At 46.0% G+C, this 268,518-nt stretch overlaps 4 protein-coding genes and 2 long non-coding RNA genes across 14 annotated transcripts in view; 2 read left to right on the forward strand and 4 right to left on the reverse strand.

Annotated features, from left to right (window-relative positions):
• LMO1 (LIM domain only 1) overlaps positions 1–28,219 on the forward strand; it is a 45,116-nt gene extending 16,897 nt beyond the window's left edge. For 2 of the 4 annotated variants that reach the window (XM_023189917.2, XM_023189916.1), the window contains exons 2-4: positions 21,931–22,144; positions 25,385–25,510; positions 27,798–28,219. In XM_023189917.2, the coding sequence (XP_023045685.1) occupies positions 21,931–22,144; positions 25,385–25,510; positions 27,798–27,903 (446 nt within the window). In that variant the 3' untranslated portion in view covers positions 27,904–28,219. Of the gene's footprint in view, positions 1–17,720; positions 17,924–21,930; positions 22,145–25,384; positions 25,632–27,797 lie in introns of those variants that run through there. The other 2 variants (XM_023189915.1, XR_002725845.2) reach the window with 2 other exon arrangements.
• A 44,478-nt stretch (positions 28,220–72,697) lies between these two features.
• Positions 72,698–82,323, reverse strand: LOC111524659. Its single transcript, XR_002725839.1, has 3 exons — positions 82,301–82,323; positions 81,511–81,613; positions 72,698–76,282 (listed from the first exon to the last, which is right to left on the reverse strand). It is a non-coding gene; the product is annotated as an uncharacterized LOC111524659 (long non-coding RNA).
• Positions 82,324–82,401: 78 nt separating this feature from the next.
• On the forward strand, positions 82,402–139,207 carry RIC3 (RIC3 acetylcholine receptor chaperone). Of its 6 annotated transcripts, none has more exons than XR_002725840.2 (8): positions 82,435–82,618; positions 107,694–107,920; positions 109,556–109,634; positions 110,460–110,553; positions 119,042–119,190; positions 134,109–134,587; positions 134,839–134,994; positions 135,260–139,207. XR_002725840.2 is itself a non-coding variant. In XM_023189893.1 (8 exons), the coding sequence occupies exons 3-7, from the start codon at positions 107,717–107,719 to the stop codon at positions 134,546–134,548; spliced, it is 966 nt and encodes a 321-aa protein (XP_023045661.1). In that variant the 5' UTR covers positions 82,446–82,618; positions 99,272–99,320; positions 107,694–107,716; the 3' UTR covers positions 134,549–134,587; positions 134,839–139,207. The 6 variants fall into 6 exon arrangements, 5 of the variants coding, with proteins under 5 accessions (XP_023045659.1, XP_023045660.1, XP_023045661.1 ...); XM_023189893.1 differs by adding an exon at positions 99,272–99,320 and having other exon boundaries at positions 82,446–82,618; positions 134,839–139,207; XM_023189896.2 differs by adding an exon at positions 99,272–99,320 and having other exon boundaries at positions 82,459–82,618; positions 119,045–119,190; positions 134,839–139,207.
• A 2,607-nt stretch (positions 139,208–141,814) lies between these two features.
• On the reverse strand, positions 141,815–205,064 carry TUB (TUB bipartite transcription factor). The gene is made up of 13 exons (XM_023189890.2): positions 204,880–205,064; positions 204,217–204,264; positions 155,435–155,486; positions 154,866–155,028; positions 150,932–151,075; positions 149,489–149,656; positions 148,360–148,478; positions 147,693–147,890; positions 147,290–147,402; positions 146,242–146,359; positions 144,491–144,589; positions 144,094–144,265; positions 141,815–143,606 (listed from the first exon to the last, which is right to left on the reverse strand). The coding sequence occupies exons 1-13, from the start codon at positions 205,035–205,037 to the stop codon at positions 143,473–143,475; spliced, it is 1,686 nt and encodes a 561-aa protein (XP_023045658.1). The 5' UTR covers positions 205,038–205,064; the 3' UTR covers positions 141,815–143,472.
• On the reverse strand, positions 175,635–184,975 carry LOC111524663. The gene is made up of 4 exons (XR_002725841.1): positions 184,934–184,975; positions 182,786–182,944; positions 177,529–177,585; positions 175,635–177,398 (listed from the first exon to the last, which is right to left on the reverse strand). It is a non-coding gene; the product is annotated as an uncharacterized LOC111524663 (long non-coding RNA).
• Positions 205,065–247,948: 42,884 nt separating the features above from the next.
• EIF3F (eukaryotic translation initiation factor 3 subunit F) lies at positions 247,949–256,814 on the reverse strand. The gene is made up of 8 exons (XM_023189828.2): positions 256,397–256,814; positions 252,382–252,452; positions 252,070–252,149; positions 251,206–251,343; positions 249,598–249,689; positions 248,990–249,126; positions 248,741–248,854; positions 247,949–248,175 (listed from the first exon to the last, which is right to left on the reverse strand). The coding sequence occupies exons 1-8, from the start codon at positions 256,812–256,814 to the stop codon at positions 248,098–248,100; spliced, it is 1,128 nt and encodes a 375-aa protein (XP_023045596.1). The 3' UTR covers positions 247,949–248,097.
• Positions 256,815–268,518: the final 11,704 nt, after the last annotated feature.

A 268,518-nucleotide genomic window follows, 5' to 3' on the forward strand; every position in this document is an offset into this window, starting at 1 on the left:
ACACTCTCACACACACACCACACGCACTCACACATTCACACACACACACACACAAAAACATGCACTCCCACATACATGCATGCACACTACACACCCACTACACACCCCCATACACACCACACACACACCTATACACACACATAGACTCACATACACACATTCACACACACATGCACACCTACCCACACAGGCAGACACATGCACTGTCTCTCACACTCACACACACACACACACCACACACACACACACACACACACACACACCTGGACCAGGGCTGGGAGCTGCTGGATTTTGTTCTCACAGGTGGTCAGTTTTCCAAGGCTGGGACGGCCCTACAAAGCCACCCCAGTGGGGTCTATCACCCCAGGGTCTCCCTTCTCAGTCAGCCGGGATGATACCCGCAGAGGTGAGGGTGGTTCCTTCCTGAGCCAGCCTCCCCGCTGCTGTTGGATTGAGGGCCCCACCTCTTTCCTGGCTGTTACAGGGGCAACGGAGGCGGCGTTTTGAGGCAGCCTGGGCAGAGGTAGTGTCGGCAGTTCCTCACGTGGGAGCAGGGTGGAGGAGGCTCTCCTGCGGGCTGGAGCACTCCCGTAAGCAGGTTGGTGAGCACGGGGCCGGGCGCCAGAACTGCTGCATCCACATCCCAGCTCTGCCACCACCTCACAGTGTGTCCTTGGGCTGGTCCCTTTCCCTTTTTGGGTCTTGGTTTCTCCATTTGCATTCCCAGAGTGCCTGCCGGCTTCATACCCTGTGGCAGCGTATATGGAGACATGACTATTGGGGAATGGGTGTGGCAGGGCCAGGCCAGCAGAAAGGAACTCCCAGTGAGGTCTCTTTCTCTTTCATTGATCACCTAGGGTCGGGACACACAGTTTCCCAGGTGAGAGCATCTGTAGCCCTCAGCCCTCCACACTTGGTCTTGTCACACTCAATCCAGGTGTAAAGCCCTGTCCCCTGCTGTTTGCAGGTAGAGTCTCAATTAGAAGGCAGAGGGGACCTCTGGAGTGGGTTCAGAGACACGAGGCCAGTGAGTGGAAGTCATAGCCTTGGACTGAGAGTACCTCAGTCAATTACATCCTTTTATGGCTGGGGAAACTAAGGCACTGAGAAGCGTCTGCTTCCTTTCTCAGCTGAGTGTCTCTGAGATACTTTCTGAGTAGAAATATCTGTGCCCAGCAGACGCTGCATCCGACTGGCATGGGGCCTTGAGGCTGCACCCCAGCTCTGTCAGTCAGAGCCCATCTCTTCCAGGCAGCCGCTCTCCCCCAGCCAGAAGCTGTTTCCCATCTGTGAGGCATCTTCTTGGCAGGGGCCAGGGCTCTGGGGGAGCAGTGGGCAGTGGGCAGGGCTCCCTCAGGCACCTGGTTCCAAGTTGGTACTCCACCCAAATGCAGAGTTCAATGCTTTGACCTGCCTTTGTGCCCTGAGGATGTTTTCATGCTATTCTTTGATCCTCAGAGTGCTTATCAGATCACTGCTAAAATATGCCTTCGACATGAGCATAAGATCTCATTAGTATTATTGAGATATTATTCTCCAAAAAAAGATCCACGAAAAAATTAAAATTGGTTGAAATAATTAACACAAAGTAAAACTGGCAACAACTAAGACTGCACCTGGTAAAGGATGTTACTGACTAAAAATTGACAGAAGAATCAAATCTTCCTGAAAAATTTAGATCTGCTGAAGTTGGCTCAGGAAACATTTTCTGGTAGAAATAATTGCCAGAAAAGAAATCCCAACAGTGGCAAAAACTCTAATTTGTGAGATTTGATGTGAGCCAAAAGCTGATCATAAGCCAATAGTCACCTTTAACAATTTAAAAATAATTGATCCCGATGAAAATAACCTCTCCACAAAATTCAAAAAAAATGGGGAAGGGTGAAGAAATGGTTTAACATGAATGAATAGAAAAGTGATCAAGGAATTAAATTGACTTAATGAAGCTCATTAAGAGTTACTTTATTGATGAAAAATTCTCAGTGTTGGTATAATTCTTATCAAAATGTAGATGTTAAGGGCTAGCCCCTACTAGTAGATGCTTAGTAAATATTTGTTGAGCGGATAATGAATGAATGAGTTTATAGGTGAAGGAGGTCAGGAGAGGATCAGAGAGAATCAAAAGGATTCCTTTGTCCCAGAAAGAGAACAAGGAACCCCAGGTTCAAGACTGCAGAGGCCACTGTGACTGGAGCTTGGGGCATCATCAGTGAGGCTGCAGGGCGGTCAGGGCTGGCAGCGCCACATTGTGCAGAGCCTTGCAGGCTGCGGGTAGCAGTTCCAGTTTCTCTACATCCTCAGGGAGCGCATGTGCAGGTTTGTTACATGTTACATGGGTATATTGCATGGTGCTGAGGTTCAGGGTATGACAGATCCTGTCACCCATCAGTGTCTGTTGTTCTCATCTTTATGTCCACGTGTACAACAGGACACCTTTGCATGGCTTGAGGTGGAAGCAAGATTTTTGCTCAAATTTACATTTCATTAAGACCATTTGGATTACTCTGTGGAGAGCAAATGGGAGGGGATAAAACTAGAGGCAGAGAAAGCAGCACATGATGGGGAGGGAGGGGTTCTTTTTCAGCTGTACAGACAGACCTCTCCCCATCCCTCCAGCTTCAGATGGCCCCACATTCCTGCCTGCCTCCCTTCAGTTTCCTCCAGAGCTTGCAGACTGGGTCTGTGCAGGGTGAGGCAGGTGGGGATCTGGGTTGGTCAGAGGAGGCAGTTGAGGTTTAGGAGAGAAACGGTGCTGAAGCTGTGGCCTTAGGAATGGGAGCTCATCTGAGGTCTTCTGGTGATCAAGATCCTGGCTGGAGCTGCTCAGCTCCCTGTAGCAGGGCTTGAACTTGTGGCCAGAGCTGGAGTTGAACTCCAGGGAAGGTAGACCAGAGGCCCTGGCTGCAAGCCTGTCCTTGCCCAGCTTTGTCCCCGAGGCCCTTGCTTGCCCAGCCCAGCTTTGGCCTGAAGGCTTCCCCAACCCTTCACTTACTCCTCTGCTGCTGTCATGACTGGACCATGATCCTGGCTTTCTAGGCTTTAAGGGAGGGAGTCAAAAACTGTGGGCCTGAGGCAGGTGGGAGGACACCAGGACTGGGAGGCAGCAAGTCCAGACCTATCCAGCCACCCGACAGTCAGTCCCTGACTCCTCTGGCCTCCTGTGATCTGTCTGTAAAGTGTTTCTTGGCCCTCCCACTCTGGGCCAAAGTTCTTTCTCCCGACTGGCTTTCATAAAAGCTGCTGATTCTGGGAAAGAGGCGTGGCTCAGGGTCTCCCTACCCTTACCTGTTTCTACTCTAGTCCACCCTCAATTATATTCAACTAGGATCAGTCCAGAGAAGGGCAGAACTTGTTTGAGGCCTCAGAGCACCTCCATGTGGTCTGGGAACTATGCCTAAGGTCTTGCCTCTGCAATGAGCTGTCCCTCGGGGGAGAGGTCTGTAGAGTGGTCTGTCTGTAGACTGAGGTGTCTATAGTGGTGCATGGTACCATTCCTGCCTGGCTGCCCAGGGTCTGGAGACCCACCAGCCCACTCCATGCTGTCTCAAGGGCACACACTCTTCTCTCTGTGGTCCATGCTACTGAGAATCCTGCCCTCCCTTCCATGGTAAAGGCTTTGGACTCACTCTCCCAAGAAGAGAGAACCCCCAAGAGCACCAGCTCAGACACACACAGATGTGAAATCTTTAGAATTCTTTGAAAGCGACAGCAGCGGCATGAGGACCTGACCACTTGCTGCAGGGGTAGCTGTCTTTTGACTTGGTAGATAACAAGCATGAACTGTGGATTTCAGTCCTGCTCTGCGGTCCTCTGACTGTGGGCTCTCCGGCAAGTCTTGTTCTACCACCCAGTGCTACTGGGTGTTATTGGGCAAACCACTTAACTTTTCTGAGCCCTGGTCACATAAGTTAAGACCCAGAACATCCTCCCTGTCCCCTGCACAGAACTCAAACGAGAGAAAATGTTTTCATGTGTTTTGGCCTACCCAAGGAAGTGTTGGTGAGAACACAGTGGCTGCATAAAGGGAAGGGTACTTGCAACATGCGCTCCTGCCACCCCTTACCTTGAGAGGGCTTCTCATCCCTGGGCCTCATAGAACTTTGGGAGAGAAATTTAGAGAAGTTCAAGGGTAGTTTCCCTAAGGGGCAACTTCCCAAGACAGCATTTCATGCTGAATCCATGTAGACTCAGGGAACTAGCCTCATGACTAGAAAATGAGCATGTGTCCACTTGCTTCAAGGCCCAGATAGTCCTTTCAAGTGACCAGAGCTGTCCTGTCTCCTCCCTAGGGCTCTCTCCACTGCGGGAGAATTGGAGGCTGGTCTGCCTCTGCAGAGATGAGGCCTGAGCCGCTGTGACTACTCTCAGTCTATGCCCGTTCATTCCCAACTCGGGGGCAGGCAAATGCCCGTGCCCCCGTGCAGCCCCAGCTCCCCCTGCTGACCAGGATGCTTCATCTTTTTGGGTCATCCTCTCAGATTAGCTACAAAGGGTACTGTCCCTAGTCTGGGCATGGTGCTCTCCCCTTCCAAAGGCAGCCTCGTTGCTTTCCTTCCTAGCCTCGTGGCCTGGATCTAAGCTGGCACATCCCTGTGCCAGGTGGGGCTCACAGGCCTTGGGAGAGGGCAGCATCCCTTACCCAACCCTGCCTGAGGGCCTGGAAGTCCTCACTAGGATGCTATCCATTATGCATGTACCATTATGCGCATACTGTTATGTACTTGTGGTATCCAAAGTCGGACAAGCTCAAGGTCCTGCAAGAGGGACCCCTCTGCCATGGGCATGCTCAGTTTGCAGGTAGGGCATGGTCCTTGAAGGATGCAGAAATTTCAACAGACACCTGGAAAGACAAAATGATAATGCAGTTGTGGAAGCAGGCGGGCCAAGGGGAGTGATGGATCCAGTAAGGTTTCAGTTTCTTGGGGAGCAGGGCTGGAAAAGTGGATGGAGTCAGATTTCTGGATGTGGGGGGTCTGGGGAAGGAGGTAAGGGGGTGCTCTGGAGCCCTTTCATCACTTTCATCCCGGCAGGGGCATGGAGTGACCAGGGCCTGCGGCCTGTGAGTGTGGCTGTGGGGCCTCCCAGGTCCCCCCACCTGGCAGTTTCTAGCTGCCACAAGTTTTTGCCCCCCTTTGCTGACCCCAGGACTGAATATTTTATGAACTGGTTTCTCCTGTTCTCAAAGGAATATTTATTTTGTTTTTGTTTGTCTCATTTTATAATAGCTTTATTGATTTATCATTTGCATACCACAAAATTAACCTTTTTAAAATATATGCTTTAGTGGTTTTTAGTATATTCACAGAGTTTTGCAATCATCACCATTATCTAATTCGAGAACATTTTTATCACCTCAAAAAGAACCTTCACCCCATTAGCAGTCGCTCCCCATTCCTCCCTCCCTGGCAACCACTAAACTACTTTCTGTCTGTATAGCATTGCCTATTCTTGACATTTCATATAAATGGAATCATGCAATATGTGGTTATTGTATCTGCCTTCTTTCTTGGCATAATATTTGCAAGGTTCCTTCATGTTGTAGCATATGTCAGTACTTCATTTCTTTTTGTGGCCAAATCATATTCCATTGTATGTATATATCGTGTTTTATTTATTCATTTGTCAATTGACGGACATTTGGGTTGTTTCTGTTTTTTGACTGTTCTGAGTAATGCTGCTAGGAACGTTCATGTACAAGTTTTTGTTAAGACCTATATTTTCATTTTTCTTGGGGATATACTTAAGAGGGGAATTGCTGGGTGATACAATTTCAATGTTTGTCCCCTCCAAATCTCACGTTGAAATGAGATTCTCAGTGTTTCAGGTGGGGACTGGTGGGAGGTGATTGGATCACGGGGATGGCTTCCTCATGAATGGCTTAACACTATCCGCTTGGTGATGAGTGAGTTCTTGCTCAGTTCACTCAAAATCTTGTTGTTTAAAAGAGTGTGGCACCTCCCCCATCTCCCTTGCTCCCAGTCTTGCCATGTGACTTGCTTTCTCCCCTTCCTCTTCTGTCATGATTGGAAGCTTCCTGAGGCCTCACCAGGAGCAGATGCTGGAGCCATGCTTGTACAACCTACAGAACTGTGAGCCAATTAAACCTCTTTTCTTTACAAATTATCCAGCCTAAGCTATGTTTATAAGCAACGCAAGAACAGACTAACACACGGGGTCATATGAAAACTCTGCGTTTGGGGATATTTGTTTTTAAATTCAAGTGAATAGTACATGAGTGTTTAGGAGAGAAGCCATCCTTAGTTGTCTGGGCTTCTGGAAGGGAGGCACCCTTAGCTTGGTACTGAGGTTCATTGGCACTTTGGATAAGTCTTTTGCCTGCTGGCTTCAGTTTTCTGATCTGTGAAGTGGGGTTAGTACGGATCTCTGCTCACCTCAAGGGCTTCTGTAAATAATTACTACTTGTGGGCTGGGCGCAGTGGCTCATGCCTGTAATCCCAGCACTTTGGGAGGCCGAGGCAGGTGGATCACAGGGTCAGGAGATCAAGACCATCCTGGCTAACACGGTGAAACCCCATCTCTACTGAAAATACAAAAAATTAGCCGGGCATGGTGGCGCATGCCTGTAGTCCCAGCTCTTCAGGACGCTGAGGCAGGAGAATGGCATAAACCCGGGAGGCAGAGCTTGCAGTGAGCTGAGATTCCGCCACGGCACTCCAGCATGGGCGACAGAGCAAGACTCTGTCTCAAAAATAATAATAATAAAAAAATTACTACTTGCATAGCATGTCATGGATAGCAAAGGACTTCCGCTTGCTTTAGGTACTTTCATTCTTCAGCCCTGCAAGTTGAATGTTATTGCTCTAGTTTTGCTGATGAGGAAGCCAAAACTCAGAGAGGCTAAATGACTTGACTGAGTTCACAATGTGGGGCGATGGCAGAGCCTGAACTTGAACCCAGATTTACCAGAGTCCAAGTCCCTGGCCTGAACCCTCGCCTCCGATGTGTCTCTAAGCAAGGCAGGGCCCAGACATGGCCAGTTGTAGGCTCTGAAGCAGAGCATGCTGTAGGAGAGAAAAGGATGCTACAAAAGTCCATTTTTAGCTGTGTGACTTTAGATAAGTTGTTCCACCTCTCTAAGCCTCAGTTTCCCCATCCACAAAATGGAAGCAATAATTATAACTTACAGCACTGCAACAAGGACTTGGGAAGATGCTGTACATGAAGTGCTCGGCATGATGCCAGGCACACAGAAAGTAGTTGGTAGAAGTTTATAGGGCACACGAGGAGGAGTGAAGAGGATGCAGGGCACTGTGGGACTGTTGGGGAGAAATGGCTGGCTTCTGGGCTGGTCAGAGAGAGCTTTAAGGAGGAGACCTCACTTGGGCTGGCCAGGAAGGTGAGCAGAAGCTGGAGAGTCCCCTGGGAAGGCCCAGTGTTTTCTGACCTGGTGCTGCTGAAAACCACGAGGGGTTCCCAGGGTTCTCAAGCGATTTCCCATGTTGGGAGTTTGTGGACAGGCTCTGCTGGTGCCCCCAGCCCTTACCCCCAGGCCAGCCTGCAGATGCCTGAGAGAAGGGCTTGTGTGACTGCCTCAGTTAGCCCGAGTGGTAATAAAACACTTTAAATTTATTGTGACATTTGGATTTAATTAAAAAGTACACACTTAGGGAAGTAGAACATAATGGGGAGAGAGGCAGTGTGGCTTTTCCCCTCCTTTCTTCCCCAAACTAATTAGCGTTGTATTTTAAATTGTTTATGTGCCGCTAATCATCGTAATAAATCATTTATACTGAAAAAGACACACTCGGCTGTGCCCGCCGTGCGGGTTCCGCTCACAGGGCTCTATCGCGAACAAATTGATCTGGAAGTGAATTTATTAACCACTAGGGAAGAAATCATTAGTGCTTTCTCTAAGCATTCCCCAGGTACGCTTTATTGCTGCAGTTTATGCTGTAACTAAGAGGAGCATTATCAGGTCCATGTTATAATTTCCTTGCAAAGCCAGCAGCCCACTCCCAAGCTGGGGGCTGGGGGGAGCTGGGGAGTCCCTGCCTCCTCTCCTATATGTGATCTGGTGACCCCAGCCTCCTTTCCTAGTGCTCCTTATTCCAGAAAGGGCTCCCTGTGAAGCCCCTGCAGGCCCGAGGCCTTGGTGGCTGCATTCTGTTGTCTCTTACCCACAGGGTGGTTCACACTCATTCATGTTTATGTGTCAGGAGTATGGCTTAAAGTTGGGAGCTAGCCAGGGGTTTGGAAAACTCTGGGGCTGGGGCTGAGGGAATCAGTGATCTCAAAGAGTCTTGTCATAGACCAGCTTCCCCACCCAGAGATGGCGAATGCACGCACTGTGAGCTAAGGATAGGCTGGGAGGCACAAATGGGGCTCAACAGAGACCCAGGCAGGAGTGGGAGGCTGCAGCCGAAGCTGCCGGGAACATCCTCTGTGGGCTCATGCCTCCAAAGGCCTTCCTACTGCAGGCCTGGGGCCCTCTCCAGGGTTTGGCTAGAGCAGTCTGTTCTGGCTTGGTGAGGCCCGCTGCCCTGTGCCTCCTTGTCCACCTCACCTGGGTGCAGGGCCCAGGCAGTACTTGTACTCCAGACATGGTCTGACAGATGACAGACGGCATGGCTGTCGGCTCCCTGGCTGCAGACTCTGTGCTCTGGACAATGTGGCCTGCGGCCACACCAGCTTGCCCAGCAGCCAGCCCACCCTGCTGACTCTCACACAGGATGACACTTTCCCTTTGCACTTGGGGGCTTCAGACCACTCTCACTTCACAGGGGCTGCACTGCAAGACACACAGCAGGCTTTCTCCCACCAGGTTTCCAGAAGAGACATTCACTTCTGAACAAGGATCTTCTGCCGGGGAGCCCACGGCTGGTCTAGGATACAGATCCCAAACTGTCTGATTCCAAAGCTCTTATTCTAAATGGCTTCATCCACGGTTGCTCCCTAAGCCTCCTCAGTCATGCGGGAGACTGAAGGGAGATCTGGCCCACGTGGGCCTTGCTTTCAGTGTCTCTCTCTTATCCATGTCTGCAAAGAAGTGCTGAAGCAACCCCCAGGGCCTCAACAGGAAGCCCCGGGGCAATGCCTCAGGCAGGCATCCCAGAGGCAGTGCTGTCTCAGCCACAGCCAAAGGGGTTCCCATCCCTGCTGATGGGATGGGGCCTGGAGGTGGGGCCCCATCCCTGGGGGTGGGGCCTGGAGTCTCCCTCCTAATCCCCAGCCCTTCCTCCCCTCACCCAGCCCAGTGGGTAGCAGATGGGCTTTGGCAGCTTCAAGAAGGAAGCAGGACCCAGCAGCTACCTAGGCTCAGCTTGCTGGGAGGGTCCCCTCTTTGTGCCTGGAGAACGCATTTAAAAGTTTGAATTCAAAATTGATTTTGAAGGGCCCTAATCTCCCATCCCCTGGTGCTCACGGTGTGTCTGCAGCTCCTGCCAGACTCTCGTTTTCTGGTTCAGCGCGCTGGTGCTCACGTCCCTGATGCTGTGAAATTGAGCCTCGTCTGAGAGTCCATGTCCTCCTCCTCTGTGGAGATTGCAGGCCTCTTGGGAGCCCTGTTTCATTAGATGGGTGACGCGGGCTTTGCGGGTGCCCAGGGAGCAGCTGAGTTGCTGTCAGGGGAACACAGATTCCAGATACTTCTCCACCAGTCCCCACAGCTGTGTAGCTTCAAGCAGCATTCTGTTAAGGAACCTAGGGGCTGGCTCCAGCAGCCCAGGATGGGATGGGGGTTGGTGGAGGCTACAGATGGAGAAAGGCTTGGGCCTGGGGCTTTTCTGTAGCAAACTCCAGGGACTGCTTTCTCCCACTGGCCCCCGGAGACTCAGACTATGCTGACAGGGAAGAGTAGTCATTTTTGTAAGCCAAGAAGACCCTCAGGTAGGGAGTTGGGAAGGCTAGGTCTGTGCCAGGGGTGGAATTACAGAGACACCTGGTACTCCCTGAGGATTGAGATGGGTATTTATGTGTAAAGGGAGGCTCGCAGTGGAAGCAGGGGCTGGAGGATGTGTTTTTGCTGCTCTTTTATCTAAAGGATAAAGGGTTTATATTTGCATGAGAGCTGTTGTGCCTCAGCTGGAGCCCTGGGATGGCTTCTCAAAAGCCTGGATTGTGACAGCCATGACCCAGGAGCTGCTGTGGTTGAATCTGCTTTGTTCGTTAGGGCCACATAGCTACAGGTACCTAGGGGGTGTGGCACAGGGGCAGCAATAAGCCTGATTAAGGCTCCATCTCTGGCGGCCCTGCCTATCTAAATTGGCCCACTCTGGCCAGCGGACTCTTGCCAGTAATATCTGGATAGAATCCATTCAGTCTCTTCATGCATGAATTGAACTGATGGCTAAACAATGACTGCTGTGGGACTCAACACTGGGAACACAATAGTGGACAAGACATGTAGGGCCCCAAGAACAGCCTTCATGGGGCTTTTGTTCTTAGGAGAGTACCCAATCAGACTTTTTTTTTTTTGGAAACTCATAGAAAAGTTAAAACAATTACAAATTGTGATGAAAAACTCAGAAGGAAATTACTGAAGTGTGGGGAGCTCATTTAAATAAGGAAATAAGGAGGTCAAGAAAGGCTTCTCTGAGGAGATAACATTTAAGCTGAAGCTTGAAGATGAGAAAGAGCCAAGTCTATGCAAAGGCAGAGGCAGGGAAGGGTGTTCTGGGAAGGTAATAGCATGTGCAAAGGCCCTGAGGCAGGAAGGAGTTTGGAGTGTGGCTGGAGCACAGTGTGGGAGGGGAAGGCAGACACCAGACCACATGAGGATGTTACAGGCTGGATGAAGAGTCTGGATGTTATTCTCAGGCCATTGGATGTTATGAAAGGGTTCCAAGTTGAGCAGTGACCTGCCCTGGTTTATCTGGAAGATCCCTCCAACTGCCGTGTGAAGAATGGGCTATGGGTACCAGACATCATGCTATGCTCATAGTGTGTCGAGAGACTGTGATGGCTGTGGAAATGGAGGATGCAGATGGGATGAGGAGCAAGAGTTGGCAGGGAAAGGGGTGAGGAGGATGGAAGTCTGAGGACGACACTGAGTTTCTGGCCAGAGCACTGGGTGGATGATGGTGTGGGAGGGAGGGAAGTCTGGGTGAGGGTACAGGGGCGAGGTTTGGGGAAGAAATCAGGAATCCTGCTTTGGACCTGTTGCTTTTGAGCTATGTCTGAGACTCTAGAGACAACCAAAGAATGGAAAGAAAATGCCAATACCCATCCTGGAGAAGGCGAACACGTTACAGATAACGATGCAATTAACGTAAGCCTCATTCCAAGTGACAAACTCCAGTGAGCACATGCAGCTTCTGATGTTTCTAAATTTCCCCCACTAAAGAACCATAGAAAATTATGTGAGACTGCGAGAGCAGACTGCATCACACCTGCTCCAGAATCACATCCAGGCCTTCCTGTAAGCTCTCTATGATGTGAATATTTGTGCCTCCCCAAAATTCTTATGTTGAAGTCCCAACACCCAATGTGATAGTGTTAGGAGATGGGGCCTTTGGGGGTGATTAGGTCATGAGGGCAGAACCCTCAAGAATGGGATTAGTGCCTTCTTAAAAGGGACCCCAGAGAACTCCCTTGCCCCTTTTGCCATGTGAGGATGCAGCAAGAAGATGGCCATCTAATGATCCAAGAAGAGACTCTCAGCAGACATGGAATCTGTTGGTGCCTTGCTCTGGACTTCCCAGCCTCCAGAACTGTGAGAAATGAATTTCAATTGTTTATATGCCACCCAGTCTGTGGTATTCTGTTATGGCAGCCTGAACAGACTAAGACAGTCCCTTAGGCTATTGCTATTGCCCCAAACCAGACTCAGCTTCCCTCAACAAGGAAGATCTGTGGGGGACGTGTGGAAACTCCTCAGTCCCTTTATGTCATGGTGGATTCAGGCTTTAGATGCAGTATTCCTAAGGATAGGTTATTCTTCGCCAAAACGCGCTGCAAAAATGTAGCATATGAAGCTTCCCACTTTGTACTCCTGCACAGGAAATGGCCCCTCTGGGGCGCTCTGGGGATCAGCGGCCCAACCTTTCCCTGACAAGGGGTGTTTTGTATTCCTGCAAGGAGTGTTTCAGAGCTGTCTTCTTTTGGTAGGGTCCAGATTGGGTCCCAGTGAAAGTTCACTTTCCCCATTGCTTGAGGAAAAGATGATGCGATGCTGCCTCTGGCTCTGGGACACAGCAGGCAGGGCGTGGATGCCTCCTGGCCAGCAGCCTGGATCTGCAGCCTCGCTTGGCTGCTGGTGGCTTTACCCTTGGGCAAGTTGATGATTTCTCTGCACTCAGGGTCATGACAAGGATATGTTCCTGGTACAGAGCAGGCACTCAGTGAGGGGTAATGCGGTTTACTGTCATCCGGTTGAACATGACTACGGTGGCTGCAGGTGCTAGGGGTGCGACTGGACAGTGCTTCCCTTAGGCCTTCCCTCCTGTGATGGGCTCTAGCGTGCAGGAGGAGCTTGGCACTTAGAGCAGGCAAGCATTGCTGGACTTCACCCTGAACCCGTCCCCTCTCCAGGACCTCTTCTGCTCCAAACGTCTCACCCTGAACTGGGCCTGTCTCCAGGACCTCTCTGCTCCCCGCCCTACCCATCCCCTCATTCACACACAAGGCCCTGGCTGTCGGTTGAGGCTCCCGCTATCATTATAGCCCTGGATCTGGAGCCCCCAGCTCAACCTCCTCCTGAGGACATGTGCCATCTCAAGGCTTCTTTGTCCTTCTCAAAGCTGCAATGCAGACATCTTGGCTCTGCTTCTACATGGCCCTCTGCTCCCTTCCTAGCCCTGTGCCCTCTGTCTACTTAGTTTCTGGTCCATGTCCCCTTGCTGGCTCTGCCCAGAAGCCCTTTCAAGATCCCACAGCAGTCATAGCATTTGAAGGACCAATAGATGAGTGGGAAAGTCCTGTGGTCCACCCAGAGACAGTGCCCTGCATGGACAGTCATCCCTCTTGGTTTTAGCCCAGGCCCTGATCTAAGCATGGCCCCAGCCCCGACCCCAGCACCATCTGGCATCCAGGCTGCACCAGAGAATCCGGGATGTGCAGGGAGGCCCTGGGCATGTGCTGGATGGGAACTTGAACTCTGGAGTCTGACAGGCCAGGATTCCAATCTCTGCCCTGCAGTCTTCTAGCTGCATGACCTTGCATGACCTGAAACTTCCCAGGCCACTGTCTTCTCATCTGTGAAATGGGGGTAATCATTTAGTGTATCAGAGTTAATATGAAGATTCACTGAGACAACACTATAAGATGGTTAGCCCAGCACCTGGCACAGTGACTGCTGAGTAAATGGTGGGGTTTATGAAAGGCATACAGAGCTCTGATGAGGGCATCTCCATCTCAGCTCCTTTTTTAAATTGGGTATCACATATATGCAGTTAAATGCACAAGGCTCAAATGTTCAGCTCAGTGAATTTTTATACAGGTATGTACCCATATGAACACTCAGATCAAGACATAGGACATTTTCAGTACCTCGGGCCCCTCGTCCTTCTCTCAGCTCATAATATGCCCCCCACCTCACCCCAAGTAACCATTATTCTGACATCAGATCAGTCTTGCCTGTTTGGGAACTACATATAAATGGACTTATACAGTATGTACCTTTTTGTGTCTAGCTTCTTTCATTCAATATTATGTTGTCTGATTGACCCAGGTAGTGTGTGTTAGTAATTCATTCTCTTTAATTGCTGCATACTATTCCACTGTATGGATATACCATAATTTATTTTGTTTTACTGTTGGTGGGCATTTCTGTTGTTTTCAGTGTAGGACTATTAAGAAGAAAACGTCAATGAACATTTTTGTGCATCTGTTTTGATGTGCATAAGCTCTCATTTCTGTTGGGCATATACCTAGGAATATAATTGTTGGGTCATGAGATACACCTAAATTTTCTCAGCTAATTGCTTTATGCTACTATGCCAAACATTTTTATAAGTACTTCGTGTTCATCATCCAATTTAATCCTCAATCCTTTAAAGTGGGCTGTCCTCATTTAGCAGGTGAGTAAATTGAGGCAGAGCTGGGAAGTACCAAAGCCAGAATTCTAGCCGAGGGTGTATGTCTGCAAGGCCCACAGTCTCAGGGCCTACACTACCCCGCCTCTTCTCACAGGCTCCCTTGAGGGGTAAGCAGCACCAGAGTCAAAGGTGCCAGTCCCTCCACTGAGCTGACCGCCACCCCATGGGCTGAACCCAGCCTCTCAGCCTTCCTCTCCCTGCCCTAGTGGGGAGCTGCAGGCCACAGGAGCCCCTGCCTCTCTCCCTCATCCTCATAGTGAACACGCTGCCTGCAAGTGGGCGTGCAGAGGGCCGGTAATGAGCGTGCTCTGGGTGGCCGTAGCCGCGCGTTTCAACAGTTGTTCTCATTGGCTTTTGATTCCAAATGAGTAGGAAATGCTATTAGTTCAGGCCTCGCCTGCCGCATGGCAAGGCCCTGGAATAGGAGTGCAGTGAGACGAGAAATTGTGGAGATAAAACTGGTGTGAAATGGAGGCCTTCTCACAAGGCTGGATGTGTCCGTGTGAAATGAAGTTACTTCTGAGAAAACGAGATTTAAAGAGATTCTGCAGAATTAGATTACACTTTCAAATTTCCTTATTAAAGAGGACTGATGCCTAGGAGGGGCTGCTGGTAGGCTTGGTTTGGGATCCTACTCTGCAGTTCCCAAGCCTGGGTGTGGGCCCAGGCGGGCAAAGCACCTTATAGGTGACAGGGACCCAGACCCCCAGGACCCGGAGAGTGAGTCTCTCCACCTCCAGCAGCTGAAGTAGGCATGAGGATTGTGGGACTGAACTTCTGGGTAATGTCTGATGTTGCACGTGGGTCCATGAGGGTAACACTAAGAGTTCATGCTCTTCCAATTCCTTCCATCTTCAGGTCTCTTACTTGTGGGTTTTGTTGAAATCAGAGCTTGATTCTAAGGGCTGTTCCACTTTTTGACACTGTAGTCTTTTAAGACACTAAACGTGCATGCAGCTGCTTGTGCATATGTGCGCATCTATGCATAAGTGTATATTTACATGAGTGCACCCAAAAGCGTGCTCATACACACACATGCATGTGTGTGCTTAGATGCATGGGTATGTATTTTAATGTAACTTACGGAGCACCTACTGTATGCCAGCACTGTGCTGGGAACTGAAATAAAACTGTTGTGGGGAGAATAAAACAGATACAGTCCCTCCTCACATGGACCTAGTGTATGTGTGTGATCACGTGGACATGGGGAAGTATTTGTGTGCTGCTGTGCATTCGTCCTGCAGCTGTGTGGTGAGCATCTGCATGCTCTTCATGTGTCTCCTAATCTCTGTGCAGTCTCCTGCTTGGGTCTCAGCCCCCCTCAGCATGCGGCCCTGCAGCGCAGCTCCCCTCAGCATGCGGCCCTGCAGCACAGCTTCCCTCAGCATGGGCCCTGAAGCACAGCTCCCCTCAGCATGCGGCCCTGCAGCACAGCTCTCCTCAGCATGCGGCCCTACAGCACAGCTCCCCTCAGCTGTGGCCCTGCAGCACAGCTCCCTCAGCATGCAGCCCTGCAGCACAGCACAGGAGTCAAGTATTTGGGCCCTAGTGATAGACTGCCAGGGTTCACATGCCAGCTCTTTCTCCTACTAACTGTGATCAGTTAGCAAGCTTTCTTGTGCCCCAGTTTTCCCATTGTGAAATGGGGGTCATAATGGTTGTGGGTACAGCTCTTGGAGGCAGAGCACTGGGAGGTGCTCAGTCACTGTCATCTCCCTGCAGGTTGCCCAGTGCAGGCTCCCTGCTGGCCCCAGAGGAGGGCTCGGGTACCCATGGTGAGAAAGGGAAGCCCCAAAGCTGCAGTAGCAGCTGTGTTGTGCTGTGTGAGCTCTGGAGAGGGCCTGCAGCTCAGTCTCCCCAGCCCAGGCCAGAGAATGCCTGGGTGCTGGTTTGGAACCAGTATTGAGGCTTGTTGAGAGATTATGAGAAATACCAAGGGCCATGCACAGTGATTCACACCTGTAACCCCAGCACTTTGGGAAGTTGAGGTGGGAGAATTGCTTGAGCCCAGGAGTTCGAGACCAGCCTGGGCAACATAGTTGAGACCTTGTCTCTAAAAATAAAATAAAATAAAAAAAATTCCTCCCCCAAAAATTTAGCCTGGCTTAGTGGTATGTGCCTGTGGTCCCACCGACACAGGAGGCTGAGGTAGGAGGATCTCTTGAGCCGGGAGGTGAGGCTACAGTGAGCTGTGACCACATCACTACACTCCAGCATGGAGACAGAGGAAGACCCTGTCTCAAAAAAAAAAAAAAGGCTACACCTGCCTCCAGGGCTCTTTCCAGAGCAGCCAGAGGGTCCTGCCCTGGAGCTGTCACCCTCTGCATGGCCACAGCAACTGCTTCCCACACGGCTGGTCACTGGAACAGCCTGTTGGACAGATATGGTGGCTTCCTTCGCTTCCTTCTGCACATACTTGCACTGACCACTGGACTGGCCTTTGGGTGGAGCTGGACTATGGCCAGTGCCAGGGTGACTTTAACCACAGTAGAACAATCAAATCAGTTCGTTGCTCCTCAAAATAAGTGTCTCTCACTATCCTGTCCCATATGTTGAGGAGGGTGACACTAATCAGAGTTCACATTTTACTGTGGCCTTAGACCTTAGCACATCACATAAATTAACCCCGTTCTTCCTCATGGTGACTCTGAAATGAGTACTGTTTTCATACCCATTTTACAAAAAAGAAACTTGAGAAAATGTGAATTAAGGTCACACAGTCAAAAGTGTCAGACAGACCCACACTGGGAGATATTCCATGAAATGACTGGCCTGTACTCTTCAAAAACGCCATTGTCTTGAAACACAAAAGAAAGGTTTAGGAATTCTTCCAGATGTAAGTAGACTAAACTTGACAACTGAATGCGATGCAGGGCCCAGGATTTTTCCATAAAAGATATTTTTGAAGAAATTGGTAAAATCTGAATGAGGTCTATAGATTAGATAATAATATTATGCCAATGATAATTTTCTGGTTTCAATTATTGCACTGTGGTTATATAAGAGAATGTCCTTGTTTTCAGTAAAGCATTTGCAAACCAGAAGTATTAGGGGATACAGAGGCTTCCTGTCTGAAACCAACTCGCAAATGATTTAGGGAAAAATTATAGGTAAGTTGGTAGGAGTTGGTAGAAAGATGGTGGATAAATCAAATGTGGTAAAATGTTACATGCAGGGAATCTGGGTGAAGGTTTTACAGGAATTTTTTCTACTATTTTCTAATATTTCTAATATTTTCTAATATTTTTCTACTATTCTTACAAGTGTCAAAATTATGTCAAGAGACAAAATGTTAAAAGAAAAAGAAAGCAAGTGCTGAGCAGGGATGGTATCCTGGGGTGAGTGTTAATACTATCAGTTCCTGTTCACTGTGCCCCGGGCACCAGACTCTGTGCTATGGCCTCATATGCATAACCTCATTCTATCCTCACCACATTCTGAGTGGAAAGAGACCATTGTGGCCCCCAGTACACACATGCCAGTCAGAAAGGTGGGAGGATTTAATCCAGGTCCCCCAGCTCCTTGGAGCAGTTCCCACACTTGAAACTAGGCTCTCTGATTTCAAGGTCTGAACTCTTAGCCTCAGTCCCGCTCTTGACTCTGACCTTTTGGGGAGAGTGGGCATGGGCAGGACAAAGGCATTTCTTCCTGGAGTAGTAACAGAGTGAAGGCCCTGGGACACAAGCAAAGAAGATCCATTTGCTGGAGGGAGAGGAGCTGTGTTCCAGGATCCTGCAGGGAGCAGAGCCAGCGGTGCCAAGCAGGACACACTGGCGTGCGGGAGGGGCTGCAGATGCCCAGTGGAGTTGCCAGGGTGTGGCTACAGCGGCTCCCAGCAGGAGAGCCACAGGGAAGAGCCTGGAGTGACCTGGGACTGGGTGGGGTAGATGTTCTGGGCTGGAAGACTGGCCTTGGAGGCGCTCACTGGGGTAGGTGTCCCCCCAGGGTGCCATCCAAACCAGAGGCACTGGCAGTACTGGAACCTGTGGGCTTGGCAGTTTCAGAAAGTCCACGTGCTGGAGCTGAGGGGCAACTGGGCTGGGACAGGTGGGTAGGAATTGCTGGGGACTTGGGTCTGGCCTGGTGGACTGCTCTGGGGTCCATGTGAAGATGAGGGCATTTCTCCTCCCTGCTGGAGGAAGACAGTGGGAGGGGCAGGATGACCTCTGGCAGTCCCTCCCCGTCACCTGGACTGTCTGGCTTCCCCCCAGATTAAAGAGTGGAGGGTGAGTGTCTGGCAGCCAGATGAGTCAGACTGGGAGGCTTCTCTCCGAGCCTGGCTGCCTCCTTCCACCAGCAGCCCTGCCTCCACCCCCTGCTAGAGGTACGGGTTGGAGTTCAGCCTGTTTCCCCTCCAATGTCGTTCCCCCCATGTCCTGAGACTTAAGGGTGACCCTGGGTTGAGTGGACTCGTTTATTCTGTTGGGCCCAGCGCATGTATCTGAGTGTGTGCCCAGGCGTGCGTGTCGGCGCAAACATCATCCGTTGTAAAGTATCAGTGTTTTCATGGGTGAGTAGTAATTACTGGGTAATGCTTTAAAACCTTTCCTGAAGGAGCGCAAAGCCATTTTTTTCTAAAGTCAGGAGTACATTAAAAGGATTACCATGTAGATTTGATTTTTAGATAACACTAAAATGGATCCCAAATGGACTTCAGCAAAGGGATGCTATCTCCTTAATGGAAAGTGCATGGCCCGAGGCTTAGGTCCCAGAGCCAGGCTGGGGAAGGAGGGAGGGAAGAGGTGTCTGCAGAAGGGCAGGCTGGCGGATTGCGGGGTGGGGGGGGTGGGGGGGGGGGGGGGAGCTAGGTGGGAATGGAGGAGGCAGAGCAGGAGGGAGGGCCCTGACCCTGTGGGGAGCTGATCCCTCCATCTGGGGAACAGGAGACTGCAGAGCCCCTCCTGAAAGCCCCTCCACCTTTCCAGGAGTGTTTTCAAGTCTCCTGGATCAGCCTGGTGGGAGCAGACACAGCATGGATGCCCCATGAGGAAGGAAGGCTGTCTCCACTGTTTTGTCTGACACCCAGAGCTCTTCCACTCTCCTGTGAGAAGCGAGGGATTGCTTCACTTTTTCTTATGGGCAGGTGAAGGAAGTTAGGCCCAGAGAGCCCGGGGGGTATGCTCTGGACCCCATAGCCAGAGGACTGCAGACCTGGAGTCTGGTCCCAGGCCCATCCCACGGTGCTGTCCTGGCTCAGGCTTCCCCCAGGATGCCAGCCTTTCTTGCCAGGAGGTCTCTAGACCCAAGGGTCTCTAGATGCCCTGGGGCCTCCTCGGTACACTTTGGCAGAAGCTGTGTGGCTTCTATAAGAGTTTTCCAGAGCCAGGAATCAGTTCAGCATCCCGGAAGAGGGGTGTCCAGGTCTTAAGGTAACCTGCCTGTGCAGAGGCCAGCCTGGGCACAGGCAGCGGGGAGGGGGACTTGCAGCCGCTGGTAGCTTCACCCCTCATGGCTTCCACAGGGCCCTGTAGGTGCCAGATCCCTCCAGTGGAGAGACTCTCGACTAGTGCTGGAGTTCTCAGCCCTGCAGGAGCCAGGACAAACATGCTAGGGTCCGAGCTTGGAAGACCAGCCTGTCCAAGAGCCAGGGTAGATGGAAGAGAGACTGGGACAGCTGCTTCAAGTGCTGGGCTCTCTCACTGTCTCCCTTCATGCTAGGCTATAATTTAGTGGGCTAGGGTCTCCCCTGAGTACAGAGGTTCCAGCCATTCACCCATGTTCTGGTAATAGCCCAAATATAGAGTCCTGGGAGGGGCTCAGGACCGCTGGGAAGGGAGCCAGGCCTGCCGTGAGCCTGGCTGAGCAAAAGGAATGTGAGCCTTGTAGGGGCTGTAGTGGGGGCCTGGCCCAAGATCTTCCCAGTCGGTTTTTGAATGCATAGCTCTGTTGGCTGCACGCTCCCTGCACAGGGCCTAGGGACAAAGGTCCTGCCCTTGGAGCCCTACCCTGGTCCAGGTCCTACCCTGGGAGGCTCTCATTTCCCCATCCAGCTATTTTAACTCCTCCCCCATGTCCCCACACCTCCCTGTAGGTCAGGACTTGGAAGGAGCCTTGCAGACCCCTTCAGTTCTCAGGGGTACCTGCTCCCCAGCTGCCCTCCTTCGGCTCTTTCAGAGCTCTGTGCCAGCTGGGCCCTGCTGGAAGAGACACAAGCAGGCCCGAAGACAGAGTCATCCTGTATCCCATCCCTCTCTCAGACCAAGTAACCTTTAGAACTGCATTAAGGAAATTAGGCAGCAAACTCCCCAGCTAACAGACAGGCCCTGCGGGGACTGGATGGAGGAGGAGGAGGAGGGAGCCCGCTGGCCCTGCGCACTGCAGCCTGTGGGTGAGTGCCTGCTCCCCAGCCTCACCTGTCCAGGAGAAGTCTGAGGAGCCAGCTGGGCTGACAGTGAGCACAGGAGAGGGGAAGGAGCCCTGGGGCCAGCTGGATGGTGGCTGACTCAATGCCCTGTAACTGTCTGAGCCTTAGGTTCCCCATCTGTAGAATGAGAGCATTTAACTGGAAGAACTCTGAGGGCTCTTCTGACCTTACATCTGTGGATTCTGAGACCAAGGCCTCTTGTGGCTGGTCCTCCCCTGACGCCCAAGGAGGGGGGAAGCAAAAGGAAGGGAAGCAGCCTACCCCTTCAGACTCTGGGTTGAGGGCAGTGAGGAGGGCTGGGAATGGGAGGGACACCAGGGGATGGGAGGAAGGCCAGAGCCCTGCAGAGAGCAGGAGCCCTTTGGAGAGGACAGGGCCAGTAGAAGGACCGACTCCAGGGGAGTGTTGGAAAGCCGGAGAGGTGGGGAGGGATGGGCCCCTATCCAGCCTGCACCTTGGTCAGGAACAGAGTATGCACACCCTCCCTGTCTTCAAAGGATTCTCAGCAACTCCCACAGGCCTGTAAAGTCACAGAGCAGGGCTTCTGAGGTCCTCTCCACTTCCCTCCCAGCCTCACGGGTCCATATGGATGTCCAGGCTGCTGGACGACATCTGTCCCCATCTCCCCCTCAACTGTCCCTGTAGTCCCAGGAGAAGGGAATAGGAATCCATGCCTCTGTCACTTCATGCCCACACCTGCATATCGTGCCTGTGTGTGAGGGGTGTGCGTGAGCACACATGCTCACCTGCTGCGACGGGAGGCTCTGCCCTGTGGTGAACATCACGTTGGGCCCTTTGTACTTGGTGCCTGTGTGTATGTTGGGAAGCCGGTATGGACGCTGGGAGGTGCTGATGGCTGAGAGATCCTAATCCTGGTAGAATGAGGAAGGATCCAGAGGCTCAGAGCCTGCCCTCCCCCAGGCCAGGGCAGGTGAGGTGTGAAGCATTCCCAAGGGGAGCCCCAGCCAGGCCCTGCCAGCTGCCCCCTCTTACCTGCCACGAGCCCCAGAGCCTCTGCTCCCTCCTGGGAGTGTCCCAAGAGTGTCTCACTTCCTTCTTGATGCCTTCACAGCTCTACATGGATAGACCAAGAGGCTGTAGCATTTCATCTGGAGACACATGAGTTGGCAAAAAAATCTGGGGGTTCTAGAGGACCTCATGGGCCTGAGGAGACTACATTTCTTAGGCTTATTGCTGAAAGAGCCAATGCAATGGTGGCTTCACAAGGCGAGCTGCAGGCTTCTCTGGGCGAGACCGCACAGGGGATAGAGGCCAGGGTGGGGAAGAACAGCTCAGGGAGGCTAGTCCTGGGGTCTGTGCGTGCCTTGGAGCAGAGCAGCCTCTGGAGGGACCTTCACAGGGCCAGGGAAACAGGCTGTGCCACGCAGCCCAAAGGACAGGACCCAGAGCCAGGGAAAGAGGTTACTGGGGAGAAAGTGAGGGCTCCTGGGAGCCCCAAACCTAGAGGGGGCAGCAGAGAGAAGCAGTGAGCTCCCCATTCTTGGGGGATATTCCTTGAGGCCCAGAGCTACGGGGCCCATCCTGCGTTCCTGTCTGTCTGTCCGTCTGCAGGCGTGCCGATGCTCTCCGTTCAGCCCAAAGGGAAGCAGAAGGGTTGCGCGGGCTGTAACCGCAAGATCAAGGACCGCTATCTGCTGAAGGCATTGGACAAGTACTGGCACGAAGACTGCCTCAAGTGTGCCTGCTGTGACTGTCGCCTGGGCGAGGTGGGCTCCACCCTCTACACCAAGGCCAACCTCATCCTGTGCCGACGCGACTACCTGAGGTGGGCTGCCGACCCCTGGCCTCACAAGCCCTTGTCTTGCTCAGAAAGCCCCCCATCCTCAGCCCCAGTGTTACTGTGCCCCGGCCCTAGACCCAGTATCCTGTGTGTCCCCCCATTCTTGACTGTCCTGCCCCTGCCCTGCTTGCCCCAGATACCTGAGAAGTTACCTGAGGGAAGGCCCAGGTCTTTATGCCCTTGGATTCAGTGCTCAGCACAGGTTCAGGGCAGGCATTTGTAACCTGGGGCTCCTAAGTTAAGCTTTCCGAGGGCCCCAGCCTTGCTCCCCCTCACCGCCCCCCACCCCCTGCCTTGGCCAGGTGCTTCTGACCCACCTGATCTGGAATCTGGGAGGGGATACTTCAGAGGGGCTTTGAGAACAGGTGTGGAAGCTTTGACTTCCCCGGGCCCCTCCTCCCTAATGCAGTCTTCTTCCCTCTCCCAGTGCCCAACTTTCCTTTCCAGGTGGTCCTTAGGAGCAGGCGTCCATTTGCCCAGGGAAACTGGCAGGCAGCCATATCCTAGGAGCAGGGCCACTGATGCTGGGGCTTCAAGACCTGGGTTGGAACTAGCTCTAAGCCTTTGGCTCCTAATCTTCTCCTAGCCTCAGTTTATTTCCCTGTGAAGGGTAGAAGAACAATGCTTCCTTGCCTTGCATTCCTCTGAGCTCTAACTCACCCTCCCTACAACCTGGATCCCATTCCCTGGGGCCGCCTCCCCCAATTAACCCTCCCTGAGGCCATTTACGGCATCAGCAAGGCTGGAAGGAGGCCACAAAGCAGGGCCTTGGCTGAGGCCCAGCGCCTGCATTTGGCTCTGTCACAGGCTGCTGGATGGTGGCCGGGCTTGTGGGGAAGGAGGGCTCATCGCATTAATTAACAGGTCAGGGCAAGGGCTTCATGGGGCTCCCTCTGCCCAGGTCTGGGCATGTTGCAAGGGGGAGGTTATCAGTGGAAGCTCCCCCACTTCCCCAAAGATTCTTTGACTGACCTGCCTGCACCTTCTCTTTTAACACCTGCATTTAAAAGTGATGTAGTAAAACAGAATCTGTGACTTAATGCTCCTTGCCAGGGCTGGAGGGGAGAGGCTGAGGCCAGGAGCAGGGGTTAAGGAAGAATGTTCAGACTAGGCGCGGTGGCTCATGCCTATAATTCCAGCATTTTGGGAGGCCGAGGCAGGCAGATCGCTCCAGTTCAGGAGTTCGAGACCAACCCTGGACAACATGGTGAAACCCTGTTTCTACAAAAAAAAAAAAAAAAAAAAAAAAAAAAGAGCCAGGTGTAGTGGCTGCACGCCTGTAGTCCCAGCTACTCAGGAGGCTGAAGTGGAAGGATTGCTTGAGCCTAGGAGTTTGAGGCTGCAGTGAGCTGTGATCACGCCGCTGCACTCCAGCTTAGGTGACAGCAAGACCCTGTCTCAAAAAAGAAAAGAATGTTCCTGGGGATTCACCCCTTGAGGACCTAGAAGGGGCCTCACGTGTCTGGAGGTTTAGGGCATCACCCGGGGGCTGACCCTACCAGATTAGGACAACATGGCAGACCGTCTGATGGGCCCACATGACTTGGAGAGAGAGGCCACAGTGCAGAACGGGCTTATCAGGAAAAAGCGCCCACAAGCATACAGGGCCCTGCCAGCTACTAGGGATGGAAGGTAATTTTTTTTTTCCTCTGGCAGAGGCAAGGAATGACTGTAGGACCAGCTAGACCAGTGGGCTGGGATAGGAGCGTGGCTTCCTTGAGCTGCTCAGGCCGGGAGAATGGCTGTCCAGAGCCTGCGCCCTCTGCAGCAACTGTTCCTGGGCTGATGGCGAGAAAAGCCCCTCTTGGCAGGCAGATGCTGTGGCCCAGCCTTTGTCTGCCTTAATCTGAGCCACCAGGCAGCTCAAGCTGATGAATAATGGAGCCAAGCTCATCTGCAGGCGCCTCAGCTTGAGCTGGACAAATTGGGGATTAGAGGGGCCCCCCTCTTCTCAGCCTCCTTGCCTCACTTGGGGCTTGCTCTGTCTGTGTGTAGGAAAGAAGCAAGGAGGAGCCGGGATGGCTCGGACCTTTGGGACATCCAGCCAAGGGCTGGCCTGCATGGGGAGGGAGTACACTCCCTGTCCCTAGAGCTTTACAGCCAGCAGATGAGAGGAGGGATGCCTGCCTCAAAGAGGCATTTGTGCCAGATGTCCTTGGTGCTTCCTTTGGGCATCAGTTCTGTTTTATAGCATCTTTGAATAGCATCATCCATCCCTATTTTACAGAAGGATAAACTGAGATTCAGAGAAAGGAAAAAAAAAAAAAAGGGACTTAGGCAAGTGAAACAATGAGTTTGTCATGGAAAAAGGATTTAATAAAACACTTTAATTTTGGCAAGGCACAGTGGCTCACGCCTGTAGTCCCAGCACTTTGGGAGGCTGAGGCAGGAGGATCACTTGAGGCCAGGAGTTCGAGAACAGCCTGGCCAACATAGTTAGACCCCATCTGTATTTTTAAAAAATAGAATAATAAACACTGTAACGTCAAAGGTGGGAAAAGCACGTCACACAGTAGTTTAGAGCATGCCTTCTGGACCAACGCCCTGTGACTGTCCAAGTTGTTTCTCTGTGACTCATTTTTTAAATCTTTAAAATGGGGAATAACAATAGTACCACCTCCTAGGTTTGCTGTGAGGATTAAGAGTTAATCTTTGTAAAGTTCTTAGAATAGTGGCTGACACACAGTGAACACTACCCTAGGGGGCTGCTTAGTGAGTCGTGACTGAGAATTTACAACAAGTTTCACAACTACCCCGTGAAGGGTATGTTTCGGACTTTGTTTTATAGATGACTTAAATGAGGCTCAGAGAGACTCACTGACTTGCCTGAGGGCACACAACCCAAGATTCACATTCTGCCCCTGAAATTCAGGCTTGTGTAGTTCTGGATCCCTTGCTCAGGGCCCAGCCTAGGATTCTCTTGGTGGCTCCGGGGCTTGAGGACCCTTGTGGGAGCCTGGGAGGGGGCCTTGGGATAGGCAGTGACAGCCGACTCCTGACCCCCTACACACCCTCCCTGGAAGGGGATGTGCTGATTTCTTGGCAGCCTGATGTCTGGGCGGAATCCAGATGCTGCGCTCAGTGCTCTCATCCTATTGCATGAGCCCACCTGCCAAGCCCACAAGTTGGAGGATGGGAAGGACCCTGGATGGAGGCAACTCCTTTCCCCCTGCTGACCCAGCTCCCCAGAATGCTGCTGAGTCCTCTGCACCCTTCCCTCGGCAGGCTTTTTGGTACTACAGGGAACTGTGCTGCTTGCAGCAAGCTGATCCCAGCCTTCGAGATGGTGATGCGAGCCCGGGATAACGTGTATCACCTCGACTGCTTCGCCTGCCAGCTCTGCAACCAGAGGTCAGTGCTGGACTGGCAGACCCAACACACTCCCCAGATGCCAGTCTGAGGCCTGCTGGGATGGGCCAGGAGCACGGTGGAGGCGTGCAAGCAAATGCGGGTTGCATGTGTGTATGTGGTGGTGCGTGCAGGTTATGAGCGTGCATGTGCTTTATGAGTTTTGTGTGTGTGTAAGCTTGGTAGCCAAATGTGTGCACTTTAATACTGGGTGTGCACATCTGTGTGGCACATTTCTGTGTGAATATAATGAAGGCGTGCATGAGTTTACTGTGTATGCATAGCGAGTGTGCATGTGCATGCATGTGTATTTGTAAATGTCATGTGCAAGTGGGCACATGTGCATGATGGAATTAATATGCATTTGTACATGTGTTTTTAAATGGGGGTGTATGTGTATGTGCAATGTGTGTGCACGATGAGGTGAGTATGCATGTGCACACATGTTTTATTTTATTTTTTGAGATACACTTTATTTTATTTTTGAGTCTCACTCTGTTGCCCATGCTGGGGTGCAGTGGCATGATCTCACAATCTTGGCTTACGGCATCCTCTGCCTCCCGGGTTCAAGTGATTCTCCTGCCTCAGCCTCCCAAGTAGCTGGGACTACAGGCGTGTGCCACAACACCCGGCTAATTTTTTTTTTCTTTTTCTTTTTCTTTTTTTTTTTTGTATTTTTAGTAGAAATGAGGTTTCACCATGTTGGCCAGGCTGGTCTTGAACTCCTGATCTCAGGTTACCCGCCCACCTCTGCCTCCCAGATTGCTGGGATTACAGGTGTGAGCCACTGCGCCCAGTCTGTATATGTGTTTGAAATGTGCACGTGCATGGGATGACATATCCTCCCACCCCCGTACCCAGTGTGTAGTATGTGTATGTGTGTGCATGTACGTTCCAGTGAGAAGGGGTTCCCAAATCTGGAGGGCAAAGTCCCCTTAGGGAGTGGCCACTCTCTCCTCACCCAACCCTTGTGATTCTGGTTCCAGCCCAGCCTCTTTTCTGGTCTCTTGTCCCCAACTCTGTGCCCTAGCCCTGTGGGAGTCCCTGGGGACTTAAGGAACCAGAGCCCTTCAGTCCTGGCTGGGGCCTAGCACCAGAAGGCAGGCGCTTTTCTCAGGAGCCCCCAGGTCAGGTAGGAACGCATACAAGTGCTCCCGAAGTGAGGTTCAGAGGGACCTACAGGGCAGGCTGGTCTGGCTGGGGGCTCTGGCCAGACCTGGTGCTAGGAGGGCTCAGTGAACTTACAGCGCCACCTGGTGGTGCGACTGGAATCTGCTGGAACTAGGCCAGCGATCCTTGGGGTCTCACTAAAGGCTTCACCCACCCTGGGGACATCTTTAGGGAAAGGACTGGAATCTTCCATTACTTGGGGAGGACTAGGAGACCAACGAAGGGTCTTCCTTGGGTAGGAAAGGAGATACTGGAACAGGGTCATCCCCTAAAACGATGCTTTAGGTAACCTACCGATTTTGTTTAGAGGAAGAATGCCCTGTACTGAGCCATCCTCTTAAACTGGGGAGAGGGATAGAGGGATGGAAAAAACAACCATTTTATCCCTCCCTCCTTACCCATCTCTGCCTTTTTTTTTTCTTTTTTTTTTTTTGAGACTGAATCTTACTCTGTTGCCCAGGTTGGAGTGCGGTGGTGTGATCTCGGCTCACTGCAACCTCTGCCTCCCAGGTTCAAGCAATTCTTTGCCTCAGCCTCCCCAAGTAGCTGGGATTAGAGATGCCCACCACCATGACCAGCTACAGTTCTTTTGGTATTTTTAGTAGAGATGGGGTTTCACCACCTTGGTCAGGCTGGTCTTGAACTCCTGACCTTGTGATCCACCCACCTCAGCCTCCCAAAATGTTGGGATTACAGGCATGAGCCACTGTGCCCGGCCCCATTTCTGCCTTTCTCCATCTGTCTCCCTCTTTGGTCTTTTTCTGTTTGTCCTTTCCCTTTCTCCCTCTCTGGGACTGGGGTAGGCTGTTCCTGCACCTCTCCCCCAACCCCCGTAACCCTACACTCACCTCCACAGGAGACCTGACTGTGGAGGCCTGTGGCCCAACTGTCTGTCTGTCCTACCACCCCAGGCTACAGGGCCTGGCCAAGGTTGGGGCTGGCCTGGGGGAATTGCCCAGGTGTGCTGTGGGGACTTTAGGCAGTCCCCTCTGGAAGGTTCAAGGAACCCCCACCACCTCCAACATAGCCCACCTCCTAGGCCAGGCCGGGTTCTGTCTGCAGCCCCCTCTTACTCATTGGGACCTTCCCATGGCTTCTCTCTCTTGCTTGGATTTTCTAGATTTTGTGTGGGAGACAAATTCTTCCTGAAGAACAACATGATCTTGTGTCAGATGGACTATGAGGAGGGGCAGCTCAATGGCACCTTTGAATCCCAAGTTCAGTAACACCCAGCGCCTGGCCTCCAGGCCCGTCTGTCCATCTGCCCGCCTGCCCACCCGCCTGGCCGGCCAGCCAGCCAGCCACTCTGCCAGTGCAGGCTGGCCAGCCACTCTCCTGCCACATTAGAACTTCTCCGTCCTCGATGGGAGGGACGGCCCTTCCTCCTCCACCACCGCCCGTCTGTGTATGACCCCTCCTGGGGCCAGGCCGGGCCTGTACAGTCTGTCTTCTGTATATAAATGGGAACATTTATTTTATGAGAAATGTAATGCGATTTTATTACTGGCGTGGATTAAACTTATGAATGTTTCCGGGAGGTTACTCTGCGTTGTTCACATGACTGACACAGACCTGGGGCGCCTCCCCTCTGCCTCTCAAGGGCAGAGCACAGAGCAGGGTGGGGGTCTCCGGCATGTGCTGTTGCTGGGCAGGGGAGCAACAGGCTGGCTTTAGGGGAAGAAGCTGGGAGGAACGAGACAACTCAGAGACCCCAGCCCCAGCCAGAGGTGAGACCTGGGGCATCTTCCCTCTGGGAGAGCACACACTCTGGCCCTGAGTAGGTCCCCAAGAAAAGGGGCAAGATGAAGCCTTCCCTGCCCTGTGTTCCATCCCCTCTGTTGAGACCCCCAACTGAGGGCACAGATGGAGACCCAGCTCTGACCTTTTCCCCAGTAGGACCACAAATCTTGTGTCCTCTGCCATGGGAGCACTATGCTGAAACCTCTCTTGCCTTTTAGGGTGACGGACAGTACTTGTTGTTGTCTCTGCGAGCAGCTGGGTCCCAGCTTTCTGCTCTTCTGAGTGAGCAAGAAAAATCCTGTTTCCTTTCAACTCAGCCCATGCAGTCTGGAGGCATCCATGTATTCAGTCAGCAAACCTCCACAAACTCCATGTCTCAATCCCATGCTGCAACCGGGGGTGTCCTGGAGCAAATCAGATGTGAGAATGAATCATACATCAGACACTGTCCCTGCCCTTAGGGAGCCTGCTGTGGGCGTGGAAAGTGGAAGCCATGTTGCGGGGAAAGCCAGGAAAACAAAGCACATCATTGTGAGGACAGAATGCTGTGCAGAGACCTGGGACAGGCCAGTTCCCTCTGGGGGACACAAGGCCACTTGTGATGACTTAAGAGAGTCATGGATGGACAAGTCAATGCACATATGGTCAGACAGACATGTGCTGCAGGCAGGAAGGATGGACACACAAGTAGACAAGTGTGTAGGCAGAGACAGGCAGGAGAGGTGGAGGTGGGCAAGCCCCATCACTCACCCCCAGCCAGAGCTGCAGCAGACAGGCAGACATCAGGGCGTTTTCCACCTCCCCCGCTGAGCTAGATTCACTCAAGGCAGCAGGGGTGCTGTCTTGGTCTTGGCTGCAGCCACAGTACCAAGCACAAAGTCTGGAACTGTAAGGTACCTTCTCACTGGGCAATATTAAAAAGAGAGGCTTCTTGAGTCCCCAGCCTAAACAGAAATAGCTGCACGGACAGGCTCCCTCACTATCAGGCTGCTCCCTCCTCCTTCCCAGGGGCTGTTTTCACCCTAGCCATAGCCCAGAGCCCAGGGCACATGGAGCCAGACTACTGCCTCAAGCCCTGCCTGCTCCTGGGCAGGGAATGGGCTGGGCTGGGCTGGGCTGGGCTGGGCTAGGCTAGGCTGGGCTGGATTCCCACCTCACCCTCCCCAGGCCTACTCCTCCACTTGAAAGTGAAAAGATGGCGGGGCCCTCCTGGGGGCTCGCAGGAGGCTACCTCTCCAAGTTGTGGTTTTGTGGTCATTGGCCCAGTTTGTGAAAAGGGATTGCTGGAGTCGAGGATCCTGGGGCAGGAGTTCTCAGCTTTGGGGGCATCCGGTTTCTGTGAAGGAGCTGCACCCTGTATGTGCGAGAAGAGAGGCGAAGGCCGGTGGATCTGGCTGCAGTGGGTGTTTGTGTGAGCCATGGGTTCAAGGGGATGGTGAAACTGGGAGCTGTCTGTATGTGAGCACATGGGATTGTGAAGGAGTTTGAGTGAGGAGAGACACAGAGGGCTGGAGTTTATAATGAGGAATTTTCTTGCTCAACATGAAAAAGCAAATGATTTTCCTGCATTGTAGCACAGTCCCCAGTGCCAGACTCTCCCTGGACCCTTAGGTCTAGGATGGCTGTGCCCAACCCAAGGGCCCCAACTCTTGCTTCGAGTTTGCTGGAGATAAAGTTATAACACAAGTTAATTACATGGTTATCGAGAGATAACGGAGCCACTCGAATGCAGTTTCTGGGCAATTACAATTGTTTCCAACAGAGTTACCATATTGCAGCCATGAAATAACATGTCATTTTGCAGTAATTACGTAATTAACTTGTCTCACCACTCTAGGTTGCACAACAATTAATTCACTCACAATGAGATAGAGTAAAACTCAGGCAGGCGGGGTTTGCAAGCCCCCAAGAACAGAGCTGGACTTCTAAGGAAGACCCCAGCCCCATCCTGCCCACCCCAGACCTTGTCAACAGACTTCCCCAGCTCAACATGGTATGGAATTTGCCAAGTCTGGCATCATGGACCCAGTTATTGCTCTCTCACTGTCTCATCTGGGAAATGGGGACGATCTGATTCCCAGGTCAGCCACGGGCCCCAGATCTACACTGTGAAGTGCTGTGGTTTCATGAGCTACAGTCAGCATTGTGGACATCATGAGATCCTCAGTAGGAGACCCTCACCCAGAAAGTCCAGTATCAGTCCACAGATATCCCAAAGAAGAGGCCACATGGGCCTCATCTTAGCAAGTGTGAAACTGATAAGAGGGTAGGGAGGAAGCAGAGAGAGACCAAGCTCATTCTGTAACAGAGCAACTGGGATAGCGGGAATGGCTACCAAGGTCTGGGGATTATGCACCTGGAGAGAATTCACAACACCCTGGAACACCCAAGGGTGACACAGGAGAAGCCTGAATTTCTCCCCCATCACTGCAAAGGAGAAACTTGGTTAAGTGTAGGGCATGAATTGTGTGGACTTGGCTCTCCTTGGGGGTTGCACCCACCACAGATGATTGGTGCAGGGAGGGAGAGCTGAGTGTGAACTGTTAGAGGCTGCAGCAGCTCGCATCTCAGGGGGCATGTGGGCGGTGGGGAATGTGGGCCAGCATTGAACCATAGCTGTGCACAAATCTCCCTTTCCTCCAGCCAGATCTTGGGACCTCATCCCCTCGCCTGCCTTCCTTGGTGGCCTGGGGAAGAGATACCCTAACAGGGGGCCTGAGCCCATGAAATATGGCACCTGCTTATGCTCCCACTCCTTGGCCTGAAGCTGGACTGCACAGCCCATGTTTGGAAAGAAGTTTGATTCCAATCTTAACACTGCTGCAGAGCCCATTATGAAATCTTCTATGAATCCTGTCTCCTCCTGGGCCTGCTCCCAGAAACCTTCCCCCACATCATGAGACACGCGGAGGCCACAGGCACAATCCACATGACATTCCCGCCTGGGAGATCTCATCTCTACAAGGAGACAATTGCTCTTTCCCTTAAAGCTGTCAGAGACCATTCATGGCCAGGATTTCTATTCTAGGGCAGCATCCTTCTCCTTCATGAGAGTTGATGGAAAGTCTCTTGTGTGCCAGGGTTCCCCCAAACACCAGTTTCTCCCTCTCTTCAGATGCCCAGGCTGCAAAACACTCAAGACTTCCAGTGGGTGCTGCCTAGACCCCAGCTGTCTGAGCTTATGTGCTCTGAGCCCAGGACAAACAGCCAGGTCCTCGGACTATCCCCCGGCACTGGGTTTTGCAGAGCTTGTTGCCTTTGCCAAGAAAGCCTGGGCCCCTCAGAGGTTCCAGAGCCCATTGGCTGCCTGTGGCACCTGGGCTGGGGTCTGTGCCTCCGTGGTCCCCATGCCTTCTCCAGGACACCACATTCCAGAGAGGAGCTGGTTCAGGCTCCTGCCTGGGACTTTCTTTGCTGACTCTTACCTCCTGGATCTGCTCTGGAAGCACAGTGAAGCCTGTTGGGGTGGGGGTAGGGGACAGCTCTGGGGTTTCCTGAAGTTCCAGCAAGTCCAGTTTTGTCTTCCAGAGCTCAAAGGTGCTAGGGAACTGAGGCAGTTCTTGGGCCACATTTGTTGTTCTAATGGGTCTGTCCGCTGCACTGGGGGAACTGAAGGGCTCTCCTGACAAGGGCCCAGAGAGCTCCTCATGATTGCCCGGGCCCTCTTTCTCCGGCTGCCACCCTGCTCCCTGAGCCCCCGGCCCATCTGCCAGGTACTAGGTGGGATCAGGGATCAGCGACAGAGCACTGAGACACAGAGGGACAGAGGAAGAGATGAGAACGAATAGGCTGTGGTGCGGTGGAGGGAGAGAAAGAGAGATGGAAACAGAGAGGGGGAGATGGAAAGAAATGAGGCAGAGGGCAGGAGAGGAGAGAGACGGGGAGGGAATGGGAAAAGCATCCCAGAAGAAGTTTCTAACTTCAGGGAAGGCGTGAGGTGAGAGCAGTGCGGAGGAAAGGGCAGCGTGGCATGATGGTTACATGCACAGGCCCAGGAGCCAGCTTATGTGAGTGCGGATCCTAGCTCTCCACTTGGCAGCTGCACAGCCCGGGGCAGCTTGCTTAGCTTTCATCTTAGAGATTAGGCCTTTCCTCATCTTTAAAGGGGACTGATGATAGTGCCTGCACCTCAGGCTGTTCCCAGTGGTAGATGAGCCGTCACATGGGAGGTGCTCACAGCTGCAGCAGCTCCTGGTGAACACCAGAACGTGTAACTGCTGCTGGGAACCTTCCTTTATACAACCAGCACTAGGTCTGCTGGTCTGAGGCCTGGCTCACCGCGGCAGAGTCCTGCGTCACAGGCGACTCCTGGGCATCTGAGAGCTCTCAGGAGAGGGCACTGCGTGCTGGCACCAATGGGGTAAATCCAGCCCAGACAAGGCAGGCTTTCATAAAAACATGCCCAACCCGCTTAAGCCTCTCAGCAACTCTGTCTTACAGTTGAATCATCCCCATTTTACAGTTGAAGAAACTGAGGCTCAAAGAACCATTCTAGTTAAATAATATTCAATAGCATCTGGACTTGAATTCAGGCCCGGTCTGACTCGAGTCCATGTGAAACTGCCACCTAGAGGCCGCTCTGGGCAGTGGAAGGATCTGGGAGTCCAGAAGTAGATTTTATCCTCACTAAACCCCCAGATCCTCTCCCAGTCTGCATTCCCTTTGCTCTCTACAACTCATGCCCTAGCGAGGGCTTGGTGCACAGTGGGGAAGAGTCCTCGGACACTTATGTTCCTCACTGCACATCCTGCGTGAGCATGTCACTGGGCCTGGCCTGTGCTGGCCACTGGGTGGGAGGAACAATTCCAGATGCTGAGCAGAGGCAGTGCAGGCAGCCTGTCCCATGCCTGAACTGAAGGTTTATCAGTGGGACAGGTCCCAGTGCGTCATTACTCCGTCAGTCTGTCACAGACATGAGTCAGGTGCCTGCTATACGCCAGGCACGGTGCTGGAGGGAGGCTACGGGATGGAAACACAAGTGAACAAGGTCATTCTCTGTGTGGTTTACAGTCTAGTGAGGGAGACAGACAATAAACAAATAAAAAGATCAATAACAGGCTAAAGACAGTGCCGGGCAGCAGGGAGAAGCTGGAGGGAAGCCTACTCAGAGAGAGTGGGCACGGATGAGAGTGTCTTGCCCACCACCCTTAGAGACCATCTTATCCGATGGGCTCACTTTGGGGAAACGGGGGCCCAGAGATGGTGATGGCCAGGGGCACACTGGAACCAGCCTGGGTTGGGAGTCTGGGTTCCTGGCCCTCAGCCTGGCCCAGGGCTCTGTCTCCTACATCCTGCGACTTGCGTTCCAGCCAAGGATCCTCCTCGGGCACACAGTGGGTGGAGAAACGAAACCACTCAGCCCTGACACCTGCTCAGGGCTTCTCTTCCTTGTTTTCCAGTTAATAAGAAACATTACTCCTTAAAATGTCGAGAAATTGGGTTTGGGTTCTTGGCTTCGACCACCAGTCTCCCTGCCCCATAATTCCACGAACTTAGGACACATTGGTTAGATCCATGGCTTCTGGGGATTCTAGAGGGATTGTTCCAGACACTTGGAGTGACTGCCCTGTATAGCGTATGCGTTAAGAAGGCAGGATTCTCTGCAAACTCAGCATAGTAGTGTTCTGGGGAAAAAACAATTCACTGTAAAAGCAGGAATGTGCAATGCCCTAAGGGCCGCAGGACACCGGGAACTGGCAGGACCAGCTCTCCTGTTCCTTTTCTCCAGCCCTTGCCTCTTTCAGCCCTGCTGGTTAGTTCTGATGGGGGAGGAGCTGAGGCTCAGCTTTGGGGCCTCTGTTGGACCTTCCTGGCTCCTGGGGTCCAGAGGTGGGCCGAGGCAGGTGGGTTTCTCTTAGCTGTGCATCACAGGCCAAGGTGTGGTGGCTCCTGTCTGCTGCCAATGACATGCCCAGTAGGCACCCCCTGAGGGAAGGGTTGTTTTGTCTGCGTCCTGGAGACGCCCCTCCCTGCTTCACCTGGGCTTTCAGGGCTATCGGTTCCTGAAATCAGTCAAGGTGACGGTAGGGCCCCTTGCTCCTGGTCCAGGCACATCAGGCCACCATCCATTCCTAGCCTCTCTCACAGTGAAGGAGTGAGGGTGACTTTGCACAAAGTAGGGTTGGGGTGGGCACTGGTTCCATGGGACCCCATTCTCTGAGTTCCCGTGGGCTGCTGCCTCTCAGCCGGGGGCTCTGCTGGCCCAAGCCTGTCCTTCACCCTTTCCCGCACCTGCCTTCTTTTTTAGGGCCTTTCTGGAAGCTAATCCCCGTGCTTATTAGATGACCCCTCCTCCTGCCCCTCTGCTTTCATTAGAGACAAGAGAGCTAATTACTGGCCCCTCTGAGGTCCCCCTATAGGCCATTTTAGAGCTGAGGCGGCCCTTAAAATGATTTAAAAATCCCATTTCCCTGCAATGCAATAGACTACCCTTCCCTCCTCATTAAGGCTAATTACAAAACATTGCCCACCTGAGAGGGGCCTGCTCTTGTCCTCCCATCCATGCCCACCTCCAGCGGTGGCTCCCCAAAGAAGCCTCCCCAGGCTGGGAAGGGAGGCAAGGGAAGCATCAGAGGCTTTTCTCCCTCCAGGCAGACATCCCAGAAAATTCTGGAAGACTGGGCCTGAAACAGCACGAGGCAGGATGGGTGCAGGTTGTGGGGGTTAGATGGAGAAATGTTGAGAAGGGCAAAGAGAAGACCAGGTTTGAATGGTGGGCGCCACCCCTTCTGGGGCTGTCAGGCTGCAGAACTGCAGAACTTCCCCACCAAGTCCAAGATGTGAGCATGTCCTACATGAAGGAGAACCAGGCCAGGTCTCAGGACTCTCCGGAGCTCTTTGTGGTCCTGGAGTTTCCAAGATGGAGCCCCTTGGGCTCATCAGCACATACAGAGCGGAAGAGGCGGTGGAAAGCACCCCCGACAAATACGGCGTGGCCTTTCCCTGGAAAGCCAGCACTCACTAGCTCCAGAAGCAGCTCAGCTCTTCAAAGGGGGGCCTCTGCCCAGGTGCCTCTGACTCCAGAAAATGATGCTGACATTATCCTTTATTGTGACATTTGTCTTGTTCCCCTCTGCCCCCTGCCTGGGACCAGCAAAGTGGAAAAACCAAATGAAAAACTCAGGCTATCAAAAAAGGAGCACTTTAAAAATTTCAGCATATGTATGTGTGTGTGTCACGCATGTATTATATAAAGGTTTGTTTCATTTCAAACACGTAACTTTATTTTGCGGTTTAGATATTTTTATTTTAAATCTCATATGGGGTTGGATGGCCTCATCTTTTTTCTTTAGCGTAGGGCCTCTAACCGAGGCTCTGGACTCCATCTAGCTCTGCTCTCTCTGTATGCAGTGTGGGGCTGTGCAACATAATCTCTGAGGTTCATCCCTCTCCCACATTCTGGGAAATGGTGAGTCCCATTCCATGGGACATTTGGTGTGGACTGTTTCTGCATGCTTTCTTCCCAACCCCGCCTTTGGTAGAGGGCTCTAGATTGGTGGTGTGCAGTAGATGGACCACAATATTTAGCTCACAACCAAGCTTTGTCGAAGGGGGAATATAAAGCAAAAAAGTTGCATGATCTATTTTGTTGGGGATCCCCAAGGCATTCCCAGTGTGAGCCCAGGGCTAAGAAGGAATAGACTCTGCCTTCCACCACCGAGTTTGTCTCTGGTGACCCTCAACACCAGCAGTGCTTTGAAGAATGGGACACCATATTCCTCACTCCCCTTCAGACACTCTCCTAGTCTTGTACACCTTTCAAGTTTTGCTTTCTGATTTTTGCAGATAAACATTTAGGCCAGGAAAAAGACTTCATGTAAAGGAAGGGGCACAGGTTCCAGAGTCCCAAGATAGATGCAGATTCTGGGCTCCTGATCCCATCTGGGTGAGGACCAGATCTCCATTATACTGCTGGTTGTCTTTATTCCCTGTTAGAATGCACACTTCTACCTTTCCCTACCACTGACCAGTAGCCCTTTGTCCAGCAAAATAATGCCCTTGGGCCTGAAGAGACCTTAGAGGCACAATATCAAGGGCCCCTTGCTTTTAGTGGGCAATCTACGTTTTTATATTAGCGGTCACAGGTTTCTACCCTCTAGGAACTTACCCCCCACCCCCCCGCAGTGGGGCAGAAGACAACAACCCATTATAGAAATGTTTCTGCTTATTAAAGCCCTATAACCCCCATTGCTATATTTTGTCTCCCAGCCTCCCTGGGAGTACACAGGTTAATAGTCCGAGCTTACAGGGAAGGATATAAAATATATTGTAATGTAGTTAGATCATGCAGAGGACAGAAGAGGAATCAGCTCTCTTCCTCTTGGGACAGAGTGCCTGCTCTGTACCTTAGGTGTAGACCACTAATAGAAGCAATACATGGTGAGAGTGGATGAATAGATATTGTGTTGCGAGAATTCTGAAGAGGAGATGGCCCATGTGGCAGAAAATATCTGAGAAGAGGCAAGTACTGAGCTGCTTCTTACAGAAAGACTAGCTAGAAATATGAGGGAAGACCTTACAGGTACAGAGGGAAGCCTGTAATCTTGACTTGTCAAAACAGAAGAAGGGACACTGGGAAGTGGAATGTGTCTAGAATGGAAGTGGGGGACAGGAAATTGGAAGCTGAGCAGAAGAGTTTAAGCCTTTATGTACTAGGCAATAGAGAGTTCAAGTTGTGAGTCAGGCATAGCACACATGTCCACTGTTTTCTAAGTTGTGAATCTTACGGACACTTGCAAAATGTATTTTCCTGTAGGTACCATAGGTAACCTTATTAGGTAGCCTTACCTCCGTAAGGGCACAGTGACCTGCTATGAAGCAGGAGTATCAAGGAAGAATGCTTTTGGTGGCTCAGGCTGGGGCCCAGGGAGCAGAACTGGCTTATTTGAGCTGGGGCTAGGATTTATCTGTGTGGAGATATGGAGAAAGGACACTTCAGGCTGAGACAAAAGCAAATGTTAAGACCTAGCAGTGCTAGGGAGGCTCAGAGAGGAGCACACAGTCAGATGTGCCGGGAGGCGAGGGGCCTTATTGGAAGTAGTGAAGTGGTCTATGGGTAAAGGGAGTACAGTTGATGGAGATATTGGATGGTCTGTGTCCTGGGGCAGGGGGTATAGAACTAGGGTTAAGGAGCACTGTTTATTGGGGAGGACTTTTGAGGCCCAATAGACCGGAAAGCTTCAGAAGGTGTCAGAGTCTAGCACAATGGTGTGATGTCTTGAAATGCACCTCTGCCAAGGGGTAATAATGCTCTTTGCAAGTGGAGGTGACCACTCTCTTGGCTAAAAATTGAGCATGATATGGCCTGGGGCAAAGCCCTGTGGCTGGCTGGTCATGCAGTACTTCCTATCAGACTACCATTATTTGGTGCTCTTTGGGGGTTGATTCTTCAAACAGCTGAGTAGTATCATGTCAGATGCAGTTTTCCATCACAGGTGTGGATGAGGTTATGAAGGAACTTACCAAGAATCCAGACACCGAAAAGCATGCCTGAGAGCAGTCTAGTGACCTAGGCAGAAAAAAAAAAAGTGATGTTGATTTAATTCATCCATCAACCTATCCATCCATCCATCCTTCTTGCCATTCTTCCTTCCATCCAGATTTCTGTCTATCCAAGGTATGTCGAGTGTGTAATGCAGTATCAGGCAAGAAAGGTGAAAAGAAAAATGAAGCAAAGCCCCCGCCCTCAAGAAATCTCACAGAAAGGAGGGGAGTCAGGAGCCATCCTGTTAAAAAGTCATAACTCAGTGTGATTGGCATCATGTCAGAGCTCTGAGCAGAGGCTTCAGAAAGAAGAAAGAGAAGGTGACTAACTTTTCCTGGGAGAAGGGAAAGTATCAGAGGAAAGGACACTTGAACTATCAAACATGGGATGATGAATATGCCCGGCAGCCGGTAAAGGCACAGAAGTGGGAGACAGTGGGCTTAGTTGGAGGGTGACCCAGCACTCAATGTACCTGCAACGCAGAACGTAGAGGCCTTGGAGGAAAGCAGCAAGCCTGTTGGCAGGGGCTCTCATGCCAGTCCAGGGAGATGGACCTTTACCCTCGAGGCAACCAGGAAATGTCAAAACTTTGTAAGTGGAACAAAGGCACAATCAGACCTGAACTTTTTGGGAAATCACTCTGCAGTGATATAAAGAGTGAATCATGGCAGGAAGTAGTGGCTTACACCTGTAATCCCAACACTTTGAGAGTCTATGGTGGGAGGATTGCTTGAGTCCAGGAGTTCAAACCTGAGCAACATAGCAAGAGTCTGTCTCTACAAAAATAATTTTTAAAATTAGCTGGGTATGATGGTGTGCACCTAGCTACTTGGGAGGCTAAGGTAGGAGGTCTTGAGCCCAGGAGGTCAAGTCTGCAGTGAGCCATGATCACACCACTGCACTCCAGCCTGGGAGCAGACACCAGGAAAGGGGACAGAGCAGACAGCAGGGGTGAGGACACCTGCAGCTTCTTCTATTGCACAGATGAGGAATGAGTTTTTCATGACTTGCTCTTCATGAGCCTTTGCTGGACTTTTTTGTTTTTCTCTCCATTCAATAAGTACTAGAACTCTCTTGGGGATAGAGAAGGCAAGGGCTTCCATCCAGTCATTGCATCCTAGGCCTGCTTTGAGTTTTATCCACTCTTTGCTCCCAAGGCATCTTCAAGCACAGAGAGTAAAATGGCCAAAGGAAAGGTGTTCACATTGGGCAAATAATTTCTTATGAGATGAAGTGAACTGTGGTTACCTCCTCGGCCCCCCACCACCAGGGTATTTGGGGCTCATTGAGAAATGGACTGAGAATAATGCCAATATCCCAAATGGCTCATATGGGGCATTTTCTGTTAGTGGAAGTTCTCTCTACAATAACAACAGGTTCAGAAATGAGGCAAACACTTAATTTAGTATAATAATTACAGGTAATAATTATTGGAGAGAAATTAAAATCAGGTAACCAGGAGGAATATGTATTCCTCTGGTAATAATCAGCTTTGAATTTTGTGAATTTTGTGAATGTCTGTTAGGTAAATCCAGGAGGAAGCAACGCATCCATGTCTGGTTTAGAGGTCAAACTAGAGCCAAAGCATGAGCATCTTCCTCACTCACAGGAACAAGAGAGCATCTACCTGAGACACCCTCTGTGGTGGATATTCAGGGGACTTTGAAGCTCCACTCCACAGATGATAAGTCTAAAACAAAGGAGTGTACCTGGAACCTATTAATGGTCTAGGGTGGGTAGGTATCCAAATTGTTCTTATCAGACTAAGGACTCATATCCCATGACAGGATGAGAGGTTTCCTGTCTTTGTATATGTGAATAAGGAAACAGGTGGTTCTGTTTGTCACTGCTAGCCATCTTATGACCATGAAGGAAACCAGTCTTAGGATGAAGATGGCACCAAGGAAGGCAGAATGGAGGAATGGAAAAATCTATGTCCTCAATGGCTTCTTTAAGCTGCTGGTGGTATACACTTGGGGCCCACCCTACCTCCAGATGACTCTATTGTTTAAGTCCCTTTGAATCAGGGGTTTCTGTTACTTGCAGCTCAGAGCATCTTTACTAATACACCCTACAAAGGACTCCAAAGGTAAAGTTGTGTAAGCCTTGTTGCAGTACGAGGGAACTTTTTGGCTGTATAAACTCATGCCCTGGTCTTTCCAGCTTCCTGTATGGATTTTACGGGTGCCTAGTTGAAGCCTTCATTAGAACTGCTTATGCCTCCATCCACTGGAGTTGAGCATATATTAGACCTGGGGAAAATAGGTATGGTGGCACTCAGAGAAAGGGGCAGGACCTTTTCCTTTGACTTCTGATGGGGGCCTGGTCCTGCCTTTGAGAGTTTAATAGCCAATACTCTGATTTTCCTCTCAAGAGAATATTAGCAGATCATGTACTTGTCTCACCTGAGGGCCAGAAGGGAGGGCCTTGTGCTGCAGATTAGTAGTGGCTGTCCTCTCCACACCAAGCACTGTTTTCCTTCCCACCCACCCTTGTATTCTCATACCCTACTCACCCTATTGCTTGAGGAGAGGGACTGTGAATATGAAAGTGGTAACTGGGACCAGAGCCTAGCTGAGGCCCCAAGGCAGTGCTCCAACTGGCAGGCAGGCAAAAACTGGAAGCCCTCTTTCTCTAGGGCTGAAGCAGCAGCCAGAAGAGGCTCTTAGAAGCAGGTCCTGAAGGTAGCATGTGCAGTACAAACTGCTCTGGCCTAGTTGGGACTGCAAGAACCATCAAAGCTGTCCTCCCTTCCCTCCCCTGCCTTGGATGACACATGAAAGGGACTCTGATGCCCTATGCTGGTGGTTTTGATGTCCAGCCTTGCCCATTGAAAAGCCATTTTCCTGGCAATATTCTCTGTCTCTCCTCTGTGACTCTCTCCCTGTGTCCTCCTTGTCATTCTCTCTCTCCCTCCCCCTCCATTTTTGCCCCTGTCTCCCTCTGACCATCCCCATCTCCATCCACCTTTCCCTGCTCCTCAAGCTCTGTGTAGCTAAGTTATTTTTCCTGAAGTCAAATCCGAGTTATCCTGTGTAAAACAGTTGGGTTCATTGAAGAGCCTGCCACAGGGCCTTTGCTAGAGCAAGCCTGAAGTTACTCACCCCACTCTCTTTTCTTAGAAAAGACATGAGTCCCCTGGTACTGGGATGCTTGCAGCTGGTCCTACCTTCAGAAAAAATGGAAGCATTTCTGTGATCTGGCAGGGCTCCCGTAGACCCCAGAATATCCCCCAACCCGTCTGTCTGGAGCCCAAAATTCTACTATTATTAGTTATCCCATTGGGAGCGCCCTGACATTGTGCACCAGTGATTTCCTATGTGAGTCTCACAATTTTCCTCTGAAGGGTCCCAGTGATCAGAGGTATCAGGGAGCCTTGGAGTGTGGTCTGCCATATTACAAGAGGATTTTTAAGATTCAGGTTTTGTCTTAAAAGTTCACATGCATCTCACTCATAATTGGGAGTTGAACAATGAGGATGAGGACACATGGACACGGAGAGGGGAACAACACACACCAAGGCCTACTGCGGGGTTGGGGATTAAGTGGGGGAACTTAGCAGATGTGTCAATAGGTGCAGCAAACCACCATAGCACACGTATGCCTATGTGACAAACCTGTATGTTCTGCATATGTATCCCATTTTTTTAGAAGAAATAAAGAAAATAAAAGTTCATATGCATCAATGTATTCCAGTTTATAATATATCCCCCAAGTCCCCAGTGCCTCCTTTCAGGTTACCAAATGTAACCTCCATCCTGCCTGCCAGTTCATAATATATCTTTTCAGGCTGAGTATGGTGGCTTACACCTGTAATCCCAACACTTTGGGAGGCTGAAGCAGGAGGATCGATTGAACTCAGGAGTTCAAGGTCAGCCTGGGCAACACAGCGAGAATTTGTCTCTACAAAAAATCAAAAGAAGTAACCAAGTGTGTTGTTGTGGGCTCCTGTAGTCCCAGCTACTCTGGAGGTGGAGGCAGGAGGATTGCTTGAGCCTGGGAGTTTAAAGCTGCAGTGAGCTATGATTCTGCCCCTGCATTCCAGCCTGGGCAACAGAGCCAGAGCCTCATAGATACGTGATATCTAACAATATTTCCTTTAAGATTCAGGTTTTGATCTCTCTCTCTATATAGAACTGTATATAGAGGGATCTCTTTCTCTCTCTATATATATATATAGAGAGAGAGATAGAGACTGTATATACATACATATATATATATATATATATATATATATTTCATGGAAAGAGTACTAGCATTATTATTATTACCACTCTACAGTTAAGGAATTGATGGTCATAAAGATGTGACTTGCCCAAGGTTGCTAAGCCTATGAGTGGTTACCCACGGATTGGGGACTTCTGCCCAGGTCCCATAAGCCCTGTCAGTGGTGGCATTCCCAGACGGACAGAAATTTGCTTGCTGGAGCCTGGTTGTCTTGTCTGATGAAAAGATTCCTGTTGAGAGCCTTGAGAATATTGAGTTAGGAAGATCCAAGAGGCAGGGGGATGGGGTTTAAGCAATACTGACTTAACCAGGATTTAGCCATGGAAGGACTGCAGGGCTTCAGGCACCCTGACTGGGGTGGCCAGTAGGCCAATAGGTGTCCCTTCCAGAGAATCAGGCTCTGAGAGGGATTACATTAGTCCTCTGAGCCAAGTATGACTGTTGGCTTCCTGGATCCCTGATCAGACACTCACCTGGCTCTTCCCTGGGGACAGAGGAGAACAGGGTATGGTCTGGCCCCCTTAGTGTGACTGGGTGAGCTTGGGCAGTTCTCTTCCTGTCGCTGAGCCCCCGTCCTCTTTGCAAAATAGGAAACTGGAAGGAATGTCTCCCAAACACCCAAGGGGTGGCTTGCAGCCCCCAGGGCAGCCAGCAGGAGGTGCCAGTGTCCTGATGGGTCACCTTCACAGAAGGGAAGAACCAGGTCTGTGCAGCCTCTCCGGCCTCTAACTTGAGGCCTCCCTCTCTTAGTAACTCCCAGAGGAGGGCTCCAGCTGTCAGCTCACTGGGATTAAAGAAGGAGTCTCTGGCAGATTCTGGAGGTGTAGGAAAACCTACTTGGGGAGGATCAGACCAAATTCTGCCAAAATTCTGAGGACTGGAGAAGGTGGTTTGGGGGACTCCTTTTCAAAACAGTAAGTCTGAACCTCGGAGGTTAAGGGGGGCTATAGAGGAGTGCAACACCTCACCAAGAGCTTTATCCCCAACCCAGACTGCATTAACAGAGTATGGTGTCTAGAACATGGGAAGGAACAGGCTCTCTTCCGGCCAGACCGCCTGTGGACTTTGGGCTTCAGGAAGAAGGTCTAAGGCAACAAAGGCAAGGGAGACCCTGTCAGATGAGGAGCACCTACAGCACCTTAGCTTGTCTTCCCTGCAGCAGAGCAGTCTTAGAGTCATGGCTTTCCAGACTGTGGAGCAGAGAGGTCAAACGTGGGGGCACTGGCATCCAGCAACGTTGGGTTGGTGTCTGGCACTGTTACTTTCATCAGTGACCTTGCATAGGTTACTTCACATCTCTCTGCCTCAGAATCCCACCTACTGGCCGGGCGCGGTGGCTCACGCCTGTAATCCCAGCACTTTGGGAGGTGGAGGTGGGCAGATCACGAGGTCAGGAGATAGAGACCATCCTGGCTAAGACAGTGAAACCCCATGTCTACTAAAAAAAAAATTAGCCAGGCGTGGTGGTGGGCGCCTGTAGTCCCAGCTACTAGGGAGGCTGAGGCAGGAGAATGGCATGAACTCGGCAGGCAGAGCTTGCAGTGAGCCGAGATTGTGCCACTGCACTCCAGCCTGGGCAACAGAGCAAGACTCTGTCTCAAAAAAAAAAAAAAAAAAAAAATTCCCACAGAGACATGAGGAAGACTAAATGAGGTAATACATGAAAGTACCTAAAACAGCATCTGGCACATAGTAGTTCTTCACATCATGTTAGATCTTATTACGGTTGTTTCTATTATTAGCTGAATGAGTGTCATGAGCAGAGGGAGACTGTATGAGTGGGATATAGGGAGGAGCATATGGACTTCGTGTAAGTACGACCCTTCTCCATATGAAAGCTTTGATGGTAGTGAGCTTCCCGCCCCGGAGGTGTTCAGAGGCTGAATGACTCCCCTCCCCAACTCTAAGGGCCACCTTCAGTTCTTAGACTTTCGGGGTCCCTTCTACAACTTTTCTTTACTTGACAGGAAAAAAAAAAGTATCCATTTACCATGCACAGCATGATGTTTTGAAGTATATATACATTGTGGAGTGACTAAATCTGGCTAATTAACATATGGATTATCTCATATAGTGTCTTCCACAACTTCTGCACCTGGAGGAGATTCCCAGGACAGTCTGTCTGTCTGCTGGATTCTATTCCAGAGGAAAGGAAATGGGTGGTCCCAGCCAGTGCCTGCAGAGGAAGACTCAAGAACGCCTTCCTGACTCATCTCCCTGCTCACAAATGCCCTCAGAATTCCTCTTTTTGAGCACGAACAGCAGGATAGGGACAGGGATGAGGGCAGGATGAGGCAGCTTAATAAAAAATCCCAATAAAGTTCTGCAGCCCCTGGCGGCCAGGGGCAGGTCCTGGGCATGAGCCTTCCTTAGACCTGCCCACAGAGGGGCCCTGACTAATATTCCTGCCTGCCCCTGGCTTCATTAATGATGCCGAAGAAGGGTCTATGAGGTCCAACGGGTCTCCCCAATGCGGCTGACAATATTGCTATGCCGCCCGCGCCAGCCCCATCCCAGCACACATACCCTCCCTCTTCTAGACCCTCTGCAGAGGAATGGGTTTGATTCAATCAGCCATTTGCCTGTGGGACCGTCTGGTTCAACTTATCATGGGCAGATGCCAGCTCCAGGGAGTCAAGCAACCCTGGCGTGGATAGAGGCTCTGGGATGGGGGCTCTGTTCCCCCAGAGCAACCAGACCCGGGGTGGGCTCCAGCTAGGAAAGGCAAGGGTGGGATAGATAGGGGCAGGAACCCAGGCAGAGCCCACCAGGAGTGCTCCTCAGCTGGCCAGAGCTCCTCCCCTGGCAGTTCAGGGCTGGCTGGCCTCTCTCCACCAGGAGCTCGAGGTGGGACAAGGTAGGGCCTTGTTCCCTCTGTGTTCTCCCTAATAGAAAGCACAATGCCTTAAGAAGTTTGGACTGAGAAAAGCTAAGTCTGAGTACTTTGAAGACAGCCAGACAAAGGGCTGGTGGGGACAGCACGGAGTGCCTCGGCCCTCAGCTGCCCACAAAAGGAAGGAAAAAGCAGTGCAGACGTTGCAGTTAGGCTTAAAAAACAAACCTGTGAAACGGAGACAGCCCGCCTACTTCCCCCTCGCTCCAGCATCAGCAGGAGGGGCTGAAAACATTTGTTCAGAAGCAGGGTGGGGGGAAAAAGCCCTAAGTGCTTCTGCTTCCTTTTTTTTGCCAAATCATGCAGAAGATGCTGGCAGCTGCAAAGATTCAATTATGCACAATGCGAAAAATCATTTACAAAAATAATGGCACTCGAAAAAAAAATGGTCTCTCCAGAAATGGCGTGGAACAATAAATCCGTTAATTAGCTAATTAATATTCAATTGGGGTCAGTGGGCTTAATAGAACCTTTCTTGGAGACCCAAGAAATTCTAAACTGCCGCGAGGCGCCTGCCCACTGCCATTATCTCGGGCGAGCAGGCCCTTATCGGGCTGCCAGCTGTCCCCGAACAATGCGGGCCCTTATCAGCTGGGGCAGCAGCCCTGGCCGCTCGCTTCGGCTCCCTCTGCCCAGAGGAGCACGCAGCCTCTTGGTAATTGATATATGGCGCAGCTTTGTCTGAGGCTGTTTGCTCTGCTGGTATTTAAGGCAGCGCGGGCCCCCTGATTGATTGCCATTGGCCAAGTTTCTGCTGTCAGTGAGGGACCAGCCAATGGCAGTGGCTAACACTCTTGATGGACCAGCCATCTGGGCCAGGCCAGAGGCCCAGCTTGCACCAACAAGGCCAGCTTGGGTTTGGCCTGAGTTTTGTTGTCCTCCTAAAGTGGGAACCTGAGCCCTCAAAGGTTTGGGCGTTTGGGTGGGCGGCTGGTATCCCCTGCCCTGCTTTGCTCTCAGTTCAGTCTTTCTCTCAGGAAAATGGGAGGTTGGATCAGACCAGAGTAACTTAGGTTGTTACTGTAAGTGTGATCCATGGACTTGCAGCATCCAGCACTTGGGAGCTTGTTAGAAACACAAATGCTCAGGCCCACTTCAGACCTCCTGAATCTGAATCTCTGGAAATGGGGTCTAGGAGTCTATGTTTTACTGAGTGCCCTAGATGACTCTGATAAGGGCCCACTGAAGTTCGAGATGCAGTTATGAAGATCAGGGTTCCCACCCTTGGCCGTGCCTTAGAATTACCCAGGCAAGGGAGAATTAAATATACAAATTCCTGGGTCTTGCAGTGTGGGGTCACTTTTCCCTCAGCTGCTAGTATGTGCCCTGAGCGCAAGGTACTCTGGGAACACTGGAGCTGGCCAGCAAAGAGACAGGGATCCCGGCTGCTATGGTCGTGCCCGTGGGAGTCCTGCCCAGCGTGGAACAAGGTTGCGCATGTCAAACAGTGTAGACAAGCTCTGGCTATACAGGGCTTGGGCTCCAGAAATCCACAGGGAGTTAGAATGCATTTTCTATTTTTTTGAATCAGTGTCTTGCTCTGCCACCTAGGCTGGAGTGCAGTGGTGTGATCATAGCTCACTGCAGCCTTGAACTCCTGAGCTCAAGTGATCCTCCTGCCTTAGCCTCCCAAGTAGCTGGGACGACAGGTGCATGCCACCATGTCTGGCTAATTTTAAAAGAATTTTTTTGTAGAGATGGGGTCTCACTATGTTACCCAGGCTGTCTCAAACCCTGGCCTCAAGTGATCCTCCTGCCTTGGCTTCCCAAAGTGTTGGGATTACAGTTGTGAGCCTTCCAGATGCATGTTTGATGGAAGCAATGTTCCACATGGGAGGTGGGCTCCCAGGCTAGCCCCTAGATACTGTGAGACCCATAGCAAAGCTGAGCCTCAGCACATCCCCTTAGCAAATGGATGGGGAAGGGAGGAGAAGCAAGAAGAGGAAGTTAGGGAAAAAGAAGGTGGAGGGGATTTTATTGTCTTACTAGGGCTCAAAGCATGGGGTCAGGTTTTCTAAGTGTTTCTTCGGTCCCCTACATTCTCGTCCTGCCCCGTCTTCTCTCACTTCACCCCACTGGCCCACTCTTTATCACTGCACCCTTCCTGGCCTGCCCTCTCAGGTAGAGCTGAGAATCCCACAGCTCTGCCTTCTCCCAACCCAGCCCCACATGTTCCAGCTGCAAACCCTTGGGGACCAGCTTGGTCATGTCTCTGCATGTGAATGAGCAGGACTGGTTCACTGAGGTAGGAGAGCTTTGGTGGGATCTGGACTTGGAGTTAGCTTAGATGAGGTGGGTAGGAAGAGTCCCCCATCCTGACTGCACCCCACCTTCTCTCAGGTGTTGCACGGGAGCCAGTCAAGCAATAGGAACAAAGAGGCCACAAGGTAAGGGGCAAACACCAGGCATAACGCACCCAGCCTCAGTGCCCCTCATCCAACACAGTGGAGCTTGGTGAGAGGAATTCAAGAGCCATGCTCTTCCTGGAACACAGACAGGTACAGGAACTCTGGGTATCAGCAGGTGACAGGACCTCAGCCACAAGGGCCATGGGGGGTTAGTGGGGGCAAAATTGGTCTAAACAAAGGATGACTGCAAGCTTAGGATGATGTTGTTCTGGGCAGGTGATTGGGCAGAGCCTTGAACCCCAAAGCAAGTTAGGATGAAGTTATCAGCCCTGGTCTTCCAGGCAAGGACTAGGTGTGATTCTGAGTGAGACCAGAGTGAAGGGCTAGAGCTACTGAAACTCTTCCTGCCTCCTGGGCCACATCCCAAGATGGCCAGCTAATGTGATCAGTTCCTTTGTCTCCACTGTGAATCAGCAGCAACGGCTCAATGGGATGCTCCTCCTGGGTCATTTACTTCTTTAGCAACAAGGGGTTTTCAGTGCACCAGCATCTGCATGGGAGGATTACCGGGCACTTCTAGGCCTAGGCCTCAGGGGAAGCGCAGCCGAGTGGATTGACTGGTGCGAACTGTCGGAGTCACCAGCAATCAGCATGGTGAGGAGCAGAGCTGATGCTGCAGTCTCAACCAAATGACCCTTTCATCTGTGCCCTCCCCGGGGCTCTCAGTGTATCAAAAGGCTGTCAAAGAATATCAAAGGCAAAAAAACTATTATCCATCCCTCTTCTAGGTTAAATAACTTCCATATTGATGTGTTCACGGGACTCTAATGAGGAAAATAGCCCTCTGTTAAGTAAGAAAACCATTGACCTAAGAACCCATGGATTAGCCCAGGCCCTCACCTACCACATGAGCAGTTAGCTTCTAAAGCTGCCCAGACACCAAAACTACGCCCTTCCTCCCCAACCACATATGTTCACACATGTGACTTTGGCTCTCGTGGGGCTCCCTGATACCTCCCTGAGCAAGTCTGCTCCTTTGGACAACATGGGTTTGGCCCATCTCACCAAATTCTGGAAATGGAGGCCGAGGGTGCTCTCGTCCAGGCTAGAGTCCTGACCCCAACTCTCTGAGGGGTGCATGTGTGATCCCACATCATGGATATTGCCCTGCACAAGCTGGGACAAGAGCAAGATACCCTAGTCTTCCCTTCCTAGATCAAATCTGCTCTGGCCATGGTTCAGGAGGCCACTGGGTGCTAGCCCACCTTTGGAGTTGCTTCCACAGCCAGCTATAGGTGGGAGGGAGTGAAAGGCACCAACGGAACAGACGTGGAGAGAGAGAGACACTAAGAGACTCAGAGACATACTTGGGAGAGAGGCAGAAAGAAAACTCGAGAGCCGGTTGGTTTGTGTGAGAGTGAGGGAGTGCTCTAATCATTGGTTCAATTATCTGAGACTCTCCTTTGACTACCGTAGAGACTTCCTGTGCCTATGACAACAGTTGCCAGGATGGGAGTGGTGGCAGGCTGGGACCCTGCAGATTTTTCGGACTCCAAATTCCTATTCTGACCTTGAGTCTCTGGTTTCCTATGAGCTCGGAGTGGGTTCTTCCTTGAGTTTCTTTCTTGAGAGGGCTAAGCTTGCTCCCAACTCCCTTTGTCACCTGTTCTCAAAACACCAGATGATTGGGACCTTCAGACCAGTGTCCACACCAGTTTTACAGATGAGCAAAGTGCAGCTCAGGGTATAGCCAAGAGCACATTATGCACATGAGTTAGGTGCTGGGCCATTGCAGTGGCCTCCCCGCTTTAGTTGTCTATCTGCTGCCCACTCCCTCACTCCCTTTGCCCAACTGTCTCTGTGCCAGGGCAACCAGGCCCTACCACCAGAGGAAAGAAACTTTCTGCTAACCTGAAAACAAGCCATAGGAGCAGGAGGCCCTGAGTGCGCCTGTGGAGTTTGGAGCTCCTTCAACTTCACGACTAATTGCAGAGAGGTAGTGGGCGGGCTCTTGGCAAGCGATTAGCTGTCCCACTGCAAGAATAATTTGCATAGAAAATGCTTTATTTTGGCAATCTATTAAAGGGCCCACAGTGCTGTGGCTTATCTCAGTCTCACAGCAAGGAAAAGGCTTGGCTATCTCGTTAAGTTCTGTTGATGCATAACAATTTGAAATGGGCACAAGCTAGTATGACATTTATAGATGCCTTCACTTAATTATATTACACAAACATAGGGTTGTTTATCCTTGGGAATAAAGTCTTTTTGAAGTCAAAGTTGGCATGTGCATAAAGGAGGGCATTTTAACCGATTTTTCAAGAGGAAGCCTCCTCACTTCAAACTTGGGGGGTTGCATTTCCCTAGGGCCTCGTAACACAGAGGGTTCTATGGCTGAGATGCAGACTTTGAGATTGGCTCTCTAGTTCTTCTTATTTAGGGGTGGCCTACAGTTTAGAACTTAATACAATATTGTGGAAAGAAAAGCTTATTAGAGCAAGGAAAAGAGACTTGCTGTGTGACCTTGGGGGAGCCCCTCCTCTTTTCTGAGCTTCCATTGCCTCCTGTGCAACACGTGGGGTGGGACTTTCCTGCTCTAAAGCAATGACTGACAAACCACATGTTCTGCTTTCACCTTGCCACTCCTCACATTGACTCTGTAAATTAAAATACAGCCTCTTTGTTAAAAGCCAAAGGGAATTCAGGGGCCCCATTGCACGCTTTCTAAGGACTAGAAATATGCTGGAGGAGGGAGATGACGAAAAATAGGAAGGGGCTTGCAGCTGCAGCAGGTGTTGGTACATTTTGCTCTGCCAAGTCAGAAGGCCCCAGGAGATTGCAGAGCTTGCAGCCTTGCTTCATTTCCTTGAAAACTAGGCATTGGGTCCTGATTGGAGGAAAGGCAAGAAGAGCCCTAGGGCCTTTGAGAAAATCCATGAAGCCCTGAGAAGCCTGCCTTGCTCACAAGTTGCCCGTGGAAAGCTGACAGATGCCAGATAGCTCTTCACCTCTAGGCACTGGAGCAGAGACCAGTGCTGCCCTGGGAGGAGCTCTGTATGCAGGGTTGGGTTGGGTGGTTTCTGGCAAGGCAGAGCCTTTGATGATTCCAGTTAAAGTGCTGCCTGAGTGGGTCATTTAACAGAAGAAGATATGGTGAGAAGGAGGGCTTTGTTTAGGGCCCTGGCTTCCAGACAATGTGCTCCTCCTGGACTCAAGCTTTCTGGAAAACACACTTATCCTACTTCCCACTCCCTTCCTGTACCTCTAGGACTGAGGACTGCACTCAGAGATGACATGTTCATGCTTCTTCCTGTTTCTGGTATATATATATATTTGTGATTAATGGGCACATTATCTCTTATTAAGAATAGAGACAATTCTCACTTCATTATGATTTCCTATAAATAAAACCCTGTTAAAATAATGGAGAAAACATGAGTTAGCGTTAATAGTTAGCTTTATATTTAAATAATGTGGATAACAGTGCTTTGGATAAGACCTAAAGAAATGCCAACTCCTAAACACAATTAGGTAGTTCCTTGGCTCGTGTTTACCTGTTGTCAGTCACTGCCTGCTCTAACATGATTGTCCCCATGGATAGTCTTGAGTAAAACCTATCCACTGAGTATGTTAACCTTGAGTCAAAATGTCTCTGGTGGTGCTAGAAAGAGCTTCCTATCTAAATGTTAGCATTATACAAACAGTTGAGTTGAAAGAACTGTTAGACTTGTAGCATCCAAATAAAACAAAGCAAAGGTACCACTGACTGAGCAGTTTGTTTTGTACCAAGCACAGTGCTAAGTACTTTGGCAGGTTAAACCATATGACATTGGTGTTTCTGTGGTTGAAAAATGGCTGAATGGTGGCAATTTCATATGGTTCAACCTAATATGAACTCATTTAATCCTTACCATACCCTTACTATTGTTATTATGCTTTCCATATTACAAAATAGGAAAATGAGGCACAGAGAAATTAAGTAATTTAACCCAATTACAGAGCAAGCAAGTGGAGCCAGTTGCCATCTTTTGAAGACCAAGCACTGACTTCACAGGCATCTAGCCCTGATAGTTTACCTTTTACAAAAAGTTCCCATAAGCACTTCACACATTTTAGTGAACATGGTTAAACTGAACCTGGTACATTTTGTGTGCTCAATTAATGTTTACTAAATAAATAGATGAATAAAGGATTGAGGCTCCAATATCAGAATGATGTACAGGAACAGGCTGACTAGATACTGCTGAGCCACAGACATTCCTGGCCTGAGGCTCCTCACATTCTCTTCCAGTCTGGACCCCTCACACCAGGCTCATTCCCTGAGACAAATATTGGGGCCGAGGGGCAGGCATGGCTGTAAGAGTGTAGGGGGAAAGAGGAGATTGATTTACTGGGAGCAAGGGGCAGGCATGGCCAGAGGAGTGTAGGGGGAAAAGGGAGATTGATCTTTTGGGGCGAGGGCCAGGCATGGCTGGAGGAGTGTAGGGGCAAAGGGGAGATTGATCCAGGATGGGAGGCCATTTGGAGGAGTAGAACAAGGGAGAAGATGGAGAGCAGAACTGTCATGCCATGAGCCACTGTTGTCAGGTGGGAGAGGTAGAGCCCTTCTGAATCTGGATTCCCACTCCCACCCAGTCCAGCTGCAAACAGGCTATAAAATGTCCACTAGCATCAGAGTCTCTGTGACACATCCCTCACTTCCTGAGCATTTGGAGTCCTTTCTCTTTGAGTCCATGTCAAATCTGCCCTCTCATAGCTAACTAAATCCACAACTGCTTCCCTTCCTTTAACATCACCTTCTAACAGTGTCCAGGGAACTGCATCCTCAGTGGCCAGCGGTGGAGGGAGGAAAAGGTATGTGGGCAGTGGTGGGCACTCCAGAGGACACACCATGATGCCACTCAAGGTATGAACTAGTGGGCTGGAATGTAATTTAATGTATTCATGAATTTTTGGTCAAAAACAACCAAGAAATTGAAACCTATAAAATGACACATAGATGCACAATAATTATAGCTGCCCTCATGAATAACTCCCAATAACAAGAAATAGGTGTGGTTAGCCTAACTGTTGTCTTCAGTTTTGCATCAAGTAGAGTTTCCAAAAGGGAGTGATTGATTAGCAGATGCTGATGCTGTGCATCTGCCTCCTTTTGGGTAGCCACACTGCACACAGTAATGATAATAGCAGTCCATGGTGATAGGAGTATACAGGAGACTTGGTGAAGTTGGCGACTGCAGATTCCAGGCTCTCTCCTTGAGGAAGCAAGGGATAGGTGAATGAGTGCAAATGGAGGAGCAGCTGGTTCCTGGAGAATGGCAAATGATGGAGAGCTTTACCTTAATTGGACCTGAAACCTCCAGATCTGGGTCACTACTAAGGACCTCCAAAGAAGGAAATTCAGTTCTATTCAATGACTTACTCAGCATCTATGTGATGCCTTACTAAGCCCTGTGAGGCTACAGAGAAATCACCCACAGGTTCTACCCTCAAAGAGCTTGCATATTTTGCCTTGGTAAGATGTTATCTTATCTTGGGTGCTATACTTTGTATCATTATCATTACAGTTCTACTCCTATGCACCATGTTTTATGATTTGCAAAGTTTTTCCAATTTGTTAGCTCATTTAATCTTGCCATAACTCTATAGGGGCAGATAACTCTATTATCATCTCTGGAGGGCACCGAAGTCTTAAGGGTAGGTGACTTTTCCAAATTTATTCAACAAGTCCATGATGTTGAAGGAACCAGAACATCAGTCCTTATTAATTCCTAGTCCCCAATTCCTTCCATAACAGCATACCACCTCCTGGAATGGGGTGGAGGAGAACTCTGACTCTGCCATAATTAATCTGGTGTGGTATTAACAAGGTAGAACTCATCTGGCCACTGGGGTCTGCTCAGACAGCGTAGTCTTCATAAAGCCTGGGTGCCAACAGTCTCATCTGGATGGAAGAAAGCAACAAAAGGAAAAATTACCTTTCAGACATGGCCAGAGTATCGAGAATCATTTACCATTCATTCAACAAATATTAACTGAGACCCTACTGTGTGCCAACAACTGTGCTGCAGGACACCCTGGATAGGGAAGACATCCCATCAGTCTCTGGCTCTTCTTCCCTCTCACCCTCAGTCTGGCTGTCACACCAAAAAGAGAAGGCAGAACTTCCATACCAAGGAGAGTTCAGTGCAGGTGTCCAGGAGAGAGACAGGCCATCACTTGCCCTTCTCCAGGAACCAGCTGCTCCCCTTTTTGCACTCATTCACCTATCTCTCTGTTCCTCAAGGAGAGAGCCTGTAATCTGATGTCTCCAACTTCACCAAGTCTTCTATATACTCCTATCACCATGGACTGCTATTATCATTACAGTGTGCAGTGTGGTTACCCAAAGGGAGGTAGGTAAGGAGGGCCTTACCTACCTCCTCTCTTCTCAGAAACATCCTCATTTCCTCTGGGAAAATCCAGGGAAAACCTGGACTCACCCTACCTATGAAGGGAGCTGGTGGCCTCCATTTCCCACACACTAAGTCAGTATTCCCCTTATCCTTTTTGACACTCAAAGGCCAAGGAAGACTATCTGAATGTTCCAAGGCTGCTCAGAGAAATCTCCTAGATCCATTCTTCTTTGTTCTTTCTTCATCTGCTTTTTCCTATGATACCACCTCATGTGGCTCAACTTTTGCCCCCACAACTCAAACTTATTCTGCCACTATCCTTTGGACCTTGTTCTGGGTGTTTCAAGTGCATGAGCTTCGAATTTTTCCTAAAATGGGGTAGGAGTAAGGTTGCCCCTGTCTTGTCTTCGATGGGAGACCCCACAAGGCACCCAGTCCCCCATATCAGCCATGTGGTTGTGCCCTCCTCTAAACTAAACCTAAATAGACCATTGGTATGGGCATAACTTTGAAGTGGCTCACCTAGGAGAGGAAGGGGAAGCTGCAGTTTGATGACTATTTAGAGTTAGAGCCAGTAGTCAGGAAGAGGTTGCAAGTTGTTATTGATAGAGAAGGGCATCAAAGGAGTTTCCATATGAAGGTCTCTATTCCTTAGGGTTTTTTTTTTTTTTTTTTTAATCATGATTGAAGTGGCAGGTGGTGCCACAGGAGGTTAAGGGAGAGGAAATAAATTCTGAAATAGCTTCTGTGGAAAGCAGGAGACAGGGATGCTGGGTATTGACAGAGGGATGGGTGGGAACTATGGAGGGCCTGGCAGAAAGGAGATCATAATTTGTAGGGTTCTCGTTCTTGTATTTGGGTAATTGGCCCAGGACCACTCAGCTCCCTGTGTGCAAGGACAGGAAAGATGGTACTTGGATTGATGCAGGATTGGGAAATCACTGACAATGGCAGTGGGGAAACAGAGGTCAATGGAACTGAGTGTGTTGACAAGACAGAGGTAGATGTAATGGATCAGTGGAAGGATAGAGAGGAACTAAAGCCAGGAGAAGTCTGAAGGAGTTCTTGAAAAAGGAAGACTTGAGGAGCTGCCACAATAAGGACAAGAACAGTAGAAGCAGGGGTAAGGAATTGTGAGTATTTCAAAAATAGGAGACTTTGGTCATATTAAATACTGGAGAATAAGGCTTCACAAGCAAAGTAGTTTGGGTAAGAACAAGGTCAACTTTGTGCCTATAGGCAAGGACAGCTAAGAGATCTATGGGGATATCTCTGGCCCACTCAAAACCCGGACCTCCCAGTTTCTCAACCTTATTCCTTCAACTGTATATCCCTCCTCTCCCTATCCCTACACCCATGATGGCTAAGAAAGTGTTCTTGGGGCATAAGTTTCAGGAAGGCATTGGCAACTATGATAACCTCAAGTTATATAAATTGTAAGAGCAAAGATAGGGGCTCTTAGTGAAAAAGAAGTTCCATGTTTTCTTTCTCCCAACACATACCCAGTTGAATCCACATCTAAGACTATTGGATATGTATACAAGGCTTAGGAGCACCCCCATGAACTTCTGTTCTCATGAGTTCCTGTGGGCTGTGCTTAGGTCCCCTCTCTGGTCGCCTCCCTGGCAGATGGAGCATCATGGCAGAGTTGGTGGTGTGTGATAAATTACAAAAATGGCTGTAAGTTATTCTTCTTCTACTTTCCCTTTTGTGATGTGACTTGAAATATATCCCATCAAGAGTCTTTTTCCTATCCCTTGAATCTTGGGTAGTTTTTGTGAATGGCTGAAAGAATATGGCAGAAGAGACACTTCAAATTCTAAACCTAGACCAAAAGAGGCCTTACCTGCTTCCATTTGCTTTCCTTGAACCTTGAGCTGTCCTGTGACCAAGTCCAGGCTAGCTTGCTAATTGATGACAGACATATAGCCCTGTTACCCCTGTACCTCCAAGTGACATCCAGTCAACTTCCAGAAGCAGAGCTGTCAGCTGTGTGAGCGATGCCACCCTAGATCATCCAGCCCCTAGCTGAGCCTCCAGCTGAAGGCACACACATAAAGAAGCTTAGCCTGGAGCAACGAAACCAGACTCAAATTAGCAGAACCACCGAGCCAGTCCATGGACTCATAAGCAATAATAGATGGTTATTACTTTAAGCCACTAATTTAAGGGAGGGTTTGTTTGTTATGCAGCAAAAACTACCAGACACAGGGTGAAATGGAGAAGAGATAAGAAATGCATTGTCCTATGTAACAAAAAGATCATACGCTAATCATAGTATCTGACACATCACAGGGCCACTTCTCTTCTGACAAAGGCACTCCTTTATTCTTTCTTCTGGGTTGATGCAGCCCCACATAAAGATTCGTGACTTGCCATGTAGTGCCGATAGGACACAGCTCCTACTTTCCCCCTCAGTCAGTTACCCTTGTGCAGGGCACAACTTGCTCAACTGCAAGCAGCCTCCTTGCATGCCATCAAAGAGTCTTCTTTTGCCCTCTCTAGGCAGCAATGCTGTACTATGCTATACCGCAACACAGCTCACTGGACAAGAACTTGGTACCTGACCAGGTGATGGCAAATCATATTCTTGCTTTTGGAAATCCGGATTATAAAATGTGGAGAAAGTCAGTTAGTAGTAGGAGTAGAAGGTAAACAAAGATGCATCTAGAAAGGTCTTATAGTAGAGTATGGGGGCATGAGTCCTGAAGGGCTGTGGAAGGTTATGGCAAGCTGAAATTGAGAAATTGTAAGTAAAAAGGAGCTGGAAACAGAGAGCATACAGAGGGTTGTGAGAAGAACAGTGATATCTGGCAGAGGAGTGGACACACTGGGCATGGCTTAGTTGGGTTAATGACACAGCACCGCAGTGAGGAGTATGAGCACCTGTCACTGAAGTCTTCCAGCCACCAGGGATCTGGAACTAGCTTCCACCCAGACTCTTGAGACCCTGCACCATCATGGTCCTGTCTGGGGTTCTGAAAGACTCAGATTCTTGGCTTATTTGCCTCCCTTGCTTGGGTTGACCCCAGTGATGCTCTGTTCCTTGTATACTAATGACCCCCAAGTTAATCAGAAGCTGATCTCTCAAGACCCACGACCTCACAGATCCAAAGGCAGGCAAATCCCATCACTACCCATTTATGAACCTTCTTCTCAACAGTCTCCACCTCTGCCCCAGGTCTTGGTTAGACACACCTAGGGGAAATGACTGCCAGGGTCAGCAGGGTGTGGGGCTGCAGAGCAAAGGAAAATGTGCCATCAGGAAGCAGCTATGGCACAAACACCCAGACCTACTGTCACTGCTGATCCAGCCCACAATGCTTCTCTCCCTGGACAACATTCTTCCAAAACCCAGTGTATACTCATATCTAGGAAGTCACCACCACCCATGAAGGCCTCTCTCCCACCTCGGGAAGGAATCTCTCTGCTCTCAGGCCTTGCTAATCCTCTCCCTTTAAGACCCAGTCATCCCAGAGCTGGAAGACCCTATAGAGGTTACCCTGTCCCATTTGTAAATGAGGACCCAAAATCACAGAGGCTGACCAAAGCAGGAAACAGAAAGTGTAAGAATTGGAACCCTTATCTCCTGCCTCCTTCCTATTTGAAAAGGGCCCCAGCCCCCAGAGAGGGTCTATTAGGAAAACTGCAGTCAGTGAAAAATAGTGTGCATTCATTCATTCTGTTTTATCACTGATCACGTGCCAAACCTTGTACTTAACAAGCTGAACTCAACTGTGATTCCCTTAAATAATATAATCTTCAACATTCTCTTTGGATCAACCCAACCCAAACCCTGAGCCTGGAGCCCAGAGCTCAGCTCAGAGCCAATGACAGAGCCCAAACCCAGATACCACAGGATGCCAGTGACCCCAGAGGCCCCCAGAAAATTACCAATATGAGACACCCACCATAATTAGCCTTCTGTTTCCCATCTTGGCAGTGCAGGTAGAAAGCGTTCTTCTTCCTCAGCTGTAGTCCCAGAGGCTTTGCCTCAGCTGGCCTGAGACCTGCTCTAGAATAAGGAGTCTGAGCTCAGTCAGGCCTCAAACCCAGTCACCTCATGTGCTACCCTTTCTTTTCCCCTCCTTCTGAGAGTATTTCTCAGGCAGTGTCCACTGAAACCAGAGCAGCTTCCATCCACCAGGGCTTGGCCAACACTCCCACCATCTTATGATGGAGGTACCATTAAAACTTTCATTTTACAGAAGAGGAAACTGGGGCTCACAGAAGAAATCATTAGCTGTGAGCCATGCAGATGGTAACCAGTGGAGTGGAGACAAGAAGCCATGTCTGACTCTGCAGCCTAGGCTCTATTAGGCTGCTGAAGGAGAAAGGGCATCTGTAGGCCTCCTGTGGAACATTGCCTGGTGACCGTGCTGAAGGCAGCAGATGCTACAGCATCTCTTCTCAGGCCGGGCTAGCCATAGTGTCTGGGATCCTGTCTGCTGCAATAGTGCTGGTGATTCAGGCCAAACCAGGCATCCTGAATCCCAGGCAGGAAGGGGATAGTTGGTGGTGTCTGTGGAAGCTCTCATTTCAGGCTAGGAGGCCAGCCCAAGACCAGGGATGGTGGATGGAGCCCAGGCTGTTTGCTCCTCTGGGTCCCCTCTTCAGGACACTGTGGTGGACATATAGGGTTTTGCCTTGAGAAGAGGACTAAGTCAGTGAGGCTGAGCTGTAGGGGCTACCGGGAACAGGATCAGAGCCCCTATGACCCAATCCTTGCTGTAGGACCCTGGACACAGACTGCAATGGACTTGGGAGAGTTGCCCAGAAGCTGCTTCAGCCTGAGAGCTGGGGCAACGCCGCTGGCAGAAGCTGGCTACACAGGGGGCAGGCTTCTCCAGTGGGAAGGTGCCCTGAGGGCCTGTGGCCAATCCTGACCCCCACCTAGGCCCACATTGAGCCTAAGCGCTGAGTAGGGTGGGGTAGGCCCAACCCCCGGAAGGAGAAGGGACAACATTGCCCCGGCACTCCTGGAGAAACCTCCCCTTAGCAGCTCATGAGGGTAGTGGGTGATTCTTTAGGAGGATAGATGACCCTTTATCTGATCATCCAGCTCTTTGGCAAGAAGGACAATGATTTCCCTCCTGTTTTCTAGCCTGCGGAATCGTCTGCTGGTGATCCCAGGCGTTTTCACCTTGGTTCCCATACGCACACTGCCATCTGCTGGGAGGATGGAGGAGCGACCCAGAAGCTGCATTCTAAGTTCAGGCTCAAACCAGAAGTCGTGTCCCTAGAAAAAACCGTCTCCTACTAGTTCCAGAAGATGCACCAGCCTCCCTGTTGGCCTGCCTGCCTTCTGCTTCCTCGGGTCCCCTATGCTCTCTCTCACATCCCCTAAGGATACCAATTTCTCTCTCTCTTGGGTTCCTCTTCCCCAACTCTCCACCTTAGACAGTTGCTTCCTGAGGGCAGATTCAGTTCCAAGCACAGAGGTGCAGGTACAGAACAGGGGTTCACCACACAGTTGCTGAGGGCTGCAGCAGGAGGGCTTTGGGGCATGTGGGCCCTCAGGACAGGAGATGATACCTATGCCTTCTGTCATGTGTGGACCAGGAGAGAGAGGGCACAGGGTCCAACCCGTTGGAGGTCTGGAAGGAAGGTTACATGGAAGCGCTGCTGCCAATCTGCCCAAGGGCTGCAGGCCCAGAAACCAAGCCCATTCCAGAGCTGCCCTGAAGCCTGGAGGAGAATGTGTGTGTGCGCGCGCGTGCCTCTGCTGCAAACTCTGATAGCAAGTCAGGGAGTCAGAGCCACCTAGCAGAGCATCAGAGGTGGAAGAGCCCTGTATTAGTGTGTTTTCATGCTGCTAATAGGGCCATACCTGAGACTGGGTAATTTATGAAGAAAAGAGGTTTAATTGACTCACAGTTCAGCATGGCTGGGGAGGCCTCACAATCATGGTGGAAAGCAAATGAGGACCAAAGTCACATCTCACATGGCAGCAGGCAAGGAGAGATTGTGCTGGGGGAACTCCCATTTATAAAACCATCAGATCTCATGAGATGTATTCACTAGCATGAGAACAGTATGGGGGATCCATCCACATGATTCAATTATCTCCACCTGGCCCTGCCCTGGACACATAGGGATTATTACAATTCAAGGTAAGATTTGGGTGGGGACACAGCCAAACCATATCAAGCCCTTTGTGACCCTCCCATCAGAACCCCCACTTTATGCATGAGAAAACTGAGGCTCAGAAATAGGGTGCATCACACTGATCCTTCTGATAAGACGGACTATGAAAGGACATTCTTGAAGGACTTAGAGGACATCTAGTCTAATCCCTTCACTTACAGATGGGGAAACCAGGGAGGATAGCAGGAGGGAGGGATACTGATCTGTGTGAAGTTACAATGCTAGTTAGTATCTGCCCTGTGTTTTTTCTGTGCACCAGACTGCCCCAGTGTGAAGAGATCAGCTCCTAATGTAGGATCTGCTGAAGTCAGGGGGGCTTCAAGGTCAGGGTGCAGGGAGTGAGCAGGGTGGCTGCCCAGGCTTTCAGTGAGGAGGAAGGCTGAGGCAGTAGCCACTGGCTGCCCTGTCCTGCTGTGATGCTTCCACCTAGGATGTGTATTTATTCTTGTGCTTTTATTTACTCATCTTTTATTCATTCACATCCTGTCAATGTATATTGTTTACATTCTAAATCATATGTATTCCCACATTCCCTTTTATGGAAAAGGCCCAGATTGTTCTGAGGCTCTGAAAGTGGCAGTGGTGGCAGCACTATGTCTCCATCCTCCCTGGGGCCTCCCAACAGGCTGCAAAATTCCCATATGCCAAGCTGAAAGCTGAGGCCACTTAGGCCCCAGAGCACCCACTCAGTGCAGCATGTACATCTGACCTTCGACAGAGGGAGCATGAGACAGAGGAGGAATGAGAGAGGGTGGAGCTCTGCAGGGAAACCCAAGGATGACATTTTCCTCACAGCCCCTTCCTGAGCTGGCAAGTAGGGCTGGGTTGGGGCATCAGCTGCCTGAAACCATCTGAAGGGAGTAAGAAGCATCTAAGATAGTCAACAGGAAAGCCTCAAGCCAAAAAACTTGGATTGCAAGTACCAAGACCAAAGGAGAAGAAACAGATTTGTGAAGAAGAGATGGAGCCAGGAATTGGTAACCTAATGGGGCATGGCATTTGAGAAGAAGCAAGTCAGGAATAAATGCAGCAGGCCTAGGAGGGTCCTGGCAGATAGCTGCTGTTTGCATTTATAGACTGACTTAAGTAGGGTGGGAGGGCCTGGAGTTGTGGCCAGACTGAAATTTCAAAACCTGGGCTAAGCAGATGTACCCTGCAGCTGTGAGAATGAACAAAAGGAATACACACACACACACACACACACACGCACATCCTTCACAAAGCTGCTTCTTCCTCTTTGGTCTTGGCATTCGCAACCCATCTCTCTGGTTCTTGGCTTGAGGCTTTCCTATAGATTAGCTTGGATTCCGCTTACTCCCTTCAGGTGGTTTCAGGAAGCTGGTGCCCCAACCCAGCCCTACTTGCCAGCTCAGGAGGAGGGTGTGGGGGGAAATACATACATACATATATATATGTATTTGGCGGGCTGTTGATATGTGTATATATATACAAACATATAGTTTGGGGTTTTGTTCCCTCCATATATATATATATATACACCTTGCAGCATACATATATATATGGAGGGAACAAAACCCCAAACTATTTCAGTTGCATATCAAAACTTCGGATATGTCTAAAGCTCTACTCAGAGGAAGAGTCATAGCCTTGAACACACTGTTAGACAAGATAAGTAACTAATAGCTGGCACCAGAGGCAAACTCTGAAATCACAGTGGCTTAACACATTAAAGGTTATTTCCTGAGTTCAGTGTCCATGCCTATTTCCAACAGTCATTAGAAATGTAGGCTGATGGAGGAGCTGTGCCATCTGGAACTCATGGCCTATAAGGCTGTGGTGAAAACAGAAGAAAGAGGAGGGAGAAAACATACCAGCTCTTAACCCTCTCAGTTCAGACAAAAAAACATATCACTTCTGCTCACAACAAATGGGCTAGAGCAACTCACATGGCTGAAACCAAATCTCAAGGGACCTTGTGATATGACACAGAGTAGCATGTGTGTATCCAGTGCTCCGTAGCTCAGCTACACATTAAACATTAGACAAGAAACAATTACAATAATTTAACTGATTCATGCATCCAACTAAACAAGAAAAGAAAACAAAATTATCCCAAGAAAAGCAGAAAGAAGAAATTAATAATAAAAATATAATTTAATTAAGAACAATTTATTAACTGCCCAACTGATGAAAAGGCTAAAATAAAATAGATAAATTACTATATGTTGAGTATCCCTTATATGAAATGCTTGGGACCAGAGGTGTTTTGGACTTCAGACTTCAGATTTTGGAATATCTGCATATACATAATGAGATCTCTTTGGGATGTGACCCCAGTCTAAACATGGAATTCATTTATGTTTCATATAGACCTTATACACATAGCCTTGAAGTAGTTTTACACAATATTTTAAAAATTTTGTGTATGAAACAAGTTTGTGTACATTGAACCATCAGAAAGCAAAGGTGTCACTATCTCAGCCACCCATGTGGACAATCTGTGATTGTTTTGCATCACTATCTTTCCTGACTTTGAATTTATATGCTACCAATAAGCATTTTCTTCTATTTATTCACACAGAAGTACTTAACAGTAAGACATATGATATACCCTTAATACAGTGAAAAAATAATGTGTTCAAGGTAATTAAGCAGCATAGTAGCATTCCTAGAATACCCGGATCAGCTGTTAAAAACAGCAACAACAAGCAACGGCAGGCTTTTGGTCTCCTGACATGGCAACAGGTCAGCGTTAGAAAAGGTTTGGATTTTGGAATATTTCAGACTTCAGATTTTCAGATTAGAGATGCTTAACCTGTAGTTAATTCGATCAAAAAGAAGCAAAAATACACAAAACAGGGAAATAACCACAAATATGTAGAAAGTTAAAATACTATTATTTAAAATTTTTCATAACTCTATGTTAATGTATTTTTAAAGCTGTGTGAAATTATTTCTAGAAATATGTTATCAAAATTGACTAAAGACATTAATAATCATGGAAGATATTGAGAAAGTTGTAAAAGAAATTATACTTGGCCGGGCGCGGTGGCTCAAGCCTGTAATCCCAGCACTTTGGGAGGCCGAGACGGGTGGATCACCAGGTCAGGAGATCGAGACCATCCTGGCCTACACGGTGAAACCCCGTCTCTACTAAAAAATACAAAAAACTAGCCGGGCAAGATGGCGGGCGCCTGTAGTCCCAGCTACTCGGGAGGCTAAGGCAGGAGAATGGCGTAAACCCGGGAGGCAGAGCTTGCAGTGAGCCGAGATTGCGCCGCTGCACTCCAGCCTGGGCGACAGAGCGAGACTCCGTCTCAAAAACAAACAAACAAAAAAAGAAATTATACTTACATATACATGCATATGCACACATACACAAGTAGTTTCTCATATAAACTCTTTCAGACCTCTGAGGAACAAATAATTCTGAAGTTGAACGAGTCCAGTGCATAAAAAGGAAAGAAAATCTCAGGCGTCTTTGTAACAAAACAAGTTAAACAACTGATGGTGAGAACACCTGGACACATCGCAGGGAACAACACACACTGGGGCCTGACGGGAGAGGGTAGGGGTGGGAGGCAGAGCATCAGGAAGGATAGCTAATGGATGCTGGGCTTAATACCTAGGTGATGGGTTGATCTGTGCAGCAAACCACCATGGCACATATTTACCTGTGTAACAAACCTGCACATCCTGTACATGTAACCTGGAATGTAAAATAAAAGTTGAAGAAAAAAAACATAAATAAAAAGTATGATTCATCTATGCTTAAAAACATATGCTGTCATAAGAATATCTTTAAAACATGTTACATGAAAAAATCAAGATGTATATTATATAAATCTTAATGGATACATGTATATATATGTATATGTAAATATACACATGCAGATACATGAAAATTGATAGTAAAACTTGACAAGACACGAAAACTACTACAGATTAATTTCATTTTTCAAAATAAATTTTAATCTATTTATTTATTTATTTATTTTGAGACCGGGTTATGAGACTGGCTAATTTTTGTATTTTTGGTAAAGATGGGGTTTCACCATGTTGCCCAGACTGGTCTCAAACTCCTGGCCTGGAGGGATCCACCACCTTGGCCTCCCAAAGTGCTGGGATTACGGGCATGAACCACCGCACCTGACCTAATTTCACTTTTGAATAAGAAAGCAAAAATCTTAAATAAAATGCTAGCAAGTAGAACTTAGTAGCATATTTTTGGCAATACCAAGTAAAATTCATACCAGAAATGCAAGAGTGATTTAAAATTAGGAAATATGTTAATCTAATTACCATGTTAATACACTTAGATGTCCTCAGACTAAAAGTCAGCATCATGCTTAATGTTAAAACTTTAGAATCATTTCTATCAACATCAGGAATAAAGTCAGGGTATACTGTAACACCAATATTATTTAACACTGTTGCGCAGTTATTGACTGATATAAACAGCCAGAAGAAATAAATACAAGATGTGAAATTGGGAAGAGGAGGGAAAATTACAATTATTTGTAATTGATATGAAAAAATCCAAACAATTTAATGGAAACAACAAATGGTAAATGACAGTTAGAAAACTGAAATATAAAAACAGATTTTTCCTTTATGAAAAATGAGTTAAAAATAGTAGAGGAAAAAAGTTCACATTTACAATAGCGGTAAAAGCAGAAATGCCCAGAAATGCATTTAAGAAAAAGTGTTTAGAATCTATAAACCTCTACTGAGGAGCAAAAAGACTAAAATAAATGCAGATACAACTAATGTTTGGCTATAAACAAAATAAACTTAATTTTATAAAGTCGGTAATTATCATTAAATAGATGTATACATTAATTGTGATACCAATCCTACTAATGGCTTAGAAAGTGATTATAATGTTAATCTGGAAAACATATTTGTGCATATAGGCAGTAAAATTCTAGATAAGCAGAATGATAATGAATTAGCTCCACCTGATAATAAAACATATTATTAAGTTATAGCAAATAAACCAGTACACTACTGACACAGTAGACTGATAATTGGCACAAAATGGAGAGTCCAGAGAGAAATCAAAACATAGATGTGAATTTACTATAAGGGTAGCATTTTGAATCAACATTTGAAAGACTGATTGTTCAATAAATGGTGCTGACTCATCAACTAGTCTTTTTTGTGGGGGCAGGAGATGGAGAAGCAGCAGCATCACCATTATTACTATTATCCGGACTCTGACCCGGAGGGGAACTGGTTATGGAGAAGGGGCTTAAATGAGGGTCATACGATCATAATACAGAGAACCTGTGACTTTAGTATCCCTGCTGTAAGCCTTATAAATCTCTTGAAAGCTAAAGACAAATGGAAGACAGGGACATTGGGCAGGTAAAATAACAGATTTGCTGAGAGGCTGTTTGCCACTATTAGCTTCAGTTGAAGCTGTGAACTATCTTAGCTCACTCTTCCATCTCCTCTCCCCACACTTTTCTTCAACAAATAACCCACTCCATTTAAAGATGAGAACCAATCTCCTAGAAACTGCACAGGACCTTAGCAAAGGGTTGGGGCTGGAGAATATAAGAAGAGGAACATAAACAAAAAGCAGATGAAAAACAAATTTCAAGAGGAACTACCCACACAAACAATGGAAGGATTCAGACAAATAATTTCCCACAGATTTCATTAAATTATAGATGACATGATCTCTCTTTCTGAAGAAAAATTTGGAGAACAGACATAAAGGTATGGAGAAGAGCTTATAAAAAATGAAATAATAATCTGGCAAAAGTCAAGAAAACAAACAAAAGCAAAAGAGAGAGAGAGAAGATTACAGAGATCTACTTCACATCAGAAACAGCAAATAACATTTCAAAATGAATGAAAACACAGCCAGAGTCCTTACGGTCAGAATTAAGGAAATCACATAAGACAAAATGGAACAAAGTTTTTTAAAAAATAGACATAATCATGAGGAAGTTGGTAGATAAGGAAACCCAACATATATCATAGGTGTTTCTTTTCTTTTCTTTTTTTTTTTTTTTTTTTTTTGAGATGGAGTCTTGCTCTGTCACCAAGCTGGAGTGCAGTGGTGCAATCTCACCTCCCAGGTTCAAGCGATTCCCCTGTCTCAGCTTCCCGAGTAGCTGGGACTACAGGCGCACACCAGCATGCATGGCTAATTTTTTGTATTTTAGTAGAGACGAGGTTTCACCATGTTGGACAGGATGTCGATCTCCTGACTCAGCCTCCTAAAGTGCTGGGATTACAGACGTGAGCCACCGCACCCAGCCAGGTGTTTCTTAAGACGACAATATTCCCAATAAAATGAAAGCTACCTACTTGTCTTTCACATACTTACCTTTTTTTCCAAGCTCTATCTGTATGCATGTATGAATATATATATGAGAGAGATTTCCAAAATGATGTTCATCAAGAGTTAGAGATAGTCGTTTCTGTATGGTGATGTTTGAGAGTGAATATTAGCTTTCTTCTTTGTATCTTGTATAATAAACATGTATTAGTTTTATAAAGTCATTTTCATTCAAAAAGAAAGTCGAATAATTAAAACAACCAATGGTTTTGAAAAGTCAAGAATTAAAAGCAATTTATATAAAAATTAACTTTCTATGTGTGATAGACCTAAAGGTAAAATGTAAAACTATAATACTCATAGAAGCAGGGATAGAAAAATATCTTGACCTTGGGTTAGCCAAAGAGTTCTAGATATGACACTAGAAGTACAATCCATAACATAAAATATTGATAAATTAAACTCCATCAAAATTTAAAAATTTTATTTGTGAAGAATATGGTTAAGGAAATAAAAACATTGGCTGGGCATGGTGGCTCACACCTGTAATCCCAGCACTTTGGGCAGCTGAGGTGGGCAGATCACTTGAGCTCAGGAGTTCGAGACCAGCCTGAGCAACTTGGTGAAACCCCATCTCTACAAAAAAATACAAAAATTAGCTGGGCATGGTGGCATGCACCTGTAGTCCCAGCTACTTGGGAGGCTGAGGGAGGAGGATGGCTTGAACCCGGGAGGCAGAGGTTGCAGTGAGCTGAGGTCGCACCACTGTACTCCAGCCTGGGCGACAGAGCCAGACCCTGTCTCAAAACAATGACAACAAAACATAACATCAGTCACAGACTAGGAGAAAATATTTGCAAATCACATATCTAACCCTCAAAACTCAACAATAAGAAAACAACTCAATTTTTAAACGGCAAACGGTTTAAATAGACACTTCACCAAAAGTATACTGATAACAAATAACCACATGAAAAGATGCTCAACATCATTAGTCATTAGGTAAGTAAAAAATAAAAACACAATGACACACCAGCATATACACTAACATGGCTAAAATTAATAAAACAAAACTGACAATATTAAGTGCTGATGAGAATGTGGAGTAACTGGAACTCTCAGATAGTCCTAGTAGAAATGCAAAATTATACAGCTACTCTGGAAAACATAAGTGCTTCCCTAAAAAGCAAAACATACGTTCACCTATGTCCCAGCCATTTCATTTTTTTTTTTTTGTATTTAGAGAAATAAAAACTTATGTTAACATAAAAATCTGTACTCAAATGTTTACAGCAATATTTCGTGATCATCAAAAACTGGGAAAACCCAATTGTCCTTCAGTGGGTGAATAGATAAACTGTGCTGTATACACACAAGAGATACCACTCAGCAATTAAAAGCTATGCACTATTGATACACATAACAACTTGGATGAATCTCAAATGCATCATACTAAGTGAAAGAACTCATAAGATTACATACCATATAATCACATTTATAAGATATTCTGGAAAACAGATCACTGGTTGCCACGGGTATGTGATGGGGATGGGTCTTAATAAAGGTACAGCAGGTGGGATTCTTTGGAACGTTGAAATTGTTCTGTTTTGGTTACAAGAATCTATGTACATGAAAAAACTCATAGAAAAAAGTGAATTGACAACTTGTCAATTTAAAAACTTCACTGCCTCCCCACACCCTGTGTACATTTAGCTTTCCACATTCAAAACCTTCTTGATATAAATTAAGTTACATTAACCCAGAAAGTAGATCAGGGGAGCAGGTATAGAATAACACTTCGATCTACAGGTGCCATGACTTTAGGAATACATGAGATTATATCCTTATGGTGACATGAGCTCATTTACATAGCTGCATCAGTTTCATAGGAAAACAAAAAAAATAATTAAAGCAAGACCACCCAAAGTACAACAAATACAAAAGTATAACAAATTACCACTTTAAAGAAATATTGAAAACAAGGCTATTGAGGAAAGTTTCTGCTACGTATTAGTTTGGCACCCATCTTGTCTTTGCCTTTTGTTTTGGTAGTGTAGTATTGAGAAAATCCTACATAGACCATTGAAATAGAATACAGAGCCCAGAAATAATGCCACACACCTAGAATCATCTGATCTTCAACAAAGCCAACATAAACAAGCAATGGGGAAAGAACTCTCTAGTCAATAAATGGTGTTAGGAAAACCATCTGAATAACTACGTGGAAGATTGAAACTGGACCCCTTCCTTACACTATATACAAAAATTAGCTCAAGATGGATTAAAGTCTTTAATGTAAAACCTAAAACTATAAAAACCCTGGAAAGTAACCTAGGAAATACCATTTTGGACACATGACTTGGCAAGGATTTCATGACAAAGATGCCAAAGGCAATAGCAACAAAAACAAAAATTGATAAATGGGACCTAATTAAACTAAAGAGTTTCTGCTAGCAAAAGAAATTACCAACAGAGTAAATGGACAATCTATAGAATGGGAGAAAATAATTGCAAAGTATGTATCAAACAAAGATCTAATATCCAGAATCTATTTGGAACTTAAACAATTTTACAAACAAGAACTAAACTACCCCCATTAAAAAGTAGGCAAAGAATATGGACAGATATTTTTCAAAAGAAGACATACATGCAGCCCACAAGCGTATGAAAAAAAGCTCAGCATCACTAATCACTAGAGAAATGCAAATCAAAACAATAATGAGATACCATCTCACATTAGTCAGAATGGCTATTACTAAAAAGTAAAAAAATAACAGATGTTCGTGAGGTTGTGGAGAAAAGGGAACACTTTGATACTGCCGGTGGAGTGTAAATTAGTTCAGCCACTGTGGCAAGCAGTGTGGCAATTCCTCAAAGAACTTAAACAGAATTGGCATTTGACTTAGCAATCCCATTACTGGGTATATACCCAAAGGAATATAAATCATTCTACCACAAAGATACATGCATGCGTATGTTCATGGCAGCACTACTTACAGTAGCAAAGACATGGAGTCAACCTAAATGCCCATCAGTGGTAGACTGGATAAAGAAAATGTGGTACATATACATCGTGGAATACTGTGCAACCATAATAAAAAAGAATGAAGTCACATCCTTTGCAGCAACATGAATGGAGCTGGAGGCCATTATCCTAAGCGAATTAACGCAGGAACAGAAAAACAAATACCACATGCTCTCACTTATAGGTGGGAGCTAAACAACGAGAACACATGAGCACAAAGAGGAAAACAACAGACCTTGAGGCTTACTTGTGGGTGAAGGGTGGGAGGAAGGAGAAGATCACAAAAAGTACCTATCAGGTATTATACTTATTGCCTGGGGGACAAAATAATCTGTACACTAAACCCCTGTGACACACAGTTTACCTATATAACAAACCTGCACATGTATCCCTGAATCTAAAATAAGTTAAAAAACAATAATAAAATAAAAAGAAAATCCTGACACCCAGAGAAATGTGGTGAAAACAACAATGTATTTTCAGTCCATCTTGCACCATCAAGATGATCTTCAATTAACTTGTTTCAGAAGCTTGAAAGAGAACAGTAGAAAATCATTATTTTTCCAACAAAAAACCACAAAATTAACTGCTTACATTCCTTGTGAGAAATAAAGTGCCACAAGTGAAACTTAAAATAACCTTTTATGGACACACTTAGAAGAGATCCAGATACATTCATAGAAATGGCAGAATGATCTTTATTCCCAAGCTTTATTTTATTTTATTTTTTTGAAGTGAGTTAACCTGACAGTAATAGTGCATCAGGAATTGCCAATATATTCAAATTTAATATACAATGCATTCAAGCAGGCGTTTTACTCAAGGATATTTAAAAACATATTTGAAAACAAAATTAAGAACAAACATTGAAAGATGCCCTACAGGTCCTAGGTTTCTATAAAACACCATTTTAAAACCAGCCACCTACAGCTTGATAAACACCATCTAAGCCAAACGAGACTGTGAATGATCAATCATTCAGTGCAAACCTGTTCCCACTTTATTTACCCAATTATGGTTTTCAGTTGCTAAATAACATACATATAAGCTTACATTCAGTTAGAGAGGTTATTCAAGGCACTTTGTATAACCCAGACACTGTTATCTTCATTCATGCACCCAATAAATATTTGCTGAAGTCTACCATGTCATAGGCACTCCTCTGGGCACTGGGGATGCAGACAAAACTCCCTGCCCTAATGCAGCCTCTACTCCAGAGGGGAGGGACAAGCAAGCAAGGAAGATAATAAGCTTTAGAAGGTGGTAAGTGCAAGGAAGAATATAAAGCAGGGGAAGAAGATCAGGAGTGTTGTATTTTAAATACGTTGGTCATGGAAAGCCTCATTGAGAAAGGTGATATTTGAGCAAAGACTTGAAGGAAGTGAGAGATTGAGCCATGTAGATACTTGATGTAAAAGCATCCCAGGTGGAGGGCACAAGTGCAAAGGCTCAGGGTGGGCGCTTCCCAGGCATGTTTGAGTGAGAATGGGGAGCCCAATGTGGCTGGAGCTGGGAGCAAAGAGACTGTAATTAGACATGGGCTCAGAGAGGTGAGGATATTATAAACTTCAGCTTCTTGCGGACCGTTAACCATGTAAAAACAGGATCTAATTCCTCTCCTTGCCTCCTTCCATTCAAGGATCAATGTCTTCCAGTGTACTGGGGGAAACAGCCTTTGTCTCAAGTGCATTTTTGACCCGGACATACTGCAGCCTGTTCCTCTGCTTGCATCTGGTGGCACCACAGCCCCCCACTCACGCTGTTTCTAGTTACTGGGCAGTCGGAATTAGCATTACCATTCATTCACTGCTGCTGCCTCTACCCTAGCATTATAAGGGGGAAGTCCCTTGCTCCAAACAGGGAAGAGTGCCCTTCCTTATACCCTAAGACCACTGACACTGCTCATGGTGTGTCCAAGACTTTTCTAAAGGCTTGAGGAAACCATAAGAGGATTACAGTGCAGGAGGAAAACCTGAATAGCATCTTACTGAAACTATGGCCCACCTGCCATCTCCCACCACAGGAGTTCTTTCCTGGCTGACTCTCCATTAGGCCCAGCTCCTCCAAAAATCCTAGGTCTTCAAACCCTGTCCTCTCTTCTTCAGTCCCCAGGGTGTCAAATTCCTGACACTGGACCACCAGAGGAAGTCCCAAATTTTACCAAACAACAACTTTTCATCAAAAGAAAACACTACTTTATTCTGAAAAGCGCCTTCATCCTTGTGTCAACACCTACTCTGTCCAGATGTGCCACTGGGCCTTGCCTTTGCATAACCAGAAGATTCACAGAAGCCTTTTCCCTCTGCCAAGATGAAGTCTTCCACAGGCCCTAGAATGTAGAAACATCTCCCAGCACCTTTTCTAAAAATGTCAACATTTTGTTCCTGTGATACTTGATACAGTTTAAAACTATTATATGTTATGAAAAATATAAATCAGGTGTCACATTACTTGTTTACTGCACACCCACCTTCCTGGGGTGTGAGTTGCTAACCAAGCAGCAGGTATGAACTTAGCAAGGTAAGGCCTATTTAACCATCAGGCACAGTGAGCACTAACATGTTTTAATTTATCTTAAAATCAGGAAGAAAAATAGATTTTTAGGTCAAAGAACATGTCTTAATATATAATACTAACATATTTCTCTTTATGCCAATGCAGTCATATAATATAAACATTAATGGGGAAGGAGCCCATGAAGACAAAAATGCCTAAGGACCATGACAGTCCTAGTGAGTCCCTGAAGCCAGGCAGAGCCTGCTATGTCTTGAACTCGACTGGGTCATTCATGCTGGGTGGTTTGTCTCTCAGATCTTGGTAACAAAGTTGTGGCCAATATATGACCCTTAAGCACAATAGAATAGCCTTTAGTTGCCCATTGTTAATGATGAATAAGAATATAGTAAAGCTATAATTATTGTATAAAGTATAAAGTATCTCCCAGAGGCAAAGAAGGTAGACATCAACGTAATCAAGTTATGAAAAACACAAAAGAGAGGAATTAGGTAGAATCAAACTGACTTTTTGTGATTCTTTTCTAGGCTCTAGGTTCTTGATCCATAGTCTCCACTGGAAGCAAGTCAGACATTAAATAATAATAATATGCACCAGTAGTAATATTTAATATGTGACAGGCTCTATGCAAAATGCTTTGCATGTGAACTCACTTATTCTTTGTAAGAGTCATTAATACTTTCATTTGCTAGAGACAGAAATCCAATTTAAGCAAGCTTAACACATACAGGGAGGAATGTATTGGTTCACATGCCTGGGAAGAGTTCAGGGCAGCTTTGAGAATCAGAGAATGAGAGGGAGCAAAAGGAGTCTTGGTGAAACCATTCAGCACCACCAAGCTTGCTCTCCACCCCCCTTATTTTTGCTAGCTTCTCTTTTACCTTCTTCAAACAGGCCTAATCCATGTGGTAGAGAAAATAGTTGCCTGGAAACCCCAACTTTACATCTATCTTAGTTTGGGCTCCCCTCAAAGCAAACTCCAAGGCAAAATTTTGGGTGTACCACTTTATTTGGAAGGTGACACCAGAAGCAAAATGAGAGAGCAGGTAAGTGAGACAAAGAAGGGGCAGAAACCCCAAACAGGTGTGTTGGTGGGTTACAGCTGGGGCAAGTAGATCTCAATCTGACTGGGATGCCTCAAAAAGAATGTGCGGAGCACCACTCAGAATTGAGCCGCTGAAGAGCAAGGAAGCCGAGGTGTTTATCTGCCAACTCCCCTCCTTCATTGTTTGAGAGTTGCTCTAGCTTGCTCCCCAGGCCAGAGAACAGCTTTATGCAGAGAGACACAGGAACTCAAGTTTGTGTGCAGGGACTATCTGCAGGTGACCTCAAGGGTGAACCAATGGGATATGAGTGGAGCCCCTATACCATCCACTACAACTCCTTCCAGCACCATGGCCCCCAAGCAACATGGAGCTGCTGCTTCTCCAGCTGCAGCAAGCCCAGCAAGGGACCTGATCTATCAGGCTTAAATCACATGCCTGCTGTGGATCAATCACAGGTCCAGGAGAACAAAGGACTGCTTCCTAGGAAGAGGAGCAGCTTCATCCGATGGAATACAAAAGGTTCCCCTAGTCCTTTTCCAGTAACCACAACCCATATTCACTACTTAAGTAGTGAATTATAAGAAGAAGAGAGGCTGGCCTTGCTCTGCCCAGTAACCAGGGAACTGGCAGACACAAAACTGCCTGGTTCTCCAGTTTTCACCAACTTGATCCCCTGCAGAAAGAAAACAGTCATTATCAAAAAGCCAATTGTCATTCTGCCTCTTTAGACAAATTCCCATTAAAGATAAAGCAAATTTTAATTAGATTAAGTATCCAATTATTGTAATTACATTTTTAAAAAATTCACATCATGAAGATGACCCTTTTTAAAAGGGTTACAGGAATAATTAGTGTATTCATATTAACCAAAATGTATTGGATAATATTTATACCCAGAAGACAAAGTACATTACGCACATTTCACCTTTAGGGAAAGCTTGCAAATGTTTTGGCAGTGGCATGAATATTTATAGGCAAGAGTGTGCTTTAGCAAGATTATGTGAGGAAGCATTTAAATGCTCACCAATTTTTACCCAGGGGTAAAGTTTACAGAAAATGTAGTGCAGAGATTATGGATATGCAAAGTGTGACTTAAGCAGGGAATTTCTATCAGTTTGCTTAATTAATTGGCACCAAAGACTATTTCTCCTTATTCAAGGCAGAAATGCCCAAGGTATCCAACTGTGACTTCTCTCTGCTCTGCGTCTTCCAGAGGCAGAGGCCAGTGAGGAGAGTTGGTAGGAAAGCAGTAAGGACATTCTCACCTTGACCACTCACCACCAAGAAATTTCTATCCTCATACCCCTAACCTTTGCCCACCTGTCCCCAGTTGGGTAGAGCTTTAGGATAAGAAATGTGGGTCTTCTAGAGTCTTCCTCCCAAAGGTTTTCCTGGAAAACTCTTCCTTTTTCTGATTGCAATTTTCTTTCTTCAGACCTGCCTTTGAGTGGCAGCAGCTGCTGCTGTTTTTATCTCACACATGGTTGCCTTCCAGGCTCCATGACATTTGCTGGCTCAGTGGGAGGGAGGCAGCACACTCTCCATTTCACAGATGACAAAACTGGGGCCCCAGAGCTTGGAATAACTCCCAGAACCACACCACAGAACTGGCCTTATAAGGAAGCCCCAGTGCCACAGATCCCAGACCTGCATGGGCTCTGTTCTGCCTGTCGGGAAACTGCATTGTGGCTACCAGCCACAGGAACATCCCACCTCTGCTGCTGCCTCACCCACCAAGAGGTAGGCCAAGCAAGCATTGCTGTTTCCTCTCACAGATAACTTTCAAACCAAAGTTGGACACGGGTATGTCTGATGGGGGAAACAATTAACTATTTGCCTAGTAGCAAGAGGCCAGGAAATGTAGTTTGTTGGCTTATACATTGAGAACCTGAGACTCTCAATATGGATAATGTGAAATGAAGAAAGGGTATTCAAAGATTGTGGGCATCCACTATTGGCAGGTGTTCATCATATTTCCCTTATCCCTGATCAAAATTCTACCCATCGTTCAAAGTCCAGGTCCCATATGCTGTTCTGTGCATTCTGTCCCATCTCCTGCCTGTCTTCTCTAACCTCTTCATTGTAAACTTTGGAGTTACAGGCCTTGCTCCCTTCTGCTCAGTGTTCTGGGCACCTAGGTCTCATTTTCCTGCTAACCACCTTGATTTCCTGCCTGTAGTAAGGTGTATGACTCTCCACAATGGGGACTCCACAGTGGACAGAAGGAGAGAGAGAGAGAGTGAGAGAGAGAGATTTACTTTAGGCAACTGGCTCATGTGATTTTAGAAGCTGGCAAATCCAAACTCTGCAAGGTGGGCCAACAGGCTGGAGACCCAGGAAGGACAGATGCTGCAGTTCAAATCCAAAGTTTGGTTGGCTACAGAATTGCTTCTTGCTAGGGGAAGTGGGTCTTTTGTTCTATTCAGGCCTCCAACTGATTGGATAAGGCCCACTCACATTATGAAGAGCAATCTGCTTTACTCAAAGTCTGCCGATTCAAATGTTCATCTCATCCAAAAACACCCTCACAGAAACATCCAGAATTAAGCATGACCACATATCTAGGCACCATCACCCAGACAAATTAACACACAATTAATCATTACAGTCACTTCAGGGACAAATTTGGTGGCAAATTCAGTCTTTTTGAAATGAGACTTTCTGGGGTGACTCTTCAAGGAAACTGATTGCTGATTCCTGGAGAGAGGTCTAGTTGCTCAGAGCAGTGGCAGAATCAATGTGTGTTTGAGAAACTAGCAGCCTCATACTTGAATAAACACCTGCTGTGAACGAGTTCTGTGCTCAGCCATGCCATGGGAGAAGCACCCTATCCTCCTGGGACTCCCAACTAGGTGAAAAGGTCCAAAAAACCCATGAGAAACAGTGTCCACAGGAATCTAGTGAAAGGAAGTGTCAGCATGGAATGGAATCTGGGAGAGCCTCCTGAAAAAAGTTCATAGTGTTTGGGTCTTATATTTTAGGGAAGATTGGCTATGAAAGGCAAGGAGGGAAGAAAATTGGGTAAAGGAGCATCTTGAGAGGAATACACAGAGCTCATGCTGGCCTAGAGATGAGGGGATGATTTTGGGCAAGGGAATGAATTCTGCTTCAAGGATGAGAGCCCTTGGAAGGGTGGTCAATGAGCTGAGACTAAATATGGTAGCCAAAGGGAGTCATGGAAGGCTTTTGAGCAGGAGAGGATCCCAAGCTCAGAGTCCAGCCTGATCTGGAGGGTAAAGCACAATGGATAAGACTTAGGAGACCATGGAGTCTCCTGAAAACCAGGCTATTGCCTCTGGACTCTGTTTCCCTTGCAGGGAGTTCATAAGAAGTCAACCACTTCATGTCCACTTTCTTCCTTCTTGGTCTTCTTCCTCTTTCTTCTATTTTCTTCCCACCCCTCCCCGGCTTCTCTCCCACCTTATTTTTATTTTCCAATCTGAATTCTTCCTCCTGCAAACATCTTGTGTGAGTTCTCCTCTGTCCTCCCACTTCTTTCTTCAGCTCCTCATGGGCCTGTCTTCCAGGGAGACCTTATATTTAGGAAATAAAGGAACAGCTGTCAACTTAATCCCGGGAGAAGTTTTTCCACAATGACTTATAAGTAAATGCCCTAGAAATAAAGTTTCCTGGCCGGGCGCGGTGGCTCACGCCTATAATCCCAGCACTTTGGGAGGCTGAGGCAGGCAGATCACGAGGTCAGGAGATCGAGACTATCCTGGTCAACATGGTGAAACCCCATCTCTACTAAAAGTACAGAAATTAGGTGGGCGTGGTGGCATGTGCCTGTAATCCCAGCTACTAGGGAGACTGAGGCAGGATAGTTGCTTGAACCAGGGAGTTGGAGATTGCAGTGAGCTGAGATTGTGCCACTGTACTCCAGCCTGGTGACACAGCGAGGCTCTGTCTAAAAAAAAATATCTATATATCTATATATATATATAGTTTCCTCATTTTCCCTTCCCCATGTTAGAATTCAAGTGCCCTGATGTTAAACAAATTTTGACTTTAGGAGTGATTTCATGAACGAAGACTTTGAACTCATAATGATAAACATTCTGGGGCACTTTCCCACAGGCTATCAGATAGGAAAAATACACAAGGAATAAACAGATTTCTAAAGTTCAGCAAATGAAGCGTTTAGCTATTGTTTTTGAAGACTATTTCCTCTTTGCTGTCCAAAAGAACTGGCAGACACAGCAGAGGTAGTGTAGAAAATCCTGCTCTGGGAGTTGGGAGAACTGGGCTTCAATTCCAGTGCAGATACGAATGATCAGGGTGATCCATAGCAAATCTTTGCCCCTTTGTAGACCCCAGTTTTCCCTTTAATCTAATAAAAAGAGAATTGAGACAACTGACAACTAATCCCTAAGGACCTCTCAGTCTCCCCTCCCCTGACCACCTTTAGTCTTCTAGAATGGATCCCTTGGAGGCTACCAGTCTCAAAGGATGTTTTGGGGATGCCAAGCCCAGCCCAGAATGTACTGGTTAGAAGATACTTTTAAGCCCGCAGGGAGAGAACAGAAAATCCCTGGTTGCATTTAAGCTCCAAAGGGAGCCCCTGTGCAAAGCTGGAGTGTTTCCTGAATACCTCTTTGCCTATTTCCAAACCTTCACTACACTCAAGAATTCCTCCCATTCCACCCTGAGTCCTTTCTCAGATAATGGCCCAAATATATCCTTTACCAAGAAAATGAAGGCAATGAGAAATGAACCCCCATGACTTTCTGTCCCTGCACCACTCCTTTTATTAACATATGCACCTGAACCCACTCCATCTCCTTTCCTCTGAGCTGATCCCTACTGCCAGGGAACTCGATGTCTGGCTCCCATGTCTGCTCCACAATCTGGGCTTTGCTCCTACATTGATCTCCCTTGCTCCTCTATTTTCCATCTCCTCTTTTCTGACATTTTTCCTCTAAATATATAAACATGCTTTTCTCTTCCCTTAGAAAAGGCACCCTCAAGTTATCACTGTAACTTTTATCCCTTCTTTTCATACCAGCTCCATATACAGTGGGCTGTACTTGCCATCTCTACTTCCTTGTCATTTGCTCCTTCTTCAGCCTATAGCCATTAGACTTTTGATTTTTGATCTGAATTCCCTACCAATATTTTTTTCTTTTTTTGAGACAGAGTCTCGCTCTGTCATCAGGGCTGAGTGCAGTGGCGCGATCTCGACTCACTGCAACCTCTGCCTCCTCGGTTCAAGTCATTCTCCTGCCTCAGCCTCCTGGAGAGCTGGGATTACAGGCATGCACCATCACGCCTGGCTAATTGTTGTATTTTTAGTAGAGATAGGGTTTTACCATGTTGGCCAGGCTGTCTCAAACTCCTGACCTCAGGTGATCCACCCACCTAGGCCTCCCAAAGTGCTAGGATTACAGGCATGAGCCACCATGCCCAGCCCCCTACCAGTACTTTATTGGAAAACCTAAACCCTTAAGATCTTCAATTTTAGTGCACTCCCAGGTCTGATGTTATACCACTAGCCACCAGAGACAGCAGACATCCCAGGTCCCACTCCAAGCTGCCCCAGCTCCATGAGCTGCCTACCAGCTCTGTCACCTTCAGGAGGCTCCTATGTCTTCCAGGCGCACATCCCAACTGACTGTAACAATGAATATGTTCCAAGCCAAACACTCTGGACTATAAGTTGCTGCTTTCACCTTTCTCTCAGCCACTTCCAGGACTAATGAGATCATGATCTCTGCCCATTTACTTTGGCCACCATCTAAAGTCCAAGTCCCCAAGGTCATCATTTTGCACATGGCCCCTCATCTCCATTCTGCTCACTTCATATTTTACTCTGACTCCATTTCTGACTTCCAAACCTTCCACTTACCATGCCATATAGAGTCAAGATCTATCATCAGAAAAACTCCTATATCCTTGACTTCTTTGAAGTTTATCTTAACCACCACCACCTCCTCCTCCTCCTCCTCCTCCTCCTCCTCCTCCTCCTCCTCCTCCTCGATGGACTCTCACTCTGTCGCCAGGCTGGAGTGCGGTGGTGCGATCTCAGCTCACTGTGACCTCTGCCTTCCAGGTTCAAGCAATTCTCCTGCCTCAGCCTCCCAAGTAGCTGGGATTACAAGCATGCATCATCACGCCCAGCTAATTTTTGTATTTTTAGTAGAGACAGGCTTCATCATGTTGGCCAGGGTGGTCTTGATTTCTTGACCTCATGATCCGCCCCCCTTAGTCTCCCAAAGTGCTGGGATTACAGATGTGAGCCACTGCACCCGGCCTGTCTTCTTCTAATGAAAACTAGGCTGTTGCCTCTGGGCTCTGTTTCCCTTGCAGATCTCCCAAAGTAAGAGCTATTTTTCTTCCTACAGCTCAAAGCCAGGGAATAGAATAGATGCCCAACTTGTTCCCCCTTGCTGCTTCCAAATTGCTTCTTCCTCTTCTTCCTTTAAAAAACACAGCTCCTGGCCAGGCACAGTGGCTCACGCCTGTAACCCCAGCACTTTGGGAGGCCGAGGCGAGCAGATCATGAGGTCAGGAGATCGAGACCATCCTGGCTAATACGGTGAAACCCCATCTCTACTAAAAATACAAAAAAAAAAAAAAAAAAAAAAGTCAGGTATGGTGGCAGGTGCCTGTAATCCCAGCTACTTGGAAGGCTGAGGCAGGAGAATGGCGTGAACCCAGGAGGAGGAGCTTGCAGTAAGCTGAGATCGCATCACTGCACTGCAGCCTGGGTGACAGAGCGAGACTCTGTCTCAAAAAAAATTAAAAATAAATAAATAAATAAAAATAATAATAAAAAAATAAACCACAGCTCCTTAGAAGAGCATGTCATCTGGCTGCTCATTACTTCTTCTGTTCCTGTCACCTTCCAACCTTGTAGTAACTCCACATTCGTTGAAGATTTTAACACTTGGATCAGAAATTTCCCACCACATTTCTGTCCTCATACATGGGAACTTCAACATAATGTTGTAACCTAGGTTTCCACTGTGGCTTCTTATAACTTCACATGAGCACTCTCACTAATGTCATCTTCTCCCAGACTTCATTTACTATAGATGGGCTGATGATTTCCATATTGTTTCTAGCCCAAACATCTCTTCTGAGCTCCAGGCCCATATATCCAACTGGATATTTCTACTTGGATATTTCATGGAACTTCAAATTCAGCTAGTCAAAATCTGAACTCTTCTTTCTCACAAACCTGATTCTTCTGTTCTTAAAATCATGTTATATAGAATCAGTGTCTACCCAGTTACCCAAGCTAGAATTTGGGGGCGGGGGGCAGTCATTCCAGACTTCTCTGTATCTTTTAGAGACCACGTCCCATTAGTCACCTCCTCCCTAATCTGCACCTATAGTCCAGGAGTCCGGTGGTTTTCTGACTAAACCTCCCCAGAGAGTAAACCTGGTAACTAAGATGGCAAATTCTTGAGTAAGCATGCCTGTGTTAAAATCATAGCTTCCAGTTTATACTGTGTAATTGCTGGCAAGTAAATTATGTTTTCTGGGGCTCCATTTTCTTACCTGTAAAATGATACCCATAATATTGCTTACCTCTTAAAGTTATTGGGAGGATTAATTATGATATGTAAGATGCCTAAAACATAATCAGTACTCTAACTTTTAGTGATGTTAATAACATCAATGATAATAATGCCTGAGTGTAGCCAGCAGGGGCACCCATCTGGCTGCATGAATCAAGGAAAGAGATTCAGAAGATATCCATTGTTTTAAAAAAATTAAAGAATTATATATATATATAAATCATAACTAATTGTGGTTCACACAATCATAGCTCACTGTAGTTTCAAACTCTTGGGCTCAAGTAATCTTCCCACCTCAGCTTCCTGAGTAGTTGGGACTACAGGTGCACATCACCATGCCTGGTTAATTTTTCACATGTTTTTTGGTAGAGATTAGGGCTCTCACTATGTTGCCCAGGCTGGCCTTGAACTCTTGGTCTCAAGCCATCCTCCAGCCTTGGCCTCCCAAAGTCCTGGGATTATAGGTGTGAGCCACCGTGCCCAGTCTCAACTGCTTTTTAATCAGATTTCCAGCCAATTCTTCATTCAGATCCACTCCGCACCCCCGGCTTTAAAGGAACCCAGTACCTCCAATGCTTAAGACCATAGGTTTTGAGTGGCAAATTAGTTTACTCCTTACAGGTTTTCCCTCCACAGCCATTTAACTTTTTATGCTCTTCACCTGTGCTGTCTAATGTGGGTGCCAACGACCCACACTATCGTGCTGATAAAATTTGAAATATTTTTGATATCTTGGTTTAAAATACTATTAAAATAAATTTTACTTCTTTTTACTTTTTAAATGTGGCTGCTGGAAAATTTTAAATTACATATGTGGCTGGCATTATGTTTCTATTGGACAGTGTTGTGTGTGTCTTACAAAATTGACATTTCTCATCTGCTGTCATGTTTTCTATCACTGTATTTAGTCTTGTACTTTATACACTTTATTTATTTTCATTTTTGGGCACTGTCTTGGGAAAACAAAGATAAATGCATATGTTACATCTGCCATGTTTAACTGGAAGTTCTACCTAAGCTTTTCACAATGTAGCTCCTGCTTATATTTGTGCACTTCGTGTCCTGTCACTACTCTATTGCCCTGCCAAAATGAATTACCAATAGCTTTCTGAATACACCAGGAAGCTTCCAGCTTTGCCTTTATTTTTTTGGCCTCCTTTTCCTGGACTACCTTTCTAACCCCTCCCACCTGTCTGCCTAGTAAGTTACTCATTTTTCAACAACGAACTCAATTTCACCTTCTCAAAGGAGCTTTTCTTGACTTTTCCTCGTATCAGTTGAGCAGACTGCTCAGGGGTCCAGAATATTTCCTGCATTTTTTTGTTTATATCATTATCTGCCCTACAAAGGGAATCCGTTTTATTCATCAGCCTTGTAGTGCCAAGTTGAGGGTCTAATACATAGTAAAAACTAAAATAATCCTAAATGAACAAATGAAGACAGTAACAAAGAACGGCGGGATTGTAGAGGAAGAAGAGGCTGACTGAAAAAGTTTCGAGAAAGCAGTGTTTTTAAGCTGTTCTTCAGAGAAGTTTTTGACAAGTGGAGATGGTGTCAGGAATTTTCCAGGCAGTGGGAACAGGACGAGCAAAGCTTCCCTGAAGACAAGCAATATGCTAAAGAAATAGTAAATCATCCAGTTTGGAAGGAGCATTGGTAAGACCAGCTCATGCAGGGCGTTGAGGTTATAGAAAGGACTTTGACTATTGTTCTGAAGATAATGGAGAGTTAAAAGGTTGTAAGCTGGAGAGACAGCGAATTAGTCTTCTGTTTTAGCATTATCACCTGTGGCTGCAGCTGGATAATGAATGAGAAGGACATGAGTGGAAGTTGGAAGACAGTGAGTTCATGGAGATGATGAGAAACTCGATATTATGGTTTACGGGTGGGTGGGGGGCAGTGATGGTAAGTGGGGATAGAGATCCGGGCACGATGTGTAGGAGGTAGAATGCACAGGACTCAGTAACGGATGAACATGGGGAATGAGGGAGGAGTTTTTAGTTAGTATGAATAGGAAGGCGAGGGTACCATTTACAGCGACGGGTAACCACGCCGGAGGAGCAGGTCAGCTCCAGACGCTGGAGATGAAGGTGCAGGCGCCTCGCACACCATGTCCCTTGCGCGACGCCGTCCGCGCCTCCCGCGGTTTGATCCGGAGCGGCAGCCTGCGCTGCGGTTCCGGTTCCGGTTGGCGTTTGCACCTGCGACCGCCGTGAGCAGTCATGGCGTACTCCACAGTGCAGAGAGTTGCTCTGGCTTCTGGGCTTGTCCTGGCTCTGTCGCTGCTGCTGCCCAAGGCTTTCCTGTCCCGCGGGAAGCGGCAGGAGCCGCCGCCGACACCTGAAGGTAAGAACAGGCCAGCTCTCTCTGAGCTTCCTGGCGCCGAAGAGGACGGAGAACGCTGCTCGAGGGAGGGGTGACTCTGAGAGTCTGCAGCCTTCACCGAAATATCCACCAAACTGACAGGAGAGGGCGGACGAGACGGCGTTGAAGGGCCAGTCCCCACGGTTCCATTGTTCTCAGCAGGTGGCGGCCCAGATGGTTCTGCTGCTGGAAGGGCCAGGAATGTATGCGTACGTGCCTGGGCATCCTCTAGGTGGCCTTGCATACTCCCGTTTACACGCAGCCACTTCTCTCTTACCCCACTGACTTAACTCATCTTGTCACCATTTGTTCACGTGCTTTGAGCCATGGGTTCCCAGTTAGGTTTCCCTCTTTAGGTTTTCCGTGTACTTTCTGACTCGCCGCTTCGTACGAAATCAAGGCAAATGCAATTGGTACAGCAAACCTTAATTCGTTGTTTTTTTCAACTTGGTGCTGGGCTCTCACTGCTTCAGGGTCTTCTTGTGCCTTTAAAAATATATCCTGAAGATTTTAATAACCCTAGTTTCAGTTGCTGAGGTGTGGTTATGAACGAATTATTACGTTCCCCTTATTGAAGCAGTATTTATCTGTTAATTCTTCGTTGTTGGCATGATATATGTGGCGTTTAAAAATTCATCCTCTTAGCTGCACTGGGGCCTTTTACAGAATGAGTGTAAAGGCATGGTGCTGAAGGCTGGGGGAAGGAACCAGAACAATTCTCTACAGGTCATGAAGTTCTACTGGTAACTTTCTCCTGTAAATTATCCTTGTAACATCTTTGAGACATGCTTTTACGGTGTCTGAACACTTCCAGTAATGTTTAAACTGTTGATTGCTGGACAGCTCCTTTTGAACTGTAATCCACTTCTCTCTGCTTAATGCACATTGGCTGTAGTTCCATTTTCTTGAGCATCATACACGCTATAAATGCAAAGCACCAAGCTTCAGGGGTGGAGGGCAGATTGAACACATAATTCTGTTTACAGAATTTGCCTGATAATCTTTGTGCTTGTAAGACTATCCACCTGGAAGAGACTTCTAAAACATATTTGCATATTTGTTCTTTTTTTTTTTTCTTTCTGTCTCACTGCAGTAATCCCAAAGATTTTTACCTGCTTTGTCTAATGATATTGTCTACCTTGAAGAAGAGTAAATTCATGATGATCCTGAACAGTGAAGATTCTTCGAAAACAGTTTTTTGGTTTTTTTTTTTTTTTTTTTTTTTTTTTTTTTTTTTCCATTATGGTGAATTATCTTGAACAAGTACTATTGATTGTGAGTGGGAGACACTGTTCTAAACGTTGTAGAAAATATAGAGTGGAGATTAGACATGGGGTTGTTCCCTTGAGAACTCAAGTGTTGGTATTCAGTGTTCTCATCTTAGGATCTTTGTACTTTCAGTTTTCTTTATTCCTGAAGTGCTGTGCTCTTCCCTCAGTGCCCTTCTCATCATTCAAATTTCTGCTCAAATGAAACCTCCTTAGAGAGATTTCCCCTCATGACAGTAACTCTTTCCTCTCATCATTCCCTATTTTATCGTGTTTTGTATTCTTCCTGATAGGCATCACTATATGATATAGAATATTCTTAAGTGTTTACTTTTTCTTTTGTCTCCACCTTCTAGAATGTAAGTTTGCAAGGGTAGGGACTTTATCTTGTTTATCACTATTTTTTCAGTACCTGGCATAGAATGGGCAGTCAATAAATACCTTAAGATTATTAAGCTACTAATATTGTAAATTCTGTTTTTGAGAAAGAGAAGCTACTGAAGTAGTATAACCTAGGAAAAAACTTACCTGGAATGATACATTCCAGTAACTGAAACTTGCAGCAATGAATCTTAACCATTTTGGGGTTACATACCCCTTTGACAATCTTATAAAAGCTATGTATTTTCTTTCTTTCTCTCTCCTTTCTCCCTTCCTCCCTCCCTCCTTTCCTCTCTTCCTGGCCCCCTTTCCCTTTCTTTTCCCTTTCCCTGGGTCTCACTCTGTCACCCAGGCTAGAGTGCAGAGTCATGATCACAGCTCACACCAGCCTCTCCTTCCAGGGCTCAACTGATCCTCCCACCTCAGCTTCCCAAGTAACTGAGACTACAGGCACATGCCACTATGCCTGGCTAATTTAAAAATTTTTTTTTGTTTGTGTTTGTTTTTGTATGGAGATGGGGGTCTCATTGTTTTGCCCAGGCTGGTGTCGAACTCATGGGCTCAAGTGATCCTTCTGCCTCGGCCTTCCAAAGTGTTGGGATTACAGGCGTGAGCCACTGCACTCAGCCTAAAAATTAAAACTGTATTTTCTCTCTAGAAAAATGTACGTACTCTATAAATTTACTCAGAATTTCAGTATCAATTCAGAGAATTCGCAGAACCCAGAAATCCCTGCTTTGAAGAAAGGAATAACCCTGAGTATTTGAAAATTCTTGAAAATACGTGTCATTATGTCTTCCATTTTTGCCCATTGATGTGCGTGAAACAAGCACAGTTCCCTTTCCACATGAAAGCCTTTAAGATCGTCTTTTAACAAATATTTATGATGTACCGTATCACATACTATGCACACAGTATACAGACACTATGTATTCCAAGAAAAACTGAGTGCACTCCATGCTTTGAGGAGGCCACAGTTTAGTAAAGGAAAGCAGACATGTCAACAGATAAATGCAAAACAGACACGTCAGCAGATAAATGCAAGAGTGTTGGTCACAGTTACTCAAGTCTGCACAGGGAACAGTGGAGACACGTATGCAATAGTCAGTGTTATTGGGACTTAAGAAGGGTTTCATACACCAGGTGCGACAGCTCATGCCTGTAATCCCAGCACTTTGAGAGGCTGAGGCAGGAGGATTGCTTGAGCCTGGGAATTCGAGATCAGCTTGGGCAATATAATAAGACCCTCCATCTCTACAAAAAAAAGTTTTTTTTTTTTTTTTTTTTTTTCAATTAGGTAGGCATGGTGGTGTGTACCTGTAGCCCAGGCTTCTCTGTAGCCTGAGGTGGGAGGATCCTTTGAGGTCTGGAGGTCAAGGCTACAGTGAGGTGTGATTGTGTAACTGCACTGCATCCTGGGCAACAGAGTGAGACCCTGCCAAAAAAGAAAAAAAAAAAAAAAAAAAAAAAAAAAAAAGACGGGTTTCATAGAACATAGAGGAGGGAAGTCTTTTTTTGTTTTGTTTTGTTTTTTGATAACAGCTTTCTTGAGATCTAATTTACATATCATACAATTCACCCACTTAAAGTTTACAATTTATTGGGTTTCAGTATATTCAGAGTTGTGCAACCATCACCACAATCAATTTTAGAATATTTCTTCAGCCTCCAAAGAAACCCCATACTTTTTAGCTGTTATTCCACAAATCCCCCACCCCACCTCCAGCCCTAGGCAACCACTGATCTACTTTATGTCTCTATAGATTTGCCTGTTCTGAACATGTCATATAAATGGAATCATACAATATCTGATCTTTTGTGACTGATGTCTCTTAACTAGCATAATGTTTTCAAGGTTCATCCATGTTGCAGCATGTAGCAGTACTTCTTTCTATGGCTGAATAATATTTCATTGTGTGGATATACCACATTTCATTTATTCATTAATCAATTGATGGACATTGAATTTTTGCCTTTTAGCTATTGTGAATAATGTTGCTACTGATGTCTGTATACAAATTTTTGTGTGGACTTAATGTTTTCATTTCTCTTGGGTGTGTACATTTGGAAAATGTGAGCATTCCAGCGTGGCTGGAACTAAGCCTGGAATTTTTAGGTCATATAGTTATTACATGTTTAACCTTTTGAGGAACTGCCAGACCATTTTCCAAAGCAGCTGTACCATTTTACATGACCAACAGCAGTGTAAGAGGGCTTCTGGTTTCTTGTCAATACTTGTTTGTTATCCTTCTTCTTGATTATAGCCATCCTAATGGGAATGAAATGGTATCTCATTGTGTGATTTTATTTGCACTTCCCTGATGACTAATGACATTGAGCATTTTTTGTGTGTTTATTCACTCTTTGTCTATTTGTATATCTTGTTTTGGAGAAATGTCTATTCAGGTCCTTTTAACCCTCTTTTAAAGTTGGATTACTGGCCTTTTTTTTTTTGAGAGAGAGACAGGGTCTCATCCTGGTGCACAGGCTGGAGTACAGTGGTGCCATCATTGCTCACTGCAGCCCCAAACTCCTGGGCTCAAGTGATTTTCCCACCTCACCCTCCCAGGTAACTAGGACTACAGGTGTGTGCCACCATACCTGGCTAATTTTTAAAATATTTTGGCAGAGATGAGGCTCTCACTATATTTCCCAGGCTGGTCTTGAACTTCTGGTCTCAAGTGATCCTCCCACTTTGGCCTCCTGAAGCACTGGGATTACAGGTGTGAGCCACCACACTTGGCCTCTTGTCTTTTATTGTTGAGTTGTAAGAGTTCTTTGTATATTCTAGGTACAAGTCTGTTATCAGATGTATGATTTGCAAATATTTTCTTCCATTCAATGGTTGCCTTCACTTTCTTGATGGTGCCCTTTGAATAAGAAAAGTTTTACATTTTGATGAAGTCCAGTTTATCTACATTTTTCTTTTGTTTCTTCTGCTTTTGGTGTCATATCTGAGACAAACTGCCAAACCCAACGTCATGAAGATTTATGCCTATGTTTTCAAGTTTTATAATTTTTGCTCCTGCAGTTAAGTCTTTGATCCCTTTGAATTAATTTGTGTATATGGGTAAGGTAGGAGTCCAACTTCATGTGGATATATAGTTGCCCCAGCACCATTTGTTGAAAAGACTATTCTTTTCTCTTTGAATTGTTCTGGCACCCATGTCAAATCAGTTGACTCTAAATGTAAGAGTTTATTTCTGGACTCTCAATTATACTACATTAATCTATACACTTATCCTTATGCCAGTATCATGCTGTCTTAATTATTGTAGTTTTCTAAGTTATGAAATCATGAAATGTGTCCTCCAACTTTGTTCTTCTTTTTCAAGATTGTTTTGCTATTTTGGGTCCAGTGACCCAGCATTTCCATATGAATTTTGGATCATCACTTTAGTTTCTGCCAAAAAAAAAAAAAAATGCCAGCTGGGATTTTGATATAGTGAACTGAAGCAATTTGGAGAGTACTGCCATCTTACCAGTATTAAATCTTTCAGTCTATGAACACAGGATTTCTTTTTTATTTATCTAGGTCTTTAATTTATTTTAAAGGAGGTTGTAGTTTTTAGTGTGAAAGTCTTATTTTGTTAAATATATTCATAAGTATTTTATTCTTTTTGATGTTGTTATAAATTTTGTTTTCAGATTGTTCCTTAGTGTATAGACAATTAGTTTTTGTATATTGATACTGTGTCTTGTCACCTTGCTGAACTTGTTACCTGCATATAGTTTTACTTTTTTTTTTTTAAACTGAATGCCTTTTATTTTTATTTTTACTTTTCTTTGCCTAACTGCCCTAGCTGGAACCTTTAGTACAATGTTGAATAGAAGTGGTAAGAACAAACATCTTTTCTTGTCCTTGATCTTAAGAAGAAAGCTTTCATACTGGCATATGTAATGTTATCTGGGGGCATTTCATAGATGCCTTTTGTCAGGTTGAGGAAGTTCCCTTGTATTCATAGTTTGTTGAGTGTTTTTCGTTATGAAGGGGTATTGAATTTTATCAAATACTTTTCTCTATGTCTGTTGAGATGTTTATGTGGGTTTTGTCCTTTATTGATGTGGCATATTACATTAATTGAAATTTAGATGTTAACCCAGCTTTGCCTTCCTTGGCTAAATTGAGGAGGCAACTCTTAAAGTGTTTTGTTTTGTTTTGTTTTTAAATAATCCAGATGAAAAAGAAGGACATTCTAAGCAGAAGAAACACAGAGCAAAGAAACACAGAGGCTTAGGGCCAGGTGCAGTGACTCATGTCTATAATTCCAGCAGTTGGAGAGCCCAAGGCAGGCAGATTGCTTGAGGCCAGGAGTTCGAGACCAGCCTGGCCAACATGTAGAAACCTTGTCTCCACTAAAAATATAAAAATTAGCCCGGTGTGGTGGTGCACACCTGTAATTCCAGCTACTTGGGAGGCTGAAGCAGGAGAATCACTTGAACCTGGGAGATGGAGGTTGCAGTGAGCTGAGATCCCGCCACTGCATTCCAGCCTGGGTGACAGAGCAAGACTCTGTCTCAAAAAAAGAAAAAGAAAAGAAAAGAAAAGAAACATAGAGCCTTGAAGTATCCTTAGAGTTGTGAGAGAAGACACCAGAGAAGTTGCCATGGGCCAAATTGTGAAGGTTTTTTTCTGTCATACTTAAGGAGTTTGGGTTTTATTTTAAAGGCAGATGAGGCATCATTGAGTGTGTAAGGAAAAGAGAAACATTTAACCTGGTTTTAGAAAGGACACCCTAGCAGCAGTGTAGACACTGCGTTGTGAGGATTTCTTCAGGGAGAAGATTGTTGTAGTCTTCCAGTTGAGACATCATGAGCATCAGCAAGTCATTGTCATTGGGCTCATCAGTTAGGATGCTTGTGACAAGTGACAGAAAAGTCAGCTTGACTTGTCTTAAGACAGGGAATTTATTGACTTGTGTAAATGAAAAGACCCTGTGTTAGAACTGTCTTGCAGTATGGTTTGATCAAGAGACTCACAGTTGTCACATTGGGGCTCCAGCTCTTATTTCCTGTGTCCTTTTCACTCTGGGTTCATTCTCAAGTTGGTTCTGTACCCTGGCTGCTCTCTCAGGGTAGTAACAATGGTTGAAAAAGTTTCGGACATTACCGCCTCACATGCAATTGCCCAGAGAAAGTGAGAGTGCCTAATTTATATATGTGTGTGTGTAGAGCTGGCCTGGAACTCCTGGCCTCAAGTCATTGTCCCACCTCAGCCTCCTAACATGCTGGGATTACAGCACTTTGCTGGGCACAGCTCCAGGCTTCTTTTCTTTTAAGTCCTCCTTCACTCTCACCTTCCAGCCCTACTCCCCAGATTCTTTCCCAGAAGTTCCAGCAAACATATCCACTCACGTTAATGGCTTGAATTAAGTTAACTTGTGGTGCCGTGGGTAGAGAGAATATAGTGATGAATCCACTCTGGAGTTGAGAGGAGTTTCCAAAGGAAAATATGGATATTGGAGCAAGAGAGGTTATCAATGGATAGACTGGAGGAAAGAGAACAATTTTAAGAGATATTTTAAAATAGAATTGGAAAGTGAGGGAGAGGGAGACATCTAGATTATTCTCAGGTTTAGGTGAAGGTATAGATGGTGATTTCCTTTGCCAAAATAGGAATGGAGGAAAAGTAGATTAAAGGTGTGTGAAAGGAAAATAAAAACTTGGGACCCCAGTTCACTATGCCAAAAGGAAAAAATTAAGCTGAAAGCTGAGTCATGCAAGAAACTGCCTTTCCTTTTGTTCCTAAGCAGGTAGCTACAGATAAAAAATTAAGCATCTCCACGGGTAGCTACCCTATGTTCACCTTATCTTACGTAAAGTGCCGATTTACTGAGCACCAGATGAATACATAATGGACTATTCCCCTACCTACTCGTTTTCTCTTGCAACATATGGATTACCGTACCCTTCTTTCCCCTCCAGCATACTTTTCCCCTTGAAATATTGAAGCCCTTAAAATCACCTTTGGAGAAAGGCACAGACCTTTCTTCTGGGTGTGTCGTTAACGTTGGCAAAATAAACTTCTAAATTGATTGAGGCCTGTCCCAGATACTTTTTGGTTTACAGGTGTAAGATGATTAATTCAGGAATTGAAAAAGTAGTATTATGTCCCTTTCTTCAGTCTTCTTTCCTGTGTTAACATCCCTAGCTCCCTCTTCCATTCCTGGTATGACCTAGTTACAAGTATTTGAACATAGCCCTCTTAGAAGAGGCTCTTAGAACTGCAAATAACAGCATATCTAAGACAGTTCATGAAAGACCAATGTGTTGTTTCCCTGCACTTTTCTTTTTCTATACTTAATGCTTTCTGGGGATTGCTTTAGTTTGTAGCATTTTACTTGCTGACTTTGCTGTATGTTGTAATTCTGTGCCTTTTTTTTTTTCTTTTTAATAGGAGCTGCTCATCTAGGTTTTGTTCATTTTCTACTGTTCATTTGATGTTTCGGAATGAAATGTAGGACTTTGTAGTTTTCCCTGTTGCATTTTATCTGTTTAAATTTGGCCAAGAATTCTAGCTCTTGAAATTTTTTCAGAGCATTCATTGTTTTATTCAGTGTATTTGTTTACCATTTCTTAGCTGTGTGCCATTCCTGATTTTTAAAAAACTTTTTGTTAAAGGCATTTTCTAACACAAGCAAAAGTTAAGAGAGTAGTAAAATGAATCCGTATCACCCTGCTTCAGCAGCCATCAGTACATGGCCAGTCTTGTGTCATGGGTATCCCCACCCTCTTTTCCCCCCATTCACTGGATTATTTTGAAGGAAATCCTAGACACTGGATCATTTTTCATCCTTAAATGCTTCAGTATGCATCTCTAAAAATGGATTCTTATAAAAATATAGCCACAATACCATTGTCACATCTAAAAAATCAATACTTCGTTAATGTCATTAAATATCTAGTTGATGTTCAAATTTTTCCTACCATGTTATAATTTTTCTTTTTTTCTTTCTTTTTTTTTTTTTTTATAATTTTACCTTTGACTATGATTAGCATGTTTTCTCTTTTTGTTTTTTGAGACGGAGTCTCACTCTGATGCTCAGGCTGGAGGGTGGTGGCAGGATCTGAGCTCACTGAAACCTCTGCCTCCCAAGTTCAAGCAATTCTCCTGCCTCAGCCTCCTGAATAGCTGGTATTACAGGTACCCACCACCATGCCTGGCTAATTTTTTTGTATTTTCAGTAGAGACAGGATTTCACCATGTTGGCCAGGCTAATCTTGAACCCCTGACCTCAGATGATCCTCCTGCCTTGGCCTCCCAAAGTGCTGGAATTACAGGCATGAGCCACCATGCCCGGCCTCAGCATGTTTTCTTGATAGGTCAAATTATTGTTTTAAATGTATTAGTCATTTAAAACTGCTTTTAGAGTCCCATCAGTCTATTCATGGAAACGTTTTGTTTAGGGTCATTCAACCAGTTGGTTATTTGGTTGCACTATTCCATCTTACTCTGTCACCCTGGTTTGTCTGCTTCTTCCTTCCCCACTTCAGTCTATTCTCAATATAGCTGCCATAGTATTATGTTGAAGCTTAAGTCAACTCACATCTCTCCCCTCCTCAAAATTCTCCAGCAACTTCCTGGCTCAGATGAAAAGATAGTCTATACATGACCCAAAAGGTCCTATATAATTATCTTCCCCATTTGCTTCTACTTTTGTATCTTTCTCACTTTGTTGTGGCCACACTGGCTGCTTCCTCACTGTTCCTTGAATATACCAAACATACTCCCAATTCATTGCCTTTGCATTTGCTGCTTCCGTTGTTTGAAATGCTCTTCTTTTGGATATCCATGTGCCTTTTCCTTGATCTTCGTGTTTTCTCTCAACTTGCATTTCCTGATGCCTTCTCTGGCCATTCCAGCTAAAATCTTAACTTCCAACACTGTCCTACCCCGTCTCCCTGCCTTATTTTTTGTCCTTAGTATTTATCATTATCTTGTTTATTGTCTCTTTTCCTGCTTAGAAAGGGGGCCCTGTGGCCGAGCGTGGTGGCTCACGCCTGTAATCCCAGCACTTTGGGAGGCCGAGGCGGGTGGATCACGAGGTCAGGAGTTCAAGACCAGCCTGGCCAACATGGTGAAACCCTGTCTCTACTAAAAATACAAAAATTTGCTGGGTTTGTTGGCAGGCGCCTGTAATCCCAGCCATTTGGGAGGCTGAGGCAGAGAATTGCTTGAACCCAGGAGGTGGAGGTTGCAGTAAGCTGAGATTGTGCCACGCACTACAGCCTGGGCGACAGAGTGAGACTCCATCTTAAAAAAAAAAAAAAAAAAAATGGAGGCTCCGTGAGGCTAAGGATTTATATTTGTTTTGTTCATGGCTGTGTGTCCAGCTTTAGATGAGGCCTGCACATAAGTAGACAATAAATATTTATTGAATGAATGAAAGAATGAGTTAATTAATTAGAGCTGGCTCCTAGGGATCATGACTTCCTCTATTAGCATTTGTAAGCCATTACCTTATTATTATTGCATTCATTATGGTTACATAAATGATCATGCAACCATGTGATAGACTATTATGAATTCAGTAATTTATATTCGTGAAGAGTTTTAAATGACATGGGGAACATTGTATGATATCAGTGAAAAGTAAAGATATATACTCACTAGAAAGACGTCAACATTTTAACAGTGGATATATCTAGATCACGTAATTATGAGGAGTTCTTTAAATTTTTCTGTACTTTCTCAATTTTTTATAGGTATGCATTTCTTTTATAATCAGAAAAAAAGTACTTTCTTTTCCCTTCTACATCCATTCAAAAAAATGTAAGAATCCTTTTTAGAATCTAGCCCAAGAGTTACAACCTGTTCACTTCTCTGTAGTTTGTACAGTTTGTCATCCACTTTCTGCTTTCCACAGACTGGAACAGTAGTTCTCTATCTCCATTCTTTTAAGACTTCACTTTTTACCAACATAATTTCTTAAATTTTTCTTTAGTTCAGTGACCTTATTTGGAAGTTTTCCCAGTTCTCTTGATAGAAATTATTTAGTGAATATACTTGAATTTATCCTCCTCTGGGACTTTACTTTTGTCCTTAGAATTGTTAATTCTCCACTGAAGCAGAAATTTATCCCCTTTGATATAGAAGCAAAATGGAGGTTGACAAGTTCTGTTTTCTTACCATTTTATCCTAAGGCAAATTGCCTTTTTTCTCTAAACGTCACTAAAAACACCCCTTTTGCTTTTGCTAGCCTTTTTGTAAATCTGGATTTATTTTGGGCCTTGGCCTCCTCATGTCGTTCTTCCAAGTCTTGCCACTCTTTCATGCTGGTTGCTTATGTGTCTGTCCATCTTTTCTGTCCTTTTAGAAGAGCTACCTGCACATCTTTTTTTTTTTTTCCTCTGCTGTTCCTACCTGCTTGAGAATTTTTGAAGTGCCCATATAGAAAGGTATTTTAAGGGCTTTCCTCTCAGAGAGCATCTCATGCCGTGGCGTTATGTCTGTTTTCAAAACTTCTTAACTCTGGGCCAGGAACGGTGGCTCACACCTGTAATCCTAGCACTTTGGGAGGCTGAGGCAGACAGATCGCCTGAGATCAGGAGTTCAAGACCAGCCTGGCCAACATGGTGAAACCCTGTCTCTACTAAAAATACAAAAATTAGCTGGGCAATGTGGTGCATGCCTGTGGTCCCAGCTACTTGAGAGGCTGAGGCAGGAGAATCACTTGAACCTGGGAGGTGGAACAGTGACCCGAGATTGTGCCACTGCCCTGCAGCCTGAGTGACAGAGACTCCGTCTCAAAAAAAAAAAACCAAAACACGCAACTTCTTAACTCTGGCTTCCTAGAGTTTGTGCTACACGATTCCTACTTTGTTGTCACAAACACTAAGATCTCATTCTCCTGAGGTTCTCCTTTCATTTCGTCAACCAGTTTCTTCCTTGGTCAGAGTAGCAGTTCTCCTGCTCTCCCTATGTACCTGTGGAACATAAAATTGTCAGCACACTTGGTCTAGAACTTGTCAGTTGTTCCATTGTCAACTGAATGAGAGTTTGAATAGGTTCCAGGGTAGTTGAAATACTCCAAGATGACAGTGTGCCACTCTGTGTTAGAGGTGGCTTCAAGAGAGTCCTATCTACTACTTCCACTTGGCTGGGAACCTTTGGTGTTCCCACAGTAACAATGTATCTGGGCATCTTTCCTGCTGACCCTGCCTGAATGCTTACAAATAGGGTTCCTTAGTAGCCCCCCTCCAGTGGCTCTGTTCCTGTGGAATAGCACAGACCCTTTGTCACATATACCTATCCACGTATACATACATATACACATATACATGTATGGCATACATATATAATTCTTTGTTATATTAAACGAGCTTCTTATGTGTTGGTATGTAAGTGCCTGAAGACAAAGATATTATTTTGGTTGCTTACCATTTATTTTCCCTAATGAAGCATCAGAAATCTACTCTGAAGGAATATTTGAAGGACAGAGATTAGGAAATCATTTTGATTTCAGAGGGTCATTTTCCTGTTCATATATTATGAAAATGAACAGAAAACAATGGACAGTTTGATAGCCCATGAATGCTTGTAAATTAGGCATTTTTCAAGTTTAGAAACTTACAGGTAAGTGGGTATGGAATACCTTGCTTGGTCAGTCATCCTAATTGCCAGTTTCTATTCTAGAAACTATAAAATTGAAAACTGGCAGGATAATGAAGTAAAAAACTATTTTTAGCCCTACAAGTGACCGGGCAGGATCTTGAGATTCTAGTAAAGGCTAACACTCGCAGTATAATTCATCTAGATCAGGTCAGCAAAGATTGTAGTATGCAAGACCTAGAGCCTGCCTTATGGGGGACCCAAACAAATACAACACTAGGCCTTTATTCAAGAAGTTCTTAGTTTGTCTTCCAGCCGGAGGCCACCAGGAACACACCTGTAGTTGAACAAGTTGAGTGTATTACACATTGCAGCAAGGGAGAATGCACACTATGAGGAATTATGGGGCATCTCAGTAAGGCACTGTTAGAAAAAGTCATTATAGGATGTGGGTTTGTGTTAGGTGATCTGGAGGATGGTTTAAGGATGTGGTACATTACTCTGAGTTAGATGCTTTTGGGAAGTAAGGCAAATTCTATGACTGGTATCTTAACAGTTTATCTAAAGGGAGGGCCAACTAGAGAAAGACTAAAGCTGTAATTTATAAAGAAGCCCCCTCATTCACATTACCAGCACTAGGGGATATTAGGTGTTTTGTGGCTTGGACAGTATTCATGTTTTCTCTGTGTTCAGACAGATTACAGAGTGGTCTTGTTTTTTTCTTGATCCATCATGATCACAGAATGGCCTTGTCTAATGTTGGTGTTCTGAAATTGCTTATGTGTAACAGGAGAACACCACAACTTATCTGTGAGTACCAAGCCAGCTTATGGCAGTATCAATGCCTAGCTGATAATAGCAGGCCAACTTTTGCATGTTAGAGGCTGCTTTTCTTCTTCTCAGATATGATATACACCAAATAAAATCGGATGGAGATGGTGCTTAGTGGAAAATGTTACCTGTTTTTGTTTCCCAATTCATTTTTAAGTACAGGCCATAAGACACATTAATAAAACTCTTGAATACGGCCAAGTGTGGTAAGTGCAGTTAAAGAGGCTCAAGCAGTGTGTTTCACAGGCATGGGGAGTAGCATGAGAAAATGCTTTGGGGGTGTGGGGGCAGTATCTGGCCTGGGCCTTGAAGGATTGGCCGGATTTAGATATGTGGAGTTGGAGAGGAAAGCAAAGCCACTGGAGGGTGAGCATAGGCTCAGAAGCAAGAAGATAAAAGTCAGGTTCAAAGCATGGTGAGAACCCTAGTTTTGACTAAATGAGTGGTACGTAATGGGAAGGTAGTGTGAAGAGGTACTTTTGGGTTAGATTATGGAATTCAGTTGTTTAGGAATTCAGTTTGTGGGGAGAGAAAATCAGAATTTGTCATATACCTACTATATGTGCTAGGTGCTTTGTATATATGATATTATTTAATCTGTAATTCTTGTAAACCCTGGAAAGTAGATATCATACCCATTTTACAGATGATTAAAGTGAGCTCTAGAAAGATTAATTTAACCTCCACTGAAATAGTTGGAGGCACAGCCACAATCTTAACCAGTAACTGACTGAAAAGGTGGCACTCATTCTACTTCAATGTGCTACTTCCATTCTGCTGTAATACAGCCTCTTGTCATCAGTGGAAATCATTAGAAGCTTTTGATCAGAGAAATGGCAAGGCCAGTTAGAATTGTGCTTTAGGAAGATTATTCTGGTAACAAAACAGTGGTAATTGATGTGTATTGAGTATATGGATCTGGCCCTATGCTAAGCAACTTAGATACATAATGATCTCTTTTAGTAATATATAGGATGGATTGAGAGTGGAGAGGTTAATAAAAGATGAAAAAAATCTGATTAAATTAGCAGAAAATGTGAAAGCAGTAGAGAACAAAGCAGAATCAGGTAGAAGGGAAATGTAAGAAGATAGGGCCCTTGGAGGAGACAGGTGAGGAAGAAACAGCTGTTGTCTTGGCTTCTACTTTAAGTGATACTGAATCAAATATGGCCTCTACAACTTCATCAACGTTTAAGGAAAAGCTTGGCTGTCTTAAGGAACTGGCCCCCTTAAGACCTTTTTTGAACCGCTGTTTCTATTTTTTTATTAAAATAGAAACATGTCCAGTTCTTTATAGATTTATTTGCCCCAAGAATGAAATGCTGCAGATGAGTTAATGTTGCTTTCAGAAAACTCTTTTGTTAACAGTGCTGAAATTTTTGTTTTTGTTTTTGTTTTTAGCAATAGGTATGGTTATTAACAAAGGAAGGTAGAGCTTCACTTTGTAAAATCCATTAATTTTTTTTTAATTATTTTTTTCGAGACGGATTCTCACTGTCACCCAGGCTGGAGTGCAGTGGCGTGATTTTGGCTCACTGCAACCTCCGCCTCCTGGGTTCAAGCGATTCTTCTGCCTTAGCCTCCTGAGTAGCTGGGATTATAGGCATGTGCCACCATGCCCAGCTAATTTTTGTATTTTTAGTGAAGACGGGGTTTCACTGTGTTGGCCAAGCCAGTCTCAAACCCCTGACCTCGGGTGATCTGCCCGCCTTGGTCTCCCAAAGTGCTGGGATTACAGACGTGAGCCACCTCACCTGGCCAGAATCCATTAACGTTAAGTTTTTAGTTAAGCTTAAATGATAACCTAAGTGAATTTTTTTTTTTTTTTTTTTTTTGAGATGAGGTCTCCTTCTGTTGCCCAGGCTGATCACACCACAGCCTGAAGCTCCTGGGCTTGAGCAGTCCTTTTGCCTCAGCCTCCTGAATAGCTGGGACTACAGGTGCATGCCACCATACCCGGCTGATTTATAAAAGGTTTTGTAGAGAGGAGGTCTTGCCATCTTGCCCAGACTGGTCTTGAACTCCTGGGCTTAAGCAATCTTCCCATCTCAGCCTCACTAAATGCTGGGATTAAATTTTAATAATTAAGGAAACCTAAATATGGGCAAAGCTTTCAATAAACAATTAGGATTTAGTCACGTTCCCTTTTACGGAATATTGAAGTACCTATAGAGATAGTCACACAGCTGTTTTGTTTTCTAGATTAGAAAACCTACAGTTTTATGTTCTGATATCTTTATTCTGATTTCTTTAGCTGTTTTTAATAAAGCAAACTTAAAAAAACACATCTTATTTGTAATGTAACTATGAACTAGAACATTTGTAATAGAGAAAAATTGAAAATAATCTAAATGTTTATCAGCAGAAAAAGGGGTAAATAAATTATAATATGATCATACAGTGTGATGCTATATTGCAGTTTAAATGAATCAGCTAGAGCTATACATATCAACATGGATACATTTATTGGCCAAAGTGTTGATTCCCCCTCTGGAAAAAAAGACAGAAGAGGAAAGTTGGAGAAGCCTGTGTCCAATATAATCCCATAATATAAAGGAATTTTTTAAATTGTGGTAAGCATTTTGAGGTAAACAGTTCAGTAGTGTTAAGTACATTCACATTGTTGTGCAACCGTCACCACTGCCTATCCACAATATGAAGTTTTAAAACATTCAAGGCAATATTATATGTTGTTCATAGAAGCTGATATATTGTTTATAGGTGCATAGTTATGCGGTAAAATCTAAAAGCATGCATTCTAATAATAAGCACCAAAATCAGAATGGTGTTTATCTCAGAGAGGGTGTGGGGGGAAAGTACACAAGGGACTTCAGTTATATTTGGGCGGTGGACATACAAGTGTTCATAAATTATCTATACTTTTATATACCTGGCATATTTCATAGTTTCAAATTTTTCTTTTGTAAAAAAAAATTCCCACTAGAAATTTCCAAATGTTTTATAATCATTAACTTTTTATAGATTCTGGGCTATTCAGTTTTAAGAAACATGGTGGTACCAAGATCCAAGAGGTGAGGTTGCTACCTGTTGAGGGCTGTTAACTTTACGAGAAGAGAAATCTTTGCCAAATGCAGTGTTGTCATTTTTGCCTACCATCTTAAGTGTCACAGGTAGCAGATGTTGTAAGTCTCAAGCCTAAAGGTTGGAGAGAATGAATCTATAAAGAAAGGAAATGCAAGAGGAGAGCAGGTTTTAGGAGGTGAAGATGAGTTCGTTTTTAGGCTTGAGATGGTAGACATACAAGAAGACATATACTAATTGAATTTAGAGATAAGAGACAAGAGCTTGGGGGAAAAGTTAGAAGTAGAAGTACACATTTGGAAATTCCAGTGTATTCCTTGAATAAATGAGTTTGCCGAAGGAAAGTATAAAGAAAGAACAGGCTGAGACAAAGTATTGGGGAAGGGGATTAAAGAAGAACCAGTGAAAGAGATTGAGAAGGAATAGGTTGAAGGACAGTGGGAAAAGAGAAGAGTAATGTGCCATAGAGATTAAGGCAGGAAAAATTGTCAAGAATTTATTCAGATTAATCCAGTATTTATTGAATGACCACTATATGATAATCACTTTTTTGTATTGCAGAAAATTAAGAGTGAGAACTGAGAAAAAGCCATTGGATTTGACGGTTAAGGTAGAGTTACTATGTCATTGTAATTATGCTCGTCTGTAAGCTCTTTTTAAAGACAGAGATCCTGTTCTATTTGTCATTCTAATCTCAGAGCCTGACACAGTGTCTGTCACATTGTTTAGTGCTCAGCAGTAAATATGTGAACAATAATACCAAATATAAAGTACTCAGATTTCTTCTAGGATATAAAACATATTTTTTGCTATCTAGTCTATATGTTCCATTGCTCTCCAAATCTCTCTTCTGTCTTTGAAAATAGTATTTTTTACTTTTCAACACCTCTTTGATATTATCAGTAACCTTCTTAATTCTTATACAAGTTTCTTTATCAATAACTTCTTTAATCAGTTCTAACATAGGTTTCTTCTGACCTCATCATGATTCATTCATTGTTGCTTTTTGAAACCCTATTTTTTGTTTTCTTTCTTACTCCTGTTGCTCATTCATCAACTCTATATAAAGACAGTCCTATCAGTCAGAGCTGTGTAGAGGTAGCATGAACTTCCTGGGGAAAGCATTGTTTTCTATCCTGTGGTATACAGCAGAATCAGGACCACAATTTGAAGCATATGAGCATATTAAACACAGGTGATTAGACTAGCTGGCTTTAAAAAAAAAGTTTTGTTGAGAAAGAATTTACATACCATGCAATTCACCTATTTAAAATGTACAGTCAGTGTAGTTTTTAGTATATTCATAGAGTTGTACAACTATCACTACAGTCAATTTTAGAACTTTTTAAATCACACACCTCCCCACCAAAAACTTCATACACATTAGGCAGTCACTTTTTCCCTCCTCTGCACCCCTCCAAATCCCAGCTCTAGGTAATCACTAGTCTACTTTCTGTCTCTATAGACTTGCCTATTCTGGATATTTCATTTTAATGGAACCATGTAATATGTGGTTTTCCATGACTGGCTGTATTCACTTACAATATTTTCAGAGTTCACCCATGTGAACTGGATCAGTACTTTATTCCTTTTTATGACTGGATAATACTGTGTTGTGTGGATATACTACATTTTGTTTATCCATTCATCAGTTGATGGACATTTAGATACTATGAATAATGCCGCTGTGAACATTTGTACAAGTTTTTATGTGAGTATATTCCTGGGTGTATACCTAAGAGTGGAATTTCTGGGTCATATGGTTCCTCTGTGTTTAACCTTTTGAGAAACCGCCAGACTGTTTTCCAAAGCAGCTGCACTGTTTTACGTTCCCACTAGCAGCATATGAGAGTTCCTTTTTCTTTACATACCTCAAACACTTGCTATTATCTTTTTCATTATAGCCATCCTAGTTAGTGTGAAGTGGTATCTCCTCGTGAGTTTAATTTGCATTTCCTTGGTGGCCAGTGGTGTTAAGCATCCTTTTCTGTGCTTATTGGACATTTGTTTGTCTTCTTTGGAGAAATTTTTGAGACCTAGTCTCACTTCTGTCACCCAGGCTGGAGTGCAATGGCGTGATCTCTGCTCATTGCATCCTCCGTCTCCTGGGTTCAAGCGATTCTCCTGCCTCAGCCTCCCAAGTAGCTGGAATTACAGGCATGCACCACCACGCCCAGCTAATTTTTTTGTATTTTTAGTAGAGACGAGGTTCCACCATGTTGGCCAGGCTGGTCTTGACCTCCTGACCTCAAATGATCTGCCCACCTCAGCCTCCCAAAGTGCTGGGATTACAAGCATGAGCCCCTGCACCTGGCCACAATTGCTCATTTTTACTTGGGTTATTTGTCTTTTTAATGTTGTATGGTAAGAATTCTTTATATATTTTGATACTAACCCTTTTCAGATGCATAATTAGCAAATATTTTCTCCCACTCAATGTGTTGTCTTCACTTTCTTAATGGTGTCATTTGCAGCACCAGAGTTTTAAATTTTGATGACATCAACTTTGCCTACCTTTTGTTTTGTTGTTTGTGCTTTTGGTGTCCTTAGAAACCCCTAATCCACAGTCACAAAAATTTATGTCTATGTTTTCCTCTAAGATTTTAAAGTTTTAGCTCTTATAATTAGGTCTTTAATCGATTTTGAGTTAATTTTTGTATATGATATGAGATGGGGTCCAATTTTCTTCTTTTACATGTGAATATCTAGCTGTCCCCACACTGTTTATTAAGACTGGATGACTTTTAAGGCCCCCTTTGACTCTGAGGCTTTGTAGTACTTTGGTTTCTGTTATTGTCTAAACAGGTGGACAGTCAGGATTTCATGTTATGGCCATCCATTTCTCAAGAATATATTGTGTCTGAAAACAAGGATTGCCATTAGTTTATCTGTTTCCAGGCTTCTCAGTTGCCTTCAATTTTATCCCTCTCTGACTTTTATGATACTGGTTTGTTTCTAGTCATCTTTGGCTAGTGCATCTTTCTTTTCTTTCTCTTTTTTCCACATAAATACAATATTCTTCCAGCCTTTTGGTATTGGGAACCATTCACTCAATTTTAATTAGCTTTGTCATTTAGGTAGCTTAGAGTTTCCTCTTAAGCCTAAATGCAGTATAATAAAAAATTTTTTTCTGTATTCCATCAACACCTGGAATATAATGTATGAAAAATATATATTCAATTGTTCCCTAATAGTAAGCCTTCCAAGTTTCTTTATTATCTTCTCTATCTTAAACTCTTGATCTTGGAGTTTTCTGACTCCTCCTTCATGAGCTCTATATTTTGTTCAGTGTTAAATGGCGCTGATTACATGGTAATTAATAGACCTTGGACATGTTAACTTAAAAAATATGATTTATAAATTCAGAAGAGAAGAGGAGACTTTATTTCTTATAAAGGGTTACAACCTTCAGGGTGGCCATTCTGATAGGCTGGGAAGTGTAGCCTCCAGCCATAAGCGGAAACACACACTTGGAGGGATGGGCAAAGGGAACAGGAATTCATGCTGAGCAGGGTGGCCATATATACATATTCAATAAGCTGTTGGGGAAGTCATGCATATTTATGAAAGGAGAAGCATGTCCTTCATGGGTCTCATACACACAAAATGGCAGTAATAGTGTGGTCAGAGAGTGGAGTTTTCAGCCCTCTGACATCAAAAGGTGAAGCAGAAGACATGAAAACTCTTACTGTGCATTCTCTGTAGACTAGCCAGAACCATTCTGTGGTTGGTAGTCTCTTATCAGGCAAAAAAGGAGGGACAGCATCAGGTCGTTGGTTGATAGCAGTGATGGAGTTTTTTGAAATGGCTGGTTTCTGTTTGGTAGTTAGGGAAGAAAGGCTAATAGTGGTTTGTGAGGGAAGGGGTATAATGAGGTGGGTTGGAATCCCCAATCCCATCGTAGCCAAGACTTTAGTTTTCAAGGTTACTCTGGGGTCCCCTTGGCCAAGAGGTGACCCATCAGTCAGTTAGTGGGCTTAGAATTTTATTTTCAGTTTATGGACCTATCCTTTCCTTTTTATAGTTCTAGCCACCACCTCAGAGATTTGCATCTCAGTGCTAAATTACTATAATAGCCTTTTTGATGTTTTCCCAGATCCTAGTTTCTGTCTGTATTAGGCCCTATATTCAGCTGCTAGATTAATCCCCATCAAGTACTTCTCATCAATGTTCACTGTATCAAATTTATATACCACACAAGTTAGCATTTTAACTCCTCCCCATCTTTACTGTCTCCTTATCTCTTGTTACTTCCCTAAATGGGGCCAAACTAACTTGGTAGTAAGTCCTACTTAATGGTTTCTTTGTTCTCAATCTCATGTACACACTCTTTCTTTCCTCCTGGTGTGCTTTCGCTTCTCTCCTATTCTTTCCCTTCAGTGATTGACTCCATTTGACTCCTCTTTTTGTTATTTTTTTATTTTATTTATTTTTTGAGAGAGTCTTGCTCTGTCACCCAGGCTGGAACGCAGTGGTGCGATCTTGGCTCACTGCAAGCTCCACCTCCCGGGTTCACGCCATTCTCCTGCCTCAGCCTCCCGAGTAGCTGGGACTACAGGCACCCACCACTAATCCCGGCTAATTTTTTTTTTTTGTATTTTTAGTAGAGAGAGGGTTTCACTGTGTTAGCCAGGATGGTCTTGATCTCCTGACCTTGTGACCCGCCTGCCTCAGCCTCCCAAAATGCTGGGATTACAGGCGTGAGCCACCACGCCCAGCCAACTCCTCTTTTTTTAAAATAAATATTTTGCATCTTTTCAATACTTGAATATTTAGTTTATCTAGTAATAAGGTCCTTGACACCCTGCTGCTGCTGCTGCTGTTATTTATGTCTTTGTTTAAGATATTCTGGTTTTGAAGGCATTGTTCCATGTGGGAACTATTGTTTCTATTACCTTTATCGCTCTCTTCTTTTCTTGCATATGGCAGAATCTTGAACATAATAGGTATCCTATAAATCTTCCTGGCTGACAGATCTATAAAAGTTTTGGGGGAGATGTGTAATGTCATTCTTAAATTTTAGAGATGCAAAATAATGCTTTTTATATAATTACCTGTTTTTAATTTTTAAATTTTTTGTTTTATATCAGATTTGAAGATAGTATTCTCAACACAGTAAGGTGAAGTTCCACAACATATTACTACAAATATTAGATCTAGTTTATTGAACATTAGCCACCTGATAAATCAGATTCTCTCAAGAGAAAAGTTAGCTTCCTGAATGCTGACCAGGCATGCTTTTGAAGGTGCGTGATAGCCAAAACCAGTACTCATCATTTGATATACTAAGATCCTTGAAAATTTAAAAGGGGCATAGTCACCAGCATCCAGAACAAAGGATTTCCTTATTTTACTGTCTAAAGATCTGCTTCTGTTGCTGACCTACTCTTAAAAAGAAGTATTTATTTTCAAAATTTTCCATGTCACTTAAAGTCAATATTGAGAAGAAAAGGAGTATCACTGGAGTGGAGCTTGGCTGAGAAAGGATACAAGGCAGAAGGCAACTTCCAAGCCTGCCTGCCCACCCACCTTCTTTCTTACCTCAGGAGCAGAGTTGACTTTGAGAACTAAATTCTGTTTTTTTAAACCCTACCCAAATTCGGCCAGGCGCAGTGGGCTCATGCCTGTAATCCCAGCACTTTGGGAGACCGAGGCGGGCAGATCATGAGGTCAGGAGATCGAGACCATCCTGGCCAACATGGTGAAACCCTGTTTCTACTAAAAACACAAAAATTTGCTGGACGTGGTGGTGCATGCCTGTAATCCCAGATACTCGGGAGGCTGAGGCAGGAGAATCAGTTGAACCAGGGAGTCGGAGGTTGCAATGAGCCGAGATCGTGCCACTGCACTTCAACCCGGTGACAGAGCAAGACTCCCGCTCAAAAAAAAAAAAAAAAAATCTTACCCAAATTCCTATCTAACCGGCCTTGGGAGTCACACCCTACAAACTGTGAAGTCTCATCAGAGGGGTTTTATTTCACCCCATATAATCTAGCCCTCTTTCCCACCTGACTCTGGCATAACTTCACATAACAAATAAGAAAAGAAATAAAAATATTTTAACCACAAATATATTTCCTTGCCATATCTTGAAACTGCCCTGCAAGGTTGTCTCTTATGGGAAAGGTTCACATTCTATAGTGAATCTCCTTTCCACCCACTGTTTTTTCTTTCTTTCTTTTCAGACCCAGGAGATAATCAACTAAGGCACCCTTTTAAGTCTGATAAGTGTAAACACCCAAAATCTGAGACAGATCTCAGTTAATTTAGGAAGTTTATTTTGCCAAGGTTCAGGACGTGCGTCCATGATACGGCCTTAGAAAGTCCTGACAACATGTGCCCAAGGTGGTCAGGGCACAGCTTAGTTTTGTACATTTTAGGGAGACATGATACATCAGTCAGTATGTGTAAGAAATACATTGGTTTGGTCTGGAAAGGCGGGATAACTTGAAACAAAGGCAGGAAGACTTAAAGTGGTGAAGGGGCTTCCAGGTCACAAATAGGTGAGAGAGGAATGGTTGCATTCTTTTGAATTTCTGATTAGCCTTTCCAAAGGAGGCAATCAGATATGCATCTATCTCAGTAAGCAGACAGATGACTTTGAACAGAAATGAGAGGCAGATTTGCCAGGACCAATTCCCCACCTTGAAGGGGCCCATATTTTCCTTTCACGTAAGAAACATTTCACAACCTACTCCCTCAGAAGTCTGCTCAGAGCTGCTTCTGCACAGTAAAACTTGGAAAAACTGGTTGCCACAACCCTTTATCTTAACCTAAACATTTCCTTTCTGTTGATCCCAGGTCTTTAGATAAACTCAACCAATTGTCAACCAGAAAATTTTAAAATCTACCTATAGGCTAGAAGCACCCCCCACCCCCGCCCACCCACCCTTCAAATTATCCTCCCTTTCTGGACCAAACCAATGTATTTGATTGAAGTCTCATGCCTCTCTAAAATGTATAAAACCAAGCTGCACCCTAACCGCCTTGGGCACATGTTCTTAGGACCTCCTGAGGGCTGTGTCATGGGCCATGGTCACTCGTATTTAGCTCAGAATAAGTCTCTTGAAATGTTTTAGAGTTTGACTCTTCATCGACAACTTAAAGACAGTTCTGAGTTTATAGCATTTTATTAACTTTGTTAGTACAAGTTACTTTCTTGTTTTATTCTTTTAGTCCTTTATCCTCAACCCACATTCCAGTTCCCTTTCCTGTTCATATGCACCTACTCTAATGTGTTTATGTCTTTATATCCATATTTGCTTGAAAGATATATAATATCGTTATGTGTGTGTTTTCAACCTACATAATGGTATTTGCTTATTCTTAACCTAATGCTATGTTTTTTAAAGATGTATTCATGTTGCTGTAGGTATGTCTAAAGTGTGGTTTCCAAAGCTATGTAGAATTCCACATTTGTATTCACTCCATTTTGATTTTCCATTCTTCCAGTTAAGGAAATGAGTGTTAACTTCAAACTTCCTACTACACTATTGTCACAGCAAATATTCTCACATAGGTCTATGAAGTCTGTAATTCACATATATATAACCTTATTTGAGATTTTCTGTGGGATTTACTCACCAGAGTGGGATCATTGGATCACTGGGTGTGTATATACAGCCAGATCACTAGGCAGAATATCTGTATCACTTACCCACAGTGCATGAGGATTAATGCCTCTCCACATCTTTGTCAATTTTGTTCATCAAATCCAACAATTTTTTTAATTTCTATTTTTAGAGTGTTATTTAGAGTGTTATTTATGCTCTCTAGTATTTTCTGTTCTGTAATGTTATCTCCCAGTGGTTTTTCATACAAGCCTGTTTATTTGGCCATTTGAAGATTCCTTTCTGGAGATTGGTGTTTACTTTTGACTGCTCTTGATGGAGGAAAAAAAAATGCAAGAAAATAGTTGTAACACCTCCCCTTGCCTCTGCCCCTCGCCCCTCCCTCCAATCCCTGCTCTTCCACTCACTAGATTGAGCCCCTTTTACACCCTGTTTGTGCTACATTAATCCTGTCTGCTTAGCTATAGCTGATTGGAAAGAGATGTATACCTACCCAAGCTGAGTACTTAAAGTCTTCCTCCAAGGAATTCCAAATTAGGATGTCTCAGCTAGGCTGTTGAAGAACATGCAGATTGAGGGGTGGGAGTGGCCATCTTCCCCTGTATTCACAAAGAAGCTAGAGAAATGGTCTGCAGAGAAGGAATAAAGAAGATGTGCACAGAAAAACAAAGAAAAAACCTTACAATCCCATAGAGAGGGAGAGAGATTGAGCTAGAATGTGAAAGTAACTGTCCTGGATCCTGACGGCTTTCCAGTTTCTAGTTCTCTTTTCTCCTGAGACTGCATTGTATTTTCTTATCTGTATTAGTTAGGGGTGGCTAACTGCTGTAACAAATAGATTCCACAGTGTGTAATGACCCTAACACAATAGAAATTGATTTCTCACTCATACAGACAGATCCAGATGACTCTAAGTGAGGTGGCAGCAGTGGAGGGCTCTGTACTACGTAGTTATTTAGGTTAGTCCAGGTTGATGGAGGTTTTGCCGTTTTCTGCCCATGGCTTCCAAGGTCCCCCTTGGTGTCAGCATCCATGCTGCAGAAGAGTGATGATCATGGAGTTGAATAACAAGGGAGGTTTTATAGGCCAGGCCTTGAGCTAGCACAGTTATTCACATTCCTTGGCTGGAACTCAGTTACATGGGCATATTTAACTGTATGGGAGTCTGAAAAATGTGGTCTAGCTAAGGACCCAGAAGGATGAGAAAATGGGTTTGGTGAACAACTAGAGATGATCACATCATATTTAGGATCTGTGTGATACCTCTATATCCTTTTAATTAAGTTCCCTTTTTTTTTTCTTAAACTTAGTTTGAGTTGGCTTCTGTTATTTATACCTTAATGATTTGGTGTTTTCATGATAGCCATCTTTAAAGTAGTAGAAGAGATAAAAACTGATTATTATTTTCTCAGGAAAATTGGGCCGATTTCCTCCTATGATGCATCATCACCAGGTACCCACAGGTGGCCAGACTCCTGGGGCTCGTTTCCAGAGGCCTCACCTTGCAGAGGCATTTGCAAAGGCTAAAGGATCAGGCGGAGGTGCTGGAGGAGGAAGTAGTGGAAGAGGCCTGATGGGGCAGATTATTCCAATCTACGGTTTTGGGATTTTTTTATATATACTGTACATTCTATTTAAGGTAAGTAGAATCATCCTAATCATATTATATCAATGAAAATATAATATGGCAATAAAAATCAGTCTACATTAAAACTTTTTACAGTTTATAAAATTATTTCAAGTCCATCATCTCTTTAAATCTTGCCTCCTCTTCGTGAGGTACTTAGGATAGCCATTATTTCAGTTTCACATAAGAAATATTTACTCAGTGTTTAAGTGTTTTGCCCCAAAATTCACAACTAACAAGGCAGAACTAGGACTTGAACCTGGATCTTTTGGTTCTTAATCCAGTGAGTGATACAATTCAAAGCAGTCCCCCACCAAAAACAAACAAACAAACAAACAAAAAATTGAACATCTTTACAGGCTGAAAAGGAATAAAGATTTTCTAAGAAGAACATATTGGAATTGGCACAGTGATTTCCAAATAGCCATTGTTAAGGCCGAATAACACACTTTATCCTCCTTTTTTCTCCACAGGAATATGAGATGCTGTTTTTAATATTATCTCCAACAATTCTCCTAAGACAGAACTGTCCATCCTGAAATTAAGCCTGATATTTCCTAGCTCTGGGGAGACATGGGTGTGGGTTCTTTAAAGCAGACCCTCAGTTACGTTCCACCTCCAGGCAGGCCTTTGCAGGTGCCGGGCCCCTGTACTGTGAAGTAGAGGCAGAAGCTTCACTTTGCCCTCCTGTCTAGAGTAAGCTTCAATAAGATGAGTTCTTTCTTGCCCAGGAATTCTGCAGGCAGTCTGAGTTGAGTCTGTAAGAATGCCTGTAGGGTGCCACACATCCATTTTAGATGAGCATGAGCAAGAAAGATGACCTGTAGGGAGATTTTTTCCTTGTGTTAGAAATGCTTGTTCCCTGGTGCCGTAAAGAAATAGCACTTGAACATAAATTTAATTTCCTCAGCAAGGCCATTTTTACTTTCTGCAGAAAGGTTATACTCACCAGCAGTTTTGCCACGAGAGTACACCGAACAAAGGAGACGGTCATTTATAACCTCATGCATCCACCTTACTGCTGTGCCCGGTTTCCATTGGTTGGAACGGGACCTCACATTCTGTATTTGTGCTGATTGGCTAGTGACTTAGAACTTTTTAAAAGAGGCAAAGGCAGAGGAGAACAAAGGAAGGAGGAAGTAACTTGTGGAACGCTGAAAAAGGTAAAAACACCTTCAAATAAGGATGAGGAACAGGCTATGACCTAATGCTTGCTTGGACCAGTATAAGCATGCCAGGGCAAATATTTAGGCTAAATTGTGGGAGCTAAGAATATAAAGTACCGTGATTTCTTTATTGCAGCTAGCAGATATCTAAGCATGTTAGCACAGGTCCTTGAATAAATTTTGCTTCTAAGAGAAGTTACTATTCCTAATTAGATGGGGAGGAAAGTCTCTTTGAAGAGGAACCTCTACTTTACTGTTTACACTTGTGCCTTGATAATTTTTTACTTGGAAACCTTCTTATCTTTTGGTGTTTTTTTTTTTTTTTTTTTTTTTTGAGATATTTCTCTAGTGTTGCTATTTGATTTCATTTCTGACTTGATTTTTGTTTCCCAGCCTTTTTTTTTTTTACTTGATATGAGGGTTTCCGTGACTTTGAGGTTCTGAGTTGCTGTTGATGTGCTATACCTCCTTCAATTCTCAGCTCTCAAAGGGGAAAACAACCGCAGAGGATGGTGGGAAATGCTCTACTGCCACACCTGGAAACACCCACAGGAAAATTAGTAAGTGCCCCTTCTCAGTATATTCACAGGTATTATTGAGTCAAACAGTTTTATAGCCACAGGGACAGTCTGTGGGTATGTCTTAAAAGCATTTCTCAAAAGTTGCTCTAAAGTAATCTGATGCCATTTTTGCCTTAGTTCTGGGAATTCTCAAAAGTTTTTATATTGATGTTGGGGTTTTAAGGGAGGGATAGTTACAAAAAGTACAGAACCATCAGTTCACTTTTTTATGTATTAGCAAATTAATATTTCACATTTGGAATGAATTACTTCTCATTTGCAGACTTCAAAATATGGGTAGCAGAGAGGAAAATGGAGGCAGAGAAATCATATCATTGCCAAAATCAGTTTTTAGATCTAGGGAAAGAGTTTAACACTTCTGACTCTTGAAACATGGCCATCAGATACTTATTACACAACTAGAATATTCTGTGTTCTCTGGGGAAATTAAATTTATGCACCATGGCTCTTTCCTCAAAGAATCTATAGACTAGAATGTATGTCAGGAAAATAACCTATGAAAAATTTTCCACACACAAAAAAGAGACTTGGCAAAAGCATTGCAGGAAATCATGTTTATCTGGGCTGTAACTGCTTTTTGGACTTACTTCTGGATTTTCTATGAAACTAAATATCCCAGTCACACTTTGCATCCTTTTTGGAAATCTTAAATATTCACAGAATCCTTCAATAAAACTGCTGTGTTCTTCAATGAGATAGTAATGGGAAGTGCAACAGTACAATAGTTTTTTAAACATTTGTGGTCTCTTTAACAGGTTTAGGGAGTTGTCTGTGATGGTTCTTAGACTGTTGCTTATTTTTCAGCCAGTTTTGAGCTTGCTCAACTGCAAGAAAAACTGAAAGAGACAGAAGCAGCCATGGAAAAATTAATCAACAGAGTGGGACCTAATGGTGAGAGGTAGGTTATCATGTAACAGGACTCAGACTATTCTCATTTAGAAAATCAGTTCAGGCTGGGAGCGGTGGCTGAGGCCTGGAATCCCACTTCGGGAGGCCGAGGTGGGTGGATCATCTGAGGTCAGGAGTTTGAGACCATCCTGACCAACATGATGAAACCGTTTCTACTGAAAATACAAAATTAGCCAGGCATGGTGGTGCACACCTGTAATTCCAGCTACTTGAGAGGCTGAGGCAGGAGAATCGCTTGAACTTGGGAGGCAGAGGTTGCAGTGAACCGAGATTGTGCCCTTGCACTCTAGCCTGGGCAACAAGAGCAAAATTCTCTCTCAAAAAAAGAAAAGAAAATTCAAAATTATGCTTTTTTTGGATAAATAGACCACTTATTTTCATTTTATGTATTGTCAGTTTTTAAATTGTGAATGTGTCATTTACGTATTCTTTATCATTTAACATTTTTCATTCACATACTGTCAAGCAATCTTAGTTTTCAAAAGTTTAGTGTTGTGCAAATTATTGTGAAAGTGAATAAATTTGTGAGTAAATCCTATGGGGTGAAATAACTAGGATTTAAGAAAGAAACTTTCCTAGCTGTCTAAAATAGGTATAATTTTAAGTAAAACCAGGTTATTGAACATGATGCTTTCTACTTGAGACAAAATGAGAGAAGAGAGCTAGTGTGATCACATTAGGCATTCATGTTTGTGTCAACTGTGCCAGCACAGACTTAGACATGTAAATTAGATGTTAAGAGCCAAACTAGCCATTTAGAATGTCCCAAAGGGAAGATACTCCTCTTGCTACTAAGGTGGCTGAGGATCTGAAAAGGTGGCTTCAGGACGTTGATAGAAGTGGACAACCACCAAGAAAACATGGATGTAGAAAGGCCAGGAAAAAAATACCAGAATGTAAGATTGAGGACAAAGAGGGGTTCAGTTTCAGCTAGGTCTTCTGGCAAGGATGGAGGGAGAATGTTAGGGTGAGTGGCAGAATCCCATGCAGAAGGAAGTGTTGAAATGTCCCTCCTGCATCTTTGTGGGCACACTGTGTACTTTTTGCCCCAAGAAATTCGTTGCTCTATCTTAGCCTGTATTTGCCATCCTTTATAGTGCTAGTACCCTGTGCCCTTTCTGTGTTCACTGGCTTCAGCCTTGCCTCTGTTTGGCTGGATACAAGAGAGTGGGTATCCTCAGATTGCAGCCTCCTGACGTGGCATTTCCCTGCAACATCTGCAGTGCTGTTGAAATGACATTTATAAGGATGAACCTTGCCTGTGTGGGCCCAGGAGCCTTGACCTTCTTTTTATCTGGAAAGCAGAGTTACTATCTGGAATGTTTCCCAAAGTTGTATAGATACATGAATATATCTTTGTGAGTGTATAATAATAATTGATATTTATCGAACACTTACTAAGGACCACACTCTGAACTAAATGCTTTGTGTACATTATCTAACATATGACTATTTGTATGAGTGTGACTAAACCAATTTGTGCAATTATACTTTTCTGGCCTTTTCTGCCCTAACCATGTAGCTGCCACCTACAGTCTGGGTGGAGAACTACCCAGGCTATTATAGACAGTTAGGTCTGAAAAAATATCTGTACACTCACCTGGGCCATTGGAAACCCCAGGCCACACCTAAGGGTCTTGAAAACCGTAGATGAATACCCGTGGGCAGGACCTCTCACTTGGGAGACCCAACTCCTGGAGCTTGGGGTAAGAGACCACATGAAGATATTTTCTTATTTTTATTTATTGTTGAGTAACAGACTCCCTTAACTCAAATTACTCTACCATTCAACCCATGTACATGATCTATCTATAGCCCAAGCCACGGATGTAATATTATAACCTCTAACTACTGTCTGTCCTCTTCATGCCAGATTTACATCTCCTTGTTGTACTACATCTGGAGTTGTACTGTCTCATTTCAGGGGCCACAGGTCCTGGCCCAAAATGTTTACTTTTTGTAAGATGCTGAAGTGTGGACTCTGTGGGAACATATTGATTGAAGCCTGCAGCATGGCAAAGATTGTGTAAAACTTTTTCCACCCTGCCTCTTTGGAACTGGGGAGCAACTGTCTTCCCGCTGGAGAGAGCATGGCTTCTGGCTCTTTACCACATCTCTCATTTTTTAGTTCTAAGATGTGATTTTTCTCTCTGACACTCCTTAATCCAACATCTTTTATCCTTACAGGTAGGCCCTATGGGACTTATGCCCTAAAAACTGTAAGGGCTAAGCAGCCCATATGTTTGTATGTTTTCTGTTGGTATAACTGAATGCCACAGACTGTGTAATTTATAAAGAATGGAGGTTTATTTAGCTCACGGTTCTGGAGGCTGTGAAGTCCAAGGTTTACAGGAGGTATCTGGTGAAGGTCTTCTTGCTGCATCATCGTATGATGGAAAGGCAGAAGGACAAGCAAGCACATGCGAAAGAGGGAAACACCAGAGGCCAGCCCCACTTTATAACAGCCCATCTTGGGATAACGAACCCACTGAGATAATGGCATTAATCTGTTCATGAGGGCTCTGCTCTCATGTCCTAATCACTTCATAAAGGCCCCACCTCTTAATACTGTTGCAATGGCAGTTAAGTTTCAACATGAGTATAGGAGGAGACAAATATTCAAACCGTAGCGCCATGTTTCTACATGTTTTCCCTTTTATACTTACAGTTTGTGTCCTTTAACCTCAGTTTCTGTGGCATTTGTTCCTTTACAAGTCTGTGCTCCTATGATTATTAGAAAAGCCCAAAATATTCCAGTATTTGCTCTGTCAGATCAAAATTGTATCACATCTCTGGGTTTCTGGGGGTAAGGCAGAAGACACATTCATTTGCAGCCTCTTAGGTCCTTTTATATAATATTCCATAACTGCAGGATGTTGGCTTAAAATTTGAAAACTCTGCAGCTTCTGAAACTTTCTGAAACTTTAATGCTTAAGTAAGAACAGAAATATGGGGAAAGTTTTTGATATTATCTAATAAAACTTTTCAGAAAGCTTTTGCTTGTGAGGGATGTAGGTCTGTACACATATTTGAATAATGAAACATCCTAGAATGTCAGTCTTGTGCCATGTTTTGTCTGATATTAAGCACAGTGTTCATCTCAAGGACACAAAGACTAAGGAAAGGATCTAGGAATCAGAAGTGAGGTGTCCTGATTTCTGTCCTTATGACTTCGGTCCTCTCTTCCCCCATAACACACACTTATTTTGACTCTGAAGGCTTTTGAGGAGAAATGTCATGATTTGCTGTGCTTTAGAAAAATAACTCTTATAGTAATACGTAGAGTGACTACTGCTAGAAGGTTATTGAAAAGGTTTCAACAAATGGTAAGAAATAGGCCAGTGAGAGTAGAAAAGTGGGGATAAATTAAGGGGACCTAATGGAAGAAAAAAATTATCACAGGCTGTATTCCTTCCTGGAATAGCATGCCCAGTTGTAACAGTTTACCTGCTAGAAGCATGGTATGGTCAAGCAGACCATGAAAAAAGCAGGGACGGTGCACCCTCTGGCAGCAAAGTGCCCTGGTGGGCATGTTGAGTACATGCGTGGGGCTACAGATTTTTGCCATGAATTCCTGGAATGTAAACTCTTTGAGGCTAGACTTAGCCTATTTTGTTCAGTGTGTTTGTCTAGTAGGTACTAAGTAAAGACTTATTGAATTAGAATACCTATTCTTTTTTTTTTTTTTTTTTTTTTGGGATAGAGTCTCTCTTTGTTACCCAGGCTACAGTGCTGTGGTGCGATCTCAGGTCACTGCGACCTCCACCTCCCAGGTTCAAGTGATTCTCGTGCTTCAGCCTCCGAAGTAGCTGGGACTACAGGCACATACCACCACATCTGGCTAATTTTTGTATTTTTAGTAGAGGCAAGGTTGTTCACCATGTTGGCCAGGCTCAGGTGATCTGCCCACCTTGGCCTCCCAAAGTGCTGGGATTACAGTTGTGAGCCACTGTGCCTGGCCCCTATTCACTTTTGATATAAGCATTTGTACGCTTTTGTGGTAGAAGAGGAAATCATGACCATTCTCTGTTGAGGTCCTTTACTTCAATTCCTGACCTCTATATGCAGAGCCCACCGGACATATCTCATAGATACCTACCTTTATCCTCCTCACATGATAAATAATCTATTGAATGAATGAATGTCCAAGATGGAATTAATCATCTATCCCCCAAGTGAACCTACTCTACCTTTAATTTCCATCTCAGCAAATGGCTTCACCATCCACTTGGTTGCCCAAAGCAGAAATTAGATGTTATCCTTGATTCACCTTTTATTTTACTTCCCATATCTCATTAATCACCATGTCTTGTCATTTCTATTTAATTAATAAGCCTGTCTCCCTGCAAAAGACTGTAGGCTCTGTGAGGTCAGGGATTATCTTTCTTAGCTGTAGAGCTTAGCACAGGCACATAAAAGGCTCCAAAAAAATATTAGATGAAGCAGAAGAAAGAATGAGTGAGTGAGTGCATGAGTGAGTGAATGAATACCTGTTTTTGACATAGGTCATAGCTGTCTCATGTGGTTTCTCTAATTTTGCCACCTTTCAGTTTTCTTTCTGTTTTCCAAACAGATGGATTATCTCTTTTGTTTTAATCCTTCAACAGGTCCCTTTTGATTTTGAAAAAGCACAGAATTTTTAACATAGCTTACATGGTCCTGAGTGACCTGACCTTTTGTACCTCTCTTACTTTATCTTTCTTCATCACTCTCTCTGTGGTCCAGCCACACTGACCACTTGCTGTTCCTCTAAAATACCTGTATGTTTTTGCCTCTGGACTTGGCATATACTTTTTCGTTTGCCTAGCTCCTCTCTCCCCCGACAACACACACTTATTTTGACTCTGAAGGCTTTTGAGGAGAAATACCACGATTTGCTATGCTTTAGAAAAATAACTCTTACAGTAATATATAGAGTGACTGTATGCTGGAACATTATTGAAAAGGTTTCAGCAAATGGTAATAAATAGACCAGTGAGAGTGGAAAAGTGAGGCCAAGTTAAGGGCACCTAATGGAAGAAAAAAAATCACAGGCTGTATCAGGTTTCTGGGTTGCAAGCAGCCAACTCTGGCTAGCAAAAAGTTTGAAGTACGAGGAGGCAGAATTTATTGGAAGAATATGGGGTAGCTCATAATGTCAAAGGAACAACTGAACATCCAGGTTTCAGGAAGGGTGGTAACAGAGCAGCTTTGCGCATTTAGGGAGCAGGAACAAAGGGACAGTCTCCTCATGGACTGTTGCCAGGATGAATTTAATGTCAAAGTATTCAGTTCAGGCTTCACTGTGTTCAAGGTCCAAAAGTAAAGTTGGCTCAACTTGGGTCCTATATCTATCCCTGAATCAATCCCTGCAGCCAAGGGGATGGAATGTGATGATTAGCTATGGGTCACATGGCCACCCTTGAAGGAGAGGTGGGGGATGGATGGCTCATGCTAACCTTTGCACTGTGAATGGAAGATGAGTTGGTTCCCCAAAAGAAAACCACTAACCAGATAAGAGCAATGAAGAAGAATAAATAAATAGAGATGCATTGGAGATTTACAGCCAAACTGGAAGGAAGATTATGGCATTAACCAAGATAAAATATAAAAGAAGGGAAAGTACATAAGGCTTTGGAGTTGAGATCGTAAGTTCAGCACTGAGTATGTCTGAGATGCCATCAGAACATCCATGTGTAATATGAAACAGCAATAGGAAATTTGGTTCTTGAGGTCAGAGCAAAGGGCTCAGGTTTGGAAGTCACTGGCTGGGAGTGAGAGATGGAGAAAATCTCCATGGAGAAAGGTAAGATCACCAAATCTTTGAGGCATATCAGACTCTGCTGCAGTATCCTGAAATCTTTTACTGATCGGAGTTCTGTTCTAACCATGAATAGTGTTATTAACATCTGTTTAATTCTCTGTGCTTAACTCTTGCATTTGGAACTTGATGATTCTGCTGGGCTTACAGAATTCAAAATTCTGGTGTGGCTATTTCCCAACTGTGACCTTTTATTTTTCTATCATCTTAGAATCTTCCATACTCAGCCTCTTCTGGTCTTCCTGTTCATGGAGTTGCTCACGATTCTGAGCCAACTGGGACCTGGTGTCAGGAGGTGAATTTAAGATTAACTTTAACATAGTTGCAAGGCCTCCAAGTGGAAATGCCCAGGAAATTACTGGAGTTGTGAGATGGGAATTTGTGTGAAAAGTCAAGATTAATAGTAGCATTAGGACATCTTTTCTGTAGAGGTGATGGTCTAATCTGTGATACTGGGTCAGCTTCCTGAGGGCATGATTATAAGAATGGAGAAATGAGAGTCCTAGGATTGAGTCTCGGGAAAATTGTTTTGGGAGGTGGGTGGAAGAAAGTGAGCCAGGGTCATAGATAAAAGGAATGGTTAAAGAAGTGGGAGGAATACAAATGTCTCAATAGCTAAGGGAGGAGGAGGTTTCAAGCAGAGGATGGTCTATAGTATAGAGAAGTCAAGAAGAATGAAATGTGAGAAAAAGACCCTTGGACTTAGTAAAGTGAAAATCACTTAGGAGTAAAAGTTTTTGCAACTTTTGGTAAAATGATAGAATGGAATCCAGAATTCAGGAAGGTGGAAGAAAATAATGGATGGTGAGGAAATGGGGATCAATCAAACTAACACATAATTATTGAGCTTTTAATAGTGATCATGGCATTGTGCCTATACTGTTGTCAACTTAATTATTACTGCCCTCTAGGAGTATCAAACCAAGTTGAGATGATAAGGAATCCATGAAAATATTCATTGCAATAAATTCAGAATATATCATAAAGTAGACCATGATTAATGCATAATGCCAGATATGAACAATAAAGGTATACTTGTTTAGAGTGAAATGAGGATGCTTTGGTTTGGAGTTCTCTGGGAAAGCTCTTGTCTGTTCTGCTTCCTCTAGTCTACCCATCCTCTTTTAGGATAAGGGCTTCTGATTTCCCATGACTTAGGAAACAGAATTAAGACTGTTTCGTTCATTGAAGATCAGAATGCCCTGTGTACAGTCTGGAAAAGTAACATGTGCCACCTGAAGAGACAAGAGTTTGTGATAGGCAGGTAAGCTCTTCTAGTCGGCCCCAGAAGCCTCACAGAAAGTGGGTTGTTTTAACAGTAAGAAATAGGGGTTATGTGGGACAGATGAGCAGTTTTGGAGAGTCAGGACTCCTGTACTGATGGGAAGAATAGAGCTGTCAGAGGCCCTGTAAGTATAGGATTTTAGCTGAATGTGGAACAGGCGGGCATCTTTAGTAGTTCATGGCTTTGAAGCTACTTGGTGTGGAAGAAGTGGAACTCATGGTGTTTCCGTTTTTCCTTTCACTGAGGTCTCTGGTAATGTTGGCTCTTCATTTTCCTCAGTTACTATCTTCATGTTGAAAGGAGAAATACTCTTTTCATTTTCCTTATTAATCATTAAGGCTAAAGTTAGACTGAGCATAGAAATGAGTGCAGGCTCAGAACTGGCTGTTAGAAAAATAGATGACCATCTCCACAGGCGGTACAGAGTACATCATTTTTCCTTTGTAAGTGTTGTATTAACTTGTGTTTGGGTTTTAAGAGGAGAATAAGTAGCCTCCATTAAATCCTGCTGCTAGATAAAACTGGACTCAAAGCAGATAGTTATCAGTCTTCTAAGTAGGACCTTGTTTCCCTAACAGTGTGATGCAGTGCTTTCCTCTAAAAGAAAATAATCATACTGTTATCCTTGAGTCTCACGTTATTTTTGCAGATATTTGCCAGAGCCACACAACTAAGTTGGGATTCAAACCAGGTTTTCCAAAATATGGAACTTGAGCACTGTGCTTCAAGAATTGCACAGAATGTGATCAGAAGCCTGGATGGTTTTAGTTATAGTGCTTCCATTAAGTGGCAGTATGAATATATAAACAATATTTCTCCTCTGTGGACCCCAGTTTCCCCAATTTCTCTAGTCTAGATGATTGAGTTTTCAAAATTACCCACCTCTGAAATTTTAGAATCTATCCTTATACCTGCACAAGTAAATTAAGCCTGGTGATTTCTAGTAGCATAAATTTTCCTGGTTGACGCTAATGGCCTAGAACATTTTCCTTTGATGACCTTGCTTCAGAGAAAAGTGGCTTGTAGTAAATGGAGTAGTGTGAATAACAGTGAAATTGTTAAGCGATTGAGAATCGGGGCATTGAGATACACTGAAAAAACACTGAACTGAAAGCTGAGACATCTGGGGTCTGGTCCTAGTATTGACAATAACTAATTTCGGGACCTTGGGCAATCACTTTATTCTGGGCTTTAGTTTTCCCATTTATAAAATCAAAACATTGGACTAACATCTCTAGTTCCCAGCTATGCAGTTGGAGGATCAATTCCTAGAATAATTATCTGCTGCAATTGCACTTTCTATTCCAGTATCCAGACAGACCATAGTGATGTTTATGTCTGTTGCCTAGGAGTATTTACCACTAAATGGTTGGATTGTCTGATATTTCTAAGCAGAACACAGACTGTGACTTCTGACCAAGAGAAACGGTTGCTACATCAGCTCCGAGAAATCACCAGGGTCATGAAAGAAGGAAAATTCATTGACAGATTTTCTCCAGAGAAAGAAGCTGAGGAGGCTCCTTACATGGAGGACTGGGAAGGTAAACAGTGTCTTCTCATTTTTTTATTAGCTGTCAGCCCAGAAAAGAGATCATACAGATTTTTTAACAATTAGCTTCATTATTGAGGTATAATATATAAACAGGAATATTAACCAGTTTTAAATGTACAGTTGGATGAGTTTTGACAAATGTATAGAGTTTGTATAATCACACCATAATTTTGATAAAGAACATTTCCATCACCCCAGAAAGCTCCCCCTTCTTTGTAGCTAATGCCCTTCTCCTGCCCCTGGCAACAACTGAAGTGCTTTCTGTACCTTTAGTTTTGCCTTTTCTGTGTAAGTGGATTATACTGCATATGCTCATTGGCTTCTTTGATTTAGCGTAGTACTTTTGACATTCATGTTTGTTATTGAGTGTATCCATACTTTTTCTCTCGCTGAGTAGTAGTCAGTTATTTGCTTATACCATAATTTGTCCATTCACCAGTTGAGGAACATTTGGGTTATTCCTACCTTTTCACTCTTATGACTCAAGCAGCTATAAACTTCTGCATATGAGTCTTTGAACATATATTTGTATTTCTTTTGGGTCTATACTTAGGAGTGAGATTTCTGGGTTTAAGGTAATTGTATATTTAACTTTTTTTGTTGTTGTTTTTCAAGACAGTCTCACTTCGTCACCCAGGCTGGAGTGCAGCAGAGCAATCTCAGCTTGCTGCAACCTCTGCCTCCTGGGTTCAAGTGATTCTCCTGCCTCAGCCTCCCAAGAAGCTGTGATTACAGGTGCCTGGCACCACACCTGGCTAATTTTTGTATTTTTAGTAGAGACAGGGTTTCATCATGTTGGCCAGGCTGGTCTTGAACTCCTGACCTCAAGTGATCCAGCTGCCTCAGCCCCTCAAAGTGCTGGGATTATAGGCATGGGCCACCATGCCTGACCACATGTTTAACTTTATTAGAAACTGTCAACCTGCTTTCCTAAGTAGCTCTTCTTTTTCCATTCCCAGCAGCAGTGTATGGCAATTGAAGTTACTCCACATCCTTGGTAACACTTGGTCTTGTCAGTCTTTTTAATTTTATCTATTCTAGTGAGTGTAAAATGATATCTTAATTGTGACTTTAATTTACCTTTCTCCAATGACTAATGATGATGAACATTTTTTCATGTGCTTATTTGCCATGTGCATATCTTTGAAGTGTGTGTTCAAATTGTTTGCCAGTTTTTAAATTGGGTTGATTAGGTTCTTGTTAGGTTGCAAGAGTTCTTTATATCTTCTGAGTACAAGTTATTTGTCGTTTCTGTATTTTGCAAATATTTTCTGTAGCTTGCCTTTATATATATATATATATATATATTTTGTTTTGTTTTGTTTTGTTTTGTTTTGTTTGAGACGGAGTCTCGCTCTGTCGCCCGGGCTGGAGTGCAGTGGCTGGATCTCAGCTCACTGCAAGCTCCGCCTCCCGGGTTTATGCCATTCTCCTGCCTCAGCCTCCCGAGTAGCTGGGACTACAGGCGCCCGCCACCTCGCCCAGCTAGTTTTTTTTTTTTGTATTTTTTAGTAGAGACGGGGTTTCACCGTGTTAGCCAGGATGGTCTCGATCTCCTGACCTGGTGATCTGCCCATCTCGGCCTCCCAAAGTGCTGGGATTACAGGCTTGAGCCACCGCGCCCGGCCCTTTATATTTTCTTAACAGCATCTTTCAAAGAGTAGAAGTTTTAAATTTTGGTGAAGTCCAACTTACCATTTTTTTCTTTATGATTTGCTTTTTTTTTTTTTTTGAGACAGAGTCTTGCTCTGGCCCCCCAGGCCTGAGTGCAGTGGCACCATCTTGGCTCACTGTAAGCTCCACCTCCCAGGTTCACACCATCCTCCTGCCTCAGCCTCCCTAGCAGCTGGGACTACAGGCGCCTGCCACCATGCCTGGCTAATTTTTTTGTGTTTTTAGTAGAGATGGGATTTCACCGTGTTAGCCAGGATGGTCTCAATCTCCCGACCTTGTGATCCGCTTGCTTCGGCCTCCCAAAGTGCTGGGATTACAGGCATGAGCCACTGTGCCAGGCCCATTTTTTATGTTCTGTTTAAGAAATATTTGCCTAACCCAAGGTTTGCCTAACTCCCATGTTTTCTAGAAATTTTACGGTTTTAGCTTTTACATTTAGGCCTGTGATCTATTTTGAGTTAACCTTTATAGATGGTCTGAGGTGCCAGGACTGAGGTTTATTTTTTTCCATATCAAATACCCAATTGTTCAGCTTCTTTTGTTACATTTAATTAGCTTGACATTTGCTTGAAAAACCAGTTGACCATGCATGTGCTTGTCTGTCCTAGGCTCTATTCTGTTCCATTGATCTGTATGTCTCTACTTGTACCAATAGCACATGGTCCTTATTACTGTGTCTTTATAGTAAGTCTTGATTTTGGGTAGTTCAAGTTGTTCAGATTTTTTTTTGCAAAATTATTTTGGTTATTTCCTTCACAATTTCAGATAAATTTACAGTTAGTTTGTCAGTTTTTATGAAAAAGCCTAATGGGATTTTGATTGGTACTGCTTTGAATCATTAAATCAATTTGGAAGAATCAATACAGTAACTGTATTGAATCTTCTAGTTTATGAACATGTTGTATCTCACCATTTATTTAGATCTTTTAAAAGTTCTCTCAGCAATGTGTGGTAGTTTCCAAGGTATAGGTCTTGCATATGTGAGGGATATTGGTCTGTGATTTTCTTTTCCTGTAATGTCTTTGGTTTTGATTTCAGGGTAATCCTGGCCTCATAAAATGCATTGGGATGTGTTCCTTTTTCTGTTTTCTGGAAAAGTTTCTGTAGAGTTACTGTTATTTATGCCACGAAAGTTATGTGGAATTCTCCAATGATATTATCTTGGTCTGGAGTTTTGTTTTCTTTTTTCCTTTCTTTTCTTTTCTTTTCTTTTCTTTCCTTCCTTCCTTCCTTTTTCCTTTTTCTTTCTTTTGTTTTTCTTTTTTTCAGGGTCTTGCCCTGTTGCCCATGAACAGTGGCACATGGTCATGGCTCACTGTTTGATCTCCTGGGCTCAAGCAACCCCCCAGCCTCAGCCTCCTCAGTAGCTGGGCCTACAGGCATGCACCACCATGTGCATATTTATAGCAAGTTACTTTTAATAGCCAAGAACTGGAAACAACCTGAATGTCTTTTAGGAGGTGAATAAACTGTGGTATATATATACTGTGGTATACACTCGGCAATAAAAAGGAATGAACTATATATACAACAACCTAGATGAATTTCCAGAGAATTATGCTGAGTGTGGGGGAAAAATAATTCCCAAAGGTTACATACTATATGATTCCATTTATAATTGACATGGCAATATTATAGAAACAGAGAACTGATTAGTTGATGCTAGGAGTTAAGAGAGGAATAGGAGTAGGAAAGAGTGAGTGTGCCATGAAAGGGCAACATAAGGGATCCTTGTGGTGATGGAAAATGTTCTGTATACTGACTGTATCAATATTAATATCCTGGTGGTTATATTGTAGTACAGTTTTGCTAGATGTTGCCTTTGGGAGAAACTGGATGAAGGGTACATGAGATTTCTGTATTACTATTAGTATTATTTTTTAAAGGGATAGGGTCTTAACCATGTTGCCCATGCTGGGGCTCAGGCGATCCTCCCACCTCAGCCTCATGAGTAGCTGGGACTCCAGGTGCATGCCACTGTGCCTGGCTTGTATTATTTCTTATATACTGCCGGTGAATCTATAATTATATAAAAATAAAAAAGATTAATTTTTTTAAAAAGCAACACAAATTCTAAGGGAAAAGATTGTGTAACTTAAATACATAAAACTTTTACCTTCTGCAGATCAGAGAATATCACACAGTTTAAAGGACAAGAATAAACTGGAAAAATATTTATAACAAATATAATTGAAAACGGTTATCTTTTTTTTTTTTTTTTTGAGACAGAGGCTTGCTTTGTTGCCCAAGTTGGAGTGCTGTGGCTTGATATCTGCTCATTGCAATCTCTGCCTCCTGAGTTCAAGTGATTCTCGTGCTTCAGCCTCCCAAATAGCTGGGACTACAGTCATGCGCCACCATGCCCAGCTAATTTTTTTATTTTTAGTAGAGATGGGATTTCGCCATGTTGGCCAGACTGGTCTTGAACTCCTGGCCTCAAACGATCTGCCCACCACAACCTCCCAAAGTGCTGGGATTACAGATGTGAGTCACTGCATCTGGCCGATATCTTTAATATGTTAAAAAGTTCTTGAACTAATTTAGAAAACACTGATATCCTTACAGATAAGCAGTTCACAAAGAAAAAATGCAGCCAGCTATGAAACATATAAAAAAGTATTTTAATCTCACAAGTAATTAATGAAATGAAATTCAGTTTTTCCTCCAAATTGCAGTTTTCATTGTTCCCCCTCTACCTACCTTTTAGGTTTTGTTGAAAATATATGGAATTTTAACTACAAGTGATATTAATTTTTAAAGATACTAACCTTTTCTGTTTTAAGTGTCATTTCTTAACAGTAGCATTAAATTCCTAGGCCACATTATCAATACTTATTTTATGTTGATAATTCTTACAGATTTCATTGTTAACCACTGTCTTACATATAGCATCATTTTTCTTGAATTTAAATTTTGACTAATTTTTGTATTTGTCAAGAATATCTTCATATTTCTTTCCCATATAGTATTGTGTACTGAGTACTTGGATATCTGTACATATTTTTCACCTGTACACAAACAAATTGTTTGGCTGCGTATAAAATCGTTGATTATGCCACTTTCCCTAAAATGTTAGAAAATATTGCTTCATTCTTTAATTTGATGTTGAAAATGAGAAATCTTATCCTGGTCTGCTCCTTTTTCTCAATAGGTTACCTGTTTTTAGTTAGCTAGCTTGCTTGTTTTCTGTCTGGAAATTTGTTTTATTTTCTTTTTCTTTTTTTTTTTTGAATTATACTTTAAGTTCTAGGGTACATGTGCGCAACACACAGGTTTGTTTTTTATTTATTTATTTATTTTTATTTTTATTTTATTATACTTAAAGTTCTAGGGTACATGTGCATAACGTGCAGGTTTGTTACATGTGTATACTTGTGCCATGTTGGTGTGCTGCACCCATCAACTCGTCAGCACCCAACAATTCATCATTTATATCAGGTATAACTCCCAGTGCAATCCCTCCCCCCTCCCCCCTCCCCATGATAGGCCCTGGTGTGTGATGTTCCCCTTCCTGAGTCCAAGTGATCTCATTGTTCAGTTCCCACCTATGAGTGAGAACATGCGGTGTTTGGTTTTCTGTTCTTGTGATAGTTTGCTAAGAACGATGGTTTCTAGCTGCATCCATGTCCCTACAAAGGACGCAAACTCATCCTTTTTTATGGCTGCATAGTATTCCATGGTGTATATGTGCCACATTTTCTTAATCCAGTCTGTCACAGATGGACATTTGGGTTGATTCCAAGTCTTTGCTATTGTGAATAGTGCCGCAATAAATATACGTGTGCATGTGTCTTTATGGCAGCATGATTTATAATCCTTTGGGTATATACCCAGTAGTGGGATGGCTGGGTCATATAGGTATACGTGTTCCATGTTGGTTTGTTCCACCCATCAACTCGTCATTTACATTAGGTATTTCTCCTAATGCTATCCCTCTTCCAGCCCTCCATCCCCTGACAGGTCCCAGTGTCTGATGTTCCCCACCCTGTGTCCAAGTGATCTCATTGTTCAGTTCCCACCTATGAGTGTTTGGTTTTCTGTCCTTGTGATAGTTTGCTAAGAATGATGGTTTCCACCTTCATACATGTCCCTGCAAGGGACATGAACTCATTCTTTTTTATGGCTGCATAGTATTCCATAGTGTATATATGCTACATTTCCTTAATCCAGTCTATCATTGATGGACATTTGGGTTGGTTCCAAGTCTTTGCTATTGTGAATAGTGCCACAGTAAATGTACGTGTGCATGTGTCTTTATAGTAGCATGATTTATAATCCTTTGGGTATATACCCAGTGATGGGATTGCTGGGTCAAATGGTAATTCTAGTTCTAGATCCTTGAGGAATCACCACACTGTCTTCCACAATGGTTGAACTATTTTTCACTCCCACCAACAGTATAAAAGTGTTCCTGTTTCTCCACATCCTGTCCAGCATCTATTATTTCCTTACTTTTTAATGACTGCCATTCTAACTGGCGTGAGATAGTATCTCATTGTGGTTTTGATTTGCATTTCTCTGATGACCACTGATAGTGAGCATTTTTTCATATGTCTGTTGGCTGCATACATATCTTCTTTTGCGAAGTGTCTGTTCATATCCTTTGCCCACTTTTTGATGGGGTATTTTGTTGTTTTTCTTGTAAATTTGAGTTTTTTGTAGATTCTAGATATTAGCCCTTTATCAGATTGGTAGATTGCAAAAATTTTCTCCCGTTCTGTAGGTTGCCTGTTCACTCGAATGGTAGTTTCTTTTGCTGTGCAGAAGCTCTTTAGTTTAATTGGATCCCATTTGTCAATTCTGGCTTTTGTTGCCATTGCTTTTGGTGTTTTAGTCATGAAGTCCTTGCCCATGCCTATGTCCTGAATGGTATTGCCTAGGTTTTCTTCTGGGGTTTTTATGGTTTTTGGTCTAACATTTAAGTCTTTAATCCATCTTGAATTAATTTTTGTATAAGGTGTAAGGAGGGGATCCAGTTTCAGCTTTCTACATATAGCTAGCCAGTTTTCCCAGCACCATTTATTAAATAGGGAATCCTTTCCCCATTTCTCATTTTTGTCAGGTTTGTCAAAGATCAGATGGTTGTACATGTGTGGTGTTATTTCTGAGGCCTCTGTTCTGTTCCATTTGTCTATATATCTGTTTTTGTACCAGTACCAGGCTGTTTTGGTTACTGTAGACTTGTAGTATAGTTTCAAGTCAGGTAGCGTGATGCCTCCAGCTTTTAAAAATTCTGAATTTGGTCAGATAATCTGCGCATGTCTGAGTGTGTACGAATGTGTGGATTTTTCATAGTATTTTTGTCAAGAATTTAGTGAGTCCTTTCCATCGGAAGACTCAAGGCTTTCTTCAGCTAAAGGATATTTTCTTTTATAGTTTCTTTAATTATTGTGCCCATTTACCCTATTTTGTTCTCTCGTTCTAGAATTCCAGTAATTCTGAAATTGGATATTGTTGATAGTTTGCCATGCAGCTTATCTTTTTTCCTCATAATTTCCACTTCTTTGTCATTTTATCTTTGTGCTGGGAGAATTCCTCAACTTGGACTTTTAATATACTAATTTGGTTTTCAGCCACATCCATTTCAATCTGCTATTTTCTTTTCTTTTTTTTTGAGACAGAGTCTCGCTCTGTCTTCCAGGCTGGAGTGCAATGGCGTGATCTCAGCTCACTGCAACCTTTGCTGCCCGGGTTCAAGTGATTCTCTTGCTTCAGCCTCCTAAGTAGCTGGAACTACAGGTGCCCGCCACTACTCCCGGTTAATTTTTCTGTATTTTTAGTAGAGACAGAGTTTCGCCATATTGGTCAGGCTGGTCTCAAACTCTTGACCTCAGGTGATCCAACTGCTTCAGCCTCCCAAAGTGTTAGGATTACAGGAGTGAGCCAATGCACCTCGCCCCATCTGCTATTTTCTTGCTGAGCGTTAATTTTATTTTTATTTACAATTATGGCTTTCTATTCAATAGCTCCTTTTTATTTCTTGTTTGCTCCCTTTTTAAATTGAAGCCTGGCTAGGTTTTATCAATGCAGTATCTTCTTGAATATTATTGGGAATATCAGTCATAAATTGGTTGATGTTAACTCTTATTTCCTGCACTATTTTATTAGGGACTATTGGCATAGTTTCGGTTAGTTTTGTTCCCTCATTTTGAACTACTGGTTTTCTCATAGGAGCAGTGAATTTTTGTTGCTTGCTTATATTTTTAATGATGTTCTTTTTTTTTTTTTTTTTTTGAGACGGAGTCTCGCTCTCGTGCCCAGGCTGGTGTGCAGTGGCGCGATCTTGGCTCACTGCAAGCTCTGCCACCTGGGTTCATGCCATTCTCCTGCCTCAGCCTCCCAAGTAGCTGGGACTACAGGCTCCTGCCACCATGCCTGGCTAATTTTTTGTATTTTTAGTAGAGATGGGGCACCGTGTTAGCCAGGATGGTCTTGATCTCCTGACCTCATGATCCACCTGCCTCAGCCTCCCAAAGTGCTGGGATTACAGGTGTGAGCCACCGCGCCCGCCCTTAATGATGTTCTTGAGTAACCAGTAATGTTGGCTTACATAGGCTACCTCAGCAGTTTTATGAGTTATTTGATTTTCCTCAGGGGGCCTCTTCCTCTTTTAAAAAGAAAATTATTTATTTTAATGAATACATAAAATTATATATATTGATGTTTTGATATATGTATACACTGTGAAATGGCTAAATCAAGCTATTTAACATACGCATTACCTCACATATTTAAGGATTTTTGTGGTGAGAACACTTAAAATGTACTCTGTTAGCAATTTTCAAATATACAACATACTGTTATTAACTGTAGTCTGTACAATATATAATAGATCTCTTGAACTTATTTATTCCTCCTTTCCAGCTGAAATTTTATGTCCTTTGACTAGCATTTCCCTGATCCCCCTAGCTTCTGATAACCACCATTTTATTTTCTTTATGATCTTGACTTTTTTACACTCCACATATAAGTGAAATCACTCTGTATCTGTCTGTGTGTGCCTGGCTTATTTCGGTTAACATAATGTCCTCCAAGTTCATAAATAACAGGATTTCCTTTTTGAAAGCTGAATAGGCCAGGTGCGGTGGCTCACGCCTGTAATCCCAACACTTTGGGAGGCCGAGACAGGTGGATCACTTGAGCCTTAGGAATTCAAGACCAACCTGGGTAACACGGTGAAACCCTGTCTCCACAAAATACAAAAGATTGCTAGGCATGGTGGCATGTGCCTAGTCCCAGCTGCTTGGGAGGCTGAGGTGGGAGGCTGAGATGAGTCCAAGAGGTGGAGATTGCAGTGAGCTGAGATTGTGCCACTGCACTCCAGCCTGGGTGACAGTGTGAGACCTTGTCTCAAAAAAAAAAAAAAACAAAAACAAAAACTGAGTAGTATTCTGTTGTGTATATGTGCCACATTTTCTTTATTCATCCATTCATGGATGTTCAGATTGATGCTATAGTGTGGCTATTGTGAATAATGCTGCAGTGAACATGGGAATGCAGATGTCTTTTTGATGTACTGATTTCTTATCTTTTGGATATATATCCAGTAGTGGTATTGCTGGATCATATGATAGTTCTATTTTTAATTTGTTGAGGAGTCACTATACTGTTTTCCATAATGACTGTACTAGTTTACATTCCCAGCAATAGTATATAAGGGTTCCCTTTTCTCTACATCCTTGCCACACTTATTATTGCCTTTTGTCTTTTTGATAATAGCCATTCTAACAGATGTAGTGATATTGTGGTTTAAATTTGCAATTCTTGAATGTTTAGTGATGTTGAGCACTTTCTCATATGCCTGTTGACTATTTTTAATGTCTTCTTTTGAGAAGTGTCTATTTATATCCTTTGCCCATTTTTAAATTAGGTTTTCTTTTGCTACAGAGTTGAGTTCCTCATATATTTTATATATTAACCCATTATCAAATATATGGTTTGCAAATATTTTCTCCCATTACATAGATTGTCTCTTCACTCTGTTGTTTCCTTTGCTGTACAGAAGCTTTTTGCAGTAATCCCATTTGTCTATTTTCACCTTTGTTGCATGGGCTTTTGGTGTCATATCCAAAAATATCATTGTCCAGACCAATGTCATGGAGCTTTTTCCCTAGGTTCTCTTCTAGTAGTTTTACAGTTTCAGGTCTTAGGTTTAAGTCTTCAGTGCATTTTGAGTTGATTTTTGTAAACGTGAGGTGTGAGATGAGGGTCTGATTTCACTGTTTTCCATGTGGATATCCAGTTTCCCCAACACTATTTATTGAAGAGATTGTCCTTTGACCTTTTTGTGTTTGTCATTTGACCTATGTGTATGTGTGTATGTTTTATTTTTTGGCATCTTTGTTTAAAAAAATTGACTGTAAATGTGTGGATTTATTTCTGGGCTTTCTATTCTGTTCCATCAGTCTGTATGTCTGTTTTTATGCCAGTAACATACTGTTTTGATTACTATAGCTTTGTAGTAGATTTGGGAATCAGGCACTGTGACGCCTCTGGCTTTGTTCTTTTTGTTCACGATTGCTTTGGCCATTTGGGGTCTTTTGTGGTTCCATATGAATTTTAGAATTGTTTATTCTATTTCTGTGAAAAATTGTCATTGAAATTTTGATAGGGATTGTATTGAATCTGTAGATTGCTTTGTATACTATGGACATTTTAGTAATATCAATTCTTCCAATTCATAAACAGGACATCTTTTCATTTTATTTGTGTCTTCTTCAATTTCTTTCATCAAAATTTTATAGTTTTCAGTTCACCCTCCCAAGTAGCTGGGATTACAGGTATGCACCACCACGCCCAGCTAATTTTGTATTTTTAGTAGAGGTGGGGGTTTCACCTTGTTGGTCAGGCTGGTCTCGAACTCCTGATCTCAGGTGATCCACTCACCCCAGCCTCCCAAAGTGCTGGGATTACAGGCGTGAGCCACCGCACCCAGCCTATACTTTCATATATATATTTGTGTTACTAAATAGTGTCCCTTGCTCTCTACTTGAAGAACACCCTTCAGCATTTCTTATAAGATAGATCTTGTGGGGATAAGCTCCTTCAACTTTTGTCTGGCAGAGTGTTTGTTTTTTCCTCATTTCTGAAGGAGAACTTTGCCAACTACAATATTCTTGGTTGACCTTTTTTTTTGTTTTTGTTTTCCATAAGCATTTTGAATATATTTTCCTACTCTTTTCTGGCCTTTAAGGTTTCTGCTGATAAATCTGTTAGAACTCCCTTATATGTGATCTACTTTTTTTCTTTTGCTGCTTCCAGCATCCTCTCTTTTATTTTTGATAGTCTGATTATAATACTTCTTGATATAGTCTTACTTGAGTTCAGTCTGATTGGAGACTTTTGACCTTCCTGTACCCAGATACTTACAACTTTCCCCAGATTTGTATAGTTTTCTGCTATTATTTCTTTAAACTTTCTATCCTTTTGTCTTTCTCTCCTCCTTCTTGAACTCCAGTTCCCATAAATCCCATAAGCTTTCTTTCTTTTCATTCTTTTTTTCTCACCCAACTGTATATTGTCAAATAATGTCTTTAGATTCAAAGGTTCATTCTTTTGCTCAGTTTTGCTGTTGATACTATTGCATTTTTCATTTCATATCTCGTATTTTTCAGCTGTAGAATTTGATTTTTTAAATATAATTTCAATCTCTTGTAAATTTTTTGTTTTAGTTATTTATTGTTTTCCTGGTTTCCTTTAATTGTTTCTCTGTATTTTCTTGAAGTTCGCTTAAAACAGTTATCTTGAATTCTTTGTTAGGCAATTCATGTTCATGTGTCTTTATTTCCTTTTTTTTTTTTTTTTTTTTTGAGATGGAGTTTTGTCTTGTTGCCCAGGCTGGAGTGCAATGGCATAATCTCGGCTCACTGCAACCTCTGCCTCCTGGGTTCAAACAATTCTCCTGCCTCAGCCTCCCGAGTAGCTGGAATTACAGGCACCTGCCACCATGCCTGGCTAACTTTTTGTATTTTTAGTAGAGACAGGATTTCACCATGTTGGCCAGGTTGGTTTTGAACTCCTGACCTCAGGTGATCCACCTGTCTTGGCCTCCTAAAGTGCTGAGATTACAAGCGTGAGCCACCGTGCCCAGCCATATCTTCATTTCTTTAGGGTCTGTTCCTGGTGCTTTATTTTGTTCATTGGTGGCAACATGTTTCCCTGATTGTTCTTGATCCTCATGGCTATGCATTGGTGTCTGTGCATTTGAAGAAGCAGGGACTTATGCTGGTGAATGGTTTTTGCATACTGGCTTTGTCTGGAAAAGCCATTCGCCAGTCAGCATGCCTAGAGATTCTGGGTAGGCCATTTGGTGTGATCTGCAGGTGGCATTGCTGCTAGAGTCCTTAGGCAGGGTGGCCTGGTGTTGAGTCCATGGGGTTGGGGTTGAATCCTGGATCCCCTGGGGTGTACCTGTTGATTGAATCCTCAGGCATGGACCTGGAGCTCGTATCTTGTGCAGAGAGGCTATCCCAAAGCCTAGGTCCGCAAGGGCTGACCTGGGGCTGGACTGGGCCTTGAGCCTGGGTCTTCAGAGATTGGCCAGATGCTAGAATGAACCTGGTGCCTGGGTCCACTGAAATGGGCCTGGAGTCTGAGTCTGATGGATGTGTCTGGAGGCTAGGTCCATTAGGGCTGGCCACAGGCCCCAGCCTAGAACCTAGGTCCATAGGGGCAGTCCTGGGGTTCTGAGGGCCAGCCCAATGCTAGGGTCTACTGGGTTGGCCTAGACCCAGAGTCTGCTGGATTGTGGGAATGCAGGGGCCAACCTGAAGGTAGGGGTGGTCATAGAGACTAGCCTGGCACTGGGCAGGCCTGGAGTCTGTGTCTGCAGGTGCTGGCCTGGTAACTGAAGTTAGGGGTGCCGATTTGGCATTGGGGCTCTACGGGCAGACCTGGCTCTGGTTTTGTCTGGAACCTAGGGTGGGACTGGATTATGGGGCCATAGTTGCTGACCTGATGCTTGGTAGGCCCGGAGTCTGTATCTGCAGGGGCCAGCATGGAGGCTGGGTTTGTGGGTACAGGCATTATGACTAGGGATGCAGAGCTGGACTGAGGCCTGGTGTTGGGGTAGGCTGAGAGCCTCAGTCTGGGTGGCCTTCCCTCTTAAAGCAGATAGTCATGAAAATTCAAAGGTAAGCTTTGTTCTAGGTGTGGGAAGGCAGGGACATGCCAGCAAATGGGCTTCTTTTAAGCATTCAGTGGCTGGGAGCTGACTAGCAAGCAGCTTTTCCAGCTCCTATCCTTGAACGTGGAGGCTGAGGGTCTTGGGTAGCTAAGCTCCACTTTACCTAGCATTCCATCCACAGTAAGTTGAGCCTTGGAATAAAGCTGCATTGGCAAAATTCTTAACATACTACTGTGAGTGCTGGTGAGGGGGTGATAAGATGGACAGTCTTTATATCACTGGTAAGATTGAAAATTTATACCACTCTTCTGGAAAGTAATTTGGCAGAGTATAAAAAAGACTTTTAAAATGTCCATTCCCTTTGGTCTAGTTTTCATATTTATAGAAGTCTATCTTAAGGAAGTGGACATAGACTTACATTAAGAGATCTTAACTTGTATACTACTTATAATAGGGGAAAATTGGAAAGAATCTAAATGTCCTAGAAAAGAGGACTAGTAAATCATGTCAGTTATGTAGCTATATGATGAGATACTTTGCAGCCAGCTTTCAAATGCCTAATGACATGGAGAGATGCTCATGATATATTGTTGAATTGAAAAACATTAGGATACAACCTTTTATGCACAAATATGATCCTTCTTTTTAAAAAAAGGGAATAAGAAAATACATGTTGGCCGGGCGCAGTAGCTCACGCCTGTAATCCCAACACTTTGGGAGACCGAGGTGTGTGGATCACCTGAGGTCAGGAGTTTGAGACTAGCCTGGCCAACGTGGTGAAACCCCGTCTCTACTAAAAATACAAAAAATTAGCCAAGTGTGGTGGAATGCACCTGTAGTCTCAGCTACTCGGGAGGCTGAGGCAGGAGAATCACTTGAACCGTGGACGTGGAGGTTGCAGTGAACCGAGATTGCACCACTGCATTCCAGCCTGGGCAGGTGACACAGCGAGACTCCGCCTCAAAAGAAAAAAAAAAGAAAAGAAAAGACAGGTTTTATATGGTTAAAAGGCCAGAAAAAAGCAAATTATTATGAGTGATGATATAGGTGATTTGTGTTTTCTTTTTTAAATTAGCCTGTATGTTTTCCAAATTTTCTACAAATGAGTCTGTATGATTTTTATAGTCAGAAAAAGCAGTGAATGTAGAAATGTCTCCACACACCCTACACTGCACCAAAAAAGACTTATTTGTCACAGTTTGTAGGCACAAAGTGGTTTACGTTAGGGTTGAATTTGCCAATTATCATAATGGGCAAATGGGTTCTGAATCCTCCAGCTTTCTGCACTGTATCGTGATCACTGCCGCTGGTGCCAGTACTGGTGTGTGAGCTCCAGCACGGCCCATCTGCTGCTCAGGCTTGCTTGGCTGACACAGATTTATTTCATTTCGTTTGGTAATTTGGCAACAGTTTCTCTTTTCTCATTATCCTAGCTGGGATTCAGTACCAGTGTTACTCATTTTGTTTACCAGTTTGTTGTTTTCTTTTGTTCCATTTTGTGAAGATGAAGAAGCCAACAACAGGAATTCTGTCTTCCAAAAATGCAGTGCTTGTCCTTCGGGATTTTGGGCATGTCTTGCTAAAGTGCTCTCTATTTTTGACACTTGCAAGCCATTTCAATTGTTTTGATAAATAGAAAGCTTCGTGGGGTATTTTTCAAAGAGCTTAGCATTCCTTTCCTCTCCCCCCTTCACCAAGGAAGATTTGGAAATTGTTCCGAATAGAAATTATAAACATTAGCCTGGAGCTGTGCTCTGGTATTTGATGCTTTTTTTTTTTTTTTTTTAAACTAAAGGCTCATGTTGTTTGTTTAATCTTCATCAGTACTGCAAAAACACGTGGTATAAGACTTAACTCTGCCCCAAGCACCCTACACATAAGAAGGGATTTTCATCTGAATTGGTTTGTATTTCAGAGCATTGGGATAGTCAGCCAGATTGCTAAGAATTTGCTCAAGTGAAACTTTAGAACTATTGGAATCTTAAGAGATGTCTTGAATGGATCTGTTAGGATAGGATGGCTGCTGCCTGAGAATCCTCTTTGAACCTGACACTATTTTTTTTTGAGGAGACATTCTTTGTAATACTTTGTGCTACTTTTCTCTCTAGGTTACCCTGAAGAGACTTATCCAATTTATGACCTTTCAGAGTGTATCAAGCGTAGGCAAGAAACAATCTTGGTGGATTACCCTGACCCAAAAGAGCTTTCTGCTGAAGAAACAGCTGAGAGAATGGGAGTGATAGAAGAGGAAGAATCAGATCATTTGGGTTGGGAAAGTCTGCCCACTGACCCCAGAGCCCAGGAAGATAATTCTGTCACCTCGTGTGATCCAAAGCCAGAAACATGTTCCTGCTGTTTTCATGAAGACGAGGATCCTGCTGTCTTGGCAGAGAATGCTGGATTCAATGCAGATAGCTACCTTGAGCAAGAGGAAACCACCAAAGAAGAGTGGTCCCAAGACTTTAGAGATGAAGGGTTGGGCATCAACATCGATAAAGCATATACAGGCAGCACGCTGAGGAAGCGTAACCCCCAGGGTTTAGAGTGAAAACAGCCAGTCTGAAGTATCCATTACTCAAGTCCCAAGGTGACCTTTCTCTCCTCAGATTTCCTTCTTGGCCCTGTGCCCTGTACTTTCTTCACTGTGTTCAAGTGTCATAGCTATCAGGCCACTATCACGGATATCATGTATCCTTCCTGGTGCTCACACACCTGTCACCTTGTAAAACACGGACATTAGTGTGAACACAGGACAGCTTTGCTCTTTCTCTTCCTGCCTTTCCCCTATCAGAGAAGTTGATCCATTAAGTAATTATGTTTGGTCTATTGTAATTACAGATGGAACCACTCAGGGGCAAAGGTCTGACTCTTCCTGGTAGGTGTAACAGATAGTTCACCTGTGAACGAACATCAGCTTACAGATGATGAGGACTTAAGGTTGCAAGAATGAAGATTTCAGACTCCAAGATGCCTTATTCTTTGGGCCTTGAGCAGGTTAGTAGTCCCCTGGGGAGAAGAGAACATTTTATTTGTGGGGCTGGGCCCAGAGCAGGGTAAGACTGCTCTCTGAGCTGAAGCCTCTTCCTTGCAGTGAGGGTCTTCCTAGGAACATTGATGCTGCCTCAAACATCCTCTTTTCTCGACAGAGTAGGGAAGACTCCCACTGATCTGAGAATGAGCCCGGAGGCTTGTCTGGGGACTGTTTTACTCTGATACTGCCTGGATATCTAGCTTCCTTTACCCCTGTTCTGCTTAACAGAACTGCCAAGCCCAGAAGTACCTTTGCACTCCTGGTTTTCAGTGGACAGAGGAAGCTTTAGATAAAGACTTTAGACCCTGCCCTGCAGAGACAAGACTTGAGGCCACTGAAGCTGCAGGAAGGCCTGCCCAGGGATGGTCCTGCCATGAGGAGGCTGCAACCCTATAAGAGGGTTCAAGATTGTGAATTCTGCTCCTGCCATGAGGAGCTCAGACGGCCAGGAAGCCAGCAACTGGGGAGAGAATCTGTGCGCTTATGGACAGTCCTTACCTAAAGCTGTTTCTGAATGTTGCACCCTTTGAGAAATCTGTTCTCAAAAGCACATAAATTGAAACAGAAATGAGAACTGATCTTGTATACAAAGTGCCAACTCAACAGGGAGGTTGGAGTGTCTGTTGCAGAGAACCAATATAGCAGTGCCCGGGGTAGAGACTATATGTTCCATACTCAGATATTTGGGTCTTTTGAGAGAGCTGGGGAAAGTCGCAACTAGATTAGGCCTGGGAGGATTTTGACCAAACTAAAGGCCTTTTCTCCTTACTGCATCTGACGCATGTCTTCTTGAGACAAGATAGCACCCATGAATTACATCATGAAGTATGTGGGAATTCAGTTTACATGTAAGACCTGAGAGTTTGAAGAGGGCACATTCCCAAAGACATTCCCAGTCATGAAATGTAGAAGACTGGAAAATTAAGAAATGATGTAAAGGTAGATATGGCTTTTAGAGTTACATTATGCTTGGCATGAATAAGATGCCGGGAGAATAATAGTTTAAAATCATACATCAGCATACAGACTGCTGTTAGAAGGTATGGGATGATAATAAGATAATCTGTCAGCTACTACTAGGCATTTATTATTAATTGAGTTACAGAGAAAAGTCATTCAAGACTGAATTTATAGAACGTATATTGCATCTATCTCTGTGTAGAACATTTGCTTCACATTGTAAAGAATGCAGTTTAAAATGTACTGAATGCAATCTAGATGTACACTAAAGGTGAAAAATAACAGGTGCTCTTTACTGTTTTGATAAATTGTTTTCTGTTATTTCCCTTCATTCACTATGAGGGGGTAATTTATGAGGAGAGCCCTGGGTTCCTCGCTCAGATTTCCTTTTTGCCCTAGGGTATGATTCCCTTATTAGAGATAAATACTTCTGTTTTCTTCTAGCTAATTCATTCATTTAGCAGTCAGTCGCTCAGTGCTAGGTACTAGGAACAGAGGCTCAATTTCTATTCTCTAAAAACTCAATATTAACGAGAGAGAGCCTGACAGATAAAATGAACTATGACCCTATAAGAGGGCTCAAGATTGTGAATTCTGCAGGCAGAGAAACATGAGCCATGGTCTGTCCCTGCATTTTCTAGCTGTGGAATCTTGGGTCAGCTCCTTAACTGGTCTGAGCTTTGGCTTTAGGGTAGTAAAGGGAGGAGTATTAAAAGTTCTGGTTAAATGAAATCAGTGTGTGTAAAACAGCATTGGTTCTAGCTCATACATGATAACCACTCATTAAGTGGTAATTATGTTTTTATTATAAGGGCTACGCTATAATTCAGACATGGGCCCAAAACTACAGGAAAGAGAAATTGTTTTTGCTAAAGTATTTCCAAGACACTTCAGTTTCTTGGGAGGTGGGCCTTGAGGCATGCTAAGAACTTCTTCAGGTGGGCAAAGAAGAGAGGACATTCTTGGCAGAAAGAGATGTTGAAAAAAGCAGTAGGGTGTGAAAATACATGGATGTTCAAGTATTTTGATGAGGCTGTTACGTAAAGTGTTGTTAGTCTTTGGGGAAAATTGGCTTATGGAAATTCCTGCCAGAAGTACTAAGCCCTGATGGTAGTTCTTCCTGCCCTAGCTCTTGGTTGGTTTATATATAAGGAATATATTTGTGTATTTATATATCAGACATTTGGATGTACCTTTCAGTTATTTAGAATTTAGACAATTCTTTTTGGATTTTCCAGAATTATTTTATCCTTCAGGGATGATAGTTATGCGTGTATACAACCCAGGATGACAAAATCATGGGACTGGTTTTTGTTGCCAGGGCTGCTGTTTCTTTCCTTGCAGTCTTCATTTCTCACAACAAGGGGGCTGGGAACTTGATCAGTCCCCTGGCCTTTGGGCAGTGTGGCAGAGTACACAAGTCATACCTCTATGGACGGTTAGCCCACAAAACAACTGCATAATCTGGGATCATTCTTGATAAATCAGGTGGGTAGTGCAGCCAGGAGATCCTCTTTTCCTGGTCACAACGGGAGCACAAAGAAACCATTTCATTATCTCCATGACTAGCTCCAGAAGCTGGGCCCAGGGAGGTGTGCTGAGGAGTGGAGGTGTATTTGGCCTGTAGAAGCGGTGGCCTTTGAGAACCATACTCTGCACCTTATATGGCTTGGGCAATCAAATAACTTATGGTCCAAATGCAAACACTTTGGAAAAAGGGAGCTTTAATGTAATTATGCCAAGGTGATAGGCATAAACTAAGACTACCCTGGACATAGGGCCACCCCTGTCTGTAGCCATCTAAGATTTTTCAACCTGCTGACCAAACACACAAAACCCTCTTTCCTTTTTAGAATATCCTGTATATATATGCTATTTCCCACCAGGGGCAGAGGCAGAGGCCACAGGAGATAGGCCATGCATGGTTCACGTAGGAAATGCCCTTGGTCACCTCAGAACTCTAGATCTGGGGTAATAAACAAACCCTATTTATTACCCCACTCTCAAAGTTCCCTTCAATCTGGACTATTTGTGTTCCAAAGAAAAATTTAATACTTTGGCTATTCAGCAATATTGAGAAAAAAACATGAATACATTTATGACTTTGCCTTGACCACTGACTTTTCTAAAAGGTGCTTCCTTTTCATTTCCTTTTTTTTATACAAAGAAAATAGGCCAAATTTCTCCTCTTAGGTCATTCCTTAACCTCTCAGAGAACCAGTTTCCCCATGAATTGGGAAATGCTCTTTTTACAGGGCTGTTTGGATTAAATAAGATGCTGTTTATAAAGTGTCTGTGCCAGAGCAAAGCATATGGTAGGTGCTTGGTGACAGCATGATCACCGTCACCACCAAGTCCAGTGTTGCTGAGATGTCACACTGGACACCCTCTAAGGCCACCCTGACTGCCAGGAGTGGCCCAGGGCCCTTCTGCAGCCTCTGGGTGCCTTTAGTTATAACCTCCTCTCTGGGTCAGACCATTAGCTTTCATGTCTGTCTGCTTCTAGCTACCACTGTAGCCTCCCTTCCTTTTTGGTTTCAAATCTGCCACAGCTGCCCTGCAACAAAAAAGATTCCTAAGCATGTCTAAGAAGTCCTGTTTAAATGGATTAGGGTCCAAGCAAGCCCAGAGAAATCAAGTGGTTGGGTCTTTTGTACCTTTTTCATCTCTACAGCCCTGTTCTCTTCCTAAGGCCAGGCCCACAGGGGATGCTGAGGAACCGCCAGCCCCTTCAGGTGGCACAGCAGACCCTGAAGAGAACTGCTCTAACTTAAGAACCTTCTTGACTTCACCATTTTTCCAGTCTCTGGGTGTGGTTCTCATGAACCTTAAACTTGAAAGGGACAGCCAGAGGGAGGAGAGTGTTGACCTACATGTCATTGGTGAGGTTATGACCTCTTTGCTATTACCACCTACTTACCCACCTGAGGCTCCTAGGAAACAATGAATGAAAGGTAGAGAAAAAATTAGGAAGTAAACAGGGCTTTTTTCCCCCCTTTTATGAAAAAAGTACACGGAAATGTTGAAACAATTCAAGTTTAATTTGTTGATTTATGTCTGTACTTAGACAAACACTAATTCTACAACATAATGTCAACATGGGAAAATACCAAGTTTGTCATTGCACATACCAATAAATAAATACATTTGCTCCAGAATACCAAAGAAGTTTATTCAAAAAGTCACTTAATAAAAGCACAGTTTTGTAAATTTGTCTAAAACTCCAGATAATCTTGAACAAAAATAAATGTCTGACCACTCCAAAATAGGAAAAGACAACTTGTGCAAATAGACACACACATTCTAGGCATTGTGAAAACTGGCTGTGTTCCCAGCAAGAGATACTGCACCCTCCTGACCAAGCAGTCAGGTTCCCCTTTCCTAGCCATTCTAAATTGCCTTCTAGGAAACTCTGGATCTCAGCCTCATCTCCAGCTTTGCCTGGACCTTGCTAGGGCGAGGGAGGGACAGGAGCACAGAGGAGAGGGATGTCAGGTCTTTCTTAGGAAAGAAAAAAAGGCACAGTGATGAGCTATAAAGGTAGTGATGAAAGCAAGAAGTAACTTTCATTCACCCCGAATCCTACAGCAAGCTTCGACAATGTAACACCTTCATCTTGTGGTTAGGAAAATGGACCTAGAGAGATTACATGGTTTGCTCAAAATCACATAGCTGCTAAGTGCAGTAGTGCTTTCTATAAGACCAACTTGCCTTTTCAAACTTGGTTGGAAAATTGAAAAACCAAACCTGTCATAATGTCTGTTCTGCCCCTTCCAACTGTATGAGATGACAGAAAATTCCAGGTGGCCATAAACTCAAGAGCCCAGCCCTTGGCTTATTACTGGTGGCTACTACAAGCCCACAGACCAGAGCCCAGGGTAGTATAGAGTCCCAACTCTGGGCCCTGACTGGAGATCATTCAGGTCCCAGTAACAGTGAAAGCAGACTCATTCAGCTATCTGGAGAAGCGTAATCTGAGGGCCACCTGGCATCCTGGGTTGACACAGGGATGCCGCAGCTGGGGTAAGGAATTAGAGAAGGGAAGGCCAGTGTTACTGCAGTAAGAGAAAACCAGGAAGTCCATCTAGGAGATGGAATTTGTGCTTTCATAACAGAGCCATGGAAATGGCTATCTCAGCATCTCCCCTCACTGCAGACTCCATTGTAAGCAAAGCATGGACCTTTTTCTTTCAAACCAACCCTGTTACTTGTTAAATTTAGAACTACCTCTAAATGCTAAGTTTATTTAAGAGGTAAATATCCTGTAGGCTCCAAAAGTTCTCTTACAGCTTCTGATTATCACAGTCCCGTCTTTCAACACCTGTCTTCGCCATAGGTCTGGACCTTATGTGCTTCCTCTGAACTAGTGTCGTGATTTTTAAGGCACATTCACTAGAATATGTTCAATTTCAACCAAAAGCATGCGTGCAACATACCAGTTTCTTCAGGCAATGCAGAGTGGGAACTGAAAAGCTAACAACATCCTTGGATGGTGTCCTCTCACTCAGAACCCTGAGAGAAAAAGCTGGTATTTTCCCAGGTATACTTTCTGTTCAAAGAGCATGAAATGAATGGACAAAATCCACAGGCGATTATAACATCCTTACTCCTGTCCTACTCATTCTCAGGAATATAATCACAATTAAGAAACCTCAGTTGATTGCTGATTGCCCTTTTCCCCAAATATACACAGAGACACGCAGACACACACATACACAGACCGACACAGAGCACCTTGGAGCCAGAAGGAAAGAAAAGCTAGACTTGGAGAAGAGTTGGGGAAGTGAACTTCACCACTCTGCAGAACTGTTCTGGGGCAGAGGGTGTAGAGTTTTCGGGTGTGGTCCCAGGAGTGGTTAAAGAGAAGCTGCCTAAACTCCCAGCTGCCCAATACCATTAGGGACTGCTCATTCTGTCATTAATTCCCTGCCCAATCAAGGACCATCCATCCAGAGAGAGGGTATGAAGGGCAAGAACTCCTACTGTGGGAGAGGCTGAACCCAGGTGGTTTCCAGGGGCGCCAACAGCTTTACGAGTCCATGCACCCATAGCCCCAGGGCCAGTATTCAAGGAAAACCAGCATCACCAGGAGTGCACTCAGCTGCTAAGGCTTGTCACTCAGTGCCTGACAGCGTTTTGTGGCTGAGGTTACCCTTCTCCACACTCAGACTAGAAAGCGCAGCCCATGTTTCCTGACCCCACCAAAAGATCTAGCCAACTCCCTCTTCTGTGTGCTACAGGAGAAAGCAGAGGCCAAGAGTTTTCCTTTGTGCTTCTGATTTTTCCACTGCCACCAGGGTCTCTGTCTTACCAGAACTCAGAACCAGCCTGTTTTATCTTAAAATCATAGATCCAGAGAAATAGCTTGACCTGACATTAGAGGTGATCTAGTTTCCATCATCTCAAATGTCACCACATTTCTTCTCCTTAAAGGCAGGGAAAGAAGGGCTAAACTGGAACTATAGAAAGGAGGATGGCACCATGATAACTTGCCAGCCCTGGCACAGAAAGTTCTAGTGCCCTCTAGAAACTGGACCATGTTGCAAAAGCTAATCGTTGGAGGGGCCTCTCACAGAGATGTACGGCCGAGGTGTGGGCAGATCCTGCTAGAACAGGTATGCCTTGCTTTAAGCATTCAAAATAGGAAAATCTAGATTACAAAGAAATGAGAACATATTACTTCTACTGAAGTCAAAACAAGTGCTTCACCTACAAAGCCTAACATGTTTAAAATACAACTTTTATTTTAAAAAATTTCTACTTAGCTTTTCCAAACATATCTACTCTAAAGCAAGGTACAATCCCTGCTTGCTTCCCACCGATTTCAGATCTCTATCTGGGCAAGAAGCTTCCACCAGGGTAAACGACAAATGAGCAAGAGCTTGAGCTTAGAGTTCCCAAGCCTGCCGGGTGGATGGTGCCATCCAAGGAGAAATAGCAGAGTTATCAGGCTCACCCCCAGAACCCTTATGCACTCTCACCTAGACCAGAAAGTGTGCGGCAGCCTTACTAAGGCCTGCTTACTGCTGAGTAGCCCTCACGGAGGGGCCAGACACAGGCCAGTCCTGTGTCTGCTTTTCGCTCACAAGCAAAAAGCCAGACAACTTTCAACAGCAAACTGCCTGATTTCCTACTGGAATGGTTTCAATCTTATGTATCAACTCTGTTGTTTCTAAGTCTCTGGAATCAGGGGAAGTGGGGAGGGCATGCAGAATGGGCCCCAGGAGGCCAGAGATACTAGTTTCTTGGGGGACAATAGGAACAAAGAAATCAAGAGAACTTGAAGTTCTGAATGCTGCTATTAACCAGCTAGGTGACCTAGGGCAAGCCCCGTTTTCTGAGTGTGATTCACCTAAAGCAACAAGGTTGTACTAGATCCCTAAGGGTCCTGCCACCGCTGATCTCTTGTGGTTCTAAAATATTCCCTGACAGCAGTGAGAGAGTTGGGTCGAGAGAGAGAGAGAGAGAGAGAGAGAGAGAGTTGGGTCGAGAGAGACAGAGAGTTGGGTCAAGAGAGAGAGAAAGAGAGAGAATTCTTCAAGGAGCATGCCACGGCCTGAGAATGGTTCTCTGGCAGCAGGATCCCCAGGCATGCCTAGCGGTATGCAGTCAGCTGGTGACCTGGACCCCATCTGTATTTCCTGGGGGTTGTGCTGGGCTGCTCAGCAGAGAGCTCCTGGGGCAGCTGAGAGAACTCCCAGAACAACCCTGATCCAGGGATCCCGTTCATGCACTTCTGCATGCTGAGCTTGTGTCCTGCAGGGCCCCTCCACTAAGACAGCTGGGTCCCTACTGCCTTCTGTGAGACACAGCAAACCTGAAGAAATCAAATGCGCTAGAACCCTAGCCACCAGCTGATTCCCATAGCCACAGCCAGCCAGGCACCTGCAATCCTGACAGGGTCCTGCCACTTACTTGTTCCCACCACCCTCCCAACTTCTCTGAGGGTTGGGTGAGGCCTTCTTTAGTTGAAGGGCTTTCTGCAGTTGTTGAAGGGCCAGGCTTGGCCACCAAGCCCTTTGCTACATAAAGTTGACGTGGCCTTCATACATACACACACACACTGTGCCCCTACCTGCTGAAGTACCCGATGCCCTTTGACTCCTTGCCTGAGCGGATGACTGGGCCACAGCAGCCCTCTAATGCCTCTTGTGGCCTTCCCAGCTGAAGAGGTTATTCAGCTTGGTAAGCACGACTACGACACACTACTACCCCAAGGGTGGGAGTGTGTGATCTCGGGGCACGGAAAGAATTATTTTCATCCCTTCACACCCACCCATCCGCTCTCCACTACTCCCCCCCTGCCTCAGCAGCAGAGGCAAAGGAGTCAGTTCCCGGCTGGCTGGGCCAGGGAGCCCACTGAGGGCCAAAGCTTCATCTGGCAGAAGGCCTATATACAGAGGGTAGGCAGGGCTGTCTCCACAGGCAGGCAGGCAAGCTCCGCTCCAGGCTGGGCAACCCCAAAGGGCACGAAGAGGCCTCTACTCACACGCCAGCTTGCTGTCGAAGCTGGACAGGGCAATGGCAAAGGCCTGCAGCGCACACAGCGGGTAGTTGTAATCCATGGTGAACACATCCTCTGCTACCCGGCCAAACTGCATCACGATGTAGTCCGCTGGGGCCAAGCACAGGCACAGACAGAGAAAAGGACAGGGCAGGAATGGTAGAGCCAGGGAAGGACAGACAGACACCCGAACCACATGAGGGAAGAAGAAGTGAGAAGCGGAGATGCCAGGGGAATCACAAAGGAAGTAAAACAAAGGCCAATTGGGAGAAGTGGCAGCAAAGAGGTAGCAGATGGCAAAGAAGAAAGTAAGATGCATGTGAACACCAGGGGACAGAGAAGAGGAAAAGTCCTTTTAAGGGGTGTTCCCATGCCTGAGACTCTGCTGAATACACAGAATCTAGGACCAGGGCTGCAAAGACGGTTCTTCCGGGACCTCCCAGTCATTAGGGTTAGAAAGTTCCATACATCCAACCTAAGCTGTATAGCTCACATTCTTAAACTCTAACCAGTGTAGGCAGTGCTAGGTGGGCTGAACCCTATGCTAAGGGCCTTGGGTATCCTACGGACCATAATGCGTAGGGACAGAAACACTCACGGTCATTGCCATGGATGATCTGGAAGTTCTTCACAGAGGCCTGTGTGACGCGCCCATGGAAGTTGAGTACATAGGACTGTGTGTCATCATTCCAGACAGGTGTCTTGTTTTGCAGCTCGATGATACTCTCCGTGTTCTTATTCTGCCAGCGTGCTAGCAGCGTCTCATGCTCCTGGGAGGGCAGCCTCACCTGAGCCAGGCCCAGGCCTTTGGCACCATGACCACCCCAAAGAGGGATCTATCCCAGGAATGGGGGTCCTTAGATTTCCCTAGACCTACAGGGCTTTCTCATATGGTATCCCCTCCACATACACACATCAGCTGGAGTTCTGCCCTTAGAAGCTCATGCAGAGACTAGGATGATGGGGAAAGAGGGGAGTGAAGGGTAGAGACTCACGTTGCGGGGGCGGATAGAGACTCTCTCATGAACCATGTTCATGCCTGGAACAATCACGCTCATCTTCCGAGGCCCCTTGAAGCCTAAGACGTTTGTCTCCTGGGAAAAAGAATGCAACACTGGCCACCTGAGGCATCTATTTACCTACTGGAGAAGGTGGGGGGACGGGAATACAAATGAAGAGCTAGTTCCCACCGTCTCCACTCCGAAGTCTAACACGCATCTCTCTAAACCGAACACGGCCAGAACTGAGCTCCTGGGTCTCTACTCTGCCAGAACTGGCTCCTCTCATGCGTCATCCTTGCTTCCGCTCACGGCAATGCAATTCTTCCATTCACTGCGGCAGACTACGTGGTCACACTTCCACATCCTACTTCTTCCTTCAGGAGTTTCTCTTGTCCTCTCTTCCACATCCTACTTCTAATCCTTCAGGAGTTTCTGTCAGCTCTACCTTCCGATTATACCCAGAACTCCACCACTTTTGACCACTAGCTTCTCTCACCAAGATCATTGTACAGCCTTTACCTGGACTCCTGGTTTCTGTTCTTGGCCCTCCTATTCCTCCTTCCCACCGTCTGTTCGCAACACACCAGCCAGTGCTCAGGCACGTTAAGTTAAATGATCTTTCTCCTCTGCTCAGAACCCTCCAGTGGCTCCCCAGCTCACTCCGAGGAAAAGCTGGAGATGTGACTTTACCTGCACGTGGTCCCATGACCTTACTCTCCTCACCATTTACTCCCTGGTGTCTACTCCATTCCTTCTTCATACCAGGCATTCAGGACTTTTGCCCTCACTGTGTCCCCTAGACATGTACACTGCTGTTTTTCACTTCCTTCTGGTCTTTACTCAAGAGCTACCGCAGTGAGGCCCTCCCTGCCATTCTGAAAATCTCACACATAACTTGAGATTTCCTATCCCTCCTCCCCTACTTTTTCTTCTTAGCGTCTTTAAAGAACATACTTACTCCACTGATGATAGATCTGTTTCATAGCTTGTCTTCCCTACTAGGGCTTTAAGTCCCATAAAAGTATACCTTTATGTCTGTTCATTACTATATCCTTAGTGCCTCAAACAGTATGCATAGTTGGAGCTCAGTAAGAACTTGAAGACTCAGGCTGCCTCCCCAAAACTGGTCAGCAGGTGGCACCAAAGGATCATACAAAGTAGCTGTGGATTACCGATGGCCTCCAAGAAGTGCCCATGCCCAGGGTGATGAGATACCCACCCCTCATTTTTAAAATGAAGAAACAGGTTCAAAGAGGTAGAGTAATCCTCTATATTTATATACCAGTTTGGTCATTTTTGAGCTGTGTGACGTTGCTGCAGCTGAGCTTCAGTTTCGTCATCTATAAAGAAAATAGGATCTACCTCTTAGGTTGAACATTTAGTGAGATGACGAAGAGCCCTGTAATCCATGTAGAACCTGGCATGCCAGAGGGATGATCTGGGAAATGCACAGACAAGAACCCAGGCCTACCACCTCCTTCTGTCTAAGAGACTCCTGGCCTGGACTGTAGAGAGCCAGGTCTGGTTTTCTGAGCTCCCCAAGTAGATGGCCGGCTGTGGTGTGAGCTCTGAAGTCAGGAGGAGACAGCCCCTGTCCCAGGCCAGGATCACTCCACAGAGGACAGCCCTTCTCCACACAGCCTTATCTGCCCACTAAGATGGATGGGATAGGCCCTAGATCAGGCAACGAGTCTTGGGTTTCATATCTACCTTGGAAATCAGAGACCCCCAAACCTAGGACTCACATAGCATACAGCTGCCAGCTCCTGACGTAAGGTTCCACTTTCCAAAGTGGAGGACGAGGCCTTCTGAGGGTTGACTCCATTGTCGTAAACAGTGAACTTGGTGCCCATCAAGTTGGACCTGAAATAAAGGCACAATCGGTATACGTCATGCACCCCCTGCCCCAGAGCAGGGAACAGCTCGTCGTCTGTTCTATGAGGAGCCTGCAAAACATTCTGGACTGGGCCAGCAGCAGGCCCAGGGAGGCACACTGCTCACTGAATCCACGTCTTTGAAGACACTTCGTGGGCAGAAGGCCCGGGCTTGCTCTGAGTTGACTCAAAGTGCATTTCAGTTTGGTGAGAGCGATTCGGGGAGGTAAATCAGGATTCTTCCGAAGATTTATCTGGGGGAACATGGGAGTTCTCCTCATGGGAGGTGAGCAAACAGAATGGCATCTGATAAGACAGTGGAAGAGGCTTAGTACCCACGGAGAGAGGATGAGATCTCCCCTGTCACAGCCAGCCTCAGTCTCAGTCCAGCCCCATCTCCAGCGTTAGCTCCTGACCTCTCATGTTCATTGATGCTCCCCAGATCTGATACTCTGTTCCTCAGCAAACCCTACCTCCCGACCACCCCCACTTAGAGGCCTAGGCTCAGAGCCTTCCTGCCCCTTCCCCACTGCTCCCCACCCCCAAGACTGCTGTGTGTCTCTTCCCTCAAGAGCTTACTCTTAGCCCTGTCCCTTGGCATTGACTATGGAGCCAAGGCAGCTCTTCCATGGTGGCCTGCATTATCAGTGACATCCTGGGGTTGGATCCATCACTCTCAGTGGAACTCTACCCACCTCCTGGGAACAGCTTGGGGTCGGGTGTGTGAGGCCCATCTCCAAGTCTGGCTCTAGGCTGGCATAGACATAGGCCTCCAGTTGGATGTGATGATCAGAGAGGATCGTGGGAGAGTATCCACCCCCGGCCTGGATCTCCTTCAGGGAGATTCAGGCCCGCTACAGAGAGCCTGCCCCTGCCCTTCCCTCCCACTCCTGCCTGCTTCCTGGGGGAATGCTAGTACCGCAGCTTCCCGATGTAGCTGTCCCCTCCTCGAGACAAGTCTGTTGGGTCCACAGAGATGAGGTAATTGGAAGTTTTACTCTTCTTTCTCTTCCTTCCCGCCAGGAGGAACACCTTGGGGAGTGGAACGAGGTCATATTCCAGACTCAGCCTCTGGTCTGCACACAGTCATGAGAGCCACTCACACAGACTGTCTCTCCCTTGCTTCAGCTCCCAAACGCACATATGTGCACACACACAAATGCACTGGGAAACACAAAGATATGCACTGACCAGACACGAAGGCAGTTTCTTTGAGGAACTGAGAGGTGAGTGGTAGATAGGAGACTTCCAGTCACATTTCAGCCCCTAGGACTTCAAAGGGCTGAAAAGCCTAGATGATAACATGCCCAGACCAACCTTACCTTCTTCCCATCCTCACGGTCCATGTGCAGAAAGTAAGTGGGGTACATGCCCCGGTCCATCCCTTTCTTGTCCCGAGTGATGCGGCATTTGATGGTGATACCCTGGGGGGCTGGCCTCAGTGCAAACTCCTCAAGATCCTGGACCTCGACATCCACTGGTTGCTCTGGAGCTGTTGGGCTAGGGGCTGAGGCTGCCTCCTATGGGGACAGAGAACAGGCGCCTGAGTCCCAAGGACCCTAAGCAGCCCAAGTTGGTGATCTGGGATCCAAATCTGCCTCCTAATGTGGTAGTGGGAGAGAGGGAAGGATCCCGGGATGGGGGCCTGGCCAGCCTGGGCCTGGGGTCAGGAGCTATCTTCCCATCTTCCCAGCCCTGCCCTCTTCTCAACAGTTCCTAGAGGTGGAGATGCGAGGTATGGGAGGTCCTCAGAGGTCATCTTGTCCAACTGCAGCTGCCCCTACACATCACCCTGCTGGCCTAGCTGAAGAGGTTAGGAGGCAAGGTGGAGGGATGTAAGAGGCCAGCAGAGAAGCTCCTAAAAGGAGTATGAGTCCAGCCCCAACCCCAAGAAAGCTAGCTCCCCATCATCTCTCCACACGCGCTCCAGCTCTAATTCTGGTGAGCGGTCCTTCAAAAACCGCTGTGGATGCAGACTCGCTCACTCACCCTGACGGACTTCCTGCTGGTGGCAGAGCTGGGGCGGGTGTTACTATTTAGCTGGGAGGAGCTGGAGCTGTTCTCCTCATCCTCCTCATCCTCTTCAAAGCTCATGCTGCTGGAGATGCCTGGGCCAAGGAGAGAATGAGAAGGGATGAATGAGGAGAAGTCTACCCTGCCCCTGAAATACACAGGGTCACATACGTTCAGACACTGACTCACCTATACCCACACTTATGCACATACTCTTACACAGCCACATGTACACGTATAGACTCACATTCACACATACATTCCCACACATGTCCAGATATACAAGGACATTCTCTCAGGTGCACACATGAGCCGGGGCTGGCCACAGGACATGTCCCCACCACCCAGTTTCAGCTCAGTCCCTACATTACCCCGCTTCCTAGCAGCCACCCTGCCACTGCCTCTTGTGTATCAAGGCCTGCACTGAGCTCACCTTGAACTGAGAACCTCCATTTCTGACCTCAGGCCTATTAGAGGCCTTGGCTGGCATAGGCCACGGAATCCGCCAGGGCACAGGCCTCAGCTCCTTCCTCAGCCCAATGTAGAGGGGACCCACTAACCCCTCATCTTTGCTCTGAGCTTCTATCTTAGCTGTCCTCCCGCCCGCCGTTCCCCGGGAATGCCATCCCCATCCCCAAAGTTGTCTCCAAGTCCTTTGTACAGGAAGCCATCCTTGATTAGATTCCTCACAATGTGTGTGGTGCTGCCAGACTCCTTCCCTCTGCCACCCTGCACCAGGGGCTCCCTAAGGCAGGGCTTGTGATGGGAAAACTGAACAGAAGGTTTCCAGGGAGGATCTACCCCGCCTCTTGGTATCCTGGCCCTGCTCCCACTAGCTTCGCAGACATATAGGAAACTTCTTGCAAAAGGAGCTTTATCTAAGGATCAAAAGGAAAACGAAATCTGCCCCAAATCTGGGCCTCACTGGGGCGTTATCAGGTGCCCTGCCTAAGAGGTTCTCATATGTCTCCAAAGTGTGCCCCACCCCCACCCACCATGGCCAGGGAGGGACTTGGACACAGGAAGGCCATGCTCCTGGAGAAAGGTACATCTGAGAACCTGGGACTAAGTTTTGGGGGTATCGCTGGGCCCCCATGGGGCTCACCCTTCCTCTGCATCGTGGCACGGAGATCCTGCCCGCTGGGCCGTTCGCCCCCACCAGCTGCCGTCTCCCCTGCGTCCTGGGCGTGGTCTGACTGGCCCACAGTCAGGATTTGCACTGGGCCTTGGGCCTCAGACTTGTCTTCTGCCAGTGTTGCTGGCCCGCTGGTGCCTGCAGGCCACGGACACTCCTGAGTTACATCCAGGAGGAGGAGAGGAGGGCCTGGATTCTCAGACGTCCGTGAAGGGGATGAGGGAAGAGTGGGGAGACCCTCTGCAAAACTTTATTTGCAAGACTGATTTTTATAAAACTAATGATTGAGGCAATCTGTTAACAACTGGTAAGCTACTAAGGGATGTGGGCTTCATTTCTTCTGCTCTTCCCCCAAATTAATTGCTGAGGGTTGGTTTACAATACCTCGCATCCTTAAAGCAGATGGCAGCCATCTACAAAACCAACTGCACAGTGGAAAAAACAAGATGGAGAACAAGGATTGATCCAGACCACAGCCAAGGCCAGCAATCATTCATGGACACGGCCAGCTACAAGTGATCAATGCTGCTGTTTTCTTTCACAAATATACACACATACACACATGCAGTAACTCACATACATCATTAGAAGCATGGGCCCCTTGAAAAAGATTGCAATTGGCATACACTCGCCTTCCCAAGTGGAGCATCTCCCATCCCACGTCCGCCTTCCTGCCTCTTACCACAGAGCTTCAGTAACATACAGGTGGCAACCACCCTGCCCGCCTGCTGAGCTATGCCCAGAGTGCTCGGTCAGCTCCAGAAGCCCATGGCCCCTGACACATCACTGTCCAACCAAGATGCGGTGGCCTGGAAACCACTGTCCATGAACAAAAGTTGAGGAAATGGGGTGTGTAGCCAAGAGACAGGACCTGGGGCAGGTGCCACCATCACTGTCCTTAATCTTTAGGGGTCTTTTCTGGAGAAAGAGGAGCAGAGGGAACAGGCTGGTCTGTGGTCCAGAGGCTGGACTACAGTCAAGGGAAGTCCACGTTATATGACGAGCTGACGGCAAGGGCTGCACAAGGATGGGGCAAGCTGCCTGGGAAGCAGCACCCACTGCAGTGAGTGTCCTAGTCCAGGCTGGGTGAGCTCCTCCTTGAGGGGTTGTGATAAAGGGTGCTCAGGCCAAGGTAGCTGAGGTGGGGGACGGTGGTTCTGGGCCACAGCTGAGTAGGACTTCACTTCCTGGCAGTGTGGTGGGCATGCCCACACCCAGAGGCAGCCCGGGTACCTCCCAAGCTAGGTGAGGCCTGTGAGCCACCGGGAGGGGGGGGTGCCCCAAGTGGCAGTCTGTGTCTTCCCTGAGGCTGTTCATCCTATCCCTCCCCTCCAAGTCAGGAGGACATACCTCCCCCAGCCCTACAGTGGAGTCCAGGCCTGCTGGGGAGGACTGTAGAGAATGCGAGCTGACCTTTGTGCTTTCCCTTCTTCTCCTTCCTAGCGGCGCCACCCTGGCCCCCTGCTGTGGCTGCTGCCTTGGTTCTCTTGGCTGAAGCTGGTGCTGTTGGGCGTGTGGCTCCCAGCTGCACACTGGCGAGTGAGTCGGCCTCTTGAACTGCTCAGGAAACATCCCCAGACCGAGAGAGAGAAACAGGCACTGGGTGAGACCAGAGCTCCCACCTGAACACAGTCCCCAGCACAGCATTTTCAACCACACCCTGAGTCCCACCAGGGCCCCTGTACCACTTCCACAGCCCACAGAATCAGGCCCACTCATCTCTACTAGGCAAAGATTCCAGGGCAGGCCCAGCTGGAAGGAGGCGGCACCCCCCAGCCCAGTGTGATCAAGTCAACAGCCAGACCAACACCTGTGATCAGCCAACAAACTAAGCACTCAAAGTTCTGGGCCACCAAACCGTACTGAGCCTGAACAGAGGCAGGGAGAATGTCCAAGAAGATGTGGCCCCTGAAGATGGTGAAGAAGGAACAAAGGCTGCATCTTCTGGAAGAGACCACAACCAGAGCAGGCACTCCAGGGAGCCTATGAGGGGGCTCTGCAGGGATGAGCCCATGGGAGGCTGGGGTATAGGAGTGCTCCGAACAACTGTGGGATACAAGAAGCTACAAGCACCAACAGTGAGCTCTCAGAAGGGTTCCAGCCGGTGGCCTCCAAATTCTCCATACTGCAGAACCCCAATCTGCTCAAAATCCTTGAATGGTTTCTGACTGCTCTTAAGATGAAGACCAGCACTCTCTCCCTTCCCCTAGGTCTAAACACATACTCCCCACCTCTGGGGCACCAAGAGTTGCAGCCACACCAGGCTGGTCTGGTGCCTCACATGCACGGCACTGCCTTTTGCCACAGGGCCCTTGCTCCTGCTGCCTGCACTGCCTTCCCCCTTGCCACCCTCAGTGATCAGCTCCCACTCATCCTGCAGATTTCAGCTGGGATGTCACTTCCCGAGGGAAGCTGTGCCTGCCTCCCCAGTCAGCGCAGGTGTTGTCATCTATTCACAGAATTTGGCTTCCTTCCACAAAGCACAGCGGTGACGGTCTGTTTAACATTGTCTCTCCACCTAGACTGTAAGGTCCATGAAAGCAGGGACCACACCCATATGTGCTCACTCGGGACCTACAGCCTCTAATCCAGAGCCTGACACAAACCTCAATAAATATTTAAGAAATGAATGAATGAGTATACCCAGCAGGTCACAAACCAGGATAAACTGTGAGCTCTGAGGTATATCAAACTCCTTCCTTTTCCTCTTGGAATGATCCCCTGTATTTGACGCCTGTAGTCAGCAGAGGGCAGAGAGGCAGGCAGCTAACGCTGCAGGTGGGTGGGAGTGGCCTTCGAAACACCAGTTCCCGGGTAGGCTACCCACACGTGCAGCGGCCTCCCAAGAGCTTTGTCCACCATTTGGACCTGGACAAAGACTGGGCCCCCAGAGAAGCAGTAGGCACCTCCCAGAAGTCAAATGTCACATGTTCAAATGTCCTCTGTGAAAAAGGTGGAGGCCCAGCCCAGTCTGGCATGTCAGCAGGGAATAGCAAAGTCTAGCCCTGCTGCTCACTAGCAGAGTACAATCAGCTGATTTTGGACCTTGGAACACACCATGGCTCCTTTGAGTACCAAAGCCCTAAGACAGAGAACTCTCCCCATTTTATAAGGGAGGAAACAGATCCAGAGAGGGTAAATGGCTTGTCCCAGTCACAAGTGAGCAGGTAACTGGTAGTGGCACAACCAGAAACTATCTTTTTCTCTTTTTTTTCTTGCTGGATTGCAGTGGCACGATCATAGCTTACTGCAGTCTCGAACTCCTGGGCTCAAGTGATCCTCCTATGTAGCTGGGAATACAGGCGCATGCCACCACGCCCTGCTAATTTTTTTTTTAAAGATGGGCTCTCACTATGTTACCCAGGCTGGTCCTGAACTTCTGCCCTCAAGTGATCCTCCTGCCTTGGCATCCCAAACTGTTGGGATTACAGGCGTGAGCCACCTGGCGCAGAAACTGTCTTTTGACTTCGGTCCTGCACTTATGCCAGAGGTGCTACTTGTACCACAGTCTTTCTGATGACCTGGCATCATCTGGAACACAGCTGCCAAGAAATACCTGCCAAAATGACTGCACATCAATGACCTGTCATGATGTTGGCCTCTGGCACAAATTGGCCATCCTGGCCATCTGGCACAAATTGGCATATACAATCCTGGGTGCAGGCCCCCATTCTATATGCAGCCTCACTCACCCAGCTGCCACACAGCCACAGGCCACGCATCATATGACCCAGAACAGTGGCTGCCTTCCTGGCAGTGTACCACTACCACCCTTGGGATGGCACTCACAAAGGAAGTGGAGGAGGTGGCTGCCAGCAAAGGGTGGGGCTGGGGCCAGCTCTGTGAGGACCAGCTGGGGCTGCCTCTGAGACAGCTGGGCTGAGGTCCTTGTTTCCCTTTTCTGAAGGCCTCTCAAGTAGAGTACAGACATACCAGGTATGGTCAGGGTGCTGAACTGACACACACATGGGAATTAGCATGAAGGAGCTTCTCATCAGGGAGGCAACACAATATGGAGGAGAGACCATTTGGCGTCCGTTAGGTCTGGGTTCAAAGTCTAGCCCTGCTGCTCACTAGCAGAGTACTATGAGCAGGTCACTGAGCCCCTCCGAGCTCACGTCCTTACTGATTATGTGGGGATAATGCGTTCCTGTGAGGATGAAATGAGCTAATGCAGGTAAAGCCTCTAGCACTGCACTTAGCCACCGGCGGATGCACAGCCAGCCTTTATTAGAAGAAACAGAGTGGGCTTCCTCGGAGGATACACGTGCACGGAGGGGACCGAGCCTGTATGATGTGCCCAGCCACAAAATAGGCACCAGGCAAATGAGACTCAACTGCTGCCCTCCAATGTGCAAAGGGCTCAGGGAGCTATGGGTCAGTGGAACCCAGAGAAGAACCTGGAACACTGCGAGGCAGGGTATGGGGCCAGCAGTTAGACGAAAAAGCCCTGAGGTGAGGCAACTACCCGTAGTTCCATGTATCTGGAGGCTCCGGGTCATAAAGAAGCCACTGAAGGAGGGGAGCACCACGAATGCTAAGGTTCTTCCTAACCCAAAAATTTTGCTAGATGCCTGCAACCTTCTTAGAATTACTATTTGGTGAAGTAGCAGCCTGGATTAGTAGCACCAGCAGGGGGCAGTGGAGACTGAGTCTGAGTCCTCCTTTCAAGCTCAGAGAGCCCAGCCCTCAGGGTGGCCTAGCCTACTCTTAACCTAACCCAAGCAGGAAGGAGGGTCCTGAGAGCAGAGATGTGCTGAAGCCATTCTCTCTCCAGGATGAGCTGCAGAGAATTTCTCCCATCTGGGCTCTGCCGAGACCTGGAACATTTAAGGATGGGAGCTGGAGGCTCCAGGTCACTACAGCTCTTAAGGAGTTGTGAGCCAGAGACAGGGATCTGCAAGTCAGAAGCCAGGCAGACACGGTGCAGAGAGGGAAGGAAACAGGTGTTTGTGCTGAGACACTGGTTGGTATGGGGCAGGACAGTGAGATGCATTCCTCTCAGGATGCAGAATACTGGTGGAGCGGGTCATCTACTCTTAGAAGCTGCCTCCTGCACTCACTGATAATGCTCCAGATCAAAACTTGGACTTCTGAACTCCTGGCTTCATTAAAGGTTTAGCCTTCTGGCCTCAGCGCCTGATTCAGGAGGTGACAGCTGGAGCATATGCAGGCGCCCAAAGCTACAGGTCCACCTTCCCTCTGCCCTCCCTACTCAGTTGTCTGCCTGGGCTAGAAGCCACACACAGCCTGGGCATCCCCCATCAGGTCCAGCCCCACACGGTGGGCAGGAAGTGAGGGGCTCCCCGAAGCAGTGACAGGATGTGGGGCGGCAGGCAAGGTATACCTTGGTAGCTGGTGCTGCCACTGCTGCTGAGGTAGGACTCCACCAGGGGGGCTTGCTCCTCCGACTGCCGGGCCCGCCGGCTCCGGGGCCGCCCATCTGCATTGGCCTGCACCATCAGGGGCTCCTGGCGCTTCTTCTTCTGCTTCTGCTCCAGCAGGGCCCGCTATGGAGGCAGAGAGCTTGGCTGACCCACTGCCTCCACCAGGAAGGAAGGGCTCCCAGTTCTCAGCGGGTCCACAGCCCACCTCGGGCCAAGGCCCCATGTCCTTGGAACCCCAAGACTTGGGGTCCAGGAAAAGGAGGCAAAACAGGGCCCAGGTGGCTGCCTTGACAGGATCACAGCACAGGCAGCTCTCCAACTGCAGTCACCCAGCTGCCTGAGGGGTAGAAGCCCATGTGCCGCGCAGGGTTAGTGCTGAGCTGGGAGAGAGTGCGCCTCTCTTCTTCCACATGGGAATCCCATTCCCCAGTCAGACGGGATCATCCAGGGAGACGGACAGCCCTGCCCCTCTGCCCTCGGAGATCCCAGCCCAGACTCTTCCCTTCCACCCAGCCCCAGGCCTACTCACCTGCCGATCAAGCTTCTGCTGCCTCAGGTTTCTGCCCTCATCATCTAAGACACTGCAGAGCGAAAGAGGGGTTTTCAGGGCTAGCCCATGAGGTGCCAGGATATATCCCAGAGCCCAACCCCAGCATATCTGGGCTCTTTAAACCCATCCCATCATGGCTTCTGGGGCTCAGTGAGCCCACATGGTAGAAGGAGGAAGGGTGGAGCCTGCCATCTTGAAACCAGCTTGAACCGAAAGGGCTTGAGCTGCCACTTTGGAATCCTGCTAGAACCCCTGTTTCCCCAAGCATACCCCAGTAAGTACTGGATGAGACCCTCCCCTCAGATCCCTGAGCAGGGCCAAGCCTGACTGAGATCCAGGAAAACTATCCAGAGGCATCCCAGCAACAAGCCAGGTCCAAGGCCAGGCTCCAGACGAACCCAGGGGGCTGCTCCCTCCAGCTGCCTACTGGGATCTCACCAGCCCCAGCCTTTCCCCTCCTTTCCACCATTCTAGAGGAGGCTGCGGTCCTCTGGGACAGACCCTTTCCCCATCCATTCAAAGCAAACTCCTAGCTTTCCGAGTGGGCAGAATAGAGCGCTGACTTTGCTCCCCTTCCCCACTTAAAAAGGGTCCTCCTCCTCATTTGAGAGAATGAAGCTAAGACACCAACCAGTCCCTCAGTGTACAGGGCTTGGGCCACACAGAGTTGTCTGCAGGGTGGACACAACCCATCAATGTACAGCCCAGCAACCAGCCACCAGGTCCTTCCCAGGCTGTAGACATGGCACAGGCAGCCCGGGGGACATCAAATCCTTGAGCACCACAAGTCTTGGGACAGGGACCCTCATCTCACCCAGACTGGCTGTGCCTCTGAGGAAGTCAGGGCACAAGTAGGGAGCTGGTAACTCAAACCACTTGGCTTTTGGCTGGCCAGAGACACATGCATGAGACCTAGGCCCAAATGCTACAAAGGCCAAGGTGTGGACAGCTGCATGGGGTGAGGTTGGAGCCTGAGGATCTGAGCTCTGGGAAGCCCCAGGCGGCCCTGGTCCAGTTATTCTGAAGCTGCCCCTGAACCAATACTGTGTGCGGGTACCTGCACGGGCATGTCCGAGTGCATTAGGTTTGTGCGAGGCCATAAGGAAGCGTGTGAATATCTCGCGTGTGTGCACACATGCATGCAGACACCTGTGAAGAAGTGGGTGTGCTTGTGTGAAGGCGAGTGCAGTGTGTGTGTAAGGGGGAAACATGAGGTCACATCACCCTGAGGACAAAGTGAAGTCACTTTCACCTCCTCCTGATGGCTAGCCCTTTCCAGCTGGAACATTCATTGACCTACATGAGCCTTAAACTACCTACATCTCCAAGGGAGCCAGTCAGAGGGTAGAAGGAAGCCCCCATATCACAGACTGCCCACCACCCACCACCTTGGCTACCATCTATGAGGACTATGCACGTTTTTAACTAGAAGTTGTCCTGCCTACTTGACAGCTGGGAAGGCCTTTCCTGGTACCCACGGGCTGCTCTGCATGCCTGAGGAGCCCCAACTGTGATCTGGGGCTGTGCAGAACAGCCTCATTCACCAAACCCTCAGCTGCCAGAGCACAGGAGAAAACAGTGCTCAAGGGCCATACTTCTAGGCCTCGGTCTTCCTGAAACAGCCCATCTGCCTAAGAGGGCACAGCTGCATTTGGGGCTCCCTGAAGGCACTGCCAGGACCACAGGATGCAACCAGGTCTCTAAATATTCCTGCTGGCTGAAAGGGTGGGCATCCCATCGCGGAAGGCATGCACCCAGACTGGAGGACTGCAGTGAAGACTTCTGAAGAAAGGGTTCAGGACCAGAGCACAAAATGCCTCAGGGCCCTAAGAGGCTACAACCCTCCCCTGTCTCTACAGCTCAAGCCAACAGCCTGACTGAATAAGCAAAGTCAAAGCATTTGCCCACAGATGGACTTGAAAGGGTCAGACCCGAACACCAGTGTCCCCCATGGTCAGCCACACGCGCAGTGCATATGCATCACGACTTTCAGCACACACATGAAAAATGCAGTCTGAGCTCTGTACAATGGCCGCTGGCTGACAGAAGCAACAGGATCTGGAATCTAACTGTGCTCCACTTGCCAAGCTCTGTGCCTGGGCACAGGGCAGCTATAAACCCCACTGTCATGAGCCAGTGGCCTGGCCCCTGTGCAACCTCCACAGGACAGTGCTGGCTTCCCTTTGTGCCAGCAAGAGGGGCCATTCCACAGCTTTCTAGGTAGTGGCAAGCCACTTACACTTTCAGAGGGCAGGGACGGGGCAGTCACCTGGGCCATCCCCAGCCCTGGGCTTGGCTGAGCAAGACAAAGAAGATGCCTTCCATGGTGCTGACGCTCACATCTAGAGTCATTTAGAAAAGGGGACATCCAGCTGAGAGGTGAGACTCACATCAGCAATGCCACCTCCGGAAATGCTGGGTCACAGCAGCTGCTCAACTGACAAAAGGTATTTGCAGCCATAGTGGCCTCACTGCCCAGCGCCTTCTAATGCTCTCATCCATGCATGGGGCACGTTTCCCTACCACAGGCCCCCGTCCCACTGCCATGGACTATGCACAGCTATGCCGGAGGCAGGAGGCTGCTTTCCATGAAAACATTCCTTTCTCCTCCTCTGCCTCTACCTCCATTTCCTGATCGGGGAGAATGATAAAGAGCCACAGGCTTCGGTAACACTGATTACTAGGTAAGATTACAGGTAGAAAGGACTTAACCACTGGCCTTCAGAGAAAGATGGATGAACACAAGCGTTAGGCTTCTGAAAAGAGGTTCCAGAAACAGATATCCCCAAAGTACCTAGAGAGCCGCCTACCACCTCACCCACCGGCAGGCATTTGCAAGCACACAGAAGGAAAGGAGCATGCACAGCTGGGAAGCGGCCACTGGGGAGAAGCCACTTGTGCCTGGCTGAGCAAGACCCAGCTAGGAGGGTCTACACTAAATGTACTAAAATGGGGAGGCTCTGACAGCGGGCACGACTCCTGGTAAAGCAGTGTTTCTAGAAGAGCTGCAAGGGGACGAAGTGGACCACGATTACCTAGCAGTAACGAGCTTGTACCAGGTGGGTATTCCTAGCTAACGACAAGCGGACAAGTGCGCAGCAACTCCCCCTGGTGAATAACAAAGAATTCCCAGCCAATAGCAGCTGTTGTGGAGACCAAGGGCAACCATGATGGCTGTCTCCAGGAAGAGCAGAACCAAAAGCTACCCTAGCTTCCTCAGCAGGCCCAGTTCCCTTCTCCGCCCCCACCCAGATGGCCCAACCTCCTCATCTCCACCCCAGCACCATTCCTAAGGCATCTTCCTTTCTCACCGACACTTCCCCAGCCTGCCTGTTTCTGATGGGCACTGTTCTAGCTGCACTAAACCATAACCACACAAGGAGACAGTAATGGCTTTTTAATGACTTCAGCTCCAATTATGGAATAACTGCCAAACCCAGACTGCCAGCTGCAGCCCCGCCAGGAGACTCAGACAGGAGACAGGGCGCTGATGGATAGGTCTTTCAGCTGACCCTGGAGGCTCCTCCATCACAGGCGCCTCCTGCTGGGGGCCTGAACAGGGAGGCTCAGAAAAGCCACTGGCTCAGTAGGGTCAGCGAAACCTAGGCTTCAGCGTCCACAAATCCATCCGCTCTGGCCAGCACCAACAAGACGGCAGCTTCACCTCCGAGGGAGCCCACCCCCCTACATCCACTCACTTCCCCCAAGGCACCCCACAGATATCGGAGTAGTCAACCACGATTGACAACAGGGGGCAGGGACACAAGGACAATTCTGTGCCCTGGAAAAGCACACACGGCCAACATCCTCTAGCCTGTTTCCCTCCCTCTCTTCCTAGACTCTACCTTACACGCTCCAGCTACTCCACCAGCGCTAACCAGAGGCCCAAGGGTCAGGGAATCTAGCGACAGACCCAACCCTCTGGACACACTTCCCATGTTCACTTCACCCTCCCCTCTTCCTGCCCTCATTCTTTCCCCTCAGTCACAGCGGAAGCTACCCCTGCTGGACCCAGGAAATCAGAGATGTGGGCTGTCAGGAGAGGAAAGGCCACCAGGGCAGCTGGCTGCAACCCTGTGCCCAATGCCGGACCCTCGGAAAGTCCGGATCTGTGGCTTCCGTTACCTGGCAACTTACTGGGACACAGTGGGAACCAGCGTGGCTCCAGAAGGGAGAGGACCACACTGCTCACAGGAGTTCCAGCCTCCCAAGATGCACCATCTCTATTCCAGCCAGCAGTTCCCAAATTTACCAGGTGCATTCAAACTGCTGGAGGGACTAAGCCCTGACTCGGTCATTCAGAACTGCTGGGCAACATCCCCCAGAATCAACCCACTCCTCTCTCTCTTTGTAAAAGCAAGTGCCATGGATGATTCTAATGCTCAGCCATGCAAATACAACCATGAGCCACAGCTGGTGATCTCTAAAGAACGAGAAAATCAGGGAGTTGTTATAAGACTGTTGCCAGAAGTGAAGTGGTGGGTCCAAGTGCCCAGGGCACCTCGGAGGCCGAACCTAGCAGCAGAACTGAAGGAGTCAGGAGTCCCATTACTCCCTAGAAAGCAAAGTGAGGAAGTGGTGGGAGGATCCTAATAAGGGCCAGGAGGAGGGGAAACCCAGAGACTTGCTTAGGTTCAACCTAAGGAAGAACTTAAAAGTCACAGCCATCTGATCGGAGGCCGTCTGGCAGGAATGCCATACGGAGCATCCACACTGAGAACTAGATGACCTATGAGGGCTCTTCCAGCCTGAGATTCTCTTTCTGTGACCTACACTGTGCTTTTCAAGCAGTGCTACAGGAGGCCCCATGGTGGTGCGAGAGTACTGTATCCCTCAGGTGTGCTTCGAAACCAGGTGTGGGGCTGGGAAAGCCAAGGAAGCCCTAGAGGCTATCCGGGGATGCCACTTTAATTCAAAGAAGTGGACGTCTTGTCTGTGCTGGGGACACGACCAGGAACCTGTTAAGTTCCCTGCTCTCAATTAGTTCATGACCAAGTGAGAGAAACACCAGGCAATGGCCTCAGGACAATGAAGACAAGGGCACCGAGGACAGGGCCACCCCAATCGCACCCAGGATGGCCCTCCAATATGCCGTGGGCCTTAGTCCTTCCTGACTCTCGCTGCTCCACTTCCAAGTTATCAAAGGCTGTCAATGTACTAAGGGCATTTAACATTCCTCAAGAACACAGGTAAAGAGAAACTGGCAGAATTAGAAATTATTAGTACTAACAGAAAGAAACAAAAGAAAAAAATTCCAATCGTTAAACTTTATAAACTCAATGGCTCCCTTTGAAGTCAGAATGTGAGATTAATCCATGATCATTATACACTGAGCCAAAATTACCCATAAGAAGATTATCACCAACTATCATTTCTCTAAAGAAAATAAGCTGGGCCCAGGGAATGCAAGGTGTAACCATTAGAGAGTAAAACCCTCACCAGCAGTACTAGCAAGAAGCCAGCCAACACCTCTCTCCCAAAAGCAAATGCCACATACCAGTTCTGACATGCTGTGACATTAGGGAAACCTCACATCAGTCAGATCACGTGTGTGCCACCCCCTGCCCCCACTCCCATCTGCAAGTTAAATGCTTTGTCTGTCTTCTGCCCCAGTTTTCTCTGTGATCAGACAGCATGTGGCTTTGACTGCAATCAGCAGCCCAGTTAATGCAAGAAGCAATTTGAATCTCCTCCTCTCAGCCCAAGTCTCTCATTTCGGAAGTCTACACCCCAAGTCCAGTGCTTTCCCACACTCAGTGTGTGCCCAGAAAGACCCCAGCAGGGCAGGGGGGATCCTGGCAACTGTTGACATAGCCTGCCTCCAGCTACACACCCCCCCCCCTCTACAATAGAACGAGGAGGCGGGGTGACAGGCATGGGGAAAGTAAGCAGCGTAGGGCTATAAGGGTGTCGAGATGCTCCTTGGAGCCAGGCTTCCAGGGAGGCAGAATTCTACGCTTCAGGGCTGAGTCTGCGGCCCAGGAGAGGAATTGGAGGTATGGGGGTGGAGGGGAGACAGTAGTTGGACCTGGGCTGGGGCAAGTGCCAAATCACTCCTTGAAGGATGCCAGGGCCCTAGGCACTTGCTAGAACAGAGTCATTTCCTAGAGATAATTCTACCTTCCTGGGCCACCTTTCCCAGGAATAGGCTTAAGCCATTCCGTTTGAGGCAAATTTTCTCTAAGACCCCTGCACACCCTCTACAAGTTGCTTTGGTCCCTGGCTCCCTGGGAGAAGCTTCCTAGAACCATGTCTTGGCCTGGCCCACCTCCAGTTTGCCAGATCCTAAACACGCCATCATCTCCACAGTCTCAAGTGTTGCCCCTCCCACCCTCCTCAGTCCATGGCCACCACCCCGCCATGTGGACCCCCACACACGGGTACTGCCACAGCACCGGAGTCCACTCAGCCCACAGGCCCTGCCCAGGCACCTCTGCCGCGTGGCTAGAAAAGGTTGATGACACTCTGCGGGTTTGCACTGTCTTCTAGAAGGTCCTCAGCCCACATGTGCCAAGAAAGGCCAGGATCCTCCAGAAACTACCTGTGCCCCAGCATGGAAGTCTGTCGGGGGCAGCAGCTCTCCTGAGTTAGCACAGCCCCAGTCCCTGGTTCCATGATGGAAACAGCTCCCTGATCTGTGTGAGACTGAAGTGTGACTACATGTGTCTGCAGGAGATCCTATGGGTGACTTGCATGTGGGCATGTGTGTGTGTGGCTGGTGGTGGTGGGGAGAGACACGAAATAACCTGGAAACCCCTGAAATCCCTACAGGAGCTGAGATTAGAGGTAACAATTCTCAAGAGAAACTCTGAGTTCCCAGGCCACGTGCCTGTTTTCGGAAGGATCTGCTTTTAACAAGCCTTGGGCGGTTTCAGCTAGTTTCTATTTGGGACGCTGTCTGGACAGACTCAGAGAAGAGCCCTGTCAGAACTATTTTCTGTCGGTGACTGGTATGAGGCTCTAACAGAGAGCAGGCTGTGTTACAAGGCGGGTCCTGAGGATCTGATCCTGCCGTCCGCTAGCACGTGCACCTGGGTCAGCAATAACACAGTAGGCCTTAGCAGTCCAGCACCCTTTTTACACACGTCCCTCTAGGAGGCCTAGAGACAGCCCCGTAGCCCATGGCAACCAAGGAGCCAATGGGTGGCCAAGAATCTGGCGCTACCATGGCGATGAGCTCCTTTCCCCGGCAATCTTAGAGAGAATGGAGTAGAGTGGATAGGGAAAGGCCTGCACCTGTGAGGGGCCCCCAGAAACCACCTTCCCGCCCCCTTCCCACGCAAGTGGGAAAGTCCAGTCATCCTTGAGATAGACCACCGTGCCTGGCAGCAAAGGGTGAAGGACTTCCCTGCGTGTGCCTGGATTCTTGAGTGCTTTTGTGCATGTGAGGGCAGTTCTATGTACTGTGAGCTGGTGTGTGTCTAGGTGTAGACCTGCTAGCAAGTAGATTATTCAGTGTCTGAAAGGGACTGAGTAGCACTTGTGAGAAGCAGGTGTCAGTTACTCTCCAGATACAGCAGGTGGACACGCACAGATATGCAGGCATGTGTCTTTGTGAGCCCAAGAATTCTTGTGTGTAGAATATACAGGTGCATGTCCATATGACCACTGGTGTGCTCTTGGTTCAGAATAACTGTCTTCACGGATCCATGCTTTGAGAATGTGAACCGACCAGCAGGAGCGTCTTTGGCCCAAAGCTCGGACGTCCTGTGGGTGCATGCGTGCAGATGTATGTGTGTGTGCGCGCACCCAACACAGGCGTGTGACTGGGGTGCTGGGCCTAGGAGTGGGCTCAGAGCAGTGTGGGCTCCCTCCCCAGGCGGCCACATGGTGCTGCCTGACCCAGCAAGGCCCACACAGGCCCCTTCCAGCAACCCTGGAAGATAAGCGGGTGGAGCGGGGCAGGCGGGATCAGTCCGCAGGGGCCCTCAAAGTTGAGGGAGGAAGGACCAGCGACTCCAAACCGCGCCCCAGTGCTGGGATAGGTGGAGAGGGCAGCGGTGCCCTGCGCCCCGGCTGCGCATCCCGGGCCAGCTTACGTCCCGAGTCGGGGGTGGTGGGCGCCCCAGCCCGGCGCCCGCGTACCTGTAGGGAATCCAGTCGGAATGCGGCTTGGAAGTCATGTCTCTCGGGGGCGGGGCGGTGGCTGCGGCTCTGGAGGCCGGGGCCCGGTGGGGCCGGCGCGGGGGCCCTGCTCAGCTCCCAGGCCGCCCCGGGCCTCATCCTCCCGGGCCGGGGCGCTGGGCCCCGCCGAGGCCCCCGCTGCACGCCAGGGCCCGGGCTGCTGGCTCTGCGAGCGGCTGCCTGCGCGGCGCGGCGAGATGGGCGAAGCGGCGGGAGTGCGCGGGGCGTGCGCGCGCGTGGAGGCGGGGAGGTCGACCGCACCGTCCCGCGCCCGCCAAGGCGGGAGCACTGCGTGGCAGCGACAGACCGACCGCCCGCCCCTTCTCCCTCGCCCCGCCCCGCCCTCGGAGACCCCACCCCCCGGCCGGCTCAGGGCCTGCGGAGCGACCTTGCCTCCTCCGGCGAAATCGCCGCGATCCACGCACCGTGCACGTGACCGCGCCAGCGCCCACCTTCGGCTAACGGCGGGGCTGCAGCCAGTCCCCAGGCCTCCCAGCCTCAGTTTCGTCTTCTGTGAAACGGGGATCATTGGAACACCTCCCTATGTACCTGCCCTACCTATCTCCGCTATGGGATGGGAAACCAATGCGCGGATTTGGTGGGGACAGGGACCCGGCCCGGGGCGCGGATGGAGGAGGAATCCAGTCGTGCAGGAAGAGGCGGGGGACCCTCCGGGCCGAAGCGTGGAGGTTGGCCTTCCCCCACCCCCACCTCCGAGTTCTCACACCCGCGCCTGGGTAACCCTCTGTCTTTGGGTTAAGGAGGTGTTTCCTCAGCAGCGGCTCCCTCCCATCTAAGCTATAGCGTCAAGGGAAGGGGAGCATTTACTGTCTATTGCATTCCCAGCCCTTGCAAATTTCTAATATGTAATCTCCACAGTAGCCTTGAGAGACAAACATCTTATCCCTATAACCCAGAGAATAGGAATGCTGAGATGCCCAAGGCCTTAAAGCTCGGAAGTGGTGGAGCTGAAACTGTTCTGTGATTGGTGTCCTCCAAAGCCCTTCCTAGGGGGCGCAGTTAACCGGAGGCAAAAACCTCTACAAAGATCATCTGAAAGTCTCTGCGCGCGCTGAGGAGGTCCTGGCTGTGACTGGGACCAGCTTGAATGCAAGGCATGGCACAATGAGAAGGTAGAGGACCCACAGCAGGGCGAGCAGAAGCAAGGAGCAGCAGGTTGAGGGGTCACCAGGGCCCCCATACGCCCCGTGGGCGTCCTCATGTGCATCCTGGATTCTGCCCCACCATCCACGCCATAAGAGTGTTGTGCGGGGATCTTCTGATGATAAACAGGCGGTCAGGACTGCCCCGCAGAGAATGTGAGAACAACCAAGTGGGCTGAGGAAGGGGGCTCATCCTGCTGCCCTGGGGCCACAGCCAGACCCCCACCCCAGGACTCTCCCAGCCCTTCAGCCTTGCCTTCTCTCGCCCAAAATAACTCTAAAACACGGCCGGGCGCAGTGGCTCACGCCTGTAATCCCAGCACTTTGGGAGGTCGAGGCGGGCGGATCACGAGGTCAGGAGATCGAGACCACGGTGAAACCCTGTCTCTACTAAAACTACAAAAAATTAGCCGGGCCAGGTGGCGGGCACCTGTAGTCCCAGCTACTCGGGAGGCTGAGGCAAGAGAATGGCGTGAACCCAGAAGGCAGAGCTTGCAGTGAGCCAAGATCGCACCACTGCACTCCAGCTTGGGCGACAGAGGGAGGCTCCGTCTCAAAAAAAAAAAAAAAAAAAAATTATAAAACACAGTAACCACTACATCTGGATTTGCTGGGCGTCAGGAGCTGTGTTAGGTGCTACATACATATTCGTTTAATCCTCATAGCCACCCTAGAAGGTAGGCACCATTATCATACCCATTTTACAGCAAAGGAACTGAGTCACAGAGAAGGCAAGGATCTTGCCCAAAGTCACACAGCTGGTCAATGATGAAGCTAGCATTCACACACAAAAGGTCTGGGTCTACAGCACTTACCCTCAATCTCCTTTCGGCCTATCACAGTTCATGCAGTGTACACACACACATACCCCTACACACATGCACACACACACCTACACACATGCATGCACACACACACACACACACAGCCTGTCTCTCCAGGCTTCTGGAGCTCAGGACAAGTCAGACCCATCTCTGGCACAACATTGATGCTGTCTGACCTTTGATTATTTATCAACTTCCAAGAGCTATCACCGTCACTGGGGACAGAGAGCAGACAAAATAAAACACCTGGGAGTGGGGTGCAGAATGCAGAAAGCAGGGTTGTTTTGTTGCCTGCTGGGATGCTTGGCCTGGACTTTGTTGGCCTCCCAGGAAGGGCAGCAGAGATTGGTCCCTACCCTGGAGACTGCAATGGAGCAGCAAAGCATTGCCCAGAGGCCTCTGTTCTTCAGGACAGAACCTTGCCTCTAGATCAGAAGCTTTGACCCCTGGAGGCCCCGCCCTCCAGGCCACCTCTTCCTGAGTTACAATTAGTAGCTACCATGTCAGAGACAACTACAGTCTAAAAGACTTTCCCTTCAAGAATTTGAAGCTGCTTTCCTCCCTTTATTCCCAAATTACCTGACACCTTAAAGCAATCAGAATTAAGTTGGAAGGTCTCAGGAGCCTGGAGTAATTGAATCTATTAAATAGACAGTTTAGGCTCTGTCCTAAGGGAACAAAATCTGGAGGCAGAGTGAGGTGCAGAAATAAGATGGCTTTCCAAGTCTCTTTCTGCAGAAGTTACATATATACACGGGATGTGGGGGAACTGTGGGACTGAGCGCCAGTGTATGCATGAGTGTGAGTGTGTGTACATGTGAGGGAGCTGAGTGCCAGTGCACACAGTATGTGTGAGTGTGTATGTGTGTGCATTTGCATGTGTGTGCATGGGATATGGGGGAGCCAGTGGGACTGAGTGCCAGTGTATGCATATGAGTGTGTATGTGTATGCATGTGTGTATGCACATAGGTTGTGTGAAAGCCAGTGGGACTGTGTGCCAGTGTATGCATGAGTGTGTGTGCGTGGGAAGTTGGGGACAGCAGGACTGTTTCAGTGTATGCAGAAGTGTATGTATGTGTGTGAGAGATGGCTCTGCAGTCTGAACAGGACTGCACAAGAACATTTGTTGGATGGTACATGTGCAAGGGTATGATGTGTGTGCTTCTTCGAGTTCTATGGAGTGCATGAGTGTTAACATTCAACTCAGAATGCATGATGGGTTTTTCCTCTCAAATGGCTTCTGTGGTTGACATTTTAAGTTTATGCACTTGCCTTCTATCCAAAAGCTACTCCAGAAAGTCACATAATGAATATTATACTAGGCCACGGTTAAAGTTATATTTTTACAACTGCACTATAACAGGGACCCTTGAAGAAGGGCATAAGCTTTTCAAATTTAGCCCCAGGAGCAAGGTTATCTCGACTGAAACACCACCACACAGCAATCCCAATGTGCCTCCCTCACCACCTGCCCAAATCCTGCAAGGGTGAGATATTTGCTACGAATTTAAATCATCTTGTTTGCATTTTAGGCATTTTCAAATGTGGTGATGAAATGTTTGTGAGGGGGAGTGAAGGAATGCATGGGGAGTGAAGTGGCCCAACAGAGACCCTCGCCTCTGCCACCTTAGCTTGAGGACCCCAGGGCCACCACCCCCCTCCCCCGCCCACCCCACCTCAGCAGGATCAGCTCACCCAGGGAAGAAGGTTAGCATTTTGGCACTTAGCCACCTATGTGGAGTCTTATATGTGCTATACTTAATGTGACGTTTTTATTGAATGTGGGCCATCTCTAGTCAATTTTGGAAGCAAAGGGATATGAATGATAAATTATATCCATTCAGATTGAGTCCTGCCTGGTGGCTTCGCATTTTGACCTCGCAGTCTGAGGAAGCCAATTCAAATCAATCAAACATCAACTAGCCCCTGGAAGGCTGATGCAGGGCTGCAGTGGCCTTAGTGGGGGTTAGGTGCATGGCTGCTCTCAGGGAGCTTTCGGTTTGGCAAGGGAGATAGGAAGAAATAATAACTGTACCCCACATCAAGGTGTTGGTGTTACAACACAGGTATACACGTGCTGAGGGTGAGGGGACACAGAAAATAGGCAGTCAATGGAAGTCCCTAGAAGAGGGGAGGTCAGGTTAGGATAAGCCTTCCCAAGAGTAGAAAAGGATGATGGTTGTGCTGGGCCCTGAAAGATGAATAGGATTTTGATAAGCTGACAACAAAGGAAGGGGGAAACTTAACAGTTACTGAGATTCTACAACTGACCGGACACTGTGCTAGAGTCTTTTACCAAAGGGCCTTACAGACAGAGAGGATGACATGAGCAAAGATATGGAGACATGAGAGTACATGCCCAATGCACTCGAAAACCAAGGTGCAAACCAGCATGGCAGCATTCAACCAATAGGTGAATGGTTCAGTGTGGCAGGAAATGGGCTTAGAAAGTTAAGGCAGGGCCAGATCATATGTCATCCTGAACATCAAGCTAGGGCGTTTACAATTATCCTTTAGTTTGGAAAAATCCTATAGACGCTATTCTAAGGATGTGGTTCCCAATGGGGGACCACTAGAGGGTTTTAAGTCAAGAATAATCTGCCCAGATGTAACCTTTAGAAAGAAATAATTGGGAGCAGAATGGAGGATTGGGGGAGACAAGGCTAGTGGTATGGAAAACTGCTAGACAGCTATGAGTAAAGTCCAGGACAAAGATGAGCCAGCCCTAAAACAGTCGAGTGCCATTTTGAAGCTGTGGGTAGACATCATGGCAAGATGGTAGCATAAGTATGGGTGGCCAGATAAAGCCCTCTGTAATTCCCATTTAAATAACTGCAGAATGCACAAAGACCACTGCACTACTGCTGATGATTGAGATAAACAGGCTTACAATGTCTGAAAAAAAATGTAGGTCAACCACTAGTAAAATTAAAAGCAATGTCTGTTTTCCAAATCACTGCTGAAAATAATAGCAAATCATTTCCACACACACAAATACACAAAAGCATAATCTACAGGAAACATAGAACGCATAGGGCATAAAACAAAGTAATAGGAATAAAACCAGATCGAATGGTTATGAGATAAATGTAACTAGAGAGCCTGTGAGCCTGGATCATACACAGCTATCATTTGTTGAGTGCATGCTCTATGCCAGGTGCTCCTCTGTGTGTTTCATAAAGACAAATATGGCAATGGGAGGATGAGATGGGATGCTTCCAGTCTAGGCTCCACTTGGGGGTCCAAATGAACAGATACCACATTCTAAAGTGAAGTGGGATACACTTCTTGGAAAAGAGGTGGCGAAAATCTGGATCCATGCCATTAGCTGACACCCATCTCTAATATATACAAAACGGGAGAGAGGTTGAAAAAAGGGTTGTTGGAGGTTTAGAATGAATTTCAGAGAGAGCCTTTGGGGTCAAATGATCCCTAATACATGGGAGGGGTGCAGGGTGCTATCATCTTCACCTCAAAGCCACAGAGTGGGGCCTTGAGGAAACCCCTAAGTCAGTTGATATGTGGCCACAATGGTCTTGGTGCCACAGTGGACAAATCCAAAGAGCAGCAAGAGTGCTGCTGCTTCGGGATCAGCCTGTGCTCCCTGGTTTGCAGGGCAAAGCACACGTGAGTGTCTCTTGTGGACAGAGGTGGGACCCAGCAGGAGAGCCAGATGTGACTGTCTTAGATCCAGGCCAAGAGGGCTCCTCCAAGGGAGGAAGTGACACTGAGGGAGACCGGGTTTCCCAGAGCCTGAGAAAGAAACCATAGGATCGGCTATGGGGAGAAAGTATCACCCTCATCAAGGGAGATGCAGGATGAGACTCCAGTGATGGGGTGGTCTCCACCAACCTGCAAAAACACCCCAGTGAGAGAGAGGGCCCAGAGAACAACAGGACACCTACTCATCAGAGTACAGTCATTGAAGACCTTTCCCGCCCATCTCGTCTCCTACCTCCCTCCCGCTCCACCTTGGACCCTGGAAAGGGTCAGGACTGTCATGTCCAAGCTCCCCTCAGGCAGCTGGCCTACAGCAGACTGTGCTGGGAAATAGATGGTGTAACTCTGATGTTTCAAGATTTTTTTTTTATTACAACAGACAGGATGCATTAATTACTGACAAGACGACCTCTGGTTACCTGAAACTGGCCAGAAAAGTCATGGGACTTACCCTAAATTTAATATAATTTTAAAAGGGAAAAGAGCCCTATAGAAATTTAAAGAGACTGTGGGGGACAAAAATAAAGTTTGCTTTATGATTACATCTCATGAGTCATGCCTATGCCTATTCAACTTAACAATTACACATGACTTCTCCCATTTAATCCTCAGAGCAACACTACAATGTAGGTACTATTATAATCCCCACTTTACAGATGAAGCAACAAAAAGGTTATATATAATCTGCTGAAAGTCACACTGATAAGAAGTAATAGAGTTCAAATTCAGATTCAGGCAGATGAGCGTTGTAGAGTCCAGAGAACTACCTTCCGCCAGAGAAAACCAGATGATGGGTGCCTTAGCCCTTTGACTCATTAATTCCTGTTCTAGAAAACTAGTCAAAGGAGATTGAAAATGAAGTCAAAAGTTTATATACAAAGATACTGATGGAAACTTTATTGCTAACAGGGGAAATTGGTTGGGAGCAGATAAACAAAATGTCTATTAATTAGGACTCCGTTAAGTAAATAATTCAATGTTCACAGGATGGATCACTAAGCATCCTTTATGGGGAATTTTTGATTTGAAGAGACAGGGTCGGCCTCGCACGGTGGCTCCCGCCTGTAATCTCAGCACTTTGGGAGGCTGAGGTGGGTGGATCACATGAGGCCAGGAATTTAAGAGCAGCCTGGGCAACATGGCAAACCCTGTCTCTACTAAACTTACAAAAATTAGCTGGGCGTGGTGGCGGGCATCTGTAATCCCAGCTACTTGGGAGGCTGAGGCAGGAGAATCACTTGCAACCAGGAGGTGGAGGTTGTAGTGAGCCAAGATTGCGCCACTGCACTCCAGTCTGGGTGACAGAGCGAGACTCTGTCTCAAAACAAAGAAAAAAAAAAAAGAGATGAGGTCTCACTCTGCACCCAGACTGGAGTATAAGTGGTGCTATTGTAGCTCACTGCAGCCTTGAACTCCTGGGCTCAAGTGATCCTCCTGCCTCAGCCTCCGGAGTAGCTGGGACTACAGGTGTGAACCACCACACCTGGCTAATTTTAAAAAATGTTTTGTAGAGATTGAGTATTGCTGTGTCTCCCAGGCTGGTCTTGGACTCCTCGGTCAAACAACCCTTCTGCCTCAGCCTCCCACAGCACTAGGATTACAGGTGTCAGCCATCACACCCAGCCTTACAGAGAAGTTTTAATGACAAAGTAATGGACTTATGAGATGGGGATAATGCAAGTATAATTTACGCAAGTATAATGCTCTATGATAAAGCCCCACCAGCTGACACATATATGGTCTCATACAAAGTTGCCTAGAGTGAAAGACACAGTCCAGTGTCTCAGCTTTGCCGCCCTAGGGGCCACATCCTCCATTCCAGACGGCCACTTCTTCCAGGTGTTTGGACCTCCTCTTAGCTCCAGCTTTGACCCCTAAGACCTCCTAGTGACCCCTGAACAGCACAGACAACATCCTCACCCCCAATGTTGGAGAAGACAGACAATAAACACACTATTGGTGCAAAATAGATTAGGTAAAAAAAAATATATATATATATGTATAGTAATGCCTTACAAGTTGACATATCCTTAGTCGCCTAGTATCATATGGTGTGTCACTAAGATGAAAGCCAAGTGGCTGCAAGAAACACCTGCAATTCTTAGCCTGGTTATTTATCTTGGAAGGGAGCAGAGGAAGTGCAGGAACAATGCTGAACTGTAATATCTGTTCTTTACCCATTCTGAGGCATTTGCTGAGTGCTTCCTAGGCAGGGAGACCCAGGGCTGGAGGACAGTGTCCCTGATCTGGGGAAGCTTCTGTTCCCAGCAAGTCCTCTTGCCCACTTGCCCATGGGGCATCTAAGCCCAGCTCTCTGGGGAGCAGAGGCTGAGCTTATAAATAGAAAGAGTGGTTCTGAGGCTGAGCGCTCAGGCCCCTGTGCTCAGCCTCCAGGAGGGGTTTGTTTCACCAGCATTATTGGATTTACGGATAGGCAACAAGGAATTAAGCTGATCAGGAAGAGACAAAGAGAGCTTTCATTTATTCAAAAATGCAGGATTTATCTAGCAGAGCCCTCTCCTTTGTCAAACAGAGAGCCATTTCCTTTATATCCTCCAGCAAAGAACATTTTATTTTGTAACCTTTCAGAAAAGCCTGTGAGTTTGTGTTTTTGACCTGTTTTTCTCCCTGCTCTAAGAAAACCATGATTATTTAAAGTGTGAAATGCATATTAGACAATCCTATTCTGAATTCACACACCAATCTCTCCAGCAAGAGGAATCAGTCGCTGAAATGCAATTTAAACTATATGAAAAGTTTATTACTCCCAACACACTATCTTTTTGCTCCATGGCCCTTCCCTTTTGCTGCTGCTGATTCTTAAATATCAGACTCTAGAGCCACCACTGAGGAAGCAGATTATAGTTTGCTCAACTCTGAAATAAGGTGAGAATTCTTGCTTTATTGTTTTTTGTGTTAGCATTCTTGTATTTTATATAAGAAACACAGCCGTGAAAACACATAAGACTTAGGGGAGCTGAATTCTTGCTCTCTCTGTGCTGCTAACTCACTGGGTGACCAGAGACCACTCTCCCCAGGCTCGCCTCAGTTTCCCCATCTGTTAATTAGAGACAACGTATGCCTTGCCTACTGCTCATAGTGTGTGAGGCTGAACTGAGAAGGAACGTGTGTCTGTGAATGCTGTGCTGGAAGTCCAAAGTACCACGCAGATGGGACAACATTTAGTACTTAGAGCTCCCACTCACTGAGCCCTCACACAGGGCCAGCACTGTGCTAAGTGCTCACTTGTATTGTCTCATTGATTGCTGGCAGCTCCCTAGGAGCTATTATACAGAAGGAAGCAGAAGCACTGTGGGTGGTCACAGCAGCAAGGATTTACTCAGCCTCGCCAGGCCTGTGCCATGGGGCCTCCGCCGCCCACCACAGATGAGGGTGAGAACAGGTGGTCCCACCACTGCTGCCCTGCCTGGGCTCTAGGAGGGAGGAAGAGAAGGAAGGAAGAGGGTCCCTTCCCCCTCCACATCTCCAAGCTGAGCTCTGGCTGGAGGAGGCGATGCGCGATGACTCCTTCTAGCCTTCCTCAGGTGAGATCATGCCCAGGGGTGGTGGAGCTGCAGGGCAGTACCCACCTCTGCCTCCTTCCACCTCTGCATCCTTTGCTTCGCTGTGTCTCTCTCCCGACCCCTGGTCCAATCACAGCCCACCTGCTCTCCATGTCTCTGTGTCTGCTGAGCTGTCACCATCCTCTCCGCTGCTGCAGAGTGGCTCCTTCCTGTACCTCCACCCTGAGGAAGGCATGGGCGGGACCTCTGAGGATGGGGGCTCAGCTTAGCAGAACGAGGCCCTGGGATTCTGAGCTGGACATCTCATGCCAGGTGGCCCTGTCCCAGCCCTTGCACTTCTGAGGATTTCTGGGGTCTCCCTGGAGACAGGCAAGTCGGGTTGGCCCTCAGATGAACTTCAGAGGTCTCCCTTCCCCCAGTGGGAGGGGCCTCAGGCCATTGTGTGTTCCTCTAGCTCAGGTCATCCTCTGCTCTGCCCCAGCTACCTGGTCCCTGCACCGAACACACCCCAGTTCTCTTTGTCGTACCGTGGCTCCCCGTATCTGCAGCTCAGCCTGCCTATTCTGAACTGTGTCCCACCGCATCCTGCTGGCTCTGAGAGACAACTGAAGCAGTTTGGTGAAGGACACGAATCTCTTATAAAACTGCCCTTGCTCCTTACAGGTGACCAGACATTTGCTGATGTTATAGGCCCATGTTCTCACTTGATCATTAAAACACCATTAGTGTCTTGGATGTCAGGAATCCTGAGTTTAGGCCTAAGTCCCCAGCCTCCTATATGACCATAGAGAAGTGCCTTCCCAATTTTCTTGGCCTCAGTGTATCAGTGTATAAGATGAGGGAGTTGGATTAGATAAGGTCTAAGGCACCCAACATCACTAGAGCTCCATTATCAAGGGCCCCATCTGAAAATTTACATTAAAAGGATACACATTTCTCACCTCCCACTCCCACTTCCCTGGGACAGCAGCATAGAGAACACTCAGGCTAGACTTACCCCTATGAAAAAGGCATGATGAGCACAGACCCATCCCTCACCCCCCTATGAAAAAGGCATGATGAGCACAGACCCATCCCTCACCCAGTCACACACCCAGGAGACAGATGGCAGCTCAGGATGCACTCCATAAGTGGGTCTGAAGTCCCTCCCACCCTATCTGTGAAAAAGAGTCGAGGTGATGAGTGCTTAGGAACAATTCAAACGTGCTCTGCCATGAACCACCTGTATGCCTTGGGCCGTCCTGGGGACTTAATAGTTAATATATGTAAACCACTTAAAACAGGCAGTAAGAGTTAGCTGTGGTTACATAATGATCTGCACCCTCTTTCCCTCCAGCCCCCCTGCAGTCTGTTCTCACATGGCAGTGAGAGTGATTTTTTCATAATGCAAATCTCTCCTTGCACCTGCTGCTTCAAATCCTTCACTCGCTTCCCTTGTTCACAGAGCAAAATTTTTAAAAGTTCCTACAAAGTAATCAAGTTTCTAGTCTGCAGCTATACTGGTATGCTTTTAGAGAAGCCAGGTTTTCTCCACCTTTGCAGACTTTTAGGTCTGGAATCCACCTCCCATCCCTGCACCCGAAGGCCAAAGCCCTAAGGCTGAGACTGAAGTCATGGTTCAGTGGGGACCAAGGAGGCCCCAACTACTTGTATTTCTTTAAAATTCCTGAGGGGGGCATTGATGAACAGGCATTAGTCTACTATGTTAGAGAGGAGGACTCATGGTTTATATTATTACAAGTGATCTACTGTACTGGGCCTCAGAAAATGTAAGGGAATCAACAAGAAAACCCCCAGAATCAGAAAGTTCAGTAAAGTTGCCAGATAAGATAGAAAAATAGCCAAGAACATTTCTATAAAAAAATTATCATTTGCAAAATGAAAATGAAAAAGATCTCATTTACAGTGGTACAAGACTACATATGAAAAGTTTTAAAATAATACCAATGAGACTGATTTGTGATTCATATAAAGAAAATTATAAAATGCAATTGAGATTTATAAAAGGAACTTGAAGAAATGGAGATTCCTAATGTATTTCTATATGATAGGAAGACTATTTTAAAGACAGTCATTCTTCTTACATGAGATTTCATTTAGTTCGAAGCAAAATTCCAAGGGGATTCTGAAACTTGATAATGTACAGAGATTTTTTACGCTTCCCTGTGGTGATGATTTAAGGAAAGGAGGGTGAGCCCCAAGATGGTTTGTGAATGTGGGTTCTGTGATAAGAAAGCCAGTGTGGCCATGTTGACTTGCTGGCTAGTGTCGATCAGCAATGCCAGCTCCATCATCCTGTGACAGCATGCCCACATCCCAGGATGGCAGATTAGTGGGCAACAGTGACAGTTTGGGGTAGTCAGGGCATTGGTGCCACCACTACTCTCTTTTTTGCCTATTTCTCTCAATCAATGGCCATTTTTTTCCATTTTCAGAGCCATGAATTAAGAGTGCCCAATTCAGCTGACCTGTGTGGATGCCCAGGATTAAGGCAGACTGAGATAAGCTACTCGTCTGCCCCTAATTCCTCTGGATAACCCAGGTATAGATTATCTGGAGGAAAACAAAAAACAAAAAACAAAAACAAAACAGGTAAGAAAAGCAAAGACAATTCTGATAATGGCTAATGAGAGGAGCACCAATCCCATTAGATATGAAAATACACAGCGGCAACAACTGAAGCAATGTGATGATGGACAGGAATCTCATGTGAAACTTCAATGGAAGAAAATAAGCAACCCAGAAATATACTCTAAGCACTTAAGTTCTCTACAAGAATTTAGGGTTGATTACCCAACCCCCCCCCCAAATAATACTAAATTTAAAAATGAGAGTATAAAATCATTATGACAAAAGTGTAAAATCAAGTGTCCTGTGGTTATCTGGAAGGGGACAAAGAGAGGTTGCAGAGCTATGAGACTGGGCTGATTTTCAGCATAAGCAATTGTTGTTATTGTAGGAGGTGGTTTGTTTAAAGAAAAAGCAAAGAAAAGATGGAATGGTTCAGCAAAGCAGAAAGGACACTGGGCTAGAAGCCAGGGGTCTGAATGTTAACCACAACTCCTCCCTGCGGAGTGATCGTGGGCTACATCTTTCTCATTTCTGGGCCTCACTCCAACATTTCAAAGACAAAGAATTAACACAGATGACCTGCAGCAGCCCTTCCTGCTCAGCCTTCTGGGATTCAATGATCATTCCCCATTTGTGGTTTCTACAGCAGGACTCAATGGAAGTGCAGAAAGAAACTCAGATCTTTCCTGCCCCAAATCGCAGAGTGACCTCGTAGGCCGGCTCTGTTCATTTCAGTACTGAGGCTCTCACTGCACCCAGCCCCATCAGCCACCGGGATCCAGAGATGACTAACACAGGGCACTGGCCTGTGAAGATCATGGGTTACTGGAAGACACAGATGGACACAGACAACAAACAATAATCCCAGGCGGTATGAAGTCAACCCAGCCGGAGGTGAAGACCCGTGGGGGCACAGCAGAGAGAGCCAGAGGAGTCTGGCAGGGGACCAGGCAGGGCTTTGCAGCAGAGACAGCCTTTGAGGCTGGGTATTAAAGGATACAGAGCTCAGTAAAGGTAGATGTGGCGAGGGAGCCACGGGAGTTAGGAAAGCACTGGGGTGGATGGCCTGCCTGGCTGTAACACGTGGGGAATGAGTAGGGAAGAAGGGTCTTGGAGAGGTTATATGGGACTGGGGAAGTTGGTCTGGAACAGGGCCAGGCTGCCTGTAAACAAAGGGGAAATCGCAGGGGTGCAGAGGTGTGGTGGCGTTGGGGAAGTGATCCTGCCTGTGAGGGAGGGGATCATAGGCAGCCTTGGCAGCAGGGTCTGTGGCGAAGCCAGGGGGAAGCAAAGATACCAGTGAGCAGGTTCTTCAATAGCCGAGAGCAGAGCTGGATGCGCCGAGGAGGGGCCTGGGATGAGTGGTACAGCTGAGGCAAGCCCATGGGACCCGAGGCAGGACAGCACAGCGGCAAGAAAAGCACAACTGAGGCCAGACAGCCTGGGCTCTTCGTCTGGGCTCTGCCTAACTGTGTAACCTGAGGCTGTTTAACCATTTCCATCTCAGTTTTCTTATCTGCAAACAAGTGGAATGCTTTTTAGGGACGTCAAGGGATTCCATGATTTAATAAAAGCTTTTAGCATGGTGCCTGCACTAAGTGCTATTCATGGTGGGGGCGATGATGACAGAAGAGCTGCATGTTGGAGGAAGAGGGGTCTGGACAGTGACTCCTCAGAGAACCCAGTGGGAATAGCAGGTTTGAGAAGGGGTTGGGCATTGTGAGTTACTGTTCAGATGTGCCAGGTTTGAGTGTCTGCAGGCCAACCCATTGCAAGTGACTGGAAAAGTGCATCTGGAGCTTCGGGAGAAGACACGTGAGGAGAGCGAAATTCAGGGAGTCCCGAGCCTAGGAGGAGGCTGAGGCAGAGGCTCAGGGGAAGGTGCAGACTAAGGGAGAAGAGGGCTGACAGCAAAGCCTTGAGTGTGTAGCTGTGGAATCCAGCACAGAAGCTCCTTGAGAACAGGGGTTTTCACTGTTTTGCTCCCTGCTGTATCTCTAGTGCCTAGTACAGTGCCTGGAAGAAAACAGGAGTTCAATAAATATTTGTTGAGTGAATACATGAGGAGAATTTTTCCTGTCATTCACTGTAAGTATTTTCTTAGGCACAAAATAGTAACAATAGCTAACATTTATTAAACGCTTACCCTGTGCCATGCACCATGCTAAAAGCATATAGGGTCCCATTTCATCTTTACGACAGTCTAGAGAGAAGGTACTATTATTATTTCCAGTTTATAGATCAGGAAGCAGGTCTCAAAAGGTAAAACAACCGGCTGAGTTCACACAGCTCATGAGGAGCAGAGCTGGGGCGAAACCCGGGGCTGCAGGACTCCCTGTGGGTGCTCTCCTAGACCCTGACTCAGCAAGAAAGGAAATGGAGCAACAATGCCCTGTGCCAGCTCTCACATGCTCAGTAAAGAGGGACTGTTTTTAAATCTTGCTGGAGGAGGTGGGGAGCCAGAAGAGCTAGAGAAGCCGGAGAAGCCAGACCTCGTTGGTGTCAGACTTACAGAGTGAGGCCATTTCACAGACCAGTATTTGGTGAGGCCAGACAGTGGAGGAATGGGAGCAGATCAGGAGCTAGGAGTGGAGCTGCCTGGAGCGGGAGAGGCAGGATGGAGGTCAGAAACTTACTGTACACGGTGATGGTTGTGTGTGTGAATGTGTGTGCATTTGGGGAAGGTAGTGGGTTGCAAAGGTTGTCCAGAGGATTCAGGCAGGTCCAGAAAGATCCAGGGCTGTCCCAGGGTGACAAGGACTAGAGGTCATTTGCAAAGTACAGGGGCTGCACACCTGGCAGGCTGAGTTTGTGCAGGTCTTGTCACACCTCTTCAACCTGCTTTCGTAACCAGTGCTGAAGTCCTCAAACACCCGCAGTTATTACACTTTTCCCGGATGTGCGCTCCGAAGAGGGCATGAGGAGTCAGACAGGCTAGGCTTGCCCCAGGTCTTCAGCTCGCAGGCGACAGATTGGGATTCAGAACCCTGGACTCCTCTAGCTCCTGAGCGGTACTGCCCCAAGCAGGGTGGCTGCCCTGGGAAGTCTGGGGCACCTTTGGCCTATCTCTGTCCAGGCTGTCTGGACCCTCTGCACAGCCCTGCTGCCTCCAGAGAACGAGGTTCATCACTCAGTACCCTGTGCACGGTAACTGCCTGGGACTGGGTGATCCCAGGGTCAGGGCATAGGCCGCAGAGCTGTACAGGGGCTGAACTCAGGGCCAACTCCCTCTGGACTGCACGGAGTTGTTTTTGCCCCCATCCTCGCTCATTCCTGACTCATGCCAGGCCCTTCCGATTCCCTTCACCTCCATGCTTCCTGCCTCTGGTAATGCTCCTGCAGGGGAAAAGGCTGTCATGCTGTGTGCCAAGCAGAACTTCATGTCCAGCATCTGAGCAGATCTGTTGGTTGTGGACACTCTCCAAACACCCGGGGCTAGAGGAGAGAACTGCAGAGTGTCCATTCTTCCCCTGGCAGTACCCTTGGAGCCCCCACGGCCTCAGGGGCCCTCAGGGCAGCCTCCCCCTGGGCTCCTTCCTCCTTGGCCAACTCTGGGGTGACATGATTAGCCACTGCCCAAGCACTAACCACCATGCACAACCCGTTTCATGTCTGACCAACCCCAGACTGCACTCTGAGCTCACAGAGAGAAACCCTTCACAGCGATATGACTCTGAGGGCAAGAGAAGGGTCTGCAACCACAGAATCCACACCATCATTTATGTGTGGGCCTCCTACTGTGTGCAGGAGTAGTGCTAGGGGCTTCCCATGCATTGTCACAAGGCCACACACAACTTACTTTTCAGATAAGGAAACCGAGGCTCAGAAACTTGCCAGGCTTTAACTCCTCTACTTCACCAAATTCATCATTACCCTTGGGTCAGATAAACCCTGAAGCATGGCTGCTCTTCCAGCTCTGCTCCTAGGTTTACCAGAGGGCATGCTGTCCTTTCCTTCACCCTTCACCCCGTCTACAGTGGAGGCCGATTTGGGCCCCCAGATACACTCAACTCTGCTCTAGGTACTAGAAGAGGCAAATGGAAGGAAACTGACATTTGTTAACAACTATTCTTGCTGAGTGCTGTCATGTATTATTTTCTCATTCAATCTTCTTAACCGCTCTATAAGGAAGGTATGACTATCCCCATTTTAGAGAAAAGAAAGTGAGGCTCAGAGAGAACTGAGGTCACACAGTAAGGTACAGGTCTACCTGAATCTAAGACTCACACTTCTACCACATGAAATCACATCTTAACTCCGTCTCACTCCCATTGTGGAACCTGGGGCACATGCCATGTCTCCTCTGTCCATTACCACCTGCCCCAGCACCACCAAAGCCCTGGCCCCATGAGGAGCAGGCCAGGAATGAGAGGGAGAGGGAGTCTGCTTCCTTCCGAAAGCCTGGAGGACCTTAGTGGGCTCAAGACACCTGCTACCCCAGCAACATACCCACTTCCCCCTTAGCCTGATGGCCACGATCCTGGCTTGGCCTCTGCAGAGAGGGGCCCTTCCCAAGTCCAGGTGTGGTCTGGAATGATGATCCCCTGGCCAGCTTCCACCAATTCTCCTCCAAGAGGCTGGGCCTTGTTACCTATATTATACATTGGCCCTGTGTCTTCTCGTCCCCTAGCATCCTGCTTCAACATGGAGAGGCCCCTGGGACTCCAAGACCTCCTTTGGTTGCACAAATCACTCTTCTGCTCCTACCAACAATATCCTGAGTGTCCATAACTGTCCATTTGTTCCCAAGTTTGTGGAGTCCTCTGACACTATGATTTAAATTGCTGACTTCAAACCTTATGCTAGTTCCTCCTGCCCCACCAGCCATGTCTGCCCTGACTTACTCTCCTCCCTCATCTGGCCTGTCTGCTCTGAGATCCCAGGAGGCCCTGTGGCCCTACCTGCAACAGCCATGGCACCTAGTTTCCATCACTGGGTTTCATGCCCCTGACTCTCACTGTCCCTGCCTTGAGTTCCTGGTATCACTGAGGAGCCCCGTGTCATTATCTGCAGGCCACAATTTTTGACCCCACTTAGGTCAATATTCCCTAACACCCTCCTTTTCCACAACTCCCCATGCTTAGACCTCAGCCAAGACACGAGGGCCCAGACCTCAACAAATGTTACTGATCTTAGCCAGCCAGCCCTCTCTAGCCACCATGAGTCCTGGTTTTACAAGCACTAGGTAAACTCTTGGTGCAGTTCCTGGATGGTCATTAGGATCAACAGGCAGGTGTACTACAAGCCCCAAATCTGGTTTATCCCCAGGGCCACAGTCATAAGCATAATATGGTAATCTCTGTACCCAGAAGGCCACATCTGGGGTAAGAGGCTGTGCAGCCTGTCCAGTGGAGCTCAGGCACAGTCCACCAGGGTGGGGACAAGCATGGGGCCATGGGTTCTCCTTCTCCCTTTCATCTCAGTCTTCTCCCTGGGGCAAGTGATGCTGTTTTAAAACCATATTCATTCAACCTCAGAGCGTTGGAAACTATGGCCCTGATGTACATGCTGGCCTATTGCTGGAAGACTGAGAACTGAGTGAGTCTGAAAACTCAGAGGTATCCATTTTTCCAGTCCTGATCCAGCTCTTAGACTCAGGACCAATCCTGCCATATCCCTGCAGGACAAATGATGCCCATCAGGTTCTCAAAGTCCTTCAGAGAATGTCCAATGTCACCGATCATTGAAACAACGGCATTAAAACAACTTGCCGCACCACCCCTGACCAAAATCGCAAAATGAGAAAAAAGAAAGTAAATAAAACAGCTAAAAATAAATAAAAATGATGAACCTTTATACTGCAGGGCTGTGGGGACAGCTATAGATAACTGGTGTCACAGTAAATGGGCTCAATATTTCTGGAGAACCCTCTGGTAATATGTGACAAGAACTATAAAATTGTTCATGCCCTTTAACCTAGTAGTTCCACTTGGGGAATGCTTCCCAGTAAAATACTAAGAAAGTAATTTGTATGGAGATATTCATAGCCATGATATTTATAATAGCAAGAAATTGGAAGGAGCCCAAAGGTTCAGCACTTGGGGATTGACTAAGCAAATTGGGTCGAGTGAACACTCCGGGATGCTTTACAGCCAGGAGGTGTGGACATGTGCAGTCTCGGGCAAAATGAATGTGCATCCTTGGGCCGGCAAGATGGGAAACAAACCGAATCAGATGGCCTCTGACTCCAGCTTCAACCTTGGAAGCAAAAGTGCAGTCGGCTACTTCATGCTGTCTTCATGTTAATTCAGTTAAGTCAGTAAACTTAATGTCAGTTATGAGGGTTTTAGAGGTCATTTATTCTACTTTCTTTTTCTAAAGGTCATTTTGAATTAACTGAATTCTTTTTTAAGGAGACATTTAAAATGCTAACAAGGAACTCTGTGGAGGAGATTTCATAACTGTCCTTGTGTGCGCTCATCTCCCGGGAGTCCTTTCTGACATCTCATCTCTCTTTCCTCGTGTCCATGCAGGAGAACCTGGGCTCACCCAAGTGGCTGGACAGGGGCTGCTGTGGACCGGAGGTGCTGGGCTCTGAGAGAGCTGTGAGGGCCTCAGCGGGCCCAGACACTGTGATGGGGCAGTCCCTGGCCCTGATGCTCCGTCACACCCCTTCCTGACCCTTCCTTCCTCTGGGGCCCACTCTGCTCCATGCTTTCTCCTGTGCCTCAGGAAGAGGTTACTGAAGAGCACGGCGGTCCCTCCTTCCCGTGAGAGTGCAGATGACCTGAACACCTTCCAGAGACAATGTCTGAGTGTCTAAGGTGGCCCTGTAGACAGGGCCTGGGCTTCTTGGGCCTGGGGTAGGTGTCCCCCAAGAGCAGTGGTTTCCTCCCCCAGCTGCAGCCTGTCAGAATCACCCAGGGAGCTTTCTAAAATAAAGATTCCTGGGCCCTGCCCTAGAGTCCCTGTGGGCAAAGCCTGGGAATGTGCATGTTAAAAATATTCCTAGGGCTTCTCATGATGCAAACCACTGTTCTAGAGTCTTTGATGCCTAAGAAAGAAGGCTGTGAGCCTGCCTTCTTGGGGTCCTGGGTTCAAAAGGCTTTTATTATGAGCCAGCAGCCACGGTAGAAACTGCAACCCCTCATGTGTACGTACACACACACACACACACACACACACACCCTTCAGAGGAAGGCCCTGCCCAGTAGCCTAGAGCATCTGGGAGAGCCCTCCACAGGCCCCTGACAACGCCTGGCTCCCTAGCTCCCTAGAGGCCAAGAGCCAGCCTCCGCCTCAGCCAAGGCATGTGTGTCTCCCCGGGACTGCAACCTCCCAAGCTTTCTGGGTTCCCCACGTCCTGTGGCAGGGTCTCCTGCTGCAGGAGCTCTTGGTCCATGCCCGCGGTCCCAGGTGTGGCAGTGGGGGCCTGCGGCCCCAGCTGCCCAGGCCATACTTACGGAGTCATTTTATAAAGCTGCGTCCTCCTCTCAAACAGCGACCCTCCCCAGGCCCAGGACCACACCCCGGCCACTGGCGTGGCCTGGGCAGACTCCGTCTCACCGCCCCCCGTCTCCAGGACACTCTTCAGCTTCACGTTGGCGCTTGAGTCCCCCAGCCTGTTGTCAGGAAACACCGAGAGTCGTCACCCTGCCCCACCAACCACCCTGCCAAGTGAGAACAGGCTGAAGCCTCCGTAGTCCTGGGGAACCGAGAACAGAGGAGGAGGAGCAAGAAGGAACTCCAGAGGTGGGGTGTCTTCCCAGCAGTTTTGGAGCAACTTTCTGAGCCCTATCTGGGATGCTGAGGAGGTGATGGGGGGGAGTCACTTCTACTGGGTCCCCCTCCAAACTGTTCCTGAAGTAGCAAGCGAGCTGGGGGTCCCTGGAGTTCCCCAAAAGCACTGTCTCCAAGCCTGGGATCCGGGGGCCCAGTGTGGCCTTATTTGGGGATCTGGATCTCTTAGCGGTGGGGCAGCGGCAGGGGGCAGGACAACTTCCAGGTGATGGGAGGGTCCAGTGTACGCAGGGACATGAGTGTGGGCGAAAGAGGCACAGAGCAAACTAGCAAGATCTCTGTCCCCTTTGAGCTGACTGTCCTCATCCTACTCTTGCACCCCAGGATCTCAGGGCAAGGGGTGAGCAAAGCTGCCCCTCCCCAACTCCTAGGCTCTGTTCTGAGGGGCAGGGAGGGGAGCCAGGCATCAACTTCTTGGGATCTGAGGTCACACACACTTGAAGGGCCCTGGTTTTCCCTGTAGAGGCACCGCAGGGTGTTTTCATCCCCATCCTGAGGCCAGCTGTCTCATCCTCCCTCCCCACAGCACACGCCCCCACACACTGGTCTAGGCCCAGGCTTGCCTCAGTTTACTGAGCGTGCCCAGCTGTCACTGAGGTTTGAGGGAAGCTCTGTGGGGCTGGAGGGAAGCCAGGACACTACCCGCTGAGTCCTCTCCCACACAGGTGGCATCGTTGCGGATGCCAGGCCCAAGGAAGGACAAAATGTGTTGTGTCCTGTTTAGAGACTCTCTGCATTTGTAGAGACAATGACAGAGAGCATCGAGGAACAAGGAGGCTGAGCCGTGGCTTCACAGCACTGGGGCAGCGGAGAAGGGCCAGGGCCACACAGGCCCCACCCTGGGGCACCCTGATGGCTGGGGCTGGGGATAAGCCAGCCATCAGGCGGGGGCAAACTGAGCTGCATCCACTGCTGAAATCACGCGCAGCGAGGCAGAGCCCAGGCCTACGTAAGCGTGGACATAACGGTGACTGTGCTGTGTGGGTGGCAGGCAGGGAGTTCACACAGTGTCTGTAATGATGATGCTTGGTTTTCTCAGTGTGTGTTATTCCTCAGACTCCATCAGCTTCCATGTTGGCAAGGATTCACAGACCCCAAATACATACAACAGTATAAGGGATCTTCTGGCCCAGTAGTTTTCAGTTGGAAAACATCCTGTCATGAAGAGGCTAACAGAAAACATAAGTGCAAGTGGCTCTGGATGAAGCTGGGGACAGGATGGGACTAGAGTTCCACACTCTCAGCCTCTCCCTCTCCATCACCCTCAACTCCTGCTTCCTGGAGACGCTCTGGGTGACCCTGGGGCTCCAAATGTCATTTGAAAATCAGTGGTATGGTCCAGCTTTCTTATTTTCAGATGAAGAAGCTGAGGCCCAGAGTGGGGAGAGATCTGCCAAAGGTCACACAGCAAATTGGTAGCAGAGCCAGGGCTGGAGCTAGAACTGAGGCCCCATGACTCCTAACCACTGTGGCCTCCAGCTCCTAAGCCAGAGGTGGCCAGCAACCCCACCCATGGTTCTGACCTCCTCCAACCTTCTCCTGTCCACTCTCTGGCTTTCCTGCATGGAGGAACCTGGTGTCTGGACCACCCCTTCCAGAAACAAGGTCCAGACAGGCCTGAGTTCTTGGCCCTTCAGCACTAGATCTGGACCCCTGTGACTGTGTTCTCCACAGGTGACCTCTTCACTTTCTTGGCTTTCCCACCTGTCCACGGGGCTCCCAAATCTACTTCCTGATGGCTCCCCTGAGCTCCAAATGCCTCTGGGCCCCTCCAGGGGCACCCCTAACTCTCCAGGTTCAAAGCAACTCACCTTACTCCAGACCTGCTCTTCCTCCTGATTTTCTGGCAATGTGCATAGTCCTGCCATTCACTCAGTCATCTCCCCAGAAACCCAGGCGCCACCCTAACCCTCTTCATCTCACCTGCGGCTCCACCTGTGAAGCCCTCCTGTCGGTCCCCTCCCCTGTCCCCAGTGCCTCTGCCCAGATTGAGGCCTCACATGTCCCCAGCCTCCTTCTGGTCTCCTGGACTGCAGTTCTGCCTGCTCCAGGAACATTACACTTTTAAAATCCAACCTGAGCCTGTCACTTGTCTGCTGACAAGGCTCTTTCCACTGCTCCTCATTCCAAAGGATATAAACCAAGCTCTTCCATGAGGCTTGTGAGGCTGCAGGACCTGCCCCTTGACCCCTCTCCTGCCTTGCTCTGCTGTCTCCCCTCCAGGCTGGCTTTGCTCCAGCCACTCCTAAACTCCCAGCAGATCTCCCGAAAGAACTTTCTCATCTCCTGCCTCAGCACACACCCTCTTGTCTCTTCAGATCAAGGCTTTTCCAAATGTGCCCTTGGGTACCTGCTTCACCATCCCCTAGCATACTGTCGACTCCTGGGCACCACCCTGCCCAGACCTGCCAAAAGGGAATCTCTGCATTTTTAACACAGATCTGTGGGTGCTGCACACTAAATGTTGAGAGGCACTGTTCCACTGAGCAGCTCCTCTTGTCCCAGTCTCCCTCCTGTCTCAGCTGGGCAATTCCTTCCTTTTTGCCCCTGTACTCTCCAGGGTGTGAATAATTGTGACTGGATGTCTCCTCTGCTGGGCTATGAGCTCCATACAGGCAGTGACCATGTCTTCTTCCTCTGACCTGTAAATCCCTGAGCTTGGTACGGAGAAGGGATCAATGAATGGGAGCTCCAGTGCCCCTGGTCAGGAGGAGGTCAAGCTGATCTAGTGATAAGCCACAGCTTGTCTGGAAATCTGAGACACTGCTCCCAGGGTCTCTGCAAGTTACACCTGTCCCTCTACCCCACCCTACCTCACCCTCTGCACAGTAAGGAGACATGTTGGGACTAAGTGTAATGGAGGGCCTACGGGGTGTTAACAGTGACATTTGACAACAAGCTCTCCAGAAAATGTCTGCATGCATAGACTCAATAAGTTTACTCTAAATTTTACCGACAAAAAGGATGTATAGCACATAATTTACGAATACTAATGAAATATCCAATATTCTTTTTTGCAAATTCCATATAGCCAGATGATTGTCCCAGAAATCAACCCACTCAATGGGTTTCGCCTAACTCTTTATCTGTAGCCAACCTATGGTTGCAATGACAAATTACTGGAGTTTCAACTTAATGTTGCTTGATATTTTCATTTATGCTAACAAGTAAGTCGAAAGTGAAACAACAAAGACACGTCAGAACTTCACTCCTTCACTGGTGGTCTGAGTGATTTCTTTGCTGAATAGGTTAATAGTTTGGGACCACTGGAAAAATCTTTGTTTTTGCTATTCACCATGGAGCAGCTATAAACATAACACCCTTTAAAATTTAATCTGCATTAGTAATATTTTTCCCATCACTTTCTTAGGTCTAGACAATCAACAAAACAATAAATCTGGTCTTAATGTGCAGCACCTGTTGACTTCCCTGGTCTAGCCACCCTCGCCATGGCCGATCTGTGATGTGACTGAGCACAGAGGTGGGAGGAGATGCTCAGCAGTGCACAGTCATGTGGCAGTTCCACCCTGCAGATACAACAGACAGGTGCAGGGAAAGGCAGTCAAATGAATAGGACGTGGTGAGTTTTCAGTGTATTACCTTTGTAAACATAATTTATTTAACGTTAAATTTATACCGCTTCTTCTTTTTTTTTTATTTTTTAAATTTTTGAAAGAGAGGGTCTTGCTCTGTAGCCCAGGCTGGAGTGCAGTGGTGTGATCTCGGCTCACTGTGGCCTTGACCTCCTAGGCTCAAGTGATTCTCTGACCTCAGCCTCCTGAGTAGCTGGGACTACAGGCATGTACCACCATGCCCGGCTAATTTTTGTATTTTTTTTGTAGAGATGGGGGGGGGGTCTCAGCATGTTGCCCAGGCTGGTCTCAAACTCCTGACCTCAAGCAATCCTCCTGCCTCGGCCTCCCAAAGTGCTGGTGTGGCAGGCCAGGTGTCACTAACGCAGGCCTCCATAACAGCTGTCTCAGTGCTGACTGAGTGGTGAAGTTCAATATTAAAAGCTGACAGAAGCAGTGCCCTTACACAGAGGCTGGAATGGAACAAAAGCCCAGTGAGAGTTTTGCCCAGGCCTGTCCTGGGCCTTAAAGCATGACAGAATAATGAAGGAATTCTTAAAGGACCTGCTTAAGATTAAACAAGTTTTATTGGGGGTCTGAAGAAACTCCCCAAACCTCCGTGACTTAGCAGGGGACAAGATAAGGGTAATCACCTCCGGCACCTGGACCCATTTAGATTAAGTACATTTACTGAGGCTCCAGAGGAAGGTCTTCAGGACTCAAATCTTAGTTATAGATTAAAAGAAGTTAATCACTCATGTCTTTAGATGAATGCACACTTACACACAGACATATAGTTTAGAAGGTATATAAGCTCTGGAAAACTTTGTAATATTGAGTTGGTCTAGCAATGATTTCCAGGCCTTCTCCCTGTAACCAGTTACAGAAATAAAAATTCCCTTCTCTCCTAGTTCATCTGCATCTCCTTATTGGGCCTTGAGAATAAGCAGCCCACCCTCAGTTTGGTCCAGGAACACTGGGATTACAGGCGCAAGTCACTGTGCCTGGCCAGTTTGATTCTTAATAACAGCTATGTTTAGCAACGGGCTTACAAACATTTTCCTTTACTGCGCAATTGATTCTCATAAGCCGTTTCTGGGCCAGTTCCAGGACAGTCACCCTAAAGAATTGAATGGGACCCCCCATTACTGCCATTACGCAGAGGGCCAGTCCCCTCCCCAGCCCTCTAGAGCCTAGCTTGCGAGCTGCCAGAGGGATCCTGAGAGTCTAACAGTCCCTGCTATGTGACCCAGCCAGCTTGTTTCCACTCTATGGGCCTCAGGTTCCTCAACTTTGAGGGGGAAAATGGTGCCTCCTAACTCATGAGGCGTGGAGAGAATGAAATGCCCGCTTGCCCTTCCCCCACACACCTGGCCTACATACTGTAGTTCGTTCCCATCACTGCCCCCACACCTTACCTGAGACACACCATGCACTTGTTTTGGGGACATGCCTGCACACCCCTCACCCTCCCAAACCGCATCACACACAATAACATGGCACCCCCTATACCACCCAGAGACAAGCTGACCTTTAGACAGCTGCCTCCCACTCATCACCTCAGACACTCCACAGACAGATTTTCCTCCAGCTCTGCCTCACACACAGCCACCTACATACCCAAACCACACCCCACAAAGGCTCCATGCGCATATGTACCCGAAATTCCTTCGTGTACTTTGTACTCACATGTACTGCGCCAAATACCTTTTCCCTACCCCCAGGCATTTCACACAGAAATGGATGCCTCACCCTGCCCGCGACAACCCCCTGACACTCCAGACATTCCCCCTCCTATCCCTGCCAGCACGAGCATGCGCACCACACACACGTGCCCATTATTTATCTATACTTCTCTCCAAACTCACACCTCACAGCACACACTCATGCCACCCCTACGCAGAGGCATTCCCATATGGTCCTCACACACTCAAGGCATTCCCATATGGCCCCACATTCCAGGACAGGAGACCCCAATCAGCCCTCTGAGCCCATGCCCTAGATTAAGGAGCAGTGAGGGGCATCCTGGTAGCATGAGGTGGGAAAGCTAGGGTGCACTTCCTCACGGTGACAGCTTGCTTCCCTGGAAGTCAGGCCCTGGCTTGAGGTGCAGGGAGGACTTCAGAGAGCTGAGAAGGGATAGGACCAGACTGCTGGCTAAACGCCTCTGTGTCCTCCAGACCCAGACTCAGGTGGCTCCAGCAGCCAGCTCCTTCCTGCTTTCCCCAGTACCCTCAACCCAAACAAGGATGCCCAATCTGCTTCTGGAAGCTCCTCCCACGCCCTGTGAGAGCGGGACTCTTGGGGGCTTGAGGGCCTTGCCCAGGCTACAGTGAATGCTGAGCCCAGGCTCCCCTGGTCACAGGGAGGGATCAGAAGGCACAGGGCCCTGAGCGGAGGGGCTGGTGGGAAGGTGAGCAGGGAGGCCAGGGCTCCCGTTTCCAACTCCACAGGGGCTGTCAGGACTCCAAGGGGGTGTCCCTTTCCCATGCCTTGCCAGACTGAGGCGGTGGCAGACGCACACACTGTCCTTGGCTGTCCCAACCCTCAGCTCCACCTGAAGGTTGGACCCTCTCCTGTCCCCTAATCATCATCCTGTACCCTCGCCCTGTCCCTTGCCCTTACCCCCAGCCCATCAGCAGCAGAGCTGAGTCCTGGGGTGAGGGGCCTCTGTCTGTCTGCTCCCATCACCCAGCATCTGTGTGGCCTGGGTAAGGGCCTCCCTCCTGGACCCCCCTATCATCTGAGCAAGGAGGAGCCAGTGTGCAGCAGATGCTGGGTGGGCTCTGGGGCCCATGATGGGCAGATACCAGCACATCTGTCTAGGTGGTCCCAGCATACTCTAAGAGCAGCCTCAGGCCAGACCGGGTCCTGATGGGCACAGGGAAGCCATCTCAGGGGTACACACCTTCTTACAGCGCCACCCAGCAATAATCCAGAGTAATGGCTGAGGTCTTAGAGAGCCATGGTGAGGTATGCATCACCCACTTCAGAAAGCTCACTATCTTGCATTCTCCTCCCACCTCTCTCTCTCACACATGCACACACACAGGCCACTCCAGACTGATCCTACCAGGCTGGTGCAGCCTGTCCTCTCTAGACTCTACATCCTGGTCCTTGCAGAAGATGCTGCCTTCAGATTTCCATGGCAACAACAGACAGCTGCCCTGACTGATGAGTTACAGTAAACCCTCTCTTCTCTGTCTAGGGGTTTCCAGGGGAGACAGGCTGAGCATCTAGGCCTGGGCTCCAGACTTGGGTTAGTCATGACAGAGTAACTCTAGAACAGTCCAGCCTCCACACCCTACCTTGCCCAAACCACCTGCTCTTCACCTGCTGGTCCTTTGAGAGACTGTTTAATATGGTAGAGAATAAGCCATGTAAGCACCAAGGCTGTGCTGAGCTACTCTACCATCCCTTTAGTCAGACGTGCCACATGCCTCCCAGTGACAGTTACACAGGCACATACACCCAGGTACATGTATGAACACAGGTACAGTACACACAGGAACATGTACACAATATTCACACAAAGTGGAAATCTCCATGGCTGCAGAGACCATGCGTGCATGCATGCTGACACATATATGGAGGAACACATACACACATACATATGCCAGGACACACATCTAGGTGTACACATAGATATGCCAGAACAGACATTCAAGCTGGGAGATGACATGGCATGCAGGTGAGGACACGTCTACAGGCTCAGACATATCCATTCCAATTGATGGAAATGGACATGGGCCCACAACCATTCCCTACTCCCATGTGCGCTCGCTCGCTCTCTCTCGCTTGCTCACACTCTCCTCTCTCTCTCTCCAGCCCTTGCCCCTGCCAGACTCAAGGAGGGGCATGTGGAAAGTCAGAGGACCACAAAAGAGTCAAACCTTTAAGAAAGGGCTGTAATCAATGATACAAATGAGACTGTACACATCTGACTCTTACTACATTTCTAGACTAATAAATTAAAAATCTCAACACAATGGACTTTCTAGAAAATATAAATCTCTAAACTTAAAAAGAAGTAGAAAAGTTGATTAGATTAATAACCATGGAAGAAACTGGAAATGTTGCTAAACAGCTCCAGACAAGAAACGTGCCAGACCAAGATGAATTTGGGGACAAGTATTTCAAATTTTTGTTGTTGTTGCTGAGACAGAGTCTCACTCTGTCACCCAGGCTGGAGTGCAGTGGCGCCATCTCAGCTCACTGCAAGCTTCGCCTCCCGGGTTCACGCCATTCTCCTGCCTCAGCCTCCCAAGTAGCTGGGACTACAGGTGCCCACCACGACGCCCAGCTAATTTTTTTGTATTTTTAGTAGAGACGGGGTTTCACCCTGTTAGCCAGGATGGTCTCTATCTCCTGACCTCGTGATCTGCCTGCCTTGGCCTCCCAAGGTGCTGGGATTACAGGTGTGAGCCATCGTGCCTGGCCAAGTATTTCAAACTTTTAAAAACAGACAATTATTGAGTTAGAGGAATCACTCAGCAATACACAAAAAAAGATGAGATGCAACCAACTAATTTTGCAAGGTTAATCAAACCCTGATATAAAAATCTGACTCCCCAGACACCTAAAACTCCACTACTTAACAGCCTTACTTATTAAAAATATATTTAGCATTCTAAATAAAAGATTAACAAATCAAACCTAGAAGTAAGTTGAATGAAAAATATAACATGCACCATATAGAGCTCATTTCATTTCCAGAAATGGAAAGATGGTTTATATATGAGCAACTCTATTTATATAATATATCACATTAATAAGTCTAATGATAAATGTCGTAAGTTTTTAACAGATACCAAAACGGTCTTGGATAAAAGTCAGCACTCATTTCTGGTTAAAAGAAATTTATTAGTAAACTAGGAACAGAAGTATAGTTGACAGGATGAAGAATATAACTAAACATTGTTTTATAAGTTCTAGCCAATGCAATAATTTATTTTTTCACATAGTTATTAAAGAAGATAAATTGATCATTATTTGCATATCCAACTGTCTACCTAGCAAAATCTAAGAAAATTAACTGAAAAACTATTAGAATTAATAAATAGGTCAGTGGCATTGATTAATACAGAATAACTACCCGTAAATAAGTGGCTTTTCTACATATCAGAAACATCCAATTTAAAAATATAATTAAAAAGGTCCGGTCGGGCGCAGCGGCTCACACCTGTAATCCCAGCACTTTGGGAGGGCAAGGTGGCTGGATCATGAGGTCAGGAGATCGAGACCATCCTGGCTAACACGGTGAAACCCCATCTCTATTACAAATACAAAAACAAAAAATAAGTGAGGAGTGGTGGTGGGTACCTGTAGTCCCAGTTACATGGGAGGCTGAGGCAGGAGAATGGCATGAACCCAGGAGGCAGAGCTTGCAGTGAGCCGAGATCGTGCCACTGCACTCCAGCCTGGGAGACAGAGCGAGACTCCATCTCAAAAAAAAAAAAAAAGAAGAAGAAGCAGCAGAAGCAGAAGAAGAAGCGGAAGAGGAAGAGGAAGAAGAGAAGAAGAAGAAGAAGAGGAGGAGGAGGAGGAGGAGGAGGAGGAGGAGGAGGAGGAGGAGGAGGAAAGAAGAAGAAGAAGAAGAGGAGAAAGGTCCTATTCACACAAGCAATAGAAAAAATAACCTATCTAGGGAAACTTCACAAGAAATGCCTTGGACATACACGAAAACAAACTATGATTCTATTAATAATAAAGCAAAAATTCTACTTATATTAACACCTTTAATAAAAGGAGATGCTTCCCCTATTCCTGTATGGAACTGCAATTTTGTCAAATAAATTGACAGGTGTGATTCCATTCTAATCATAAATGCAGTAGATTTTTTTTTCACCTGGACAAATTTATTCCAAAATTCATCTGGAAAAATAAGCCAATTTTCCAAGTTAGCCAAAACAATTTTGTAACTGTAAAAGAATGAGGAGGCATTTACCATGCCAGTTATCAAACTGTGCTATGAATCTCCAATAATTCATCTGTACTAGGAATCTGTACCAAAAACAGTGGTATTGACGTGAGAATGACCAATGGACCAATGCAGTACAGAAATAATTCCATGTATATAGAAGAAATTGGTTTACAATAAAGGTGGGCTTTCAAAACACTGAAGAAACACTGGATTATTTAGTAAGTGGCTTAGAGATCAACTTGCCATCCATTTGGGGCAAATAAAGTTATATCCCTATTTTGCATCCCATACAAAAACAAATAACAGAGGATTAAAGGTTTATTATAAAAAAGAAAACTGTAAGTAGAACATGATAGAGAGTATTCTTCTAGTTATATGCAGGGAGTGGGGGAGTTTTTCTAAGTATGTTCCTAAATCCAGAAGCCATAAAGGTTTATTAGGTAAAAATCACCATCTTCTGCATGGCAAGAGATACTGTAATTGAAGTGAGTGCCAAGCTGGCAAATATGCAGTGAGGGTGGCCCTTCAGATACCGTGGGGAGAGAATGGATTGACAGCCTTTCTGGAAAGAAATGTGATAATATGAATGTATCAAAGAACTTTAAAGAGATTCATTCTTTTTGAGCTATTAATTTCATTTCTCTGAAGCTATTCTAAGAGAGTGATCATAAGAGTATAGAGATTTTGGCCGGGCACGGTGGCTCAAGCCTGTAATCCCAGCACTTTGGGAGGCCGAGACGGGCGGATCACGAGGTCAGGAGATTGAGACCATCCTGGCTAACACGGTGAAACCCTGTCTCTACCAAAAAAATACAAAAAAACTAGCTGGGCGAGGTGGTAGGCGCCTGTAGTCCCACCTACTCGGGAGGCTGAGGCAGGAGAATGGCGTGAACCCTGGAGGCGGAGCTTGCAGTGAGCTGAGATCCGGCCACTGCACTCCAGCCGGGGCGACAGAGCGAGACTCCATCTCAAAAAAAAAAAAAAAAAAGAGTATAGAGATTTATGTACAAATATATTCATCATTGAGAATTTAGAAATTATGGAAATAACCAAAATAAAGGAATGATTAAATTTCAACAAATCCATAAAAGAGCTATTATATAGCCACTAAAAAGAGTATTTGTCCAATAATATTTAACAATATGGGAAAGTATGTTACACAAAAAATTTAGATGACAAAACAGTTTACACAATGTCGTTAGGATATAGGCACACACAAACATACATAATTGCCATTTGTGAACAAACTCATACTACACATTTTTTTCAGATAACACCCGAGATCCTTTTCAAAGTAGCACCTAAGAATTTAAGCCCATTTTTTTCAGTAACAGAGCAAAACACAAAACAAATAAAAGAAACAACTTCATTTTCAGCATCCACTCTCAGATGCTCACAACTGCACTCCTTGCGCTCCCCTCCTGACGGTTCCCAGTGGAACAACTAGTCCTGGCCATTAGCTATTTGAAAGCTTCCTGTCTTACCTTGACTTTAAGCTTTCCCTCTGTTTTAATGGTCCTACTAGTCTTTCTTTGGAGAATATGTGTGCCAATTATCTCATAAGATTACATCCCCCAAAAGGATGCAATTTTATTGTGGAACCAGTAAAAGTTAAGAGGTTACACAATAAAATTAATGTTATTTTATTTTATGTGTATGTGTATGTGTGTGTGTGTATATGTATATATACACAACATAATGCCACCATGGTTCTTTTTTTTTTTTTTTTTTGTTATTTTATACTTTAAGTTCTACACCATGGTTCTAAAAGGTGCTGTGAAGGTGGCCTGGGCAATAAGCCACTACTTCTTTTCCTGAGGAGTATCCATTGTCTCTTTCCTGGGCCTGGGCCAGTGGTTCTCAAATCTGCCTAGACATCAGAATCACCTGGAGAGCTATTTAAAATTCAGATTCTTGGGCCCTACTCTCAGTGACTCTGATTTAGTTGGTCTAGGATGGCCTCCAATATGGCACCCTTCAAGTTCTAAAATAGCAGGACGACACACCACAAGGTCTGAGCTGTGGAAGCCTCAGCTCTTCCTGCTGGATGGGGGTTGGGAGAACCTGTCTGGGGCACTGAAAGTCCCTCTTGGGTTAGGCTGTGAAATGAAGACTATGCCATAGGGTTTGGTAGCTTCCTAGAAGGGTAAGAGTTTGGAAAGCCCAAGGTAGCCCATGCTTTGGGCCGATTACAGAAGAGAGAGGATGACAAAGCAGGTAAGAGCACAAATATGGAGTCAAATAGACTTGGGTTCAAATCCTGCTCTGCAGTAAGCTCTTTGTCTTTGAGGTTAACCACTTTGAGCCTTAGCTATACCATGGGAATTCACAGGGATTCTCATATCTCTTTGACAGAATTATGAATATTAAATATGATAATTTATGTAAAACAATACAGAGTCTGGCATGCAGTAATGTCAAATGATATATGCTATATGTAATATTATCATACTTAATTGCATATATTTAATCTTACATATAACTACATAACATTACATATTATATAGAGAAATATATTAACTGATATTGAGTATGAATAGTCCAAATTATGGAAAGTCTGATGCTCTGATGATTGTTTTAAAAAATACAGCCTTCAGCCAGGCATAGTGGCTCATGCCTGTAATTGCAGTACTTTAGGAGGCCAAGTTGGGAGGATTGCTTGAGACCAGGAGTTCCAGACTGGCCTCGGCAACATAATGAGGCCCTGTCTCCACAAAAAGAAAAAAAAAATTAGCTGGATCTGGCAGCATATTCCTACAGTCCCAGGTACTCAGTAGACTGAGGTGGGAGGATCACTTGAGCCCAGGACTTCTAGGCTACAGTGAGCCTTGATTACATCACTATGTTCCAGCTTGAGTGACAGAACAAGACCTCATCTCTTAAAAAAATCTAAAATAAAACAAAACAAAACAAAAAACACCTTCATCTATTGTAGTCTCTTTTTGTGGACACTTTAAATTAAAACATTCATTCACTTATTCATTCATTCATCAAGTCTTTGAAAGCTTCCCTCACCAGTTACTAGCTATGTGACCTCAGGCAATTTAACCACTCTGTATCTAATTTTTCATCTGCGAAATGAGAATGATAACAGTACTCACCTCATAGGGTTACTGTGACTATTAAATGAGTTAATATGTGTAAATGGCCTAGAGTCATGTGTGGTATAAGAGTCCTCAACAAATGTTAGCTATTATTATTCATCTGAAAATTATTTATTGAATGCTCACTGTGTACATTCACTGTAGGCTGAGGACACAACAATGAAAAAAGAAAAAAGACATGGTCCTGCCTTCATGGCACTTGTAATCAAATGACAGTAAAGGATATAAGTAATTATTAAAATGGATGAGCAAATGGGACCTTTTCTAGCAGAGTTATATTGCATGGTGGCATGTCACAGTCATCAAAGACCTTCATCACAGCCTTTTTTCAAGAAATATGTCCTGGGATGTATCAGCCTCTTTGTGACACAGTTTCTAAGCCACATGCAGGAGATGGCCCAGCCACCCCAAGGACCCTCCCTGGGGCTCAGGCTCCACGCAGGTTTGGATGATTCATCAGGGCTCCCTTTGAAACAAAAGGTATAAATGTAGCAACGGCAAGATCCTTAAGTCTAGCCCCTGTGCAGTAAAGCAGGCAGGCAGCACAAACCCTCCAGCTCAACATTGCATGAATCTAGGAGGAAGACCCTGCTGCACGGAGCCCTTCTGCTGTTGGGACTCCAGGCCACTCGAGGGCATTTGGCCTTGGATCTCATTTCCACCAGCCATGGCTCCACACCTCCATTCCTTCATCCAGTGCACTTATAATGAGTATCTATTCTGTGCATGGCTCTCCACTGAGGGTACTGAGCCAAGTAAAACATGTTCTTACCCTCAGACAGATCACAGCCCAGTAGCAGATTTGGATAGAATCATGATTGATGTAAATTTACTAAGGCTTGTGATAGAGTTTAGCACTGCATGTGATTGAGAACATCTGAGTAGGCTTCCTGGCAGAGGTGATACCAAGTCTTGAAGGCTGATGAGAAGTTTACCAGGTGAAGACAGGGAAGAGCACTACAAATGGAAGGAGCCACAGGTGAAACCCAGAAATGGAAAAGGGTACATGAGTCTGGAGAGCTGGTGTAGCTGGCAGGGGGGAGAGGCGGGAGAGGAGACAATGCTGGAGAATGTAACAGGAACCGGATAGTAAAGAGCCTTTTGTCTCCACTAAGAATGCAGGGTTCTGTGCTAAAGCTTCAGAGCAAGCTTGTCCACCCTACAGCCTGCAGTCTGCACGTGGCCCAGAATGGCTTTGAGTGAGGCCCAACACAAATTTGTAAACTTTCTTAAAATATTATGAAATTGTTTTGCAAATTTTAAAAAAGTGAAGCAGCTGTCGTTAGTGCTAGTGTATTTTATGTGTGGCCCAAGACAATTTTTCTTCTTCCAATGTGGCCCAGGGAAGCCAAAAAATTGGACACCCCTGCTTTAGAGAATCCACTGAAATACATTAAGTGGGGGATGATATGATCCTATCTATGCTTTGGAAAAGTGACTCTGGCTTCAGTGTGGCCCATTGCTTGGAGTAAGATAGGCTGGAGGCAAAGAGGCAGTTTTGCAGGCTGCTATATGGTCACTTAGACTGAACACTGTGAGGACCTAGGTGATCTGGTGGCCAGAGAGAAAGAAAGAGATGCACAGATTTGGGACTAACAAAGAATACGAAACTGAAAGGATTTTATTTAAATATCAGGGAATGGTGAAGAAGAGGTCATGGTGGCCTTTAAGATTTGGGGCTGGGTTTTCCCCGGGAGACAGGAAATAGAAGATGAGGGACAGGTTGGTGAGAGAAGATATTAGTTTGGATGCATTGAGTTGGAGGGGTCTGTGTGATATCCAGTTGGGAATGTAGGGTAAGCACTTAAAATGGTGAGCCTAAAACTAAGGAGAGACTTCTGCCTTCAGTCACAATGGAGTAACAGGGCCTAGATTTACGTCTCTGCCTTAACATTTAAAAACCAGGCGAAACAGATGAAATAACAGTCAGCCAGTGGACAAAAGGCGGTGCAAGGCAATGATCCTGAGGAAAGAAAACAAATAAAGTGAGCCCCGCCAGTGCCCTGATTATTCCCTGGAAAGAGTTTCCACAAGGAAGAGCTAGAGAGTGAGAGAGCAAGAGACTGAGAAAGAGAAGAAGGGATGGAGGGAGGGGAGGGAGAGAATGCACGAATGTGCTTCGGAGGACTGTAGAGGGCTGCCCTCATCTCTGGCTGAGTACTGATCTGCACATGCATGTGAGAAAACGACCCAAGGCTGGGGAATGAACCACAGAGAGAAGTAAGCAGAGCAATCTCAGAAATTCACAGAAGGCTGGAAATACCCTGTATTCCTACCACTCCAAGTAGAAAGACCTCCTAATACACAGAACATCAGATCAGGGAGGGTCCTCAGAAGAGCACTCTTTAGTAGTGAGGCCAACTTAGCCCTCCGCCAAGGGCTGCTCTGGACCTGCCCTAACAAAGCCTAAAAGAAAACCCCAGAAGGATCCCACTGATTCCAAGTACAGGTTGACTATCCCTTATCCAAAATGCCTGGGACGAGAAGTGTTTCAGATTTTGGACTTTTTCAAATTTTGGAATCTTTGTATTATACTTACTTGTTCAGCATCCCTAATTTGAAATGCCCCAATGAGCCCTTCCTTTGAGCGTCATTTGACTCTCAAAAAGTTTCAGATTTTGGAGTGTTTCAGGTTTCAGATATTCGGGATACTCAACCTGTAACTTAATTGTTTGTCAGAACAAAGCCCAGCATTAACTATTAAAGGATAAAACAAAGCCCAACGTTGTAAAATCTAAAACATTTATCATGTAATCAAAAATTACCCAGGCATTCAAAAAAGGAGAAGAAGATGCATAACTAGAAGAAAAATCAATCACCAGTGCACACAATAAGAAATATATATTTGATCTTTGTCCCCAGTTCTTGACACAGAGCTTCTAAAAACCCTTGGAAATTCTTGCATAATAGGAACATCTTTTTTATTCTCAATAAGCCACTTTCAACCATACCTGAGTTTATTCTAATGAGGTGACTCTTGGTGGGCTTCTAGATAGCTTAATGATGGGGGCTGGCTGCCAGAGAAACCAACCATGTGATCAGAGGATTAGAACTTGCTGCTCGCCCCTACGCCACTGGGGAAAGGAGAAGGGCTACAGATTGAGTTCACTCACCAATGGTCAATGATTTAATCAACTGTACCTATCTAACAGGACCCCCATAAAACCCTAAATGACAGGGTTTGGAGAGTTCCTGGCAGGTAAACATATCAGGGTGCTGGGGAGGTGGCACACCTGGAGAAGTCATGGAAACTCCATGCCATTGCATACCTTGCCCTAGGTGTCTCTTCCATTTGGCCATTCCTAAGTTGTATCCTTTATAATAAATCAGTAAAGAGTAAATAAAGTGCTTTCCTGAGTTCTGTGAGCCATTCTAGCAAATGTTCATACCTGAGAAGGGGTCCTAGGAGCCCCCAATTTATAGCTGGTTGGCCAGAAGCACAGGTGACAACCTGGGACTTATGAAATGGGGGAAGTCTTGCAGGACTGAGCCCTTAACCTGTGGGGTCTGCAATAACTAATTATTATAATTAGTAACAGAATCAAATTAAATTGCTGAACCCTCAGTTGGCATCCAGAGAGTTGCCAAATTGGTTGTTGGTGTGGAAAGAAACCACATATTTAGTGTTAGAAGTGTTGTGGGTAAAAACACTACAAGTAGGAGGATACCTAGAAATGACACAGATGACAGAATTAGCAGACATAAATGTTAAAAGAGCTATTACAAACTTATTCCATGTAAAGAAGGTAGAGGAAAATATGACTATGAGGAGGAGAGAAATGAAAGATATAATTAAGATGCAAGTCAAGCTTCGAGATGAAAAACATAGTATCTAAAATAAAATAACATACTTCATGAAATTAGACACTACAAAGAAAAGATTCATAAATTCAAAGGTATAGGTAGAAATATTTCAAAATAAAACACAGAAAAAATACTGAAAAATGAAAACCAAAGTATCAGTGAACTCTGGAACAACATTAAGCAAACTAACACACATAATTGGCGTTTCAGGGGAAAAGGCAGAAAAAAATAGAAGAAATAATGCCCGATGTTTTTTCAAATATAAATGAACACCATATACTCAAATATCCAAGAAATTCAAAAGACATTCAGTGGAAGAAACATGAAGAAAACTATACCAAGACATCACATAATCATTTGTTGAAAGCCAATGATAAAGAGAAAATCGTAAGAGCAGCCAGAAAAAGGGCGGTGGGGTGGAGCGGATGCTCATTCTAGACAAATGTATTCAGCATTGTACTGGAGGTTTTAGCCAAGATGATTAGGCAAGAAAATGAAGCAAAAGGCATCGAGATTAGAAAGGAACAAGTAAAACTAGCTCTACTCATACAAGACATAATATTGTGTAATGAAAATCTAAGTTATCCACTAAAACATCATTGTAACTAATAAACAAGTTCAGCAAGTTTGCAGGATACAAGATCATTACACAAAATCAGTTATACACAGTTCTATACACTTGCATTAAGAAAACAATTCAATTTACAAAGGCATCAGGAAGAATAAAACACTGAGGAATAAACTTTTAAAAAGAAGTGCAATATTATACACTGAAAACTACAAACTTCTTTGAAAGAAATTAAAGAAGTCCTAAATAATAAATAAGAAGATATCCTGTGCATATGGATCAAAAGACTATTAAGATGGCAATACTCTCCAGACTGATCTACAGATTCAATCCAATCTCCATTAGAATACTGGCTGGCTTCTTTGTGGAAATTGACAAGCTGATCCTAAAATAAGTAAGAAAAAATTAAGGGATACAGAATAGCCAAATAACCTTGAAAAAGAACAAAGGTAGAGAACTCATCCTGATCTCAAAACTTACCACAAAGCTCCAGTAATCAAGGTAATGTGGTATTGGTATAAAGATAGACATATAGGTCAATGCAGTGGAATTGAGAGCACAAAAATAAACTTGCATTTACAGTCAACTGATTTACAACAGGATAGCAAGACCATTCAATGAAGGTAAAACGTTTGTTTCACCAAATGGTGCTGGGACAACTGAATATCCATATTCAAATGAATGAGTTGGGACCCCTACCTCACACCAATAACAAAATTAACTCAAAATGAATCAAAGACCTAAATGAAAGAGACAAAACTATAAAGCTCTTAGAAGAAAACATAGGCAGAAATCTTTGTTAAGAAATCTTACGGTTTCTCACATATGACACCAAAAGCACAAGCAACAAAAGGAAACTGGATAAATTAGACTTCATAAAAATGTAAAATATTTGTGTTGCAAAGGACACCATCAAGAAAGTGAAGACAACCACAGCAAAGAATAAAATATCTGCAAACCATATATCTGATAAGCGTCTTGTTTGTACCTAGAATATATAAAGCATGCTTCAACTCAGTAATAAAAAGGCAACCCAATTTAAAAAATGGACAAGAGATATGAATAGACATTTTTCCAAGGAAGATATACAAATGGTCCATATGCACATTGTTAGTCATCATTAGTCATCAGCAAAATGTAAGCCAAAACCACAATGAGATACTACTTCACACTTACTAGGATGACTATACTTAAAATTACAGATAATAACATGTATTGGCAAGAATGTGAAAAAAACTTTGAGACCCTCATATACTGCTGGTGGGGATGTAAAATGCAGCAACCACTTGGGAAAACACTCTGACAGTTCCTCAAAAGGTTGAACGTAGATCCTAGGCATATACCCAAGGAGTGAAAACATATGTCCATATAAAAACCTGGACACAAGAGTTTATGCGAGCATTATGTATAATAGCTAAAATGTGGAAACATCCAAACATTCATCAATTGATGAATGGATAAAGAAAATGTGGTACACCCATACAATTGAATATTATTCAGCAATAAAAAGAAATGAAGTATTGATAAATACTATGACATAGATGAACCTAGAAAATATTCTACTAAGCAAAGAAGTCAGTTACAAAAGACTACAAATTACGTGATTCAATTTATATGAAATGTCCAGAATAGGCAAAACTATAAAGACAGAAAATAGATTAGTGGCTGTCTAAGGCTAGGGGGTGTAGGAAAAGGGCGAGACTGTAAATGGGCAGGGGTTTTCACTGGGGACAGTAATGGAAATGTTCTAAAATAGATTGTAGTGATGGTCATACAACTTAAAACCATTAAACTGTACACTATAAACAGGCAACTTGTATGGTATATGAATTATATCCCAATAAGAGGGTAACGTGAGAGCTTTGAAATAGTTGTGGAGGAACTGGAGCAGGCCCAGGTCACAGGACTGCTGGGCATTGCTGGGGGCTCGGCCGCAGACCATGAATTTGGACTAATGTCAATTCATGAAGGACTAAAGAAAGCAGGCAGTTACCATGTTCTAAGGTTGAGGTAGGAGACTAAGAGGCCAGGTGGTGACTGGTGGGCAGTTGAAGTGACAAGCAGCAGATCTCAGATAGACTAGGAACAAGAGTTGATTCAGAGTGAGGAGAAAAACTAGGGCTCAAGGGCCTGAGGTCTCTATGAACAGACATGGTGGAGGTATTGGAGACAGAATGCCTAGGAGGTACATTCTGAAGATTAGGATTTCACAGGTGGAACAGTTTCAGATGATCCCAAGATGCCAAGTAATGAGTGGATGAAATGGAGATGACATTCTTCAACAAGTTGAAGACAACAAGCCAAGGTTATCTTGCTTTGCTATATCCCTAAGTGGCTGGATCATTAACTTTGCCATTGATTATGACTATCCCAAACCTACGGAGATAGGGTCCTGTAAGTCAGCCCTCAACCCCAAAGATGCCTGGCTCCTCATCTCCCTACTTACAGCCCTGTGTCACCATGGGGGAAACATCATGCTTGCTGGCACCATCTTGAACTGTGCAGTGTTACCTGATATTAAGGGATACTGGCAGAGCCTTTCAACAGGGAAGAACCTTTCAACATGCAGTAGAGAGGTACCAAACCCGAGAAATGAGTCAGCCCAGAAACCCAGTATAGCCAAGAGTCCCTGCCAGGCAGCCATCAGCTGTAGACATACAGTTCACACTGTGCTCAGAACTTCCATTCACAGAACTTCCATTCACATAAGGCAAGGTCATGGCCAAAGGACTACTCACTCCTGAGAAGCCCCTTGACTCCCACACAGTGATGCTGGTTCCCTCTCCTGAAGTACAGAGAAAGAACCCTGAGCAGGGGGCCTGTGTTCTAGTTCTGAGTCTACCACAAACTTGCAGTGTGACCTTGGTTCAGAACCTGAGGCCTGTTTTGCCTGTTACACAAGGGGTTGGATGTAGGATCTCAAAAATTTCTTGCAGCCTTGACAGTGGGTTCAGGAAGGAGGGTGTCATCAACTTACATCACTCAAAATACACCAGCTGCACACGACAAATGAGCTGAAGTCTCAAGCCTCATTAACAGTCATCACAGCAGAGTCATCCCTCTGGGGTTCACAATTGCACCCCTCCTCCTCCTACTGCTCCTTCCCAAGAGCCTGTGAAGTAGGCTCAAGTGATACACCCTCCCCCACACCACTGTCTTTCTCTTCATGAGATTTTCTTTAGGCTAAAAAGTCAACCTGGTTTGAGGCCATGTGTAGAAAAGGAGAGCAATGGGGTCCCTGCCATGAAGGCCATACCCAAGACCCCTGGCTCTACACAGAGCATCCTTTTAGGGCACCATCATCACAAACCCCATCAGAAACCCAGAACTGACATCTGAGGAGGCAAAGCAGAGCCCCAGGTGCCCCCTGTTTCTCTGGCCTGGTTCCTTGGAAGGAGAGGCAGACTTCCCAGTAAGTAAGACTGCTGAGTGTTGGGGACACTCAGCAGACACTCTGCAGCTGGGGATAGGATCCTGTCATTTTGCCTCATCTGTACACAGGACAGCACCCCCTCCTTCACAGGGCAGTTATGAACATCCCACGGGCCAAGAAACATATCCTTGGGACCCCAACATGTGTAAACAACAAATGAGGTCCTGGTTAGGACCCTTAGGCAAGACCCACCTCCTGACATTAGAAAGCAGGCTAGGGACGGCACCCCTGGGGCAGGGCATCTTCACATCTGGGTGTTTGGGCAATGGGAGGGCAGAGGGGCTGGAGGCTCTGCCACCATGATTCCCTCTGTGGTCCTAAGCTATGATGCGACCACATGTAGAGGGCACCTCCTTTCTGAGGTGGCTTGGCTAAGAGTCCCTGGACAGGCTGTGAACAGAGCCCAGGCCTCTGGGCCTGCTCATCAGCACCACCCGGTTACAGTCAGGGCAAAAAGACCACAGGAGGATCCCAGAGGGACAAACCAAGGCCACAACAGTCACACACAGTAAGAGCAGGCTTTGCCCAGGGGTCACACCCTCCCCTAAACTCCATTTCACACACACACCCCCAGGCGCATTATGGGGTTCATGGCCCCTGAGCCACCCACGTCCTCCCCCCACCTCCCTCGCAGTCTCCCGTGGCTGGCCCTTCCCCAGGGCTGGCACACCCTCCTCCCCTCCAGCTCACCGAGCGATCTCCCTTCCTTCCTTCCAGTACTTCCTCTTGGTTGTTCTCCTGAGGAGGAAAAGAAGGGGTGACTCTCCGCACCCTTGCAGCCTCACCTCATCATCCCTGCCCACTGCCTGGCCAGATCTGGTCACTCAAGGCCTCTTTCAGTGCCCTGATCTCAGCTGCCTCAGTAGGTGAGTTACGTGACGGATCAGGGTAGAGGGACTTCCACAGAGTGCTCACTCTGTGGGCCCTGGATGGCAGGCAGGCAGGTAGGCAGTCCAGACAAGGGCAGTGATGACCCAAGCCGTGGGAATGAAGCACTGGGGGGTGGGGCGGCAGGCAGAAGCTGGAAGGAGGAGCCCTCCAGAAGAGGCAGAGGGCCGGAGTGTGGAGCTGCCAGAGCCCTGGAGGCCGGGGGAGAGGCCCTTACTCCCGTGGTGGAGGACCCCCCTGAGGTCCTGGGCAGCTCCTGGAGTAATGAAGCCTCCCTGATCACCTGTCTGGAGCATGAGGGGTTTCGGGGGATGACCTATGGGGCTCCATGTGGTGATGGGGGAGCAGCACCATCAGGAAGGGGAGGCCTTGGGACTGTAAAGGATTGAGGTCAGTGAGGGTGGGTGGGTGGAGCTGAAGCAGGGGTTGGGCCCATGGGCTGAAGGCAGGATGTTGAAAGCTTACCGATCTCCTCGGTGGCCCCGTTTCAGGGGCCCAGGTTTCCTGTGTTGTTGCTTTGAATGCTGAGATCCCATGGGCCAGGGATTGCCTCCTGGGAACAAAATCCCTGTCTCGGCAAAGAAAGAAACCCAGAAAGAAGGCAAAGGTGTCCTGGCCCCCATTGTGGCCAGAGGATGGAGTGGGTTTGAGGGATGGCCCCACTTCAGGCTGCACAATAAGACCTGGACTCTGTTGAAATTCCCTGTATTCGCCTCAGTACTGAAACCAGCACAAGCCCACTTGGGTGTCTCCCTTCATTGCCGTGGCAACAGTCAGACTAACAACCACCATCACCCATTAATTAGGACATGGAAACGTCTTCTGGTCGCAGTCTCCCTCCCAAACCCTTCCGGACCAGACTGAATCCTCAAGGTCTCAGTGGCCATGCTACACAGGGACACCCAATTGCTAGTTTCCATGGCAACGCGGAGGCCAAGTCTCTCTGCATCTGCAGGTTACTATAGCAACCCTGGCAGAGCCAAGTGCACTGAGGACAAAGGCCCCATCTGGAGGAACCACAGAGGACACATTCACCACTGCCCTCTCTGTGGCCAGTTCTGTGCTAGGGCTCAGGTTGTGTGCTGGGAGGGCCACACATCGTGCCTTCTAGGGACTGATGGAAGATCTAGGATTTGCTCATCTGTGTCCTCAGCCTCTTGACCTCTTGCTTCACCTGAAATGCACCTGGGGTGTTCCCATCCACTCACAAGGCCTCATCTCCCACAACTCTTACATTGAGAACATCAGAGGCTGCATCATGGACCCAGCCCTCTTCTAAACTCTACCTACCTGTTCTCTGGACCCTGCACCCCGGATGTCCCACAGCACCTCACATTGGGGTATGCAGTTTTGGACTTCCTGTGAGTCTGAACATTCACTCTATACATTCTGTCTCTGTGAGTGACATCACTCAGCCCCTTGAGGCACCATTGTAGCTTTCTGCTTTTCCCTGTCCACCTTCCTCTGCCAATCCAGACAATCATCAAGCACTGCTGATGCCATCTACTGAGCATCTCTCAATTCTATGTACCTCACCTTCCCTGGAGCCACTTCTGAGCAAGAGCCTTCCTGTCTGTTGCCCAGATCTTGGCGTCATGATGGGCATCTACGTCTAACTTGCTCCTCCCAAATCCATCCTGCAACTGACACCACAGTGAGCTTCCTAAGATCATGTCCTCGCAGCCCACTTAAACATTACAGAAGACCCCCCACTGCCTCTGGACAGAATCTAAGCTGCTTTAGTCTGCCCAAAGATCCTGCCAACTGTCCAGCCTTATCTACTACCAGGCACCGGCTTTAACTCCTAATGACAACATCACCTTCTGTCTCTCCCTTTCCTCCCTCCAGCCCCACTACTTCCCCTCTGGGTCCATCCTCGGCCATGCTCTTGTAAAAATTACACCCAGATTTTCAACGAGAACTTGGAACAATAATTAGGAATCTTCAGGATCTAATTTCAAATATCAGAACGAAAAGTGATACCCAGATGCAAAGCTGGACACTGCTGACCCTACCCCAAATGGACCCTGGAAACCCAGACCCCTCATCTGCTAAGCAGACAGACTGTAAGTGGTCACGGAAGAAGGGTGCAAAAATGAGCACATTCTGTTAACACTCATGGCCTCCGGAAAACAGAAGAATCACAGACATCAGCTGAGAAGGGCATCTCATCCTTCTCCTCCTGTAACACTGTTGGGAAAATCAGGTTCAGAGAAAGGAAAGATCAAAGCCAAGGCTCCCAGTATGGGGTCTTCCATTCTCTCTGTTTGGACACATGCCTCAAAGCTGCACAGCCAGTTTCAAGGGAGTCAGTGCAAGGGGCACATGCACAGACACCCTGCATGCCGGCACCTTCCAGGTGGGGAAATGGACGTGTGCATGCACCTGCAACTGGAGACCTCATCCTCAATCTCCCAGAAACTCTCCTTCACGTGTCTTTTGTCTTGCTACAGGTGGAATGGGACCTTCCAGTCAGAGTAAAGGGACATCTCAAAGTCGATGCTCAGGCCAGCACTTTCTCATGCACAACATCCTCCCTGGTTTCCTTCCTGCCAAAGTTCTCAGGTTTGGTCATAGGGTTAAACCAAGGAAAGTGGACCAGAAAAAAAAGTGAACTTATCAACTGTAGATGAAGCCAACTTCTTCCAGGGAGGTCTATTCTTACCTTAAGGCTGGACCATGGGGCCCGTGCTACTGAGACTTGTGCCATGACCCCCTAGAGGACAACTGAGGAATGATGCTCAAACAGAACCTCCCAGCTGGATAAACCCCATCTCTCAAGGGTCATAGCTCCCTGAGGCAGTCAGCTCTTTTGAGGCTAAGCTGCTGGATGGTGATTATGAAACCTCCTCATGCACGCTCTGAGCATCAGGGTGCTTGCTCTTCCCAGAGTGGCCCCTCCATCTCTGTAGTTGGCCATTGCTACTTCACCTAAAGCTCAAACACGCCTCCCTTCGGTCCTAGTTCTGTCCTCCAGGACCCCACAGAACATGACTCTTCAGTCTGTCACAGTGCTTGGCATTAGTGCACTGAATGGTGAATACAACCTTCTAAGAAGGGTGCTATTATTGATATTTCACAAAAGGTGAACCTAGGGCTCAGAGAGGGGAATTCACTTGCCCAGTAAGTGGCAGAGTGCATAGGAGGAATAGGAACCATGTATTCCTATTTGCAGAAAAATAGAATGACTTACTACTGCCAGGCTAGATGACCAGCTGGTTCTGTGCTGCAGTGGGGGCTCAGAAGGGAGATCACGGAGTGGAACAGGCAGGGCAGAGGTGCTTCTGATAGATGTCCCCTGAGACCCTCAGGCCTCCCACTGTGACAGGCATCTGGACACTGAGTGACCAGCTGGCCTAGGCCTGGATCTTGACATAACAGTGTCTCAAGTCCCAGATATAATTTGGCATCTTGGGCACCCGTTCAACACTGATCTTTCTGAAATGTCTGTTTACGTTTTAGGCTACTGGAGCACAGCCAGGGGAGGACAGGAAGAGGGTATTTTCTGGTGACAGGTGCGCCCCCCGCTGACAGACCCTGCTCAGCAGAACAGAAGCCCTTCAGCGAATCAGATCTACCCTCTGCAGAAGGCTGGTTAGCAAGCATCCACGTCTACTTCAGCCTCTCACCTCCCTGTCACAAACAGATCACCACAGTTTTCCTCCAGCCTCATGCTGTCCTCTCCCTGGAGGAACGCGGGTACATGGAATGTTCTCCACCTCCATACATGTCCAGCGACGTTTTGGATCGGCGTGTCAGGGACACTGTCAGGCGTGCCTGCTTGCACTCATCCAGCCCTGGCTGGATGTGATTCTAGGAGCAGAGCAAGATCAGCATGTTCTGTCCTCCAGTTATCACAGTAGTTACCCTGGCAACCTGTAGGCCCTCCCTGAGGTGTCTGACAACTGAAGCAGGGTCCAGTGGGATGGAATGGAGGATGGGCACCCTGGAAGGACAGCCCATGGAGGGTCCTTCTGGGTGTCCTGCTGCCCTGGGCACCTGCTAAGAGAGAAGCTGAGCCACCCAGCCTGAGGTAGTAGACAGCGAGAGCTGAAGGGAGCAGGAGGTTAGGGCCCAGCGGGAAGTGAGAACAGTGGGGCTAGCGCCAGGGTGAGCTGAATGAAGCTCTTGCCTGGGGCGCCGAATTTAAAGATTTGTCAAAAAACTCAGCAGCCAAGAGATTTAATACTTCCATCAAATCAAAGCAAAACTGTCCATGATAAACAAGACTGGAGTTAGGGTAAGGTAAGTGAGGCCAAGGCCTGCAAATCCAGTGTTGTATCTTGTTTTTATTAAAAGTTTGATTTTGTTGCGCATGTTTTGCATTCATTTTGATTTTTCTAAAAACACTATATTGAAATATCATTTATCTTAATCATTGAGCTTGTTCGAGATCCCTTGAATGTTGTACTTAAGGTCAATGCCTCTCTAGCCTCACCCTAGTCTCAGCCCTGCAGGGGAGGGACAGACTGAGTCAGGAGCAGGAAGGAACACAGTGCCATTGAAAACGCATCATGCCACAAGGAGCCGGGAGACATGAGTTCCCGTCTATCCCCTCCACAGATTCTTCTCAGTTCTGATAGAATCAGATTCGGATTTCACAAGACTGTAACATGAAGATTGCTGCTGGGGAGCACAGGTGCCTAGCGTGCACACGGACCCCCCCACACAGGGTGATAGTGAGTCATGAGGTGGCACCCACCTCCTGCCCTCGGTCAGGTTGTCTGCTAAGGGGAGGAGATGGGAGAAAAAGGGGAGAGGGGAATGGAGGGGGTGGGCAGGGAAGAAGCTGGCAATTTTGCATGACTGGGAGCAGGAATGGCAGATGAGCTGTAATTGCCTGAAGCTGAGAGAGGCTGTTGATAAATGTTACTAATAATCAACCTTCAGATCTGACACCCAGCTCAGGCTGGGATTACTGTTTTGAATGGAAATTGAACCCAAACCAATAATTACCCTGGTGAGTGATGCCAATCTTACTCTGGAGCCTGTTTTAGGCAGGGAAATGGTACCTGCATGTCAGTACCATCCCATGAGGTAGATGATCCAGCAAAGGACTCCCTCCTGGGGTCACAACAAGAGCACAAACTGGCCTGGACTCTGCCAACACAATGGGCCACAGTCAACAGGAATGCTCACCCTCTTCCTAGAACTCACAGTGGGTGAGGGGCCCCCACCCACCATTGTCAGTCTTTAAGCAGAGTCCAGACCTCAGCCCCCACTCCCACTGTCCCTCCCCCTTGGGCTTCATGGAAGTCCCTTGTTGACATCATCCTGTGCTGTCAGAGCAGGTGCTTAGGGGGAGGGGTGGCTGTCCCCCAAACACAGGTGCAGCCCTCCAATCCTCTGTCTGGGATCCTTGGATAGCCACACATTGCTGTTAGGCTGGGAGGCTCTTGGAATGGCCTGAGCTGGGGCCAGGTGAGAGGGATGAGGTCACAGTAGGCCCCAGAGCCCACCCTAGCCCTTGACTCTGGACCCTGATTGCTCCCAGACAAGGCTGGGTATGTCCCAAAATTCTACCTGGAAACAAACTCCATTCTCCCACCCTCCCTGTATCCCTGCGGTGCCTTTCATCCTGTCTAGAGAACTCCTAGAATGCTGGCAACAGCCAGAACCAGGCTGGAGGGGAAAGGCTGCAAGGCTGCTCCTCTCTGTGAACCAATCCCTCTCCCCAGGATACACCGTGAGCTTGCGTCTTTATCCTTGGCTTCTCCTTCAGGCAGCTTGATACTAAAAATGCATTCACCAGACAAACTGTAGCGGGATGAATGGCGACAGCAGCACTCTGTACTCTTTACACATCACACCCCACCAAACACCTCTGCCATCTCTGCCGTGCCACGCCCTGGGCTGGAGCAGGTGGTCCCGAGGGGAGTAAGACGGTCCCACTCTCAGGAGTGCCTGGCGGGGAGGAGTATAAGCAGGCAGGTCATTACACTGCAGGCAGTTCCTGAGGGCCCTTTCGGAAGGGGTCAATATGTCCAGAACTACAAAGTCTGAAGAAGTCCATGAGCTGCTTCAGGGGGCAGGCAGAGCTAATCAGGCCTGGCGGGACTCAGAGTGTGTGTGACCACCATCTTCAGGCTGAAACTGGGCCTGTGAAAGGCCAGCAAGTGTCAGAAACTCCTGGAGTTCTCAAATGGGGGCAGACACCTCAAGAGTGCCATCTTGTGGCGGCACAGCAGGAATGCAGCTCTGTCTTCAGGCCCCGGAATTTCCCTCTGCTCCAGTGCAGGCCCTGAAATGGACCCCTGAACTCAGATGTACAAAAGGGAAGCAAGGAAATGGCTTTTGTTTTGTTTGCAAAGGCTTGGGGCTTGCAGGAAGTGGGGCACGATGGGCCCCAGGGTGTGGAAGCGGCAGGGAAGCGGGCAGGGAAGGGGCGGTGCCTCTGGAGCTCCCTGTCTCCCAGGATCCCCCCTAGAGCATATTGGCACCCTCTAATTATCTGTTCGGCAGTGTCTCCCCACCACTCTATCGGGACCTCAGCTCTGTCACCAGCCAACAGAGGGAGTGACACAAAGCCCATGCCCAGAACTGGCCTGCTTAGTCTTTCAGGTGACAAAACAGATTTGGGGGTCCAGAGCAGCTGTGCTCATCAGCAGTTAACTCACCTTGCTCCTGTAGCCTAGGGAGGGGCTCACTGACAACCTGGGGTCAGGCAAAGGTCCTCCCTCAGCCCTCGGCTGTCCTGTTAGATTCTGAAATTCTTGTTGCCCCAGTCATTTCCTCTTTTGCCAGAGAGAGGAAGAGTGACGACATGTGAGGTGAATGGTCCCCAAAGAAATGTTCCCAGGTGTGGAGAGCCTGGCACGATCCTGAAGTGTGGGAGATGCAAAGGGAGGAGGGAGGATAGATGCCCAGATGTGGAGGGAGAGGAAGAGAATGGACATGTGTAGGTTAAAGGGAAGTATACCCTGGGGGAATATCTCAGGCATCGGCAAATTTTTTCTTGAAGGGCCAGATCTGAGGCTGTAGTGTGAAAGCAGCCACAGACAACATTTAAACCAATAAATGTGTCTGTTTTCCAACAAACGGTTTTTAAAAACAGGCTGCTGGCCCACTGGCTATGGCTCACTGATCCAATCCCAACTTACTGCCCACAGGAGTGCCCATCCATGCTGCCAACAGAGGCCACAGTGCAGTAATAATCTCATCCCAACCACTGCCAACAATTACCAGGTGCTCACTGGTTACCAGCCTACTTCACTGCTGCCTGGTAGGGCAATACTTGGTGGTGGCTGGGGGTTGGGGGTGGCACTTGTGGTGTCACAAGACTATAAGGGTCAGGACTGAAGTAGGAAAGGCCAGGGTGGGGAGAAGCTTGGCCACTGTGGGCCCCCATTCTCACTCCTGCGCTCCGGGCCTTTCCCCAGGCACTCGGGGGCGGGACACTCACCTGCAGTGGGAGGCTCTGCGCAGTCGCGGCTGCTCCCCTTCCTTACCCCAGGGTGTCTCTCTCTGTCCAGCTGCTGCCCCTCCAGCCCCTTCCCGAGCAGGAAACTCCCAGAGCTAGGCAGGGGGATGGGACAGAACTGGCCCAAGGACACGCCGCCAGACAGATGACACCCCGCGGAAGGCGAGGTGGCTCGAGGGGGGAGGGGGAGTAACCCGGCACCGGGACCCAGGGCCGAGCAGAGGCCAGACTGGAATCGACCCCTGCCCTGCGAGACTGGGCCCCGTGGCCCCCACGCCTTTCCGGGACACACCGTGGGCCTGCGCTAGCCTCCCTACCCCAGCTCCTGTCCCCTCGCAGGTGCGGCCACTGCCAGCAGATCCCGCATGGCCGGCTCGGGCTGGTCTCTGGGCTCTCTAGTTACACTAAAAGTGAGACCAAGGAAGATGGTATCGAGGCCGCGCGGGGCTCATCCAACATTGATGCGGCCCCGGATTGCCCCACAGCCCCTCACTTCAGGGCAGACCGAGGTCCCCACTCTTAACTCCTATGGGTTGGGCCTGGCAGGTAGGGAAGGGTCCTCTACCCCACCACAGCTCACTGCCCAGGGTCACACAGGGTCTGTTCGGCTCAGTGACCTAAGTGGAGCTCTAGGCACAGGGGCTCCTGCTTAATCCTTGAGGGCTTTTAGGGCTTTTAGAGCTCACCAGTTTCCCAGAAACTACCCAGGCAGGGTGCCTGTGAAAGCAGGCCTGTGGCCCCCACATTACATGTAATCTTGGGCCCAGGGAAGGGCCAGTGTACCCATCCTCCTTCCACTTCCCAATCCTACCTCTTGACCCCACCAAATGCAGGGCAAAAGAGAGGATCCTCCCAGTCCCCAACCCGTTCACACAGTCAATTCCACTGTACACACCTGCTAACACCAAAGCACACACAACTGGGACACATCTACACGGCTGCCCTTGGTGGCAGGCACACCCCTGTGTACACATCCCATCCAGATACACTCTTACTGATGCACACACTCAGATGCACACACACAAGCCTTCCCTCAGAGGAGCCCAACCCGTTATTGCCTCCATTCTCTGAACACTTGGTGATGGAGAGGACGGAATAACACCCAAAATGTCAGACTGAGGAGAGAGGGGCCAGTGTCAGGACACAGTGTCCTAAATTTAGGACACTGTGGTGTTCCTGGCATGGTATTTAGTTGGTCAGCAGTGCCTAAGGGGGAATGGAGGCAGAGCCAGGCTGGGATTGAATCTTTGTAGAGGAACGTGACCTTGCAAAGAGATAATCCTAGGCTGCTGTTATCCTGGTGCCAGCCCTCCCTGACTCCAAAGCCTCCCCAGATCCGGGGACCGCTTCCCCCTGACCTCAGCTCTGCGCTCCTCCTTCTGACAGTAGGGTCCCATCTGCTGGCACAGTTCTCCACCATTGTTCACCTGCAGAAATCTGTCTCTCCCCAGGGCAACAGCATGGACAGGCTGTTCCCCAAGGCTTGCTGACTTCTGAACCCCACTCCCCAACATACACACATATCTAGGGTTGTCTTTGTTCATATTGGGATCCGAAGACCAGGACACCTGCCCAAGGATGCAGAGGAACACACACCTGAGCCCGGAGATCTAACTGCTGCACCTTCAGGACAACCTACATGGCTTAGGATAGACAGCAAAGGTGTGAATCTTCCCCAAGCAGATGCTGGGCCAGAATCTCTCAGCTGAGACTCAGGATCAAGATTTTCCAGAGTGAAGGCAGTAAGTATCAACAGATACCCATGAGCCCCTACTTGGCAACTGTTCTCCAGACTGTAGGTTAGAGCTTCCTTCCACCTTTGGCCACAGATGCAGTGTCCCTGCCCAAGGTCTTTTTGCATTTGTTGGACTGCATCAAGTGACCCTATCTGGAAAATCACAGTGCCCGATGACATCAAACTTCAGTGTGGGCAAGTCCCAAGGGATCTGAGAAGTCCATGCCCCACCTCCATAACTGACTCCCCTCTCCACCACCAATCGTTCTGAGCCCCAGTTACACCAGCTGGATGGGAAACAGACCACCCCTACTCACTGCCCTCTAACGCCATTCCTCATTGACCCTCCGTACACTGCCCCCATTTGCCCCATCCAGTCCAGCTGTCTTGGTCCTGTACTGCTATAAATCCATCAAAAGAGAAGTAGCTGCACTCAAAAAGCTCTAGAACAAAGCAGAGCCTCCAGTCCCCTGCCTCTGGTAGCCACCCAACTCCTCTGGCCAGCAACCCCTAAGCTGGCACTGCCATGGCCAGGACCTCCAATCCCAGCTGTCCTGTTCTCATCCCTCCACCCTGGCCTTTCCAATCACAGAACACACACTGAGGCCATAGGTCATATACTCAAAGAATGTCAGAACTAGAGAGCGCTCAGTCAGGCTGGGTGCGGTGGCTAACGCCTATAATCCCAGCACTTTGGGAGGCCGAGGTGGGCAGATCACCTGAGGTCAGGATTATGAGACCAGCCTGACCAAATTGGTGAAAACTCATCTCTACTAAAAATACAAAAATTAGCCAGGTGTGGTGGCACGTACCTGTAAACCTAACTACTTGGGAGACTGGGGCAGGAGAATCACTTGAACTGGGGAGGCGGAGGTTGCAGTGAGCCGAGATTGCGCCATTGCACTCCAGCCTGGGCGACAGAGCGAGACTCCATCTCAAAAAAAACATCGAGAGTGCTCAGTCAACCAGTCCGGTCCCTTCAGCTTCAGGGAACACAGGCCCAGGAATCCAAGTGACTTGCCCAGAGGCAGATGAGAACTAAGGGGGGGACTAGAAACAAATCCTAAACTCCTGACTCTTTTCACAGTGCTCTTTTTAAGACATCTTCCTGTTTCATAAAACCACTTGTATAGGCAGTGACAGCATCACCTCCTTATCTCACAATAAGTTACTTGTGAGCCTTAATGCCACAGTGCTCAGCCTGGCTGCTCCAGGCCTGGTCTGCTCTGCCACTCCCAATCTCTGCCAGCTTCTCTGCTGATTCTCAGTACCAGGGACTGGAGTTAGCTGGGCTCATGTCCCTATGGGTCCCTCTGTGGTGATCCCTCAACCCTGTCTCTAAAAAAAAGAAAAAAAGAGGTAGCCCTCTTAGCCCTCAAAATAAAATAAAATAAAATAAAATAAATAAAATAAAATAAAATAAAATAAAATAAAATAAAATAAAATAAAATAAAAAAAGGCTGAGTATGGTGGCTCACACCTGTAATCCCAGCACTTTGGGAAGCCGAGGTGGGCGAATCACCTGAAGTCAGGAGTTCGACACCAGCCTGGCCAACCTGGGGAAATCCTGTCTCTAATAAAAATACAAAAAAATAGCCAGGCATTGTGGTGGGCACCTGTAATCCCAGCTACTTGGGAGGCTGAGGCAGGAGAATTGCTTGAACCCAAGAGGCAGAGGTTACAGCAGTGAGTCGAGGTCACGCCACTGCACTCCAGCCTGGGAGACAGAGCGAGACTGTCTCAAAAAAAAAAAAAAAAAAAAAAAGGAAAAGGACCTGAGGGCCCAAACTTTAAAAGTGGAAGAAGCACATATTTTGTTAAGTTCTCCCGGAAAGGCAAAGTAAGCCTTAGTACAAAAGGCTATTTTTACAATAAGAATTTGGCTACTTCTTCAACTCAACAGAAACCTAACTGTGCAGAGAACATCACCAGCAAATGCACGCTTTGTTTGGGAACCAGGCGCCAGAAGAAAGCCACAAGAAGATATGTTGTAGAGGAGAACAGTGTGGGCTAGAATCTACCTTTGGTCAGAGATATAGTGTAAAACAAGAGTCAAAAGTCCAGAAATAAACCCATTCATTCATGGCTAGTTAATTTTGGGGTTTGTTTGTTATTGTTTTCTTGAGACAAGGTCTTGGTCTGTTGCCCAGGCTGGAATGCAGTGGTGTGATCATAGCTCACTGCAACCTCGACCTCCTGGGTTCAAGTGTTCTTCTCACCTCAGCCTCCAAGTAGCTGGTACTATAGGCAAGTGCCACAACACCCAGCTAATTAAAAAATAAATTTTGTAGAGATGGGGTCTTACTATGTTGTCCAGGTTGGTCTCAAACTCCTAGACTCAAGCAATCCTCCTACCTGAGCCTCCCAAAGTGCTAGGATCACAGGTATGAGCCACTGTGCCTGACTCATCAATTGATTTTTGACCAGGATGCCAAATTCATTCAGTGAGAGAAAAAGTAGAAACAAATAGTGCTGAGATAACTGGATTTTCTTTCATGCAAAAGAATGAAATTGGACCACAACTCATACCATATGCAGAAACCAACTCAAAATGGATCACTGACATAGATATAAGCTCTAAAACTACAAAACACTGAAGAAAACAGGTAAATCTTCACGGCCCTGGATTTGGCAATGGATTCTTAGATATGACACTAAAAGTGTAACCAAAAGAAAAAAATCAAATTGGACTTCACCAAAATTAAAACTTGTGCTTCAAAGGACCTTACCAAGAAAGTGAGAAGACAACAATGGGGAAAAATATTTGCAAATCATACATGTGAAAAGAATTTAATATTGAGAATATGTAAAGAACTCCTGCAACTCAACAACAAAAAGACAAACAACCAAATTAAAAATGACAAGAACTTAGACATTTCTCTAAGATGTAAATGGACAAATAAGCACAAGAAATAATACTAATCATTTGTCATTGAGGAAATGCAAATCAAAACCATGGTAAGATGCCACTTCCTAGACTATACTAGGATGACTATAATAATAATTATAATAACAACCCAGAAATTAACAGGTTATTGGTGAGAAGGTGAAGAAATGGGAACCCTTGTACATTGCTGGTGGAAATGTAAAATGGTGCAGTCTTTGTAGCAAACAGTTTCACAGTTCCTCAAAAAGCTAAAGATAGAATTATCATTACCAAACAGCAATTCTACTCCTAGGTCTATACTAGCCAAAAGAATCGAAGACGGACTCAAATAAATATGTGCACACCAATGTTCATTGGAGCATTTTCACAATAGCCAAAGGTAGAAACAATCCAAGTGTCCATCAACGGATGAATGTATAAACAAAATGCTGGCTGTGCACAGTGGCTCATGCCTGTAATCCCAGCACTTGGGGAGGCTGAGATGGGTGGATCATTTGAGGTCAGGTGTTCAAGACCAGCCTGGCCAACATGGTAAAACCCCATCTCTACTAAAAATACAAAAATTAGTTGGGTGTGGTGGCAGGTGCTTGTAATCCCACATACTCGGGAGGCTGAGACAGGAAAATTGCTTGAACCCAGGAGACAGAAGCTGTGGTAAGCTGAGATAGTGCCACTCCACCCTAGGTGACAGAGCAAGACTCCATCTCAAAAATAAATAAATAAATAAAAATTAAATTAAAAAAATTTAAAACATAAACAGAATATAGTTTATGCATACAATGGAATTATTCAGCCAAAAAATATATGTTACAACATGAATGAATCTTGAAAACATTATGCTAAGCAAAATAAGCCAGACACAAAAGGAAAAATACTATATGATTTCATTATATGAAACATCTAAAATAGGCAATTTATAGAGACAGAAAGTAGATTAGAGGTTACCAGGGGCCAGGATGGGGATGAATGGGTAGAGAGTTTCAGTTTAGGATAATAAAAAGACTCTGAAAATAGATTGTTGTGATGGTTGCACAATACTGTGAATGTAATTGATGCCACGGACTTGTACACTTAGAAATCATTGAAATAGCTCATTTTATGTTACACGCATTTTACCACAATTAAAAATCCCAATACATGCTATACGCTAGAAATGAAAAATCAGAAACTGAATTTTATAAACCCATTTATAATACCATTGAAAAATATGCAGAATTTAGGGATACATCTTACAAAAGAGATGCAAGACCTATACACTGAAAACTACAAATATGACTGAGAGAAATTAAGATGATCTAAATAAACAGATATATATATATATATATATACACCATGTTCATGAATTGGAAGGCCCAATGTTACTAAGATGTAACTCTACCCAAATTGATCTATAAAGTCAACAAAATCCCAATCAAAATTCCAGCAGGTTTTTTGGGGGGATGGGGGTAGAACTTGAAAAACTTATTGTTAAATTAATGTGAAATTGAAAAGGCCCTAGAATAGTCAAAACAACGTTGTAAAAGAAAGACAAGGTTGAAAGTTCTAAACTGCCAGAGTTCAATACTTATAAGTATTTTTTGTTATTGGCATTAATAAAGACACATAGATTAAGATAACAGAATAGAGAGTATAAACTTACAAACAATAATCAACTGATTTTCCATAAAGGTACAAAGGCAATTTAGCAGAAAAAAGAAAGTCTTTTTCAATGCATGCTGCTGGAACAATTGGATACCCATTTTTTTAAAAAATGAATCTCATACCATATGCAAAAAGTTAAAATGTAGCAAAGATCTAAATTTAAAATGTAAAATTAGAAAATTCCTAGGAAAACATTTGTCACCTCAAAGCAGGCAATGATTTCTTAGATACAACATCAGAAGAACAATCTATAAAAAATTGATAAACTGGATTTCATCAAAAGCAAAAACTTCTACTCTTGAAAATGAAAAGAAAGCCACAGACTTAAGAGAAAATATTGCAAGTCATATGTCTGATAAAGGAGATATGTCCACAGTACACAAAGAATTCTCAAAACTCAAAAAGGAAACAACCCAACTTTAAGATGGGGAAATATTTTAACAGAAACTTCTCCAAAGAAGAGATATGGATGGCAAATAAGCACATGAAAAGATGCTCAACATCACTGGTCATCAAGGAAATGCAAAATGAAACCACAAAGGCATACCACTGCATGCCTGTTAGAATGCTAAAATGAAAAAGACTGGCTGTGCCAACTGTCACAAAAATGCAGAGGAACTGGAACTCTCCTACAATGCTCATGAGAATATAAAATGGTCCAACCACATTGGAAAAGTTGGGCAGTTTCTGAAAAAGTTAAATGTAGACCGATTACATGATTCAGCCATTCCACTGCTTTGTTAGGTATTTGCCTAAGAGAAACAAAAGTATACGTCCGTACAAAGACTTGTACATGAATATTCACAAAAGTTTTCTTTGTTTTACAAGCCAAAAAGTGGAAACATCAACAGGTGATGGGATAAACAAACTGTGATATATCCATGAATACTACTCGGCAATAAAAGGAAATGCTCTACTAATTCATGCAACAATATTGAAGAATATCACAATAATTACACTGTCTGAAAGAGGCCAAACAATAAAAGGGTTCATACTGATTATTCCATTTATACAAAACTCTAGGAAATGAATCAGATCAGTGGTTCCCTGAGGATGGGTGGAGTGGGTGTGGGGAGTTGGGAGAAGAGCAAGAAGGAAGTTTTACAAAGACGCAGAGGACTCACAGGTTTCCATGCTATTCCCAAGCACACTAGGCACACTCCTACCTCAGGACGTTGTCATTTGCTGCTCCTTTCCATGGAACATCCTTGCCATTAACCACATGACTCATTCCCTCGCCTCTTTCAGCTCTCTGATGAAGTGCCCCCTCTTCAGAGTTTCCCTGACCACACTATATGACACAGCACACTCACCAGCCCCAGCACCCCCATGCAGTCAGACTCTCTCCTCCAGACTCTACTTTTTCTTCTGCGCACTTTATCATATTATATAAGCCTCTTAGCACTGATACATTAAATATATTTGTCCGTATCTCCCCCAACTAGATAGTAAGAATTACGAGACCACGGACTTTGTTTCATTCACTGTTCTGTCTCCACTGCCTAAAATGTTGCCTGGCATTTAGAAGGTGCTCACTAAATGCATGTTGAGTGAATGGACCCACCTTGAGAGGTGGCTACATTATTATTGTCTATTTCTCGATGGAGGTTAAGTCATTTGTCTAAAGCCATATAACCAATAATTTAAGGACCTGGGCTTCAAAACCGGGTCACTTTGACCCCAAAATCCAAGTTCTGAGCAGTGATGCTACTTTGTCTCAGAGTCTGAGAGGTCACACTCACACACCCAAACATAATTGTAAAACAATGCAGTCAGTGACTGCCTGTGGGAAAAGAAATCAATTCACTCCTCCTGGAGGACAATCTGACAGTAGCCAACAGTGGAAACTAACAATCTTTCTTCAGGAGTTTGTTTTAATTGAATAATCAGACATGAGGGGAGAATGTCACATATACAAGATGTTTAACACAGAATTAATTATAATAGCAAAGAATTGGGAAGAACAACAAAGTCCCCACAAGGGAGTGATCGAAGTAGAGCGGAAATGAAGTGGAGTCAGGATGTGACAGAAGATGATGCCTGATGTGCTCAATTTTTCTCAAAGGAGCAGGAGGCAGGGCCATTTATGCAACACATGGCGGTGCAGATAAGGGTCAAGCAGAGAGGGGTCTCGAGAGTGCGGAAGGTTTGGAAGGGCTGTTATGATCAATGGGGGTGAAGCTCATCAGGGAGAAGCAGAAAGATTGAGAGATGACATTGGTGGCCTGGCCGAAGATGAAGACCATGAAAGTGGTGACATCCTGCATAGGCATGTCATTTTTGTTGTAGGATTCTAGGGTCATAAGAAGAAAGGGGATGGAGATTCTAGCATGGATCCACGCTGGGCTGGAGTCGTGCCGAGCATATGTGAGGGAATAAAAAGTGCTGGAGTGAGTGACTGAAATAATCTACCATGTGATACAAGCTGGGAAGAGAAGAAGAGAGGCTGGGAAAAGGCTGGTAGGCCAGGAGAAAAAGGCTGGTAGGCCACGAAGGCAGACACCTTCGTGGTATGGCAGGGGCAGTGTATAAGGAACATGCCTGAGGTCAGAGAGTTGGCAATTCATGTGTATGAGATTAGAGGTGAAGCAATTCCAGCTGTCATCATCTAGGAATTCATCCTGTGAATAACTGAAGAGAAGTGTCTAGATTGGGAAGGTCCAGAAATTGTGAGTGAAAAGTGCTAGTTGGGTCACTGATAAAGGCACTGAAGCCTTTGAGGATAACGACTGAAGCTTGAGTGGAGACAAAATGGTTAATGGGATGCCAAGCTGTGGAAAACAACGGACTCGATGATACCGACTTTAGGCCAGTCATTTTACATAGATCTTTTCCTTTTATCTTCATAACAATCAGTGGTATAGATAAGATTTGGAGAGTTCAAGGTCAATGTCCAAGTTTTGAGGAGTCCATTTGGCTTGCGGATGCTGGCTAGAGAATACAATGATCAGTGAATGGTCTGATTTTGAACCTATTGCGTTAAAGCTGTTGGCTGAATATCTAGATGGAGAAGTCTACAGGCATTTAGAGATGTGGGACTAAGCCTTGGCAAAAAGGCTGCAGTTGAAGATATAGATTGCTGTGTTAGAAGCATTGTGTTGATAACTGAGACCAGGGTGTAGCCTGAAAACAGAATGGAATGGAGTGAAATGGAAAAGAGGAGCACTTTGGCATGTGCTCAGAGGTGGACAGTGGGGACCTAAGAGGAGCCAGAAATTTAAAAAATGTAGGCATCATATTTTGATAGGTTGGAAAAGTGGCCATAGATTTTCAGCTCCTGCCTTTAAGAGGTAAGGCCTATTTCCCCACCCCTGAAATGTGGGCTGGCATTTTGACTTCCTTTGACTACTACAATGTGGCAGAGTGATGTGCAAGTTCTAAACCTAGGCTTCAAGAGACCCTGCAGCTTCTGCTCTCTCACTGGACTTCTTCCACCACCACGTGTGCAAACCTGAGTGAGCTGCTGCAAGAGGAAAAGGCATATAGGGAGAGGGCCCAGCTGCTCTAGGCTTCCCAGCCGGAGCACCAGATATGTGAGCAAGCCCAACCCAGAAAAGCTGAGCCTGGCCCAGGCCACAAAACTGCCCAGCTAAGCCCAGCCCAAACTGCTGATCCACAGAATATTGTGCTAACTCAAACAGTTGTTTTTTCTGTTGTTGTTTTGTTTTTGTTTGTGTGTTTTGTGTGTGTGGTTTGTTTGTTTTTGAGACAGTGTCTCGCTCTGTTGGCCAGTCTGGAATACAGTGGCATGATCTCTGCTGCACTCACTGCAACCTCCACCGCCCGGGTTCCACCAATTCTCCTGCCTCAGCCTCCCGAGTAGCTGGGATTACAGGCGTGTGCCACCACAACCGGCTAAGTTTTGTATTTTTAGTAGAGACAGGGTTTCACCATGTAGGCCAGGCTGGTTTTCAACTCCTGACTTAAGGTAATCTGCCTGCTTCAGGCTCCCAAAGTGCTGGGATTACAGGTGTGAGCCACCATGCCCGGCCAAAACAGTTGTTATTTTAAGTCACTAAGTTTAGGAGTGACTTGTTAACATGGCAAGAGATAATTGATACACACATGGCCCAGAAGCAAGGGGGACAACAGCTTACATCAACACACGGAGGAGAGGTCAGCTTGGATGAGGACTTGAAGGAGAGGTGTTTTCCAGGTTCAAAGATGTGAGGGGGACAGAAACCAGAGAACAGTGCTGGAAAGTGAAAGTTAACTATTAACAATGATTCCTTATAGAGTTAGGATGGGAATGAGGGCAGCAGAACACGGATTTTCACTTTTAATACTGTGTACCCAACGTATGTGTTGCTTGTGTGATGGTTTTAACAGCTTGATTATTCTGTAATTGTTTGAATAATTCAATTTTTATGTCTTTAAAAAAAGTACTGATTAGGAAATAGAGGAGGTGGTATGAATGAGTGGTTTTGGAGAGTAGCCAAACCAGCTGCATTACAATCACCTGGGAAGTTTTAAACAACCATTGAGCCCAGGGTTCTACCCCTGAATATTCTGATTCAGTTAGTTTGGACAAGGGCCAGGTGAGTTGTTTTCTTCACATAGCTCCCCAGGTATTGAGATTGTCAGAGTGAGAAGAAAAGAGTACTGAAGACAGAAACCCAGAAAATGTCTTTACGTAGGGGTCTGAAAGCAGAAAAATAATTTTCTTTTTTTTTTTTTTTTTTGAGACAGTCTTGCTCTGTCGCCCAGGCTGGAGTGCAGTGGCGAGATCTCGTCTCACTGCAAGCTCCACCTCCCAGGTTCACGCCATTCTCCTGCCTCAGCCTCCCCAGTAGCTGGGACTACAGGTGTCCGCCACCACACCTGGATAACTTTTTTGTATTTTTAGTAGAGACGGGGTTTCACCGTGTTAGCCAGGATGGTCTCGATCTCCTGTCCTCGTGATCTGCCTGTCTCAGCCTCCCAAGGTGCTGGGATTACAGGCGTGAGCCACTGCATCCGGCCAAGATTTTCAAACTAAGCTTCTATGGAAGACTAGAGTTCCAGAAACGTTTACAATATGCATTAATAAAACAGTAATTTATACCACTTATTGCATGATTACTAAGTCCCAGGCAATTATAAAGTCCCTTTATATTTATTACGTCATTTATTTATTTTTATTTTTGAGACAGAGTCTAGCTCTGTCATCCAGGCTGGAGTGCAGTGGCACAACTTTGGCTCACTGCAACCTCCAGCTCCCGGGCTCAAGCGATCCTTCTGCCTCAGCCTCCCAAGTAGCTGGGATTACAGGTGTGCACCTCCATGCCTGGCTAATGTTTTTTTTTGTATTTTTAGCACACATGGGTTTCACCATGTTGGCCAGGCTGGCCTCAAACTCCTGATCTCAAGCGATCTGCCCATCTCAGCTTCCCAAACTACTAGGATTACAGGTGTGCGCCAGGCCTATTACCTCATTTAATAGGCACCAGGCCTATTACCTCATTTAATACTAATAACACTTCCCCAAGAAACTGTGGCCCAGGGAGAAGTAATTTGTCCAAAGTTAGCTAGGCAGAGTCAGGATTTGAACGCAGGTTATCTAATTCCAATGTCTTTCTGCTTTTATATGTTTGCTTTTGCAGGGAAAAATTGTTTACTATATGGAATTAGCTCAACTTTAAGTTTTTCTCCCATGTGTGTATTAGACCTTTGGAACATGCCACTGTTTTTTGTTTGTTTTTTGTTTTTTTGAGACAGAGCTGGAGTGCAGTGGGGCGATCTCCGTTGACTGCAAGCTCCACCTCCCACGTTCACGCCATTTGTGCCTCAGCCTCCCGAGTAGCTGGGACTACAGGCGCCCACCACTGCGCCCGGCTAATTTTTCTTTTTCTTTTTTTTTTTTTTTGAGGCGGAGTCTTGCTCTGTCGCCCGGACTGGAGTGCAGTGGCCGGATCTCAGCTCACTGCAAGCTCCGCCTCCTGGGTTTACGCCACTCTCCTGCCTCAGCCTCCCGAGTAGCTGAGACTACAGGCGCCCGCCACCTCGCCCAGCTAGTTTTTGTATTTTTAGTAGAGACGGGGTTTCACCGTGTTAGCCAGGATGGTCTCGATCTCCTGACCTCGTGATCCGCCTGTCTCGGCCTCCCAAAGTGCTGGGATTACAGGCTTGAGCCACCGTGCCCGGCCCTAATTTTTCGTATTTTTAGTAGAGATGGGGTTTCACCGTGGTCTCGATCTCCTGACCTCGTGATCCACCCACTTCGGTCTCCCAAAGTGCTGGGATTGCAGGCGTGAGCCACCGCGCCCGGCCCGCTTATTTCTACCAGAATCTAAACTGTGAGCTCATCTCCGGGAGGAAATTTTGTCTTTTTATCGCCTTATTTCCAGAGCCCAGGATATAGTTCACACTCCATACATGTTTGTTGAATAAATGAATGAATGTGTGGATTTGGGATCTGAACCAAAATTTGTAGGTTTTGTTATTTTAAGTTTAATATTTCCGTAATGTTAGAGTTCTTCTCCGTGGAGAGCACCACTTTTCAAAAAGGCAGGTGCACTGGAATCATGAGGTGGACAGGAGATTTGCTGGGGCTGTGCAAGGAAGGGTTGATGAAGAAACAGAATTAACCAATTCAGACGATATATTTCCCCAAAGAAGGCAATGAGAGGAAAAAAACAGACGTGGATCAGTTGCGCCCATCTCGAGGAAGGAGAGAAGACAAACCTTAATAAGTTTACAGGCTGAAGAGAGATCACCAGTAAAGAGGTGAAGGTGCAGATGGAGGAGACAGATGGGATTAATACGGGGCGAGACTCAGGGAAGGCGAGGAGGGGTCCTAGGGGAACTAGCCTTAGGCAGAAGGGACACCTGTTCCTCTGAATCTAGGCAAACAAGGGCTGTCAAAGATGCGGGGAGGTTTTTGGCAGAGTGAAGGGAAGGAGAGCACAGGAACAGGATGTCATGGAGATGAGAGCAGTCCAATAAATGAAGTTTCCCTTCCAGCCCTCACCATCTAGGGTCATGGGTCAGGAAATTTAACTCCAGAACTCTGCAGATCGATATGGGGTACGAAACTTAAAAACAAAGAAAAAACCTACTATCTACTATCATCATGGCTTCATTTTAAATGGAGGGGTGGCATTTAACACACCAACAAAAGTGGAACGGGCATAACCTAGGAATAAATCTACTCGGCTTTATGACCAACTCACTCCGTTCTTATTTTTTTCATTTCGCCAGGGAGGATGACTCCTTCCTACAGGACGAGTGCGTGGGGAGCGCAGCTCCAAACCTCCCACGCCGGCAGCCGCTCGGCTTTTCCGCGGGGCGGGCGCTGAGCCTGGCAACACGAGGGCTCTGCTCCTGCGCCCCGACAGCCGGCCCGGGCTGCCATCTCGCCCCGCGGAACAGGCAGCGGCTCGCGTGTACCGGGCAGCCAGCGGGGCACTCCGCCCGGGGCCAGCCTCGGTCCCTGCCGAGGGCCAGCGGGACGCAGACCCCGGCGGCCGCATCCCAGAGCCCAAGGCGCCCCTCCTCGCCCCGCCCACCGGAGGCCCACCCCGGCCCCTGCCCCGCCCCTCCCGGCGCCCCCTTCAGCGCCCTTTCTCGGGGTCCCCGGGCGGAGCGACCCTAGCGGGGCAGCCGGGGTGGGGGCAGAGGTGACAGCTCGCTATTCCCAGTGGCTGCGTGCCCTCCTCCGACAGCTCTGTCCCGTGGGTGTGGGGACACTACCCTCGTCTGAGCTCCGCTGCACGTACCCGAGGCTCTGGGTCCCGGATGCCCGAGGGTCCGGGTGCCCCAGCCCACCCTGGGAGTCGGGCGCTCGCGCCGGTCCTCGCCCCCGGAGGCCCGCTTCTCCCGCAGGAGAGCGAGGGTCAGCAGGCGCTCACGCAGGGCCACCCTTCGGGCGCCCTACCTGTCATAGCTCCAGCGGCTGTAGGACAGGGTACGGTGGCTGCTGACTCCCTCCATCGCCGCCTCTGGCTCCGCTCGGGATTCAGCGGGCGGCGGCGGCGGCAGCGGCGGCGGCGCAGGGCTCGGGGCTGGCTCGCTAGCTGCGGGCCGGGCCGGGGCGCGGGCGGAGGACTGTACCATTCGCCCCCCGGGGGGTGACCCCCCCCCTCCGGCTCTGCCAATGGCGGGGACGCGCGACAGCGGGGACCCGGGCCCGTGAGGCCCCCTCCCCCACGCTCGGGTCCCGCGCTCGGGGCGCGGCTGTGGCAGCCTGGGCTGCTTATTTATTTATTTCCGAGGTGTGCTCCGCGTCGTCATGACAACCGCTCCTTCTTTTCCGGCGTCACTAGGGCACCGCTTCTTTCAAACCTTCCCGGGACAAGGTTTGCTAAGAGGCTGCTCCGGCTCCTGCTTGCTTGGGAGTCCCGGATCGGCTCTCGCCACTCGGGGCCCTTCTGCAGAGGCGCCCTCCTTTCCGGTGTGGGAGTCTTCAGCCAGTCTCCACAATCAAGTTCCCCCCTTCTCAGGAATGGAAATAGCCATCCCCCAGTTTCCTAGATTCTCGCCGTCTCCCCGCCCCTTCTTCCCCCGGGTGGAAGTCTTGAAACCACCGTCCCCTCCTCTCTTCAAACTGCCTCCCTCCTTGCTGAGAATGGAAATCCAGTACTCCCTCCCTCTCTCCCGGGTGGATTCCCTCGGCCCTGCTATCTGGTCTATTACGGCCCTCTTGGGTTCCGAAGACCAAGCTCTGTAAATACTCCCATTTCTAGGCCACCTTGTTCTGTTTATGTCCCTTTGTGCTTTCTCTTCATTACTACCGAAAATCCTTTGTAAAAAGTCCGGGTGTCTTGGCTCAGCCAGGGGAGAGTTTGTCTGACAGTGACCCAGGGAAGGCTATGGCGAGAAGGCACGTCTGGGTGGGGCGGGGTGGGGCAGGGAGAGCCAGCTCGCGCCTTGTTGTCTGCCAGGGGCCCCTAGTCCCTTCCCTTCCCCCCACCTTAGGCTGATGGCTTTAGGGATTTACAGGTATAATCTCCTTGCAGAGGTCACAAGAGCCTAAGAAGGACCTTTCGGGCAGCTGCTGTGGGGTGGCTGGCTAACTTCACGCCAGGGTCAGGGTCGGGGTGAAGGTGCCGACGTTCCCAGGAGGTTGGAGTGCGAGGAGGGGAAGGTAAGATTTGCGCTACACTAATCCAAGGATCCTGACAACTCCTGTGAACTAGAGTTAACTCTATGGGTTATAGAGGTTGCAACTGGCAGTGCACCTGTTGCATCCAGCCTGCAATCACAGGGGGGAAAAATATACTTTTCATTGAATAAATTGACAACACTTAAAAACTGGGAGATTTAATAGAGCTAGCTTTTTATCCTCTCTTGAAAACTTAAGAATGTCTACCAGTGCTGGGCCTGTCTTCCGCATGGCAGGCATAGAGCACAGAAGTGGCTGCCTCTGCACCGGGAGCAGGGAATATGTTGTTCTATAAGCCTCTGGCCCTAGCTGGCCAGCTTTTCTCACTTACATGACTTGCTTGGTCCTTATAGCTTTTACGTTTGCCACTTCTCTGCAATATGGCCATGTCTATAACCACTAAAGTACCCAACTTGTTCATAAAGCTACTCAAATGCATCATTAACCAGTATTTACCAAGGGCCAGTTACTGAGCAAAATGCTTTATGTACCAGGTAGACACTATTACTGTCTCTTGTGGAGTTTACAGACTGGTGTGCAAGGACGGACTCCCCCAAAAAGCCAGTATTCCTGAACCACATCTTGATGGTGAGGCTCTTGGAACACCCATGACCTCAGCAGTAGTGGATTGGAACTCCAGAATCAACTTGTTGCAACTGTGTGAAGCCTTATTTCATTGTTTAGCGGTAGGGGTCAGAGGTGAGCTTCCCCCTCTGGAGAATGTGTGGGAGTTTGTGGGGTCTCCCACAGAAACTGCAGGACCAGAGGCTACTGCTCCTGACCCATATGTCATAAAACAAGTCCTAAGGATGTCCCTTCTCCAAAGGACTGGCTCCCCCACCCCAACCCATGCTGGCTCAGAACCAGCAGTCACAGAGGCCTCCTAAGGCTGACATTTAGGCACTGGCTGCCAGCCCTCTGCAGACTCCCTTGGTGAGGCCACAGTAGCTACAAGAGCCAGTAAACCTGCTACTGTCTTTTATAGCCTCCGCTTCCAGATCTGATACCCTCTAGAAGTACAAACAAGAAGTCCAAGGCCAGGTGTCCTGAACCAAGGCTGAAAGCTGTAGAGAAGCTACACCCCAGACATCCTTAGGAGAACTCTGGGCTAGGCAGATGGAAGAGCCCAACAAAGCTATAGAGGTAGGACCTTTTGACCCTTATCAATGCCAGGAACGGTGCGTCAGCAATCTGTAGGAGGAGAATGTGTGGCACTGTGAAAGCATGGCCACAAAATCTTTGCCATTCCTCTCGTTAAGAAGCAAGATCTGTGTTACCTCCCCTTTAATCTGGATACTCTGTAACTTCTGAGGTTAAGTAATGAAAGGCCCTTCAACATCCCCTGTTCACTGGACCCCTGAGCTAACATGTTAGAAGTCTGACTACTGTGATGCTGCCATGCTGTGAGAAAGCCCAAGCTACAAGGAAAGGTCATATGTGGGTGCTTCAATTGACAGTCCCAGCTGAGGCCAGCCTTCAAGTCCCCACAGCCAGACACCAGACATAGGACTGAAGAAGCCTTCAGATGATTACAGCCCCTAGCCCTTTAAGTCATCCCCAACTGCTTGAGCCTTCCAGCTGAGCCCTAGACATCACAAAGGACAGACAACTCATCCTTGCTCGGCCCTGACCTGACCCAGAGAATCCGAACACTATGAAACGGTTGTTGTTTTACACCATAGATAACCAGGCAGGCCGAATTCATCTCGGAGGAACTGGTCCTTTTTCCTTGAAAGCTGATTCATGGCCCTTTGGTTATGACAGGAAGGGTCCCAGTTCGTTTGCAGAGAAGAGCTGCAACAAGGAAACTGGATTGCTCTGCACAGAGGAGCAATAGGAATTCAGGAGTTGTCTTCTTGTAGCTAAATGATGAGTGGTAGGGGTAAGATTGGAACTGGGAGAAGAGAGGATACAGGAGAAAAGCTTGAGTAAGAAGAAGATGAAATGGTAGAAAGCTAGACTCTAAGAAGGAAAGGTGAGAAATTCTGAGGGTAGGAATGGCCAAGGAACTCAAGGAATGGGGATGTCTAATGTTCTATTTTAAGTTGGTTCCTGCTCCTTGGTGCTGCTCTATTACCTCCAAACTTTCAGAAAAAGTCTGGTGTGTATATACCACCACCTCCTATGAATGGTGCTTAGGGAATGCAGAAGGTGGGGCACTGTCCACAGTGGGACACTTTGTGGGATAAAGTGGAGTAGGAGGATGGCAACCCTGGCAGCTTGTTGGAGACTGAGAAGTTAGGAGCAGGAATGCACATGCAGAGGAGACCAGGAGGGCATGCCCCTTCCCGAGAATCCCTGGGCATGTCAGTGAGCATACTAGACTTCCCCAGATGAACAGAGACAAGCTAGAGATAGTCTATCTGGATTTTGAAGGAAAGTGTAACCTTAGAAGGCTGGAAGCTTCAGATGTGAAGATGTGAGGCCGGTGGTCCTGGAATTAGGGGTCTGGCTACTCTGCAGTAAGCAAACAAGCAATGAAGAAACCCAAAACCAGGACCTAGGACCAAGGACCCACCGTGGCAAAATGAGGAAAAGGGACCTGGGAGTCTATGTCCTCAGAGAATAAAACCTGGAAGGAAAAATCCCTTGTTGCAGCAGAGATGGAAAGTTATAAAGAGAAACCACTTCCTAGGCTAAAACATGGTCCATTATCTCCAGAGTAAAACTCTGGGGAAAAAATAATTCTGCTAGCTAGAATGAATGTGCTCCTAAAACCCACCCTTTCCCCTTAGTTTCCATCCCCACTGCCACCACCATGTTTTACCCCAAGGAGCAATGGTTTCCCTTTAATATTCTGTGTTTAACATTCCCTTTAGCACAATCCCTGTGTTCCTCTAGTGCAGCTAGGAAGGGCTAGCTTCATTAATTTTAGAGGAAAGATTCAGGAAAATAAAGAGAGTCATCACATGAAATGTATAAATGCAGGGCCTGGGACCCTGCACCATTCCACTGGCCATCTGCCGATATCTATACTATGATTCCAAAATGTGGACTTACTATAGGATTTCTTTCCTAGATATCCTGACAATGCCCAAAGTCAAGAGGTGAAGAAGCTCATTTCTGTTCTGAGAGACAAGCTTCATGTCCAGATGACTAGCACCTCGAATGGCCTCACCAACTGACGGTCCATCCCTACTCTCACACTCACAGAGGGTGGCTTCATCTTCAGAAGCCCATCTGAATGACCACATTGCAATGTAATCACTCCTGCTACGGACTGAATGTTTGTGTCTCCTCCAGATTAATATGTTGAAAACTAAATCCCAAAGTGATGGTACTAGGAGGTGGGGCCTTTGGGAGGTGATTAGGTCATGAGGGTGGAAATGGGATTAGCCCCCTTTATAAAAGAGGCCTGAGAAGCCCCTTCCACCAAGTGAGGATATAGTGAGAAGACCAATATCTATGAACTAGGAAGCAGACCTTCACCAGGCACTGAATGGTGCTGGCACCTTGATCTTGGACTGCCTAGTCTCCACACTGTGAGAAGTAAATTTCTGGTTTTTTTGTTTTTGTCGTTGTTGTTGTTGAGACAGAGTTTCGCTCTTCTCACCTAGGCTGGAGTGCAATGGCGCAATCTCAGTTCACTGCAACCTCCGCCTCCCAGGTTCAAGCAATTCTCCTGCCTCAATCTCCCGAGTAGCTGGGATTACAGGCAGCTGCCACCATGCCTGGCTAATTTTTGTATTGTTTGGTAGAGACAGGGTTTCACCATGTTGGCCAGGCTGGTCTCGAACTCCTGAGCTCAGGTGATCCGCCTGCCTGGGCCTCCCAAAGTGCTTTGTAAGTTGAAATTCTACCATATCTATTTATAGTTGTATGACTGTATGCTGCAATCTGTATAATCGTAAGAGCTTTTAATTTAATGTATCAATTACTAAGAACTTTTAAACAGTTAAATCTGAAAATAGATGGGCAGTTAATTCAAGTAAGTGTTAAGAGAGAGTTACTCAGGTAACTTTAGAAAGAAAATCACATTCTTTCTGAAGCCACAAATATTTATAATGACGTAAATAATAAAAGGCAGCATATGGGAAGAGCTGGGACAATAGAAGCCCCAGGGAAGCCTGTGGGGGTCCTGCGGGTGCTCTGCTTCCAGCATGGAGCCAGAGGTGGGCCAGTCAACAAACGCTAATGGTCCTAAAGGCAGGGCCCTCACAGTGTTTCATTTCCTTAGCTTGGTGTCAGAAAATGCCATAGAAAGTTCTGGGCTCCCCATGAGGCCGATTAAAGGGATAAGAGGACAGGTGGACGCAAGTGGGCCTCAATGTTTGGGTGAGGAAGATGCAAAGTACATGAGCCAGGTGAGTAGAGAGATGACTCCGGGATGGCAAACATGAGTAGAGGTAACAGCATGCCAATGAGGACCAGGTGAGACAAGGTAGTTCTATGGAGAAGATGATCAGGGATCAGATATTTTCCTTTCTCTAGGTAGCAGGATGACACAGAAATCCCTCTTTATCAGCAGTTTAGGAAATGGAGTGTCAGGGGTCCCCCAAACCATCCCTAGGTTTGATGATTCACTAGGAGGACTCACAGGGTTCAGCACAGAGTTGTATTTATGACTGTAATTTATTATGGTGAAAGCATTCTGTGTCAGTGTCTCCAAGATCCAGCTCAGTCTCCATGATTCACTAGAATAACTCACAGGTCTCAGAGATAGCTGTTATACTCACCATTATCTCTTATTACAGTGAAAGGATACAGAGTAAAGTCAGCAAAGAATAGAGGCTTTGGGGCAAAGCCAGGAGAAACCACAAGCTTCCAGGTGAACCCTCCCAGTGGAGTTGCATGAGGACTCACTTCATTCACCCAGCAACAGTGTGTGACAACACATGGTGGTGTTGCCGGTTGGAGAAGCTCACTCAAGCCTTGGTGCCCAAAGCTCTTAATGAGGAGTCAGTCATGAAGACATGCAAAGCCTGTGTAACTGGCCTCAGCTGCCCCAATAACTCCTTCTCCCCCTACCCCCAGAACAAAACTAAGAGTTCATCGTAAGTCATTTTATTAGGGTAAACTTACCTGGTCAAACTGATACAGCCTCTCCCAAGGACGCAGGCATACAAAAACACTCATCAGTCAGAATATTCCAAGGGCCCCCAAAACTCAAGCACCTGCACCTCTTCTCCAAGGACTGCCTTCACACAGCTGGAACCAATTTGCTCACCTTTAAAAAGAGAAAAAGAGCCATAGGTACCTAGGATCTACCTCCACGCTGGGATGGCCCTTGCCTAAGCCTGACAGTGCAGGAGCGAGAGAATGAGGCATTCTTGCCTTGCATGCAGACAACGTTGAGGTGTAGTTTGTACTCCAGAGTTTCCCTGTAGGATGGTGTTGACTCTAACCTCTATGAGACTTTGCCTGAAATCACTCTCTTGCTTGACTTCCTTTTTTTTCTTGTCCTCCTACACCCACTCCTTTACTTGTCTCCCTAGCAGCATTTCAGTGATGTGCTGACACTGGCCAGTTCCAAGAGTTGATTGTTAGCAACTCTTCCCAACTCCATGTTCAGAGATATCCTGTTGGTAGCTTTAAAGTGGTCATGGTGGAAGTACTCACTATAGAGTATTTGTGGAAATTGTTGAATGCTTGATTTATTTATCCAGCTTATTTATTTTCTTTCCATAGAGCCAGTTGTTACTCATTTACTATCACACCACTGGGCATTTTCTTAATAAATCACTTGAATATGAATGTTTGTTTCAGTGTCTACTTCTGCAAACCCAACCTAAGAAAGAAACTACCTTGGCAGTTGTTTGAGAGTCAGGAGGCTCAGAGATGTAGGTTGAAATATATTTATTATATGAGGCCAGATGATATACTATTTATTTAAGTTATAAGTGGACTAAGGCAAGAAAGGCATCTTCAATGGGATTGAAGCTGAGGTACTGGCTGCCCTGACCCTTGGGTTTGATGACCTGAAAGTCCAATGGTGCCGGAGGTATCTGTGTTAGATAAGAGCCCTGTGCTGAGTCTCTGGAAAGACATGTGGACCTTTTAGGTTTGGAGCTGGACTCTGCCTTCTGCAGCAGAAAACTACTCATATTTGCAAAGAGAGAGCTTATAGTATGCTCATGGGCCCTAAGAGAGCTGGAATACCTGATGTGGGACATCAAGACACTGTGTGACTAGATCTGCCCATAGTAATCTGGGACACCAGTCATAAATTCACCCAGGCATGAACTGGGAGTTTTATATTTACCAGTTTACCAGTCAGAAACTAGCAATTTATTGTATGATGACAATGACTTGGTGTTGGATACAGACAGGTGCAGAAGGCACAAGTAAACTACATGAAGACACAATTCAAACTCTGTCATCTACCCCTGTTGCTCCAACCTCCTTCCTGTGGGAGTGTCCCATATCACCACTGCTGTAGGAGGAAAAAATCTGAGCTTGATGTACGCACGAGTTGGCTGGATACGGTGGGGTGAAACAAAAATGAATTCCAGCTGTACTACACACCCACTTGGGAGAGGTTCTTAAGCTGAGTGGAGAGGGACTTCCTCCTAGGGGGAAGACTTGGGCAGTACACTTGGTCATCCACTTTGCATGTAGGGAGGCATGGCCTGAGGCAAGAGTACACATGGACTTCTAGGCACTGGAGAACAACTCACTTGGGAGGTCACAGGCCTGGATGAAGCAAGACTGGAATATTGGAGAAGGAAGTATAGGGGAGATGCATGTGGATGGACTAATGGGAGTGGGACCAGACTGTGCAGAGCTTTATGCCTCCTGTCAATGCCCATCAGAGAGCATCTGCTGTGCAGGGGTCACTCAATGAGCAGGTAGGAAGAAGGATTTGTCTGGTGAGTATCAGTCAGTTTCAATTCTCAATCAACTAAAAGCTTGGGCCCATGAATGCAGCAGGAAAAAGGCAGAGATGAAAGCCCAACCACAGGGACTCCCTCTCACCAAGGCTTATTTACCTGCCACTGCTGCTGAATGCAGCAGAGAGACTGGATCCTGGTTATGGTGCCATTCCTTAATGGGACTGCCCCAGCACTTGGTGATAAGTTAATGACATCAGATTCCTTCCACCCTGAGCGGGCAGCAGTTTGTCCTTATTGACAAAGAAAAGATGGACACCTTTTCTGATTTATCTTCATTTCTTGTTGTGCTTCACCAGTGGTTTATAGAGTGTCTAATTTATCAGCATGGGATCCTGCATAATAAAGTCTCAGCTCAAGTGTCTATTTTATGATAAAGGATCATGACAATGGTCTTGTAAAAAAAAAAAAAAGGGTCTTCTAATATATTGGATTACTTGTAAACAAGGGGTAGAAAGTGGGAGTGGCTTATTAAAGCCTAGGGAAGGAGCCAGCTTTGGGATGACACCCTGTGGATTGGGTCACTGTACTCCAAGATGTAGTGTATGCGCTCAGCTGTCGGATGATAGACAGTGCTGTGTTGGAACACAGGGCCAGAGTAACCAACAGGTAGAAATAGTACTGGCCCCTTTCATCATCACCCCAGTCAGCTCCTTGGAGACTGTGCTTCCCATTTCTGCAGCAGGCTTCATTGCAACAGAGTTCCTGATTCTCAGGGGGCAATCTTCCACTGGTTAACATGAGAAGTTTTCCATTGACTCTACTGCTGGGTTGCTTTGGGCTCCTCCTGCCAGTGGACTATCAGATAAGAAAAGTTACCATATTGGAGCTGGCAATCAACCCCCATTCTGAGAAGCTAAAGTGGCTGTTGCATAATGAGGCAGGGAGGATTAATCTGAAACTTGGGCACTGGAGTGTCTCTTGGTGCCTTCATGCTGGGTGATAATGGTGCATAACCAATCACAGCCAGCAAAGTAGGGTAGTGGCGAGACAGTCAAGGGCCCAGGCTCTCAGGAAGAGCAGTCCAGGCCAGCTTTAGCGTTGCCCAGTCATGAAAGAAATCTGGAATTGGTGGATTGGAGCGGGAGCGGGGAGATGATGAATATTAATTGTGGCTGAGGACCAGCTGCCACAGGGGGCTATAGTTTATTCCACTAATTCTACTCTTTTTTTAAGAGCTTGCATACTCGTAAAGAGTCCACACTCTTAAAGAGTCAGTGATAGCGTGGACGTGCTAAGGGGGAGGAGCAGATCTGAGCAGTGTAAGGAGGGTACCCTCTCTAACACTGGGGGTGCCTCCTTGATTTCAGCACCATGGCGGCAGACAGCCCCACATGCAGGGCTCGCATCCACCTCAAGCTCTCCTAATTAGCTAGGGAAGGATGCAGACCTGCTGTAGTTGTAGCCTGTAAATATGAGGAAGTTAGCCAGCCTCCTAGGAGAACTCTTCAGCCAGTGGGATAACTGGCTAAATGCCCCAGCCTTCCAGTCCCTCAGTGGGAGAATTCTGAGGGGTGTGTCACATGGTTCCTTGGAGGTTCCTCAGTGGGACTGAGTCCCTGTTGCTGCAGAAATAACCAGCTTAATACCTTCGGTTGCATTAAGTTCTTCCCATCCTTGTCTCCATTTGCTTTTGCTTCTAAGATCATATTATGGGTTAGTTTTGTCCCCCTCAAAAGATATGTTGAAGTCCTGGCCGGGCGCAGTGGCTTGTGCCTGTAATCCCAGCACTTTGGGAGGCTGAGACGGGCGGATCACCTGAGGTTGGGAGTTCGAGACCAGCCTGACCAACATGGAGAAACCCCATCCCTACTAAAAACACAAAACATTAGCTGGGCATGGTGGCGCATGCCTGTAATCCCAGCTACTCGGGGGGCTGAGCCAGGAGAATCGCTTGAACCCAGGAGGCAGAGGTTGTGGTGAGCTGAGATTGTGCCATTGCACTCCAGCCTGGGCAACAAGAGTAAAACTCCGTCTCAAATAAATAAATAAATAAATAAATAAATAAATAAAATAAAAAATAAAATATAAAGGCTTTGGGGGCAGAATCAAAGACCCTTCCTTGATCTCAGACTTCTAGCCTCCAAGACTGTGAAAAAATAGATTTCTGTTGTCTTACGCCACCAAGTTTATGATACAACAGCCCCCTCTTATTCATGGTTTTATCCATGGTTTTGCTTTCTGCAGTTTCAGTTACATGCAGTACAGTACAGTAAGATATTTTGAGAAGCAGGGGAGGGAGAAAGGGAGAGAGACACTACATCCACATAACTTTTATTACAGCATATTGTTATAATTGTTCTGTTGTATATTAGTTGTTAATCTCTTACTGTGCCTAATTTATAAAGTAAACCTTATCATAGGTATGTATGTTTAGGAAAAAACACAGTATATATATAGAGTTTGGTACCATCCATGGCTTCAGGTATGCACTGGAGGTCTTGAAATGCATCCCGCATGGATAAGGGTGAACTTATTATGGTAACTTATTATGGTAACCATAGGGATCGAATGCAGATCACCTCACATGTAAACTATTTTACCCCAAGTCTTTGCAACATGTTCTGTTGCAAGGGGACCCAAACTATGTTTTCCCTCTAGCTGAATTTTTAGATCTAAATCTGGGGCTCCCATTCTCAGCTAACCATTACCTCTGTCTATCCCTTGCACTTCCAATCAACAAAACAATTTTACTGGTACCATTGGACAGGATCCTATCTTGTACCTCTCACTTCTCTAACCTCCAGAATTTGGCAAGAGTCCCTCACTTTCCTGTCCAGAATTCTAGTATCATGTGGAAAGTCCAGGTTCTCTTATAAGCATCACCCTTTCCCTGGAAGGAAAGCTCCAAGAACCTCATTTTGGTTGTCAGGTCCTGAGCTAGGTTTTCTTCTGGGCAACAGCAGCTCCAAAATTTCTGTATAGAGGGTTTGTAGATTATAATCTGATTGGAAGGGGAGCGGGCCCTAGTAGATTTACTTGAAACTGTGTTATCAAACCACGTTTAGAAATATTATGTGTTTATTTGGAGTGATTTTGGCAGTGGGGATAGAGGAAGATTCTTTGGTTTCATCACTCTGTGGCTCAAAGGTGGCCAAGGGAAGCAGCTCCAAAAGCTTTGGACATTTTTTTGACATCATCCTGGCCTCTCCAAAGCAGAAAGTGCTTTGTTGGGCAGGCCCTCAGAAAACAGCTCGGGAACTAAGGGAATGCCACTGGCAACCTTTGGCCTTTAAGTGGTGTAAGGGTGTCCTCTAGTGGCCATGACTCAGAAAATCTCTGGCATAGAGCAATGCTCCTGAGACTGGTGGCCTGTTATCATGGTTGGTTGGGACCAACACTGTGGGACAGAGACCATTATAAAATTAATGACCATCATCATGGAACAGAAACATAAGCAAAGGGCAGGAAGACCCTAATGAGACAGAAAATACCTTCACAGAACTGACAGACAAGATGGACCAGACAAACTATCATGTGACAAACATCTAATTCACGGCTTAGATCATTGCCATAGGCAACTGCTTGCCTTCTGGGAGACATCGCTGGTGATAAGGGGGACAAATGGAATTTTGCCAGCTCGCAAGGATTTGCATTACTGAGTATGCATGGATTCCTAGACTTTGCAATTAGAAGCAAGTCAATGCTGGCAATTAGATTTATATCTTAAACAACCTGGGTTCTCTTTGAACACCCCTGGAAATGTTGACTATAGCTAGTATGTGGGGAAAATGCTAATTTCTTCATCATATATGTTCAGAAGTTGAAGTCATAGTTATAGGCTGCAACAAGTAAACTTTCAGTAAGAACTGATTCCTCGATGTTCTGAGGAGAGTGGAGTGAAGCTTGTTGGGGTGAAGTCTGGCTGTTGTTGGCAGCTCTGTGGGTGTTGGGAGGGGAAATGGTCTATCTGGGATGGGTGGGACAGAACCAGACAAGACACCAATACCCTGCTAAAGCCCTTGTCTCATTACACTGTCCTGTCTCAGGGCAGGGAAGACTCAGTTTACCTGTTCAATCCTTCTTGCCAGAGCAAAAATCCAGCAAGACTCCCACACTTGCTTCCCTTCATGGGTCCACAGATCTCTGTGTACTCTCCTCACTCACGAGGGACAAAACTCTAAAATAATTCTGTCTCTTAGGATTCCAGCAGAGGTCGAGGCCTCACCTCCCTTCAAGCAGCTCACAGGATCAGGAGGGGCCATAGATTGTGGGTGGGAAAAAGGAACTGCAATCAGGTTCCCATGTCCCTAGAATCTCGTTTACTCTTCAAAAGTTAATTTGATTGAGTTCATTTTCATGAAGGCTCTGGCTTGGACAATGGAGGATTGGGGGAGGTTTACAGTTTGGGCCTTGGAGGGCAAAAAGTGGGATAATATTGTCTCTGGCCCCCTCTCAGTTTCCCATGCCCTCCTTCAGTAGTGTCTGAATCCTGTGGAAAGGGGGCATGCAGAGCCAAAGGTGTATTTTCATGATGGTCTCCTTCAAACCCAGAGGTTGAGCAGCACGACGTGGGCTTCTCAGGTCACAAAGTATGACACAGAACTGGGGAGAGAGATTGACCTAAAGAAGCAGAAACTCAGACATTTACATCTGCACACAGTTGTTGACCATGGAAGGTATCTATTAGCACAAAATCAGAAAGAACCCATATGCCCAACACTAAAAGATCATTGAAGTAAATCATAGTTTACTCATATAATAGGAACCTATAAAACTATTTAAAATAAGGTTTTTGAAGATTTAATGACCTGGATAATATTCATTCTAAAATGTTTAGTTTAAAAAAAGACAAAATACAAAATTTGAAACATTGTTTTAAAACAAGTTGCTTGCAGAGAAAAGGGACTGGCAGAACATGTTAACAATAATGATCACTGAGGGCGAATTTGAATTATTTATATTTTCTTCTTTCTCTTTTTTCTATATTTTCCAATCCTTAAAAATAAATGTTACTCATAACAATAAAAATATCATTGTTCATAAAAGGATTGAGATTTTGTGAGCTGGTTTGCCCTCCCTGTCTGGCCCTAACAGAGAGCACACCAAAGTCATTGTAAGGTCACACATATCCCTTGTCCCTTGTAGAGGTAGTGAGAATACAGTGCAGTCCCCCAGCAGGACCAATTTAGCAACAGGAACAGGGCGATCCCGTGCCCACCCTCTGCAGGGAGCAAAAAGACAGGCTCACTGTGTGTGCTTCACCTGATCCAGATGGAAGCACCGACCCTGGGATCGCTCCTGAGCTGCCGCTAAGAGGAAAGGGGCCTCAATCTCTCCCTCCTCCCACCATCTGGAGATAGACACAGCCTCCAAAACTGCCTGTTTCCCCTTTTTCTCTGCCCCCGCCCCCAAGTTATCATAAAGTGTATATTTATTCATTCAGTGCTAACACAATATTTGGCAAGTAAAAGCAGCCCAGTGAATGCTAAATGAATGAATGATGCCTGTGGAGCAAATGCTGTTAGTGTACCTGGGGTCAATGGGCCAGTGAGATGCTTTAGGGACTCATTGCCACCTGAGATTAATCTGCTTGCTGGGTCAGGGAGCCCACAGAGACAGAGTCCTTACAGAGCCAGTATGAACAGAGAGTCAGTGTTCCCGGGGATGATGTGTTCCCTCGGGGTTGCCATGTTCCCTTCTAAGTGATCAAGGTGCCCCTGAGGTTGGGGTTCCATGGGATCAATGCATCCATGGGCTTGGTGTCAGGTTGTCCACTGGATAAGGATTCCCCTAAGGTAAAAATGCTCATGATCTCAGTGTAAACTGAAGCCCATCCAGGAAGGTACAGGAACATACCATTTATGCCTATGAAGCTAATATTCTCTGTCAAAGCAACCGTCAACCCAAGTTCATTGCCACTGGGTAACTGGTGCTGAACAGATTCTCAGGGGAATAGAGAGTAAGTGAGAAATGGTGGGGTGGTGGGCCCATGGCTTAGTAGGGCAGGGTGGTGGGCATGGTATGCGGGACTGGTTGAAAGGATCAATTAATTTAGGTGGCTCTGGTGAGTGGAATGATGTGATATAATTTTAGGAATAAAATGGATTAGTAATTCGAGGGTTCTAGTCAGGAAAATGATCGGCTAGGGAGTTCTTGGGAAGCTGTTTGAAGGACTGGGTAGAAAGAGATTTGGGTAAAATTGTCGACAGCCTCAAAAAGGGAAATTACTGTGGTAGGGTGGACAGGCAGCTGGGGGCGAGGAACTTTGGAACAATACCTTAGTTATAGGTGTTGTGGGCTTGTTCTTTTTTTTTTTTTTGAGACGGAGTCTCGCTCTGTCGCCCAGGCTGGAGTGCAGTGGCCGGATCTCAGCTCACTGCAAGCTCCGCCTCCTGGGTTCATGCCATTCTCCTGCCTCAGCCTCCCGAGTAGCTGGGACTACAGGCGCCTGCCAACACGCCTGGCTAATTTTTTGTATTTTAGTAGAGACGGGGTTTCACCGTGTTAGCCAGGATGGTCTCGATCTCCTGACCTTGTGATCCGCCCGTCTCGGCCTCCCAAAGTGCTGGGATTACGGGCTTGAGCCACCGCGCCCGGCCTTGGGCTTGTTCTAATTTTCTGTATACTGTGGAAATTCCACCTCAGCCGTAACTTCCTAACCGCTGTCAATGGTCACTGCTTCCGCTTCCTGCTCAGCCTGTACTCCAGGTTGGGCAGGTGGTGGGACAGCCTGTCTCAGGAGTGCTGGGCCACTGTTTCTCTTGTGTGTTTCTGCATCTCCATTTCCTGGGCCTTATCCCGCCCTAGGATACCTTTACTGCTCGATTGGACGACTCCAATCATCTCTCAGACTGCCAGTGGTGTGATCACCCTGAAAGGCACCCCTGCCCTCTCTTCTGAAGCTTCTGGATGCTCCTTCAGCTATCTTGGTATCAACATGCCTTCACAGACCATTCTCTTAGTCTCTTCATTGTGTCTGGGCCACAGCTTGCCTCTGCCTTGTTCAGCCTAGTCTCACTTCCAGGTATACCTCTTGGCCATCCTGTAAGCTCTATTCCAGGCCTCTGGTTCCATTTCCTCAGTGAAATGCCTTCTCTAGGCTCTTGTAGCCGTCTACAATCTCAGTTCCAGAAAAGACGTCCTGCTTTTGGCTTTGACTTGAACAAGTTAAGCTTCCTGAGAGGTGGTCAGGGTCTCAGTTCTTCTGTCCTCCACTTCTCAGAAGAGAGTCAAAGCCTCCAGGCTCTGAGAAGCCTCTAAGGAAAGAAGGCAGGGTTGGATTTTGCACTAGGGCCCTGAAATGTTACTCAGGAGGTTGAACAGGGAGTGGAAGAGGCAGAGTAAAGAGCTGTGAAGTGGAGGGGTTGAGGCCTGGGGCACCAGGCACTCTGGAAACAGAGATGAGTTGGGTGACTCCCAGTTCTTGTTCATTTCTGAGCCATTTCACATACAAATGAAAACACATGTAGAGGCCTAATTTTCTAGGCACATGATAAATTAGTATGTATAATTTCCCAAGATAAATGTGGACCCTCTAATTTTTAATGAAATATTATATATTCTTACAGATATAACAAGTACTTATGTACTTAATATTATGTCATATTTACTTTATATCTTATTTTTTATAGACAGGGTGTTGCTATGTGGCCTAGGTTGGAGTGCAGTGGCTATTCACAGGCATAATCATTGTGCACCACAGCCTTGAACTCCTGGGCTCAAAGGATCCTCCGTCCTCAGCCTCTCGAGTCGCTGGGAGTACAGGTGTGCACCACTGCTTCTGGCCATATCTTATTTTTTAAAGGAAAGCCATTACAGATACAGTTGAAACCACACCTGTATCCCTTGCCAATACTGTTCCCTCTCTTCCTCTTTTACTCTCCAGAAGTAGTATCTTAAATTTGATTTTATCATTTATTGCATGTTTCCCACTTTTTTTTTGAGATGGAGTCTTGCTCCTGTTGCCTAGGCTGGAGTGCGGTGGTGTGATCTTGGTTCACCGCAACCTCCACCTCCTGGGTTCAAGCGATTCCCCTGCCTCAGCCTCCCAAGTAGCTGGGAGTACAGGCATGTGCCACCACACCTGGCTAATTTTTGTATTTTTAGTAGAGACAGGGTTTCTCTATGTCGGTCAGGCTGGTCTCGAACTCCTGATCTCAGGTGATCCGCCCACCTCTGCTTCCCAATATTTCTTACTTTTTATAGTATACGTAAAAATATAAGGTATTGTCTTTCAGGTTTTTATATTTTTATATATTTTTTGAAAAAGTATTACCTAAACATGGCATAACATTCAAAAGTTATACAGAAGAAACAATAAAAAGTACATCTTTTGTCCTGTCCTGTGCTCCACCTAGTACCTTCTCTCAAGGCAATCAGTGACAGTAGTTTCTTGGCTGTACCTTCACAAAGATTCTAGGTATTTATTATCACTTATTTTCCCGTACACAGTGACAGCGTATTATAGACATTTTCTCCTGGCTTTTTTCACTTACTCTGTATCCATATTGATATGTAGAGGACTGTCTCATTCTGCTTAACAACTGCATAGTATTGTGTTTTATGGATACATCATGCTTGTTTTCTGGTAATAGTCATTTGGGTTGATTACCATCTTGATGCTATGATAACCAAATATTTCAGTACTTATGTATGTACTCATTACATTGTGTCATAACGAGACCAGTTTATTTGTAGGATATACAATGAGGAGTGGAATTCCTGGGTTAAGGGTATGCATATTTGTAATTTTGACAAATACGAATTCAAAATGCCTCCATAGAGAGGGCTGTACTAACTTTTACATCTACTAGCAATGTGCGCCTGTATCACGTTTCCTCTGGCCACTCCAGCATTAGCAACTTTTAAAATTTGTGAATCTGATTTTTAAAAATGACATCATAGTTTTAATTTACGTTTTACCAGCGAGATCAAGCATCTTTTCATGTTTCTTTGTGTGTCTGTGTGTGAGCTGTCTGGTTATATCCTTTACACACTTATGTATTAAATTGGCCTTCAAAAAACTGTAGGAATTCTGGGACAAGAATATTAGCGCTTTGTTTGATACGAACTGCAATTATTTTCCCAGTTTTATATTTGTATTGACTATTTGTGTGTGTATTTTGCCACTCAGATTTTTAAAATGTAGCTAAATTTGTCAGTCTTTTAAAATAACTCCTGGATTCTCAGTTCTTAGAAAGTTCTTCCTCACTCATAAATCATTAAAAACACATTGCTGTGTTTTTTTCCTCATATTTATGTTTTTTTTTTTCAGACAAGTTTTTATTCCATGAGCAACTTATTTTGGTGCAGGTAATGAAGTAGGAATCCAACATTGTTTCCAAATTACCACTCGTTCGCTCTTAAGTAATCCATCTTTATTTGCTTGAAAATACAATTTTATCATATTCTAGAATTCTGATATCCATCTTTAAATTGACAAAAACTGTATATATTTCATACGTGATGTTTTGATACACGTATATTGTGAAATTGATTACCACAATCAAGCTGGTTACATCCATCACCTCACATACTTATTTCTTCTGGTGAGAACATTTCAAGATCTGCTCCTAGCAATTTTCAAGTATATACTAACTAGCCACCCTGCTGCACAATAGGTCTGCAGAACTCACTGGTCCTGTTTAACTGAAACTTTGTACCCTTTGACCAACATCTCCCATTTATCCCCTCCCTCCAGCCCATGAAACCACCTTTCTACACTCTACTTGCGAGTTCGATTCTGTGATTCCATATCCAAGTGGGATCATGGCTTATTTCACTAGCATAACATCCTCCAGGTCCATCCATGTTGTTGTAAATCAGTTATTTCCTTCTTTTAAGGTTAATAACATACTATTGTGTAGATGTACCATATTTTATCTTTTTTTTTTGAGATGAAGTCTTACTTTGTCGCTCAGGCTGGAGTGCAGTGGTGGAATCTCAGCTCACTGAAATCTCCACTTCCTGGGTTCAAGCCATTCTCACTTCAGCCCCCGAGTAGGTGGGATTACAGGTGCCCGCAAAGATGCCCGGCTAATTTTTGTATTTTTTGTAGAGACGGGGTTTCATCATGTTGGCCAGGCTGGTCAAGAACTTTTGACCTCAAGTGATCCACCTGCCTTGGCCTCCCAAAGTGCTGGGATTACAAGCATGGGCCACCACGCTCAGCCGTATCTATCTTCTGTTGATGGACACTTAGGTTGACGTCTTGGCTATTGTGAATAATGCTTCAGTGAACATGTATCTCTTCAACATACTGATTGCATTTCCTTTGGATGTATACCTAGTAATGGGATTGCTGGATCATATGTATTTTTATTGAGGAAACTCCATACTGTTTTCCACAATGTCTGTACTAATTTACATTCACACCGAGTGTATAAGGGTTCCCTTTTCTCCATATCCTCACCAACACGTGCATTTTGAGTCTGCTGAACTATTTGGTTTTATGTTCTTTTATGAACCAGTACCATACTGCTTTAATTACACAGTTCTGTAATATATTTTATTTCTGGAAGGGCTAGTTTCTCTCTGCAGGGATTTTTTGGAAACATTTTTATTTTTCCATATACATTAGAAACAGCTTGCCCAGTTCCAAAATAGCTCTTTGTATTTTATTGTAATTATGACAAATATGTAATTTGACAGGGAAAATTAACACCTTTTAATGTTGTCTTCTTATTCAAGAACATGATATGCCTTCAAGTGATTATATCTCATGTTTCTCATTAGCATTTTCAAGTTTTCAACCATATAAATTCGGTAGTACTAATTTTTAAAAAACCCTCCTCCTTTCCACTTTATTTTTTCTTTTTTCTTGAGAAAGGGTCTCATTCTGTCACCCAGGCTGGAGTGCAGTGATGCAATCTCAGCTCACTGCAACCTCTACCTCCCGGGTTCAAGATTCTCCTGCCTCAGCCTCCCAAGTAGCTGGGACTACAGGTGCGTGCCACCACGCCTGGCTAACTTTTGTATTTTTTGTTTTTTAAGTAGAGACGGGGTTTCACCATGTTGGCCAGGCTGGTCTTGAACTCCTGGTCTTGATTCACCCGTCTCGGCTTCCCAAAGCGCTGAGATTACAGGTGTGAGCCACTTTGCCTGGCTCTCCTTTATCTTCAATATCTCTATTTTCTCTTGTTTAAATACAATGGCTATTAAGTGTAGAATACAGCTAAGTAATAACACCACAATACGGTCATTAGTTCAGGTTGGGCTAATATAATAAATACCCATGATGAAACACCACTGCCCAACCTCAAACTAGATCATTGCCAGTAACGATATTGACTTATTTTACTTGCCAGCCTCTTCTCACCACCAAAGTAAACATTATTGAGAATTTTTAGTTTATCATTCTTTTGCTTTTTGGTTTTATCATATATATATAATATACACACACATTAGTCAATTCTCATTTCTTGCAGATTCCATATTTGTGAATTTACCTCTTGCTAAAATGTATTTCTAACTCCAGTATCAGTACTTGCTGGGCTTTTGCAGCCATTTGCGGACATGGAGCACGTGAAAAAATTTGAATTGCCTGCTGTCCATGTTCCCAGCTGAGGTGGAACAACGCCTTCTTGTTTCAGTTCTCATAAACAAGTATCCTTTTCAGTCTATTTAGTGTCATGTCTTTTGCATTTCTGTGGATTTTGCGGCTTTAGGTGGTCCCCAAGCACAGTGCCAAGTGTTCCTAAGTGCAAGAAGACTGTGATGTGCCGCCTGGAGAAACTGAGGTAAGCTTCACTCAGGAATAAGTTAGTGTGGTGGGCTGAGTTCAATGTTAATGGGTCAACCATATATACTAAGGTATCTTCAAACAGAAACACATGTAACAAGTTTATGTACTGATCGGTTGATGAAAATGTGACCAGAGGATCATAGGAACCCAGTCCTGCATTTCCCTTGAGAATAATGGTTCAGTACTTTCTAATTCAGTGTTCATGGTGACTTTATAAAACATAACTACTACAGATAATGAGAATAGACTGTACATATATATATATATGCAGTCAACTCTTAGTATTTGTGGAGGATTGGTTCCAGAACCTCCCTTGGATACAGAAATCCTCTGACGCTCAAGTCCCTAATATGCAGTATTTGGATATAACCTGTGCATACCTTCTCATATACTTTTAAGTCATCTCTAGATTACCTAATACATCTAGATACCCAATACAGTATAAACACTATCTAATACCTGAATTGTTTAGGGAAAAATGACAGGGAAAAATGTCTGTACAGGTTTAGTCCAGACACAATTTCCCCCCTCAATATTTTCAACCTGTAGATAGTTGAGTCCATAGATGTGGAACCCACATATACAGACAGCCAACTGCATGTCTAAACAAGTTTCACTTGTTTTTGAACTTTTGGAGTATCATAATGTATATGTTTTCTGAGACCAGCTTTTTTCATTCAACACTATTAACATTCACCTATGTTGTTATAGCTGCAGGACAACTTGTATGTCCTTGTTTTAGATGTGTCTCCTGTAAACAGCATACTATTGGGGTTTGCTTTAATATTCAATTTTTCCTCAGACAGAGGTGTGAACATCACTCCCATGGTCCTCCCAGGGACACCCATTAAAATTCCTCAGAATTTTAATATTCAATTTTTCCTCTTGTACATTTATTGTAATTACTGATGTATTTGGACTTGTTTTGCCATCTTGTTTTATCCACCTTTTCTATGCTTACTTCTCAAATTTAAAATTTTGTTTCTTGCCTATTATCCCACCATTTCTCATCACTATTCATTTAGGGATTATATATACTTCTAGCAATTAACCTTGGAATTTTATCATGCATACTTAAAAAGACCAAGTTGATATTAACTGGCTACTCCCAAAAATGTAAGAACACTGAAACATTTTGACTCGATTAACCTTCTTCCCACCATGCGCTCTACTTTTAACCTCAGTTTGTCCTATCATCACCATTTTGCCGATAAGATCTGTTTACACTTCCCTACCTGTAAGAAAGTATCTATCATTACTATCCACACTTTATGACTCCCATAACTTGTATTTCCTAAGGTACATATCTCAGAACCGAATTCCAGGCTGGGGTTCATATTGCTTATTACTTTCAAACTATTCAGCTTTAGGTATCATAGCATCTACCACTTATCTGTGCTTACTACATACCAGGTGCTATTCTCTACAAGTGGCAATTAACCTGACATTTATTAATTCATGGAATCCTCATAATACCCTAATGGACTATATATGTTTATGATCCATATCTTATGACTCTTATAATAATTTATCTTTCCTAAGGCTACACATACTTCAGAACTAGGATCCAGGCCTTTTTGATTCCCCATTGCCTTCATCCACCGTTTCACTCCAGTATGTAATTTCCTGAGTTCTTGAATAATGACTTGTTTCTTTCTAAGACACACAGTGGCGAGGTAGAACTCCAGGATACCAGAGGAAACGGATGTCTGAAGTTACACAGGCAAGTACTCTAGCCTACAAGGCCTCTGGGAAATGCCATCTAGTCTTTGCTCAAATTGAGCCACTGGCAGACCTCAATATAACTGAAGGCTGTACCCTCAAGTTACAGATAGCATCTAAGAATTTTCTGAAGTTTTGGGGAAACCTCTTTAATCTTTAACCCACAGATCTTAATTCTGCCTCCTTGAACTAAAGTGGCAAACAGCTTCATCTTACTATTAATGTATTTTAAGATAGTGACTACACACTCTACTCTTTTAGTTTAGATTAAGCATCCAATTTTCTCAGCTATTTTTTCTCCATGGATTCTTATTTTCATTTCCTATAGAAATCACATGAATCCTCAAGAAAAGGTACAGTTTTGCCAATGGACACCTTTCCATATTGAAAACCAAAAGAACAGTTTGGTAAAACAGTAACATGCCTAACACATAACCAACTTCTTTACCTACAATATTCACTTTCTGGTTTCTGTGTGATCTAAAACATTTTCCTCCCTTCCACCTGGCAATAAACTCACATAAGATGAAATTAATTCACAAAAGGTAGGCTATGTTTATTAGAGTCACACACAGTTGACTGTTTCAGTGTGACTCAAGACCACAAAAAACCCATTTCTCCTTCACTTCTGAGTCCTGGGTTTAAGACCTATACCAGCAGGCGTACTGCTTGGGGTCCATTCACAGGTTTACAAGTTTTTCATTGAGGGCAATCTGTGACTGTGTGAGGTTGGCCAGGTAGGTCACCATCAGCAGGTCCTGGAAGACAAAGAATACACAATGAGTGGGGGGTTGGGTGGAAAGGGAGCAAAAAGGCTGGCTTTGGCCGGCTCTATGGTGGGCACTAGGTATGAGGACAGTTGTGGATAAATGACAGCTGGGAGAGACTGAATAAAAGTCAAAAAGGCAGAAGACAGAAAAGAAATGCTTGAGAAGACTTTCTTATCTCTACTGAGACACTTACAGTCTAGACATGAAACCCATGGATGGAATATACGGGGTCTGTGAACTCAGATGGGGAACACAAGTAATTGCATTTTCCTTAACCTCTGAATTTCAGTGTTTCTTTCTATCACAAATTTAGACAGTAAGTCACAGTAGTATCAGCAGTAAATGAGACAATGTAATCATGGGAGAAGGAAGAAGTCTCCAAACATGCATACCACACCTCTTCCTTCCTCACAACCTGGACTTCCATGGGGCTATAGGTGAAGCCCTGTCTCTATCCTACTCCAGGCCACCTCACCCAACTCTTCACATTTGAGTGTATGTGCTGAGGTGGGGGAAGAAACCAGGCAAGCAGGGGCTCAGGAAGGGCACTCACATTGATGTTGCTGTTGAGCATGGTCTCGAAGTCATCGGGAACTATTTTGGGTACTTGGTTAACCAGGCTCATCAGGAAGCGGCCCACAGTATTGTCAGCTGACACCTTTCCAGACTGAGCACCAAAACAAAGACTCAATGAGGCAGTTAAGTATAACCACTGGGCCCTACCATTTCATCAGCACGGGCCTCAGTGATCCCAGGATGGAGAACTATGTCCTCCCCCTTTGTTTTTTCTTTCCCCTCTCACCAGTACATCCTCTGCATATTGCAACACTGTGCTCAGGGCATCCTGGATGCGAGCTGATGCCCCTCCTACTTGCTGCAAGTCACTTGAGAGTCCAATCACTCTGTTGGGGCTAAAGCAGGTCTTCATGATCAGGTCAACTGTGGAAGTTGGGTGGCAGTGGCAGTGGTGGGCAGTAAGAGAGAGAATTCAGTCATCCCACCAGGAAAGAGATGGCCTTAAAGTCCTGCTAACTCTGTTTCCCACCTCCCCTTAGATAGTCTGCTCAATCACACTCCCTGCTGTGCCCTTATCAGCCTTTTTCCTCCTAACAGAGCTCAACTCCTTTTATCTGGTATGCTCATCACCGGTTTTGATCTCATGTGAATGGTCATGTGGCCTCTGGTGCTGATAATTTCCCACCTTTAACAGTTTCTCAAATAATTCCTTAAATCCCATTTATACAAGAGATGACTGTAACTTCTAGTCTTCACAAACCTTAGATCAACAGTCCCTTTTTAAACCACCCAAGGTTTTAAACCACCCAAGGCCTCCATCCTTATTGCAGAACAGCAGCCCCCTTCCCTGAAAACGCCTATGCCCTCTCAAGAGAGTACGGAAAGGTTACTCACCTCCGATGCGTTCAGTGTCATAGTATGCGTATTTCACTGTCAGAGGTGTGAACATCACTCCCATGGTCCTCCCAGGGACACCCATTAAAGTACTGAGGAAGGAGAAGCCAAGGTAAACAGATGGCCTTGGGAGAGGGTTTCCATGTCTATTCTGGGCTGAGAATGCAGATACAGCAGGAATATGGCTCCCAAAGTTCTAAGATAGGAAGGGTGGGACCAAATGAACCCCAGAGGTCTCATGGGAGCAAAAGTTACTTTCTCCCCTTAGCTTGTCCCACATACCAAATCTTTGATCTGTAAGAGGGGACTCAACCTTTGCACTTGGCCTGGTCCCTTTAGAGGATTACTCCACACACGGTACAGTGTCAGTGATGAGAGGACAGGACTCAATTACCCCATGGAGTTGGCTGTCTATATAGCTGCCCACCATGGAAAAGAGACAGAGACAAGTCTTTTCTGGGACCAAGCCCTTCATCAGCATTGAAAAAGGAAACCAACTCCTGCTTACCCAATCATATTGGGTGCTATAAGTAATCTCACTAAAGGTATTGTTTTTACTATGTCAATTATATACCTGGATCTATACTTTACTATGTCAACTCTCTTTATCTATCTATCTATCTATCTATCTATCTATCTATCTATCTATCCATCCACCCACCCACCCATCCACCCATCCAGCTGGATTTTATACACACACACACACACACACACACACACACACACATATATATATACTGGATCTTGAGGAGTCTGAAATACTTGGGAAGGCTAAGAAGTCAGGCAATGGCTAGTGCTTAGTGGTGGTATGCCAACTGGCTCATAAAGACTTGGCACCCACCATCTTTGTCTTACTGTGTAAGAGTTAACTGGCTTTGTCAGTGTCAGACACAGAACCAGCACAAAATCAACAGCCTAACAGATGCACTAACAGCTGCCTTCCCTCTGACTTTCCAACTCCCACAGCTGCTTCCAACTCCCACAGCTGCTTCCTCAGCATGCCACCAGGGCCTTTCCCAACATCCCCCTTAAGTGGCATTTTAACCACCTGCAAGCTCAACATGTTCACTGTAATGTCACTGTCATTAAAACTGCACTCAATCCTGGGTTAATTAATGTGTTCAAAATAAGGACAGTCATCCTTTAATATGTACTACCCTGAGTACAGCGCTGAGTTCTAGAGACGATGACAAACTAATGGGTAATTCAGAAAAGTAATGAATGTGGTGAAGGATCATGACAAGAATACCGCATGATGACTGGCTGTAGGAACTATGGAGTTAGGTTCTCCAAAAGATGACTTGATAGCTTGCTCAAATACCATGTGATGACTGGCTGTAGGAACTATGGATAATTAGGTTCTACAAAAGATGACTTGACAGCTTGCTCAAATACTTAAAAGGGCAATGAGTAGGAACTGGAGTACAACTAGGATCAGCGGTAGAAATCATAGGAACAGATTCTGTTTCAGAGTGAAACCGTTTGAATAACTGTTGAGAGAGAGGAACACAGCAAGTTACACATGGAAGGAATGAACCTTGCTTGGGGTGGGGGAGGGATGGCATCTAGGCATGGTTTTATGCCCTTGTAGCCCAAGACTGTGGTCACCTGACATAGGCTTTGATGTTCATGCGGCCATTCTGGAGACTTGTGTCCACAGTGAGATGGATGGGGTTGGGGGCCTCTCGGCTGTAGTACTCATGGATTAGCACAGAGTGCTCTGTGATGTCATGGCCTGTAGCATACCTGTGAAATGGAACACAGTTGCAGACTCATGTCTATATGTGACATCAACATCAAACGCAACAGTGGCATGGGTGTCTTTAGGGTACCCAATACCTCTATGGTAGGGATACCTAGTGATACCAAATGCCAAGAACAATATACACATTGAAAACTATGTCAAACAAAATCAAAGGCTGACTTAGTGCTGCTGAAAAATTCCAAGTCTCTTACAAGGTAATTCAAAATATCCTGGCCCCACAGGATCAGAACCACCAGCAAAACCCACTGAATTCACAGTTCCCACAGGTAACACACTTTCCTTTTTTGTTTTTTAGAGACTGGGTCTCACTCTGTCACTCAGTCTGGAGTGCAGTGGCGTGGCATGATTATAGTTCACTGCAGCTTCAAATTCCTGGCCTCAAGTGATTCTCCAGCCTCAGCCTCCTAAGTAGCTAGGACTATAGGTGTGTGTCATCATGCCTGGCTAAGTTTTTAAAACATGTATTTGTAGAGTCAGGGTCTCATTATTTTGCTCAGGCTGATCTTGAACTACTGGGCTCAAGTGATCCTCTTGCCTCAGCCTCCCAGCTGGGATTACAGGCATTGAGCCACTGCTCGCAGTCAGGAATACACTTGCAATACTCTTCTCTCCAAAAGGAAGAGGATAAGATCCAGTCCAGTAGCAAAAGACACTGGCAATCACAGAGAGATTTTCCATTAGCCCCAACCCCCACCTCCCCAACTTACCAGCCCAGGATGAGCTCATTTGGAGAAACCTTTTTATGTAGTTCATACATGTTCTTAGCAAATTCCATGTCAACAGCCACCTAACAGGGAAGGCAGGAAAGCAAGCTAAGAAGCCAGAAGTCCAAAGAAAAATTGGTTAAAAAGGACAAGAGGCCACCCCCAATAAACAGAAGCAGCCCAGGAAGTACGTACAAATGGGAAGAGGCTCCTTGGCTACAGGAGCTCTAGTTATGAGTGTGGGAGGGGCTGTGAGGGGAGCCTAGCAAATGAACAGCTAAAAACTGCAGAGGGACAGCTTGGATTCCTACTCACTTCATCTTCTGACTCGTTGTGTGGCACTGAAAAGCAATTGGTGACCTCCACTGAGTGCTTGTCCACAGTTCCTGTGAAAGAGAGAATCGTTCATGTGTTACACAATCCTAGGGCTCCCAACAACCTCCAACTACTTTTGAAATGCTTTTGATGATCTCTTCAATGTCAATGAACACCTAACTGAACTCATTAGCTCCAAGTTTAGTCCGGTGCATCAATGGGACCAGAATTCTCCAGGAACTGAAACTCTGGTGTGATCACCAGCTTATCCCTCTAATCATCACCAAATAGGGTATATTCTTCCTTTATAAGGTCTCCTTTTGCCTGTTACTCTCCACTACTAGCCTATTCCAGACCTTCACTCTATGGCCTTTGTTTTTCAGCCTCTAGACTTTCTCCCTGTAATATAACCTGCAGAGGTACCTGGAAGATTTTAATGGCCACATAGACTGCTAACACAGCGGCCACGTTTCAGACACTGAGATATCGGGAGCTTCATCTGTATCTCCCTTTAGCCATCTGGTCCCATGGTCAGTCTTAATCTTATCATCATCCAGAAATCTATCTGCGAACCTTAGATGTCAGTCTTTTACCACAAACTTTTGTTCTAGTTCTGATACCTTTATTCTCATTATATATATATATATATATATATATTTTTTTTTTTTTTTCCTGAGACGAACTCTTGCTGTCGCCCAGGCTGGAGTGCAGTAGTGCAATCTCGTCTCACTGCAACCTCTGCCTCCTGGGTTCAAGTGATTCTCCTGCCTCAGCTTCCCAAGTAGCTGGGACTACAGGTGTGCGCTACCACGCCCAGCTAATTTTTGTATTTTTAGTAGAGATGGGGTTTCACCATGTTGGCCAGGCTGGTCTTGAACTCCTGACCTCAAGTGATCTGCCCGCCTCAGCCTCCCAAAGTGCTGGGATTACAGGCGTGAGCCACTGCGACCAGGCTGTATTTCTTTCTTTTTTAAATTTTTTATTACCACTACATTTGTTTCTTGACCTAAGACCACTAGGTTGAGTTTTCCATTCTCTTCTCATCTATCGGAACCTCCCAAGGGGTTGAAACCTATTCAAGGGTTTCCCTCTCCACCAGAAATTACAGTGTTGTCTTTATCTACCAGTGTTTGTCTAATTCCAACTCACTATAGTTTCTGCTACTTTCAATGAAACTATGTCCCTAAACAAAATGTGCACATATCTTTTATCTTATTTGACCTCTCATCAGCATTGAACAGACTTGACCACTTACTTTCCATCTTAACTTTCCTTCCAGTTTTCTTCCTACCTTTCTAATCTTCCTTGTTGGCTACTTCTTCCTGACTTTTTAGGTTTTTAGGGTTTTGTCTTTGTTCTCTTGTCTTTTTAGTCAATGTTCCTTTTCTAGGCCAGGCCCTGATGTGGAAATGTTTTTGGTGAATAAAGTTTACATGCCAACTTTTTTTATGGCTGCTTTCTTGCTATAAAGGCAGAATTAAGTAGTTGTGATAGAGACTGCACACAAAGCCTAAAATATTTACTGTCTGGACCTTTACAGAAAGTTTGCCAATCCCTGCTTTACGTGATCTCATCCAATTTCATGGGTTCAATTACCTTCTATATTCCAATGACATAATTCCTAACCTGACATACTTGCCCACATCTCTTTTGCACTCCAGACCTTTATATTCTATTTTCTACTTGACAACTCCACCAGAATGCTCACTGGGCATCTCAAAACGAATACAACCTATACTGAAGTCAACTCCTACCTTCCCTTTCTTCTTCGACACTTAACCAGAGATGTAGAAGTCATCCTTGATATTTTCTTCTAATCCCTTATTTCTGATCACACCAAGTCATATCAACTCTATTTCCTATCTCTCAACTCACTCACTACAGAGTGATTTTTAATTCCTATTCAGTGTTAGCCGAAATGCTCAGGAGCTTCCCCAGAGAGCTTCAAATGAGGTTAGAGTTCCATTTTGTCTTCTCAGGGATCCAGGTAATTCCCTTCGCAGAACTTTACACTTGTAATTATTTAATACTTCTTATGGCTCTGCCCTCTGCTAGCTTCATTTCCTGCTCTACCTCCTGTCAGCTACATTCCTGTAATACTGAATGTTTCAGATAGTGGATTTACCACTTTTTTATACTTCTTGTAGTTGCTTTAATGCCCAGCTCAAACGTCATCTTTGTGAACTTTTCCCCAACCTTCTGAAACAGTTAAGTCTTCTGTATTTCCATGCCACCATTCTATTAGAACATTTATTATATTACATTCTAATTATTTGCATTTAAGAGTATATTTCTATCTTGAATTTTAACGTTACAGGAGAGTTCACTTTATTACACTTTGAATTCTAAATTCCTAACTGTTTTATGGTACAAAAAAAGCACCAATGACTTCATTTAGACAAATGAAATGTTTTGTGAATATCTAAGGAAATAAGTTCATAGCAAGCAGAATCTATTCTTTATTCTTCTGTAAGTACTGCCTCCATAACACCTATAGCACTGTACCATGATTCCAGTCTGGAAGAGGATCTGAGGATGTAGATTAGATTATACCTGGTCTGATTGGATCACTGGAATATTTGGGGCACTAAAGCATAAATCATGGGTAACGAATTGTTTCATTAAATAGCTCTAGCAAGCTTGGAAAATTAGGAAGTGCAGCCAAAAAAGTATGTATCTGCTGAGTGCCAGGTCAGTGATGCAAAAATAATTTATTACAGAAGCTCAGAGTAGGGCACAGTTACAGAACACCATCATGCTGTGTAAGGTTAAGAATGGAGTGAGGGTCCGGGTATGGGATGGAGTGGCACTTAATGTTGTTGCTGGGAACCTGGAAGATAGGTAAAGCTTAAACAAACGAAGGACAGCAGGGAAAACAATTGTGGCAAACAAAACGCAAAAGCTTGGTCTGAGAAAAGACAAGCAATGTTCAGAAGATATGAATTTAAGTTTCTGTAAATGCTATACTGTCAAAGATAAAGGAGAGAGAATGTGTGTCGGTAAGCATTGGGGTGGTCCAGGCCTGATGTACCTAATGTGTGCTAGCATAGTCCGAAGTTTTTAATTCAGCTCTCACAAAGACTAAGTCTAAAGTAGTTCCTGACAGAACAGATTTTAGACAATTTGCTCCAAGTCACATGGCAAATGTTTTGTGAAGTCTGCTTACAAATCTTGTCTGCTTTGCAATATACGATTGTCTTCTATGGTGTAAGAACGAGTACATGTTCAAGAGTATGAAAGAGAAAGGATGCTTGTAAATAAAGTGGATTCACAAAGCTATTTAAAATCTGGCACTAAGATGGAATGGATATTCCAAGGTTAAGGGCAGAAATATAAACAGATAATACAACTGTTTTTCGTCCAAATGGAAAATGGGGGAACGGGATTTCTCACATTAGGTACTAACATTAGAGGACACCGAGGGACAGAGAATGATCAGGCTCAGACCTTTAGGACAGAAGAATACTATAAAATCCCAAGTGGGTTCCAGCCAAATCGGTTTACTTGTTGGGAGGAATGTCTTTTTACAAACGTCCCCACTCCTTTGCCAACTGGTTAGAAAACTCTGTCAATACCTGGAAAACAATGACACTTAGTCAGTGGATAAGGGAGAAATATGTGGTCACTGGGATAGGGAGTCAAAGGTTCCTGACTTCCCACTCGGCGTGCGAACTCATCTCTGGCAGATGGGGCTCATCATACTTGCCGTAAACTGCTGTCGGGAACATTAAAAAATGTAAACCACCGGCATAAAATACTCAGTAAATGACACAACTACTCCTTGTGTATTTTGTCGCTCAAAGTGACAGCAATCCGGCAGGAGAAGAGAGGAGAGGTGCAAGTGCTTGAGAAGTAAGTCATAGCAGAAGACAGGATGGAGATATAGATCAAGAGGTCATGGGGATGGGAGGAAAGGACGGTAGGACGCCAGGAATTAAAGAATTAATGAGACAGGGGAGTGAGATAAATGAGAAGTGGGAGAAAGAAAAGAATGTTAATTTCTCTGACCACTCACCCAACAGGGTCCCGATAACTCGGGCAGCACCCTCATTGCGTCTCTCGTAGCTGTCCACAATGGAGGCCAAAATGACTGGGTGTAGCCTGACCACGCGGCCGCCGGGGAAGGGCCCTGGGAGAGCAGGACCAGGCAGAGCGGGCGCTGGGGTCTGCGCTGGAGCTTGCGCCGAGGCCGGGGTCTGGCCAGGAGCGGCAGTTGTAGCCGCTGCTGCCGCAGGGTCTGAGGATGCGGCTGGAACCGCAGCGGGAACCTGAGCCGCAGCCGGTGCTGGCGTTGGCGCTGGGACTGAGACTGAGGCCGATGCTGGTGCCGCCACCGGGGCTGCGGCTGGCGTGGCCGGAGGAGCACTTGCTGATAACACCGGTGTCGCCATCTTGTCGAGAAAGGAGGCAGGAGCGGAAATGACAGCGTTCATGAATATCAGGAGCTTGATAGGCTGAATAAACACCACGTGAGCTAGAGCTTTTTGCTTATTGGTTACTGGTGATACTTGCCGGAGAACTGAAATGGTCCCGCTGTTGGTCATTTCTTCCGGAATTTGTGCTCTCTGCTTTTGGCCCGAGGAGCACTGAGGAAGCCCTGGGCTTAAGTAGTTCCGGATAAACTTGGGAGGGCGTTCGAAGAGAAACACTTTGTGCAGCTGCCGCCAGGTGGAACCAGAAAGCAGCGCGAAGGTTGAAATTCGCGTTTTAGACTTAAATGAGATAATGGATGTCAGAGTGCCTTTAAAAAGGATTTTAAGGCTGGGCGTGGCTCACGCCTGTAATCTCAGCACTTTGGGAGATGGAGGAGGAAGGATCGTTTGAGCCCAGGAGCTCGAGGCTGCAATGAGCGAGAAGGAGAACTTAGCTGGATTTCTCCTGCTGCTTTGAGAATAGTCTGGAGGATGGGGAGAGGTGAGGAGAGGGAGGTGAGAGAGGGAAAAGCAGGGAGACCTGCTGGGAGGCCACTAGGTAATCTAAATGAGAGATGATGGTCGCTGGGATCAGGCTGGTAGCAGTAGAAGTTCTGAGAAGTGGGAAGATTATGGATATATTTTGAAGGTAGTTTCAATAGGGTTTCCTGAGAAATTGTATATGAGATGTGAAAGAAAGGAGTCATGGAGGACTGCAATTTTTTTTTGTACTGAGCGATTTTGTACTGAGCGATGAAGTCACTATCAATTGAGATAGCAAAAGCTGTAGCTAGAGCAGGTTTGGGGGAAAATATCCTGATTTCATTTCTGGATGTGTCACCTTTGAGATGTCCATTAGACAGTCAAGTGGAGTTGTATAAGTTGTGTAAACCAGTCTGTACTTTAGGAGAGGATTATATGAGGTACTGCCTTGTAAAGCTCTCAGCACATGCCTGATATACGGTAGTTTTTAAGTCATAGCTATTATCACTGTGTGATGGAGGGAGCTCTGACTGTAACCTACTGTGTAACTTGGGGCAATCTACAAGTTTTTTTCTGAGCCTCAATTTCCTTCTTGGTATAATGGGGATGATAACATCTGCCTGTAAAGACAAAACAAAAAACAAAACAAAACAAAACAAACAAACAAAAAACCCAAAACCATTGACTCCCTTAATTAGGTCAAGTCCTAGTGTCCAGCTGGCAAATGGATGGGTGAGGTTGAACTTCTTATCCCTGATTCTATGCCCAAAAGCTGATTTATCCTTGGAGAAATCGTCCATTCTTAGAATTCACATGATCCTGCTCCCCTGTAAATGCTCTGCGTAGACATGCATTCTTTCTTTTAGTTCCCCAAAACACAGGTGAACAGCCAATCAGAAGAAGATTGAAAAGTAACTCTTGGATTTGATGACCTGGAGTTTTAGCAACCCTAGTAGAGCAACGTCAGTGGCACTGAGGGTGGGGTGGGCACAGAAACTAGAAATCTGGTGTGAGAGAATGGCCAGTCTGAGCTGAAAGCAACAAGTGCCAGCTTTTCTTTCAGCAAGTTGTCTGGGAAGGAAAGGAGACATTTAAGGAAATAGCCAGGGAAACAGCAGGATTGAGAGGCAGACAATTTAGGATGGAAGCGTTTCAAGTATATTTTAGACTGAGGATAAGGATATAGAGGAGAAAGAAATATTAAATATACAAGTGTGAAAAAATATCTAATGAAACAGGGCAAAAGGTGGATCCACATTGAGAAGCCTAGATGGTCTTGCACAGGCTGAGGGGCACGCTAGAGAGACTGCCCTGGGCCTGGCCTCCCTTCTGGGTGCTTAGTAGGGGTGTGCCTGAGTCAAGGACAGTCCATCTCGTGGGAAAAAGGCCAGAGGACAGAACCCAGTTGAAGAAGTATTGCTGCCTCTAACTGACCATGCACACCTTTGAGACATCCTATCTATGTGTTGATCTGGGTTGGTGTGGACACTTTGCCTTCAAGAACTTTGCCTTTATATCTCTCAGGCCTCTGAGCCCAAGCTAAGCCATCATATCCCCAGTGACCTGCACGTCAGGCCATCCAGATGGCCTGAAGCAACTGAAGATCCACAAAAGTGAAAATAGCCTTAACTGATATTCCACCATTGTGATTTGTCTCTGCCCCACCCTAACTGATCAATGTACTTTGTAATCTCCCCCACCCTTAAGAAGTTTCTTTAAAGTTTTCCCCACCCTTGAGAATGTACTTTGTGAGATCCACTCCCTGCCCCCAAAACATTGCTCTTAACCCCACCGCCTATCCCAAAACCTATAAGAACTAATGATAATCCACCACCCTTTGCTGACTCTCTTTTCGGACTCAGCCCACCTGCACCCAGGTGAAATAAACAGCCATGTTGCTCACACAAAGCCTGTGTGGTGGTCTCTTCACACGGACACATGAAACAAAACCGATGTCTTAAAGACCTTTCTCTCTGGGAGGAAAGAGAAGGGGATGGTTGAAGAAGCAGAGACAAATTGAGTTGGGGAGAGGAGGGAAGTTGCAGAACCTCCTGCAAATAACGTTTTTCTCAGGTAAGTTGAGGCAAGGTGATCTTGCCGCAAATGGCAGTGCAAGGGCAGGGATAAGCCTTGGGGGAATGGACAGTGTTTGGAGGAGGGTCTGAGAGTGAGCTATTGAAGGCATTGATCAATTATGGGAGCACCCACTGAGCCTGGAGAGCTCGAGAATCTGGCCCGCTCTTGTGATTTTTCTCCAGCAACATAGCCCAGGAGCAGGAGAGTACAGATGGTTGGTGTGGTCTTTCTGGGAGGCTGACTGGCGAGGATGAGAGTGCGTATATCCCAAATGCTGGCTTTTCAGTGGCTGGCTGAGAGATCTCTGGGGCCTGGGTTCATCAGGAAAAGGGCAGAGGTATGGGAAGAGAGAAAATAGACTGTCCCCATGTAGATGGGCAATGTATTGTACGAGTGTATTAGGGTTCTACAGAAAAACAGAACAGGATATATATAGAAAGAGATTTATTATAAGGAATTGGCTTTTGTAATTATGGAAGAAGTCTCAAGATCTGCAGTGAGCAATCTGGAGACCCAGGAGAGCCAGTGGTATAAGTTCCAGACTGAAAGCTGACAGGCTTGAGACCCCAAGAAGAGCTGATGTTGCCATTCAAATCAAAAGGCTGGAAAAGACCTGTGTCCTAGTTTGAAGCAGTTAGGCAAGAGGAGGTCTCTGTTATTCACAGGAGTGTCAGCCTTTTTGTTCTATTCAGGTTCTGAACTGATTGGATGAACCCACTCTTAGGGAAGGCAATCGCTTTACCCAGTCTACTCATTCAAATGTGAATCTCATCTCCAAATACCCTCACAATCCCAGAATAATGTTTGACTAAATGTCTGGGCACCCCGTGGCCCAGTCAAATTGACCCATAGGATTAACCATCACATGTGGGTTCCTGGCTGTCCTGGCAACATGATTGGCAGTCCTGCCTGAAAAGACCAGGGCCGTATGTGCCAGGGCCATATTAAAGTTAGGACCTGTAGTTTGATATATCCATCCCACCTCCTCGGTGACCATCTGGCATGAAAGGAGCTCAACTACAGCTTAAACTGTGGGGGGACCACCAGGGGGAGCCCACACTACCACAACTCTGCAGCAAGTGTCAATTGGGACTTACTAAGGCTTCCCTCGGGGTGGAGCTGGCCCATGCCCTGTGATGCTGCCACCCCATCCTTCTGCAGATGGCCTGGCGTGGGCAGGCTTGTGGGCTGCCTTCCACAGTTTCTCTCTGCCAATGTCAGCTGTTTACAGGAAGCTGAGCAACTTACTTAGGCTTTGTGAGTCTCATTCCTTTTCTATGTGGACTTTAGCACAATTAAGGCCCCTCTGCCTGGAGGCTCTTTCAGACTGGGGTGGTAAGGAACGCTGCCACACAGCTTGAAAGCAATAGCGTCGCAGACCTCAAACTTCAGACCTGCTTTCTGCATGGTATATGTTATCAAGGGAACCTGGCCCCACCAACTAGTTGGCCACCCTGTCCGACACACCTTTTGAGGGAGCCAACCTGACCAGGTGAGTCACATGTAGCATCTGTCTGTCTCCAGGGCTCCCAAGGGCCAGGATCCCCAAGACCACTGTCATTCTGGCTGACTTGGCATGAGATTCCCTTCTCTCAGCTCTCTGATTTCTGACTTCCACATCTTCATTTCTACACCCACCTCTAGCCTTTCCTCCTTTTCCCTTGTTTTGGTAGTCAGTGCTGCTTCTTTCTCTGGCTTGCTAACCTTAGTCCATCCCTAACTCCTTCCCCTTCAGGTTCCTTCCATTCTAACAGCAGCAGGCCTGGCCAACCTTCTTGATGTTATGCCAAGGTGGGGTGGAAAACAATGTGAGTTACTGGTGTTAGCTGCCCTTCTTGCCTGAGCTACTTTAGAGGCTGGACCCAGTTTGGCTCAAGAACCACAACCACATGGTGGGTGCTGATAGTGTGGCCCCAGCTCCTTCTGTGCCTGTCGCATGGGTCATACCATCCACTTTTTCTGGCCTAGAGCTTGATCATCGAGAGGCTTGCTTGGTGAGGGAGCCAAGGAGACTCACCTCCATGGGACTGGATGGGCCCAACCTCTCATTCCTGGAAGCTGGTGTGTTGCTCTCAGAGAGTGGGATAGTACCTTCCAGGTATATACTAACCTCATTTATCAGTAGAGATTCTTTTGACACTTGATATCCCCCAGATGGAGGGAACTTAATGCTCCTTTGTTTTTTTCCTACCATAGGTGCACACAATTGTAACAATCATACACCTTGGTTCACGATATGCTCACTTTTTGGGTCCACTCATGAACCTCTTTGTTTTCATTCATTCACTCTTTTAAAATGATATGATGAACATATATTACTAACTAAACTAAGAACTATAACCCTTGTTCATTTAAAAAATAATGAACAGAACCTACTACCCAAACCAAGAACTAGAACACTAGCAACAGCGTACATTCAGTGGTAAGCTAGTAAATGTTTAACAACCAGCCTCTTGGTTCCAGTATTCGCCAATTTCCATGGTTAAATACTCCCACCATAGCTGATTTCAAGCTACCAGTGGTTTAACAATGGATTCTCAAAAGTCCTAAAAATTTAACAATTGGGTTTTGAGACAATATGAGTTATAACCACCAATATTTCACTGCCTTACTGCCCCACCCTTAGAAATAAGTACTCACTTGAATTTTGTATCTATCATTTGCATAAAGTGATAGTTTTATTTCAAATATATATGTATGACTAAACAATACATTGTTGAATTTTGCTAGTTTTTGAGCTCAATAAAAAGCATATCATACTGAAAGTAGTAATCTTTTGAACTTACTGATGTGTATTCATGTTGTTGCATAGAACTGCAGCTCATTCTTCATTTTCATTGATGTATAATAGTATTTTGTATAAGTATACCAAAATTTATTTTCTATTTTATTGTTGGTGGACATGTGGCTTGCTTAAATTTGTTGATATTATGAAAATTGGTGCTTTAAACATAAAACATGCCTTTTATGTATGTGTTCTTGGGCACCTGGGAGTTAGTGGTATGGGCTGAATTTTGTCTCCTCAAAATTCTGTGTTGAGTTCTAACCCTCAATATGACTATATCTGAGATAGGGTCTTAGGAGGTAATTAAGGTTAAATGAGGTTGTTAAGAGTGGGGCCCTAATCCAATAAGCCTGTGGCCTTATGCAAAGAGTCTCTGTGTCTCATGTGAGGACACAATGAGAAGGTGTCCATGTGCAAGGCAGGAACAGAGCCCTCACCGAACCTGACCATGCTGTTACCTGCTGTCAGACTTCCAACTTCCAGAACTGTGGGAAAGTAAACTTCTGTTGTTTAAACCACCCAGTCAGTGATATTTTGTGTCTCATTTCAATGTGTGGGTCTGAACAGACTAAGACAGCTGGGTGGTAAGATATGTGAATATTCATACTTACAAGATAATGCAAACTTGTTTTCCAAAGAGGCTGTTCCAATTTACATGTTTTTCTAACAGTATATAAAAGTTCCCATTGATGAATAAACTGTCTTGTTTTAGTTTTTCCCTCAACTGGGAAAAATGGATGGATAGTTAATGGTATCTATTTGTGTGTTTAATTTCTGTTTTCCTGATTACTAATTAGGTTGAAATCTCTTCGTATGTTTAGTGGCCATATATATTTGAATCCTATTAAAAAAATCTCTCTATGCTTTACTATTAGGTTGTTTTCTACTAGGTTCTATAGGTTGTTTTCTATTTATTATTTATTTTTGAGAGGGAATTCTTTATTTTTTTTTAAAAGGACTTCAGTACATATTTTTATACTAATCCCTTATCAGTCATAAATGTTACAAATATATCCTCTAACTTTTCAGCTTTTCCTTTCACATTCCTTAAGGTGTCTTTTGAAGAACAGATCTTAATTTTAATGTAGTTAAATTTATCAATACTTTATCTTATGGCTAGGACTTTTTTGAGTCTGGTTTAAGAAATTCTTCCTATTTGAATATCAGAGACAGGCATTTTGTCTATGTATTTTTGATGTTTTTTAAAGTTTTAATCCTTCGATCTATGTGGGATTTTTAAATTCTGTTTTTTGGATTGTCTTTCTTTTCCCTATTCATCTACTGTGCCATTAAAAGAGAAATACAATTGTTCACCACATAGTGATGTTTAGGTCAATGATGGACCACATATAGACAGTGGTCCCATAAGATTATACTGGAGCTGAAAAATTCCTATTTCCCAGTGGTGTTGTAGTCATGGTAACATCGTGATGCAATACATTACTCACATGTTCGTGGTGATGCTGGTGTAAACAAATGTACTGTGCTGTGAGTTGCATAAAAGCATAGCACATCCAGTTAGGTATAGTACATAATACTTGATAATAATAATAAACAACTATGTTTCTAGTTTATGTATTTACTCTACTATACTTTTTATCATTATTTTTTACAGAATATGCCTTTTACTTATATATAATAAATTTAACTGTAAAACAGCCTCAGGCAGGTCCTTCAGGAGGTGTTCCAGAAGATGGGATTGTTATCCAAGGAGATGACAGCTCCATGCACGTTACTGCCCTGAGGACCTTCCAGAGGGACAGAATGTGGAGGTGGAAGGCAGTGATATTAAGGATCCTAACCCTGAGTAGGCCTAGGTTAATGTGTTTGTGTCTTAAACCAAAAAGTTTAAAAAGTTAAAAAAAGAAATTAGAAATTTAAAAATAGAAAAGAGCTTATCGAATAAGGAGATAAAGAAAATATTTTTGTATAGTTGTACATCATGTGTTTTAAGCTAGGTGTTTTTATGAAAGAGTCAAAAAGTTAAAAAAATTATTAAAAAGTTTATAAAGTAAAAAAGTTACAGTAAGCTAAAACCTAATTTATTATTGAAGAAACAAAAATAGTGTGGCCTAAGTGACCAGTGTTTATAAAGTCTACAGTAGCATATAGTAATGTCCCAGGCCTTTACAATCACTCACCACTCACTCACTGACTCACCCAGAGCAACTTCTAGTCCTGCAAGCTTCATTCATGGTAAGTGCCCTATACATTTGCACCATTTTAAAAAACTTTTATACCATGTTTTTATTGTACCTTTTCTATGTTTAGGTACACAAATACCATTGTGTTATAATTGCCTACAGTATTCAGTACAGTAACATGCCGTACAGGTTTGTAGCATGGCAGCAATAGGCTATATGCCATAAAGTCTAGGTGTGTGGTAGGCTATACCATCTAGGTTTGCGAAAGTACTCTATGATGTTCACACATCAACAAAATTATCTAACAACCAATATCTCAGAATGTATTGCCATCTCTAGTTTTAGAATTAGTTTTGAAACCCGGTAGAGCAGGTCCAATATTATGTTATCTTAATTACTTTAGTTTTAGAATATATCCAGGTCAGCCTCTCCCTTTTGTCTGCCATCTTTTTCTTCAAGTGTTTTGGTTAGGCCAGGCGCGGTGGCTCACGCCTGTAATCCCAGCACTTTCGGAGGCCAAGGGGGGGTGGATCACGAGGTCAGGAGATAGAGACCATCCTGGCTAACACAGTGAAACCCTGTCTCTACTAAAAATACAAAAAATTAGCTGGGCGTGGTGGCAGGCGCCTGTAGTCCCAGCTACTCAGGAGGCTGAGGCAGGAGAATGGCCTGAACCCGGGAGGAGGAGCTTGTGGTGAGCTGAGATCGTGCCACTGCACTCCAGCCTGGATGACAGAGTGAGATTCTGTCTCAAAAAAAAAAAAAAAGTCTTGGTTATTCTTGACCCTTTGCTCTTTCCTGTATATTTTAGGATAGGTTTGTGAAACCTGATGGATTAGATTGCATTGACGCTAAAGACTTACTGAGCTGAACTGATATTTTTGTGATACTCAGTTTTCTATTCATAAACAAAAGCTATAATTCATCTTTCTTTATCTTTTTATTAATAACTTCCAATTTAATGTGTTTTTTTTCAGATAATATATCTATACAATACCTATTTTTAAAAATTAATTGAGTCTTACTTTATAGCCAAGTGTGTTATCAAGTGGTCCAGGTGTAACTTAGCAGAATGTTTATCATTTAAATTTAGGACACAGAACTCTATAAGTCTGTTATGTAAAGCTTGCTAATTCTGATCTTTAGCCTATATATAATTGATCTTTTTTATTTGTTTGACCTAGCAACAATTGAGAGAGGAAGGTTAGTATCTTCTCAATGTAATGATGGAGTTGTTAGTTTCTCTCTGTAACTTTGTCAATTTGTTTTTTTTAACCACATATTGAGTACTTTGAATCTAATTAGGTTATTATATGCGTAGAATTGTTAAAATTTTCTAGTGAATTGGACCTTTACCATTACATATTGATTGTCTTCAACCCTAATGATGCTTTTGTCTTTTTCTTTTTGGAGAGGGAGTCTTGCTCCATCACCCAGGCTGGAGTGCAGTGGCACGATCTCGGCTCACTGCAACGTCTGCCTCTCGGATTCAAGCTGGGATTACAGGCATGTGCCACCACGCCTGGCAATTTTTTGTCTTTTTAGTAGAGATGGGGTTTCACCGTGTTAGCCAGGATGGTCTCGATCTCCTGACCTCATGATCTGCCCAGCCTCGGCCTCCCAAAATGCTGGGATTACAGGCATGAGCCATTGCTCCCGGCTGATACTTTTAAAGTCTATTTTGCTGAAATTAATATAGCTACATCATAGTCACATGTAGTGGTATGTACCTCTAGACCCAGCTACTCAGAGGCTGAGGTGGAAGGAGGGCTTGAGCCTAGGTGTTTGAGGCTGTAGTGAGCTATGATTGCACCACTGCACTCCAGCCTGGGCAATAGGGTTAGCCTGTCTTGAAAAATAAATAAAAATAGACTGGTTATATTTCAGGACTATACTTTCTTCCTAAAATGTGCATTTCCTCTTTTGTCTGCTTCTAAAGTGGGATAAATGATCTGTTTCTTTGTTTGTTATCCTTGCTGAATTCTACATCTTTTCAGGCAAGGATCACATTGTTTTCATATTTGACCTTCTAGTACCTACCTCATAGTTTATTTATTTAAAAATAAATAAATAAAAAAATATAGCTACACTAGATTCCCCTTGATTAGAATTTCCTTACATATATTTTCCTCATGTTTTTGCTTTCAACCATTCCATATTTTTATGCTTGAGGTGTAACTCTTATAAACACATATAACTAAATATTTAAACTATTTGATCTGTTTCTCTCTTTGCTTTGGCAAGTCTAGTCCATTAGCATTTTCTATGTTCAGTATTTGGACTAATTTCTTACATTTAATTTTTTTTTTTTTTTGAGACAGAGTCTCGATCTGTAGCCCAGGCTGGAGTGTAGTGGCGTGATCTCGGCTCACTGCAAGCTCTGCCTCCCAGGTTCACGCCATTCTCCTGGCTCAGCCTCCCAAGTAGCTGGGACTACAGGTGCCCACCACCACACCCAGCTAATTTTTTGTAGTTTTAATAGACATGGGGTTTCACCGTGTTAGCCAGGATGGTCTCGATCTCCTGACCTCGTGATCTGCCCGTCTCGGCCTCCCAAAGTGCTAGGATTACAGGCGTGAGCCATCGTGCCCAGCCAGAGAAACTCACTCATTTAATTTTTGATTTTTATTTGGTTCACTTTTCTGTGTTCTCTCTTATTTTTTATTTTTGTATTTTTAGTAGAGACATGGTTTCACCATGTTGTCCAGGCTGGTCTTGAACTCCCGACCTCATGTGATCCACCCAACTTGGCCTCCCAAAATGCTGGGATTCCAGATGTGAGCCACTGTGTACAGCCTTTGTGTTGTCTTCATTCCTTATATTTGGCCTTTAAATGGGGTTATTGGTTCATTGCATTTTCTTGTTCTTCCTGTTTACTACTTAGGAAGCACATATTCCGATTTTAGTGTTTTAATTATAGCTCTTGACTGTATCATGTATTTTTTCATATTTGTTAATTGTTTATTTGTCAGAACAAACTATTCATTGCCCACATATTCATGTTTCACAGTTCAGGAACATAGGCTAGTGACAAACTCCCATGGAACACAATCCACAGAAATTCTTTACATTCCAATATCACTTTGCATTCTGAAAGATACCAGCCTTTTTCATCTCTTCAAAATCGTTCGTAGAATTACAATTTCTGCAGAAATCTGTTTATGCCTTATTTCATCGTTTAGCCACAACAAACTTATAGATAGTTGCAACTCCTAGGACACAACAAATGCTGCAACAATATGAAATGGCAGATGCTTGGCCAAAAGGCCAAAAACCTTGAGGTTTCATCAAGGCACTGGAAGCTATAATAGTCACGGTGTTGCATCATCCTCTACAAATTCTTTCCAGACGGATAGGCATTGCTATTGCACCAGCTGCATGCAGGTGCAGAAGTTATTATGCATTTTTAATGCATTAACTCTGTTTAAAGAACTGCACCAATGATGTTACAAGGACTTTAAAATGCTTTCACTTTGGTATTTCCCATTCTGATTTATACACTGTTGTTCATTATTTCCCCTGGGTGGAGGAACTAGCCACATGATGTAAACACTATTACTATTCATTTTATAAGGCTAACACCCAGTATGTTTCAATCTGCTTACATGTTTACCACTTTCTCTGTACACTATTTCTTCTTGTCTTTCTAGGACAAGACTTTATTCTAAGACTTTTTTTTTTTTTTTTTTTTTTTTTTGAGATGGAGTCTCACCCTGTCACTAGGCTGGAGTGGAGTGGTGTGATCTCGGCTCACTGCAACCTCAGTCTTCTGGGTTCAAGCCATTCTCATGCCTCAGCCTCCTGAGTAACTGGGACTACAGGTGCACACCACCATGCTCAGCTAATTTGTTTTTTAAAATTATTTTAGTAGAGACGGGGTTTCACCATGTTGACCAGGATAGTCTCAATCTCCCGACCTCACGATCTGCCCACCTCAGCCTCCCAAAGTGCTGGGATTACAGTTGTGAGCCACCACTTACGGCCTGTTCTAAGACTTTCTTCTGAAATGTTTTCACCTACTTGAAGTACAGCTTTTTGTATTTCTTTTAGAGCAGTTCCCTTGGTAGTCCACATTTTTTAAAAACTGTGAATGTGGTTTGCTTTCATTCATTCATTCAGTTTTGTTTTTTTTTTTAAGGACAAGTTTTTGCTGTATTGCCTGGGCTCAAGGGAACTTTCCACCCCAGCCTCCTGAGTAGCTGGAATTGCAGGCACATGCTAATGTGCCTGGCTTGAT

Source organism: Piliocolobus tephrosceles, chromosome 13 (genome assembly GCF_002776525.5).
Source record: "Piliocolobus tephrosceles isolate RC106 chromosome 13, ASM277652v3, whole genome shotgun sequence".
Classification (NCBI taxonomy): domain Eukaryota; kingdom Metazoa; phylum Chordata; class Mammalia; order Primates; family Cercopithecidae; genus Piliocolobus; species Piliocolobus tephrosceles.

What these genes read in the sequence shown, in the direction of transcription:
- RIC3 (XM_023189891.2), top strand. Translation starts at nt 82,495, where the DNA reads ATGGCGTACTCCACAGTGCAGAGAGTTGCTCTGGCTTCTGGGCTTGTC. An exon ending in TACTGTACATTCTATTTAAG is followed by an intron (nt 107,921 to 109,555) that starts GTAAGTAGAATC and finishes TTCAATTCTCAG; the next exon opens with CTCTCAAAGGGGAAAACAAC. An exon ending in GTGGGACCTAATGGTGAGAG is followed by an intron (nt 110,554 to 119,041) that starts GTAGGTTATCAT and finishes GATATTTCTAAG; the next exon opens with CAGAACACAGACTGTGACTT.
- TUB (XM_023189890.2), bottom strand. Translation starts at nt 205,037, where the DNA reads ATGGGGGCCAGGACACCTTTGCCTTCTTTCTGGGTTTCTTTCTTTGCC. An exon ending in CGGGGCCACCGAGGAGATCG is followed by an intron (nt 204,265 to 204,879) that starts GTAAGCTTTCAA and finishes TTTCCTCCTCAG; the next exon opens with GAGAACAACCAAGAGGAAGT. An exon ending in AGCTACATCGGGAAGCTGCG is followed by an intron (nt 146,360 to 147,289) that starts GTACTAGCATTC and finishes CCTTTATTTCAG; the next exon opens with GTCCAACTTGATGGGCACCA.
- EIF3F (XM_023189828.2), bottom strand. Translation starts at nt 256,814, where the DNA reads ATGAACGCTGTCATTTCCGCTCCTGCCTCCTTTCTCGACAAGATGGCG. An exon ending in AATGAGCTCATCCTGGGCTG is followed by an intron (nt 251,344 to 252,069) that starts GTAAGTTGGGGA and finishes TCCATTTCACAG; the next exon opens with GTATGCTACAGGCCATGACA. An exon ending in TGACACTGAACGCATCGGAG is followed by an intron (nt 249,127 to 249,597) that starts GTGAGTAACCTT and finishes CAACTTCCACAG; the next exon opens with TTGACCTGATCATGAAGACC.